Source organism: Andrographis paniculata, unplaced genomic scaffold, assembly GCF_009805555.1.
Source record: "Andrographis paniculata isolate CXL003 unplaced genomic scaffold, ASM980555v1 Contig64END, whole genome shotgun sequence".
Taxonomy (NCBI): Eukaryota; Viridiplantae; Streptophyta; class Magnoliopsida; order Lamiales; family Acanthaceae; genus Andrographis; species Andrographis paniculata.
The window spans coordinates 1001899-1275591 of record NW_026137600.1 but is presented as its reverse complement, the minus strand read 5'-3'; the positions used below and the strand labels follow the sequence as shown (position 1 = coordinate 1275591).

Here is a 273693-nt window from a genome sequence, read left to right as displayed (position 1 = left end):
ATAATCATCATTAGAAGGTCGGCTTTAACGCTTGGAAATTTCTTGGAATAATGTTGGCCACAATTTGTTGTTAGATTTTAACCATAGAAAAATAATATCATTTATCTTTTTGCGTCGTAACATTAAAAATATTCTTATATTTATTTATATAATTTATTTTATAAATATTATTATATTTGTATTTTAAGAGACTAATAGAATTATTTTTGTCATTTTTTTTTTAATTTATACCACGTATTGATATAATAATTAATATTTAAAAATCAACACACAAAATATTGATATTATTTATATTAATGGAACATAAGAAATATATTATTTATATTAATGTAATACAAATATAATATAAAAATTAAAAGCATATGACATTCTTATAGAGTGAGCATTGAAATATTTTTATAGAATATACATTTTATAATTTGAACATATAACACATGCTATATCTACTTTTGATAAAAATATTATATGAACTTTTGATATAAATATGGTACTAATTTTTAACCAAAGCAAAGTAAAAATTAAGTAAACAAACTCTTTATAGTAATACTTTTCTCATTATCAGTATTATATACTTTTATTGTTTTTCTAATAAAAAAAATAATAATTTCTATACATAATATTAAATTCAACCATTATTTTTTATAAAAAAAAATTAAAATCAAAATCAAAATATAAAAACACATTTTTCAAACAAATATATATACCTATTATTGGTGTGTTTGTTTGGAGATTTGGATTTTGATTTGTAATTTTGAATAGTAAAAAATTTAAATTGAAATAATTGTATGATGTGATATTTTGAATATAAAATTAATTTTTAGTATAATATAAAAATAAAAAATAAATATTTAATTTAATATTTTTTTTTTTTAAAAAAAATTGAATAAATAATTAAAATCTTTACGCAATCCTCCAAACAAAGACACCCATAGCTATTGGTTGGTTTTGAATAAATGGAATAGTGAATTGGGCAATAAATGCGGGAAAGGGAAGGGACCGTTAGAACCTAAATTTGAACTTACGTTCATAAAGCTCTATTTAATGTTGCCTGAAAATGTACAACTTAACTTCCTTCATTACTCAGAGCATCTAATATAAATGTTAAGTTTGTTAACTGTATTTTTCTAACCGGATCAACATATGTCATATACATAATTTGTATAAATTTTTATATAATACAACATATGCTGAATTATAATATAATATATGATAAATTATAAATATGTCGATATATATATATTTATAAATATATGCTAATACAATCATATCAAACCATATTGACTTGACAAGATCAGTCGCTCATCCATGTCCTTCTTATAAATATTATTTTATCTGTCCGTTAAATTTATTTTCACGCTTTTTTTTTCGTTTGCCCATTAAATTTATTCTATTATTATATTTGAAAAGTCAAAAAGTCAATATTTAATCATTATTTTTTATTCAACAATTATTTATAACAAATACTACTAACTTTATTATATATATATTTTTATTCTTTTTAATTATTAACTAAAATTTTAAAAATACCATGTACTATCATCTTACTTTTTCAATATAATATTCATTTGTTTTAATCTTCACATTAATTCCAAATATGTTAATTTTTGAGAACAATAGAGCATTAAAAATAACATATTTGTATTCCTGAAAAAACACCCAACATAAATTCCGTCCAATATAATCAAGAGACAATGGATCCGATCCAAAAAAATATGGCCCGGCCCAACTTAATGAGCCCGAACCCAAGATAAGATGAAGTCAAACTTTATCCAAAAATTGATTATGTAAAAAAGGAATTATAGGCATAACCACACTTCATATGTTTGAGAATAGGGATGGAGAAATTTACCAAAACATACCGAAATATCGACTTTGTACCGTATTGTGTTGAAAATATTGAAAATTTCGATATAATATCGGTATGAATTTTCGGAAAGTTCGCTATTTCGGTATGATACCGTACCGATATTATTTTTATTAAATAATTTAATTATTAATATTTTATTTTAAAATCATAACAAAAAAATATGTAAACTATTGAGAATTTATTGATTTTTTCATAATATTTTTGTGGTGGAGAATAGTAATATTTATTAATTTTTTAAATTATTTTTAAATTTAAAATTATATTTTTGGTATAATCTGTATATACCGGTATCTACCGAAATCAAAATTTTTTGTATAAGCGGTATATACCGGTATCGTACCAAAATTGAAATTTTCGGTATAAACGGTATATACCGGTACCGTACCGAAAATTTCGGTATACCGAAATTCGATATATTGAAACTTTCGGTACGATACCGATATGTATTTTTGTCATACCGAAAAGTTCGATACGATTTCGATATCAATTGGTACTTTCGGTACGGTACGCTGTGTCATCCCTATTTGAGAATGTGGACTTAAGTGGGCAAATTGCTAAATTTAAAGGCTATATTGTGGAAGATACTTTGTGAAATGTGAGATTTTTGGAGAGAAAATAAGGTAGATATTCAACAAATAAAAAATATATAATATGAATATCATTTTATAGAAAATAATTTTTTTTATAAGTTTAATAAATAAATACAATTTATTTATAATTTATTTCGTTATAGTCACGTTAGCTTATTTAGTTAAAATTTCAACGATACGATAAAAAATGATAATTTATTTTTTTGTATGAAATTAAATTTGATAATTATTTTGAATGAGATAAAAGTAAAAAAATAAAAACAAATTTGATTGGAACCAAATTAATTTTTACTCAAAATTTAAGTTGGTCGTTTTTTTAATTAAAATTCTCTAAATATAAATATAGTCTATAAAGAATATATTTTTTAAAAAATAATTATATTCTATTCTTATATTATAACAAAATAATTATAATGACATGAATTTTTCTTTTTTTTAAAAAAAAGAACTCAAGAAAAATCAAAACAAGAAACAAACATTTAAGTTTTTTTTTTTTTAATGAGTTTGAAAAAAAATTTGGTTTAAGTTTGGTATTAAAATAATGTATGATAAAGTATTTTGTAAGAGAAAAAAATATACTATCTTTGTCCCACTTAATTTTGTCTATTCTTTCTATTTTTTATTTATCCCCATAATTTTTTTATTTTTTTTAAATATAATTCTATACTTTAATCACATTTTAAAATTTTTAATTTATATACTATTTCGGTCATTTTTAATTTATATACTATTTCGGTCTTATAAGAAGAGTATTATGGTATTTTTGAACTTTGATCTTTGAACATTAATTATTATATCAATATATAATACAAATAAAAAAAAATGACAAAAAAATACCTCTATTGATCTTTTATAATACAAATTCAATAATATTTTAAAGTAAATTATACAAATATAAAAATATTTTAAATGTTAACTATAATTATACAAAAGACGAATGATTACTTCTTATGGAACAGGTAATATATATTTTTATTTTAATTAAATTATTTTAGTTATTTTAATATATAATTATTTTTAAATAAAATATGACAATTTAAATGAAAAGGACTAATTATTTTTTGGGAAAACTGAAAGTCATATAAATACGGGTTTTTCTTCATCCTCTTTCTTTTCTATCTTACACCTTCCTTTTTATTTCTTCTGTTTTGGCGTCGTCGTCTTCTCCGGCGTGGCCACATTTTTCCGGCGGGAGAGTTTCCGACGGCGCTGGATTCTAAGTCCAACAAACATTACCTCTTCGGCTCATCAAACTTTCTCTGCTCTGTAAGAACACAAACACTACTCTTACTAATTCCATTAATAATTTATAAAAAATATTTGGTAATTGCATTTATAGCGAGCCTGAGAAATGGCTTTCTACACCTCTTTCAGGTAATCAATTTTTGGATCTGGAAATAGGCTTGGTCTGAAATCTGAATGATATGAACCTTTGGTTGTCTTGAATCGACTTTCTTTTTGGTAATATCTGTAGATCTGTCCGAAGCAATTTTCTTCTTGTTCTTCTGTTCGAGTGGTTAAATTCAAACAAACACACCCATCACGATGTTGTTGGGAGGAACATAATATCGCAAAATATGAAAGGCACTTCAGCAGAAATACTGCTTGAGGTTGGATTGTTGGTAAGTCATTAACTCTCACTTCGTTCGTTCGGCTCTTAAGGTCTCATTTACCTTTTGCGTCATTGTACTTAATATTAAAAATATCTTTATATTTATATAATTTTTTAGAGAAATATGTATTATAAGACACTAATAAAAATATTTTTGTCATTTTTTTTAATTTATACTATTTTTTATATAATAATTAATATTTAAATATCAACACGTAAAAATGCATAATGATTAAATATTTTTTTATTAAAAAGTAAATATTACCTATAACTTTTTTTTAAAAAAATGATAAAAAAAATAATTTAATTAAATTGATATTAATATATTTAGAATAAAAAAAAAACGAGGCAGTTAGTTGGTTGAACGGTTAAAACTACCATAGCGTCCAGCCTGCTCGGTTGTCTGTGGGATTGTATTAGTCGGATCTTTCCTCACTCGTCCGACTACATTTGGTGTTGATATGCCTTGAATCTATTTTGTCACTTATCTAAGTTTTCACGGAGGGCGAAGTTACCCTTGCCTGGGGTCCGGGGGCGCAGAGTGTCCCCCGGCCGACGGTATGCAGTATTAGACTTTTGAGTTGGTATTGGCTAAGCTCGTTTGATGTATTCTTGTAGTTTATATAAATAGACTTACGGATACGACATCTGTAGTTTGTAGCCTTGTTGTCGTGAATAAATTTGTTCTCTGTTTATGCCCATGGATTAGCCAACACGTTGTTGGTGAACCACGTACATGTGTTTTCTTTATGTTTTCTATTTGTTATTCGATCATTAATCCTAATCCGTCACAACACTTGGCTTGACTGGAGGGCATCGGCACATCTCAATTAAGGCTGTCGTCGTTGGCCGGTAATCGGTGGCTGACCGGTGAGAGCTCCACACTTAATCATTTTATTTGGAACTTCTGGATCGTCGCTCATCAGTGGTGGATAGAGCTGTAAACGAGCCAAACAGAGCCGAACTTGTTATGTTTGAGCTCGGCTCGTGTTTGTTCGTTAAGAGATACGAGCCGAAATTTTTGTTTAAGCTCGGGTCGTTTAACAATTTTTTTGTTCGTGTTCGGCTCGGCTCAACTTATTAAGAGAAATCTTTTTTTATTTTTTTATTTTTTTAAAAAATATTAAATTCTGTTAATAATAATGATAGTTTTTATAAATAAATTTAAATAAAATTTAATATTTATAAAGATATATATATTTATTTAAATTATAAAATTATTAACTTAATTTTTAATAAATATTGTCGAACGTTCGTGAACAAACTCGAGCTCGTTCGTTAACAAAACGAGTCAAAATATATGTTCGTGTTCGGCTCGTTTAACTTAACAAACGAGCTTTTAGCGAGCCCAAACGAGCCGAACCGAGCCAAACTCGCGAACTATTCGTTTGTTTTACAGCTCTAGTGGTGGACGTCTGCTGGCTGACTGACTTAGGTACGAGCGTAAAGAACGTCGCTCGTCACATCTGGCTGCACCATCGTTCGTCTCGTCATATTTAAACATTATGAGTTAGAATTGTCAATTAAAAAGGCAAAAAACATCAATAATCTTCGCAAGCGAGCTTTGGATTACATAAAACGAAACAGATAAATAAAGTATGTTATAAATAAGATATTGTCATGATTCTTATGTCAATATTAAGAAAATACACTGCTTTATCAAACGATAAATATACTATTATTTGAAGTTATCAATCTCCTAGTTTTATTGTATTACATTTAAATATATATATCTATAATTTATTCCAATGTATTGTATTACATTTAAATATATACTGTGGCGGACCTACCCAACCCCACTTTTACCCTATTTTATTAATTTTTTTAAAAAAATAATATATATATAATCTATAGAAAATATTTAAAATAAATAAAAAAATAATAAAAACATCAACGTGTTGATTTTTTTTAATAAGAAAGTGCATTAGTTTTTTTTTCAAAATATAATATATCAATATTTACTAATAAAAAATATTGTTTATTATTATTATTATTATTTAGACTATATTTGATATAATAATTAATATTTAATATTAGTATGCAAAAAGTAAATATAAAATTATTAAGTGGATGATAGTAGTATTAGTTTAAAATAAAAAATTTATTTTATAAGGAAAGCATAATACTTATCTAATTTATTATCGCAAAACATAATATATATTGTTATTAGGCTGCAAATTCTGTGCCGATTTGACCAAGTCAGTGTAGTGCTGATTTGATCGGATTAGCCTATAATATAGGATGATCAATATATATTTATACATATCTTAGTATAGTATATGATGTGATCAAATTAATACTATATTGACTTGATTGGATCAACAGCCGATACATACCATTGTTATTGGGTAACATTTTGTAGACAAATTGTACTTCATCCGTTCAGTTAAAAAGTATACATATTTTTATTTTGGAACATTTTACTAAAAAGTAATCATTGCATTAAATACTCAATTTGTTTTTTATAAATACCCTTAATTTACATCACATCATGACTTTTATACCAAAAAGTAAAGACAAAAATGTCGTTGTACTACCTATCTCTACCCACTATAAGTAAAGTACTATTATTTTTTAAACTCTACGCCAAAAGTAAACGTATACTTCTTAATTAGACGGAAGGAGTATATTTTTTCATTATAGTGGATTATTATTTTTATTTGTATTTAATTGACATGTTATTAGTGATATATTGTATTTATTGATAACGAGTCGGTTAGCCACTTAGCCACTGATGTACTTAGGGTGTGTTTCTCCCGTTCGGGGAAATTTGAGTCTGAGTTTGATTTTTATTTGAATTTAGGAGTGAATTTGAATTTATGTGTTTTTTTTGTGTTTAAATTTGAAAAATTTTAATGTGTATTAATTTGATGGTAATGAATACAATAATATAAAATATGTATTAATTTGTAAAAAATATGCAATTTTCTACAGAATGCTAACTAATAATAATAAGTATAAAACTATTCGTAATAATAATAATAAAAAAAAGGAATATTATTGATAACAAATATACTATTGATGTAATTATTAATTCACTATAAAGGGAAAAATATTAATTCACTATAAAGGGAAAAATATACTCCATCCGTCCCACATATCATGTCCACGTTGCCTTTTCTGTTCGTCTCACGTACCAAGTCATTTTCATTTTTTTGAAAAATAATTACACACTTTAATCTCATTTTAAACTTTTTAATTTTATTTTTTTAATTTTAATTAAACTAATTAGTTATCTTAATCTTAATTTATAATTATTTATATTATCGGATAATTATTTTCACTAAGACATTCTTAATTATCTACTAATTACACTCCTTCTAAAATACCGTGTCTATAGTGTAGCAAACACTGTATGTGAGATGGAGGATTACAAATTATTTACAAAATACTATCCAATAGCAATAAATAACATACTTTGTTATAATCAAGTAGACATATAATATGCTGTCGACAACAATAAAAATACTATTTATTATAAATATAGAAAATGTTGTCACAAAAGATACGCCCAATCAATCCGAATTGTGTAGATACTTTGAGCATAAAATTATAGTCCTTCGGTCCAATACAATAGTATTATTTATTATTTTTATTTATTTCAAAATAATAATCTCATTTCTATAAATAACCATATCGTTATAAAACTATCCTTACTTTTTCATTATTATTACATAATTGTCATTATTTTTTACACTAGTATACTCACAAAGGTAAAAAAAAATTTTATCCATATTTTTTATCCACTATCAATATAATATCAATATTTCTTAAATCTCTTGCTAAACACAACCCAAACTATAATTTTGGAACGAAGTGAGAATAAACTTACTGACATCAGAAACATCAATTTGAATATTTTCTAATATATTGTACACGAGCCAAATATCATCTGAATTTGATAAAAACTATGTGGTAGTATTAAATTATCAGAATGTCCTTTTAAAATTAAAATATGCATAAATGAACGGTTAAACGACGTCGTAACACCATTAAGTGGCAATAAAGGGACAGAGTTGGAGAAGCATAGTGTGAATTAAATTATAAATTAAGGATGTGTTTGTTTGGGAGTTTGGATTTGAATAGGAAAAATTTTGAATTAGAATACGTATATGATCTGATATAAGTAGGTGTTGATTTGATATTTTAAATGTAAAATTATTTATTATTTTTTTTGTATAATACTCCGTCCGTCCCACTTAATTTGTCATTTTTTTTAGAAATATAATTTACATATTTTAATCATATTTTAAAATTCATAACTTATAATTTTTTTAGTTTTAATTAAAATATTTAGTCATCTTAATCTTAATTTATACCGCATTCGGATCTAAAAATCTCATTTACTTTTTGCATGTTGATCTTTGAATATTTATTATTATATCAAAATATAGTATAAATTAAGAAAAATTGAAAAAATTACTTATACTAGTATTTTATAATACTAATAAAATGACATTTGTTCAAAAAAATTATTTTATAATATGAGCCTGAGAGGCTGACAGAGAGAGTAATTATTTTTATTAAATTATAATTATTTTTACTAATATATTTCCTAATTATTTATAAATTACACAATACCTAAAACTCTGTGTCTCGGTTAAAGAGGACAAATTAAGTGGGACATAAAGAGTATAAAATATAAAAAATAGATGTTTGATTTGATATATTTGAAAAAAAAAATTATAGAGATGTTTCTTTTGATAAGTTTGAAAAAATTTTGATTTAATTTTGATATTAAAATAATGTATAATAATATATTTTGTAAGAAAAAAAAATATTTTTTTCAAAATACACATAGTTAAAATAGTAAAAATATAAAATTTTAAGAAACAAACCCTATATGAATACTTAAAATTTGAAAAAATGTCCCAAACAAATGCACCCTTGACAACATCAGCAGCTTTTCTCCAAGTATTATATTCATAAATAATAAATAATAAATAAATATATTTTTAAAAACCACTTGACTTCGGTGGTACATACATACATATAGTTATTATATATACCCCTTTCATCTCTTCTTTTGTATCCCTTTCTTCAATTTCTTACAAGATTCCGATAAGATTCTCCGGCGAGAATTATGAGCTGCAACGGCTGCAGAATCCTCCGGAAAGGCTGCTCCGCCGACTGCGTCCTCCGACCATCTCTGAACTGGATCTCCTCCGCCGACGCCCAGGCCAACGCCACTCTCTTCCTCGCCAAATTCTACGGCCGCGCCGGCCTCCTCAATCTCATCAATGCCGCCGCGTCGCCGCCCCTCCGCTCCGGTGAGTCTTAATTTGATTCCGCCGGAATATTCCATACGAATTTTCCGATCAGATTCTGATCCCTCGCTCAAATTAATTTTGCAGAGATTTTTAGGTCACTGCTGTACGAGGCCTGCGGGAGGATTATAAATCCGGTGTACGGCTCCGTCGGGCTGATGTCGTCGGGAAATTGGTCGCGCTGCCAGGCCGCCGTCGACGCCGTTTTTCAGGGAGGTCCAATCGCCGCCGCCCCCGCCGCCGCCGCGGCGGGTGATTCTTCCGCCGTCCTCAGCTGCGACATTCGCCACCTGTCCAAGGACTCCCCCGGCCGGCCCGTGACCCGGACCCGGACCCGGAAGAGGAGACGGGTCGAGTCGTCGGATTCTGAGGCGGAGATGAAGTTCACTATTACGGGGTGGGACTACGGCGGCGAAGATTACGACTCGGCCTCCGTGGAGACGGTCGAGCCGGCGTTGGTGAACCGGGTTGAGTATCCGGTTCGTGCTGAGCCGGAGCTGCTTAGCCTGGACTTGTGCTTGGGGCCCAATCCACTGCGACGAGCGTACGGTTTTACAGTGGTCGATATTTCCGACAGCGAAACCTGAATTAATTTAATTTAATTAAATTAATTAAGAGTTTTAGTTTAGAAATTATAATAATCTCTGTTTGTTTTGGGGATTGTTATTTTTGCAGATGTCTGAGAGTGTGAGTTAGGTAAAATTGCAATTAATTAGTGGTTGCAATGAGAAATATATATTTTATAATTTTAATCCTCCAATTTAGGGCTATTTTCTCGATTCGGCTTTTTGTATTTTCTGTTGTATATTTTGGTTAATGAGTGGAGAAATAATATTATAAAATAATTATCTTACAAGCATATGCTCATTTGAAAGTTGATTTAATTTTTTATTTATTTATTTTAAATATGTTAGTATATTTTACAAAACATGTATTTACATTATTGTTCAAATAAATAAAATAAAAGCCAAATAATAAATCAAATTTCAAAAGAACACCAATTTATTTCTCCAATTATGGCTATGTTTACTTGAAGTGGCTTAATTTTTATTACAAGTATATTTAATTTTAAAAAAATATATTACCATAAAAATTGATACACATTACAAAAAATATATATACACAAATCATTGTTTTTATAATATTTTCATTTTTTTTTATATATATTTAACAACAAAACTACATAAAACTATAAACACTAAACAAATATACTTTATTTTTTTTTAATTTAGAAATGTTTATTATTATTATTTTATTTTTACAAAATATTAAATCCAAATAATTATTTATTTAAAATATATAAAACAAAACCTCAAGGAAACAATCCCTTAGGTATTTCTATGGAAAATAGTAAGAAAGTGAAAGGAAATTGACGATTATATATATATTTTTAAATTAAATTCGACAACATATTTGAATTGAGATTCTTATTATTAAAATCAGAAAAAAATTTAAATAACTTTTGTAAACGGTAAGAAAAAATATGGGTTGAATTAGTACAAGTCAACTTTGATTTGCTTCTTACAATGATCTTTTGATGAATGTAATTAGTACAGTGAAAGTGTGTTTGTTTGGAAGATTGTATTTTAATTTCAAGTTTCAAATAATATTCCATTCGTTTTAAACAAGGTGTAACATTTGATTTCAGCACAGAAGTTCAGGTGAATAGTATTACTGAGGATAATTAATTATTTCATATTTTAAAAATATTGCAAAGTATTTGGAAAATAAAAAAAAATATATATTTTAAATTATTATTTATTTAAAATAAAAAATTAATTAAGAAATAGTAAAAGTCCTCTAAAAACCCTCCAAGCAAAGACAACATTAAGAATTCACAACCATAATACATACTCCTTAATTATCTCCAAACTCAATGTATTATTTTTATTATTTTCGATTTATTCCATTCAAATGTATTTCTTTTATATTATACTAAAAATAATTCATATATAAATACAAAAATATCGCCAATTTTTACAAAATTATTTATTTTTGGTACTTAAAATGACAAAAATATTAAAGATAAGAATAATTTTTACACAAGAAAATACTCACTAATTATCATTTAAGTATAATATTTTTTGAACTCTAAAAAGTAAATGCATATTTTGTAGGTTGGCCGAGAAGTAATTTATTATAACAATTAGGTCTTATTTATATACATTTAATTTTTTATTTTTATACTATTAATCTATATACAAATCAAATATTTTATTATTATTATTCTTCAAATTTTCCAAAACTTGGTGTGTTTGGTTGACAATTTTCTTTTCTTTTTATTTAATTCTGATTTTTTATCAATGTTAAACCAACAAAAAAAAGTTTAAATCATCGGAAGAATAAATCCAAAAGATTTTCAAAATATCATTTTACACTAAAAAAAACTAAGAATTTTTAGGAAAAATAAAAATAATTATTTAATGTGATATAAGTAAATATTATATATATTATAATATAAATAAAAAATAATATTTATATATAGTATATTTAACAAAAATTAATTTTGTGATATGGTATTTTCATAACAAAATTGTTATTATAATTACATACAAAATAAATTAAAAAAACAAGTATTAAGTATAATAATATTAAATAAATAATTATAATTTTTACTAGTACCAATATTATATATATATATATATAGATACATTTCTCCTGCTAAATATCCATATATGTTGATGAAAAGGCAAATATATATATTTAATAATACTACATGTAATAGGGTTTTGGACAATAATTATATATATAAATATAATAATCACTAAACACTCACAAATCACAACTTGCAAAAATAAAAAATAAAAAATAAAATAAATAATATTATTTTAAAATGTGTGTCGACATTGATAAAATATTGCAAAACATGTCACCATTAATTTAAATATGCATAGTTGACAATATTGTGGTAATTAATTATTTAAATAATGTCATTAAATTAAATAATTAGTGACATAATATATATATATATATATATATATATATATAAAACATCGTTGGTTCTTCGCATATCACTCCACCATGTGAGAGAGAATATAATCTTATTAAATTATAGTGACATTTCTTTAGTTTGCTTTGAATATTGAACATTGATGCCCATTTTTTTTATTTATTTCCCAACAAAATTATTACAATGCAATTAATGTATGATATCCCGTTGGAAGGGTGGCGTTTGTTTTTTGCACTGGATTATAGTAAAAAAGACAAAAATACTCTTATTAGTACGGTGTAATATAAAAATAATGACATTTGTGTAATATTTTGTAAGTTGAAAGGGTATTTATTATGTTAAGTAAGTAGTTTAATTACTAAATTAGGAAATTGTAACATTGTTTTTGGACGGACGAAAATGAAAAATGGTAACCTGGGACGGAGGGAGTACAATATTTATTTTTTTTATTTTCGTCTATCTCATATAATTTGTAATTTTTTTTAAAAAAATATATAATTATACATTTTAATAATATTTTAAATTTATAATTTTCATAATTTTATTTTTTATTTTTTATTCTAAATAGTAATTTGTATATGATATTTTAGAAAAAAGTATAGTTTTTTTATAAAAAATACGATGATTATATTGTAAAGAAAGAAACCAATTTCCAAAAAAAGCCGAAATTTTATATAAATCATTTTTATTAAAAAAATTAATTGAATAAATAAATAGTGTGTTCAATTTGTATTTTTAGATAAATATATTTTTTATGTTAAGCATGTGAAATCATATTGATCATATAAAAAATAATATTTACTTTTCTCTGTTCCACAAATGTCATTGCGATAGTATTATAAGACACTAATAGAAGTATTTTTGTCATTTTCCCTTAATTTGTATTATGTTTCATATAATAATTATTATCCAAAGATCAATACGCAAAAAGTAAATGAGACTCTTAGAGCCGGACGGAGGTAATAGTATTAAATTATTAACTTTTTTGTGGGTGAATAAAATATACTACCTTCGTCCAACTTTAAGATTTTCAATTACTTTTTGTGTGTTGATATTTGAATATTAAATATTATATGAAAACGTAATATAAATTAAAGGAATATGACAAAAATACTTCTATTAGTGTCTTATAATACTATTACAATGACATTTGTGCAAAAAATTATACAAATATAAGAATATTTTTAATATTAAATACAATGACAGCAAAACGTAAATGAGACTTTAGAGCCGAAACGAGAAAATATTATATATTTTTATTACATTTATATAAATTATAAAAATAAAAGGGTAAACTGTTTTTTTAGTCCCAGACCCCTTTATTATTTTAGTCCTATAAGTAGAGCCTGTCGCAAACTAATCCTATAAGTGAAAAATTTTCGCTGTTTTAGTCCTCCGGCGCCGGAGACGCCCGCGTGGCTCACCGGAGGTGACGTATCCGCCAGGTGTCCCGCTAGGTCAGCGACACCTGACGGATACGTGGATTTATTATTATTTTTAAAAAAAATTTTAAAATTTTTTAAAATTTGACCAAATAAAAAAAATACAAATAAAATTTAAAATAAATAAAAAATAATTCTAAAAAATAAAAATAAAAAATCCACGTGTCTGCCAGATCAACGCGGACACGTCCCCTGGGTGAGCCATACTAAACAAAAGCAAAGAAATATGTTAATATTGAGATCCATGTAACTTAGACACTAGAGAATTAGTGCATAGTGGTCCACGCACATTAATTAATTAATTAGTAGGAAATTACAAAGTAGATCAATTATTTAATTAATTATTAGGTGAAATATAATTGGTTTGCTTGGGCAGGTTGCCGCGTAAGTCTTTATATATATATATATATATATATTTGTCACTCAGCAATATTTATATTTTAAAAAATTAAATAAAAGAAAGTGATACGTTGATGTTGTTAATATTGAGACAAATAAGCTAAGTCTGCTTATTGGACAATTATTTTATTTATTTACGTGGTGGCTCTTCGCAAGAAGCATCAGCCGTGACTCACTTATTTTAATTAACGTCTTTGTTTGGATTATTTTTACTTAAATTATTCATTTTTTTTAAAAAAAAAAATTAAATTAAATATATATTACCTCCGTCCGCCTCTAACGATCTCATTTACTTTTTGTGTATTGATCTTTGAATATTAATTATTATATCAAAGCGTGATACAAATTAAGAAAAAATTGTAAATATACTTACATAAGTGTCTTATAATATTAATAGAAGAATATTTGTACACAAAATTATACAAATATAAAGATATTTTTTATATTAAGTGTAATGATGCAAAAAATAAATGTAATCATTAGAGGTGGACTGATGGAGTATAGTTTCCTCCGTCCCATAACTAAATATTCATTTGTTTTTTCACGTAGTTTTAGAAATATTAGTATTCCCTCCGTCCAGCTAGAAAGTATACATGTTTCTATTTTGGGACGTCCAATTACAAAGTAACCATTTCATTAAATACCCTATTATTTCCACAAATACCCCTATTTTACATCACATCATTACTTTTATACCAAAAAAATAAGGGCAAAAATGTCATTTCACTACCCACTATAATTAAAATACTATTATTCTTTAATCTCCGCGCCAAAAGTAAATGTATACTTATTTAGTGGACGGAGGGAGTATTATATTTGGATGTAGTAGAAATAAAGTAGAAATGATAAAATAACCTTATTAGTATATGTGATATAAAAAGTAATGACATTTGTGTAATATATTGTAAATTGTAAGAGTATTTGTATTGTTAGGTAAATAGTACAGATACTAAAAAAAGAAAATAGATACTTTGTTATGGGACGGATTAAAATGAAAAATTAAATACTTTGTTATTGGACCAAAGAAATATTATACTAAGAATTAAATTTACATATCGAGTTTTAGTTAGACACGTAGTCTGCTGATGTCATTATTACATAATAACGACTAATTTCTTATGTATTGCGATGAAAAAAATATTGTAAGAAATAATAATTTTGTATTTAATATTTTAATTATATTTTAAAATTTTTAATTTTATAATTTTAATTGAATTAATTAAGTGTTTTAAAGTTAATCAATATATATATATATATTTTTTATTAATTATACAATTTATGAAATTTTGTATCCATAGGACGAAATGGAGTATATCTTGGAATATACTGTACGGAAAGAGAATATTCTTTAAAAGCAAAAAAAATAGACACGGCGTTGGTTCGTCGCATATATAATTGGATTTACGTCACCTTCAGAAATAAATAAATAAATAAATAAATCTATTCTTAATTTATTTGCATTGACTGTAATCATATACTTTCCCATCCCATGTACCGTCTTTACGAATAAATAATTAGTAAATAATTAAAAATATATTAATAAAAATAATTATTTTATAATATAAATAATTATAAATTAAAATTAAGATAATTAATTAGTTCAATTAAAAAAATATATTAAAAATTTAAAAATAAAATTAAAGTGTTAATCATTTAAAAAAAAAAAAAGAGATGAAATGTGGGACAGACTAATTAAATAGGAAGATTCTAATATTTATAAGACTAAATTAAAATTAACTTTGAAGATTCCAAGCCAAGTGTCATACTATAGTTAATATATAATATTTGTATGAAACCAATTCAGATTCCACTTTGATCCATTCATATTTTTAAATAATTAAATTATACCAATATATTAATCGAAACTGAATATAATGCGATTCTCCCTGAAATGCCCACTGCTGAATATAAATAATTGTAAATTAATTACTATATTATTTTGATCAATTATTGAGATTATAGTAAGAAGTAAGTGTGTTTGGTTGGCTTTTCGGCCAAAATTAACACTATATTTCCAATTTTTATTTTTATTTTTGTTATTTTTAATATTAAATCATATGAGATTCGTTCATTTTTATTTTTATTTTTTCAAAAACAAATATATTTATATATAGAGTCAAAATTATTCACTTATTTATAAAATAATTTATGTTAATTCTAAATAAATATTTATATTAGTTATTTATTTATATTACATAATTTTTTATTTTTATTTTAACAAAATGATATTTATAGTGTATATATAGTAGAGTAAAAATCATTTTTTGTCCAATTCTATACTACTTTCGTCTGACTCCAAGTGTCTCATTTACTTTTTGCATGTTAATATTTGAATATTAATTATTATATCAAAACGTAGTACAAATTAAGAAAAAAAAAAGGTAAATGAGACCCTTAGAGCCGAATAGATGGAGTATTATATTTATCAATTTTGATCCCATTTAAATCTTTTTTCAATTTTGATCTTATTCAAATTAAAATTTATCAATTTTAGTTCCAAAGTAGTTGACAGAGACTGAATACGGCCGCATTGAATGACTCAAAAAGGTGACTGGACAATCCAAACGGTCAACATGGCCTTATTCATTATCTTGCTCTGAATATGGTCGTATTCATACCCCTATTCACTGTCATATTCTGATACGACCGTGTTTCGTAATTTTTTTTTTTATATACTCCCTCCGTCCACCGTCTATTTATCCGTTTATTTTTTGCACGTAGATTTTAGTATATTAGTATTATATTGATATGTAGTACAATTGATATATATAAAGACTATTATACCCCTTAACATTTATGGTATTAAGTGGTATTATTTGATGACATTTGTGTAATATTATATAAAAGGTAAGATAATTTTATATTTTAATGGAAGGTAAATTTACTAGGGTGTGTTTGTTTGGGGGATTGGATTTAATTTCCACTATTCATCCCATTTTTTCTCCAAAAAACATCAAATCAAACATCTATTTTTCATTTTTTATATTATACCAAAAATCAATTTTACATTCAAAACATTACATCAACACCTATTTATATCACATCATACAACTATTCAAATTCAAAATTTTTACTATTCAAATCCCAACTCAAAATCCAAACCCCCAAACAAGATACATTTGCGATGGACAGAGTAAAATAACAAAATGAATAGATTGACGGTGGACGAAGAGAGTATAATAATTATTTTTACTAATATATTTTTTATTTATTTACTAATTATATTTTACCTAAATTCTCGTACCTACACTTTTAGTGAAACATATAGAGTGTTTAAAAGCTAAAATACAAATCAAAACTCTAATTTCACATTCAAACCAAACAAACTATTTTATTCCAAACGAAAAGATAGCCTTATCATTTATTATTATTATTATTATTATTATTTAAAAAATTAATAATAGTTGGTACGTCATGTGGCTTTTGGAATGATATTTGGAAAACGTTGGCTGGTCGCCGCGCCAAGAGTTCATTACATTTTTTATTTTTTTGCAATAATTAATTAATTAATTAACTAATTGATAAGTATAAAGATATTGGTGAGTGATGTTATAATCCAACACACTTTATATAATGACAAATCACACATGACGGCGGTTATTATATCAAATACATAATTTTTTTCGGTTGGTGTCATTCTAAATAAATTAAAAATATATATATATATATATATTAAAATAATAAAACTAATATTAATAAATATAAAAATAGCAAAAATTATATTAACATCACGCACATCAAATTATTATTCAAATAATTTTTACTATTTAAATATAGTATTACTCTCTCAGTCCAATTTCTACTGTGCTAAAGTATATTTACACGGTTTTTTAGGTAATTGTCTTTTTGTTATGAATCGACAAATTTGTCCTTGATTGTATGATAGAGATTAAAAGTAATAAATGAAGGAAGGGTAAAAATGTAAAATTTGTATTTAAAAAATGAAATAGGATAATAGTTGTTGGACGTCCCAAATAGAAAAATAGAACATTAGTTTGTGACGGAGGGAGTATTATTTTTCTCTCTTAAAATATTTCCAAAATATTAAAATCAATAATTTAAAACACTTTACAGTTTTCGATAAAAAGTGTGTTATTTTATCAAATTCTCATAAATTTATACTATTTATGTAGTAAGTAGTGCCAAAATATAAAGTAAAACATAATTTCAAAATTGAAAGTTAGAGTATGTTTAAATATATTTTTAAAAGTATTTTTAAAATTTACAAAATTTTAAGAATAATAGAAAAACAATTTGGGTGTGTTTGTTTGTGGGTTTTAGTTTTTGAGTTTTAAATAGTAAAAAGTTGAATTTGAATAATTGTTTGATGTGATATAAATCGAGGTTAATGTGATATTTTGAATGTAAAATAAATTTATAATATAATGTAAAAAAAAAAAATTATTTGATTTAACATTTTTGAAGGAAAAAAAATATGAATAATAAAAATATGTGCTAAAACTTATAAAAGAACACAACATTTGGGTTTTTGTACACTTGTTTCTTTTACAAGATATTGAAATTGTTTTACTATTCATCAATTTTTTCTCTTTTAAAAATATTAAATCATGTACTCCCTCCGTCCGCATCTAAGGTCACATTTATATTTTACGTCATTGTAATTAACAGTAAAAATATCTTCATATTTGTATAATTTTTTGTACAAATATTCTTTTATTAGTATTATAAAATACTAATCGAAGTTTTTTTGCATTTTTTTTTAATTTATACTATGCTTTTATATAATACTCCCTTCGTCCAGCTAGAAAGTATACATGTTTCTATTTTGGGACGTCCAATTACAAAGTAACCATTTCATTAAATACCTCATTTTTTCCACAAATACCCCTAATTTACATCACATCATTACTTTTATACCAAAAAAGTAAGGGCAAAAATGTCATTTCACTACTTTTACATACCTATTATAATTAAAATACTATTATTCCTTAATCTCCGTGCCAAAAGTAAATGTATACTTATTTTATGGACGGAGGGAGTAATTAATATTCAAAGATCAACACGCAAAAAGTAAATGAGACCTTTAGAGCTGGACGGAGGTAATACTTATTTTTATTTTTTTATTATGCTAAAAATTAATTTTAAATTCAGAACATCACATCAACAATTATTTATATTACATGATACAACTAGTAAAATTCAAGTCCTAATCCAAAATTCAATCCCACAAATAAACACACCCATGTCATTCTCTATAAATATTATTGAAAAATATAATATACACATAATAAAACAATAAATATAATACAGATTTTATTTGTGTTTACAAAAACTCAACAATCTCAACAATTTAATAAAAAATAATATTTTTTATATTATCTACACAATTTATTATATCTACCACTGTGTTAATAGGTAGATAAAATATGAATTTTTTTGTATAAAATATTTTAATTTAATATTTAAAACAAGAAAAAATAGAGGTTTAGGGTTATTTATTTTAAGAAGATTTTTTTAAAAATAAATAAATAAATAATACCGACTCTCCCATATGTAAATGTATATGTTTTTTTAGCATAATATTAATTTTAATTTGAAATCACAAAATAATAAATTCATTATAATGAATTAATTATTGCCCATGAAAAATAATTAAGGCCTATGTTCATATACATATTTATATTAAATGAAATATATACAAAATACTTATAGACAATATAAAAAATTATATATTTGAATTTAATAAATGTACAAGAATACACATATATATTTCATACAAATTTAATATTTTAGTTTAAAATATTATTTTTATATTATCAATACAATTTTCATATATAACATAAAGATATATTAATAAAAAAAGTAAAAAGTGAACAAATATTACCAATACAATTTCTTAAAAAATACTCTGTCCCATCAAAATTGAACTATTTAATTAGGGACACTGTATTTAAAGTAATAATATTTAATTAGTTAATAATAATTAGTTATGATATTATTTTTTATATAATTAATAATATTTATAATTTTAAAGTAAATTTAATATATATGATTAAAAAAAATAAAATATATGTTTAAATATTTAAAAATTATATAACAATTAAAAAATATATGCAATATGAATATTATTTTGTAGAGAATAAAATCTCCTATAATACAAGTAAATAAAAAAAATATTTTTGTTTATTTATAATTAACATAAATCAATTTTATAAAAAATATGTTGTTATAAATATAGATAAAAATATTTATTTTTTTTAGGAGAGATATATGAAAAAAAAAAAAAAGAGTTTTAAGTGGGTCTTACTCATCTATTATGTTATATGTTATGTGGTTAATTAAGTTGAATTATATGTGTTAAATATATTTTTATTTAATAATTTTTATCAAAAATAAAAATGTGTCAATTGTTATGAGACATACAAAAATGAAAATAGTGTCAATTATGGTGGGACGGAGAGAGTATATTTTATGCAACAACAGTAAACAAACAATAAACATACGAAAGAAAAATCAAAGCACGCCTCGTCCAAACATGGAATTAAAAAATTCAGATACATTGAATGGAGACTACAGGCTACCATCACAAATAATACTATTTTAATATTAGAATAAATAAATAAATAAATAAATATAGAGATGACTGCATGGATGACGTATTTTATTTAATTATAAAAAAAGATTCCATTGATCCAATAAATATTCATTCGTATTTCTTAATGCCACCACATAATTAAAAATATTTAAAAAGTCATCCCCACTCCTGGGGAGATTATTTATTTCCTAATTAAAAAAAATTGAAAAAATTATATTTATCTCTGCTGAATTATTTAAAAATTTTCTTAGTCCGTGCCAAAATTTATTATTTTAATATTTTTTTTATGTTCAATTACAAACATTAATTAATAATAATAAATTATAATTATTATATAATTAATAATATTGATAATTTTAAAATAAATTATATGATCAAAAGAATTATAATATGTAATTAAATATTTTAAAAATTATATGACAATAAAAAAAATACATGCAATATAAATATTATTTTGTAAATAATAAAATTTTTTATAATATAAGTAAATAAAAAATACATTCATTTATTTGTAATTAACCTAAACTAATTTTATAAAATATGTGGAATTTTAAATATATATTAAGAAAAATACTACTATTTTTTTTTTAAAGAGAGAGATATAAAAAAATATAATATGTCAATTGTTATGGGACAAAAAATATACTTTCTTCATCCCAAAATAATAATTCAAGCTTTTTATTTTTGTCCGTCCCTAAACAATAGTCATATTTTCATGAATAATTATATTATTATAAAATTATTTATATAATTTTCTAATTATTATTGTATAAATTTCATTACTTCTTACACAAATACACTCATAAGGATATTTTAGTCTTTTACTATTTACTCTATATTCACTTTTTTATAAAAATCTTGTGCCAAACAAAAATGTCCATATTGTTTCGGACCGGAAAAAAAATATTATTTTGTTAATTAAAATAATTAGCCCCTTACCCCCCCCCCCCATATTATTTTACGTTGTAGCTCATTCTTCAAATTATCACGACAAATCACTCGCATATAAATAATATAGAATAATATCATAAACTACTATCATTAACTTAATAACTACACTTTTTTAAAATAATGTACACTAATAAAACGCATCAATTGTCCTGGAATGGAAGGAGTACATTACAATGCTAATATCTCATCATTCATCTACCACTTGTATTCGAAAATTAGGTTTTAGATAGTGGAAAGATGAGAGGAACAACGACGAAAAATATCAAGATTTTTTTTACAATTATAAATAAATGATACCGTGAGAAATCTATCAAAAAAGATTTCTATGAATTGTTAAAAATATACTATTATTATTGTTATTATTGATTAAAGAATGAGAGCGGACAGAAGCTGATATGACACGACAATTCGATACAAAATAATTGAACTTGGGTCAAAGATTTTAACCCGATTATGTATATGGATTGACACAATTCAACACGATAATAAACGAGTCAGGTTAGAGTTAAAGCTCCCGTACCACGGGTAGGAAACACAGACGTATTCAGAACATGGCCGTGAATAGGATATGAACACGGCTATGTTCAATGCAATGTAATGAACACGGCCGTGTTGACTGTCTGAGTTGCTTAGTTAGCTTTCTAAATCATCCAACACGATCGTGTTCATGCCATGTCAGCTACCATGAAACTAAAATTGATAAATTTTAATTTAAAAAGACATGATAATATATATTAATACTATTATAATCTTTTAATAAAGTAATAAATAATTTCAAAATTAACACAATTTTTTAAAATATATGTTTTTAATTGAAATTATGAATTAATTCTAAATTTTCCTTTAATAAAAAAAAATGCAAATAAATTTAATTCAAAAAAATAAAGAGAGGATTTGAACCAAAATATTTGGCAAATGGGACATTAATCCACTCTATATCCATTTTATCTCATTAATATTTTACATTAAACTTGTTAAATTAATAACAAGTAGATATATAACAAAATCATACTAAAATTCGAACAAAATAAAATAAATTGATATTTTAAATGATAATATAATAAAAATTATAAAATTTAAAATATTAATAATATAAAAATAATATTATGCTATAATTATAAAACTAACAAGAATGAAGATGATAATAATAATAATGAATTATAGTATAATGTATTTTTAACTAGTAGTATATTTTTGGTGTTTTATTTAAGAATTTGAATATATATATATATTTTTTTATCTATTTGTATTTCACATAAATTTATATAAATAAATAAAAATTATTTTATAATTCTATGAATTTTATATAAATTCATAAAAAATCTAATCAAATTTATACAAATTCATTTTATCAATAAATAAAATTTATCAAACTCTGCATTTGTGAATTTTCTAAATCCACCAAAATCTATAAAAAATTTTAAATTTTATAAAATCTCAAATTAATATATCTATAAATTAGGCCATCTCGAACTTAAGAATTTCATTTATGCATTATTAACTTTAAACTATAGAATTTCTACAAGTGTGTTTGTTTGGGGGTTTGGATTTTGAGTTGAGATTTAAATAGTAAAAATTTTAAATTTGAATAGTTATATGATGTGATATAAATAGGTGTTGATATGATATTTTGAATGTAAAATTGATTTATAGTATAATATTAAAAATAAAAAATAAGTATTTGATTTGATGGTTTTTGGAGAAAAAAATGGGATGAACAGTGGAAATCTAATCCAATCTCCCAAACAAACACACCCTTAACAGTATTTTTTACTTAAAAAAGAAATATTTTTAAAATATAATATTTTAAACTATTTTTTATATTTACAATTAATATTATATTTAAAAGATAAAATAAAAATGAAAGAATTAATATGCAAAAATAAAAAACAATAACGCCAAAATTGATGTTGCTGCAGTACAACAGCAAAATCAACCCTGGAAAGCTCCGACTATCTGTACTGACAAATTGGGTTCCTACTTATAAAACATATTTTTGCCGAACCGGGTTGACCTAACCCAAGCTTATTTCGGCCTAAGTCCAGTATTTTGTGCAGTTTTCAGGCCATGTCCATTTTATTATTTATAAAACAATATCAATGTTCAATCTGCACATTTTTAACTAAGAATGTATTTCTTACCCAATACAATAGTCTTATTTTACTATTTTTGTTTGTTTTAAAATAATAGTCTTATTTTTATAAATAACTATATCACCATAAAACTACCCGGCCACTACTTTTTACACTAATACATTCACAAGGGCAAAAAAAATTTTTATCTACTTTTTACCGACTACCAATATAATATCAATATTCCTTAAATCTCATGTCCAACCCAATTAACACTGTAGTTGTTAGACACAGGGAGTATTAAATATAAATTAAAATATTCTTTAAAAAAAGTTCAAATAAATATTTCATTTCAAATTAATTTTAAACCACAGTCCCTTTTTCTTCTTTCCACTATTTTTGGAATTCTTTGGGTTTGTTCTATTACAAATCAGTCCAAATGTTGTTTAATTTCCAACTAAATCTACGACTACTTCGTACAATATGAAAGATATCATTTGTTTTCTTTTACTACCTCCCACTACAACAAAAAATCATTTTTGTAACAAAATATTTTTGTCTCTAAATCTATTTTTTCCGTTACTAATGACATTAGAGACATAATTAGGAATAAAATTACGTTAGCTATGTGAACTTTATGGACGAAATTCCGTTACAAATATATTATTTTTTTGTAGTGTCCGTTCCACTCTAGAGGTTTATTTATTTTATTTATTTTTTTGTATGTTGATCTTTGAATATTAATTATTATATCAAAATATAATACAAATTAAGAAAAAATTGCAAAAATACTTTCATTAGTGTCTTATAATACTGATAGAAGAACATTTGTAAAAAAATAAAATAAAATTTAATGTTAAGTATAATGACGCAAAAGATAAAAGTAACACACATATCAAAATATTATTTAAATAAAAATTTAAATCAACATTCTATATTTTACCTCTTTTTAAAATACACATGTGTTATTATCGATATTTTAATTGATGTTTTTTCTAATTAAAAATGAAAGGTATGCTCTTTTTGTAAAAAAAAAAAGTAAACATATTTCTAAAAAAATTAATATATTATATGCATTCATTATTTTTATATTGCTTATACAATTTTCTATACCTAATATAAAAAAATATATTTTTAAACAATTTTACTAAACAAACACATCCTTAATTTAAATGATAAATTAGGGTGCTGAAATGGGATAATTAACACCAGAGTGATTATCCTATTCAGAACATCAAGGGTGTGTTTGTTCGGGGGATTGGATTAGATTTCTACTATTCATCCCATTTTTTCCCCCAAAAACATCAAATCAAATACCTAATTTTTATTTTTTATATTATACTAAAAATCAATTTTACATTCAAAACATCACATCAACACCTATTTATATCACATCATACAACTACTCAAATTCAAAATTTTTACTATTCAAATCTCAACTCAAAATCCAAACCCCCAAACAAACACACCCAATATAATTTAAAGGCACATACTACAATATGTACCTGCTGCCTATTTTATTTTATTATGAACTATATCTGCCGCAGCTGCAATGTGCTAATAAACAACGCATAATATTATTATTGATAATACATTATTTATATTAATATAATGCAAATATAATACAAAAACACATGATATAATTTCACAAAACACATGCAATAATAGATTTTAGCACCTGATATAGTATTATACAATATACGGTGTAATTATGAACAAATAACGCATGTCTTTATTACAAAATGCACATACTGTTTATAATAAAAGAATATAATATTTTTATATTTTATGCGTGCCTAACATTGTGCAACAACTTCCCAATAATAATCAAAACATTATAAGAATAGATCTAACGGATTACGTTCTAATTTATAAACGTCGATACTAACCGGATTTCAAAGCTTGAGAAATTGCTCGAATCGTTGAAGGCGTGGTTCTACAACAACCCCCGATGAGTTTGGCACCGGCGTCTCGCCATTTTGTCACAAGCACAACAAAATCTCCATCATCAAAGCACATCGATGGCTGCCAACACAAATATATTTTCCCATTCAAGATGGGCGCGGAAAAAAATCTAAAAATTCGGTTACAAAAGTACAACTAACCACCCATCTCTTAGCAATGCCATCCCAAATCTCTCCACTATTGGGGTACACGACAATTGTCTTATTTGTAAACTGCAAAAAGAATATATATACCAATAACACATGAGATATAAATCGACAAGACAAAGTATATATTAATATAATAAATACAATATATGAACAGACCCATACTATAATTGATCTCAGCACACAAACTATATTAACCCATCAAATATACTCCACCCGTCCAAAATACTCGTCCCAATTTTTCTTTTTCGACACTTAACTCATATTTGATAACTTTTTAATAAATTTATCACAATTCCCATTTTTACTTCGTGCCTAGATACAGTGGGAGTATAAAATAACACATATTAACAATCTATATAGGTGTTAGTTAGCATGTGTTGTTAAACTATATTCGAATAGGACTAATTAGAACCCTAATCCAAACGAAATTCGAATAATTAAATTTCATTACCTCCTTGAATATATGGATAAGGTTTAGAACAAAATGGGGTGGAGCACAGTTTATCCCAACTGCACATACTCTGCTGCTTTGATTGATCACATTAAGGCATTCCTCGAAGCTCTCCCCCGAGGGAGTATTTGCACCGTCGACTGAACTGAAACAAATCCACGACGGAATCTGAGAGTCTTCTTCATCTAGAAGCTCAACAATAGCCTGAAACAGTGCCAAGATCAGCCACATTGTCTAAGCTAAATCGAATGAGATGAAATCATTGAAATGGACTGGTTTTGGAGGTCTTGTTTGCAGACCTGAGTCTCTAATTTGTTTGGAATCGTCTCGAATGCTAGAAAATCGGGCTGTGCTTGCAAGAGAATTTGCAGCCTGCGGCGATGGAAGTCTTTCAGCTTCACGAGATTCACATTGGTTCCATAATCCCCACTGCAGAGATGAGAATTATGAAATTGAAATGCAATGGTAAGATTCAATTTCTTCTCAATAACATGTAAATGGTAAAAAATTGACTAAACAAACAGATTATCAAAGGAAGGTTATATATATAATATACGGACCGGTATTCAGATCCATCTGCTAGATATGCACCGTAGCTGCCAATGGAGGCAGCAACCAGAGGTATGTTGTGATCATGGCTTGATTTAGCCTTTATTGAGTTCCAAAACTTGTCGCGAACTTCAATGGCGATTTCGACACTTTTTTTAAGCAGTGATTCTGCTTCTTCAATAGACAGTCCCTTCGATTGAAATCCAGGCAGAGTTGCCTGTTCGAAGGGATAACAGTAACATTTGAAATGCGTAATTCAACATCTAATGAATTTTTTAGGTTTCGGAAGATGCAATTAACCTGATACGATGACGTTAAAATTACATCTGCGCCAGATTCAAGGAACTCCAAATGCACCTGAATTGAATTTACCGAAAAGGACGAGGATGAGTGTTCCGACCGCCATTAGAGAGGAATCGAAAGCATAAACTGAATTGAAAACTGAAAGTGAATCGAAAGCATAAACTGCAAATGCTTACACGCTTGATTAGGTCGGGATCTCTGAGGAGGCAAAGAGCGCTCCAAAGAGGATCGTTAATGGAGGCGCCGTGACTCTCGAGCTGGGTGGCGAAACCGCCGTCGACGACGGCGCAACCGCCGGAGCTTCTGATGAGATTTTCCAACACATTTCCAGTTTCCACTCCCATAACTAATGAATGAACGAAATAGAAACAAAAATTTGGGGGTGAAATTTGAAAATGAGGGATTGAAAAGGGTTGGAGTTGGTGAAGAACTGGATGGAGCTGAGGGAAAATGGAATGGCGTACGGTACAAGTGAAGAATGAACTTGGACGGATTCCTGGTTCTTGTTAGTTGGCGTACACTCTGACTCTCCACGTTTTCTTCGACTTCCCCCCAACGACAATTTCAATTCTGGACGCGTATATCGACCGTGTTTATTTATTTATATTTATAGTTTGTTTTTTGTTTAATGTTTTCATTTCACTTTTTTTTTTTTTTTTTTTTATATAAAAAACTCTCAGGGTGTGTGTGTTTGTTAGGAGGTTTGGTTTTTGAGGTAGATTTGAATAGTAAATATTTTAAATTTGAATAGTTTTATGATGTGATATAAATAGTTGATGATGTGATGTTTCGAATGTAAAATTGATTTTCAGTATAATATAAAAAATGAAAAATATGTGTTTGATTTGATGTTTTGGGAAAAAAAATTTAGATGAATAGTATAAATCCAATTCAATCTCCCAAATAAACAGACCCCTAGGTTTTGTTTCTTTACGTGAATTTGGGAAAATTTGAGTTTGGATTTGATTTTTATCTGAATTTTGAGTTTGAGTTTCAATTTTGATATTTCTTTTGTATTTATGTTTGATTGGAAGTTTCGAAAGTTTTGATATGAATGATTTGATGAGTAAAAAATATAATAATATAAATACGTATTAATTTGTATAATTTAATTATAATTTTATATTATATTTACATATATATATATTTAAGTTTTTATTTATCTGTATTATAATAAAATTAATTTTTCTACAAAATATTTTATTAAATTATACATATTATAAAAAATTTATATTTATATTTATAATTTAAATAAATAAAAAAAAGGATAGCTCTATGCAATGGCCAGAGCTTGTCGGGTACAACTATTGTTGGCTCAGTTTGGCGTCTAAACCCAGGTCAACAGTAATTCCACAGTAATTTTGGCCAAAATATTACTTTATCAGTCCCAAATAAATTTTGTCTGTCCATATAACTTGTGTTTTTCTTTTTTTGGAAATATGATCATCCCCTTCCATCATACTTTAAATTTTAAATTTTATAATTTTTTTTATCTTAATTAAACTATTTACTTATCTTAATCTATAATTATTTTTACTAATATACTTTTTAATTAACTACTAATTATACTTTACCTAAATTCTCGTATCTACAGTAATAGACTCAAAATATATGGGACGTAGTAATAATAATAATAATAATAATAAGAAGAAAACTTGCAAAAGTCAGGATAAAAGTGTTTAATGGAAAATAATAATATTAACAAATAATGGCAAAATAATAATAATAATAATAATAAGAATGATGAGTAAGTTTGTCGATCAAAGATGGAGTATAATTTTATTAATAAAAACGATGAAAACTGCAATTAAAGAGGAATAATTAAATTTGTATAAGTTGGAAAAACAAACAATTCAAAAACAAGAAAATTAAAAATAAATCTAATTTGTTAGACTGTTTCGAATTAAACACAAATTTTGTTCGTATTTCGAAACAAAATAGATAAAATAAAATTGAAATATTACGCCATTGATCACCTCAAATGTAAAATCTATATATTCTCCCAAAACAATTTGAAATATATATATATAAATTTAAAAAAAAATTAAAAATGCTATTCCTAGATAAATATTACGTGCAATATTGTGGCTATAAATTGAATGTAAGATATGAAATTATATATATATATATACCAATATAATAAAATAAGTATAAATTTAAATGTAAGATATGAAATATATATATATATATATATTTAGGGTGTGGTGGTTTGGGGGTTTGGATTTTGGATTTGGATTTGAATAGTAAAAATTTTAAATTTGAATAGTTGTATGATGTAATATAAATAAGAATTGATGCGATGTTTTGAATGTAAAATTAATTTTAAGTATAATATAAAAAATAAAAAATAAATATTTGATTTAATATTTTTAGAGAAAAAATTTTGTGAGAACAGTAGAAATCCCACAAAATCTCTCCAACAAACGCACCCTTAATAAACTAAAATAAGTATATTACTTTATTTGATTTTGTTTATTAGCCACAAGAATTCCAACATTCTTGGATCACCACTCCGACCATTTCATATATATATATACATTTCAAGAAGAAATACTCGTTTTATCTTATCTTATTTTATTTTATTTTTTATTTTTTATATTTACTTTTTGTTTTTTACTTTTTATCAGTCTTGCAGACAATAGAATAAAATAACAACGTTTACAAGAGCGGTGTTCCATTTCCATGGAAGCCGCTCTATCTCCGGACATAGTTTTAATATTATTGTCCAGATATTCGATTAGTTGTTAGAATATATTTTTGTAAAATATATAAATTATTGTAATAATATCCTATCATATCATAGAGGGAATATAATTCCTCCGTACATAATTTTTTCTCCTTAATTTTTAGTTTTAGTTTTTTTTTCCATTCTTTTTAATTTTGTTGTTACTTTCACCAGAATTTAAATATTTTATTTAAATTCTGGTGACTACAAGGACAAGAAGAAGAAATAATTAGAAAAAGGAGAGGAAGAGGAAAAGATGGCCGTAAAGAGTCGTTGTACTTCCTCTTCCCCTCCGCAAAATGATCAATGGTTTAAGGGCAAATTGATCGGTTCGGGATCGTTCGGTAACGTTAATCTCGCCATCGACAGTGTCACCGGAGCGCTTTTTGCGGCGAAATCTGCCAAATCGGAAGCCGGAATCTCCTCCCTCGAGCACGAGGCCGACATTCTTTCGAACCTCGATTCTCCGTACATCGTCAAATTCATCGGGAAAGACGTACCCGTATCGAAAACCGGTAACGGCGCCGACTACAACGTTTTCTTCGAGTACATGGCCGGAGGAAGCTTGTCCGACGTCGTGCAAAACTTCGGCGGAATGCTCGACGAGAGGCTTATCCGTCTCTACACTCGCGGGATCCTCCGAGGCCTCGAGTACCTCCACGGAAACGGGATCGTACATTGCGACATCAAGTGCAAGAACGTGCTCGTCGCGGCGTCCGGCGCCGTAAAATTGGCCGATTTCGGATGCGCCACGAGGCTAACATCCGACGCGTCGAAAATGCCGTCGTCCTTGTCGAAGCCTCGCGACGCCGGAACCGGGGGGACCCCTCTTTGGATGGCCCCCGAGGTTTTGAGGAACGAAACGATCGATTTTTCCGCGGATATTTGGTCGGTGGGATGCGCCGTCGTCGAAATGGCGACAGGAAGGCCCCCTTGGGGGGGCGACGAGGCGAATCCGACGGCTGCGATGATCAAGATCGCGAAAGGGAACAACGTCCCCGATTTCCCGCGGAATTTTTCGCCCGAAGGATTGGATTTTTTGTCGAAATGTCTCGAAAGGGATCCGCGGAGCCGATGGACGTGCCGGAAGCTTCTCGACCATCCGTTTCTCGCCGAGAAAAAAATTACGAATGCGTTGGACGACGCAAGATCGCCGACGAGCGTTTTGAACGGTCCGGATTACGACGACGACGGAGAAGAAGAAGATGAGTTTTTGAAGAGAATAGAGGCAGTTAGAGGGAGGTGTGTTATGGAGATGAAAGGAGTTGTGAAATGCGGAGAAATTGCGACGGAATTTGATGATAAGTGTAATGAGGGTTGGGTCACTGTAAGAAGCCATACTTGAGAATGGAGATGGTGATAGATACACACAAAATAGATACATACATACATACATATATATATATATATGTACATACATGGATAGAGCAGGTTTTTGTTCATGTTTGTACAGCACACAAGATTTAGACATGTTATTTGTTTATTTATTAGGGTATCGAATTAAATCTGTACGTTCTAAGTTGTTTAATTTGCTGTGTGTGTGTAATGACTCTACTGACTCGATCGACTGAATTAATCGTTGATTTGTGTAAGGACGATTTAAAGAAATAATATTATTAGTGACGCGAGATTTAAAGAAATAATATTTAATTAGTTAATTATTATTATTATTATTATTTTATAATTAACAATATTTATAATTTTAAAATAAATTTGATATATATGAACAAAAAAATTTAAATTTGTATTTAAATTTTAAAAATTATATCGTAATAAAAAATACATGTAATATGAATATCACTTTGTAAAAGAATAAAAAATTTTACTCCCTTCATCTCACATACCTTGTCTCTGATTTCGTCTGTCTCACATAATTTGTCCTTTCTATATTTGAAAATATAATTATGTATTTTATTCACATTTTAAATTTTAAATTTTATAATTTTCTAATTAGATTATTTACTTATCTTAATTTTAATCTTAATTTATAATTATTTTTACTAAATAATAATTATTTTTACTAATACATTTCTTAATTACCAATTAATTATATTTTACCTAAATTCTCGTATCTACACTAATAATCCCAAAATATCTTGGACGGAGAGAGTATAATACAAGTAAATAAAAAATATTTTTTTATTTATTTATAATTACCATAAACTAATTTTATAATAGATGTAGAGTTTTAAATATAGATAAAAGTATTTATTTTAAAAAAAATAAAAATTAATAAAATTGTCAAAAAAATAATAAATAAAAAATACTCCCTCCGTCTCATATGCTGTGTCTGCTACACTGTAGACACCGTATTTTTTAAGGGGTATAATTAATAGATAATTAAAAATGTATTAATAAAAATAATTATTCTATAATATAAATAATTATAAATTAAGATTAAAATAATTAATTAGTTTAATTAAAATTTAAAAATATACATTAAAAAGTTTAAAATGAGATTAAAGTGTGTAATCATTTTCCAAAAAATAAAAGTGATATGAAATGTGGGACGAACAGAAACAACAACATGGACATAGTACCTAGGACGGAGGGAGTAGTATATATATATATATATGACTGTTATTATTTGAATATTAAAATACAATATTATTACATTAGTATATTATTTATATTAATATAATTCATGTTTATATTTATATCGGACATACTATTTGTGAGTTAACCGGATGGTTTATTTCTTTTATTTTCTATTAATTAAGTTAACATAATTTATTTTTATTATTATTATTTTAGTGTTTCAAATTATTAAATAATGATGTTATTGATTCTATTATTTGCGTGGATAAAAATTGTGATTTTTTTTTTTTTTTTTCATAAACGATTTGAATTTAATTGTGTGCGCATGCTATGTGCATATTTATAGAAAATTTAAGGATTAAGATGCAAATTTTGGACAAAAGAAAAAAGTGTAAATTTTCAACAAGTTAAATTATTTAATTATTACATGAAGAATAATTAAGATATGCGCATATGTTTATATTTTAATTTAAAGATTGATCAAAAATTATTTTCGATCTCATTATATATATCATAATTATCATAAAATAAATCCATATAAATCGGAAAAAAAAAAAAAAAAAATCAATGAAAAGTACGAAAAAGCAAAAGTCATTTATAAAATCAACAAAAAAAAGTCCTTAAATATCCTAATGATTATTCACTTTAATCATATTTTAAAATAATTATATTATACTCTCTCAGTCCCACATAATTTGTCATTTTCTTTTTTTTTTGAAATATGATTATCCACTTTAATCACATTTTAAATTTAAATTTTATAATTTTTTTAATCTTAATTAAACTATTTATTTATCTTTATCTTAATTTATAATTATTTTTATTAAATAATAATTATATTTACTAATACATTTTTTAATTACCTACTAATTATACTTTACCTAAATTATCATATATACGCTATAGGCCCAAAATATGTGGGACTGATGGAGTATAATTTTATCAAACGTTATTTTTTTTAGTTAAACTATATATCATCACAATTCTATTTACATAATTTATATAAAAGATCTATTTCATGAAATTAAATGGCTCTTGGTGCATCCATGTTTTTTATTGTTGGGCTTTTATTGCCTTTGGGCCTTGGCCCGTACATTATAGTTTTTTCGTTCACTTTCTATTATTTTAAAGTATATTTATACTCCCTCCGTCCCAAAAAAAAGTATCCATTTGTTTTTTGCACGTAATTTTAGAAATATTAATATTATATTGGGATATAATAGGAATAAAGTAGAAATGACTAAAATAACCTTGTTAGTATGTGTGATATAAAGGTAATGACATTTGTGTAATATATTGTAAGTTCTAAGGGTATTTGTAATGTTAGGTAGATAGTACATTTACTAAAAAAAAAAAATGGATACTTTATTATGAGACCGACTAAAATGAAAAAATAGATACTTTGTTATGGGACGGAGGAAGTACGATTTTTTAATAATTGTATTTTTGTTATGAATTAACTAATTTACCATTTATGATAATGCAAAGATTAAACGTTGTAAATAAATTAAAGATTAAAAAAATAAAATTTGCCTTTAAAAAAGTGAAATAAGACAATAACTATAAAACGTCTCGAATTAAAAAAATAAAAATAAAAGGTGTATTTCTCCGGTCCAATTTTGGGCCGGATTACAGTACAAACAGGGCTAGAGTGGTTTAGGGGGGTGGGGTGGACCCTGACAGCCTGTAAGCGGCTTTTTTTTTTTTTTTTTTTTTCTTTTTGATTTTTTAAAATTATAAATATAAAAAAAAAATTATAATAATTATTATTTAATAAAATATATATAATATATATTATTTTGTAGATAATAATATTTTTATAATGTAAACAAATAAAAATTTAAAAATGTATATGCAAGTATATTGTAAATTTATAATTAAATTATACAAATTTATATTATTATATTTATTACCATAAACATCAAAACTCTCCAAATTCAACTAAAACCTAAAGACAAAAAAAATACATAAATTCAAATTCACTTTAAAATTCAAATAAAAATTAGTATATATTTAAATATTTAATATATATGATTAAAAATTTAAATATATGTTTAAATATTTAAAAATTATATTGCAATTAAAAAATATATGCAATATGGATATCATTTTGTAGAGAATAAAATCTTTTATAATTAAGTAAATAAAAAAATATTTTCATTTATTTATAATTAACATAAATCAATTTTATAAAAGATAGTAATTTTAAATATAGATAAAAATATTTATTTTTTTTAAAAAAAGTATAAATAAAGGAGTTTTGAATGGGTCTTACGTCATTTATGATGTTGTATGTTACGTAGTTAATTAAGTTAATTTATATTTGTTAAATATATTTTGATAAATTTTTTTACCAAAAATTGAAAAAAAATTTAATTATTATGAGACATAAAAATAAAAATAGCGTCAATTATGATGGCACGGAAAAAATATTAATTTATGGTCGAAGAGAATATTATATTGTGGATATATTTATTTATCTTGGTTGTAATAGGGTGGGTAGGTTGGGGGAGGTGTCGTGGCTTCCGAGACAGTTGTTGTTCTGTAGCATAAGTTGAAAATTATTGAGTGATGGGCTTAACAGGTAGGTAGGCCCACATTACATTAGAGGAATATTTAAGGTGTGTTTGTTTGAAGGATTTTGGTGGATTTCCACTATTCATCCAATTTTTTCCCCCCAAAAACATCAAATCAAACACTTATTTTTCATTTTTTATATTATACTAAAAATCAATTTTACATTCAAAACATCACATCAAATCCTATTTATATCACATCATACAATTATTCATACGACTTGCGCACTTTTCGAATAACGTTGCAAATTCTAAAGTTATTAATATATAGATAAATTATTTAATATTATTATATTTTAATAAAAATATATAAAATATTTCGTATTTTATTTATTGCATAAAAATTTATTGTGTTATACTCCCTCCGTCTCTTAATTATGTATCTGTTTGTTTTCTGCACAAAGTTTTAAAGATATTAGTATTATATTATAGTGTCGTACGAATGCAGTAAAAAATACTAAAATAACCTTATTAATATTGTTTGATATAAAGGTAATTACATTTGTGTAATATATTATAAGTTGTAAATGTATTTTTAATATTAGTAAAAAATACAGTTACTAAATAATGAAATGGATACTTTGTTATGAGACGGATCAAAATAGAAAAATTGATATATTGTTAAGGTACGGAGGGAATATTAAAATTTGTACAAAAGACTCTCTTTGTCCAAAACTAATATTTTAATGTAAAAATGAATATAACTCTGTAAGTTTTATACAAATAAAATATGTAAATAGATTAAATAATCTATTTTTTAATAAAATAAATAAATAAATAAATAAATGATTAATTTTTTATTTTATAAATTTTTTAGGAAAAACTATTACCTATTTTTACAAAAATTATAAAAATAAAGAATTGATAAATTATTGCTTTATTTTATTAAAAAGAAAAGACTATTTAATATATTTACATATTTTATTTGTATAAAACTTGCATAATTTAGATCTATATTTACAATCAAATATCAATTTTAGACGAAGATAGTACTTTATGCAAAGTTTAATACTCCCTCCGTCTCAATACAACAGTCTTGTTTACTATTTTTGTTCTTCCCAAATCAATAGTCTTATTTCCATAAATAATCATATCACCATAAAACTATCCCATTTTTTTTTTTTTATTATACAATTGCTACTTCTTTTTACACTAAGAGTGTGTTTGTTTGGAGGATTGGATTTAAATCCAACTATTCATCCAATTTTTTCCCCCAAAAAACATCAAATCAAACACCTATTTTTTATTTTTTTGTACTATACTAAATATTAATTTTACATTCAAAACATCACATCAATAATACATACTTATATCACATCATACAACTATTTAAATTCAAAATTTTTACTATTCAAATCCCAATCTAAAATCCAAACCCCCAAACAAACACACCTTAATACACTCGCAAAGGCAAAAAAGTCTTTTATCCATACTTTTTACTCACTACCAATATAATATTAATATTCCTTAAATCATGTGTCCAACCTAATTAAGACTATATTGATGGGACGGAGGAAGTATAGCACAAGGAGATTTCAAGTAATAAATAAAATATAAGATATTTTCTACGTTTTTACTAAGAAAGGGTATATATAATTTACCCTAAATATATATATATATATGATGAAATAGATCGAGAGATATATATACCAAAAATATTAGTAATATATATTGTATATATATATATACTCCCTCCGTCCCGAAAACTAAGTATCCATTTATTTTTTGCACGTAGTTTTAGAAATATTAGTATTATATTGGGATATAGTAGGAATAAAGTAGAAATGACTAAAATAACCTTATTAGTATGTGTAATATAAAAATAATGGCATTTGTGTAATATATTGTAAGTTGTAAGGGTATTTGTAATGTTAGATAGAAAGTACAGTTACTACAAAAGAAAATGAATACTTTGTTATAGGACGTGCTAAAATGAAAAAATGAATACTTTGTTATGGAACGGAGGGAGTATATCATATCAAAAAAGTTATAAATTTATATCGAAAATTTTAGTACAATGATTGTACAAAAATAATTGTTGTGGTGTATTTAAATAGTATCTTGAATGTAATATTTTATAATATATAATTTATTAAAAACTTATAAAGTTCTATAGAAAAAAATAAATAAATAAATAACTTCAAATTAAAGTAAACAAAGCGTCGGTATCCATATATATATCCTACAGATTGCCTATCAATGTCATACTAAAAATTTGCAGTATAGAGACCTTCGTCCAAACAAAAAATAATTATTTTGTAATTTTCGATTAATTATATACACAAAATATTTATTTTATTTATACTTATAAAGCAAAAAATTAAAATTATTTTATATATTTTTTACTAATTAATAAAATATTATTATTTTTTAATTTATTACGAGTAAGCTGATACATTATGTTAGAATCAGAGAGTACTTATTTGTATAAATTTTATTAAATCAAATTAAAATGTATAGATCATGTAATTTATATGTATATATATATATTATCATCGACTATTATTTTAATAATTTTTATTAAACTGTGTAAAAATAAACAATTACGTTGAGTGGACAAAAATAATACGATTAAAAATATTACTAAATTACACAAAATCTATTTATAATTTCATGAAATTGCGCTAAATCCTCTATACTTTTAAAACTGCGTCAAATTCGCTTATGGTTTCATAAATTACGTGTCTAATCCCCTCGGCGGTCTTTATTTAATGGTATTTGACATATATGCGTCCAAACTGCGAATAAATGTTTTAATCTCAATTTCTAAATCCGTAAAATTACAAATATATTTATTTTTTTAATATTTAACATAAAAAAAAAATATATACTCAAAAATAATTATTTTTTTCAAGTTTTAATAGTTTATATCTACTATTTTTTAAGGTTAAAATATAAGAAAAATAAATATATTTGTAATTTTAGGGATTTAGAACTTAAGATTTTACAATTTATTCCTAGTTTTGGTGCATTTAGTCCAAATACCTTTAAATAAGGACTCTTGAATGTGTTAGACGTAGAGTTTATGAAACCACGAGGGAGTTTGATACAATTTTAAAAGTATGAAGAATTTGACACAATTTCATGATACACAGGTGAATTTTGTGTAATTTAGCCTAAAAATATTGAATTTATATATATATATATATATGGACAATTTTAAATATTTTTCTCCATATTTAGGAATATCGATCAACTATTGGACCATCATCTTCATGTTCATCTTTTATGGGGACTGTGCCTTCATGCCTTCTTTATCTACATATAATTATTTATTTTTTATATTATTATTATAGCTATTTATTTATATGTGTAATATAATTAATATTTATTACGAGTGCAATATAATAATATATCTTTTGTTCAAATACATGAACTGACTGAATTGGCTTCAATCACTACCCATGCATAATATTTATTATGAAATAATTAAAAATGGCTTTTACATTTTTTTAAAAAAATTTATTAAGAGTTATTTTTCTGCTTTATAATAAGAAAATTGAATAAATAATAATAATAATAATAATAATAATAATAATAATAATAATAATAATAATAATAATAAATTTTCTGCTTCTAAATTTTAAAAATAATAATTATCTCTTTAGTTTATATATATATATATATAAGTTTGGTCTTATACAAGTGGATCTACTATCTAAATAATTTATTTTTTACCCATGCGAAACCATATAATATAGTAATAAATTAGAGAATAAAAAAATCATTTTCATAACATTTATTTAAAAAAAAAAAGTTATTGAACAATTAAATACCCACTTAATAAATATTCTTCCGTCCAAAAAGATTTGTCTTATTTTTTCATTTTCGTCTGTCCCAAAACAATTGTCTTATTTCCTTATTTAGTAGTCATGGTCTCTACTTTATAACAAAATTATTTTTATTTTTCCATACTACCCCTAATTATTATTCTAACATACTCTTTAAAATCCTTCAAAAAATTAAGGACATTTTAGTCATTTATATTCTACTTTATACCAACTTTTAATTAAATACTATTATTTCTTAATTCCCATGTCAACTCTCAATAAGAAGACGGAGGAAATATTATTATATAATATTTAAATTTGCATACATTATAATCGTCAGTTAAAATATATTTACATATAGTATAAAATAATTAAGTCTAGAATATCTTTAACTCAAACACACAAAAATATGCATATATATATATATGGGGACCATATTTTCATTTTTATTTTCATTTTTTTTTTTTTTTGTGATATCGACCAATCACCAATTTTCATATATGAATTGATTTTTTATAAGATATTAATAATTTATAATTCCAGTTATAATCAAAAAGCAAAAAGTTGTTAGAGATGCAATTTATAAACAAATGTCTAATTCTAAAATAGAGCTTTATTTGGTCATTCTAAAACTAATGAAATTTAAGAAAAAATAATGAGAACACAAAAAAAATAAATAACTATGTGACAGTTTATGACTTTTGGATACTACATTGCAAAGTGTTTTTATAAAATATAGTATTATTTTTATTATAAAATATTACTGTCATTAAAATGATCTACGCTGGGGTGCTGTCAAGCCAGAAATTTTATTATAAAATACGCAGACGCGTGTTAAAAAGTAAGAATACATGGATATTTATAGTTAAATCTATGTCAATAATATCCAAATCCTATATCTAAAATTTAGAATATAACATTTAAATTATATCCCTAAATTTTAGGATATAATTAAATTTCATATCTCAACAATTAAATTAAAATATTATCTATACAAAAATTCAAATTAAAATTTTAATATCTAATCAAAACCAAATACACCCAAAATCTTTTGGGCACGAGTAGAGAGAATTAAACATAAGACAAAATTTAGCAAGAAAAAAAGAGTAAAAAAAAAAAATTAAAAACGAGTATATGGAAATAAAAGTATAAAATTTGGATTTGTTTACTTACTATTTAAGTTTGCGATATAATTTTTACATGAATACGATAATTACATCGATAATATAAAAAATAATATTTTTTATTAAATAATTAATTTTTTATGAAATAATAAAATATACAATTATTTATATTATGTGAATATGTAAATATATTATATTATTTCCATAGGACTTTAAGAGTCATATTTACTTTTTGCATATTGATATTTGAATATTAATTATTATATAAAAAAATTATATAAATATAAGGATGTTTTTAATATTAAGTAGAACAAGACAAAAAGTAAATATAATTCTTAAAGGCGTACGAATGAAGTGTATTTTTATTACTCCCTCCGTCCCACTTAATTTGTCCCTCTTTCTATTACCGTTTGTCCCACATAATTTGTTATTTTTTTGGAAATATAATTATACCTTTTAATCACTTTTTAAATTCCTAATTTATAATTTTTTTTATTTTAATTAAACTATTTAGTTATTTTAGTCTTAATTTATAATTATTTTTATTAAATTATTTTATTAATATATTTTTTAATTATTTACTAATTACAAAATATCTAAAAAGTTATATCTAAGTAAAATAGAACAATTTAAATTGAACGGAAATAGTAATATTTATTGTGAATTGTATCAGTAAAAAGTATTAGGTAAATAAACCTGGATCTTCTATTAACTCTTATTATTTCAGGATTTTTTTATAAAGGAAGTATAATAATTTAATTTTTTTTTTTTTTTAAAAAAAGTTATTACATTATGTGTTTACCTTTCACTTTAATTAATATATATTAATTATTTAAAAATAGGTCAATTATATAAATTATTATTGTCCTACATATGCATATATAGTAATGGCAAACCAAGAAACCAACTCCTGTAGATATATGTTCTCACTCCTTCCTTAATTATGGGAATTAATTAATGCCCACGTATTTCATTATTATTATTTTTTAGATGGATAAAATAGACCTGTCAAAAATGGGTTAGCGGACGGATTGATCCACAACCCACCATAATTCGTAAATAAATAGGTTATTTGCGGGTCAATCCGTGACGGGGCGGATCAAAATTTCATCAATTCAATTCAACCCAGTAGCGGGTGGCGAGCTAAACGGGTTAGCCCACGGGCTTTTTAAAAATATTAATATTATAAATAATTTCGTAATTAATATTTAAAATAGTTAAAAATACTTTTATTGTAGAATTTTAATAATAAATATTTTAAAATAAATAACTAATATAAAAATATTCAATTCTAAATATTATTAGTAAGTGTATTTAAAAAAATTAATAATAAGAAATATTTTACAAATAAATCATAATTAATTTTACATAAAATTAAAATATATTATGATATTAATATTTGAATACTTTTATTATAATTTTCTAATATGACAGTAAAAAATAATTAAAAAATACTTCATTCGTCCAATTGAAAAGTTATCATTTTTCATTTTCGTCAATCCCAAAACAAGATTACCATTTTCTAATTTAGTAATTGTACTAGCTACCTAACATAATAAATACCCTTCTAACTTACATTATATTGCACAAATGTCATTACTTTTATATTACACAATACTAATAGGGGTATTTTCGTCTTTTTCACTACAACTCATTATAATACTAATATTAAAAAATCTACGTGCACAAAGTAAATGACAACCTTGTACCGGGACGGAGAGAGTACATTTAGATGATATGAGTGAATATTAATTATTATATTTACTTAGCCCGCGAGCTAACCGACTCTCAACCCACAACCCACAACTCACATGAGTTACGTATTTTAACGGGCTTACAAAATCACAATTCAACTCTCTTTAAAATTGAGACGGGGCAGGCCAACCCACGGGCTCAACCCATTTTTACAAGATAAAACAATGAAAAATGTTTTCACAAAACAAGACACGAATATTTTTCTACCTGTTTTGGAATTTACGGCTAATACGATAATTTTTTAATTAAAAAATAATATAAAAATTTTAAAAAGACAAAATTTATTTAATTCCAAATACAATATGCCCCAACAATTTGGCAGATAAAGTCAATACTCACTTTGTTTGGTTTTAATTGTAATTTTTTATTTGAATTTAAGTTTAAATAAGATTTTGATATTATATTTTTTGAGAAAAAAATATATATATACTTTTTTACTATTTCTGTCTGTTTCGCTCAAAAGTATCTATTTTTAATTTTAATAAAAGTAATCATAAACTAATATCAAAATATCTTTAACTTTTTTTTAAAAAAAATACCAACATATAATTACACGTACAATTACTTTATACATAAAGTCAAAAGAGCAAAAATGTCAAAAAATTTTTTACACATTTTCACTAATCAATATAATATTATTATTTTTTAATTTATTATAAAATTCAAAATGATACTTTCATCTAGGAAAAAAAGTATATTTTTATTGAAATTTTGTGAGCCATGTAATACTATTAGTTTTTATTTTGGAATCAAAATCAAATACATTAGTTTTATTTATTATTATTATTATTGAATTGTCTCTACCTCTTGTTTTGTCTAGTCCTTTTCAGGTAATTTATTTTGTATCAGAGCAAACACTTTTATCATGAAAGATTAGATTCTCCTACTCATTATTTTTATATTTTAAATTGAAGTATGGAAAATAATTTTGGAATTTTGATATTATAATAAAAATAAAAAGAATATTTTAGTGAAATTGTGTCAAATTTGCTTATGGTTTTTTATATTAAAACATCTTATATATTTTTATTAACCAATAAAATACTATTATTTTTTGGTAAAATTTAACAAATATACTTGTGATTTCACGAAATTGTACCAAATTCATCATATTTTCAAAATTGCGTCAAACTTTCTTATGATTTGATAAACTCTGCGTCTAATCCCAGACATCCTTATTTAACGATGTCTGATCATTATATGCTCAAACTGCGAATGAATTTTAAAATATCTATTTATAACCTTTAAAATTGGAAATATATTTATTCTTCTTATATTTAACCTCGAGGAAGAGTAAATCTACTCGAAAATAGTATTTTTCTCTCTAGCTCTAAAAATTTTTTAACTATTCTTTGAAGTTAAATATAAGAATAATTAATATATGGGTAAATTGTTCTTTTAGTCTCGTAACTGGACCCCCTTATCATTTTAATCTCGTAAACGGAGCATGTCGCAACTAATCCCATAAGTGAAATTTTTTTGCTGTTTTAGTCCTCCGGCGCCGGAGATGCCCGCGTGGCTCGCCGGAGGTGACGTGTTCATCAGGTGCCGCTGACCTGGCAGACACGTGGATTTTTTTATTTTTTATTTTATTTTTTTAATTTTTTTTAAAATTTATTTTTAATTTATTTTTAATTTTATTTGTATTTTTTTTATTTTTTTATTTGGTCCAATTAAAAAAATTAAAAATAAATGAAATAAATAAATAAATCCACGTGTCCGCCAGGTGTCGCTGACCTGGTGGGACACCTGGCGGACACGTCACTTCCGGCGAGTCACGCGGGCGTCTCCAGCGCCGGAGGACTAAAACAACGAAATTTTTTCACTTATGGGACTAGTTTGCGACATGCTCCACTTACAGGACTAAAATGATAAAGGGGTCCAGTTACGGAACTAAAAAAAACAATTTATCCTTAATATATTTGTAATTTTAAAGATTTAGATATAGAGATTCTGAAACTCATTCGCAGTTTAAACGTGTGTAAGTCAAACATCTTTAAATAAGGATAGATGAGGGCATTATATGCACAATATATGAAAACATAAGGGAGTCTGACTCGATTTCAAAAATATTGAAAATTTTGCGCAATTTCATGAAACTACTAGTGAATTTTGTAGAATTTTATTCTAGTTTTTAATCTACTACAAAATTTTTAAAATAATACTTTGAAGTAGTACGAAAAATGGTCTCATTTACTTTTTGTATATTGATTTTTTAATATTAATTATTATATCAAAACGCAATACAAAAATTAAGAAAAAATTGCAAAAATATTTCGATTAGTGTCTTATAATACTAATAAAATGACATTTGTACAAAAAAATTATACAAATATAATGATATTTTTAATGTTAAGTACAAGGACGCAAAAGGTTAACGTGACTTTTAAAGGCGGACGGAAGGAATATACTCCCATCAGTCCCATAACAAAGTATCCATTTTTCCATTTTAGTCTGTCTCATGACAAAATATTCATTTTATTTTTTAGTAACTGTACTATCTATCTAACATTACAAATGCCCTTACAACTTACAATATATTTCGCAAATGTCATTACCTTTATATCACACGTACTAATAAGGTTATTTTAGTCATTTTTACTTTATTCTTACTATATCTCAATCTAATACTAATATTTCTAAAATTACGTGCAAAAAACAAATGGGTATTTACTTACCGGACGAAATGGAGTATTTTTATATAAAACTCATTTTACATAAAAAAAAAAAATAGTGATAATGTCTTAATTTATGTAATGAAATAAACGAATAGATAAATAATGGCCTCGACATAGTTATATATTGGGATGGAATAATAAAGAAGGGAAGTACTTTTGGTAATTAAAAGTAATAATGTGTGGCCTTTATTCACCACCTACACTACGCTGATTTATTACAAACTCTACAAATGTCAATCACTCGTACATCCTAATTAACCCGATTTAATTCATTACTTTTAATTATTGTAAGATTAATAATTTAATTATTTCTATTATTAAAATAATTTGCTTATTTATTTATTACCACTTTGATCTACCATAATCAACTAATTGTTCGTACATACACCAATATGTTGTGTTACGTGTTGGATTCACTTTAAGTTATAGTAATCCCTCGTTCCCACATTGGATGTTTGGGTCACCGTAGACACAAAAATTTAAGATAAGTATAATTAATAGATAATTAAAAATATATTAGTGAAAATAATTATATATTAAAGTTAAAATAACTAATTAGTTTAATTAAAATTTAAAAAAATTAAATTAAAAAATTTAAATTGAAATTAAATTGTACAATTATCTTCCAAAAAAGAAAAGTAAAATAGGATGTGAGATGGACAGAAACGGCAATGTGGACATAGTAAGGGAGTATTATAATTAAGTTCGCAATTTATGAGTGTCCTATTTTTGTACCCCTCAATAACTAAATATATATATATATATATTATTGTGCTGATTAATTTGATTCAATTAATAAATATATATGAAAAGAAAGTAACAAAATATTAATATATTCTTTGTTATCTAAATTTATGTTTTTTTTTTGTTATTAAAAAATATTTCTTTTTTTTTAAAAAAAAATAAAAATATCACTTTTTACTTTTTCTCTACTATAAAAAATTAATAATAAAATCTATTTTTACTCATTTTTAAAAAAAATTTGTATCCGGTCAAAAAGACATAAGTTTTGATGACAAAAGAGGTAATATAGTTAGCAAAATATATTTTTGTTTTCGCAAAATATTTTGACTTTAGCACATTATAATTTGACTCAATTAATAAATATTTATAGAAAAAATAGAAAGTATTAATATAATATATATAGAAACACAACATATATTATCTCTATTGTAATGAATGTTAATTACTTCAGATTAATGTGCTACTATTTTGTGCAAATTGCTACTAGATATACGTTAATATGCTAATTTAATCAAATTAGTACATTGTTAACTTGACTTCGTCATTACCCTAATCGCGGCCATTTAGTAAATTTGACCTCATTAAACGTTATAAATAATTTTTTTAAAAAAAAAAAATCACACAAAAAATATCATCAATTATAAATAAATTAAAAATAAAACTTTCACAAACAAAAATATATCATCTATTTATATATATATTTTTAGTAACATAAAAATTTTTAGCCTTTATTCTTTAACTATATACGAGATAAACCTCAGCTTAGAGATGTCAAAGTGGGGCGGGTTAGCAAAAAATAAAAAAAGTGGGGCGAGTTAGCCCAGATCCGTCTTATGGAGCAGATTCGGGGTTAAAAATAATTTTCGAGGCGGATTGTGAATTTTAAATTTTAAATTCGGTAGGGTTCGGAGCGGGTGAATTTTACTAAAAACTCGTCCAACCTTGGACCCCGAACCTGAATCCTAATATTTTAATAATTATTAAAATTAATATATATTTATATAATATAAATTGTATTACATATTTATTTTAAAATTTTCAATATAAAAAAAAAGAAAAATATTAATTCATAAATCTAATTTGTCATCGCTTTTTCTTTTTTTTTCAATTCTCTTTACAATCGAGACTATTATCGTCACATCGCCTGCCAGTCGACCACCATCACTTTGGAGCACCGCCAATATTTGATTATTTTTATTTTTGGAACTAAAATTTTGCCTTGCCAATCGCCGACTGTCATAATTGCGGACCACCGTCAATATTTGATTATTTTTATTTTTTAAACTATTTTTTTTTGTACTTTAATACTCCTCCCGTCCCATAAAATTAGTTCAGTTTCTTTTGGGCACGCAATTTAAGAAATATTGTGTTAGGTAGTTAATTAGTTTGAATAATGGTTGTAATAAAATGTTATATTAAATATTTTTTATTTGAAAAAATGTTAAATTAAAAGTTAAAATATTTTTTATTAAATTTTTAAATATTGAATTTTTTATTTACTGATATTATTTAAAAATAATAATAATAATAATAATTGTATTTATTGTAAATCAATACATGCATTTAGATAAAAATATATATATATAATTTTAATAACTTAAATGTAATTTATACAATAAAAAATGTAATCAAAAAAATTATATAAACATTACATAAAATTTTTCGAATTTGATTGTTATTAGAGATAGTTCGTTATGACATACAAAATTTAATATATTACATTAATATATTTCAAATCAAACATCAAATTTTTATCATATATTAAATTAAAATTTAATTTTAAAATTAAATGAATATTTATTTGTATAATATTAAATATTTATTATTTTTATTATTCAAAATTTTAGTCCAACTCCTACATTTACAATTAACAAATAATAAAATTAAAGATATTAGTAAGTTAATAAACTATAGTTAAGTTTTTTTAATTAGAAGTATTAGTTATTAATTATTATTATTATAATAAGAAAGTAAACTAATTTCGTGGGATGAAGGGAGTACTTATTTTTTTTAAAATATTAAATTATTAATATAAATATAATAAAAAAAAACAAATTGGCGCTGAATCCGGATTTTCCGGGTCGGGGCGAGTCCTAGGACCGGGCTGAAACGGAGGGAGGTATGACGGACCCTAAAGCTTAATACTCCCTCAGTCGCATATAGTATTGGTGTATTATAAGACTATGTCTGTGAGTCTGTCTTTTTTTTTTAAGAATATAATATAAATTTATAATTAAATTATACAAAATATTATACATTTATATTATTATATTTATATTCATTAAATCAATAAACATAAAAACTTCTCAAACTCCAATCAAATTTAAATTCAAAAGAAACATAAAAATTCAAACTTATCTCAAAATTCAAATAATAACCAAACTCAAATCTAAATTTCTCCAAAACCTCATGAAGAAACACATCCTAAAAATAATTATAAATTGAAATGAAGATAATTCAATAATTTAATTAAAATTTAAAAGACGATTAAAATAACTAATTATATTTAATAAAAAAAACAAATTATATAGAAGAAATAAAAATAAAAGATAATGACAAATTATATAAAATAGGGAGAATATTTTTTAACAGAGCGGTCCCGGGACTTCCGAAGCCGTCCCGTTGACATCCACTGGAACCTAACAGACACGTACACACATTCTTACCAACTGTTCCCATATTCTTGCATTAACCATACCTTAGCTGCCACCCCTCTCTCATCCTATAAATCTCCCCCCAAATTTCTCACAATTTCAACCCTAATTAATTATAAACCCAATTCAATTTTTTTTAAAAATAATTATTTGATTAATTTACCCCTTCCAACAATGGCTAAATTAGGGTTTCCCTATCTCGTCAACAATCTGTTAAGATTCTCGCCGGTGCCGATAATTCTCGCCGTCACAATACGAGGAATATTCCACCCCGACGACGGAATATTCCTCTACAATCTCTGGAACAACTACCTCATCCAACTCACGCACGTGCAAGCCACGTGCTGCATCTTCTTCCTCGTCTACCTCTCGACGCTTCTCATAATCTCCCGCCGCCGCCGGACTGTCTACCTCGTCGACTACGCCCTGTTCAAACCTCCTCGGAGCTTCCGAGTCTCCTTCGCCGGATTCATGGAGCACGCGAAAATCGTGCTTTTCAACGAGCCTAAAAGCGTGCACTTCCAGATGAAGATTCTAGAAAGATCCGGCCTCGGAGAAGAAACGTGCCTCCCGCCGGCGATTCATTACATCCCGCCGGCGCCGGACATGGCCGCCGCCAGGGAAGAAGCTGAACTCGTAATCTTCTCGTGTATGGACGCGCTCTTCGAGAAAACTAATGTTAGGGCAAAGGATATCGACATTTTGGCCGTGAATTGCAGCCTCTTCTCCCCGACGCCGTCGCTGTCCGCCATGGTCGTCAATAAGTACAAAATGAGGTCCAACGTTAAAAGCTTCAACCTGTCGGGGATGGGCTGCTCCGCCAGCCTAATCGCCGTCGATTTGGCCGGAGATCTTCTCCAACAGTACCCAAATTCATACGCCGTCGTAATAAGCACAGAAATTCTTACCCCAAATTTATATATGGGTAAAGAACGGGCAATGCTCCTCCCCAACTGCCTCTTCCGCATGGGCGGCGCCGCCGTCCTCCTCTCCAACCGCGGCGGCGACCGCCGCCGCGCCAAGTACAAATTACAGCACATCGTCAGAACACACAGAGGCGCCGACGACAAATCGTACAGATGCGTTTCTCAGGAGGAGGATTCCGACGGGCACGTCGGAATAAAATTGAACATCGATTTGATGAGCATCGCCGGCGAGGCGCTGAAATCGAACATCGCCGCCGTGGGGCCGGTGGTGCTGCCGGCGACGGAGCAGTTGCTGTTTGTTTGGTTTTTAATTTTGAGGAAATTCAAAAACCCTAAATCGAAACCCTACATCCCCAATTTCAAAAAGGCGTTTGAGCATTTCTGCATCCACGCCGGCGGCCGGGCGGTGATCGACGAGCTGAAGAAGAATCTCCGGCTGACGGAGGATGACGTGGAGGCGTCGCGAATGGCGTTGCACAGGTTCGGCAATACGTCGTCGTCTTCGCTGTGGTATGAGCTGAGCTACATAGAGTCGAAGGGGAGGATGAGGAAGGGGGATAGGGTGTGGCAGATAGCGTTCGGGAGCGGGTTTAAGTGTAACAGCGCCGTCTGGAAGTGTAACAGGACGGTGGCGCCGTCGGACGACGGCGCGTGGGCGGATTGCATTGGTAGGTATCCGGTGAGGGTGCCGGAGGTGGTTAAGCTTTGAGTTTGTTCATTCATTTTAATTAATTTTAATTAGGTTTTAGGTTATGATTTATTGTCTTCTTATTATTATTATTATTATTATTATTGTTTTTTTTTTTTTTTTTGGTGTGTGTGGGGCTTACTATTTTTGGGTTTTTTTTTTTTCTTCTGGGAAAGAATGGAAGGGAGAAATAAATATGGAATATTTATTAGATTTGTTGTGGAATTAAATTTGTGAAGGTTTGGATGAGATTGAGACTGCAAATTAATTAATGCGTGTACTGTACTAGTGACTGCATTTTAATATATGCCTGATTTTTTTATTTTATTTTATTTTATTTTTTTAAATGTTGGATATCAATGAATTGTAAATATATTTTTGCTCATTTGATATTATTTATTTTTTTAAAAAATATTATATTAAATACACTTTTTTTTTACAAAACATCAAATCAAATATTAATTTTTTTAAAAAAAAAATTTCTAAAATTTCAAAAAACCTAAAAAATCTGTGTCTAAACAAAGTCATAATGTTTGGGTTTCTTTATTTGGGCTTTGGTTCTATTTTATACTCCCTCCGTCTCGTAACAAAGTATCTATTTTTTCATTTTAGTCCGTCTCATAACAAAGTATCTATTTCTTGTTTTAGTAACTGTATTATCTACCTAACATTACAAATACCCTTACAACTTACAATATATTACACAAATGCCATTATCTTTATATTAAACATACTAATAAGGTCATTTTGGTCACTTCTACTTTATTCCTACTATATCCCAATATAATACTAATATTTCTAAAACTACATGCAAAAGCAAATGGATACTTATTTCTGGGACGGAGGGAGTATTACATTAATTCTTTAGTTAAAGTATAATTAGTAAGCAATTAAGAAATGTTTTATTAAAAATAATTATTATATAGTAAAAATAATTATAAATTAAGATTAAGATAACTAAATAGTTTAATTAAGATTAAAAAAAATTAAATTTTAAATTTTAAAATATGATTAAAGTGTATAATTAATTTTCCAAAAAAAGAAAGGCCAAATTATGTGAGACGGACGAAAATAGAAAATATGGACAAATTATGTGGGACGGTGAAAGTATTTTTTATTATTAACTAAATTTATTATTTATATATAATTTATTTATAATTTTATTACTTTTATTTTAACTAACTTTTTATTTTTTGCATGCCCTACGGAGTTCAAATATACCTGTATAATTTTATGGAGGGAAGAAGTATTTAATCTAGATAGAAATTTTTTAAATTTTGAAATTTTAAAAATTATAAAAAATAATAAAAATTAGTTTTTGATTTTACATATCATGAAAATGAAAGAAAATATGATATAATCAAAATAAATAATGGCAAAAAAAATTAAATATATAAAGAGGGTCTTAATTTAAATGTAATATCTTATGAGGTTAAATTAATATTTTTCTTTTATGTTTATAAAATAAATGTAACTAATTTTGACGTACGAAAAAAATATATATATATATTTTTATAGAAAAATCAAACTTAAAGTAAACAAAGTGTTATATAAATATTTTTTTACTTAGTTCTAGCTAAATCCGTCACAATATTTTCTTTGAAAACAACATATTAAATATTTATATTTAAATTTTAGTTTGTGTTTGCTTTAATTTGTCATTATTCTCAATAATCACTTCTATTCACATTTAATAAGAAAAATATATATATATATTGACAAAATATTACTCTCTTTTTCCGTCTCATTTTTCATGTCCACCTTTCCATTTCTGTTCGTCCCACTTTTTTCTTTATTTGAAAAGAATTATACACTTTAATCCTACTTTAAAAAATTTAATTTATAATTTTTTCAATTTTAATTATACTAATAAGTTATCTTAACCTTAATTTATAATTACTTTTATTATATAATAATTATTTTTACTAATATATTTTTAATTATTTACTAATTATAAATCTCATAAATTCTCGTGTCTACAGTAAAACAGACAAAATATCCAGAACGAGGGGAGTACGTTAAATCTAAGGAATGGCAGATAACGGTAACAAACTTTTTAATCCTAATGAAGGGCCAGGATCATATCGTTTGATCCAACGGCTGCCAACATACGAGAGGAAATCGCCAGGTAGGCTTTATGGGCCGGATTGCCCAATCACTTGAGAGTGGGCCTCGGCCATTCAAGCCCAAGGCTTACAATTATTATTATTATTATTTTTTATTTTCAATGTATATTATTCATTAAAAAAATACTGTCACTGTCTCACATAATTAGTCTTATTTTTAATTTTTGTCACGTCTCATATAACTTGTCATTTTTTTTTAGAAATATGATTATCCACTTTAATTACATTTAAATTTTATAATTTTTTTTAATTTTAATTAAACTATTTATTCTCTTAATTTTAATCTATAATTATTTTTAGTAAATAATTATTATTTCTATTAATAAACTTTTTAATTACCTACTCATTATATTTTACCTAAATTCCTGTATCTACGAGAATAGACCCAGAATATATGGGACCGAGAGAGTATTATGTATAATTTTATTCTTTATTTTTATATAAAATAAACAAATTTGACAACAATGAAATAAATCCTACGGCAACAAAGAACTACAGTTAGAATTTTTCTTATACAAATATCTACAAAGGCCAAAGCTGTAGTCTGTCTACGCCAATGCGGACACAAAAAATTTAGATATAATAAATTAGTAAGTAATTAAAAAGATTATTAATTAAAATAATTAAAAATAAGTAAATAATTTAATTAATATTTTAAAAATTATTAAATATAAAATATAAAATATATAATCATATTTCAGAAAATAAAAAAATAATTTATGTAGGATAAATTGAAAATAATAATAATAATAATAATAATAATAATGAACATTTTACGTGACTAATGTATCGTTACTTTGTCTACTTACCTAATTAATTTTTCTTAATAACTCTTTAACAAATTTCTCATAATAATATAATTTTACCTTTTACTTACTATATTTTTATATTAATTTCTTAATCTCTTACAGCATAACAACATAAAAAGTCTATGTCGGAAAAATCATACTTGAAAGTGATATTTTCTAAAGAGAAAATAAGTGAATGAAAAAATAAAAATACATTTACAAAAAAAAAAAAAAAAATACTATTTTCATCCCACATAATTTGTCTCTATTTTTTATTTTCATCAGTCCATATAATTTGTTCTTTTTCTTTTATAAATTGATTATACACTTTAATTATATTTTAAATTTTAAAATTTTATAACGTTAATTAAATTATTTAGTTATCTTAATCTATAATTATTTTTACTAAATAATTGTTATCCTTACTGATACTCTTTTTAAATTCTTGTATCTACAGTAACAAGTCCATCCTATCTAAGACGGAGGGAATTGTTAACTTTGAAAATAAACTTTTATTGACTTTTATTATATACGTAGAATTAATGATTTATTGACTTTTATTTGATGAATATATATATGTTTGATATTATTTTTGAAAAATGTGTTTTTTTGCTTTTTACTAGGGTGTGTTTGTTTAGAGAATTGGATTTAAATTTAACTATTCATCCAATTTTTTTCTCAAAAATATCAAATCAAACACCTATTTTTCATTTTTTATATTATACTAAAAATCAATTTTCCAAACATCACATCAACACTTATTTATATCAGGTCATACAAATATTCAAATTCAAAATTTTTACGGTTGAAATCCCAATCTAAAATCCTAACCCCCAGATAAACACACCCTTAGAAGAAGGCTACCTTTGAACTTATATTATTAGACTGATTACTACATTTAGTCAACCATATTGACCATATAAATGTCAACTCGACATTGTTAAGGTTTGTAAGAAGAGCTCCTCTACTTCACTACCATCCAATTTTTATTTATTTATTTATTTTTGTAAAACTCACAGTTGAGTGATAAACATTAAATTTATTTTCTCATAGCTGAATATTCATCGTTTCATGAATATTCACAGCTGAATTTAGGGTTTAGGTATATTTGTTAGCTAATTTCAATTTAAACAAAGAATTATTTACACATATTTTTATTAATATTATATTTGACAATATTTTTATGGTGAATAAGTGTGACAAATTATTTGATGTCAAAAGCTGTAAGAAAATCACTAGTTCTGTTTACTAGTCAGATTTTTAGCTGATTTTACTATTTTATTTTTTTTTCTCAAAAATATTAAATCACACATATTATTTTTTTATTATATTACTCAAAAATTTCATTTTACATTCAAAATATCACATCAATCCATATTTATATTACATCAAATAATTATTTCAATTTGAAATTTTACTATTTAAAAATAAAATTAAAATCTAAAATCAAAACTTGTACACAGTAGGCAGACACATTAAAGAATGTAAAAACATTCCAACCAACTACCCAAATTCATGACATGACCACCTCTATTTAAACACAATAAAGTAAAATAAAAGAAAATAAAATCCAAATATTCTTTGCATAAAATTTTTTCCAATTTTTACTATTTAAATTCTACATTAAGCAAAAAAAAGTACATAGGGTGTACTTCTTTGGATTTGATTTGGGAAATTTTAGTTTTTAGTTTAGGTTTTATATATAAGTAATATTTGATGGAATATTAAGAGAAAAAAATTGTATTTTTTTTTCTTGAAAAATGCAAAATTTAAATAATATACGTTCACTTTTTTTTTATCATTTTATAATATTCTTGTTTTATTTTTTAATAAAATACAATACTTCCTACATATGTCCTACATTTTATATTTTATAGAATTTTAAGAGTAACATAACTAAAAAATATTACATTAATAAAAATAATTTTAGTATATATATTAAAATTATAATAATTAATTATTTTAATTAAAATAAATTTAAAATTTTAAAATATGATTTAAACATGAGTGTATTTGTTTTGTGTTTTGGTTGATAGAAATTTTTTTAATATGAAATATAAAAAATTATGTAAATAATATAAAAATAATGAACGTATATAGTATATTAATTTTTTTAAAAAAGAAACAAACTTTTAAAAACAAAAGGAATACTAATTTTTTTACTATAAAAAGTAAAAATAATAAAAAAATATATATTTTTTTAAATCTTATATCAAAAAATTTGTCACATTTTTAGGCAAGCGGAAACCATTATTGAGCACCTAAATTTAATTTAATTTTTTAAAGTCATCATCATCAGAATCTACCGTACCCCACAAATTCTGAAGCCTAATTTTCTCCAAGTTGCAGCATATGATATAAAAGAGAGAAGGCCATGTAATGTATTCGTACCAATTAGGAACATGTACCTTTCATCCCCCAACTACACATCAAAAAGATTCAATATTTGCAATCATATATATAATCAATACGATTGAAAACTAAATCCAACACTACAACGACATTTAAATAAATAAATATAAAAATAAAAATAAAAAATAAAAATAAAAAACCAAGTCCAAAACTTCATGTTAGAGACAGATAACCAAAGCAAGAAGATCCCCACAGTATATAAAAACTTGCACATTAGAAAGTATTAAGTCAGAAAAGTTACCATTGTAGAAGACGACACATTCCTCTCCTTGCAATAACTTATAGACGATAAGGTTGAACCTAATAAAGAACTCTCCCGACGACGACGAAGATGCTGCAAAACTTTTTTTCTTACGGGCACGATATGTCGAGGGGTTTGGGCTGGGCTCCGTTCATCAGAGTAGGCGCGGAGGGCGCATCGTCGATCCAATTCAAGGCTTCATTGCACTCGTCGATATTGAATTCCAAATCGAAATCCTCGAGATCGCAGGATTCGTAATCGTCGTTCAGCCCCAAGATCGGGAGATCGGAGAAATCGTTGGCGAAGCTGTCGATTGACGGGAACGAATTCTCGAACAAAATGGGATCGAACTCCATATCCAAATCTAAATCGTCTCCGATTCTTGCGAGAGCCATGAGTTCCTCATCAATTAGACCCAAATCATTCGACCCGGACTCGACATTTGGAAGCGTAAGCGTAAGCTCCGCCGACGCATCAGACTTGGCATTAACAAGTGAATCCAGCTCGGGAATCGACAGCGGAGACGTAAGGGAGACTCGGGATACAGCACTTGCGCTCGATTCGTCGGATACGGAGATGGGTTTAGCGTTGCATGAGATCTTATCAGACGAAGATCCGGTGCTGTTGCTGTTACTAGCCAAAGCCTCGAATTCCAATCGTTTTAATTCGTACGCTCTCGACGCCTCCTCAGCACTGTTGTAAGTTCCCAACCAAATGCGTTTGTGCTGAATCGGGTCGCGTATTTCCGCCGCCCATTTCCCCCATTTCCGTTGACGGACGCCTCTGTATTTCCCTTTCGGCGAATTGTCCTTGGTTTCAGCAAATGGGATCATTCTTTTCTTCTTCGAACCTTTTCCTCCGGCAATGGCGAACTGATCGGAGTTCTGCAAATCACCGCCGTCCCTAATCGGAAAACACACCTCGTGAACGACGCGCTTAACCTTCTTTTTGGTCGCCATTTCTTCGTCGTCGGATGAATCAGTAGCATACGGATCATTGCAGATGATCCGGACTCTTCTCATGGCCCTTTTGGGCAGTTCCGGTGGAATCCTCGGCATTCTCAACTCTTTGTTGTTCGACAAAACTGGCTTCCAAGACTCCGGTATAATTGTCATTTCCGCTGTCTCCAAAAGAATCCCTTAAAGAATATCCAGGCAAAAACGTTCCTCCAAAAGAATGAAGTAATCAGATCGAATCAACACAGAAGGCAGATATGTTGTTCAATGTAGATTAAAAAATGGCGTTTAACCAACGATTTGAGGACTTCTCAGGAACAAGAACAGATCGAATAACCGATTTATATGATATACCCCAAAACACACGACTCCAGAGCAAGTCCTACAACAAGAACAATTTCACCATTAATCAAACAAATCCAGTAATAACCAGCTTCACATTTCCCCAAATGCACGACAAAACTCCATGATATCGATACAGAAGAAAGCAGGAAACACACAAAATTACTCAAAATCGAAACAGAAAACCCCCTAGGGTTTAACGAATTGATTTAATTGTACCTTTTGGGCCTCAAACGCATCGAAACGGTTGGGAAGAAAGGGAGACTGCTCTGCTGAACGGTACAGCAGAGAGATTTTCGCAAACAATGAGCCGATGATAATGAAACAGACGAGAAACAGAGCTTCGACGATGGAGCCCCAAACACAACAGCCAATTCAAAGCTTTTCGACATAAAAGCTCTCGCTCCAAACCAAACACCCTATCGCAGCAATCCTCTGTTTCCGCCACTGAAGAAGAAACAACAGCACCGAAAAATAAAAAATAAAAATGAATCATCTCAGAAGTCCGATCGGATTCACCTATTTATAGTCTAGAAATCATAAACCACATCAAAAATCAGCACCAACACGGTAGAAATGGTATTGCAAAAGCAATGGTCACCAGTTCACAAAATCACGACGATTACGGCCATATAGAAATCTTCGCAGAAACGAAATGTTCAATAGACTGTTTCTACCATCACCAAATCCTCAACCAAGTATCTTTCACACTACACACTACCAAAAATAGTAGACTACACTAACACAAAATCAAACTCAAAAATAAATTAAAAATAAAAATAAAAATCTACCACATTCATTCACTCGTTCACTCACTCATTCAATCCGCCATCAAATCACTCATCCAAAAACGTACGTATCAACAACAACAACAAAATCAAAAAAATCAAATCCAAAATTAAAACAAAATCAAAACAACGAAGAAATGCTTCATACCTTCACTCGACTCCTCGTTTTTTCCTCCGCCGCTCCTCCTCCCTCAGTTCTCTCTCTCCTCCTTCCCGGCGCGGGGGGGCTTTTGGGATTCACCTTTTTTTTTTTCTCTGTGCGGTCAAAAGGATTTCTAAAGGTATATATATTAATGAATACTGTATACGTATAGATTTAGGCGTATGCGTATTTTCGGAAGGCGGGTACTGTATTACACACCGTATGCCACATGCTGACCTGGCATGACATACATCCATACATGGCAGTTCAACGCGGCATGCATTTCGGTTTCCCCACGCTATCCTACGGCGCGTGTTCTGCACTGCCCAATCAAATCCGCCCACGTCATGACTCTGTAGCCACGCGCGGTTTTTGTTCGGATTAATTTTTCTCGCTGCGACGGGGCGGCTAGACGTTTCTGACTTTTTGTAGTCGAGGACAGCTATTTAATTTTTTTTATTTTTATAAATAATAATAAATAAAAATTTTATTTTGTATATATGTGATATAAATATTTCCTTGCTGTATTTACAAAATATATATTTGGTATATATGTGAAATTTTTGTAATTTTATTATTTTTCCTTATTGGATTTTCTTTTTTCTATTTTAGCTATCAGATTCTATATTTTTCGTTTTGAGTTTATTTGTATTTTTAAATTCAAATCTAAATTTTTTAAATAAATAGTATTTTTTATTAATAAATGTAATTACAAACTTTTTTTCTTAATTGCAATTTAAATAGTATTGAATAATTCAAACCTAAATAAGTGTGTTTTAACAAATAAAAATCGATTTGAATCAATCTACAATACACATATAACTAAAATTTAATTGAAAAAAAAAATACTTACCTAAAGAATACGTATAACGAATATAAAAAGATATATTTTTATATAATATACTGAAATTAATTTGATTTAATATTTCGAAAAGTTAATGCAACAACTTTACGGTTAAAAATAAATACATGCATAAAACGCCAACGGTCAATTATATTTTCAACAACTTTCGCGTATCATACAGCTTGCATTTTCTCGATGTTTGTTGTCCATTTGTCAAATACAATCCAAAATATGATAACAATACATTTCAGGCTATCAATTTTTCGTTTACCTGTCACGTCATTCTGACATGTGTCGGTCGATATACGTATTATACGTTATATAAACAGTCAGCATTATAGAAAAACGAAAAGATTCTCAAATTTAATTTTCTTACGCCTACATAACTTGTAACGGATTTTTACCAAGTCATAAATTCATACACACAAATATTATCGGTTAAGTGTAATATGTATGTAATATAAATTGATTAGTTAGCTCGAAATAATAATAATAATGTCATCTGAAATCTTATACTACTATATTTATATTTTTTCAAAATAAATTCGATGCTAGCTGATCATGTTTTGATGAAATAGTTATATCAGTGTTATATTAATTTTATATTTATTGTTAATTTAAACCATGTTATATATATATATATATTCAATAATCTTCGGGAGTAAAGACTATCTTATACATATTATCAATAATATAGAATTTTCTTTATTTATTAAAGATAGCATAAAAGTTGTTCTAAAGATATGTGTATACGATCCTATGATTTTATAGAGATACACATGTATTATAAAAGTTAAATAAAAAATAATAATAATTCAACAATATATTTAATTATAAGGTGTATATTTTCTAGTTGCTTAAGTAATACTTAGGGTATGTTTGTTTTGGGTTTTAGATTTTGAGTTGAGATTTCAACAGTAAAAATTTTGAATTTGAATAGTTGTATGATGTGATATAAATAAGTGTTGATGTGATATTTTGAATGTAAAATTGATTTTTAGTATAATATAAAAAATAAAAAATAGGTGTTTGATTTGATATTTTTGGAGAAAAAAAATTAGATGAATAGTGTAAATCCAATCCAATCCCTCGAACAATCATATACATAATAAATATGAGATCTATATTTGATCATATGTGAAATGTGTTATTAAATTTTATACAACCATATAGTTAATCATGAATGAATATGAGAATAATAAATAAAGGGAAAATTACTTTTTTTAGCTTCGTAATCGATCTATTTTATTATTTTAATTACGTGACTAAAACATGTATAGGAATGACTTTGTATCTCATTCTTTTTTGCACAATTAATTTTTCACCGCCGAAAGATCAGTTGTGTCAAAAAAAATTTATTTACAGAACGATTTTTATACTGACTCTAATTATAGAATTAAAAATAAAATTTCCTATAAATAAATATATATATATATATATATAAATACTGATTTTATATTTATTGTTCAATTAAAAGACATGTTATAATACCCTATCTATTTGTTATCTATAGATATACTTAATTTTTATATATTGATTAAAGAATAATTATTTTTATATTTAGTACAATTTTTATTTTTTTTATCATTTCAAATTCAAATTGATACTATTCACAATATATAATTTTTAATAAAAATATATTAATTTATCTCACGCAATATTGCATCAAAATACTATATAAATAATAATTCATATTAATATTTTATTTTAAAATAATTTCAAACCACAAAAAATATAATAATATTATACTAATAATATTATGTCTATATTTCCCAAATAAAGAAATACTCTATCCGTCCCATAACTAAATATTCATTTGTTTTTTGCACGTAATTTTAGAAATATTAGTATTATATTAGGATGTAGTAAGAATAAAGTAGAAATAACTAAAATAACCTTATTAGTATGTGTGATATAAATGTAATGTTACTTGTGTAATATATTGTAAATTGTAAGGGTATTTGTAATGTTAGGTAGATAGTACAATTACTAAAAAAAGAAATGAATATTTGTTATGGGACACACTAAAATAGAAAAATGGATACTTTGTTATGGAACGGATGGAGTATTATATTAAATGTTTATGCACATGTTTTAAAAATAGTATTTTTGTAATCTCATTCATACAATGCATATGTTTTTATGTTTTTTTTTTTTTTTTTTTTTTTTTGCCTATATAAAATTTTATATAATGTTTAATAAAAATATATATGCTATATACATTTACTATAAATAAATAAATAAATCTATGTATAATAATGTATGCACATTTTCTATAATTATTTTATTTAATAGAACATTAAATCAACTTTTTAATAACCATAAATCCTCAAACCCAAATGCAATCCAATCAAATATGTTTCTTGATATTTTATTTTTCAAAATGGAGATCATTTATAATATTTTTTTATTTTTTTATAATTAATAAACAAACATATATATATTTAAAATTTTCTATTTTTTTTTTTAAAATACATTCATATTAATAATTTATAAATATATACACCTTATTTATTTGCATTATATACTTTCTCCGTCCCTTAACAATCTATCTATTTTTCATTTTGGTCCGTCCCTTAACAATCTATCTATTTTTCATTTTGGTCCGTCCCATAACAAAGTATCCATTTCTTTTTTTTTAGTAATTGTATTATCTACCTAACATTACAAATACTCTTCCAATTTACAATATATTACACAAATGTCATTACTTTTATATCATATAATACTAATAGGGTTAATTTAGTTTTTTTACCTTTATTTTTACTTTATCTCAATATAATAGTAATATTTCTAAAACTCCGTACAAAAAGTAAATGAATATATGGATACGAGACGGAAGGAGTATAATTCTATTTTTATAAGATGACATACATTTTGAACATAGTCTATTCAAATATACTAATAGTTGCTTTAATATTTTAAATTTTTTAATCAAGAATATATATATATATATATATATATATTATACATTGTCCAACCATTAAACAAACATTATCTTAAACAAACACATGAAACTGTTCTTTGTATACCAAATTTCAATCAATTCAATTCGATTATACATAAGTGGGGTTTGTTCTCCCAATTTTATTTTATTTTATTTTTAATGTAATATTTTCAATAGTTATTTATATCGCATTATACAATTATTTTAATTTAAATTTTTTACTATTTAAATTTCAACCAAAAATCCAAACCTTCAAACAAACGCAAATGGTTTGAGTATTTTTTTATTTGAGATATAAAAATTTATGTAGATAATATACAAACAACATTGTATATTAAATATTAATTTTTGTGAAATGATAAAAAAAATATGCACTCTCTTTATCTTATTGAAAAGTTATCGTTTATTTTTTGTACGTAAATTTTTTAATATTAGTATTATATTGAATTTTTAGTATTGTATAATATAAAAATAATGACATTTGTGTAATATATTGTAAGTTAGAAGGGTATTTATTATATTAGATATGTAGTACAATTACTAAATTATGAAATGATAACTTTATTTTGAGATGGACGTAAATGAAAAATGACAACCTTTCAATGAACGGATAATTATAATATATTGAGAATCATGTCGGAAAACAAATTTATTAAAAAAAACAAATTCTAATAATTTAATACAAAACATTATTTTTTATATTACTAATGAAAAAACCCAAAATAAACAAGCCTTAAATATATTGTGTGTCGAATTCCATTAAAAACAATTGAGAAAATATGATATTACATTCGAGTTAAAATAAAATAGACTTATAATAAAATAGACTGAAAAATAAATTCTTATTATTGATATATACATATATTATTATATTATATATTTCATACGTCTATCAAATTTATATTTATTTCATTTGTAATTTATAATTTTATGGGACAAATGAATAAAATACAATCATAAAAATACCCAATTTTCTGCATATATATATATATATATATATGGAAATCCGCAACTATTATCTTTCTTAATCAATATATATTAATCTCTCTTTCTTAAAACTATAGTCGTAATTGAATCGAACACCGTATTTCAAGAATATTTATATTATATTGATAGTTGGTAAAAAGTATAAGTAAAATACTTTTTTGCCCTCGTGAGTATATTAGTGTAAAAAGTAGTGGTAATTGTGTAATAAAAATAAAAAAGTATGAGTAGTTTTATGGTGATATGATTATTTATGAAAATAAGACTATTGTTTTAGAACAGACAAAAATGGTAAACAAGACTATTATATTGAGACAGAGAAAATATTTAATTTTATAAAATATTAAATTAAATTACTATTAAATACAGTATTACAAAAGATTGTTATAATCAGATTGTTATGATATAATGTAAGTTATACTTGATTCGTCATGTTACAAATGATTTATTTTTATTTTTATTTATATTAAATTTATCAATTTTAAACTCATTTAACAAGTATAAATCAATTTAATTAAATTTATAACATTTCAGGCTCTTACATATAAGATCTATTCAAAACTATTTATTTATATATTTCTCTTCAATTTACAAATATTATTATTTACCTTTAAAAATCTCATTTATTTATAAAATTAATTTATAGTAATAATAAATAAATATATTTTTATTTATTTGTATTATATAAAATGTTATTCTCTATAAAATGATATTTATATTATATATTTTATTGAAATATAATATTAAAAATATTTAAACACATATTTTAAGTTTTTTTTTAATCATTAAATAAATGATTAACTAAATAACTAATTTACACTATCTAATTTCTCGTACTCAAACAAAATGCTTCATCTTTGTCTGGACGAAGGTAGTATCATATTTTGTGCTTTGTAAATATTGTTTATATTTTTTTATTTCGATTCATTCTACATATATAATTATATTTTTAATTACATTTTCAATTTCATAATTTATATTTTTTATTTTAATTAAATTATTTGGTTATTTTAATCTGAATTTATAATTATTTTTATTAATATATTTTTAATTACTTACTAATTACAGTTTACTTAAATTATTGTATCTAAATAAATGCAAACATATTATTGGTAATTATGTTTGGAGTTTATAAATTTTTTTAATAATAATATCTACTTAATACTTTGTAAAAGGAAATTATTTATTTAATGGGATATTTAAATTATATATAGTATTAGAATAATTGTGAAAAAATTATTTAAGAATGTACGTAAAGGGTTTCCCATTTTTGAAACATTTCCTATTTAAGCTCTCTATTCATAAATGTATTAATAAATAATTTTTTGAAAATTAATTATAGTTTAAAATTAATTTAAAATAAAATGTGATTTAAATTTTTTATATTTAAATATTATTTTGATGTGATATTTTATAAAAAAAAAAGATAATATAATTTTATTGAAAATTCGTATTAAGTGAATAGTAATGATTTAAACTTCAAATCACGACCAAACAAACCCCAAATTATAAACGTTTATTTTTTTTTATCTATTTAATTCATTACTCCAATTAAAATTAAATAAAACTGAAAATTCGAAAACCCCAAATTGTAAACATTTATTATTATTTATTTTATCGATTTAATTCATTACTTCAATTAAATTTAAATAAAACTGAAAATTCAAAAATCATCAAACCTTAAAATAAAAATAAAATATCCCGTAAATTTCTTGGCTCAATTAGGCACTATTTGGATGAGCTTCTAAAAATTATTTTTTATTTTACTTCTAAAAAATATTTATTTATATTTACATTGATTTTTTTTTTTAAAAAAAAAAAAAAAATTCATGTATTCCAAAAGTGTATTTTTTAAAATACTTTAGAGATTTTTCTGAAAAAATAGAAACAACTCTAAGATTCTCCCTCCGTCCCAGAACTATAGTCTTAATTGGGTTGGACACGAAATTTAATAAATATTGATATTATATTGATAGTTGGTAAAAAGTATAGATAAAAATTTTTTTTGCCCTTGTGGGTGTATTAGTGTAAAAAGTAGTGGCAATTGTATAATAAAAAATAAAGGTAGTTTTAGGGTAATATGGTTATTTATGAAAATAAGACTATTGTTTTAGGACAGACAAAAATGATAAACAATACTATTGTATTGGGACGGAGTGAGTATATGTTATTAATTCATTCATAATAGTAATAATAATAACACGACATGCATAACATAAAAATAATTAATTTACATACTATACATAAATATAAATTTAAATATCATTATATTTTAATTTTCAATTGATATGTTATATTTAAATAAAAATTTTAGAGAAATACAATCAAAATATCAAATTTAGAAAATACTTATAAAATTTAAATATACTATATGTTTTAATATTTTAAAATAAATTTTACAGTACAAGAAAATTTGATTGTAACTTCTAATTCTGCTTTTGTTTTTAAATTTTTATTTATTTTTTTAAGTTAATTTAAACAGATTTTTTATTTAAGGACACGTTACCAAAATACGACGCCGTATGGAATTTATGTTAGTTAAATCCAATTAAAATTAATTGTCCACACAAACGTCACGTGCTCCTAGTCCGCAGATTGTAAATCAATCCAACGGCTATAAAATTTCCACGTGGTGGAAACAGGTAGACTCTGCTGTACCTTCACCTATCTGATCCTCACCCAGAAAGGAGGCGCCCGACACTTCAGTGTCATTTCCTCACGTGACCGTCATTCCATTAAATGCAAAATAGAAACGTTTTGTATCCGCCGGTCACGTGACTTACCCACAATGTAATTTTTTTTTTAATTTCTTATTCTACGAGGGTAGGATAGTAAATTCATACGAATAATATATTACTTAGTCCCATGTAATATGAGTGTATTAATATAGATACAGAAATTTATGTAAAATATAATTAGTAATTAATTAAGAAATATATTACTAAAAGTAATTATTATTTAGTAAAAATAATTATAGATTAAGATTAAGATAAATAAATAGTTTAATTAAAATTAAGAAAAATTTAAAATTTAAAATACAATTAAAGTGCATAATTATATTTCCAAAAATAAAAAGCACAAATTATATGAGACTAACGAAAATAAAATATATGAACAAATTATATGTGACGGAAAAAGTATTAACTGCACGCCTTTCCGGTTGTTTGACCGTTAACTGTTGCAGTAAATGTCACCTTAATAATTTTAATTTTAATTTATACTTAAATGTAGCGTGGACAGATGTTGTACATGCACATGAACGTATGCATAGTTCGGGCCGGGTTCGGGCCAAGCCCAGGTTAAGTATTTTATTAATAAATTTTTTTATTTAGTTTCAAATTTTGGGATTAAAAGTATTTGAAATGATCTTTATTCATTCAATTAGATTTCGTTTAAATATATTTTTTATTTTTTATTTGTTTACACCAATAATATTAAAAAATATATATCATATTAAATGTATTTTTCAATTAGTAAAATATTATATCAACAATTAATTTTTACTATTTTAAATCCTAATAATTCAAATATAATATTTTGTGAGAATAAAAATAAAATACTTTTATAGGATATCATGATAGTGTTATGTTATTATTATTATGAACTTTGATTTCTTTTTAGTTTAAATTAATTAAACTATTAAATTGTGCGCAATGTAGCCGTGGGCTTGCGTTGACAATCGATTGTCCACATTTTTTGGACTATTAATTATAAAGGCCCAATTATTTGGCCCAATAACAGCACGTATTTTAGGATGACTTAAATGCTTTACAATGTTTTATAAATTAGTAAAATTTTAAATATAAAAAGTATTTGAATATGATATTTTAAATAAATATTATTAATTAATTTTACTATAATAAAAAATAAATATTTTAATAAATAGACAAAAATAGTAAAAAATATATATTGACTTAGTAAAAAAAAACATATATTTTTTTTCTATTCGTGAGTACATATTGTGAATAGTATGAATTGTTAGTAAACATTGTTTTTTTTACCATTCATTTTTTCAAAAAAAATAAATAAATAAATATATTACATATATTTTATTATTTTTATATTATTTATACTATTTGTTATATCTTACATTTTGAAAAAAATATTTTTTCAAACTATTTTAGGAAACACTTTTTATATATGGTCCGAGATATTGTAAATGGTGTTTAGTTGTACTCATAGTGATTAAATAATATATTTTGGGTATGTTTGTTTGAAAGATTTTGATAAATTTTTATTATTTTTTAATTTTTTTTTCAAAAAGATTAAACTAAATATTTATTTTTCAATTTTATTGTTATATTAAAAATTAATTTTTTATGCAGTCTAATATTAATGTTTATTTATATCATACTATATAATTATTATAATTCAAAATTTTCACAGGTTAAATTGAACTCCAGAATCTGAACCCCAAACACATTTTATATTCCCTCCGTCCCATCGGAATTGAACCATTTGACTAAGAATACGGTATTTAAGGTAAGGATATTTAATTATTTAATAATAATTAGTTATGATATTATTATATTATTTGTTGTATAATTAATAATATTTATAGTTTTAAAGTAAATTTAATATATATGATTAAAAAATTAAAATATATATTTAAATATTTAAAAATTATATAGAAATTTAAAAATATATGCAATATGAATATCATTTTGTCGACAATAAAATATTTTATAATACAAGTAAATAAAAAAATATTTTTGTTTATTTATAATTACCATAAAGATGTTTAATTTTAAATATAGATAAAAATATTTATTTTTTTGAGGAGAGAGATAGAAATAAATGAGTTTTCCGTGGATCCTACGTCATTTATAATATTGTAAGTTATGTAGTTAATTAAATTAATTTATATTTATTAAATATATTTTAGTTTAATAATTTTTTACCAAAATAAAAATGTGTCAATTGTAATGGATAAACAAAAATGAAAATGAGACGGATGAAAGTATTATTTTTAAACTTTTATAATATAAAAAAATATTAAAAAAATTTGGCACTGTCATTTATAAATTTAAATAAATATAAATTAAGTAAGTAGATAATTGTATTGTTTAATACTCCAGTAGTAATTTAATTAAGCAGCAAATGCTGTAATTCTGACGCCAGCTGTGCAGTGGCCAGGTGTCCCACACAAGAAGTAATTTGGACCCTTTGGGAGGACAATTTGGTCATTTCCAGTTGCGTATTTCGGCGCGTTTGGAGGAATGCTACAAGCATCGAAGCTTGCTTTGTCCACTCTCACCACACTGTGGAGAGTTGTATCATATTTGAACACTGCAAATTAAAATTAAAATTAAATAAAGGTCTATTCAAATAAAAAACATTGAAATTTAAAAATAATTATATTATTATATTTTATTAAAATATAAGTATTTAATATAATTTTTCTTTTGAAAAAATTAGTTTAATAAATAAAATGAATATTTTCCCCCAAAAAACGCATGTAAATAATTATTATTGTATTACATTTTTTTTTTGAATCAATTTGAATTGCAAAACTTTAAGTAATTTAATTTCTTCAAATAAAAAAAATATTACTCTTTTCAAAGTAATATATTTATTTTTTTATTTTAATTAGTTCGAAATCAATTTATTTATTTTATACTATTAAGTAACTATACTTTTCACATATTTTTCTTTTTAAAAATTATATTTTATATATTATTACAATAATGTCGTCAACTTACATGTAAAATATTATTAAAATTTTAAAAAATAATTTTTTATTTACCAATCTATTATATTGATATCTCAAAATTTTAAATTTTTGTTTTATTTAGAAAAAAATACTTCATTCGTCCTATAACAAAATATCTATTAATATCTATTTTTTTATTTTAATCCGTCCCATAATAAAATATTCATTTCATTTTTTAGTAATTGTACTATCTACCTAACATTACAAATATCCTTACAATTTACAATATATTACACAAATGTCATTACCTTTATATCACATATACTAATAAGGTTATTTTAGTCATTTCTATTTTATTCATATTATATCCCAATATAATACTAATATTTCTAAAATTCCGCTAAAAACAAATTAATAGTTTTTTATGGGACGAATAAAATATTAAATTTTATATAATTTTTTGATTGTTTTTAAAAACATTTAATTTTACCATTTTTTTTATCCAATTGTGTCTAGAAAAATTGAAAAACGTAAATGCGACCGACGGAGGAAATATAATTTATTATTATTATTATTAAAACTGAAATTGAAATTACCAAGTGTGTCCCCAGCCCTAAAATTCTTGCCATGCTCCCATCCCAAAACATTGAAGCCCCAGCCCTTTGCATCGCCAACGTTGTACACCGCCGCCTGAGCAAATCCTAACATCACCACGACGGTCACCACAACTGCCTCACCCTTCATTTTTTCTATTTCTCAGGAATCCGTTGTGTTCTGGAATGGTGACAGTCAGGTAACTGTAACGCTCCTCCTTATATAGACAGACCAAATGAAGGGCCATATGAACGTAATCTTGTAAATATTAATTTTCTTTCCCTTTTTTTCTAATTTGTGACCTCGCTTTTTCAAAACGGAAAATAATTTAAATTATTATTCGGTTTGATTTATTAAATATAAAATTAAATTTTATTATTGTTGAAATATTTTAGATATTCAGTTTTAGATTTAGTAGATTTATATTTAGATTTGATCTTATTGATATATTAGATTATTTATATTTGAGTCTATCGAATCTATTTTGTATTGTCTATATACAGGCTCTTTATTTATTTTGATGATCAATAAGACAATCTCATTATTTTCCCCCAAAATTTTAACAATTATAATAAAATAGAAATATTTAAATTAAATATTTTTTTGTAGAAAAATTATTAATGAAGAGTAGTAATAAATATTTGATTTAAATGATTATTTGGTCCATATCTTTGATTGGGCTATGAATAGGTTTTTAGGCTGTAGAAATGTTATTATTTGGGCCGTCACTATTATGGGCTTAAATTGTGTAATACATGACTTAAATATTTTCTTTTTTAAATTTAAATTAAATATTTTTAATTATACAATCATTTGCAGTGTCATATACTCCCTCCGTCTCACGTAGGGCGTCTGTCTTGTGTTTAGATTTATAAAAACGGTGATAAATATTTAAATTATATGTTTGTATATTTTCAAATTTATTATTTTATTTTAAATATTTTTATTTGAGTTTAAAAAGTGATAATTATAGTAGGGACTATAATGAAAATAATTATTGAATATGATTTATGAATAATAAAGAAATTCGAAAACAAGTGTGAGAAAATTTTACAGAAACTCAAAAATTACATTATTTCGTAATAAAGATAGAGATTTGTAAATAGAGATGATATACAAACTCTATAGACAATGAGACTTTCATCGGAGTCGAAAACAACGGAATTCTCAAAGCAATCGGAAGTATGGCTTTGTACTGAATCATGAAAAATGATTATATCGAACTCGAACGCAAAATTGAAAAATAAAATTGACGGACAATTAATTGCAGATTAATCTTAAAATCGAAATATTTCCGTTGACACCATAAAATCATAAATAAAAATATCAAAATTGGAGACCTTCGAATACATTCTAGGTGAATGTACCTGTAGAAGCGTGTGATTTTAGGTTAAATCTATTACACAAAAAAATTAGACTCTAATACCATGTGAGAGAATTTTACGGAAACTCAAAATTTATATTTTTTCGTAATAAAGGTAGAGACATATAAATATACATGACATACAAACTCTATAAACTGAAAATCATAATAATGTAATCTAATTGATGAAATCAAATATAATCTAAAATTAAATAACTAAAAGATTTCTAACATATTCCCTCAAACTTAAGTGGTATCGCATAAGCAACTTAAGTTTGCAACGAAAGATCGAAGATGACACAACACAATTGTCACCGTGTTATAATCAATAGCAATGCTTTCAACTGAATTAAAGTCGAAAATAACGGGATTCTCGGTAAAGCCGGAAATGACGGAATTCTCACTGGAGTCAGAAACAACGAAACTCTCAATGTAGTCGAAAATGTGGCCCTAGAGAAACGTGACAGACATATCGCAAACATAGACATTATTAGTTTTTACAGAATAAAAGTATTTGAAAGCAAATAATAACATTACCAAATAATAATCATTAAAAAAAAAAAAATCCTTGCAAATTCCTGCCAAAAAAAAATAAAAATATTTTTTTATTAGATTTTACATATGTATTTCTCAACAATATTCAATTTAAAGTGAGTTTTTACATCATGTTAGAAAGTTTGGGGGAAAATAATGAGATTGTCTTATTGATCATCAAAATAAGGAGCCTATATATATGCAATACAAAACAGGCTCGATAGACTCAAATCTAAATAATCTAATATATGAATAAGATCAAATCTAGATATAAATCTACTAAATTTAAAACTGAATATCTAAAATATCTCAACATCTCCCCTCAAACTCAAGTGGTATAACAAAAACCAACTTGAGTTTGATGAGAAATTTGAATATAAACGCAAAAAGAAAACATAAATAAAACTAGCAGTTGACTCTCCACCCACAGGAGCAAAAAACGAGATGACTCTCACCAGAGTCGAAAACAAGATGACTCTCTAGCGGAGCAAAAAACGAGATGACTCCACCGGAGCCGAAAACAATATGACTCCATCGGAACCGAAAACGACATGACTCTACCAAAGCCGAACACGAGATGACTCTCCACCGGAGCCGAAAACGAGATGACTCCATCGGAGCCGAAAATGAAATGACTCCACTGGAGCCGAAAACGACATGACTCTACCGGAGCCGTCGAAAACGAGATGACTCAACCGGAGCCGAAAACGAGATGACTCCACTTGAGCCGAAAACCACATGACTCCACCGGAACAAAAAACTACATAACTCCACTAGAGGCGAAAACGAGATGACTCCACCGGAGCCGAAAACGACATGACTCCACCACCGGAGCCGAAAAACGAGATGACTCCATCGGAGCCGAAAACGACAGCACTCCACCGGAGCCGAAAGTGCAATGATTCCATCGGAGCAAAAAACAAGATAACTCTCCACTATAGTCAAATTCGAGATAACTCTCCACCATAGCCTAAAATGAGATGACTCCACCAGAGCCGAAAATGAGATGACTCCACCGGAGCCGAAAACGAGGTGGAGCCGAAAACAGATAGATCGCAACACCATATAGATCGCGCACGCAGGCAACAGACAAGCAGCGAACATATGACATATCGTAGACAGAATCAGGACTCAAGATAAAATCAAAATCAGAAAAAGAAAAGGCTAACAACTATAGAAAAAATTTCAAAATTGGGAGATCTCCGGGTACATCCCAGGTTGAATGTACCTGGGGAAACGCGGGTTGGTTATATCTACGACATGAGAAAAGTAGGCTCTGATACCATGTTAGAAATTTTGGGGGAAAATAATGAGATTGTCTTATTGATCATCAAAATAAGGAGCTTATATATATGCAATACAAAACAGGCTCGATAGACTCAAATCTAAATAATCTAATCTATAAATAAGATCAAATTTAAATATAAATCTACTAAATTTAAAACTGAATATCTAAAATATCTCAACAAGTCATACTTTCGTTTCAAGTAAGACAATATGTCAAATCAATTGCAACTTTGTAGACATATGATCACATAACACGTGTACCTTGTTAAAGTTTATTATTGTAGAAGAAGAATAATAAGCAATGCAATTAATAAAATTAATTCAAAATAGTTAAGTTTGATAAGAAAAAATCATATTCCTTATGTCCCATTGGAAGTGTGGTATTTGTTTTTTGCACATAAATTTTTGAATATTAGTATTATATTGAATTATATTAAAAAAAATACAAAAATATCCTATTAGTACGGTGTAATATAAAAGTAATGACATTTGTGTAATATATTATAAATTGAAAGGGTATTTATTATGTTAGGTAGGTAGTAAAATTACTAAATAAGGAAATGATAACCTTGTTTTGAAACAGACGAAAAATAAAAAATATTAACATTTCAATGGAACGAATGGAGTATTAAATTAAATAATAAGTATCACCAAAAAAATACATTCTTTTTATCATTTAAATTTATGCACATTTCTTTTTCTTATAAAAAAATATACTCCCTCCGTTCACAAACTAATGTCCTATTTTCTTTTTAAACACAAATTTTATATTTTTACCATTCATTCTATATTATTTTTAATCTCTACCATACAATTAAGAACAAATTTGTCAATTTATAATAAAAAGACAATCACCTAAAAAAATTGTGCAAATATACTTTAGTATATTAGAAATTGGACGGAGAAGGTATTATTTAGACCATATCCAACCACGACCCACTGTATTTGTGCATGGGTTGGCTTGATTTTGACGGAGTTGGGATGGAGTAACACTGTGGACTACTCCATTTCAGGAGTTAGGTGTTTTTGTAATTTTTTTTTTTTTTTTAGTTGTGTAATTTTTCTATTTTATAAGTGATATGTAATTGTATTTTATTTTATTGTAAATAATGTGTATTTTAATTTTTTGAAATATAGGGTATAATTTTATTTTTTTAAAAGTGATATATAATTTTTTTTTTTAAAAAAAAGTAATGTATAATTTTATATTTTAGAGAGTAATACAGAATATAATTTTATTTTTCCAAAAAGAGATATATAAAGTAATAAAAAGTTAAAATTGGATGTAATTTTATAAATATAAAAAATTGTATAATATAATATAAAAGAAGAATATACAGGCAATATACTTTTTAGAGTAAAAATTGAAATTTATGGTTATAGTAAAATTATTGTAGATTAAATGCATTTTTACGGTAGCTGTTGCATTTTTTAAGTAATAAGTTGGAGATGACCTTAATAAAATACTACTATAGTGCTTCTTATTATAAAAAGAAAAAAATAAATAAATTATCCATTTTTATTAAAATTCGTGCCCAACCTTAAGTTCATAATTATCGATGGCAAGAGAATATATATTTTCACAATTTTTATACTCTTATGTTCACTTATTAATACTACAAATTTTTTTATATATAATTTTTTAAAATAAAATATATAAAATAAATTTAATAAATATATTACACAATTTACAAAATTATTACTAATTTTTACTATAATTAAAAATTTTAAATAACACACCATAGATTTTAATTATTACTAATTTTAAATGAGTGATGTATAGTATATATGATAACTCGGTTCGCAAGCTATGTAAAGTCGAACATTCAATCCTTAAAATTTGCGTACATTTAATCCTTAAATTTTGAAAATAAATGTACACATTGTTAATATAAATAGTCTCGATTCTAATACTCTAATTTTGAATGATGAAAAGAATAATAATTTAAAGTAAAATATTATTTATTTGTTTGTTTGGTTTTTTTTTTTACTATTCATCCTTTTTTTTTCAAAAAATATTAAATTAAACACCTATTTTTTATTTTTTATATTATACTAAAAATTAATTTTATATTCAAAACATCACATCAATATCTATTTATATCACATCATACAATTATTCAAATTCCAACTCGAAATCCAAACCCCAAACAAACAAATACTAAAGCAAATAGGGAAGACAAGTGAAGCATATCTATTGGCCACCCTGTCAACATGAACATTAACTTTAATATGATTGGACCACGTGGCACGTACGTTTGGCTGAGTCATCAAGTGTAATAAGAAGACATGACACATCCCAACACCCTTCCGCAACCACCTCCACCCTTGCCTCACTTCCTGCATACGTGTCACTTTCTTGTTTTCAACTTAATTTGATTTATGTAGAAATGAGCCCTAATTATAACCAAAAAAAAATAATTATAAATTTGAATTTTTAATTTAATTTTTAGCTCAAGATTTCAAATCCAAACATTATACGAAAAATTCAAATTTAATTTAATTCAATCTGATTTTTATTTCAAATCACTGTTTACTTGAGAGATTTTATATTCGATTTTATTATTTCAACTTTTATTTTTTCTAAAAATATCAAATCAAACGTTCATTTTTATTTATTTTATTACATTGAAATCTAATTTTACATTCAAAATATCACATCAATACATATTTATATCACATCAAATAATTATTTTAATTCAAAATTTTATTATTTAAAATCAAAACAAAACATCATAATCTTATAAGTTTCCAAAGAACTCCGTGCAAAATAGATTTAGAAATACAAAATTGACACAAAACAAACTCAGAAATATAGAGAGGTCAAAAAAACAAAAATAAATCATATGTATTGAATTTTTAACAATAACAAATTACATTCTTAAAAAAAGTAATAGCATGAAATATTACAAAGAACATGATAAATATAGAGAAGAAGACGACTACAACAGACATGAAACAACGTATGATTAGACAAAAAAGCTCAAATTTAAATAGAAAAGAGTAAGAGTTTAATTTCTATCGTTTTTTATTGTACATTTTAAATAACAATATAAATGTTACTATTTATGGTATTCTTAAGATATTTATTTCTATAATAATAATATAAGTATCTTAGGGGAAAAAAAAAAAGAAGAAAAACATGAAACATAAAATCAAATTTTTATATATTTTGAATTGAATCAATTTTTTTTTTTTTTTTATTATAAATACGATGGAGATCGTTATTATAAAACTTCCGATTGATCCACAAATATCTATAAATTATGATTATACTTTTATAATTCCAATAATATCAAAATATTTCAAAGTTTTCGACATATAGAATTAACTGTTGACAAATATTTTAGCGAAATTTGAGATTCAACAAAACAATTAATAACAGAACAGACAACGGAGAATCGAGATCGTATTCAAGCCTCGCGTAATACGGGATTTCCTTGAAATGAATTCGGGCGTCACCGATCGCCTCCCAGGATAGAACGAATCTTACGGAATTACAAATCCCGCGAACCGAATTAGGAGAATTGAAGACTTTTTAAAGTGTTTTGATTGCAAAAGAAATTTTGTTGAGAACACTGAGCGAGAAAAAAAAATTCGAAAGTTTTTGGAGAGCACTTTTTCTATATTGATAAAATTTAATATGAGATTTTTATTTATTGCTGCAACGTGAGAGAACCAAAATTAAATTAATTGCAAGTGGGCTTGGCCCACGAGCCTCCACGGCCCAAGGCCCAATCTTGACCATAAATATATATATATATATATTAGCTCAATCAAGAGCCCATGTTAAGAGCCTACTCATTTCAATCCAATTTATCATGTAAGAGCATCGCCATATCATCATTATTTTTAAAAAATAAAAAATAAAAAATAAAAGGAGTGCAGAGATGTGGGGAGATGTGATTCTATTGCTTAATTGGGACACATGACACTTAGGAAGATATATATATATATATATGTATATATATAATATATATTATATATGTTTTGTTTTTGTAATTTATATTGAATTTATAATATATTTAAATTTTGTAGTATTTTTATAATTCATAATATTTTATATTCTACAAAATGATACAAATATTGAATATATTTTATCAATTTGAAATTTAAAATATAAATACAAATATTATATAATTCTATTGAACAAATCAATATTAGTAAATTTAATTTAATTTATTAAATGAAATATAATTATAAATTTTAAAGCAATTAAATAATATAAAATTATATTAAACAATAAATATATTTTGTTTATAATTAATTATACATACACAATTAATAATAAGATATTAATATAAAATAAAAGACAAGATAATTTGAATAACATAGAACAAAATACATATAATTTAAACAATATTTAAAACAACTATTCGAACAATTTAGCCTTAACTAGTAGATCCTGCTCCGTCAAATTATCTTTCTCCACTAGTGTTCGATAAAGTTTCATTTTGGCAATACCCTCATTGCTTTTGATCTTTTCTTCCTTAATTGTGTCATGCGAGCAAATTGTGATACAACTTTTTTACTTTGAACTCGCAGTTCTTCAAAATCATTGAATGAAAGTGAATTTGAAGATTTCTTCAGTGCCCGTTTGCCTTTATTTTTACACGCTTTCACACCCGGAGGACGAATTGAGGGAGATTCTTCTACTCCATCACTATGTGGTGTTGTTGGATTTGAATTAAACGAGTATCCACCATCTTCATTAATTTTAGTTCTCTTCGGCCCAACTCCACTGTTATAAAATGTTTCATTGACAACATTTGTACCACGATGACTGGTACTCCATTTTGGCTCAAGTTTTAATTTACGCCAAGCGTGTTCATAAATAAATGCTTTCTTACAATTTGCAGAATATATTTGATGTGCCTTCTTCAAGACATCATCAAAAGATTTTCCGCTCATATTTTGTTGGTTAGCTTGTTGAAAGCACCCAACAAATTTTGAAACGGCTTTATTTTTTTTTGCCAACGATTCTTGCATTGGTTTACACTTCTTGACACCCTGCTTCATATTTGTTATTAAAATATTGAAATTTTTTTTCCAAAAAGTAGTACATTTTTTATCTGTGCCTATTAGGACATCTTTGCTTGTGTTAAACCATCCACTGATAAGAAGCAAATCTTCTTTACAAGTTCACTTTCTTTTGGTCTCTGACATTGGAGCAATGATTTGTACGTCATCTTCATCTTATTGATTGGCTTGTGTGCAAAATTCAGGAATACTTTCCATTTGTGTATTTTGCGTAAAACCCATCGATGAGGGATGAAATGGACCTTGAAATGATTGGAAATTTTAAGGATTAAAAGAACCTCCAGATGATTGAAAATTTTGAGGATGTGATGAAACTACAAAAGGTTGAAAAGTTTGAGAATGTGATGAACCTACGAAAGGTTGAAAATTTTGAGGATAATAATAATGTGGAGGAATAGAAGGATACGATGAAGCATAGAAATTTGGGACAGATGTTTGAAAATTTTGAGTAACATTAGGATTGAAAGAGTTTTGCGAACAATCTTCATTTCCAAGCATGTTCGTAAAACTTTGAAATGAAAAAGGCTTTTGAGAATTGGAAGATTTTTTAGAGTTTTGCTCCATTGTTAAAACTTGAATGTAGAGTAGTGGGAGAAAATATAAAGATCTTTGATGAAAGTTTGTGTGTTTTATTTTGTAAAATGCAAGCATATTTATAGAAAAACTTAGACACTCTATAACTTATTTATATATATTATGTCTTGTTAAATCAAATCAATTTATTTTTGGCTTGTTTAATTTTTTAAAATGCATTGTTATATCACATCACAATATTTCTTTTTATCATTGTAGTAGTGATAAATCATTTCAAGTTTTGTTTTGTTGAGTTTTCTTTATTAATTGTATTGTTAGATTACATCATAATTTATTATTGTACTAGATAGGTTTGAACACACATGCATTGTTATATCACATCATAGTTATTATTGTACTATGTAAATTTAAACACACTTGCATTGTTATATCACATCACTATTATTATGTGTCATCAAATTTATTTTCAATTATTTTATTATTGTACTATTTATTTATATATTTTCAAATATATTATTATTATTATTATTATTATTATTATTATTTCACATAATTATTTGTACTATGTAACTTTAAACACACTAGTATTGTTATATCACATCACTATTGTTATATGTCATCATATTTATTATTGTACTATTTATTTACATATTTTAAATATTATTATTATTATGATTAATATTATTTATTTCATATAATGTAAATTATAAATACCCTATATTGGCAAAAAATCTACACTACGCTTCACTTCAAAAAATATTTGTAACAAACAACTTTGTTACAAAAAAAAATGTCAAATTCATCTCAAACAATTTCGAGTTCAGACTCCGATGAGGATGATGTGATTTCTTTCAATTTTTGGATGCAATTTCAGCGTATTCAAGATGTTATCACTAACCACGAAGAGGAAAATCAATTCCGCCGAAGAATATACATTGAGAGAAATCGTGAAGAAGGTCACAATCGTTTGTTCAACGATTATTTTTCTGAAAATTCTGTCTATACAGATTTTCAATTTCGTCGTAGATTTCGAATGGGGACGCACGTCTTTATGCGCATTGTAGATCGTCTAACAATAGAAAATGAGTTCTTCCAACAACGTCGAGATGCAACGGGAAGGCTTGGTTTATCACCATTACAAAAATGCATGGCTGCTTTGCGTGTGTTGGCTTTTGGAGAGAGTACAACAAGAACGTGTGTAAAAAAGTTTGTTGAATGAGTCATTTCAATATTTGGTGAGGAATATTTAAGAAGGCCAAATGCAATAGACCTACAACGATTGTTGTATGTTGCAGAAGAACGTGGTTTTCCAAAAATGATGGGAAGTATTGATTGTATGCACTGAGAATGGAAAAATTGTCCAACTGTTTGGAAAGGCCAATTTTCACGTGGAGATCATGGCAAACCAACTATCGTATTAGAAGCCGTGGCATCGTATGATCTATGGATTTGACATTCATTTTTCGGAGCACCAGGTACATGCAATGATATTAATATACTTGATCAATCTCCGATTTTTAATGACTTGTTGAATGGTAGAAGTCCAAAAGTAAGTTTTATTGTCAATAATCACTAATATAATATGGGGTATTATCTTACGGATGGAATATATCCTCCATGGGCGACATTTATCCAATCTATTCGTTTGCCTCAAGGACCTAAGATGCAATTATTTGCACAACGTCAATAAGCTGTTCGAAAGGATGTAGAACGTGCTTTCGGTGTTTTGCAAGCTCGATTCGCTATTATTCGACGTCCGTCACTCAGTTGGGATATTGATTTGATTGGTAAGATAATGAAAACATGTATCATTTTGCATAATATGATAGTTGAAGATGAAACATATACATATCTACATTATTATGATATATCCCAATTCGAACAAGTGGAATCAGAGAATTTAAACGGTTCAAGTCAGACATATTTTGCAGATAAGCATGCTGGAATGATTGAGTTTCTAAAAAATATAATGCGACTTCGAGACTGAGGAGCACATCAACAACTCAATGCAGATTTGATTGAAAACATATGACAAAAATTTGGTTCGATGAATAATTAAGTTATTTGTTCTTATTTTAATTTTAAATATTTCTATTGTAATTGCAATATAATGTAATATAATGTAATTTTTTCTTCAAAAATTTAATTATTATTTTTATATTTTATATTTTTAATTAACCAATAATAATTATAACAATAAAAATACAAATTTGATATTAAAATTAAAATTTAAAAATAAATTAAAACTAAATTAAATTAAATAATAAATAATATAACTTTTTTCCCATAATTTTTTAATAAATCAAAATATTGACAAATAATAATATAATATAATATAGTATAATAATTAAATAAATAATTAATAATACAAATTAAAAGTATAATTAAAAAATAATATATATAATATGAAAATAAAAATTTATTAAAAAATTAGGATGAGTATCTTTGTTGTGACTATAAAATAGTAGAGAGTATCTCCGCTGACGTGGCAGAAAGAGAATGTGACGTGGAGAATAAAAAATAGTAGAGATATCCAAAAGCGGGTATCTCCATTGCGGATGGTCTAATGGAACCACTTTACTTATTAAAAAGGAGATATTTATCTCATCTTCCAATGTGTGAGACAAAAGTGTTTGTTTTTTTTTCGATTTTAACTTCCTACACCAAATACCAAACATTAACAACTTATTGGTGTGAAAAGTACCATCATTTGTTTAGTCAATCTTTATATTGAAAAATTCTTATATTTATTAATTTTTAATAACAATAATAAACTTCAGTTATTATACAACTATTATAATAATCTTCTTAATAATCATTAAGATTATAATTTTAGTGATATTCATATCCAATTGACTAACATGATAGGTTTGATTTTGAATTTTAATTTAAATAATATTTTGATATAATTTTTTATTCGAACAAATAGTGTAGTTTATTAAAAATCTTATAAACTGAATTATGTTAATTTGAGTTTGAAACTAAATCACACGATGTGCTAATTATGTTAATTTGTTCGTATAACAAATAATTTAATAACTATGTCACATACCCTTTAATATATTCTCTTCGTCTCAATTGAAATTACTTTTTTTACTATTTTCGTATGTCTCATTTCAAAGTATTCATTTTTTATTTTAGAAAAAGTAATCATATATTACATACCAAAATATCCTCAACTTTTACTTAAATTACAAAGATATCATTAGACATCAATTACTTTATATAAAAAGTTAAAAGAGCAAAAATGTTAAAATTTCTTACACACTTTTTCACTGACTAATAAAATACTATTATTTTTTTAATTTATTACAAAACCTCAAAGACACATTTCAAAAGGGACAGAGAGTATATATATTTATTAATATAGATCGGTTATATTATGCATTATTAATTTATCCGTTATATTTATATTATGTTAAGATAGAACGAACTCATGTTCTCTTTGACTATGAATTGTGTTATCCATTCACATGTTACATTTGTATTATATTAAAATAGAACATATAACATATATTATTGTCAAATACAACACAATCTATAGTAAATTTCAATACAATCTATAGTAGAAAAATAACACAACTATGTAATTTTATTTTATACCATGTGGTAATTGTTTTTCTGCTACGGGACTGAATTTTTTCAATCATTACAGTAAAGTTGCCGTTTTGGTGTGTATATATATTTAATAGGGGAACGGTACTTATTTGGAAAATTCAGTACCGTGCTGATTTTATATATAAACAACACACAATTTTATTATATACAACATATATTGTATTGTAAAAACAGGTGTTTGTCGATTTATAATTATAAGTATGTTGTATAACAGTATGCGGTGTGCTGAAATAAACTATTATTTGTGTTGTATAAGACTATATCACATGCTGTTAGTTCATGTGTTTTATTTGTGTTGTTGGTTCATAATTACAAGTATGTTGTATAGCATTATGTGATATGCTGAAATCAACTATTGTTTGTGTTGTATAAGACTATAATATGTGTCGTTAGTTCATGTATTGTATTTGTAATATATGAATACATACGATGTGTTGCCTGTAGTAACATCGTATGTTGTCTAATAACACATAGTGTGTTGCGATGTGTTGTCAACGTGGTATTAAATTTTAAGATTTAAAACCGTGTTAGAATTAGTTATATAATATTATTACATATGACGTCTATATATAAACTCTTACATTAATTGCCCCGACGAACATCTAACTACCATGTTATTATTTGGTCTGCAAGGTTTGAAGTAAACGAAAAAAAAAAAAAAGTTTTTTAAGTTTTGTTTTATAGAAGTATTTTATATGTTTATCTACATCCATTTTTTTTTTAATAAGTATTATATTAAATTTCTATGTTTTATTTAAAATATTGTTTTTAAAATTCTATTTTTTTTTTCAAATTATATATAAATTTAAATATTTTTTACTATCTCAAAAAAAATGTACGTGCAATTTTTCTTTCAAACAAATTTAACTATTTATTTCATATTGTTTTCAATACAAATATATTATTTTTTGCTTATAAAATAATATATCAAAATATTATTTAGAATAAACTTCAACCTCCTCAATTTCAAGTAAAAATCATGTTTGTTTCTTTTCCAAAATATTTCTAACATATTATTTTTTAAAAAAATTAATATATTAGACACTCATTATTTTTATATTATGCAAAATTTCATATACTTTATGTAAAAATAAATAAATTAGATAGATATTGAATATGATACGAGAATATTATATATAAATATATAATTTATACTTAATAAATATTTATATTTTATACTATATAATCATCACAATTTAATATATAAATAAAATTATTTTATCTTATAAAATATCATCTATAAATTATTAATTAAATAAAAAAATCACCAACTAAACATCCTTTAATTTCTCCACTTTCCCTAGGATTCGTTTTTTTGCGATTTCAAACATAAATCAATATTAATCTTGCATAATTTATAATAAAAATATATTATTTTTTTTTTATAAAATATCATATTAAAAATATATTTGAATAAAATTTTAAATTAATGTCCAATTTCAAATTAATTTTAAACCACAATCAAACAAATTTGCTCGTAGTAATTTCATTTTGTTTGTATCTAATTTTAGATTTTGGATTCAAATTTTTATTATTTAGTAAAATTTTTTGAAAATATCAAATTAAATATTTATTTTATATTTTTTATATTATAGTATAAATTAATATTAAATTAACACATATTTATAATATCAAACAATTATTTGAATTTAAATTTTACTATTCAACACCAAAATTCAAATCTCAAACCCCACAAACAAAACACACCTTGGAGGATTTGTCCACTTTGAATTTTCATCATTTCCAATATGCACACTTTTTCATAAATAAAAAATAATTATACGTACTTTTTATATTACCTACGCAATATTTTTATACCTCATATAAAAAATAATAGTAATAAATAAATAAATTATTTCAACCCGAAACAAACACACCAAATTATTTGTACTTACAAAATATTTTAAAAACAAAAAACAAAAGTATTTTAATAATTCAAAATAATTAGCAACAATTTTTTTTAAAAAAACTTACCAATACAATTTCCTATATCTTACATTAAAAAATACTATTACTACTATACAAAATGAACAAACTCTTAAATACAAGTTTGTTTGTTTAGTGTTTTGATTTGATTTTTTTTATATACTCCTTTCGTCCCAAAAATAAATATTTATTTCCTTTTTGCACATAATTTTAAAAATATTAGTATTATATTGAGATATAGTAGAAATAAAGTAAAAATGACTAAAATAACCTTATTAGTATGTGTGATATAAATGTAATGACATTTGAATAATATATTGTAAGTTGTATGAGTATTTGTAATGTTAGGTAGATAGAACAATTATTAAAAAAATAGAAATTGATACTTTGTTATGAGACAGACTAAAATAAAAAAATAAATATTTTATTAAAGGACGAAGGGAATATAAAGTATAAATAATTATATTGATAATATATAAAGTAATATTTTATATTAAATATTAATTTTTATGAAAAAATAAAATAGATATTGAGAATTGTATTTTTTTTAAAAAAAAGTTTGGGTCACAAACCCTAGAAGAAAACAATCAAACAAATAATAGTGCACAGCTTTTCCATTAATTTTTCTTCACTAACTTGCCTCTCCAACAACATCATCCCTCATGTTACTTGTCTCCTAGTAATTGAATTTTGATTTCTATATGTTTATTTATTTTCATAATATTCATAAAAATATATTTTCTTTTAAAATAATTACAACATAAAAAGGAATTATTTGAAATATTATATTAAATATTTTTTTATTCAAATATTTATTTAGGTATATTTTGTAGACGTCCGAATTTTTGAAAATAGTTGTTTTTTAATTGAGTTTGTTCTTTTCCAAAAAATTTCAGCATATTTATTTTAAAAAAACTAATATACTACATATTTATTATTTTATATTATATATATATTTTCTCTATACTTCACGAAAAAAAAAAAAAATAAAACCACAACACAAAACAAACACACCCACAATAATTCTGATGTTTATAATAATGTTAAAATAAAATTTTTGTTTAATAGTACTTCCTTGTCTTTTAAATCTATTTTAATTTTTTTAATTGTCATCTGAATTTATTTTTATTTTTGTTTTTAGTAAAAGAAAAAACATTACTTTTTTCTATTTTTTATTTATCTAAAAGCATAAATATATATATATATATATATTTTATGATTTACGTGAGTTAATTTTATAGAAAAATTGACAGTTTCAAATACATATAAATATATTTATTTATTATAGAGAAAAATAAAAATAAAAGTTCTGAGTAGACCTATATGATATATATTGTAATGGTAATTAAATTTATTTATATTTGTTAAATATATTTTAAATAAATATATTTTATTAAAAATAAAATGTGTCAAATAAGATGAAATAGAATAAAAATATGTTTATATATATTTATGTGTGAAGTCAGATAAAAAAAAATGTGTAAATTACTCCCTCCATCCCGTGTCTGTAGTGCCACAGATGACCTATTTTTTCTTTTTTGTTCATTCCACAGAAGATCGTCATTTTTCATTTTTGATAAATTTATTAATTTTAAACGCACTTAATAAATATAAATTAATTTAATTAAATTTTTAACCATATGACCTATTCAAAATATTTTTATTGATATCTTTGTTCTCAATTAACAATATATTTATCTACTTTTAAACTCTCTATTTAAAAAAAAAAAAAAAAAAAAAAAACTAATTTATGATAATGATAAATAAATAAATACATGTTTTTATTTATTTATATTATATAAAATTTTATTCTTTACCATTGATATTCATATTTTATATATTTTGAAATATAATTGCTAAAAATATACTATTTTCATCCGGCTATAAGGGTTCCATTTACTTTTTGCGTGTTGATATTTTTTAACATTAATTATTATATCAAAACGTATTACAAATTAAGAAAAAATTACAAAAATACGTCAATTAGTGTCTTATAAAACTAATAGAAGGACATTTGTACAAAAAATTATACAAATACAATGATATTTTAAATACTAAATGCAATGACGCAAAAAATAAATGTGACTCTTAGAAAAACTAAAAATATTATAACTTATTATTAATAATTTACTAATTTACACTACTTATAATGTAATGTCTCTGACCAAATGAATCTTTTGACTCAGGACAGAACGAACATTTTGGAGCCATGTGAATATTTTTATAATAAAAATTACTCCATCCGTCCAATAAGTAAATATTAATTTGCGTTTTGCACGTAATTTTAAAAATATTAGTATTATATTAGGATATAGTATGAATAAAGTAGAAATGACTAAAATAACCTTATTCGTATGTGTGATATAAAGGTAATGACATTTTTGTGATACATTGTAAGTTGTAAGGGTATTTGTAATGTTACGTAGATAGCACAGTTACTAAAAAAAATGAATATTTTGTTATGGGACGGACTAAAATGAAAAAATAAATATTTTGTTATGGAACGAAAGAAATATAAAATATAGAAAATAAAATAAACTTTCCAGAAATGGATCAATTGCATTATGCATTATTTTGGGCATGGCAAATAAATCAATTAGTTGTACGGATGTGACCATTCATTAGTGTATAGGCATTTCATACATAAATACGCTTTGATTAGATCCCTCAATTTTGTTAATAAGCAAATCAATGTCTCATTATTACATTCTTGATTTTTGTAAATTTCTTTTATTTTAATAATTATAGATTGCCTCCTTTCAGAACAAATATATTTCTTCGAAAATTTATAGTAAATTAGAAAATAATAATATTTTACTTTTAATGTATTGATTCGAAGATTGTTTTTATTTGAAATATATAGAATTGTGTTAGTAATATAAAAAAAAAATACTCATTCGTCTCATAACAAAGTATCTATTTTTTTATTTTAGTCTGTTCTATAACAAATTTTCTATTTCTTTTTTTTTTTAAAGTAACTGTACTGTTTACTTAACATTACAAATACCTTTACAACTTACAATATATTATACAAATGTCATTACCTTTATATCACACATATTAATAAGGTTATTTTATTTATTTATATCTTATTCCTATTAACTACGTGCAAAAAACAAATGGACATTTAGTTATGGGACGGAGAGAGTATTATTATTATTATTTTTTTTTTGTTAAAAATTGACTTTTATAAATATATATATATATATGGAGAATCATATTGAAACAAATTTATTAGGCAAACAAACTTTATATATTGTGTAATGACATGTTTGTAATTTATGTAAAAATTAAAAGTATTTTGCTATTAATATGTTATTACTTTTACTATAATAAAAATATTACTTTTGAATAAAATATATATAAAAAAAAAGCCATTGATATGACAGGTTAGTAATATTTACATTTTTATAAAATATTATTATTATTATTTTATAAATGATCACATTCAAATTTTTAGAGGCTATATTTGTTCATAAAAATAAGAAATCAATATGTTTCTAATTAATATTATAAAAATATATAATATATGGATTATATTATTAAAAGAATTAATAATTTAACATAAAAATATTATTTATTATATTACGATATATTTTTTTCATACTTAAGAAATATCTCAAACACAAAATTCAAAACATTACACATATGTCTATTCTTGGAGTTGTTTTCAATTTTTTAATTATTCAATTATACAAATTTTTACAAAAATATATAGTTTGTTCAATCAATGATTTCTATGCATAAGTTTTCAAAAATATTATTTAAAACTATAATATATATAAAATAATAAAAGCCAGCAAAAATATAAAATACTCATCATTTTTTATGATAATTTAACTATTTTTCATATTTTACGATAAAATATTTAAAATCAATTAGTTTGATTTGTGAGATAAAATAATATTCCTCTGTCTAGGTTATTTATACCGGACACGAATACTAAGCAATAATATATTTTAATATAAAGTATGGTAGATAAAAACTAAAATATGAATATTATAGGAAAGTTATTGAGAGTTAATAATAAATTTTAGAAAAAAAATTGTGACAAATTAATTATTATTTGTTAAAGTAATAAATAATAAATTAAAATTATTTATTAGAAATAAATTATATACAAATTTAACTGATAAAAAAATTACATAATTATTTCCAATAAAAAAATATAAATATTTTTAATAAAAATTATATTAATTTAATAGTAATGGTATTTTTGTGGGAAAAAAATATTTTTGGTCTCAATATAACAAAAATTCATCAATTTTGGTCTCAATATAAAAATCTTATCAATTTTGGTCCCAATATAACCAAAACTCATCATTTTTTTGTCCCAATATAATTTATTTTTTTATCAATTTTAGTTCCAATATAACCAAAATTCATCATTTTTGGTCCCAATATAATCTAAATTTATCTTTTTTGGTCCCACCGTCAACAAACTGGATACGAATATGCAGGAAGACTTACAACAGGTTGAACTGTTGCCTGCTGCAAACTTTATGAAAAAATTGGACAATCTTGCAAGTCCACGTCAGCATTTTTCGTCAGATTTGTTGACGGTGAAACAAAAAAAAGATAAAGTTTGATTATATTTGGACAAAAAATAATGAGTTTTAATTATATTGAGACAAAAGATAAGTTTTGATTATATTGAAACAAAAAATAATAAATTTTGATTATATTGAGAGCAAAATTGATAAAATTTTTGTATTTAATTTTGGTTATGTTTGAACCATTCTTCCCTATTTTTGTTTTCAAATAAAAAACAAGCACACCAAATACTACACAGTAACACAGGTACACATTTGATAAAAAAGATTATTTATAATATATATAGAAAAAAAAAAGAAAGGACAGGTGGCAATCCCACATTCATTCTTTAATTTATTACATGTTTCCTAAGCTCCAACCACCCCTCGATACCCACCCCATATATTAAATTTTTATTTTTTGTAGACTTCAATTGGGTGACAAATAATTATTTATTTATTTATTAAAGAAATATCAGATGCTCATATTAATTTTAAAGTTAACATACGGTCATGAAAATTACAGCATTTTATTTGCGATACCATAATTTGTATTTTGGGATGTTTTCAATTTTATTTGAAAATTAAAAATGGATCTTCAATGCAATTTTTTAAGTAGTGGATTATTATAAATGGGGTTATAAGAAAAAATAAAGTTTTTATCGTGATTTTTATTGAACTATTTTGCTATATTTTTTTTTTATTATTATTACTCCCTAGATCAGTTAGACGTGTACTCAAATATTTAATGTCAAACCATTGTAGATCAAAGGGTGAGACATCCCTCACCCGTTGGGGGTGTGAGTGTGTGTGGGTGTTTAAAAAAAAAAATATTTAGTTATAAAATTTAATGAAAATATGTAATAATTATTATTTTTTTACAGTAAAAATATAAAGCGTAAGTACTATGTTTTAATTAAAAACAGAAAAAAATAATTATGACAATTTAAAAGATAAACATAGATTTAAATAAGAGATATTATTATTATTATTATGAGCTTTTATTTGAGTAATAATTTGAAGGTTGATATTTTTTTAGAAAAATTAATATATTTTTCATAAATAATGATAATTAAATAATAAAATGAAATTGAAATTAAATTAAAAATAAACAAATTTATTGTTATTGTTTTTAATCACCAATGATTGCACTGTATTTATATCTTATCTGCACACATTTTTTCAAAAAAACTAATATATTGTACACATTTATTATTTTTATATTTTTTTACACAATTTCCTATATATCACATTAAAAAAAATTTCTTTCAACCAATCTTACAAAACAAACACATCACATATAAAAAAACAATATAGTATCAAGTACTTTTTTCATCACATAATTTAAATACTCCCTCCTTCCCATATATTTTGGGCGTGTTACTGTATATACGAGAATTTAGGTAAAATATAATTAGTAGATAATTAAAAAGTGTATTAGTAGAAATAATTATTATTTAGTAAAAATAATTATAGATTCAAATTAAGATTAAAAAATTATAAAATTTAAAATGTTATTAAAATGAATAATCATATTTTCAAATAAGAAATAACAAGTTATGTGGGACAAACAAAAATAAAAAATAAGGATAAATTACGGATGAAGTACTTTTTAAATCAATTCTTTAATATTATCAAATCAATCAAAAATTGTAAAATACTTTTAAAAATTTGTTTAAATAAAACTCTAATCCATGTGATAAAATAGTTTTAATTTAATTTATTTATATATATATTTAGCATTTAAATTTCATAGGATGGTCCATTGTTATTTTATGATCATCACTCAACAATTCATCTCAATGCTCATTGGATGTCCTTGACCACCAATGTCTCTTTGTTTTTGGTCCACAATAATTATTTAATTGCATTTTAACGTCCCTTTTATCGTTACGTGTCGCCGGCACTTCTCGATCATTAAAAAGTGAACAAGGTTCGAGTTTTAAATATGGTAAATTGCAAGACATGCCCTTGTATTTTACTAAAAATTTATAAAAAAAAAGATCTATATTTTATTTATTGCATAAAATATTTTTATGTTAAATTAAATTATGGATAAAATATTTCATTTCGTCCAAAGTTGATAATTGATCACACACTTAAATTTTATACAAATAAAATATATTAAATATCTTAAATAAAAAAATTTCTTAAATAGTTTTATTTGAATAAAATTTTAAAATAATTGATCGATTTTTTATTTTATAATTTTATTTTATTTTATTTTTTTGCAAAAATTAGCTAAAAATTTATCTCTAAAAATTATTAAATGGATGATTGAAATTTTATTTATTTATTCAAAAAAATACTTTTAAGATATTTTAAATTTTTTATATGTATAAAACTTATATAATTAGCTATGTGTTTACAAGCAAAAAAATCAATTTTAAACGAATAAAATATTTTGTGTACTTTAACATAAGAATATTTCACATAATAAGTAGAACATAAAATATTTTGTGCATTTTTAGTAAAAGACAAGATGATATTATAAGATTAAGCCTTTTAGATATTGAAATATAGGTACTAATTTGATTTTTTAATATTATATAAAAAAATAAAACATATATGTCTAATTTAACATTTTAAAAAGAATATTTTGATAGGACAATAAAAATTCTCTTACAACTTATAATTTATTAGTACAATATTTTTACTAAAAAATATAGTAGTATATTTTTATAAAAAAATATATGAGATAATAAAAATATATACTTCTTCTATTCTGTAATAATAGTACTCCCTCTGTCTCGCAAGAAGGGTGACGTTTGCTTTTTGCACATAGATTTTTTAATATTAGTATTATATTGGATTGTAGTAAAAAAGACAAAAATACCCCTATCAGTATGGTGTAATATAAAAGTAATGAAATTTGTGTAGTATATTGTAAATTGAAAGGGTATTTATTATGTGAAGTAAATAATACAATTACTAAATTAGAAATGATAACCTTGTTTTGTGACGAACGAAAATGAAAAATGGTAAACGGAGAGATTATAATTTTTTATTTTTGTCAGTGGCAAAACAAGGATACTATTTTCTTAACATAATAAATATTTTTATAATTTATAATTTATTACACAAATATATTATTTTATACTCCCTCTGTCCATTTACAAGGGTTACATTTACTTTTGGCGCAGTGTTTAAGAAATAATAGTATTTTAATTATAGTGAGTAGTCAAAAATAGTGTAATGACATTTTTGCCCTTACTTTTTTGTGTAAAAGTAATGATGTGATGTAAAGTAGTGGTATTTGTGGAAAAAAGTAGGGTATTTAATGAAATATAAACTTTGTAATTGGACGTCCCAAAATAAAAACATGTAAACTTTGTAAGCGGACGGAGGGAGTATTACATAAAAATAATTTTGTATTTTCTATTACAAACTATTATAACACTAATAATAAAAAAAAAATATGTGCAAAACACAAATAAAAATCTTCTTAGGGGACGGGAGTATATTAAAAGAAAAAAAAAGTAAATAATTTAAAAATAAATTCTCCAACATAATCTAGCAAAGTTGGTTGTACCTATGCATCAATTTTATTACAACACGTTCCGAAACAAACAAATAAATAAAGCCAAATTCAATAAAACCGCAAGAGTACAGGGACCGAAACGCAAAATGATTGCGGGGCCCCAAACCCGAATCTGAACCCGAACCCGATTCCATTTGGCTGTACGGTCGGCTTCATCAAGGTCACCATCTTCCCTGCAACTCTCGACACGTCGCAGCGCAGAGACACTTTTCCCAAACCTGGACCATTTCAGCCAAGCAATTGGAGAACACTCGCAGGAGGAAGGAAGAACATCATCCACCCATCATCTTCCCCAAAATTCACAAATTAAGCTCAATTCAATTCAATTCGATCCTGCAGGCGCCAGCAAAATATCAAGCCAGCAAAAGGCGAGGGAGAGGAGTTGTAGGACCGCCATGAAATATCAAGCCTCGTCTGTAGAAGCTCCACGTTACTACATCTCGCACTGTACATGACCCCTCACCTCCTTCCCACTATCCCCACTCTATTTACTTTATTGTTATTATAAATTTGGGCGTCCAATCGAGTCGGATTTGTCGCTGTGGTGAACAATTAGGGTTTCGAGATGATGCAGGCGATTGTTCATGGTGGAGTGGCGGAGGGGAATAATGGCGGAGGGAATTTAATCGCGCCTTTCGTGATGAAAACTTACCAAATGGTTACCGATCCTTCGACCGACGTCCTGATTGCTTGGAGCGCAGGCAACAACAGCTTCATAGTTATGGAGCCTCTGGTTTTCTCGCAGAGGATTTTGCCTGTTTACTTCAAGCACAACAACTTCTCCAGCTTTGTGCGTCAGCTCAATACTTATGTGAGTACTGTTGTTCGATTGATTTTCAGCTGCCATTTCTGAGCTCGATTTAATCTTCTCTGTAAATCAATTTGGTTTGACCTGTGATTTAGGGTTTAGGGTTTAAGGTTAGAGATTGGTTATTTGATCATCTTTGCTGATTATTGAGCTGAATTTTTGGAATTGAGGTTAGGTTTTAGCAATTCATGTGAACCTGGGAATTTCAGTCTCTGTTTTTTCCATGAAAATGGAGGTGAAGCTGTTCTTAATTAGTTCAAGAGAGATTTGAAAACTTCCATGAAAATGGAATCTAACCATGAAAAAGCTACTGTAATGTCATCAACATAGCTGCAGAGATATGATCTAATGTTGAGTATAATTAGATAGAACCATAAACCATCTAATTCGTATGCTTTCGTAGGTAGTTGTATAGCAAGAATCGTGCCTATTTGAATCGTAAGAACATCTTATTTGAGCTTTTGGTTGCACGAATAACAATGGCTGCAAAATTATCTAGTTTACAGCAGTGCAAATCGATGTTTTGTGTACACTCTGTGATTTCAATACCTTAAAATTGACTGAATTTGTGATCAGAAGACTACTAGCTCGAAAGGAACATCGACCTTATTGTTGTAGCTACAGTTAACATTATGTTCCGGCGTATTGAACTATGAAGAGGCTTCATTTATATAGAAGTTTTGGAGTTTCGATAACAGTAAAAAGTTGGATATTCAATACAATATTTTGAAAAGATTGTTGATAAATAGTGCCGAAAATTCTAAAAGTATCTACGTAAACAGAATTGTTTTCAATTGAACATCCGCGGCTTTTTACAGTGAGTTGTTTATTGAACTGTGAAAAAGGCTCCATTTATATAAGAAGTTTTGGAGTTTTGGGAATAAAAAAAAGTTGTATTTGATGCGATATTTTGTGAGATCTAAAGGTATTTCATGTGATATTTTTTTGAAAAAATTACTATTGATAAATAGCGTCAAAAGTTCCAGAAGTATTTATATAAACAGAGCTTTATGGTTTTTCCATTGAACATCGGATAATTACGGTGAGTAGATGAACGAACTTTAGAAACAATCGTAAGCTCTAGATTAAGTTCTTTAATTGCTTTCTCGATCGACCAATCGGTAGAACGTATTGGTTTCTGTATATTTATTTGTAATTGTTCGTATTTCTCGACTTTGAATATCGAAACATAACTCGAATTGAGTAAACGTTTCGTCTCGGAACCTCGACCCGTATTGTATTTTAGTTACACCTCCGAGATCGATTATTAAATCGGTGTCTTCGCTCGATTGTTATTACAGGGGTTCCGAAAAGTCGATCCAGACAGGTGGGAGTTCGCGAACGAGTGGTTTCTCCGTGGACAAATGCACCTATTACCCAACATCGTGCGACGAAAGCAACACTCGAGCAGAGGCAACAACGCGTTGACCCGGGACGGCAACGACGAGCGAGACGACGATGACGAGCTTTTGGCGGAGATCGCGAAACTAAAGCGCGAGCAGAAGGGATTAGAACAAGAGCTCGAGAGCATGAACCGCCGACTCGAGGCCACTGAGAGACGGCCACAACAAATGATGTCGTTCCTCTACAAGGTTGTCCGCGACCCCGAGATTCTGCCGCGAATGATGCTCGATAACGACGAAACACGGCAGAGGATTCCCGTCAAAAACGTCGACAAGCGGAGAAAGATCGCGATCCCCGTTGCCACGTCGAGTTCTTCGTCGGGAATGGCTCTGTCGGGTTCATCGGGGAAGAGCGAGGATGATCGAGAATGCAACCCGGTTACGCCGATCTCGTCCCCGACGGTAAAGGTCGACGACGATCGGGGCTATCGCCGATCTTCCGGGTCGCCGGATGGATTTGTCGGTCGGGAAATTCGTAATTATGGTTATGTCGCGGCGCTCGACTCGCCGGAGCTCAGCCACGCCGGAAATGGTTATCCCGGTAATCTCACTCTCCGGCGCAATGCCGCTGGTGGTGTCAACGGAAAGTATTTGGAAGGCGCGGCGGCGACGGAAGAGCGCGACAGCCCGCCGGCGCCGGCGTATCCGTTTTCCCTTCTAGGTGGTGGATTTTAACTATTAATATATATATATATATTTATATGCATATACAAGAATACATATAGATATTGATATATGGTCCTATGGACGTGTATGTATATGACATTGTTTATTTTAGTGTGATTATATTATTATTATTATTAGAGTATATTGTATATTACTCCGTGTGTTTTATTATAAAAATATAAATGTCATGTATTTTATTTAATGTATGAATTTTAATTTTTTATATTAAAATATGAATAGAATATTATCTATACTCAAACATTGATGTTGTTTCTAAATAAGCATCTAATTATGCAAAGTAGTAAGGTTAATATTTTGATAAAGAGAGTATTTTGTATATATTTTAATATAACATAAAATAATTTTATTTAATAAATAAAATATAAGATATTTTATACATTTATAATAAAATATATATATATATGAATACTATGCAATTTACCCTTATTATTATTATTATTTTAAAAAAAGAATAATAGTATCCTATATGGTGCATTTGTGTAATGTAAGGCTATCTCCAATGCAATGTCAAAATATCCCCATATTTGGCGTTGTCTCCCTCCAATCTAGCGTCAATTCATACACCACTTTTGGTGTTTGCTACAGTGCAACACCACCAAAATGGTGTTAGGTGTTACACTGTAGCAAACGTCATTTATGGTGTGTTTGTTTTATTTTTTAAAATTTTTTTAATTTTTAAAATTATAAATTTGATTTTTAAATTTAAATTTTATTTTTTAAAATTTTTAAAAAATTATTTAAAATTATAAAAATAAAAAATTATTTAATATAATAGAAAAATTGAATATTTGAAGAATAATAGAGAAAAATTGAGTTATGGTTGAAATAAAATTACCGTAGCAACTGCACATTTGCAGATATAACTGGATAAATAGAGTTAATGAGTTGGAGATGGTCTAATATATTTAATTTGATTCAAGTTTTGTCCATCCGCTCATATTGTACATACACTCTTACATAATTAGCAATTTGTTGATTATTCATAATCAGCATAAAAGATATGGACAAAATATAATTTCAATTAATACATATTGTCCGTTCACATTTTACAACATATTTTATAAATATATTGTGTCATGTGTAATTATTATCATGTGTTATTAATTTATATATTGTATTTTCATTATTATTTATGTCTTATTATTACAGTGGGCCAACCAGTTAGAATAAAAATAAATGAGATAGGCCTGATATTGCCCAAAAGCCCAAACTGGCAATTGGACATTTGGACTCAGGCCTGTACCTAAACTTCAGGATATTCTAATTTAGTCTACTTCTTAAATAATACTCCCTCCGTCCCAAATACCATGTCCACGTTGTCGTTTCTGTCCGTCCCACATACCACGTCACTTTTTTTTTTTGAAAAATGATTACACACTTTAATCTCATTTTAAATTTTTTAATTTTTTTTAAATTTTAATTAAACTAATTAATTATTTTAATCTTAATTTATAATTATTTATATTATAGGATAATTATTTTCACTAATACATTCTTAATTATCTACTAATTACACCCCTCCTAAAATACAGTGTCTACAGTGTAGCAGACACGGTATCTGGGACGGAGTGAGTAATAATAATAATAATAATAAGTTTGTTGACTTTGAGGGTGTTTGGGAACAACATTTTTAAGAGCTTTAACTTATTGAATAGTTTTTAGCAGTTTGACCGGTCAAAAAGCTAATTTATGAAAAGTTCATCTACCCAGCGTTTTGAAAGAGTTTTTCCATTTTAATTTTCATTATTCTTTATTTACCCTTAAAACTTAATTATTTATTTTATACATATAAATATATTTTTATAGCAATATTTATTAATTATTTTCAATATATTTAATTTATTAAATTATATTTTTATTTCTGTAATTTTAAAATAATAATTATTATTAATTATTACATATAAATTATTTTATTTGTAAAATATATAAATTTTTAAAACTAAATCAAATAGAAAAAAATTAAGGTTATTAATTTATTTATATATATTAAAATAATGCTTACCATAATAAAAATATATATACGAAAGATTTATTATTTTATATTTTACATAATTTCAATAAAAAATTATTATTTTTTAGTAAAAATAATTATTTCAAATTTAAATAATAAAAAAATAAATAAATATTTTATAATATTTTTATAATTTTCAATAATTAATAACAAAAATTATCATAAATTTCAAACTAAAATGAACAAAATTAAATATTTAAAAAAATAACATATCAATATCCTTAATAGTTATTTTATGTATAAACAACTAATGTCAAACAGTTGTTTTACCAAATACTTCAATACAAACCGCTAATTAAATCAGCTAGTCAAACCAGCTAATTGAATCAGCTAATAGCTAAAAGCTATCAGCTAATTACCAAACACACCCTTAATATGTTTCCATTTGAACAATTTCTCATAAATATTATTAAAAAAATAAAAATATACACACATTAATATAATATATATTATTCATTTATAAAAAGTTAACCATTCAATACAAAATATTATTTTTTATATTACCAACGTAATTTATCATTATGCATGATGATTAATTAAGTTGTATTTTGTCTATATATATCGAGAAAGTATTTGTGAAAGTCATGGCAAAGTGTCCGGGGTGGAAAGTGTATCAGTGACCGTAAATTTATGAGTTCAAATCTCTAACGTTTTTTGGATTTTCTATGCCGCTTAATTGTCTTTTCAAATACTGTAACACGAACAATTAATTGAATCAACTAATTAATTGTCAAACACACGTGTTAATTAAAATTTCACTTTCAACAATTTTTATTCCGCATCTATCTCTTTTCTTTTCTCATTCTTTCATTTTTTTTTTTTTTGTTATATATATACTCTCTTTGTCCGGTTCTGGCATATATATTTATTTTTTGCATATGAATTAAGAAATAGTATTACTATTTTAATAGTAATAAATAAATATAATAATGTAAAGAAAAAATTACCTCTGTTATTATCATTCACTAAATCTTTTTTTTTTCGAAAATAAAAAATAAAATACATATTTTTTATATTATGCTAAATATTAATTTTATATTCAAAATATTATTTAATATCTATTTATATAATATTATACTCCCTTCGTCCTTAAACTAATATCCTATTTTTCTATTTGCGACGTCCAACAAACTATTGTCCTATTTCGTTTTTTAAACACAAATTTTACATTTTTACCATTCATTCATTTATTACTTTTTATCTCTACCATACAATTAAGAACGAATTTGTCAATTCATAACAAAAAGACAATCACCTAAAAAATCGTGCAAATATAATATAGAACAATAGAAATTGGACGGAAGCAGTATAATCTTTTTTATTCAAATTTTTTAATATTTAAATTTTAAACAAAAATCTATACCCTCGGGATAACACACCAAATTTTTCAGAGTTTGGCGGGAGGAGGAGAGAGATTTGTGTAGGCAAGTTGAGGAAATGCACATGGTGGGGACGTCCCCAGAGGATAAATAGATTGATAGATAGCTTATTTTATTAATCCCTCCTATTCATAAATATAGTTTTAATTGGGTAGTACATGAGATTTAAAAAATATTAATATTATATTAATAGTTGATAAAAAAATATAAATAATTTTTTTTTACTTTTGTAAGTGTATTAGTGTAAAAAAATAATAAGAATTTTGTAATCAAAATAAAAAAATATGGGTAATTTTATAGTGATATATTTATGAAATAAAACCTATTGTTTTTAAACAAACAAAAATGGTAAACAAGATTATTGTATTGGAACGGAAAGAGTATTAGTTTATTACTCAATTCGTGCTATTGAAAAGTCGTCAATTTTTACTTTTCGTCCGTTCCAAAACAAATTTATCATTTTTTAATTTAATAATTATACTGCCTATCTAATATAATAAATATGCTTCTAATTTATGCTATATTACATAAATATCATTAATTTTATATTATATAATACTAATAAAAATATTTTTATTTTTTCACTATAGTTTATATTAAAAAATTTATATATAAAAAAATAAACAACAACTTTGCACTTGCACGGAATGAAGGGAGTATTATAATTATTATAATAATAATAATTATTATTATTATAAATTTTCAGTAATTGTTGGTGAGTGTAAAATCGGTGGTTATTTTGGCGAGTCAAATAAGGTGGCCAGCAGGAGACAGCCAGACAACTTGCAGAATAAATAATTGATAATACAATTTAATAATAATAATGATAATATGTATAAAGCGGGCGTGTGTGAATTTGTATTTCTTATGTGGGTCCCCTTCCGATAACGGCATCAAGTCCCGGTCAACTCCACGCTTACTTGGAGAAATTATAAAAAGTAATATGGCCTCCTTTCCATAGGTGTGGTTATTCTGGGTTTGGATTTTGAATTGGGATTTGAATAATTGTATGATGTGATATAAATAGGTGTTGATGTAATGTTTTGAATGTAAAATTAATTTTTAGTATAATATAAAAAATAAAAAAATAGGTATTTAATTTGATATTTTTGAGAAAAAAATTTTAGATGAATAATAGGATTTTATCAAAATCCTATTAAACGAACACACCCTTAATTTGTCTTCTTAAATTGTGGCACCGAGTTTTAAGTATTATTATTTTTGTTCATCTCAAAGTTTATTTTTTATAAGTTGATATTTGAATATTAATTATTATATTAAAATATAATATAAATTAAGAAAAAAATTACAAAAATACTTATATTAGTGTCTTATAATACTAATAGAATGAGATTTGTACAAACAAATTATATAAATGTAAAAGATATTTTTAATATTAAATATAATGACGAAAAAAATAAATGTGATCCTTAGAGGTGGACGGGGAATATATAATTTATAAAAAATTAAAAAATATATTAATAAAAATAATTATAAATTAAGATTAAAATAACTACGTAGTTTACTTAAAATAAAAAATTATAAATTTTAAAATGTGGTTAAAATGTATAATTATATTTCCGAATAAGAAAATAACAAATTATGTGGAATGAATGATAATAGAAATAATTGACAAATTATATGGGACAGATGGAGTAAATAAAATGAAAATAATACCGTCTTTGTCCCATACAATGAGTAATCGATTTTTAAATATTACTATTATATTAGTTTGTAGTGAAAAAGATAAAAATACCTTATTTGTATTGTGTAACGTAGAAGTAATGATATTTGTATAATTTATTGTAAATTCTAAGGATATTTATTATGTTAAGTAAATAATACAATTACTAAAAACGAAAATGATATCATTGCTTTAGACGGACAAAAATAAAAAATAAAACTCTTCTTATGGGATGGAAGGGATAATATTATTTATTTTTTCCAATTTTTACTAAAAATATATTATTTTAACACAATTTCTTTTTTGTACTTATATTTTTTAATATTAATTTGTAGTGAATAAAGACAAAAATATCTCTATTAGTACGATGTAATATAAAAATAATGATGTTTGTTTAATATTGTAAGTTGTAAGAGTATTTATTATATTAGATAAGTAGCACAGTTACTAAATTAGAGAATGATACGTTTGTTTTCAGACGGACCAAAATAGAAATGATATCCTTTCTTATGAGAAGAATGAAATATATTATTACTTTTTTCTTTTTACGAACATAATATCAAAATATTATTTAAATAAAAATTTAAAAATACTTTAATTTTAATCAATTGCAAACCACAACAAAAAAAAAATCAAAATTTGAAAACTTATAGAAGTAATAAATAATTGTTTTTTATATGTTGTTTTGTCTACAATTTTTCTATATCCGTCTGTCTACATAAATTGTATTTTTTTCTTTTAAATATAATTATAAACTTTAATTACATTTATAATTTATAATTTTTTAATTATATCATAATTAATTTTACTAATATATTTCTTAATTACTAATATAAACTCGGAGCTCCAACTGTCCACCCAAGCCCCATGATTGCCATAAAAATTTTATTTATATCCTTTTTGCATTAGTGCTGAAAAAATTACGTGCTGATTTTTATTATTCATAAATTTAAAAAAGAATAATTAAACAAAAAATATTTTATTTTATATTATATTAAATAATTATTTTAATTTTAACAAATTTTATTAAAAATTATATGCTCCAACTCCAAAAGCTCGTACACAAATACACCATTTATATATTTAAACTGTATATTTTTTTTTTTCACACATAATTCGTCTAGTGTGATTTATCTTGTCGATATTTTTTTTTTTGTGAATTCCCACATTATGAAATATATATATATAAATATTATCCTTTCCAAATTATATCATGCATATAAAATTGATTACCATATATAATATTATTAAAAAATTCCAATTTTACTAACTTACACAGTATAATTTTAGCATTATTATGCTTCAAACTCTAATAAAATTATTTAAAATCTAAACATGGTAACTTATATAATAAATTGAATGGAATAATTTCATCATATTAATATTTACTTGCAACTTATTACATCATTATCTCTAATTCATTATCCTTTTTATTTGTTTCATTCAAATCACACATATATATATATATATATTTTAATATTAAAATTACTTTCTTTTAACAACAATTTAAATTATTTATTTGTACATATTATTTATTTATTTATACATATTTCTATATATTTTTATTGTCTAATAATATTTTTATATAATATTATATTTTAATTTTTAGATATTAATTTATATAAACTTTAATATATTCAAACATATAATTTACTACATTAAAAATTAAAATTATTCAAAATAACTCAAACATATATATATTTATAGATAATTTCTATTAAATTTTAAACTTTAGAAAAATTTTGAGTAATGTTTAATTATTATTATTATTATTTTTAAGTAACTAATTCTTGATAATGATAATAAATACTTAATAATTGTATTTTTTAATAAGAAAGGTAACTAAGTCTTGTAGTAAAAATAATAGTAACAAAAAAAACAATCACAAAGATAATAAGAAATGTGAATACGACAAATACTCTAAGGTGAATTGTATAATGTCTGGTTGTGTTTTAGTCTAAATGCATAAACTATCTTAGATTGTTCATATTTAAGTTTGAATGATTTTTCATAAATATTATTCTAAAAATAATATATATATTAATATAATGTATATGTTGAGATATTTTAAATATTTAATTTTATATTAGATTACTTGGATTTAAGTCAATAAGACAATCTCAATTATTTTTCCTCAAAATTACTAACATGGTATCAGAGCCTATTTTTTTTTATGTCCTAGCAATTTCTGTTATACCAATTGAGTTTGAAGGGGATTAGATATTCAGTTTTAGATTTAGTAGCTTTATATTTATATTTTATTTTATGCATAAATTATATTACTTAGATTCAAGTCAATAAGATAATCTCAATTATTTTTCCCAAATTTTATAACAATATATACTTTATATACTCACAAAAAATTAATAATTCAATACAAAATATTATTTTTTATATTATCAACACAATTCTTCATATTTAACATAAAACACAACAATATAAAGCGAACAAACTTCTTATATTTTATTTGCGTGAAACTTTGTATTAAATTAAAGTATGCACAAAATTTATATAACCATGTGTTTTATTTATCCACAAAACATAAAAAAATTTAATACAAAATATTATTTTTTATATTATCAATACAATTATCTATATCTAAAGTAAAAAAAACCATATTAAACCAAAAGCACAAAATGAACATGCCTAATATTTTTATAAAAGTTAGGAGTAGTACATTTGGGTGTGTGTGTTTGGGGGATTGGATTTAATTTTCACTATTCATTCTATTTTTTCCCCCAAAAAAATCAAATCAAACACCTATTTTTTATTTTTTATATTATACTAAAAATCAATCTTTCATTCAAAACATCACATCAACACCTATTTATACCACATCGTACAACTATTTAAATTCAAAATTTAGACTATTCAAATCCCAACTCAAAATCCAAACCCCCAGACAAATACACATGAACATGTCTAATATTTTTATGAAAATTAAGAGTATTTTAGTATTTAAATATAATTATTTTAATTATAATTAAAAATTTATATCTCTCAATGACATTGACAAAAACAATTTTAAAAAAAAATACATAGGGTGTGTTTGTTTGGGGGATTGTCTTCTAAATCTACTATTCATCCAATTTTTTCTCCTCGAAAACATCAAATCAAACACCTATTTTTCATTTTTTATATTATACTAAAAATTAATTTTACATTCACAACATCACATCAACACCTATTTATATCACATCATACAACTATTCAAATTCAAAATTTTTACTATTCAAATTCCAATTCAAAATCCAAACTCTCAAACAAACACACCCTTAAAAGTTGAAAGTATAAAATTATTACTACAACCCAATGAATTGGTAAGTACTATATTTAGTAAGTTATTTGAAATATATTTCAAATAAAAACACGAATTAAATATGTTTATAATGCACATTTATTTGTTAATCATTGCAATTATTTTGAATAATTAATAGTGATTTATTTCTATTGAATTTTAATAAAGTTTTAAACAGGAATATCTTTTAGGGTGTGTTTGGTTGAGAGATTTGGACAAAATCTCACTTTTCATCCAAAATTTTTTCCCCAAAAACATCAAATCAAACACCTATTTTTTATTTATTATATTATACTAAAAATCAATTTTACATTTACATCATCACCTATTTATATCACATCATACAACTATTTAAATTCGAAATTTTTACTATTCAAATCCCAACTCAAAATCCAAACCCCCAACCAAACACACCCTAAAAAGATGGGTTGCCTTCACATAAGTTTTTAAGGCTTAGATTGATTACATTACCAAAAAAAATAAAAAAAAAATATATATATACTATTAAATATAGCAGAAATATGTATACTATATAGGGTGTGATTATTTTTATTTATATAATATTTTTTTTTCAAACACTAATAATTCAAAATAAAAGAACTAATTTTGATATAATATTCTAAATACAAGATAAATTTTAAAGTATAATATTTTAAAAGAAAATATATTTTTTTAAATAATGCAAAATAAGTTTGAAAATAAATATAAACAAAATGAAGATAATTGGAAAGTGGTTATAATTGGTAAGCTAATGTTCGATAAAAACTTATTATCTAATTATAAGTATATAATTGGAAGGAAAAAAAGACACATTTTTAGATTAATATTAGAAAAATATAATATATAAATATTAAAAAGTTAACAATAATACTTCCTCCATCCAATACGACAGTACTGTTTACCATTTTTGTCCGTTCTAAAATAATAGTCTCATTTTCATAAATAACCGTATCACTATAAAACTATCCTTACTTTTTCTTTATATTACACAATACTACAATATTAATAGATGTATATTTTTCTTTTTTATTACAAATTAATATACAACTAATATTAAAAAGTTTATATGAAAAAAATAAATGATACTCTTCTTACTCGACATAATGAATATATATTTTTTATTATCGATACTATTTTTTATATTTAACATGAAATATTTCAAACTAAAAACATAAAATAAATACAGTTACGTTCACTTATTTCTTCTATCACATACATAATGTCACATTTATATTTTTAATCGTCTTATATCACTTTTTATTTATGAAAAAGAATGACATATTTTAGTTATATCTTAAATTTTACATTTTATAGTAGTTTTTAAATTTTAATTAGACTATTTAATTATCTTAATTTTAATTTATAATTAATTTTATTATATTATAATTCATTTTATTAATATATTTTTAATTATTCATCAATCATATTGCTCCAAAATTCTCGTTGCCGTAACTTTATATTGAAGGAGGAGGAAATAATTTAATATTTTAAAATACATAATATTTTAAAAATATTACAAAAATACATACATATAATAATTAAAAATCATCAAACAAATAAATTACTATTTTCTATAATTATTGTATTCTTGATATCCATATTATATATTTTATAGAAATAATTAAAAATATATTTTAAAATTTTTAATCTTATATATATTTCACTGTAAATTAAATATTAACTAAATAAATTACTTTCAATTCAATAATCAAATCGGTAATTTTATTTTCTTATTTTTAATTTTGTATAAAAACAATATACAATTTTTTTCATGAATATTAAATTTAATAATTATTTAATATAAATTTGAAATAAATCAATAAAATAAAGATATTTATAATGGTGTGTCTTTTTTTTTTTTTTTTTTTTTTTGTAATTTAGTCGTTAGGGTTTGTTTGTTTTGTATTTTGATTTGAAAAAATTATTTTATATGTAAAATTTAGAAAATTGTTTAGTTATTTTAGAAATAAGGGACGTGTATAATATATCATTTTCTTTTGAAAATATGTCGAAATATTTTTACAAAAAGCAAACAAAATCTTATTACATTTTTGTTATTTTTATTTAGAATCATAAAAATATTTTGCGTAAACCTTAATTTGAGTTTGTTTGTCCGGATATTTATAATTAAAATTTTCAATATATATACTATATATTATATTTTTTCTTTTAAAATTAATATTTAATCTATAATATTTATATTATCGACTCTAATTGTTTAGTATGAAATATTTATTACTCCATTATTTTTAAAAACTTGTGAAAAATAGTAAAATTTGTTTAGTCTATGACAAAAAAAAATTATAATTAAGATATATTATTTTTTTATAAAGTATTAAATTATTTTTTATGTAAATCAAAACTCAAATATAAATACAAATCAAATAAACTTATATTTTTATTGAAAAATACAAATAATTTTTGTATAGAAATGTAAAAATAAAAGAACAAATTCTAAATTTAATTATATATATATTAATAAAAATAATTTACAATGCAGTTTCTTGATATACTTTTGAAAACCTAAAATTTATTACAAAAATAACTACCCCTAAATATGGATTAAAATAAAATCTCGTTCTTTATTTGCGTATAATCCAAAGTGTAACGTGGATTGCGTCATTTATAATTTGTTATTACCCGTCGGGGGTAAAATAGTAACTTCATATCGGTCGACTGACCGTGCGGCAAACGTGATATAACGTTCGAAACTTCGTGCGACTTTCCTACATATCATCGCGTAATCGCAGCCGTCCATTCAAATCGCGAAACCCTAGGTCTTCGACTATAAATAATCTGAAATCGGACAGGCCTGTTTTTGAAATTCCAAATCGAAAAATTGTGGGGAAAAAAAAAAAAAAAAAGGAAAAGAGGAATCATTGGAACTGATTTTGTGTTGTTCATCAACCTTCTTCATTTTGCTCGTTTGAATTTCAGTTTAATTCCGGCGTTTCGATTGATTTGAGCGATGGAAAATGGTGATTCGACGCCGTTTTATGTGAGTTGGCAAGAGGCGGTGGTGTCGGACGAGAAGGGGCGGCGGGCGGTCCACTATTACCTCAAGCGCAGCGGCGGCGGCAGAGATCTGGTGGTTGTGGGGAAGGTGAAGAGCTCGAAGCATACGTCGTATCGTATCGCTGTCAAAGGTGAAGAATTATTGCGCTTGTTTTCCAGCCGCTTCTGGGTGAAGCCGAGGTCCAGAAGAGAGGTCATCGATTGGCTTAATTCGTGTCTTTCAGGTAATTGTCAATTTTCAAAGAAGTTGGTTTTGGATTCGTTTCCCCATTAAGTCTGAAGCATCTTGCGTGGGGAAGTGGTTTTTCTTCGGGATTTTGAGTTTGCTATTTGAGTTTTTGTTTGGATCTCTTCTTCCTTCTGGTTTCTCGTGAATGAAATCAACGTTTGAGATTGCTTTTGGTTTATATTCCCAAAGTTTTTCTAGGTCCTAGATTGACATGGATCTGCGGCTTGGCAATCTCGTTGTTTGTCTGCTGGAAACTGAGATTTGTTGCAATTTCGTGTGGGTAATTCGTCTTTTGTTTTGCAAGCCAGAAAACTATTCCGATTTCCCAGCTAAATAAACAAAATTTGATTCTTTAACTTATACGAGATTCATCGTCTTGGAGATATGAAATCTAGGCTTTTCCTTGAGAAAAATGTAGCAATATTCTGTTCCTACAATTTATGAGCCGGAAGATCCCCCCGATTCACGACCAAAAAACACAGAATCGATTTTGTTAAAGAAATTTTATGAACTTGGTGATCTGGAGATTTTAATTATCATGGCGCGTGGTGGTTCTTTTTGTATGAGATATATTTTCTTTTCTTTTCTTGTAGATATGCCGGAGGAGATAATAAAATTTTATTTTAGTTACTTTGACGGTCTCGATCTTCTTTTGGGGAGAAATTTCTTGTTCCATGGATGGCAACTTTTTTACACGGGTCGGCGTTGCAGTATTTAAATTTTGTATGATATCTTTGTGTTGTGGTAGATATCTGCTCTCGATTTCTGAAAATTGCTTCTAGATTGACGTCCTTATTCAAGATTATCTGCTTTACCTGAATTCCGGTTCCTAAATTTGGACTTTTTGTCTCAGTGCGCCCGAGGATGTGTTTTGAATGTTCTTGGGGAAGTTCGTATTTGAACTTTATTTTATTTTTAATGGAAATAAGTTTTTATGGATATGTGTATTGAATGGAAAATTATATACGTTCGCAAAGACTTTTCTTGGATTTAGCCGTTTTCTTTGACTACATGAATTCCATTCCTAATTTAAACCTTTTTTCTGTGGTTTCTTGATTTTATTTTTTGTGTGTTATGTGGGAATGCATCTGTTGTGTGTTTTTAGCCTCGTTCCTTTCTACTGTTTTTGGGGATTTTTTTCTTTCTGATAATAGTACCTTTTTCTATCTCGATCGATGTGGAGCCTGCAAGACTGACAATCATATGGGCTGCAGGAATGTTGTATCATTTCTAAGAGCTGCTTTGGAGCTCCGGAAAATCCCATTCATACTAGGTTAACATCTAAAATGATCTCTTAGGACCTTTTACAACTTGTGTTCTGCTCTTGCCTTTCTGCTGTGATGAAGTGCTGGACATAGTTTGCTAGTTTTTTTATTGTCGTTAGCTCTATGAGGTTTCTTGCATGTGCTCGTTGTTCGGATTGCTTCTGCAAATATTTGTAGCCATGTTTTTCAAATATGCTAGTCAGGATTTGTCCTTTGATACGGTGCCTAATTTTTCTGTTATTGGTTTCAGCTGTACCATCTAATGGTTCTCCTGGACAGGTTGGGGATGAGATGGACGGCAAGTTGGGTACTAACGTTATTAAGGTTAGATATACGCTTGTTTTGGATTTCATTATTATCATATATTGTATTCTTACTTTTCTTGTATTGACTTGGTCGCTACTTTGTTTTATTGGAAATTTGATGTCCTCAGACAGATGAGCATAGGAAAGGTATTAAATGGTTAGGTTCACAATGGACATGCCGAAAAAGAAGGAGACATTATCAGTCATTCTGCCGTAATGGTGCTGTAATATCTGTACGTTGCCTCATTCCCTCTCTACATGCTTACAGACGTCACTATTGCTACTTCTAGTTTTCAACTTGTTTTTTTTTAATGCTCATTTTGCTTTTCCACTCATTTCAGGCACATGACTTTGTTTATGTATTGGCTGAAGAAGGCAAACGGCTTGTTGCTTACTTAGATGATTTGTATGAAGACATCAGAGGCAATAAAATGGTTGTGGTACGATGGTTTCACAAACTTGATGAGGTTGGTTTTATTTTGCCTCATAATTATAATGACAGAGAGATTTTCTTTTCTCTTTGTCTTCAAGATCTCAGTATTGAGTGCATAGATGGACTGGCAACTGTCCTCAGTCCCGAGCATTTTGAGAAATTCTATGATGAAGCAACAAGTATGGGGTTGATTCCTTTTATGTGCTGCAAACAGTTTGATAATGATGATGCCTATCCTTTTGATATTACGCGAATTAAGGGTTATTGGAATCAGGAAATATTCAGGAAGAAATTTTCATCAGTTGTAGCTTCTGAAGAGCACCAGAAGTCAAAAAGTTCTGATGAAGCTATTTGGGTTAGACCCCACAAAAAAATTCGTTGGTCGAAAGAATGTGATTTCAAATCACACCATAAAAAAACTTACTCCGAAAATTCTTTACAAGCTTGCCGTGGCAGTTTCTCTCAATCTAAAGGAGGTTTCAAATTTGGCAGCCTTAAAGATTCCCCTGAGGAATCACCACCCATCCAGGATAATGTACCTAAACCTCTACAACCCGAACCCGTACAACCGGTACCATATTTATGTATTGGCTCCCAAATCGAAGTTTTATCACAAGATAGTGGAATCAGAGGTTGCTGGTTCAAGGCATCGATCATCAAAAAGCACAGAGATAAGTTGAAAATACGGTACCTAGATCTGAAGGATGCACTGGACGATTCGAAAGGCCTGGAGGTAAGGACTAAATGTTTGTATTCTCCATTGTTGAGTATTATTATGCTTTTTAGTTATGTATAGCTAATCATTTATCTTTGGTTCCATAGGAGTGGATCTTGGCATCTCGTATTGCCACACCTGATACGTTGGGAATCCGATTACCAAGAAGGACCATGATCAGGCCGGCACCTATAAATGTAGTTTCTAGTTCATTGAAAGTCGGCTGCATTATAGATGCATATTGGAACGATGGATGGTGGGAGGGAATCGTCGTGAGTGTGGAACTTGACAATCGAATGAAAGTATATCTCCCAGGTTCGTATTGTGCGCTTGTGTTCATTTTAACTAGTCGAATTATATACAAAGTGCTAATTAAAGGAAAATGATCGTGCAGGGGAAAAACAAGAGCTTGTATTCTGCTCTAACAATTTGAGACATTCGAAGGAATGGTTTGACAACAAGTGGCATGATCTCAAGGAAAGGCTAGACGTTGTCTCGTCAATTTATGATAAGAAGATTACATCTAATCCCGGAGAAAATTGTGGCCAAATTGCTCAGAGAAAGCCTGATGTCCCTAACCCTCATCGTTTGGCTCACAGGGGGATTCGGATTGTTCGAAAAATGACACAAATTGACATTAAGAAGCCTATCAGAGATCTCTTAAAGGACAGTTTAGTCACTCAGTTGCGATGGAAATCATATAGGAAAAGATTGCAAAGAAAACAACGAACTAACCATAGCCGTAGCCCTATTCAAAAGTTGCATATCGGCACCAGAATTGATGAAAAAACACAGTTGCGGACCTTTGAGAAGTTCTTCGTCAGTTCATCGTTGAAGTTTGACAAAGAGAATTGCAAATACACTAATGATCCTCACTATAGTTCGCCGGCTCTGCCTCCTGTGACAAACTTAGTCATGTCTAGGTGAATGTTTGTGTAGCTCAACAAACATCTGTAAATTCTTGTCGTTGGCTAGTAACCTTGTGTACTATTCGGAGTTGCTTTGTATAAAATAGGTCGCTAATTCCATGTGTGGTTTATTTCAACATTAAACCGCACATAAGACTGCAGTTTTGATAGAGACAAATAACATCTACTTTTTCGTCGACTGGTGTCCTGTTTCTTGATTTCTTCTGAATTTTGATCTACACTTTCTTCGACCAATCCTGTGCTTCTCTTGCATAAATTGCCATACTGATATTTATTATTCTTCTCTTACTACAGGGGCTAGGAACAAGACGAGGCGAGCTGCCCGGAACTGTTTGTGATCCATGTCTCCTTTGAGGCCCAGTGGTAAGTTTAACGAGCTCTTTTGGGAAAAGGGATTACTCCTAAATAGTTTCCATCATTACCTAATCTTAATTAAGACCTGATTAGTTTAGTTTACCTGATATATAGTGTGATTAGTGCTTTTATAGCCTTTAAAGTTACCTTTTCAAATAAATTATACATGAAGAAAGGGAAGGGGGGGTGGGGGTGGGTAGGGGTACTGTGGGGGCTGCTCCCTGGATGATGATGATGGTGAAGCTCAATTACTTTTTTATTTTTTTTACCTAGATTATAACTTCACCATTGGAAGTATATATAGTTAGTATGTGCTGCCAAATCCTTTTAACACACCAAAAATTTGTTGAAAATGAGCAGCCTGTGAACTTCTGTTCTTGAATATTCAGTTGGAGGCGGCCATAGGAAGCACGGCTATGGTGATGAAGAAGGATGTAGCATTGGCAACGGCTGCCTGCCCTGCTCGAACTACCCTAGCTGCTGTCGAATCATTGGCCTTACCTCAGGCGAGCCACTGAGCCATTTCTTTTGCTGGTCTTCTTACAAGCATAACATGAATTTAGATTGTTTTGGTATTAAAGGTCACGGTGTTTTCTTTTTCTGCCGTTATTTGTATACAGGTGCAGGAATTGGTGTTCTTGGCGGACTTCCGGTGCGCGAGGTGCCAGAAGAGGGTGGCTGAGATTATGTCGAAAATGAAAGGTAAAAATTAGCTTGTTTGGTTAGTTTTTTGTCAGTTTTTGCTTTTGGTTGTTTATTTTAGCCTTTTAGGTGAAATAGGTGGTCGAATGTCGGTTTTATATGGAAAATTAGTATATTTTTATTGGGAACGATGGAAAAAAGTTAAAATAAATGGGAAAAGAATTGACTTGAAAATAAGCATGATAAATAAATTTGTTTGTGGGATTGAAATGATGGATAGATAGATATGGCCTTTTTCTTCAGCCATTTGTTTTTTTTGCATCAGTAGGTTTCTGCAAGCTGTAGTGGTGGTGTGGTCCAGGGCCTTTCCCCATTGGATTCCTTAAATTTTTTAGGCATGAAAATAATAACAATAATAATAAAAACATAAATGAATTGATAGATTTGATTAAATTAATTTAAAAAAGGTGACTTTTATGTGATTTGGTTGGGCTGATGATGATGATTCTGTTGGCTACAAACAAAGGGATCCCTCACTAGTGTGTATCATTTTTCTTCACATAATAATTAAGTGACCTGAAGTTGACTACAATCATGGGGATACTTTTCAATCTTATTGCTGTAACTTGGAAGAAGTAAGACACAAATCTTGAAATTTATATATATATATATAATAGTATTGTGGGTGATACTAGAAAAAGTAGTAACAAATTGATTATTATTTTGAAATATATATGTGTGGGTGACACTAGAGAAAATAGTAACACATTGATTATTATTTGTTGAAGTATGAGTAATAAAATTATAAGTGAATAAATGTTTTTTTTTTTTTTATTATTATTGTTATAAATAGATTGTGCATAAGTATATCAGACAACAAAAAAAAAAATAAAAATTTGGCATAATTATAATCGAGGAAGGAGTATACGTTTTATACGGCACAATATATGATTAATTTCAGGCTGAATAAATATTTTATATACAAAACAATATACAAATTTTACAACACATACTTCTTTATAAGATTTCATTTTGTTATTATATATATATATTCATGTATATTTGCTTGCTAGGTCAAATTAATATTATGCTGATTTTCCGCCATATTTCAGGATGTGGATGTTGTGTTTCGGAAAATATTGGATGAATGTGATATATAATATAAAATTAAAATGTTGGAGATGATGGATATGCTATGCTTGGGTTTTTGTTTACTTATCTAATTTGTGTTGTGTCGTAGGAGAGACTCAATCTGTGGTGATTAGTGTTTCGGAGAAGAAGGTAACACTAACACTCATTTGTTGTACATATCCTCCTCCTAAATTGTCGAATTACCGACGCGGTTTGCGCCGAATAGCTTCCCTGTTTCTGTTCCGGTTTCGATATTCCCGGAGTCGAGCTGCTTGCTAACTGAAATACACACTTGTTGATGGTAGGGAATTTGGAGAGAGTAAATGAAGATGTCTATTTGTATGTATACATATATATATGTCTAACGAGCATCGCACCAGTTAGGATCATGACTAGGTCAAATCATTATCATGCTGATCTTACTAAGTCAATATATAATTATTACAGACAACGCATGTTTGACAGTAATTGAGAACAACAATTAAGTCAAATTATTATCGTGCTCATTTGACTAAATCAACACATAATTTCGACAGGCAACATATGTTTGACAATAATTGGTTCTAGCCTAAAGAAGAGGTGAATGTTATATTAGCCAAAGCCAAAATACAAAGGAAAAAGAGGATTGATTTCCCATAATGAATAGGATACAATGTCTTAGAAAATATGTATAATACATGATAAATATAAGAGTCCACAACATATGGTTTTAGTTTTTATATGATATCGACGTCGGATGTGCATGCAAATGGGTGCTTGATAGGCAGGCATTTCAGACATTAATAAATTCTAATCAGATTTTTTTTTTAATGAATTCTATATATTCCTCGTTTTGAGAAAATGTAGTTATCACAAATTAAGTTCGATGGTTCATCTCTACACCAACTTATTATCACAAATGTAGTTATGCCCTTTGTAAATCACCAACTTATTTATTTTTTATTTTTCCTTCCTTCTGCGTCTTCTTACTTCACTTTCTCTCTGCCTACTTCTTTTCTTCCTTCTCTTATCTTAGTCATTTTATCTATTAAAAAAAAATCTAAAAAAAAATATAAATTGTTAAATTAATTTATTCTCCATTTACCAACCTCAAAACCAGTTTCTCTTGGGCGAACTAAACAAGTTCCACAGACGTCACTTGTGTTCTCACTGAATTTGTTCACAACATTGCATCAAAATCTGCCGACTTCGATTTCAATTTTAATTTCTTCGGCGACTTTGGCCTCGACATACAATACGCCACAATTTCCAACGGCTTTCTGCTCGATTTTGACCGGCATCTAAGCGAGGAGTTTAGTGAGAGCTTGATTAACGATTTCACCGACCGTATGAGGTGATTGGGATGATTAGAAGATCTTACCCAGCGTCATAGGTTATTCTAATTGTTGATTCTCTGTTCTCATGGCAGTCGATGTCGCAAAGAAATACAACCTATGTGTTGCGCCAAAATTTGGGGAAGATTAAACAAAAATCAAAATCTCACAATTTTACTATTTTTTTTTTTTTAAAAAAATCTCAATCTCTTATCTTTACCTCACAAATAATAAATTTAAAAATTGACAGATAAAATTTGATGAAGAAGACAATTGATTAAGAAAGAAACAGAGAGAGAAAATAAATTTATTAATATCCGAGGGTATTTTTGTGATATTAGGCAGTAATATATCAATTTCTGCACAAAAATCGCAGCTTGGGCGCGTGAGATTCAATCACTGCTAAATCCTAACGGGAGGGGGATTTTCTGCAACTTTCTAGAAATCGCGAGTAGGTTTTATGGAATTTTCAGAGCACGGGGGGTTTTCAGCAAATTTGGCAAATCACATGGAAATTTTATGCTATTTTGCCTTTTTTTTTTTTTTTTTTTTAGTACCGTAAGGGATGGTCTGGTAGTGTGGGGATTGAACGCATGACTGTAAGGTAATAGGTTCAAACCTCTGACGCCTCAGGTCACCAGTCACACATGGTTAGCTTAGTGCCTGTCGGACCTAGTTTTACGTTTAATCAAAGGCTCCCCGGTGATGTCATCGACATCAGGAACTTTAGACGGTGCAAATTTTGTATGGCAAGTACAATCACTTGAAGGATGGATCCGGCGACCAAGTTTAGAACTTTGTCGACCTTAACTCCACGTTGTTCAAGCATACTATCGAGCTTTTGTGCTTGGACAACCGTCATTGGAAATCCATCGAGAATAAAACCTTTCTAACAATAGGCTTCTTTAGGGTATCATTGATTATTCCAACGACCAAATAATCAGAAATAAGCTCTCCCTTCACCAGACCAAAAAAAAACCCCAAACTCAAGAACAGAGGCTTACGGAACATGAGCGGACAAAAATAACACCACAGACCACAATCGCAAGCCGCCGCCGACGAACACGCTCTTTTCTGCTCGAAAAATGCCAAAACGGGGGAATGGATTTATGCCAAATCTCCACCGTCGAAACAAGATAAAGCACCATAGAAGGATACACCACCAGCCAGAGAGAATCGCACGAGAGAGAGGGTTTAGAGTGAGAAAGTGAGAAAAGATGAAAATGAGAGTTACTCCACGGCTGCCCTCTCCTTCTCTCCCATGATATGAGCAAAAATCAAAAGTAGTCCCATTCAAATTCTATTTTTTCATTTTTAGTCCAATTAAAAAAAAAATTTATTAAAATTAATCCCATTAAAAAATTTATCATTTTTTATCCCACCTTTTAAATTTAACAGAATATGATGATGTGGCTGTAACAAAATCTGAGGTGGCATCCGATTTGAATGCTAAAAACACGGCCGTGTTTATATTATCAATTCTTCTGTAGTGAATAATGCTACAATGTGTTGCAATTGAAATTTCCAACTTATACAACTTCCTATGTTTTTACTTTGTGTGGAACTTGTATAAGTTGGAAATCTCAATTGCAACACATTGTAGAATTATCAACTATAGAATCTGAATATGTTGCAATAACTGAAGCTTTAAAAGAAGTATTGTGGTTAATCCTGCAAAAACCCTGTATTTCATGATAGAACCAAATATATTGACGTACGTTTTCATTTCATACGTGATATTGTATCTAAAAGAATTTTAAAATTAGAAAAGATTCCTTCTGAATATAACCCATCTGATATGGGTACTAAGGTTTTACCTGCAAATAAATTTGTGTTTTGTATGAAATACATACATTGTATCAACCTTTGATTAGCCTTGTACTACTTAGAGTAGTAGGTAGGCTAAGTTAATATTTTTTACTAACATTATGTCTTTTCTTTTATGCAGGTAAACATATGGACGATAATGTACCCCAACCATTTGGATGAAAAATCAGGTGGAGGATTTGTTGGATTTTATAATCCTTTGGATCCACCTTAATTTAAACACAATACACACTCACTAAGCAGCCCAAATGACACTTTGGCCCTGACCCACATCTCAAGCCCATGACCCAAGCCCGAGCCCACGACCCTGACCCACTGGGGCTCCGCGTCCTTCTTCGACCCTGATCCACTAGGGCTCCGCGTCTTTCTTAGACGGTGCGTTGACCGTCCGATCTGGTGATTTGATCTTGGTCGTCCGATGTTGTTTGACCTAAGTATATATATGGAGTGAGAGAGGGGCGAAGTCATTATTCACTCTCATACTTCATCTCTCTAAAAACTCGCCCTCTCTCTAGCCTCTCCCGCTCTCACTCTCACGCGTTTTTCCGGCGACTTTTTGGCGGTTCTACGGCGGTACCTTCCTTCTACTTTTGTGTGGAGCTTCTTTGGCACGTTTACTCTCTGTTTTGTTGTCCGTAGTCGCAAGGGGCTCGTTCAACTTGGTAGACTTGAGGTGGTGTTGTTGTATGCCTCGCTACGTTCTGTGGGGGTTCTTTTTGTCTTGTTTTGTGGGTTTTGGGACAGTGCTCTTTTGTGTAGTCGCTAGTTTGTGTGTTTGTGTCGATTTTGGCTTTTCCGAGTTGGTTAGGGCTGAGTCAAACCAAAACTAGTTCAATATTTTTGTTTTTACTCGATTTCGTAAATAAAACTTTAGATCCTTTCATATTTTTTTTTATAACAATATCCGACGAAGGTAAGACCCTCGTGTAATTTTATATTTGTAAGAGGAAAAAATTTTGTAAATAGTAAAAATTTTTCAAAAGAACATACTCGTAAATTTTTATTTTTGAACTAAAATTTAAACATTTTAATTATATTAGAATTACCGTTGATTTTTCTAGTTTAACTTTATCCACTATACTAAATTTTCAATATATATATTTTTAAAAAATATAACAAAAAAATAAAATTTTAAACCAAAACAGAAAAGTACACGGCCTTATAGAATTAAACCCGACCGTGTGACAATATGGCCATGGGCCGTGTTGTTTCCAGAGCAATTGTCACGTCACAACTTCGTTACGTGCGTCAATAACTTCTGCTTATTTTTTAATGGTGAGACCAAAATTGATTGAAATTGTTTAGAGTGAAATTAAAATTGACGAGGTTTTTATATTGAGACCAAAATTTATAAATTTTGATTATATTGGAATCAAAATTAATTTTTTCCCTAAAAATAATATTCACGAGGGTTGGTATATTTAAGTCTTTATTATATATATTTGAATGAGTTTGTTTTGTTAATAATTTGAAAAGATATATATATATTTTTTATATGAAATATAAAAAATTATATATGTAAAAATAATAAATATATATAACATATTAAAGTTTTTTAATATGTGTTATTTTTAAAAAACAAAAAATCTTTTATTTATAAAGTATATTATACTCCTATTTGTATATATAAATGAGATTTTATGGAATTTGAATTTTAAAATTCTATTCAATCTATGTTTGGTTAAAAGAAAGATGGTGAAATTTAAAATGATGAGATTTAAAAAAGATCCAAAATCCTACAAATAAGGAATTTTTTTTAATCGGATAGCTCTGTTACTTTTAAATCCCGTGTAATTTTAATTTTTACTTTTATATTCTCTTATAAAATAAATAATACTATATTTATAAAAAATAAAAATTAAATAATTTAAAAATTAATTATTATTTAAATTATATATTTAATTAAATTTATATTATTTTTTATGGTATAGTTTTTTTTTTTAAAAATAATAAATAAATTTATTGTTTAAAATTATTATTTATTATAAATTTTATAATTGAATACTATATTTATATAAAATAAAAATTAAATAATTTAAAAATTAATTATTATTTAAATTATATATTTAATTAAATTTATATTATTTTTTATGGTATAGTTTTTTTTTAAAAAAATAATAAATAAATTTATTGTTTAAAATTATTATATTATAAATTTTATTTGAATTATAAAATTATAAGAATGATAATGAGTCGGGTTCAGTTGGAACTGATATTCGTACTAAATATATATTATTAGATCCGAAACTCAAATTGGATTCGATTACACCGGATCTGATCGAAACTATACCCGGTAAGATTGGATTGATCCGAAAAATTCATTTTTTTTTTTACAATTCTTAAATTTTAATTTAAAATTGCACATGTAGTGGACTATATATTAAAATTTATATATTTTATTTAAAAAATATTATAATAAAATAATGAATAAGTTCAACTCAAAAAATATTTTTAACATAATTAAAAAATTAAAAACTATTTTTTCATATGTATAGTTGATATATTATTATATTACTCCGAACATGATCTGGACTTAGACTTAATACTCAAATAATTGGACTCAACTTCAAACAAATAGGTCAGGCTCGGTTGGGTTTCGAGTTTACACGAACCTATTGTCATTCCTATAAAATTATGGATATCTTTTCAATTTATATTAATAATAAATTAGAGGTTTTATTTATCAAAATAAATAAAATTCATAGGAATTATGTTATTTAAAATATAAAAAATTCAAATTCTTCAATTCATATGAAAAACAAACAAAAACCAACCAAACATATCTATATCCTAAATATAATAAATCACATATTGATATTGTAAAATTTCAATTCAAAAAAAAATAAAAATCAAATCCATAAACCAAACAAGTGGGACTTCCTATTGGTACATTTATATTTGGAAATATTTTGATATTTTAGGTAAACAAGGGGCTTAATTGTTGATCATAAATAGTGTAGGGATGTTGTTAGAAATAGGTTTCCGTGTGTGATACGATCCATGTCCATCCACGACTTACATACATACATATGATGATATTAGGCGAATTTGCGTTCAAATCAACGTAATCTTCGTTCTCCTTCCAAACGAAACGATCATCGATTTTTGTGGATTTACTGTTCGCGCGATCGATCACGATTCGATCCTTTTGACTTTGTCATCGCCGATGGCAAGCGAATCAACGCGTCAGAAGAAGCACCACCGCTCCTCCGCCGGTGACGATGCCGAGTCTCGTTCGAAGCGCCGGAAACACCGACATCATCACCATCACCGCCGGCATAGGAGCGATAAAGAAATTGAAGAGGCAACTGTCGTATCCACGAGAGAATCGGAGGTTGAAAAAATTGGTATAATTGATGTTGAAGATAGGAATCTGGGAAATATTGGGGGCGAGAACGGTGGTTCGTTGGGAGAGGTTCTGTTTTCCGGTGGATCGGGATCCCGAGGGATGGGAGATAATGATATGGAAGAAGGAGAGATCGTGGATAATTATCGGGATTTCCATTCGGATGTGGAATCTGGGGAGATTGGGACGAATGGAAACTGTCGCTCTACTATGGTTTGTTCCGATTCTCTATGCAATTGTTTCATCATCGTGATTAATTGGTTTGGCAATGATTCTTGTTTCTTTTAGGGTTAGATGAAGCATTGTTTGTTTTATCTTGTGAGCGAAATTTACTTTTATCTAACAGGAATTGAAATATAGAATCTGTAGAAATACTTTCATTAGACACAGGTGTACATTGTCTGTTCTTGCCTCATATTTTGAAGTAACTTTTGAGATTCTCATTAACTAAGAATGATGTTAAGGATTCCTGCGTGTTTGTTCGATGGTTGTTGAACTGAGTATTTTTGTGAGATTTGTGCATATGATAATATGATATGCTTTACAATACATGATTGCGGGCGGGACAAAGTTCCTCCAGTGTGTTTGTTTTGTGGGCTTGGATCTTGGGTTCTTGGGTTAGTGTTTTAAATAGTAAAAAATTTGAATTTTAATATTTGTTTTGATGCAACATAAATAAGAGTTTGATGTGATATTTTGAATGTAGAATTGATTTTTAGTACACTATATAAAAAAAAAAAAAGGTGTTTTATTTGATGTTTTTAAAGAGAAAGTTTAGTAAATAGTAAAAGTTTTGTAAAACCCTCCAAACAAACACAATGTTGTATGGTCTTTCGAGGAATCTGAAACATGATGACTTCCAATTGATTTTAAGACTGTTAATTTTTGAACTCCTTTAGCATGGTGCTGACTTCTTCTTCTTCTTTGTTTTTTGTCCTATGTATGTTTTCATTTGCAGGGTGTTGGCAATGTTGATGCAGTGGTAGCTCATAAAAGAATAAGGAAATTAGCTGAAGGTGGAATGGGCCGGCGAAGTGGTGAGATTGATCAAGATGTGATATGTAATTCTAATACAAATGGTTATTGTCTGCAGATATCTGACAATAACGTCCTCCATGGAGATGCTGAGAAGACAGGTCAATCCCCCAGCATCATACGAGAGATTTCTGCGGAGGATGACAGGAGAGTTGAAACCTGCAAGGATGGTGTAATGGATAAAGAAAGGAAGTACGGTTCTAGCAGATATATGGATAGAAGAGAAAGGCCTCACGGAAGGGATAGTGATGCGTATGGAAAAGAGAATAGAGATAGAGGAGTTAGAGAGAAAGAAAAGAAAATCGAGGAGATGGCAAGCAACAGGAAAAATAACAAACTTCGAGATGGAGATAGTGAGATGATGAGAGAGAGGTCCAAACACAGAAGCAAGGAAAGAGACATAGATGGCCATTGGGAGAGGGAGAGCAGAAGGGGCAGAGAGAAGGAACGAGATAAAGAAAGGGATTTGGTGAAGGATCGAGACAGAGAGGAGAGATTCCAGGTTATGAGAGGTACAGGAGGGGTTGCAGATGGAAAAAGGGGTACCCCAAATGGGTATGATCTCATAAGCAGGCATAAAAAATATGCCAAACATGAAGTTTATAAAAGAGATGGGGATGATGAAATTCTGCATAGAAGAAATTCTGAAGCACGCCGTAAAGAGAGATCAAGGAGAAGTGATTTAGAAGATTCTTCCCCTAAAAATAAGCAAGATGAAATGGGAAACAATAATATTGGAAGGTACGCGACATAAAAAAATGGTTTGAATTGTTTACATTTTCTTCTCATTCATTGGTTTTTCTTTAGTAGTTAACTTTATGCTTCGGGTATCTCAGAGAAGGCAGCATACAAGAGGACCATGAAGACGAGATTTCAGAGCAACTTGAAGAAGAAGATAAGCTTAAGAAACTTAAAGAGGAAAGCAGGAGACGCACACAAGCTATTCTTGAGAAGTACAAAAATAAACAGCAGCAAAATGAAGCACCGGCACCAGATTTGGGTAAGTGCTTCTGTATGTAAACAACAAATTTTGAAGTTTTTGCTACTGAATTGGTGTGCGAGGACTAAATTAACCTTGGCTTTATCTTCTAATGGCATTTATTCATTATGAGTATGCCCCGTCTAGAAAATTTTCCTTTTCATGATGAGGGGATCAATTTTGAATGTTCCATTCATTTTTAAGTATCATCTGGATCTTATTTACTATTATGGATGAGTTCTTGTTTTAGAGGTTTCAGCCCTTATTCAATTCCATCTTTATTGCTTTCTAGCTGACCTCAAATCCATAGCTCTGATGGCAAAAATTTTACATTTTCATCCCATTTGGTTTGGTGAACCCTTAATTATTTTTTTTCTTTGTTCATTTTATAATTGAATGGCCTTGCACCAGGTGTTCCAGTTAAGCATCAAGTTGGAGAATCCTTTACACAAATGGCATATGGTGAGGTTATACAAGAGAAACATGAAAACCAATTGGAAGGAGAAGATGTTTGTGCCCCTGAGTCATCTGTTTCAGATGGTATTGCTGCTATTCAGATGCCTACTAGAACTGGTGGACTTGGAGAAGGCACCCCTAAGGTATTTATTATTGGCTATTGTTGATTAAAGCACTTTAAATTCACTTGGAAAATGTCTTTTACTTTCTATGTCTTTATATAAGAAAGAGTTGTACATGGGCGCTTTGATGTCGCTTTGATGTCTTCATTATCTTGTACAGTTTACAGGATTCTTTTTTTTTTTTTTTTTTTTTTTTTTTCTTCTCCTAAATATTTTGAGATTGTAATTAACACCCTCCCCTTCCTCATTCTTCAGAGCGAGAGATCCGAAGATATATTTTCTGATGATATCTTTGGAGAATCACCTGCTGAAGTTCGTAAACCGGTCAGTCTCACAATTTCCCTATTTTTTGTCCCACATCTTAAAATAATTTTCTTTCTTATGATGTTAATAACTGCTGCTTGCATTATTATTCTTATTAAAAAGGTTTCTTGTGCATTATATTCTTCTGCAGGGTAAAGGAGATGATCTAGCTATTGCCAAAATTGGGCTACATGACAATTGGGATGATGCAGAAGGTTACTACGGTAGGCACACATTCCTTATCTTTCTTCTGATTATATATAAGACCTTGTCCATGAATTTTCATGCTCCTCCCTCACTTTGCTGAAAACACTTTACACTTGTCGTACGTAGGGCTGTTCTTGTTTGTATTTATTTCTCTATTTATTTGCATTGTAATTGTTAGGTTGATGTGCATCTGTTTCAAGATTTGTTTAGATTGGTGGGAATAAAACATGTACACCATTGAACCTTAGACCCCTGCGATGAGCGTGATTTCATCTCGCCCCTTTATCCATTCAAGGAAAATAGTTTTGTCTCTTTATAAGCCTAATTTCTGAATTTGCTAATAATCCTCTTCTGATGTTACTATCAGGATATCGATTTGGAGAAATACTTGCAGGCCGGTATGAAATAATTGCTGCCCAAGGTAAAGGTGTTTTTTCTACGGTTGTACGTGCCAAGAATCTCAGAGCGAAATCTGGTGACCCAAATGAAGTGGCAATTAAGATCATACGCAATAATAAAACAATGTGAGCAATGACGACTCTTATGTTTTTGTTTTCTTGTATGTTAGATCAATGGCTCCTGTAGCCCATGGTTTATGATATATTTTTCTCTTTCTTATAGGTACAAGGCAGGTATGGAAGAATTGATTATATTAAAGAAGTTAGTTGGGGCGGATCCTGAGGACAGGCGGCACTGCGTTCGTTTTCTTTCAACCTTCAAGTATCGAAATCATCTTTGTCTAGTTTTTGAATCTCTTAATATGAATTTACGAGAAGTTCTCAAGAAATTTGGTCGTAATATTGGTCTGAAGCTAACTGCTGTACGGGCATACGCTAAGCAGCTCTTCGTTGCATTGAAACATCTGAAGAACTGTGGCATTCTTCATTGCGATATAAAGCCTGATAACATATTGGTATGTGGCCTGAATCCTTTTCCTTTTTTGGCTATTGTAATTTTTCATGGTATTTTGATTTCCTTAAGTAATCATTCTGCAACCCTTTTTGTTTCAGGTCAATGAAGCCAAAAATGTGTTGAAGCTTTGTGACTTGGGCAGTGCCATGTTTGCGGGTAAAAATGAAATCACACCTTACCTTGTCAGCCGATTTTATCGTGCTCCTGAGATCAGTAAGTATTTCTTTATTTTGTATTTTATAATTGCTTCTCTCTCAAAAAATTGGGTGGGCTAACTGTAGTGTTTTATTGTTCCATCTTAGTTCTTGGCCTTCCCTATGACCATCCCTTGGATGTTTGGTCAGTTGGATGTTGCTTGTTTGAGCTTTACACCGGGAAGGTTCTCTTTCCTGGTGCTACTAATAATGATATGCTTCGTCTTCACATGGAATTGAAAGGTCCTTTTCCCAAAAAGATGCTCCGAAAGGTATGAATTAAACTTTATTAACTTACCTAGACTGTTCCTGTTTAAATTATGGTCTTTATTGTTTATATATGGTATTTATTAATCATGCACTCGCACCCTACTATATGGCAGGGAGCATTTACTGATCAACACTTCGATCACGATTTAAATTTTCTTGCAACAGAGGATGATTCTGTCTCAAAGAAGGTATTAATATTATTATTATTATTATTTGGATCCATGGATTGAGCATTTTTTGTTGATTTTTTTTCTTTTTCTTTTTCTTGTGCAGATAATACGGAGACTGATTGTAAATGTCAAGCCAAAAGATTTTGGCTCATTGATTTCTGCATCTCCTGGTGAGGATCTGAAAATGGTAGCTCATTTCAAAGATCTTATGGAAAAAATATTCATCTTGGATCCGGACAAGAGGTTGAATGTATCACAGGCCTTGAATCATCCTTTCATCACTGACAAGTGAATCACGGTCATGTTGATCCTATAACTACGGAAACGGCTGATGCCTTAGAAACTCACACATTTGGTACCATCTCAATATTGATTTATCTAATGATTGGGCATTTGTCTTTGTCTTCTCTCTCGGGGCAAGGAGTATGGTGTGGCCGATGAGCTTGGTCGAAGGTCTGGAGATCTTTGAGGGAGGCAAGTGATGGAGAATGCTTACCGTGGACTGTTTACTGTTTCGATTGTAAGAAACTCACTGAAGGCGTGTTCCCCTTTATGTGTATTAATAATATATAATGGTGACAATCACGAGAATAAAATTAGGTCTTGTTTTAATGTTATTTCTATTTTCTTGTACATGCTGAACATAATGCCAAGGGTTAGCTCAGGTCTCTCCATACATGCATATATATATATATATAGGTCTACACATGAATCTTCTACCTTGTTATTATTACTCTTCTTGGCCATTCACAAGTTGGTGAAGATTCTCTGTTTACTCTTATTTTCCACTATGGGCCTGGGGTCTCATACTCTCGTGAATCTAATCTGATCTTTCATTCAGGAAATCTAGCCGTGCTGTGAGGAAACCATTCAGTGGTTTAGATGATTAAAGGCACTTTGAAGAAGGTACCTTGGTCTGTTTCTTAGGACTTTATGTATGGAACCTTTGAGAATGCTAAAAGTTTTAAACCTAAGCTACTTGAATGTTTTCTAGAATCATCTGCCATGACCTCGATGGTGGTTACCTTTTTTTCAAAGTTTTTAGCATTTGGTGATTTACTATTCTTACACTGCTTAACTTGCTTATTGTTCTTCTATAATTGATATATATATATATATATTTATCTAAGCTATATTAGACCCCAAATGTCTTGTTTACAAAAAATCTAATACTCACTTGTGATTTAGTAGTTATCTATTGCAGTCGTTATGTGCATTATGCTCTGTGATTTGGGTTCAAGTTCTACATTTGCATCTTTCTTTTGAATTGGTTTTACAATGCTGTTTTGATTTTTCATTAAGTTTTCAATGTGCCTGATCCATGGTTTGGTTGTTCATGAGGATAATTATGCCGTGGAGACTGGAGAAGTTTGGATACTGTTAAGAAGTTTGGAAAGAGTTTCATAAGTGGTTAAGATATTCTTTATTATTTTCGCATGGATATTAATTCACCCCCAAACAATTATCGGAACTAGTCATGACCTGTACCTTTTGCATCTGCAGGGTTGTGCAGTCTCACTTCTATGATTCTGGTGAGTGAGTACTCCCTATTTCTCTTATTGTTTTTTAGTCGATATATCAGATTGCAAGCTGCTACATTGATGCTAAGATCCCTTTTTTTTTTTTTCGAAAAGAACCATGGAATGAATAATTGTTATCCTTGTGCAATTTTCTATTAAACTTGCAGTTGGTTTACTAGGCGATTTCTTTTTGATTTTTGGTTTAAATAGTGGGTTGGGTGTGATTTTTTGTGAGACAGGTATTTTTATAGGAGTCGTGAGGCTTGCATGGTAAAAAACTGAAAAATAGTATAATAATAAAAGAGAACACTTTTACGGAAACCTTTGGTCACACTTTGGCATAGTGTCTACTTGGGGTATCATCCTAAACCCCTATAGACCCGTAAATAAAGGGCAAAAATATCGTGCTTGAAAGTTGATTAAAATGATTCAACAAAGTGTATTGTTGAATGCAACTTATAACTGAAAAAGGAGCATTACAGTTCTTACTTTTATGGTCGTCTGCCTTTAAAGGTAGTTAACAGTGGTGACAAATGACAGTTTCGGGTAGAGATAGAAAAGATTTCTCAGAAAAAACATAACATTAGTAACAAATTAGACGTGTATTTATAGGCGAATTTTATAGATGCTTAGCAACATATTGTGGTGGTGTGATGAAATCCCTCCTCGTTCACTTAAAATAGAAATTTTGATTTCATCATGTAATCTTTACAAGGATGCCCACCCTGGAAATGACTATTTCTGCGCATCTAAAAGTTTGATGTTGTCCCATGAATTAATTCCGGTTCCTCTACTCTAACCTTAACTGTAGATTTTTTTATTTTTTTTTCCTGTTATTAAGAAACATGCTGTTTTTCAATCCGTAGTGATGTTTTGATTACAAAGTTACACACTAAAATGGGTTTCTGATCTGTGTCCCCGTTCTTGAACTTGTTTTCGGTGATTGTTTTAATTTCTGTTTGTACGCTTGAGAGGCGATCATTTAATTAGATGCCAATGTATCACGAATCAATCCTCTCCCGGAGACAGGTAAATCTTGTTATTGAGATTGGTTTCAAAACAGTAACAAGTTATGTCTGGTTTTGAATACTCGTGATTACATTATTTATCGATCAAAAAAGCAAATGGTAGGCAAGGATATTACTTAATGTTATTTTGCATGCCTTCCTTTCTATGATTAATATGAAATATTATTATTGTGTTTGTGTTGTCTAGAATGAATTGTGTGGTGTGGTGTGTTTCATGTAGTGTAAGTATTACTTAAATATTAAATCAGAATTCTAATTGCTTTTTAAGATTAGTAGTCTTTTATTTTATCGAAGTGATTGATTAGTTCTTGAGTGTATGTTTAGATTGTTGATAGTTTTATTATAGATGATCAGTGTTTTATGTGTTTGTACTCGCATACTTATGCCTATAATTAATATTAATAAAGCCAGTGCGTAAATGAATATCTTGAATAAAATTTAGTATCATGTTTTACTTTGAAGGTATATATATATATATATATATATATGTATTAATTGTATTTGATAATATAAAAACTGCAACCTCCGGCGGGCTCCAAAGGTTTCATTAAATATTAATTGTTATATAAAAAACGTAGTACAAATTAAAAAAAATGGGTCTCATTGAATATTAATTGTTATATGAAAACATAGTATAATAATGACGCAAAAAGATAAATGAAATCGAATTAAAATATCGAGACCAATATTGACATGTGGTATGTATTTACACTCACGTTCCAATTCAAAGTGTTTTTTTATTTTTAATTTTTATCTATTCAAAGTGTTTTTTTACTTTTAATTTTTATCTAAATTAAAAAACCTGTCATACTACGTAATTATTATTTACATTCTCATTAATTAATAAAATATTATTATTTTTTAATTTACTAAAAAGTACGTATATGGGTGGGTTTGTTTTTATATTTTATAAAGAATTATATTGGTAATATAAATAATAATATTTTATATTAAATTTTGATTTTTTTTTTTTGTAAAAGAATAAAATATATATATATTAAAAATTAAGTCGAAAAAGAAAATTGGACAAACAAATATGTTTACAAATTTTTAGGAACGTCATAATATGCCACATTTACTTTCAATAGTTAGTATGCGATTACTATTTACACTTAGTTTTGACACCAAAGGCACAAATTTAAACACACCATTTGAGTTCTATTAACACTAGAATTGTGCTTGCTTTATGTTTTCAATGTAACTCACTATTCTCATTTCAAATAGATTGAAAATTAGAAAACTTCCAAGATTCAAATGACACCCTAAATATCTACTAATTCAAATAATAAAAATTAATAACAATAATAATATTAACACATGAAAATTAGTGTTCCAAGTGAGTGATCATAACAATAAACAATATAGCAGAAGAATTCCAAGAAAGTAAGTGAGAGTTAGGACAAATTACCTCCACTCTGTTGCCAGAGGTTGATGATATCCGTAGCCTGGTTTAGAAGTATGATCATTTTCTTCTGCGATATCCACGGCTTACTCTCCAGCGTCGTCTTCAGCTCTTCCCACGCATCTTTTCTCGGCCAGAAGAAGTATGGGCTCAACGGCACTGTCCCGTGCCCCGGTATCATTTGATCTAGCCCTACTCCTATGTTCTTTTCCATCCATATGAATTTCAACACCAGCCGAGGTCGAGCTCTTGATTTTGCTTCTTTCCCAACCTTCCCAAATGGAATTTGTTTAATCACCATATGTACATACAGATAAAAATATAGTACCAATTTGTAACAACACAAAAAACAAATATGGGGAAGATACAGTTCTAGTTCCAGCATAATTTAATCACAATTTTGGCAAGATTTGACAAACCTTGCTAGTGTCGAGTTAAGCTCCAAAAACACAACAATGTTAGTTACTACACGACTATATTTTTTGAAATACACGGTTGTGTATCTCAGAAATAAAGCCTGAAAACGCAACCATGTGTCCTTGTTGTCTATATATCTCAAGAACACAGGTTATGTTATTTAATACAAAAACATGTATATCAAACAACACAGCAATGCTCCAAACACAGCCAATACAGCTGTGCTGTAGAGGAATTGAGCAATATGGCAGCACATCTAAATACAGTTTTATCAGTTAAAATTATACAATAGTAATACACTTTCATGTAGTTTAGGCCAATTTTTTTATGTCGCAGCTACCCTGACGAGAGTAATTTAGGCCATTTTAGTTACCTCCAACTTTGTTTATACACAAATACACTAATTGATTTTTGAAGATAACTAACTAATCAAATTCGCTTGAGAAAAATGTTCAAGGTCGCTTCCGTCCGGCCTGTTCATGTAGGAAAACGCGCCGCCTCTCAGCGGCGGCGATTGGCAATTACGCTAACAAATGAAAAATCTCTATATAATCCGTTGAAATTGTTGTTAGCGTAATTGCCAATCGCCGCCGCTGAGAGGCGGTGCGTTTTCCTACATGAACAGGCCGGACGGAAGCGACCTTAAACATTTATCTTAAGATTAGAGGAGAGAGCAGTGATATCAAAATCTAACCTGAGGTTGTTCTTCGACAAGCGCCTCCTCCTTCTCTGAAACTACCTCATCCGGCGTTTCCGCGGTGGCTAATTCTGCAGCACGAGGTAACCTCCGAGTCCCGACGGATTCAATTTTCAGATCCGACGGCGGCAGTTTTCGCTGCTGCAGAGAGAGTGAGGGCTTCGAGTGAAGGCAGGTGAAGGAGACATTCGTGAACGCTAAGCTAGGCTGCCTCGTCAAATTGCTCTCTATCCTTGGTTGAATCGACATCGACAACATCTCTGTGTTAACTGTGTGCTAAGAGAGAAAGATCCCTATGCTGCGATATTCCGCCATGGATAAGGTATGGATCCCCTGCTTTGTAAAGAGCAGAGAGACTGAAGTGTGAAGGTGGGCCGCGTCATTCATACAACAACCGCTCCCTAACTAATTTATTATTTGGAATTTGGAGCCTTAGGCTTTTGAGGCGGCCCAGAGCATAGCAGACCCCATAATTCAATTTAGATTTATTATTTTACCCCAAAACTTTTATCCAAAGGTCATAGTTCAAACCCAATTTTCCAGCTTGTTACACATCATTTTCTTAGTATAATTTGTTTTGTAGAACTTAATTATTTTTGATTGAGTGCGAAAAAAAAAAAATTATCGCACGAGAATTCTCACGTTACTAAAAAAAATTAAAAAAAAAAAAATTACCGCTTGACTATAGTCAAGATAGCAACACACTTGTATTTAGGGTGCAGATTGATGGAAGAGTGAAATTGTCATTGGTTCAAAATATACAGAATTTGATTCATTGTCCTAATGAACATTAGATTAATAACATAACAATCATAATAATTTATTTGTCATTTTATTCATATCAGTTAACAATTACTCTCTTCATTTTGAATAATTATGTATTTTTTTTCTCTTATAGGTATTGACTAAATTACATGTAGTCAAATAGTAAACATTTTCTACTCATAATTTTTTAACAAAAACAATAATCAAATTATAATTATTTTTTATTAACTTTTTAATAATTTTCTTATTTTCACTCTATTTTTATTATCTACTTTACTTTTATATTAAAATTTCGGTATCCAAGAAAGTGGAGTATTAACTAAATTTAATCTAATATTTCTAAATAAACACGTAATCGAAAATAAAATTTAAAATTAGTGTCTAACCAGCAGGTGGTGTTCCGTCAAACACTCCCTTTTCAGTGGCGTAGAGTCAATCAATTCCTTTTTATATTTAGGTAGATTATCAAAACAATTTTACTTATTTTCACTTATCAATACAATATTATTATTATTTCTTAATTTACTGAAAAAAAATATGAGTAATTAGGGCAGAAGGAGTATTTATTTTCACGTTTTTGTTCTTATTGTATTTTAATACAATATAAAAACATTGTACTGTCGATCCTGACCATATGTGCTAATTGGAACAAATACTGACTTGACCAAATCTAACATACCTACAGGCTATATATTTATTAAATAAGAAATTTACTTATGCATATAAATGCTCTAAACAGCCGGATATGTTAAGGGATGAAACGAGTGTACTTTTAATATGCAAATTTCCAAATTTGAAGGGAAAAAAAGAAAAAAGAAAAGCATTTTCATATGTATATGGCAACGACTAAAATTTAAACGAACAAGATAATGCTTGTAGATGAATGTCCTAGGCCTAAAGATTTGATCGCATAAACGCTACTTGAATACAAGAATGGCAAGATAACAATCAGTGCATGTTTTAATGAAGAAATCAAATTATATTATATTGCATAAAAAATAAATAAATAAATAAAAATGCATATAGAACATGTTCTTTTGTATTTTATATTTTTGGATAAAAGTAACTTTTTTAATATTTTATATATATTATTTCATATAAATATATAAAAATAATATACATATAATATACACAAACGAAGGGAGCCTTAATACCTGCAATTCTAACGCTTCATGCTATTTACAATTGGTGGAACCATAGCACCACACCTTCTTTTCTCCCTTACCAAATTCCCTTCCCATCCTTCACGCATTTTCAAAACCAAAAAGAAAAAAGAAGAAGAAGATTAGAAAAAACCAGTAATGAAGCATTTTGTAGAATGAAATCCGTAGCTTTGGTTGACGTACTATTTTGCGTTATGAAAGATGATTTCAATTTACCTATGGACAAGTCAATTCCGTGGTTTTGTAGTTCTCTGTACTCTTGGCACAGCGCACAGGACTCACAGCAGCAATGGACGCAGCAATCCGTACAAGGACTTTCCTTCAGGAAATACTGTCCCCTCAGTTTCGATCGGTAGCAACACGAGTATAGGCGCGAGCAACCACATAAGCAGAGCATCATCGAGTACAACGCTCCGCTAACTTCACAGGCTGGAGGAATTTATCAACAATAAGGTATGAATTTTGAGGAATGACATTAAAATTTGTAACATCCTGTGTAATTGAAACAGAGTAGATGAAGATTCGTACATGTCGATCCTCGATCAACGATTTCTGCTATCCGACCGAACGTTACGCACGGACACCAACACGTTAAGCAACCTATGAACAAATTAAACTGATCAATATTGAACTGCAACAACAATAGCAAAGTCGATGCGTGGAAATTAATTGCGTCTTACAAGTCCTGACGTCATCGCAGCAATCGCACAGGCCAGTGGACCATGGAGCGAGAGGATGTATGGCGGAGATCTTCACCGGAACACCAGTGGAAGGCGGAGGCAGAGGCTCCGGCAGTGGAGGCGACGGATCCATCCTCAAACCAACTGTGGTAGAGATTTTGACATGAGACGGGAGGGAATCCAGAGTTTTTGAAAGACCAATTGTGGCGGTTTCTACTTTTATAACCGTTTCACGTTTAAATTTATAACTTGCACATCGGATTCGCGCCATAACCAATTCATTAAAGACAGAACTACTTACAACATGCCAAATGACAAACACTGAAAATGAACAAACTTTTTCCAAAGAGAATAAGGATTCCAAACAAGAAGAGAATACATTAGATTTGACTGTATGGTCGATTGATCGATCATTCCTTCGGACGAGCCAACCAGAGGGAACTCAGAGCACGCAGCCTCGATTTATAGTCACTTATGGCGAGAAGGGCTCGGGCAGCTTGACGGGTGGTCAGTATCTTCGGCAGCTGCTGTAAAATCTGCCGCCTCAACGTGTCCGCCTGTAATTAATAATGTATTTTTCTATTAGATTATACTTTTAAATGAAATGATTATTTAAATGATACATCGAAACAATAGGTCGTGTTGGAAGACTATATACTCCTTTCTAGAACTGTGAAACGAACCCAGTCGTTCGTGAACTCAGCTCAGTTCGGCTCGAATAAAGCTCGTTCGCGAACATTAACGAGTCGAGCCGAACAGCATAAACAGACTCGTTTGATTAACGAACAAGCCCGAACTTTGTTCGCGAGCGATCGTTCATTAAAAAATAATATATTTATTATAAATATTATATATACATTAAATTATAATTTATAAATAAATAAAATATCAATTTAAAATAAAAAATAAAATAATTTTAATTTTTCTTTTTAATTTATATAAAAATTATAAAAAATGAGACAAACAAACTCAAACGAGCTTAATCGAGCCTAAACGAGTCGAACACGAACATAAACTCAAACAATAAAAATTCTTAACGAGCCGAGCTCGAACACTATAAACGAGCTCGAAAGCTTAGAAAGATTAACATATGAACACGAGCCTCGTTCGCGAACGTTAACGAACGAACACGAACACTTAAAATTCAGCTCGGCTTGGCTCGTTAACAGTTCTCCTTCTTCCTTCCTTCCGTCCCTTACCAAACTATCTATATTTTCATTTTGTCCATTCCATATTAAAGTATCTATTTTAACTGAACTATTTGTCTAACATTACAAATATCATTACAACTTACAACATATTAAACAAATGTCATTACTTTTATATCACACAATATTAATAAAGTTATTTTAGTTATTTCTACTTTATTTTTACTGCATATCAATATAATACTAATGTACATTAAATTCCGTACAAAAAACAAACGGATATTTACTTAAAGGACGGACCTCTATAATACGTAACTAACGATGTATTTACTTACAATCTTAAATTTGTAATTATCTCGACATACCTGATGAATGAAATTCTCGAGCGAGGCGAGCTTGCTCATCGCCGTGGCCATCTGTCCCATGTAGACGGCGACGTTTCCCACGTTGTGAGGCAGGAGGGAATTGGAGGAAAGTGAGTCAACGAGCGATTGTTGCAACACTTCCATTCCTTGGGACAGAGCGTCTTCGAACTGTTGGGAGGATTGCTGCAGATTACAAATGCCCATGAGCTGTTGCTCGGTTAAAGGCTCGATTTGGTTTCCGAGAATCTGAAATCACCAACAGACATCATCGAATAAGAACAACAATTAAATGCGCGCAAACCCGTCGATCAAACTCGTATAAAAATTTACTTAAAATCGCTACCTTTAGGACCTCGGAGCATCGAAACCCGCCGAGCCACATGAAACACCTCTCGGCGGGAGTCTTCCACATTCCCGAGAGAATGTGGAACACGTCCAGCTTGGCACCGATGCTCTTGAGTCTGAAAATCTCGTCGTAATGAGACATCACCTCGTCCACAAGGAGTCGCAGTTCGTTATCACCCACTTGAGAATTCACAGCTGATCTCAAATCGCCGATCAGTCGCTGGTGCTCATCCAGCCATCGCGCGTAATCTATGTCGAATGCCACAGCTCCTACGGCACATTCTCTTTAAGATTACTTTATCCGATCTTGATAAAGAAAATCGTAATCGACAAAATAACAGGAAGTAATATGACTCACCGTTCCGGCCCATAGAATGGCTCTGATCAGCCGATAATCCGGATCTAGCAAGGATTCCCTGAACATTGTTGTAAGAAAGATTGTAAGAACTAAAAAACTTTGTAGTTTTTGAACAATACGGTACACATGGCAATTTGAAAGCACCTGCTGCCGCGCTACTTTCAACTCCTGCTCCAGCTGTGTAAGCCTTAGTCGACTATTCTCGAGCTGCTGAACATACGCCTAGACAATGATAAAAATTTCTATCATTCAAGAATTGTCTTGATTATCGAAATTTCTAACACAAAAATGAAAACAAGAACATAAGCACTGTTATAAGCACAATTCTTCTGCTGTTGTGTTATCAAGCAAGCGAAGTTCCAATACATCGAATATTACCTTTTTCCTCATTCGGCTTTTCCTTGCAGCTTCACGATTCTGTGCTAGCCGACGAAGTGCCTAATACAAAGGCAACAAAAGCAAACAAAAATCACTCCCTAAACCATAGGACATATAAGAAGACAAAAAACAGAGGGCAATTAAGCCAATGCCACCTTCTGGTCTCCAACTTTCCCTTTGCACTGCTCTAACAATCTCTCATCATTTACGCCAATGTACTAAAATTTCAAGCCAATACCAATGTCAACCAACCAACAAAATTCTTCGAAAACTTAGCAAAACACATCAATAAGCCGGAAAAATTTTAAATTTTTCCTGTAAATGCTACAAGAATATTCACTAATCATCACCTAAGTTTAACAATACAGGTTTCGGGCCGTTATGTTTTGAAATTTACTAATCATTTACTCCAATGTATTAAAATTTCAAGCCAATACCAATGTTAATCCACCAACAAACTCAAAAAAACTTGTCAATGAAAAGGTACAAAAATAGATTTTCCTGTAAATGTTACAAGAGTATTCACTAATTATCACCTAATTTTAACAATACAAGTTTTGTCCAGTCATGGTTCACTTTGCACCAAGCAACAACTATATATGCAAACGTGAAAGGGCCCATATATAGCAAATCTCCACCATTTTCAGGTACTGATTTCTTGCCAATATCCATTATTACTACACCTTGATGACTTAAGCTAGAAAGAGTAAATTTCACATTTTTTTAAAAAAGCCACCAAGATGCAAAAAAGAACATATGGCCAAACAAAGTAAAACTGCAAAGAAAAGATTCTACTTTCCCAACATCAGAAGAACCTGATTTTTCTCATCAGTATCTGTGGAAGTGTCAGTCTGTTGGCTGTGATCTGCCACCACTCCTGAATCGCCCCAGTTCTCAAAGTGCCCATTTCCCAACGCCCCTTCTCCTCCCTCGGCCCTTCCTACCCCCACCATTGCACCCCCCTTCTGCAACATGAACTGCCCCCCAGATGAGTCCACCCCTGTCCCTGATGAAACCATCTCTGTTGACCCCAAACTCTGTGTTGTATTGTGGACAAAAACAAAGACGAATGTGAAAAAGGAAACAAATATGAAATTTGATTGCTATGTGAGACAAGAAAGAAATGAGAGCTTACATTGTTGAGTCCACCAAACTGCAAGTTACTTGAAACAACAGATACATTGCTTGCCTTGAGTTCGTTGTAGATTGAGGCTACCGTTCATTGTTTTTTTTAGTGTTTTTGAAATGCACAGTGGTGGTTGGAAGTTGTTAGAATGAGTGAGTGAGAAGGTTTAGTAGAAAAAGGAGAGAAATTAAATACAGCCATGGAAAGAGCTTACTTCGGCTTAAATTAACAGCATCATCATGATGGAAGCCATGGCCAGCTGACTGCTCAAGCTCCCCTAGATCCGCAAACCGTGTCCCGTTCCTACCATTTTCTTCACCTCTACGATCAAAAATCACGCAGAATCAAACACATGCATCAGCCAGAATTTTACAGAAAGGAAACAACCCTAAAACCATCCACCCCCACCCTCAAAATTAACAAACCCTAATTTCGCATTTTCTGAAACGCACCTGAGATAGAACGGCGATTGAGAGGTGCAGTAGAGATTCGAATTGGTGAGCGTAATCGCCTGCGGTACCGATGATGGTTTGAAGCTATGCATCTCCGGGTTGATTATTCAGAGCTTGAAGTCGGAGTTATGGCCAGAAATGGTGGAGCCCCTCAGCTTAGCTAATAAAAAGTGCAAACGAGAGCCCCAAGAACGAGGAGAAAAATGGAAATGGAGATTGAAATCAGGATTGCAGCATCACTGGGTAGAGATTGGAGATAGCGTATCACAGTGTAGTTGCTTTTTATTCATTAAAAACCATTCGGTACGACGCTACCTTTTTCATTATTGCAATCTGACGCCTTCCCCTTCGAGAGCGAGCTTCTCCGACCACTGTCTGTCGACTGTCTGTCGCTCCGCTACTCTTTCTCTTTCTATCTCATCGCGTGCGTTCCACGTGCCGCCCCGCGAGAGTTGGATTTGGCAGACGCTGCTGCACTCTTTTCTCCTCCTCTTCCTTCGTCGTCGTCTTCTTCTGCAAAAAGTTGAAATCACATCTTTCAGATTTTTTTTCACAATTTATTCATCCAGTCTATAATTGCTCCAGTGATCAAAGCTCAGCAAAAATTAATGAGTCCACACCTGGATGATATTGACCACGGTTTTGGCGGGATGGGGAAACTCTCACAATCAATTGATTATAATTGTCCGCAGAGTGGAGTTAGGGTTCCTGAATTCCGAATAAAATAATCATGGCGAGAAACATCGATGTGATTGTATTTGTGTGAGAGAGAGATGGAGAGTGTGAGAGAGAGAGAGCAACAATGAATCATGCATTGAAAAGGCAGTTCAAAGTAGGAATTACAATTAATTTTGTTAGGGGAAGAAGTAAATGAGAATTGATGATATTGGTGTCCTCTTAGCTTTTTGCATGAAGGAAAGCAGTCAGTTCATGTCTGCACTGCACCACAGCTACCGGTCATTTCCGAGGGCAGGGCCTACCTATTGCCACAGCCACTTGGCGTTTGCTCCACCTCTGATGCGGCGGCGCCACCGCATTCGCCGCAAATAGTCAAAGCCGGAAAATTATGAGAAAGGAGAAAGCTATGCTGTGTATATTTGAAAGTAAATAAGAGGGAGAAAACACTTCGTTGATAATTAAAATATTACTAATATTTAATACTCCGTATGTATATATAATATTAGTATGTTTAAAATAATCCCACGTCCTATTTAAAAATTATCATTTTTCATTTCACTCATTTATTTATTTATTTATTTAGTAATGGTATTATCTATCTAATATAATAAATATTTTTTTAATTTATATTATATTATATAAATATTATTATTTTTATATAGAAATATTTTTATTTTTTTACTACGATATATTATAATACTAATATTCAAAAATTTATCTTCAAAAAATAAACTACAACCTTATACGGGATGGATGGAGTATTTTTTTTCTCTTATGTACTTTTTTAGTGTGTTATAAAATAAATATATTACTGCCCCTCTCTTTTTTATTTTTTATTTTCGTTCGTATTATATAAATTTTTTTTTTAAAAAAATATTATTATATACTTTAATCATATTTTAAATTTCATAATTTATAATTTTTTTAATCTTAATTTAGAATTATTTTTACTATATTATAATTATTTTTACTAATATATTTCTTAATTACTTATTAATTATATTTATTAAAATATGTGAAAGGGAGTATTATATTTATTAAAATTGGTATTAAATCAAAAGAATTATACATCTAGCGTGTGTTTGTTTGGAGGTTTAGATTTTGAATTGGGATTTGAATAATGCAAATTTTGAATTTGAATAGTTGTATGATGTGATATAAACCGGTGTTGATGTGATATTTTAAATATAAAATTGATTTTTAGTATAATATAAAAAAATAAAAAATAAGTGTTTAATTTGATATTTTTGGGAGATAAAAGGGAATGAATTAAATTTAAAATCCAATCCTCCAAACAAACACACCCCGAGGTGGATATCGGAGTATGGAGTATATTTAATAATTGAATCTAAAAATATTAATACTACTATATTTTTTAGAAAAACATGTTACGTTAAAAAAAAATTAATATATTTAAGATGTGTTTCTTTTAATGTGTTTGAAAAAATTTTGATTTAAATTTAGTATTATAGCAATGTATAATTGAGATATTTTATTAAAATATTTTTAAAAAATATAGTCGAAATAGTAAAAATCTGATATTGTTTTTAAAAGAAACATACAATGTTATCTAAAAATATTAATATATTTAATAATAAATGTTACGAGAAGATTCTCATAAAAGCAAATAATGACGTCAGAAGCATTCGTGGTATGTGTGAATATATACAAGAGTATGTCTTTTTTCTAGTGTCGAGGAAAAAATTGGATTTGAATTTGATTTTTATATGAATTTTAAGATAATTTTGAATTTGTGTGTTGTTTTTGTATTTAGGTTTAGTTTGAATTTAGAGAGTTTTAAACAGTATTGATTTGATTGGTAATAAATATAATAATATGAATATATATTAAATTTAATTGATAAAATTAATAATTGTATAATTTTATTATGTATTTATATTATATATAATATATATCTTAAAATTTTTATTTATTTATATTATAGAAAATTTTATTATCTACAAAATGACATATATATATATATGGTATATGTTTTATTAAATTATAACTATTATAAATATCAAATAAATATAATATTTTAATTTTTATTCATATTTTAAATAATCCAAAAACAAACAAACAGACAAATATTTTTAGCCACAGTTTAATTCAATGCATTGTGATAGTAAATAATACTCTCTCCCTCCATCCCAATACAATAGTCTTGTTTACTATTTTTGTCCGTCCAAAAACAATAGTCTCATTTTCATAAATAATTATATCATTATTAAACTACCCTTACTTTTTCATTATTATTATACAATTGTCACTACTTTTTACACTAATACACTTACATGGGCAAAAAAGTCTTTTATCTTTACTTTTTATCAACTACCAATATAATATCAATATTCATTAAATCCCGTGTCAAACTAGGGGTGTCAATTCGTGTTTTTGGGTCGTGTTCATGTCGGGTTTAGCCATGGGGATAAAAAAAAACTGTCAATCTGAACCCGACCCGAACCCGAAATCTGATCTGAAACCCTAGACCCGAACATAGCACGAATTCTTTTAGGTCGGGTTCAGGTTGACCTGAATTAGTTTCAGGTCACCCGAAACCCGAACAAACCCGATACGAATACGAAACAGACCCCGAAAATTAAAAAATAAATAAATAAATAAATTGACCTAAAAAATATCAATTTTATTTTAATTTTTTATTTTATTTTATATTTAAAATAATATAAATATAAATTAAAATAATAATACTATAATAAAAATTTCAGGTCAACCCGAAACACGAAATCCAAAACCTAACCTGATTTTTATATTTCAGGTTATCAGATCAACCCGAATACGACACGAATTTTTTCGTTTCGGGTTCGGGCGACCCGATTTTTTTCAAACCCGAAATACCCAAACCCGAATCTGAAAATTTCAGGTCGAACGGATTCGATTTTTCGGGTCGAGTTTACTTTTGGCACCGCTGTATTAAACACAACCCATACTATAGTTTTGGGATTGAGGGAACAGTATTTTCTTATTGGTCATTTCAATATGTCATAATCAAAATATTTTATTTTAATTATAAAAAATAAATAAATTAACTAAATATCAAAATATTCATATTTTTTATTTTTGTATTATTTTTTAAAAGTAAAATAGATATTATATTATTTATTACATTACATATCTATAAAATAATAATTTATTTTAATACAAAAGTCAAATAAAAAAAATATTAATTGATAAAGAAAGTATTATCTATATGTGGGGATGATAATGGGTCCGTAATTCGATCCGAATCAGACTCATTTATTTAGAATTGGATCCAATTATTTGAATATCAAATCCGAATCAGAGTAGGACATTATATATCTTTGTTTTATTTTTTGGGAGTACTAGTTTTATTATTTTAAACCATTTGTTTTTACTATAAAATAAAATAATAATAAGAAGAATAAGAATAATACTCAGCACATTAAAATGTGTCCAAACCATTTGATCATATTTTTACAATGTCCAGAAAATGATGGTCGGTGATGTTGGGTGGGGGGGGGGGGGGGTTTGGATGTATGATCAAGAAATCGTGAGTTCAAACCCCCTCACATGGTTCGTCTAGGGTGTGTTTGTTTGGGGGATTTGTGAGAATTTACACTATTTATTAATTTTTTTTTTTCAAAAAATATCAAATCAATTACATAATTTTCATTTTTAATATTATACTAAAAATTAATTTTATATTTAAAATATTATATCAATATTTATTTAGATCATATTATACAACTATTTATATTCAATTTTTTATTATTTAAATTTCAACTCAAAATTCAAAGTGTCAAACAAACACAAATCTAGTGTGACTTATCTGTCGGGTCTAATTTGTTGGGTATTAAATTCACCGGAAAGTTTACCCAGGGTGTGTTCGTTTGAAGAATTTGGACAAAATCCTACTATTCATCCAAAATTTTTCCCCCAAAAAAATTAAAATCAAACACCTATTTTTTATTTTTTATATTATACTAAAAATTAATTTTACATTCAAAATAACACATCAATACCTATTTATTTCAAATCATACAATTATTACAATTCAAAAAATTTACTATTCAAATCCCAACTCAACATCCAAAACCCCAAACAAGCGCACTCCCAGTGCATATTTTCGAATAGCAACGCCGAATTTCTGTCATTATAAAAAAAAAAAAAAAAAAAAAAAATCCAATCGCAATGATAGCGCCGTCAGATGCTTGTTTGTATGCGGAGACTATTTAGAGTAGATTATATATTTATTAGATACTTTAGGATTGGATAGGATATGAGATACGATTGAAGGATGACGTGGACAGAAAGCATGTCATGGTTTTTATTGCTCTCGTGACTTTGACCGACCCTTCATTTAATTTTCCACCTAACTCAACTCAACTCTCATTCAAATTACTTTCAACGAAAAAAATAGGAAAAATAAAATTTTGTTATTTATTTTCAAAAAAGTGTATAGAAGTTTTTATTGATTTTATATTTACTTTTCGGGTGTGTTTGTCGGAGGGTTTGGATTTTGAGTTGGAATTTAAATAATAAAAAATTTGAATTTGAATAATTGTATGATGTGATATAAATAAGTATTGATGTGATGTTTTGAACGTAAAATTTATTTTTAGTATAATATAAAAAATAAAAAATAGGTGTTTGATTTGATGTTTTTGGGAAAAAAATTGGATGAATAGTATAAATCCAATCTAATCCCCCAAACAAACATACCCTTCAAGTATTTTAATATTTCGATGATTTTGATGAGTGTAAAATAATGTTCTCTAATTTATTTTTATTTTTTACATTATCATGTAAATTTATTTATTTTTCTTTTTGTTTTTAAGTAAAACATACTATAAATTTATTTTTTTGTTTTATTTTTTAAGTAAAAATACCATAATTTCTATTTTTTGCTATAAACATAATTCATAATAATATTCATTTTTAATTATGTATCGTTATATATTAATTTAATATAAAATGTAGAAAAATAATAACATTTTAATTATTATAATTTGATACCGGCTAAGAGCAAGCTAGGAATGTATATAGCAAACAAGTATTCTTTTGACTTTTACAAAATTATCCCAATTTTTCACAATAATTACATAATTATCATTACAATTAAATTTTTTTAAATAACACACAATATAATTTAATTATTCCACCCATCATAATTAATACTCTCATATACACCATTTTTCCCCCCTCCCATGTACGCGTTGCCGTTTCTGTCTGTCTTACATGCAATGTCATTTTCTATTTTTGGAAAATGATTACACACTTTAATCTTATTTTAAATTTTTAAATTTTATTTTTTTAAATTTTAATAAAATTAATTAGTTATATTAATCTTAATATATAATTATTTATATTATCGAATAATTATTTTTATTAATCCATTTTTAATTATCTACTAATTATACCCCTCTTAAAATATCGTATATACCGTATCTCCGGTGTAGCACACACGGTATGTCGGACGGAGGGAGTACAACATTAACACCCATCGACCTCTCTTAAATTCACCCACCTGTTAACTCTCTCTCTTTCTCGATCTTGTTTCTCTCTCTCTGTCTCTCTCGATCAGATTTCGTCTAGGGTTTCTTCTCTGTAAGAACACTTCCGTAGCTGTTGTTTTTGCTGGTGAATCGCCTAGAAGAGGCCCGAAATGGCATCTCCTCTTCATGGCGAGTCGAATGAGATGTCGGAATCAATTTTTTTGTGTCCTCCGTCTTCGATCGATGATTCTGAAATCAGCTTGGTGACGCTGTTGCCAACGATGTCACCGTCGATTTTGAGTCTGACGACGAGCAGGGTTTGGGTGTGGGGTTGAAAGATCAAAAATATCTTTGTCGGAAACTCCAAAAACCCCAAAAATCCAACTTGGCTCGTGAAGTATTGTTGATGTTTCTCTCAATCTTGTGTTCGTTGACTATGGAGTTGGAGGAGTACAAAAAATGTATCAATCGGTGTATTTTGTTACATTATGAAGGGAATCGAAATACTTTTTACCCACTGTGCATATTTGTCTTCTTATTTGTTGGATTTGAATATTTGTTTTCCTGCTGAATACATCTTATTTTTGTCAAGGGTTTGCTTCCAAAGGCCGTAGAAAATTAGAGGGGTTTTAGTGTGGTACATGTATTGGCTTGTGCGAATTTGAATCCGAGGTGAAATGGCTTGAACTCAATCTTTGGTTGGTTGTGAAACTGTTTTTGCTTCTATATGCTGGTACATGGAGCTATTAAACGAACCGAGCCGTTCGTGAACTCAGTTCGATTCGGCTCGATTAAAGCTCGTTTGCGAACGTTAACGAGCCGAGCCGAACAACATAAACGGACTTGTTTGGTTACGAACGAGCCTGAGCTTTGTTCGCGAACATTCGTTTAAATAATATATTTATTATAAATATTATATATATACATATAAAATTATAATTTATAAATAAATAATTTTTTTTTAAATTTTTTTTATAATTTATATATAAATTTTAAAAAATAAGACAAACAAGCTCAAACGAACTCGAACGAGCTTAATCGAGCCTAAACGAGTCGAACGCGAGCTCAAATAACAAAATTTCTTAACGAGCCGAGCTCGAACACTACGAACGAGCTCGAAAGCTTAACGAACGAACACGAGCCTTGTTCGCGAACGTTAACGAACACTTAAAATTTGGCTCGGCTCGGATCGTTAACAGCTCTACTAGTGCATGATATATTTGTGCCTTTTTGTTGGGAGTTTGAGTACTTTGGATTAAATGATGAAAAATATATACTGATTGGGTATTAGCAATCCTGATGAGAAACATATGTTCTACGAGGTTTTGGAAATATACATATTACTGCTTTGTCACCCTTCATGTATTAGTCTAGTTCTTTTTATGTCAATTTTCTCCCAATTTGAGAGTGATTTGATCACACTTTGTGATGATTAAAGAACATATTAGGTCCTCTCATACTCACTCGATGATTAATTTGTTATATGAGAGTGATCATCACGCTCTAAACAAACCCAACACATGTTGCATAAAATCAATTTTTACTTGATGATGATGTTAGCATCTGAAAGTGGACATGCAACTCAATGATGTATTATGAACCTGGGAGCTATATGATTGACTATCGTTAGATTATTTTATGTCCAAAAGTGGATTACAAGTGATTAAAATCTACTGGTTATAGATTTTAATCACTTGTAATCTCGTACATACAAAATACTTCTACTTAGTCGTTTGATTTAATCACAAAAACATCAAATGCTATATCTGAAAATGCAATATTACGTCATAGCCTCTACGAGTGTAATGAGCTCTTCGATTCCGGCAGCTTCATTACTCTCCAACAAATGCTCTATAGTGTACTTGATCAACTTTTGATCTACCGCCAAATATGTTGGGAGTAAAATTTTCCTTGTTAGTACTGCTTTTCCCATATGTGGAATTTTGTAGTTGTTTCCACCTTAACACTTGAGAATCTCCGTAAGATACATTTGCAATGTAATGAAAATATTATTAAGTGTTGTGTCGGACAATTCTTCAAAAAATTTTCGAACAACTGCTAGTAGATCTTCTACATTGTAGCTCACTTTGGAAACTTGTAAAGATTGCAATGATCTAAACCACCCTAGATCATTTATGTTTGTATCCCGGCTGTTAGGCGGTTGAAAAACCAAATGGATATCAAATCCATCACTGCTTGCAACCTCTCGGAACTCAGGATCATTGTCATCAATGTGAGATTTTGCATTATCTTGTTATATATAGATTAACTTACTTGCATCACTAGGCCACCTTCTCTTAATCGCTGGAATCACCTATAATTACAACTCAATGATGGTTAATAACTGTTGAGTATTTGTTGAGAGTTGATTACATATAAGTAGGTTACCTTTTCGATCAAAAGTTGTTTTGTGACTTGTTTTGCAATCGAATCCAATGGTTTAATCTCCATTATCCCGGAAGCCCTTTTTTTATCTACATTTGGCTGCTTCTTTCTTTGTGAATTGAAATATTTTTATTTTCCAATTGAAAAAGCAATCCCCATTTGGACCGTATAAGGGTCTTGATACGACACAAAGGAATGTTACATTGGTAATGAACCTTTTGTTTTGACATGTTCTATACGGTTCAATCTCGTCAAATGCTAGATAATATCTTTCACTGTCTTTAGAGAGGTTAAACTATTTTCGTCAATGTGCAGGGTATTGGACATGCTTTTGTACCTTATGATGTTACACTCTGATAGAACGTCCAATGCTTGGAGGCAAAATTGTAGCCGGCTTACCATGTTTTTCTCAGTTAAGCTTGGCTTGATTGCATTTGTGTGTGCTCTGAATAATCCTGTTTTGTATCATCTCTTAACATTACTTTTGCTAACTTTTAACTATTTGCCAATTCTCCTATATGTACCTCTCTTACTGCAATGAACATCTTTCAACTTGTTTACATCGAAAACTGCTGACCTCGGCTTTCCTTTACGGCATTTCTGATTGGTAATAAGAATGTTGTTGTCTACCCTAGTGTTGTTGTTTTGCCCGCTGCCAAATGCAACTTATGGTTTTTTGTGAGAAACCAAATTGCGTGGCAACCTCGTTGATTTTGCCGTGATGGGGTTTCCCATCGGTTAAACTTTGCTACAAAAGATGTTGATTGAGTTATTCATTGCTTACATCTTTTTTGTTCATCTCTAAACTTTTGAAAAATAGTGAAGTGTGTAATGGAATGGTTACTTATAGACACTAATTGTGGGAAAAATTAGTGTTTCATTGGAGGGAAATAATTTGTGAATTAGATTTTTAGGGTGTTAGAAGGAATTACCTATTGTTTTCGTGTTTTTCTCAAAAAAATGATGCATATTTACTTTCTTGATGAACAAATCTGAAAGTTCAATTTTTTGGTAATATCGGGAATCAATTTACATACTCGGAGCATATTGGTTACGTTGTGGCATTGTTGTGACCATGGTGCATGCGGTGTTGTGCATATTCTCTCGTTGCTACGCTGCTCCCTGCATGATGATCTTTCGGTGGCGTGGTATGCTCTTCTATGTATTGTCCAATCTGCAACGATTATGTAATTTGTTGTGTAATTTAATTTTATTTTTTTTTATTTAATAAAAAAAATTGGAATGTTAAGCTGATTTTGGAGAATTAATAGTATATATTTTTTTATAAATAATTATTTTTGTTTATTCTATCCTTAATGACATTGTTATTTGTCTATTTTATCTCTTTACTTTTTTTCAATAATAAAGTAAAAATATTTTAATCTTTTAATAATATTTTTACACTCACTGTTAATATAATACTATTATTCCTTAAATACCGTATCAATCCAAAATGTCTCTATTATTTTAAAACGAGAGAGTATAATTTATTATTATTATTATTATTTTAAAATCGCAATTGAAAAATTATATTGGAAGAACATATCACATACATAAGCAAGAAAAATACTACTTATTACTAGAAAGCAGTAATAAATGCACGCCGACAAATGGGCCCAACCCAATGGGCTTACAGATATTAAAGTCAGGCCACATTGACACGCACATCCACTTAAATGAAAATTAAAATATAAAATAAACATGACTAATTTTTTTAATTAGCTAAAAATAAAAATATTAAAACACTAATATATATATATTCATTTTATGATTATGGATCAGCATTTACTGGGCGAGAACCCAATAAGAGAATTAGCGAGGTCGTAACTGACACGTGTCCCCTGCTGCTGCACATTCCCGACAATCCCCGGTGAAGACGCCGTGGGAGCGAAGGCTAGGCAGAACGTTCCCGACGAATCAACCGGTATCATGTAGTTCTTAGCCGGTAACCCTAACTCTTTACCGTTAGAAAATTGAAACGACACCGTTGGCACCTCCACACTCTTCTTCGACCGGAGATCGTAACACGTGTCGAAAAGCGCGACGCCGCCGGCCGGCCGGAGATCCTTCGTCCCCTTCTTAAACGCGTCGCGGAGCGACGCATACACCGCCGTCGGCAGGCGCGTGACAGCCGTTCCAGAATCGAGTATCACGCCGCCGCTGCCGTTCGCGTTTAACTGGAAAGTCGTCGGCGGAAGGGGAAGCAGCTCGCCGGAGACTTTAATTCCGGTTAAGTCGATGTAGTAGAACGTGTCGAGCTTCGAGTTCCGGCGGAGCGGTGCAGTCACGGCGTCCGGCGGTAACGGAGAATTGAAATCGAGAGTTGAGGCGGAATCGGAGTCTCGATCGACGAGGCAGTAGGAAAACGAAGTCGCGTTGATTTGCGAGGGGAATGAGAGTTTTCCTCCGCCTAATCCGATTAATCCGGCGGCGGCGACGAACAAACCTTCGTTATTGTGTCCGCAACCGATGGCGACGTTGTTAACCGCCGCGGAACCGCCGAGCGTGATCGTCTCCGTCGCGAAATCTCCGACGGTGTAGGAACCGTCGCCGTACGAGACTTCGTACAAACAGGTATTATTCCGGCATTCAGAAACCTCAAGCGATTTACACTGCTGAGTTTCGCAATTCAGCGAAGAAAACGAAGAAGACAGATCTGGATCGAAGATAGGATCTGCTTGCTGGTAGCAATCGGCGCAAGGAGCGCACTGAACCCAGTTCACGTCGCTGCCGGTGTCGAGCACCATATAAGCCTGAGTCGCCGGTTTTCCGATTCCGACGCGGCAGAAGTACTCGCCGCTGCCTTGACTGGTACCGGAAACTACCGGACCTTCCAATTTCTCCTCCGCCAGTTCAGAATCCGCCATAGGCATCAGATCTGCTTTCCGTACGCCATAGCTCGCCAGATCTACCCGAGTTTGAATCGCCTCGACTCGGACTGAGTCACGGCCGAGTCGAGCCAATGTTAGGCTGTGGTAGTCGTTATCCGCACCGCCTCGTATGGACAGCCGCGTGTGCAGGGTGAAGCTCAAAACGGCGCCGTTTCGCTCATGTACATCCTGCTTCAAGGCTTGTACCTTGTCTGAATTCACCGAGAACACATCTCTGGTCTTCGAAATTGCTGAATCAACATCAAGAATCTCTGTTCCGGAAGTAATCAAGTGTGTTCTTGACACCACACACGAAGCAAAAACAGAGAACAGAACAAGAAAACCCAGAGCAGGAAAACCCCCAAATTCCGCCATTGCAGGAGGTGAAGCTGAGGTTGAAATTGTTGGGTGTTGTGAAATTAAATAGGCGGTGGAGATGGAGATGGAGATGGAGATAGAGATAGAGAGAGTGCAGTAGACATAAGCAGAGGGAAAAGCTACGAATGAAATGATCGATATGATGAAATGCTAAGGTGGGGTTTGCTGATGATATCTTTAATGGCTGCCGCTGCTGCTGACTGCACTTCAAAAGGTTAGTCAATATTTTCCCATTTCCCCATTTCCCCAACAGTATTTAATTTAATTTAATTTAAATTTACATTATCCACATGAGTACGAGTTTTCAGTATTAAAATTAAGATTATATGATTAGTGTTTTGGCAACCTTCATTAATAATGAATAGAAGAAATGAATAATAATTCACCATAGCTGCCAAAGCTTGTTGGTTTCTTGATTAATGGATAGCTTGGCTGGCTGGCTGGCTGTTTGGGGGTGAAGGTAGAAGTTAAGACCATCTCCACTCCATAACTCTATTTTTGCAACGTCTACAATATATTTTTTCATTTTTGCACGGTTTGCTGCAGTAATCTATCTCTAATCATACCCTCTATTTTTATATGTTAAAAAATATTCTCTTTATATTTTATTTTACATAATTTTAAAATTACAAATAAAATTTAATATTTAATTATTTTTATACATTTAAGTTATAATAATATTTTTAATTAATATTTCAAATATTATACCGATAAATTATATTTGTTAATATTTTAATATATATTTAAATTAAAGCATAAAAATATTAATATTAATAAAAATATAAATATAAATTAAAATAAAATATAAACTTAAAACAAAATTTTAAAAATAAAAAAAATACACCTGCTTGAATCAGCGGGTGATCGGAGCAATTTTTTTCTTTCCACCCTGCAAAAAATAGAAGAAATTCTCATCTACAGATGGTCTAAATAATGACGGTAGAGTTTGTGGATTACATTATGGAGTGGGGTATAAATGTAGGGGGTGTTGGTGAAGCTTTAGAACTCCCGGGATCTGGGTACCAACACGGTACATTGACGTCTCTGGACTTGGAGATCCCGGACCAGTTTCCCCAAATTCTGGTTCGGCCTCGTGTGGGGTCGAAAGATGTTTGTTTTGAAATTATTTGTGATAATCACGAGATGCCTACCTTTTTCTTTTGTTTTTTCTTTAGTATTTTTTGGGAGGTCCCTGGAGTTGGGATTCATGTTTCCGAATGTGTTTGTGTCAGGTTGAGTAATGTGATGATACAATTGTCGATCCGAATATGTCTCGGACCCGAAATCTAACCCAAGATTTTAAATACGAATACGATACAAATTTTTTTTGATTGGATTCAAATTGACTTGATTTAATTTTAGATCAATCTAAATCCAAACAAACCTGACCGAACCTGACATGAAACGGATTCAAAAACTTAAATTAACCTAAAAGATTCATTTTTATTTTTTTATATTATTTTATATTTAAAATATTATAAATTAAAATAATAAATAATTTTAGGTCAACTTGAAATACGAAAATTGAAACCCAATACTCCCTCCATTTCTTTTTTTTTTAGTAAATGTATCTTTCATTAAAATATAAAATTCCTTCATTTTTTATATAATATTACACAAATGTCATCAAATAACATCACTTAATACCATAAATATTAAGGAGTATAATAGTCTTTATGCATATCAATTGTACCGCATATCAATATAATACTAATATACTAAAATCTACGTAAAAAAAATAAACAAATAAATAAACGGTGGGCGGAGGGAGTATGATTTTTATATTTCGAGTTTCAAGTCAATTTGAAATTTGACCTAAATACGACACAATTTTATTTTATTTTATTTTTTCATTTCGGATTTGGATCAATCCGATTTTTAACAAATCCAAAATATCTAAATCCAAATCTGAAAAATTTCAGATAGAGCGGATTCAATTTTTCGGTCAAGTTTAATTTTGACATCCTTAAAAAAATCTACACCACTAAGAGAGAAATTAGTATAAGGGTAGGGTGCTGGGGTCCAGGAGCTGCCAAAGTTAACAAATTTATTGTTCCTTTGTGTGTTTTGATATGATATGGTGTGTTGGGGAATGGTGGACCAAATGAATCCAGTAGGTGAAAGAAAGTATGGTCTGAGATTTAGAGTAGCTTTTTCCTTTTGTTCCTATCATTAGCTGCAAGGAATATTGATGGTTTTGATCATTAGAGTAGTAATTTTGTCAAATTCTTGACCAAATGAAGGTCCTAAAATTACTATTTTAAGCAAATTAAAGTTTTTTTTCAGATAAGATTTTTGGAGAATTTTAGGCATTAAAAATTGAATATATATAGTGTGATATTTTATGAAATAAAATAAATATTTGATTTGGTCCTATTTTAAATAAATTACTGTGATAAAGTGTTAAAACTTACAAATATATATATATATATATGTGGAATTGTGTGTTACTCTAGGTGTGTCAATTCGTATTTTTGGGTCGTATTCATGTCGGGTTGAGCCGTGAAGATAACAAAAAAATTGTCAACCCAAACCCGACCCGAACCCGAAATTTGACCTGAAACCCTAGACCCGAACACGACACGAATTCTTTCAGGTCGGGTTCAGGTTGACCTGAATTAGTTTCAGGTCACCCGAAACCCGATAAGAACCCGACACGAAACAGACCAGAAAATTTAAAAAAAAATAAATTGACCTAAAAAATATCATTTTTATTTTTATATTATTTTATAAAATAATAAAAATATTATAAATTAAAATAATAATAATAAAAATTTCAGGCTAACCCGAAACACGAAACCTAAAACCTAACCCGATTTTGATATTTCAAGTTATCAGGTCAACCCGAAACACGACACGAATTTTTTTCGTTTCAGGTTCGGATCGACCCGATTTTTTTCAAACCCGAATTACTCAAATCCAAACCTGAGAAATTTCAGGTCGAATGGGTTCGATTTTTCAGGTCAGATTTACATTTGACACCCTTATCTTACTCTTAGGTTTAAATTGGATTTTGTAAACCTGTAAAACAAATAATCAATTTGCGAGCTTAAGTCAAGTTCGGTTCATTTGAATTTGTTAAGAGCTTATGCGTCAAGTTAAATTAACCAAACACGAATATAATTTTGGCTAATTATATTTACGAACGAATTCAAAATTATTTACGAACGATCGATAATATTTATTATAAAATTAAATTAATATTTTATATTCATTTAATTTCTACTTTTAGTTAACTTTATTAATAAAAAATTATAATTATTATTAATTGAATTTATTTTTTTTAAAAAAAAATAAAATAAAATAATTCTTAGTTATCAACTATAAATGCCTAATTATCAACCAATTGGGCTACCTCGTAATTTAAGGCAAAAAAATATATTGTGGTTTAATCTAAAATTATTCTCTCCTAACTTAAAAATTGCAAAAGGCTTTTGTGTCTTCGAAAATATTAAACAAAATTTTCAAACACTATGTTTTAAAATCCCAGGGAGTTCAACACAATTTATAAAAGTTCTGTGCAATATTTGTTTTCTTAACACAAAAAACTCACCAATTTTTAGAGAATTATATACGATATTTTTTAAGAACCGTTTAGTACTTACTTCGTCCCCCCACATATGACTCTTTTCCTTTTTAATACGTCTCACAAAAATGACTGTCTATTTATTTTTTGTAACTTCATCAATCTTAAATTTACTTAACAAATATAAATCAATTTAATTAAACTTCTAACATTTATCCGTAGATCCACTCAAAACTCCTTTATTTCTATCTCTCCTCGACTCCTCATTTTTTATAAAATTAATTTATGACAATGAGAAATAAATAAAATTTATTTATTTGTATTATATAAAATTTTATTATCTACAAAATGATATCCATATTGTATATATTTTTTCGAAATATAATCTTAATTTTTTTTTTAAATACCAATAATATTATTCATATAAAAAATAATAAACTAATATCATAACTTATTACTAATAACATACTAATTTACACTACCTAAAAAACCGTATTCCTAGTAAAAAGGTTCATCCCTCGCGGGACGGATGGAGTATTATATTAGTTTGTAGTAAAAAGACGAAAATACCCCTATTAGTATGATATTTATAAAAATGATGATATTTGTGTAAGATATTGTATATTTTAAGGTATTTATTATATTAAGTAAGTAATACAGTTGCAGAAAATAATACCCTTATTTTAGGACGGACAAAAATGATATCTTCTTATGAGACTGATTTTCTAAAACACATAGAACCCTCAGAACCCTCACTGTCTAAATATGAATCAGATCCTCCAAAACAGGCAGTAATGTATTTCATCTTCATCAGAGTAGGTAAGTGTTTTTACTATCTTACAGGTTGTATAAGCATTAGAAGAAACCGTGTATATATATATATATAAATATATATGTATTGTCCAAATCAATATGTCTTAAAAGCTCAAACTTAGTTCCATGCTTTAATTTAACACAAAATAATCCTAAAGGAGTTTTCAGCTCATGAAATTACCTCCAGGCATGGTCGGTTGACCCTGCGACGACACCTGTCCCTGGCCGAGTAACTGCGACCGGGGGCCTGCGCCGCCTTGCATGTAGGCTTGCGCCATGCCGTTGCCCACCAACGGCTGCTGCTGCATCAATGGCTGCTGCTGCAATTGCGGGATTTGCTGCATCAGCGGTTGCTGCTGCTGCTGATCCGGCGTCTGTTGCTGTTGTTGTTGTTGCAATTGTTGGATTTGCTGTTGCTGTGCTCCCGGCTGCTGTAGCTGTTGCAGCTGTTGCTGGTTTGGCATTTGCGGCTTGAACACGACCATGTCCTGAAAATTATATGCAGAATTAGCGATTGGTATGAAAAAAATAAAAGGATGTTTTAAGGAAGTTAATCGGTTCCTATTTTCCATACGCCGGGAAAAAGCATGCCGATGAGGCGGTAAGCTTTGTCGGAGACTGAGAGCAGCAGTGTCTGGGAAGGTAACTGTATTACGGCGCACTGCCATTTTAACGAAAAATGTAAGAACATAGTTCGGCATTATAAATTTCGTTCCATGGAGTAGTAAAAGGGTTGGCATTGAGAATTTACGAGTTTCTTTTCTTGCAGCTGCCCGAGGAAACCGTGCTGATCCATCGCCCGGAAAACTAGAAAATCTGCCTTACCGACATATTGCCTGGTACGACAAATATATATATATAACATTCGAAATTAAATTTCAAATTTTGAACTCTATCTATTGTTAGTGCATAAAGCATGCAACTTATATAGATAGCTAGATAGCTAGTAAAGGAGAGATTACTTGTTGTTCATGTGATCCTGGGATATTAGTCGAACGATTTGCATCGTTGGCGGCCAATTAAAAGCAAGCCTGAAAATATTGCAAAAGAAAATGTTGTTCAAGCCATTTGTGAGAAATGGTATTTATATGAATGACCTACTTAATGAGCTATACTATAATGCATTTTCGAAGGATCGATGCATCTATAGAGGCTTAATTGCTGTTTATGTACACTTTTGAAAATTTTTACACTATTCGTGATCAGTAATTTTTTCAAAAAAATATTAAATCAAATACTCAAACATTTTACTATTTTTTAAAATTTCCAAAACTTCTATCTAAATGGAACTAAGGTTCTTGTAGACATATTAATTTTTTTTAAAAAAATACAGCAAATAAACTTAAAACACAATAAGTACTAGCATTTATCTTTAGCACACGCGACATGTTCATCTAGCACGCTTATAAAATACTCCCTCCGTCCCATATATGGTGCAAGATTTTGATTCCGGCACGAAAATTTAGATGAGTAGAATAAAATGAAAATTAAGTGATATAATAAGAAAAAAATGTATATTTATTTTTTTGTTTAAGTTGTGTAATGAAATAAAATATAGTTAATTATTTTATATTTTAGAAATATTGCGGAATATGTAAGATAGACTAAAATGAAAAATGTTAGCAGAGTATGCGGGAAGGAGGGAGTATTAGATGTGAGCACATGCCATCAACTAACAAGACACATGCTGTGTTAGTTAAATCCATGTGTGTCTGTCTATCTTTTATGTGCTAATTACGGCTAATCTGGTGCTGATTAAGGGCTAATTTGGTGCTTGATTAGCTTTATTCAGCGCCCTAATTCTTCCTAAAGAAATATAAATTCCTTAATAGATTGTTGCCTATTTTTATCAGGAAGTTATAAAAATCTCAGATTTACCAAATGAGACCACAGTAAAAATCATAAGCAGAGGTAAGACTTACGTCTCAGAAGCCGAGGCACTCCTGTATCCCTGGCACCGGAAAACACAATGTAAGTATGAATATATATTGCCATATAACCTGGTTTTCAAGTACAACATTCATAGGAAATAAGAATACCATGGATAATCATAATTATATCTTTGTCGAACCAAATGAAAATGGTAAATAAGTCCTTTTTTTCACGCAGGTGGATTGCATACCTCGAGTCTGGTGATGAAAACTGGCTGGCCTTGACGCTGTCCGGATAAGTTTCCCTGAATCCCATAATAAATATTTAGAGGCAACATATAATCTCACAAACAGATATTTCTATTGTCATTTGCTACCGATCAATATTGATTTCAAGAGAATTGACTTAACTATTGGAGCTGCAGTTACTGTGCTAAATTTTGTAACACATAAGATAATGATAGATAACGCATAAATTAACAGTATATGATAATAGTCTACACAACACATACTACTATTGTTTATTGTTGATTTCAGCACAATATATATATATATATATATATATCCATACGGCACACCCTATAAATATAAACAAATACCACATATTTTCAAATAACTAAGTATACTAGTTTTTTAAGTTTGTTTCCAATTGTTCGCACGAATTGTGTCCTAAACTTGCATGCTTCTAGGCTTTGCTACTCTCGGTTTCCAATCACCAAAAACTCGGCAATTTGCAGATCTAGAAATTCATATGGATAACTTCTTTCGACACATTATTTTATAGAACTAAGGCAAAGGGCGGAACTAAATATAGATAATGACATTACCTCCCATACTTTAACATATTTTGATTGGGGCGGCGGCTGTATTCCACTCGGCCCTTGTTGATTCAGCGGCATATTCGTCACATTATTATTATTGTTCACTCCGACAGGCTGCATTCCCGGTTGCATTTGCTGAGTCCCTCCCGGAGTAGGCATCATGGCGCCGGTTCCGGATGGCATAACAGTCGAACCTGACGAAGTCGTCATGTTCTGATTCATGCTTATTCCTGTCTGCATCATTTGAGTCGGAATATTTCCTTGGCTGATACCGGGAAGAGTTTGACTCATACTCGCGGTCACTTGAAGATTACTCAAAGGCTGTGACATGCCGAGGCTGGGATTCCCGGGTACAACTGATGCAGATGAAGTAAATGGCACGGAACCTGGGTTTTGGACAAGCTGTCCGGTTGCTGGGATTGGCAACGATCCGGAAATCGATGTGACGCCAGATGAAACTGATGAAATTACAGTTTGAGGAGCGACAGAAGTCGCCACTCCACTCGATATCATATTCGAGAGCATTGGGGGTCCGCCCATAGATGAAAGTCCAATAGAATTCCCTCCGGCTAGGACTTGACGTGCTTGCGCCACATCATTCAAAATTCTCACATTTGCTGGAGCTCCGCCGCCAATCGGGCGTAGAGAGGAAGTCAGGCTACTCATCAGTGGCTTCATATCTTGTACGTTTTCGTTGTTTGTAACTATTTCCTGAGGCACCGATATCGGAGAAGAGGTCTGCAAGCTTGAAACAGCTTGAGAAGTGGGTCGGGGAACCGATGAAATATGCGGAAATGCAGCCCCAGATGCAGATGACACAGTTGTGGGCTCCTAAGCAAACAATCAAATACGACGTTATATGCTACATGCAGAAATATTGGGTCTAAAGACAAAATCCGTGCATTCTAAGTTAACTTACCACTTTCACAGGCGCAGGAGTAATGTTTTTACCAACGGGTATTGGTTGCCGACCCACAATCGATCCATTTGCTGTGAAAGAAAGTTTGACAATATCAGAACATCGAATACAGAAGATTTCACACAGATTAGAACATATGCGATCAAACATTTCCTCCACTGATGTTTAGAAAGAGTGCGAAAAGTTAAAAGATTGTGTGAAAAATCTTCAAATCATTACGTCTAAAACATATATCAAAGTAACGATAAAAAAATAAAGACTACTTTAGTCCCGCTCCAACAAATAAGAAAATAGTAGTAATAATTATAGAGTTACAACTAACTAATATCCTTAGCAGAATAAAACTCTTGCAACAAAAGCATTCATATATATCGAAAGTCTAATTTAAACTTTATTTCACAACTTAGGAGTGTTGCAGTGGAAGGAGGATCAAATAGGTATTAAAACTAAATTTAGTTTGCAGTCACCTGGAGGGATGGAAACTAGAGGCGGCCCAGAAATGGGAGGCACGGTAGCTGCATCCATCTTGATGGGATTTTGATTTGTCGGCATATTAGTCAGCCCGGGGGACCTACCTAACGCAGCCCGAGCCTCCATAAAATTTTCCGAGATAAGGATAAGGAAATGAGGACTCTTAACATTATCAACAGGTGGATCTGCAGCTCGGGGATTGCGCTTTGCCTAATTAACACAGTGAAAATATAAGCACCGTCGCCGACAGATTTTCCATAATAAAAGTACAGCAGCCCAGGAAAATGTATGTATCACCGCATTGTAAATTGCTCGAACTGTTGGAAGCTTCTTTGGACAAATAACAGACAGAGAAATGCCACACTGCAAAAGAGGAATACTTTTTAGTTGCCTATAATTAAGTAGATATTTTTACGGTATTGATCGAAGAAGAAGCAATGTTCCTTTTGTGTTTTTGCTAGTTTTTTTTACTAAGCAGCTTTGTTGTTCCCAATAAAAACATACTCAATTTTCCAAACAAAACTATCACATCCAACCACAATTTCACCTAAAAAACAACAAAAACAAAAACACATCAGAAATTTTTGTCGGTACCTGGGCAAAACATTTTGCTAATGTCTCAGCATCAGATAGGCGATTATCCGGCTGTACTTCAGCGCTGTCGCTCTGCTCCAGACTTGGGGGCTGCGGTCGATACACTGGAGTTGGCAATGGGTATGGGTTGCTTGCAGCGATGAGAATACAATGTCTTTGTCCATCAGCATTTGGATTTTGGCTCCCATTCAGGGTCGAGAACATCTGCATAAACATGACCAAATGATTGTTTTATGCACAAATAATGATCATTGATAGTGCTAATTATACATTCTATTTGTAGCAAAAATAAAATATAACAGTAAATGCGCCAAATGATATGGAAGAAAAACAATTAGAATCCCTAACATATGGAACTACATCACCCTTTCTATATATGTAAGTTCAGGGCATATTATGATAAGTACCGAATGCCTGTGCATATATATTTTTATTTGATAATAGCTAGACTAAGATACAAAAATGGAAAGATTTAAGAAAATAATTATTTCCAGGAATTTACAGTGGCAAAACAAAAGTTTGAAGAAAAACGGATTAGTATTGAAAGCACCTCTCTAACAGCAAACGCTCGTCAGCTTCCATAGGTTCATTAACCTCACAATCAAAGAGGCATGGAAAGGTCGCAAATAAAAATGTGCCAATAAACCCAAAAACTTATGAATTATTTCATATCCGCTTTTTAAAGTAGTTTTTCGGGCTTAACTATGCGTAGATGTTTAAGCATTATAAACACCATGACCAAGAGAGGTTGTATACCTCAAATATCTGAATATTTCAACCATATTGCAGAAATTAACTAAATTATCTCCCAAGAAAACGAAAAGGAAAAGGAAATCACATCATTTCTCTTCAAAGGAAAAACTGGAAACTTCGTTTAAAACCCCCTTTGTAGGAATAGGCATATAAGCATTTAGGTCTCGAAATTCGTAAGCAGTTGTGATACCAAACTGTAAACAGAATTGAAATTAGAAAGGACAAATAAATGTTATGGCAACATATAAGTAATGCAAGCAAAATAAAATAGTCAAAGTGAATGCACAAGCATAAATGATTTATGCATCACCACACACCATTATAGCTTCAGCAAGCCCTTCGGCAATTGCAGCATCATTGAAGCCGCCGCCTGAAAATGGTATAGCTGAAAGCCATTGAAAGAAGATATCCATATCTCTGGTCCAACCACTCCGCTGTACGAGGCAAGCTGAGCAGCAAATTAAGAAATGAGAGCAGAGAATCATCTAAAGAATACCATGCATCATACAAACTGAATTTATCAATTTTGACGAATCTCTCAGAAATAAAAGGCTAATTCTAGAGAAAAGAGGACAACTTCCTCACCTATAGTTTTGTGAGAATCTAATTTCAGATAATACTAGTACTAAAAACAATTTTTATTGGTTTCCAAAGATGGTACAAAGTAGCCGTGCCTTTTCTTTTTCCAAAGAAAAAAAAAGGCATTTTCGACAGAGATCAATTGAATCCACAAAATGAGTCATTTCCACTAGGAAAGGCACAAAGACAGGTAAAAGATAAAAGATCTGTGTTTCTAAATTTCTTACTCCTTTGATAGACCTTCAACGGTTTTCTAATCGATAATCTCCAAGGAAGTGATCGTAGTCCACAAAAAAGAAATATTTGAAAATCTAGAGGTGACAAAGCAAGAATAACAAAATATGTACCGCTATATGAACCATGAGCATTGAACATGACCAGAGAGAGCTCAACTTGGGGAGCTGGTGGCTTCTGAAAGTAAAATGTAACATCAAAAGTTTGAATAAAAATGTCACTGATGCTACATCTTGATAAAATGCAACCAATATATATATATATATATATATATATATAATAAGTAAATAAAAAAATAAATAAATTTGGGAGCTAGATATATGGATCATGTGGTTTATAAGTACCTGGCCTGAGGAATCATTCCCGCAAAATGACCTGTAGAAGAATTAAAAATGATCCATAAGCCACTAAGAATATATGTAACTAATACGATCTGGTTCATAGAGCACAGTGGCAATGGATATCCTATGAAATTTTGCATTATAAGATAGTGTCATTTTGCATGGCTGCACATCATAAGTATCATCCAAAAAATAAAAAAAAAAAATAATCCACAGCCATATCGTATGTTAAATCAATATTCATTCTGCCCACTGGTTCTCCATTTAAAGGATTTCCCAAAATTTCAAATGGCCAGCACTTCAGCTCGGCTCTCAAAATTTTACCCATCAGTAAAACCTAACTAATGTCCACAGATGAAACTCCCTAGTGCCTAATTTTGGTGAAATGGATTGTGAGCAAAAGTAATCAAGGAATATAAATTTCAAGAAGAGGTAACCTTTCACTATTCTCATTGTGAACTAACAATTTATTTGATTATATGATTACAAGACAACAGTTGGCAAAAATTATACATTTCCAATAGACTTCTCTACTTTGTTCCATCTCCATTCCACGATATCAACCATTGTAGAGTTTTTTCACCTAAAACATTCTATACTTCCAATACAATAGTTACCACCTCTCGTAACCTTCTTATAATTTAATTTCTCTGGAATGTGACAGAACAATTTAATTACTAGCTCATTTTCTTGATAATAATTTTTGTAAATACCGTGTAAGTCTAAAATGACTAATATTGTTGAACAAGAGCATTATAGCCAAAATTAACACAAACACTTCATTCAGAAATTGAAAACTTATCCACTTCCCAGCATACGTTCCATCAAACATAATGTCGATACAAAGGCCTCAGTGGTGAATACAAAATTTTATTGTCAAAGGAAAAATGAACCTAGTTCCTGAAAATTTACTAGAGCACGCACCATTAAGATCTAGGGAGGAATTCATAGGTTGTTACAAGTCCTCTTTAAAAATGCGTATTCAAAAGAGTTGAACGTGCAATGGGGAGGAACCGTATTAATTATCCTTGTGTGGAAGCTAGACACTTAAACAATAATTAATGAGCTGCCATCAACTTAAGCATGGGCCCGTTAAAAAACTAGCTTGCCGAAAAAAACCAATAGGATGAATAAAGACAACTAAGTATTTTTTTAGCTGAGAAACTAAACCAGTTTCACTGCTTTGTGAGTTAACCGTAAGTTCGAGCATTTTACTGCAATTACTGTAACTATGCACTTTTTTGTCCTCAACTTGTTATTTACAGATAAAGCTTTTATAAAAAGAATCCTAAGCTGTAAGGAACCCCACCCAACATTCATGCAATATAAGTTATCTTTACTTTCTCCGAGTTTCCATTCCATGTGTGAACTCCTAAATCAGAACATTCCGGATGTTGTTCTGACAGTTTTTAGCTTCATGATTTCTACATCAAAGATTAAAGATCATAGCTTTATCTGTATGTTTTCGCCAGGATTCCTTCCAACAAGGGGTTTTATGTCACTTCACTGAAAATTTCATTTACAAGTTACCAGTAATCGAAAATGCAACCACTCATTCTACTGCAAGTCCAAATCTTGAAAACATAATTAATAATATCCCATGGCACAACATTATATACAATTTCCATTTTCCAGGGGGCAATCTAAATAGCCAAAGAATTACTCTCAGATACCAAAACAATATTCATCAATATGTACACAAATGAATCTAAAGTGATAAAACACATACATACATACATACATATATATATAATCAAGCATAATCACACACGCCAAACCTCCTCCGCCACCGCTAAAAACCACAATTGCATATGTTCGTGTTCTTAAATTCAACTAATTAACAATTCCTGTTTCGGAATTTCAATTACACACTCATACCCATACCCACAGCAAGCAGGCCAATAATTAGGAAACCGCCAAATCAAACCCTAAATCACTAATTTTTCATTAAGCAATAAATAAATAAAATTTGTCGACGTGAAGGAAATGTGGGAAGCAAACCGGATAATTTTGTCGAGGTAGTCGGAGACGATGGTCTTCCAGTAGGGGCCAAGGGCGGCCGTGCCTTCAACGGCCACAATCAGCTGCTTCGGTACCATAAGTCGCCGGAAAATTATCGCAGAAGTTCCAGTCCTTCCGATCGATCTTCGCCGTCTCCGATCACGTTCCTCCGATTGATTGATTGATCGCTGCAGCTGCGGAGTCTTAGGGGGTTAGGTTTTGGCGCAGGGAGCTCTTCATTGAACTGAACCAAATTTGCAAGTCAAAAAGAAAGGGAGAAAAAATCATAGATGGTCCGTTAAAGTTTTGTTACATTATAAAAAAATTGTACGTGTTCTTTTTCGAAAAACATTAATTTTGGTCCAATATAACTAAAATTTATCAATTTTGTCTAGATATAAAATACTTATTAATTTTAGTTTGAATATAAACAATTTCAATCTATTTTAGTCTCATTATAAACAATTTCAATCAATTTTGATCCCACAATTAAAAAACTAACAAAAACCGCTGATGTGACATAACAGAGGTGACGTGACAGTTGATCTGGAAAGTACACGGCCATGTTGTTACATGATCATGTATATTTCAGTATATAATTATACATGGTCATGTTGTTACACGGTCATGTACAATTATACACGGTTATGTACATTTCTATTTTAGTTTAAAATTTTATTTTTTTGTTATATTTTATTTTTTTTTTAAAAAAATTATTTTGAATTTAAAATAGTTGATATAGTTAAAATAGATAAAATCAATAGTAATTATAATATAATTAAAATTTATCAATTTCAATTCAAATATAAAAATTTATAAAATATATTCTTTTGAAAGATTTTGTCTATAATTTTATTATTCATAAAAACTCTTACAAACATCCAATTAAACAAACTATTTTTTAATTTTGTATATTATAGTAGTATTAAAAATTAATTTATTATTTCAATACATTAATTGGGTGTTTGTAAAAAAAATATTTTTGCTAAATAGAATAATTTTAGACAAAATCTTCCGAAAGAACTTTTTTAATTATATTATGATTATTATTGATTTTTTCTTTTCATTTTAACTCTATCAACTATTCTAAATTCAAAAAATAAAAATAAAAAAATATAACAAAAAATTAAAATTTTAAACCGAAACAGAAAGGTACACGGCCATGTAGAATTATACATTGTCGTGTAACAATATGGTCGTGTATAATTATACACTGAAATATACATGGCCATGTAACAAGATGTCTGTGTAACAACATGACCATGTATAATTATACACTGAAATATATATGATCATGTAACAATATGACCGTATATAATTGCACATGGTCATGTACTTTCTAGGTCAACTGCCACGTCACCTTCTTAATGTCCACGCCAGCAATTTCTGTTAGTTTTTTTTAATTGTGGAACCAAAATTGATTGAAATTGTTTATAATGGGACAAAAATTGATTAAATTGTTTATATTTGGACCAAAATTGATGAATTTTTTATATTGAGACCGAAATTGATAAATTTTAATTATATTGAGATCAAAATTAATTTTTTTTATGTTCTTTTCTAAGTCTTACAGCACGTTTTCGTATTATTTTCTTTTTAAAAAAATCTCAAACTAAATAATTATGTATTTTTTATTTTATATTATAAATTAATTTATATTTTAAAAATTGTATTAGCATCTATTTATATTAAATTAATCATTTATTTAAATTTTAAATTTTTACAGCTGAGAAATCCAAACCTAGAAACAAACACACCCTTATTATATTTTAGTTTTTATTACAAATAATTTTTATTAGTTTTGGTAATTTTTACTTTTAAAAATAAAAGTCCAACTGCGGAAGCTGACGGATGCATATTAGCCAAGTTGGAGAATTGAATATTTAAATAGAAAATAATTTTATTATTATTATTATTTTTGATATTTGATAAAATAAATATTAAAATAAATACAATAAATGATGATTAAGAGAAAATAATAAATAGGGCAAAAGATATTTTAGTGAATGAGATCCAACTATTTGAATAATAAATTAAATACAATGTAAGATCAAATTTGTGCAGTTTTTAAGAAAGTTGTAAAATTTTAAAATTTTTAATATAAATAAAATGTAATATGCAGTAAAGTCAAAATAGTATAATTTTTATTAAAAATATATATATAATCAAATAGTACCAAAAAATAAAAATAAAACATAAATTATTTTTTAATTTCGGAATTTGATTTTAGTCTCATAAGGGTAAATGAAATTTTTTTTGCAGTTTTAGTTCTCCTTGCGCCAAAGATATTTGCGTGGCACCCTGTGTTATGCCTTGTCCGTTAAGTAAACGTTACTTGGCATATACATTGGGATTTTATTTATTTATTTATTTTTATAACGTGGGAATTTACAATCGCTACCCGAAAATGCGAATTGGGTAAACCCCCAACCGAATCTAATATTTTGCAAACTAGGCCCGACAGGCATTGAGAATTTTATTTTTATTTGTATTATTTTATGCTTGTCTTTTGTCCATTGCTGATAATAGAGACGACATAGCGTACCGTACTGAAAATACCAGCCGATACCGATATCGTACCGAATTTTTCGGTACGACGAAAATAGATACCGTACCGAAACTCGGTTTCGGTTTGGTGCCGATATATACCGTTTATACTGAAAATTTCAATTTTGGTACGATACCGGTATATACCGCTTATACTGAAAATTTTGATTTAGGTAGATACATGTATATACCGATTATACCGAAAATATAATTTTAAATTTCAAAATAATTTAAAAAAATTAATGAATATCACTATTCTCCACCACAAAAATATTATGAAAGAAAAACAATAAATTTTCAATAATTTACATATTTTTTTGTTATGATTTATAAAATTAATAATTATTATTTATATTAATAATTAAATTATTTAATAAAAATAATATCAGTACGGTATCATACCGAAATACCGAACTCTCTGAAAATTCATACCGATACTATACCGAAAATTTCAGTATACCAAAATTTTTTATATTTTCGACACGATACGGTACGATAAGTCGGTATGTTCTATAAATTTTTTCATCCCTAGCTGAGAATATTTACTTGGAAGTATGTTTTTTAGTTGTGTATGTATGTATTGCTAATTATTTAGCTGTGTGGATCCTAATGTTGAGACTCTGTTACCTAATAAAAAAAAATTACCTTATTAAAAAAAAAAAAGTGAAAAGCTATTTTATTTACCTCTAATTGATTTTAAATTGAAATATCAAAATCCTTCTTTACAAAAGGACCCGTAACTGTGAGTATGAATGTGTTTCTTTTGATGAGTTTGAAAAAATTTTAATTTAAATTTATATTAAAATAATATATAATAAGATATTTTGTGAGAGAAAAACATATAATTTTTTTTTAAAAACGCAGAGTTCACTTTTGAAAAAAAAAAAAAAAAAAAAACATACCCCAAGTTTATCTCCAAGATATTTCATATTCATTATATATGTAAAATAATAATAATTTAATAATTTAAAAAACTAACATAACACGACAATAAAACAAAAAATTATTAATATAAATCAAGAAACTCAAACCCTACACGATAATAAACGGGTCGAATTAGGGTTGAATAATTTAACCCATTTAAAGTATTCAATCTGACACGAACCCGACATTAATCAACCCATTGCCGGCTCTTTTATATATATATATATATATATATATACTAATTTAACTAGTCAATATTGCATGTATGCAAAGTGTTAGCTAATTAAATTCACATAATTTTTTGTATTATGAAGACAAAGATAACAATTTAACAGTTGGGCTCGGCTCTTGAATGTAAAATTGTAGTTCAATATATATTTTAGTATTAATTCATTTTTAGTTTAATAAAGTCGGATAATATTTTACCATATCTATTAAAAATATGGTGTTAAAATATTTAGATATATATTTTAAATTTATAATATTATAAAAAAAATTATCAATTAAATAAATAACCTCCGACCACAAAGCACATATTTTACCAATTTTTTTTTTAATAAAAAAAGGTTTTATTTATGTTTTACTTATGATTGTTGTTCTAAAATAAATAAATAAAATAATAGTTGGATGTGTTATTTCATAAAAACAGTAATAGTAGTACTTTTGGTAGACGACATAAATTCGAAACCATAAACAAGCCACCTTATTCAAATTAGTCCGTTTTTGTTTTAATATTAATAAAATACTATAATATATATATATATATAAAAGATATCCCTTAATTTTTTTAGGGTGTATTTTTTACTACATTTTATTAAATTATTATTATTAATTATTTTTATTCAAAATTTTTTATTTTTTCCATCCGGTAAGAAAGTATACATATTTTTATTTTGACATATTTAATTTGAAAGTAACCAATTAATTAAATACCTCACATTTTTTTCACAAATAGTCTTACTTTATCATTACACTACTTTTATCTGTCTATTATATTATTTGTTAAACTCCAGTAAATGTATACTTGTTATTTGGACTTTGGACGAAAGGACTATTATTTAAATTCCATTAAGGGTGTGTTCTTTGGGGGCATTTCCACAAATTTTCATTATTCATTTAATTTTTTTCTTTAAAATACATCAAATTAAAAATTCATTTTTATTTGTTATATTATATCAAAAATTAATTTAACATTCAAAATATTATATCAACACTTATTTATATCTCCATATATCTATTACAATTCAAAATTTTTAGTATTCAAATTCAAACTCAAAATCTCACCCCAAACAAACGCACCCTAAAAAAATTCCAAAACCGCTGAAGTTTACGGTTTCTTCTTCCCCAAGTTTTTCCGATGGAGGGAGTTGAAGGAACGACATTCGCCGATGTGATTGTGGTGTCTGTGCGCAATGCTGGATTCGAAAAGGTGACGTTGAATTGGTCGATAATGACGCTGATATTTGGAGTGGTTAGAGCGGCGGTAGTGGAAAAGAAGCTGGGAGTGGTGGAAGCGGCGGCGCTGGTGGGATTGTTCGCCGGCGGCGCGTTAATCATTTTGTTCGGGAAGAAGACGAACCGCCTAGCCAATGCAGCCGAACTGATGGGAATCTACTGGGTCTGGATCTCGCTTGGCGTATATGTGACTTCGTTTCCAATTGATTTGGGACACCGGTGGCTGGTCAGTATATGGTTGATTTTGAATCCACTTATGTGGTCGCCTTTTCTTATTGCATCCATATCCCTCGTTTTACGGGATGAATCTGCTCAAGAGAGCGCTTCTGTTGATAAGTGAAAATGAGTGATAATGGCTATATTTGAATGTTAGATTTTGGTCAGAAAATGTCTTTCTGGACACATGAAAATAGAATATGTTTGAGGTTTGTTTTGTGTTTGATAAATTTGTTTTTTGGTATTTTAGTTTGTGTTAAAAGAATGATGATTCATACTAACTTCTTGTTCTGAGGTAAATAGTTGATAACTCTTTGAAGATCCATATGCTCTGTATTTGTTTATTTCGAATCGATTAATTGTTTGTTTTGTAGTGTAGATTGGCAATGGTTGGAGCCTTGAAGCTCATAGTTACGATCAAACTCAGACAGTATCTGTGTTCTTGTTAAGTCTGGTTGTGTCAAATCTGTTGTAAGGATAGGATTTTGGATTAGATATTGTTGCGTCCCAATGGTGTCTGGATTTGTTTGTTTGATCGGACGGGAATGGGAATGGGACGAGATGGTATTCGAGCGTAATAATATCCACACGATACTATCGGTATCAGTTCTTGCAGCTTGCAATTGCATGCGATGATGATGATGATGAACTGCATCTGATTCTTGAGGTAGGTAGTTGGGAGGGGATATTGATTTTTTGTTTTTGATTTTTGTCTTACTGAGGAGGGTTTGGGTTTAAAAAATTTGATTTGGGGTGGGTTATGGGTTTTCCTAAAAATCCGCCCCTCCCCGGATCCGCATCCGGACCCAAACCCGGATATTTTAATAATTATTATAATTTATTTATTTTTATACAATATAAAATATATTATTTATTTATTTAAAAAAAATTAAATATAAAATAGAACTTTAATTTTAAATCAAATTTGTATTTGCATTTATTTCTCTTACAATTCTTTTTATAATTGAGACTACTGTTGAATCAATGCGAACTATTGTCAATATTTTATTGTTTTTAAAACTATAACTTTTTGGTACTTTGATGCATACTTTTTTTTAGTATTAAATTATTTAAACAAATATATATTTTGTTCTTTTCTTAAAAAAAAAAACGAGGGTTTGTCAGGTTGGCCCCGAACCCAAAAGATTTGGGGCGGGACGGGTCCTGGGGCCATGTTGAAGCAGGACGAGGCGGGTCTTGGGTCCTAATATTTTCTAACGGGGCGGTTTTCAGAGTCTGTAAAACCCGTCCCGAACCCGCCCCGTTGACATCCCTATATGCAGTCTATCGTGTTCAGTTTGTTTTCTCCATTGTTGACTATATTTATTTACTTACTTTAGTAGTTTGTTTTTTAATTATGTATATATATGTTCATTTAGCTTTGTGGATCCTATCTTGTTGGGAATCCGATTGATTGATTACTATAAAGGAAGGCCGTCATTTAAATGTAGTTTTTTCTGGTTCAGTTAAAATTAAAAAGGAATTGTTATTAGCGTAAAATTTAAGATAGGTATATATTAATATTAATTGCTTTTTAGTTTAATAAAGTCGAATAATATTTTATCATATTAATATGAATGACTCAATTAGGACTAATTCAACCGTCTTCAAACAAACTCTAAACTTACGGACTTGATTTATAAAATCATAACACGACTAATCGACCAATTTTCCAAAAAACTCATAAAGAACACGTAGAAAGGAACGATTTACCAGAAGGATTGAATAACGAAAATGATTAAACTACATACCCACTAAAAAATTACGCTAAGAAGAAGAAAAGAATTGCCTAATTGAATCTATTTTTTAACCGTAGGGAAAGAGATGAGAGGGATTTAACAGCACAGGTAGGTTGGAGTTATAGAATCGGCTCCGAGTTATAGGGTTGTGTTGCAACGGATCGGGCCAAATTTCAACACCAACTAATATATCCACCTTGGAACACAACATTTTGCTTTCAATTGCTCATACTCTTATTCTAAACAAATTTAGTGGTTATGATACCTATGAAAGATTGAGTGCATGTAATGATATTTTCTTAACCATGACAAAAATGAAGTAAATGATATTGGCTACTTTTAGGGCTGGCAATTTTGGATTCATCCGGTTCAATTTTATTTTGTATCTGACAGGCTCCTAATTTTACATCAAGCCTAGAAATTCAGGCCCGGGAATGGCTAGTCTCAAACAATGCCAAGATATTTTCGAGTAGCTATTAAAAACCCGACATCGCAAATCGTTTGTTGAAGCTTGCTACTCTCAATATTATCCGAAACAAGACATCTTCATCATCTAACTCAACTCTTTAGATGCTCTGGTGCCCTGGTGCCGATGTTGTTGGGTTGAAAGGTTTTTTTTTATCAGAAAGATTAAGGATGTATTAATACCTAAATGATATATATATATATCTATTTACAAAGATAAAAATATATATATATATATTAATACCCAAATCTTATATATTCCCTCCGTCCAAGCAAGAAGTATACATTTATTTTTGGCGCGGAGTTTAAGAAATAATGGTATTTTAGTTATAGTAGGCAGATAAAAATAATGTAATAACATTTTTGCCTTTACTTGGGTATAGAAGTAATGATGTGATGCAAAATAGGGGTATTTATGGAAAAAATAAGGTATTTAATGAAATAGTTATTTTGTAATTCGACGTCCTAAAATAGAAATATGTATACTTTCTAACTGGACAGAAGAAGTATATTATTAGAGATTATTTTTTTTCATTTTATCATACGATGAAATAGAAATGGATTGTGATAACTTACATTGATATCTATCTTATTCCTCGTTACAATTCCAATGATATGGAATGAGAGGGATCAAGAATTCAAACAAAAGATTTCTTATCATAGTCTAATTTCTCAACATAAAAAATTGTTCATGATATTTCTACAAATTATTTTTCAATTTTCAATTATACATTTTTACTAGTATCAAACTATTTCTTTTCAAAGGAGAGAACTTAAACAAATCAAAAGAATCACTTACATAAGTTACATTTACTTTCTAACGGATAGATACAGAGACGTTGAACATAAACCCCCAAAACTGTGTCTGCAAATGGCCACCACGATCGAATTGGGCAGAGGTAGAAGAATCCCCTAACTTATTATTTTTGGCCGTAAAAGACAAAATAAATAAAATAAATCCACATTAATAACATGCATATGCAAAAACATGATCAAACAATAAAATTTTTTAACAATAATTGAAAACTTTATATCCAAGCCTATCAATTTATCACTCAAAACAAACAATTAACAACACTCCTGTACAAATAAATACTCTCTGCATCCCACTTACCTTGTCCATATTTTTATTTCTGTTTGTTCCACTTATTTGGTCATTTTTTTGGGAAAAATATTATACATTTTAATTTTATTTTAAATTTTTTAATTTATAATTTATAAATTTTAATTATATTAATTATTATGTTATTTTACAATTATTTTTATTAAATTATAATTATTTATACTAAGATATTTTTAATTATTTACTAATTATACTCATCATAAATTATCGTGTCTATACTAAATGGGACAACATATCCGAAACAGAGGGAGTATGATTTAAGGGTCAAATTCGTACTGAAGTATAATTCCATAGAAAATCAAACATGGAAAATAACCTATGGAAGCAGAAGCACAACAAAATTAATTGGGTTTGTAACGAGGCAATACATGACGCTAAAGCTTCTAGTGTTGCCAACAACGTCATGCAATTAAACTCTTGTCGAACCATATATATATATAGAGAGAGAGAGAAAGGGCCGTCATTAGCGTCGATTGGACAAGATGTTGAACGTGATCGCCTGAACAATGTCAATTTGAAAAAAAAAAAAAAAAAGATGAAAGACGATGTGCCCGAAAATTCGAAAAACAAGAAGAACTGAAAGAGGATAAAAGAGATAAAAGAGAAAGTGAGGCAGACTTGGTCTGAGTTGGTGGGAGCAATGCGATATGGTGTGAGGTAAAGAAGTGTATACGACCATTAAATTTGAAAAGATATGAAGAAAGAAATAGAAAAAAAATTATATGATTAGAGTTTAAAATTTAATTTTAAAATTAAATAGGATAATTATAAAGAAAAAAAAAATATAAACTAAAAAGTAATTTTAATTTTAAAATTTAATAATAATAATGAATAATAATTTAAAATATTGGCCCTCTATAAATTAGGCATTGATCAGTTAGTTACTATGCTTCTACTGCGAGCCCCTGTATATATATATATATAAAAGCAGACCTATGAAATTATGAATTATTTGTATTTAATTCGTAATTTTTTTAGTTTAACAAATTAAGGTTTAATTTCTAGTTTATATTATCAATCTCAACTATTAATAGGAGTAGGGTGAGCAACTGCTTATTAAGAGATTTTTTTTTTTCTAAAAAAAAAAATATTAGCTCATTATCATTTATTTATTATTATTTATTTATTATTATTATTCAATTTAATTTTAAGATTAAACTTTGAAATTAATCTTACCTCTTTATTATTATAATAATAATTATTATTATTAATCTCTTCTTTTTAACCACACCGAACTATATCTTTCGAAATTCAATTGTCGCTTACACCTCTTCTCTTTCACGTCATTGCTGCGCTGCGTCCATCCACTCAAACCAAACTCACTTCTCTCTCTACTTTCTCTTTCACATTCTTTCAGTTTTTATCACTATTTGAACCTCCAAACGAAGCGCCATCAGTTTGATTTTCATATTTTTCTTCCGAATCAAAATCGTCGTCAGACCGTTGTCTTAAACTTCTTGTCTACCCGACACTAATGTCATTGGTATCATTTTAAAAATATATTTAATCGTGTGTTTATAAGGCCTAAATTGTATTTTTCTCAGGGTTTCGAAAAAGTCCGAGACTGCTCTTATCAAAAACACATAATGAAATTTTGTACCACCCATATAAATAATATAGTCTCACTAAAAAGACCAATATAAATCATCCAAATCATAGCAAGTGCCACGACCTCTAATATGTTTTGAAAAAATAATATTTCACTCGTAATAATGTGCTAAAAAACCAATATAGAAAAAATTGCTAATACTAGTGATACTGAGACATTGATAGTAGATTCTGCATATATATACACGAATGAACTCTTCGATATGCTCATTTGATCAGATACATTTTTAAAAAACATAGATAAAAAAATATTTTTTTTCGAGTAAAAAAATAGAAAAAATATATTTTTTACTTAAAAAATGACTACATTTAGATAATTAAAAAATAAAAATAGATCGAGGTGAGAGAGAGAGTAAATAAAAGAAAAAATTAATACATTACATATATTCATTCATTACTTTTATATTTTCTATACAATTCTCTTTTACCTCACGTAAAAAAACTTCCTTTCGACACCCAACACATACCTTACAAAACAAATCTACTGAAGAAATTCAACATGGATTCATTCTAATATTGCATATGAAGAAAAAATAAAAAAACCATCAACAACATACCAGAATTAAACCGGCCTCACGGGTTGTGATCTGAATATGATACAATGAGAATTACGCCTGCAACAAGAAAAAAATGACAAATAAATTACCATAGAAATTAAGAGATAAATGAGCAACTCGGTAAGTTCATAATCAATGAAATAAACGACTATGTATCCCCACATAGAAATTCTCACTAAGAAAATTCCTATCGATTATGCTCTTTTGACCAGCCAGTTCACCTTCGATCGGAACCGGAAGATTAACATGTTGCCGACCGCCAATCCCGCCACATATTGACGATCCAAAAATTCGATCCGATACAAAAAGACTGTGCTTCGACCTAAAAAAATAGATTCAAAAATTTTCGAATCGTGACTAACCCAGCACAATAGTAAACTGGGTTGTGCCTGGGCCCAAAGAAATCAGGCCATACTTAGTCCAGCCCAATTTTATAATTTAAATATATTTACAATAAATATATTTATGCATATATTAAGAAATAAATATACATAAAGAATTGAAGTATAATCTAATTGTTAAAGTCTTGTGTTATTATTGATAGATTACCATTTCAATTTCTAAATCATTCAACCGGGCCGGGTCTGTCCCGACCCTAATAAATCGAACCGAACCGACCCGATATTGTCACATCTACTTTGACAATAGTTAATCAATGTAGTGTCTAATTAATATCTTAACATGTCCCTATATATTAATTATCAAAAAATTATTATTTTATTTACGTATAAAGACCAAAATACTAATAAAAAGCACTCCAATACATTAAAGACATATAATTTACGGATCTAATTTGCAAACTATTAGATTCACCGGAAAATTCATCTGCTCACATTTACTAATTTGAATTCCTAGGTCATAATTTTAAAAAAATAAAAACACTATTTTCACAAAACACAATAAATTAATTATAGAAAAAATTAGATGTCACAAGGCGAAAATCCTCGCCTTCTTCCCACAACCAAATCCCACACCATTCATTTCTCCGATCACCCTCTTTCCGCCGCAACCGCCGCCGTGCACGGCGGCGGTTTCCAATATATCAACACCAAACAGGCGGACGGTCCGAACCGGCGGTCCACTCCTCCGGCGAGCTTTCCAATCAATGTACAGCCGCTTTCCCGATCGCCGGAAACTCACCGTATCTCCGGCCTGCAAATTCTTCTCCTTCACAAATCGATTCCATCCTTTCGTCAGAACATAGCTATGGCTGCTGTTCCAGTACGAATACCGGAACCGCCATACCTTCCCGCTCCGATCTTCGAAGCTCAGCAGAACGCCTTTAATGGCGTCGCCGGCGCCCCCAATTTGGAGAGGGAAGTGCTTCTCTGCAAATTGCTTCGGAATTACTAACCGATTAAGTTTTCCGACGTCGCTCGGCGTCACCGATTTCTCGAACAGGTGCTCCGGCGCCGCCGGGGTGGCGGCGATTGAAGGTGAATTGTTATCCAACGTCGGATCGGTGGTGGAGATGGTCCGACGGCTGTAATGGAGCTCGTCGGCGTAGGTGTGTTTTCTCAGCATGTCGACGATTTCTGATTTGGTGTGTGAATTTAGGAAATTGAATTCGTGCTCGTCGGCGGCCGGCGGCGGCGGCCTGAGATTGGCGGCGGCGTCGCGGCCGCGGAAGCGGAGGGCGGCAGTGGCGTAGGCCAGCGCCGCCTGTTCTTCGAGGTTGAAAGTGCCGAGCCAGACGCGGCGGTGCTTCTCGTAGATTTGGGCCCCCCACCGGCCGTTGGGCTGAGGGACGACGCCTTTGAATCGCGACGGCTGCGGCTTACGCGACTCGGCGTCGGCGCCGTCGGCGGTGACGACGCTGGCGGCGCTGCTCTCCATAAATTAATTAATTTAATAGATTAATTTAATTTTTATGTATTTGTTCGATGGGACGAGGAGGGGTGGAGAAGGTGGGAATGGAAACGTAGGAATTGTCGAATGTGTTGTTGTGAGTGGATATATATAGAAAGAGCGATGATGTATGAAATAGTAAGACTTTATTTAAGTTAAAATATAATTTTGGACGGCTCAACACATAGCAGCACACGATGTTAGTATCAGCAGCATATCTTCATTCATATAATATAAATATAGCACATAAACTAATAATACACGTTATAATTTTATACAATATAAACAATAATTGATTTCAGCACATCATATACTGTTATACAACATACTTGTAATTATGAACCAACAACACAAATACAACACATGAACTGACAGCATATGCTATAGTCTTATACATTATGGGTGTGTTTGTTTGGGGGTTTGGATTTTGAGTTGGGATTTGAATAGTAAAAATTTTGAATTTGAATAGTTGTATGATGTGATATAAATAGGTGATGATGTGATGTTTTGAATGTAAAATTGATTTTTAGTATAATATAAAAAATAAAAAATAGGTGTTTGATTTGATATTTTTGGGGAGAAAATTTTGGATGAATAGTGAGATTTTGTCCAAATCTCTCAACCGAACACACCCTATAAATACTAATTGATTTCAGTGCACCATATACATCACACTATAATTATAAAGTAATATTACTTGTCATTACTGTATACAAGATTGTCTGCTCTTTGTATATATTACGGGTACTGATTTGAAAATTCAAAATCGTACTAACTTTTACAATTAAGCACTCTAATCATTTTCATAATTTTGATATATGAGAGGTTATGTTTTATTTGAATTTCATATTTTTATTTTTATTACTTATTTTTATAAAAGTATCTTCCTTGTTTCATACTCTTTTTCTTTCAAGTTAAAATATTTTTCTTTTTCATAGAGAAAAAAATACTCCCTCCGTCTCATATACCATGTCCATGTTGCCGTTTCTGTCCGTCCCACGTACCATGTCACTTTCTTTTTTTGGAAAATGATTATACACTTTAATCTCATTTTAAAATTTTTATTTTTTAAAAAAATTTTAATTAAACTAATTAGTTATCTTAATCTTAATTTATAATTATTTTCACTAATACATTCTTAATTATCTACTAATTACATCCCTCCTAAAATACCGTGTCTACAATGTAGCAGACACGGTATATGGGACGGGGGTAGTAATAAAAAAAATAAAATAATTCTATTTTCTATTTTTATTCATTCTGAAAGAGTATCATTTTTTAAAAATAATTATATTACTTACTTAACATTATAAATATCTTTACAACTTAAAATAAATTATACAAATAACAATATTTTTATATTAAGCCTTACAAATAAGGATATTTTTGTCATTTCAGTACAAATCAATATAATACTAATATTTGAAAATTTATGCAAAAAAATAAATGTTACTCATGTTATAGGATAGAGATAGTATTTTCTTTATTATTTTAGTTTGTTTCACTCCAAAATATTTCTTTTATATTTTACTAAAAATAATTATATATTAATACAAAAATACACTGAACTTCTTCCTAAATTACAAACATACAATTACATATGATTACTAACGTTAAAGTGCAAAAATATCAAAATTTCTTCTATATTTTCACTAACCAATAAAATACTATTATTTATTCATCAATTACAAAACTCGAAAGGACCACTTTGTAGTGGGACGGAGGGAGAACCACATATCATTCATTTTATTTTATTTTTTTTGTTTTTTCCATAAAAGATATTTCATTTTTATTTTTTAATAAATTTATTCGTTTTAAACATATTTAATAAATATGAATCAATTTAATTAAATTTTTAACTTCTCTTATACATGAGACCCACTTAAAAATCTCTTAATTCCATATTTCTCCTCAATCAACAAATATTTTTATTTATATTTAAAACTCTTTATTTTTTATTAAATTATATTTAAGTTAATTATAAATAAACAATATTTCTTTTGTATTGTATGAAATTTTATATTTACAAAATAATATTTATATTATATATATTTTATTGATATATAATGTTAAAAATATTTAAAATATTAATAACATTATTCATATAATATAATATTTATTATTAATAATTTACTAATATATACTATTTAAAATATCTTATTCTTAACTAAATAGATCATCTAAGACAGAATGAGAAAATACAATACATTAAAATTCTAACAAAAATTAGTTATATTTAATTACTATTTAAATTAAAAATCAAATAAAAATTTCAAGCACCAATCAAACAATCTTATTTTTACATTAAAAACAATATGAAATTACTATTTTTACCTTAGAAAAATTCAAAATTCAAAAAAAAAAAAAAAGAAAAAGAAATCAATGTTTGTTTGTTTATTGTTTTGATTGAAATAATTTTTTTTACGGATGGTATAAGGAATCCTACGAATAATATAAATAATAATGTTCAATATTGAATATTAACTTTTGTAAGAAAGATAAAATATATATATTAAAATTTATATAAAAAATATATATTGAGCAAACAAACATACATCCTTAATTATTTTATAGAAATATTTTATTTTTTTTCACAAAATATTTCATTCTTCCATTTTTTTAATTTTCATTTGATATTTACTAGTATTTTTAGGTAATTAGAATTTTTGTTATAAAATAACAAATTTGTTCTTAATTTTGTGTATAGAGAAAAAAAAGAGTAAATAAAGTAAAGACATAAAAGTAAATTTTGTTTATAAAAATAAAAAAAAATCGTTGAACATTCCAAATAAAAAAATAGAATCGTTATTTCGTAGACGGACGGGTATTATATTAAATTAAAATTAAAATTAAAATTAACGTAAATAAATAAATAAATAATTACATCGTATGTATTTTGGTGTTGAAATTCGATGTATTCACTATCTATAGTATATACGAGAAAGCCTCGCCGACAAACGGTTACACATTGAAGTCATGAGCATAAGCCGACACGTGTCTCTTCATTTGCGGCACGTGAGCTCAGTATGCAGCTAAATGTTAATTACAATACTAAAGTTGGTCAGCATAATTGACTTGCAAATTTGGGTTTGTTAATTGAAGAAGTTTTTTTTCCTTTCCTTTTGTTTTTGTTTTTTTTTTTTTTAATTATATATATTTATATTAATTATATTATTAATTTTATTAATTAAGAATAATTATCTTTTTAAGTATTCAGCCGGTGGTGAGCTAATATTAAACATGGGATCCTAACTGTTTATAATTTTGATCTAGAGAGACTCAAATGACAAATAGAAAATTTACTCTGAACATAGAAAATATAAAATTAAATAATAATAATAATAATAATAAAATATAAAAAAAAAATTGACACATTTTAAATAAATAAATAATTGCAAAAGTGTTGAGGTTTCGAGCAACTTGATCATATAAAAACTCGATATACATATAGGGATAGTTGTTGTATTGTATTTAAACAACGAATAAATGTAGGGTTTGTTTGTTTAGTGATTTTCTTCAATTTATTTTTATTTTTTCTTTTAGGTGAGGTATAGTAATATATATATATTGATAATTGTATCGAAAAAAAAAATTATGGACAAACAAACTCGTAGCATTAATAAAAAAAATATATATATATCTTTTATAAAAAATTACGATAATTACATAGTAAATAAATTGAAATTATAAAATCTCAAAGAGACCAGAGCTATAAACACACAAATACAAAGTCGTATATAGATACATATATTCGTGTGTAATGTATACTCGTTCGATTAGCTCCGATCCAAAAAATGTGCTACATCAACATCGAGCGAGCGATTGTGTATTATGCTTTCGGGGAACAATCGAGAGCTCGATCGGGACCATGATGCCATTAATGTAGGTGTCATATATATATATATATATATGACTTTAATTTTTCCATTTATAAACACACAACGAACACTTTGATCTAAATCAAAAACATGGTTTAATTCATTCATTCAATCCTTACAATACATATATATATATATATATAAATGTGTATATATGGTGTAGTATATGAATAATAAGTATGATTTTGTTCTTTAGGAGTTTGATTTATGTATTTTTACTATATAATTAACTATCGTAATTTTTTTTATAAAAATATATTCCTTCCGTCCGGCTCTAGGATCCCATTTACTTTTTATGTCATTGTATTTAATATTAAAAATATATTTATATTTATATATTTTTTTGTACAAATGTCATTATAATAGTATTTTAAGACACTAACGGAATTATTTTTGTTATTTTCTCTTGATTTGTACTAAATTTTCATATAATTAATATTCAAATATCAACATGCGAAAAATAGACGAAACTCTTAGAGAGGTATTACTATTTTTTCTTATAAAATACTCCCTCTGTCCCAATACAATAGTCTTGTTTATCATTTTTGTCCGTTCCAAAACAATAGTCTTATTTTCATAAATAATCATATCACCATCAAACTACCCTTACTTTTCATTTTTATTAGACAATTGTCACTACTTTTTACACTAATACACTCATAAGGGCAAAAAAGTCTTTTATCCACTTTTTACCTACTACCAATATAATATCAATATTCCTTAAATCCCGTGTCCAACCCAATTCAAACTATATTTATGGGACGAAGGGAGCATTACAATTCAAATTAGGAAGAAATATTAATAAATAAATAAAATCAAACCACAATATATATATATGTGTGTATATATATATATATATTGTAAGAATAGACAAATGATAGAGATAGAGATAAAGATGCATTGTATTGTGCAAAGAGTTTATGGTTTTTTCATTTATACAAATGGATGGAAGATAACGACAATGCAATGCCTCATCTTTATATTTCTTTTATTTTTGTTGTATTTATAAGTTTTAAAATGAAAATAAATATTTAAGATGATATTTTTATATATATAAAAATAATAATAAAAAATATTTAATAGAATAGTTTTTGAAGAAGAAAAAATGAAAGATTGAATAATAAAATATAAGTTTAGAAAACATAAATGAATAAATCCATATTCTCTTCACCAATAAAGAAATAAGTTACATGTAATATTTCAAATGAAATTTAGTAACAAACACTTGTTTGGTTTTAATTTAAAACTTGATATTTAATTTGAATTTTGATTTAAATAGTATTATGATATGATATTTTATAAAATAAATAATGTATTTTTTATTAAAAATAGCGATGATTTTGTTTCAAATAGAACTCAAACACAATATTATCAACTATTCTTTATAAAAATATATTCCTATTACACTAAATATTAATTTATTTTTATTAAAGTACTACATCAAAAATATATATATATATATTCACAAGTCAAAATATTATATTCAATACATATTTATTTTGTATCAAATACTCGATTTTTATTTAACCACAAACTATTTTAAAACCAATCAAAATTCCAAAACATGTCTAAATGTAACCAAAATATTTGGGATAGATGTTGAATACTCTCTCCTTCTCAATACAACAGTCTTGTTTATCATTTTTGTCCGTCTCAAAATAATAGTCTTATTTTTATAAATAATCATATCACCATAAAATTATCCATACTTTTTCATTATTATAACACAATTGTCACTACTCTTTACGCGAATATACTTGTAAGGGCAAAAAAGTTATTTATCTTTACTTTTTACCGACTATCAATATAATATTAATATTTTTTAAATCTCGTGTCCAACACAATAAGACTATACTTTTGGAATGGAGGAATTATATGTTTATGTGTGTAGAGTAAGAAAATTGATATTTATTTAATATGTAATGGATAATATGTAAAAATGTCCTTCAAATAGAATATATACAATAGTAGAGTTATAACTTTAAACAAAATGTAAACCTATTTTATTATCACGCGAATTATAAAATATATGTTCTCTTGAGAGACTAGCATATTATATTACATATTAGCATCGTACTTATTTTTCAAATAATAAAAATATAGAAATAACACATATTTTTATTATATATATTATGTATTGCGTGCAATAAAGACATGTGTTATTTATTCATAATTACAACGCGTGATGTATAGGAGTATATGATGTTCTAAAATAAACTGTTGTATATACTATGTGAGACTATTTGACTGGACACGGATTTTAATAAAAATGAGTAATAATTGTTATTTTTTTTTTTTATAGTGAAAAAAAATACAAAAATATAATAATTTTTTATTTAAAAAAGAAACGAAAATATTTTTTTTATGAGAAACCAAAAAGAAAAGTGAACATAAATTTGAATGACGAAGGAAGTATGTTGTATTTTTTATTATATTACTATGAATGATAAGCTGCTAATAATAACATTATGTACTATTTGTTAGCATATTATGTATTGTTCAGCATAATGTTAAATTTTAAATTCAACATTTTAGCGACAGTATGAATAATATTCTCTTATGCCAAATATAGATAAATACGTGGAATATATATATATATATATATATTGAATGTTCCTTGTATACTTCAAGAAACTATCACTTTCAAGGGAAGGCAAAACACAAACACAAAAAACTTTATGTAAATGTCTCCAAGACATAAAGAGGATGTGTTAGAATCATTCATTCCTTTTTATTACTCAATTCAAGGTTGTTTTCATAACAAAGTTTTACTTAATAATATTCACTAGGGGTAGGGGTGGACAATCCCCTCCCAAAGTTTCGATCGGGACACAATCTTTGTCTCGATCTTACCCGAGAAAAAAATATTTTGATCTTTTGACAATCTTGTAACTCGGTCCCAAATTTTTGATATAGCATAGTTGTATGAAAGAATCTTGTTCCAATACCGTTCTTTTAATTCGTCCCGATCCAAAACTATTCCGAATTATTTGAATTGCGACCTAATTGGATTTATTGGGCCTTGGATATATGGACATTGTTATTTAATTATAAAGGATGTATCTGTATTTTTGTTTGATTGTCATTTAAAATTATGCATAATTTATTTATATAAAAAATATATATATTTACTTACAATTTCATTAGCTATAATTTTTTTTTTTAAAAATATTATTATTATTTACACCAAACATTTTTAATAAGTTTTTAAAAATATTAGATTTATTTGATTGTTTGAAATTAATTTGAGATGTTTATATTTTAATTATTATTTAAATAATGTTTTTATGTGATATATCCGTCCATCGTCAAAACGTAGTATAAATTAAAAAAAAAAAGGATAAAAATATTTATATTAGTATCTTGTAATACTAATGTAATCATATTTTTATAAAAAAAAATCTGACCGTCGACGAAGGTAGTATATTTTTGTCAAAAAATGTGCAAAATAATATGTAGAAAAAACACAACCCCTTTCTTTTATATTAAGATACTATTAATCCCGAACGGAATATATATATATACATATTTTTATTTAAAATGATTTATAATAATAATAATAATAATAATAAAGGAAGAGGGTTTCTCCCAAAAAAAAAAAACATATGATCAAATGGTGTAATGAAGTTCCTAGATGAATTTTAACAATGAATTAAGAAGGTTCTTACCAAATACGAATATGATATACACTGTGGGGACAAAAACATCTTTCGGACATACAATACAATACAATACAATGCACCCAAAAAAGAAACAAACAAGAAAGAGCTAGCCCGATTCGTCGTAAAAAAAAGTCGAAAATGTCACCTATGCTATATCTTTTCGTAGCAATAATACTGCACTCCCTTTATAGCTGTTCTTCCTTTATAAAAATCTTTGTTTCGGGCGGGGGGACGAATGGACCATCGCTATCTACATCACAATCGGTCGAATGAAGTTCATCCCCTACCAAAAATTCATGTCGTCAATCAGATCAGATCAGATTAGATTAGATCGAACTGGATCAGCTAACGTTGTACGTAGGTATGAATCCTTTCGCGTGTTGGCTCTCCATTTCGAGCGTCATCAATGATTTCTGCCTATGGTATCGGTTCCTCTTCGCGGCCAAAGCTGCAAAAATCCCGTAAAGTAAGGATTTGTTCTTTTGTAATTTCAAATCTAAACAGTACTATTTATTTTGCACAATTTTTAATAAAAATATATTGTTTTCTTTCACAAAATATCACATCAGAATCTTGTTTAAATAATAGCTCAAATTAATACACTATTTCAAATCAATTTCGATTAACAACCAAACAAACTTTTGAGGCTATTCATCAATATTTATTTTTTTTAAAAAAAAAAAAAATATCACATCAAATAAATATATATTACATAACTCAATAATTTAATAACTCACTTTTATTACGGTAAAAATAATTTTGCATACAGATATAGGAATTCTATGCATCATTTTCGCTTACACGAGGGTAAACATACTCGTCTTTTTACTATTTTAAAAAATTTTCAAAATTCCAAAACTTCTATCTAAACTGAGCCATATACTTTACATGACCCGTAATTTATCGCATACCTTACTATTATGCCCCTGAAAATATACGCATATAATTCCTATTACGTAAAAATATTTTGCATACGGATACAGGAATTCTAAGCATCATTTTCGCTAACACTGAGGGTAAATATACTCATCTTTTACTATTTTAAAGATTTTCCAAAATTCCAAAACTTCTATCTACCTAGACAGAGCCCCTTATACTTTACATAACCTGTAATTTATTGCATAACTTACTTTTATGCTCATGAAAATATACGCATATAATTCCTTATTACGTAAAAAAATATTTTGCATAAGGATATAGGAATTCTACGCATAATTTTCGCTAACAAGGGTAAATTACGCAATAATTTTAAGTCAAAACATAAATGATAGTAGAATCGATCGCGACACTTACAAATGAGTTCGTTTGGAAGACCGAAATCGTAGTCGTTGCGTCGTTTCTTGATGTAGTATACGATCCCGAGCAGCAATGCCGAGAAAATAATGAGACACGAGATCCCAATTGCCACCTTCCCGCCGGTAGACAATCTCCCGTTTTTTCCCCAAAGCAATGAACAGTTCGGAAGAGACGGTACGCCACATAATCCTTTATTACCAGAAAGGCTGCAAAAAATAAAAAATAATAATAATAATAACTCTCGTCAAACATGCAAATTCCGGGAAATAATAACAACTCTCGGCATACTCTATTTTGCCACCCCGAACTCCGACGGAATATAGCTCGTCGGGGACGGGTCCTTCGAGCGAATTCCCATTCAGTAACCTGTGCAGAAAACAACGTTTCAAGAAATTCATTCAGACAGCATTATCTTATAATGACGGCATGAAATTCAGACAACTTACACGAGCTGCAAGCTGGACGAGGTTAGACTTTCGGGTATATAACCAGTGAACTTGTTGTTCGATAAATCCCTGTCAAAAAAAAATAATAATAAAACACATTAAGTTGTGTTCTTTTGTGAATTTTACACAGGTTTTTACTATTCAGATTTTTTGTTTTCCTAAAAAAAAATATCACATCAAACAATTATTTTTCTTTTATATTCAAAACATCACATCAACCTCTATTTATATCACATCAAACAACTATTCAAATTCAACTTTCCTATATGCTTTTAGTCCGAAAATACATTATACGATTAATAAATTAAGTGCGCCATGGAAACACTTCGTCCCATGATGTCTTACCACAGTACAATATGAAAATTTGCAATTAAAACAAGTAGTGTTCTAGCGATCTTACAGCTTCACGAGAGACTTTACGCCGAGCCCCGATGGGATCTCACCTCCCACCGAATTGGAACTCAAATTCCTGCACATAAAATTTGTGTGCTCCAAATTACTACAGATCTTGTCTGAAACAGGCAACAATATACGCATCTAAGTCTATGAATTTAATGAACTCAAAGGTTATTGTTGTCGAGTGGTAATAACTAATCATTCATGGAAATAGCTACAATCAAACTTTACAATGCTACAAACGCAACGTGCTATATAAGTATTAATTAATGTACCCCCTCGCCCACAATCAATGTATCCATCCTAGTGTATCGGGTTTGTCCATAATCAATACCTCTATTTCCTAATTTAGTAAATACAACGTCCACACGAATAATAAAATACTTTTACATTTCACCTAAATGACAAATATTCCACCGTCTTATTTTAGTCCGTACACTTTAGACACCACTTTGGTTACTGTGTTCATACTGATTTGATCCAATCAATACATATATAAAAATAAAACCACATATCCGACAACATATCTTAATATAATATGTTGCACATATTTTGATAGCATAATATCATCACAATAAGCAGATTAATATAACACGGCACAATGTATAATCCACACATAAAATGTTAATACTATATATAGCATGACACATTTTATAATTCTATGTACACAATCTATTGTGATTTCAACGTAATAAGCAGATTATTCAGTATAGCACAACATATAACCCGCACAACAAATGTTATCTGTATTGTTATAAAATATTAATTGCTTCAAATTAATATGCCAACTTCTAACCAAAACCCTTTAGACATTACGCATAGCATATAATACTAAAAATTTCTTAGTAAACAAATACATATAAAATGGACTCGAGGGAATATAACATATAGACGAAAATAACAATTTAAAATATCTATATGTTAAACACATATAAAAAAGGTATTAAATGACCTAAAACTCCAGGCAGTAAAAGTATTTGAAAATTATGAAATCATAATTAATCGTGGAAATCTCGACAAAGAAAGAAGACCATAACAAATATCCATTTGGACATGTTAATAGTCACAATTCAAACACCATATTTTTAAGGGTGTGTTTGTTTGGGGGTTTGGATTTTAAATTGTGATTTGAATAGTAAAAATTTTGAATTTGAATAGTTATATGATGTGATATAAATAGGTGTTGATGTGATGTTTTGAATGTAAAATTGATTTTTAGTATAATATAAAAAATGAAAAATAAGTGTTTCATTTGATGTTTTGGGGGAAAAAAATTAGATGAATAGTGGGATTAAAGTCCAATCCCCCAAACAAAACACACCCTTAAGTGTATTCAAATGGCCAAAAGTAACAAAACTTTCCTTCGATGCAACTCTACATTTCTGTTCTTCCAAGTGCCATATTTTAGTGCATCAACCAATTATTATCGACATTTTCACCCAATGCACCAATGGGACAAAACAAGATAAATAAAAAATATATATATATATAAATATGAAACGGAATGCCAGTGGATACTTACAGGCTTACCAAATTAGTCAAAAGGCCAATTTGGTCGCTGATACTGCCTTTTAGACCTTGGCTCCCGATATCTCTGATAAAAGACAAAAAAAAAAATATCACACGATTAAAATGCATTTTAGCAAATAAAAAGGCTCAAGGCTCTGTTATTTACGAGATTAGTTAGAATACATTATTTTCTCTCATAAAATATCACATCCAACCACTATTTAAATACAAACCAAATATACCCGAAGTTTCCTATCCATTTGCCTTGTAAATCGAGTTTTGCTCGGAAATTCACATGGGTGTGTTTACTTGTGAGGTTTTAGTTTTGAGTTTTGATTTTGAATAGTTACTTGTGAGGTTTTAGTTTTGAGTTTTGATTTTGAATAGTAAAATTTTGAATTGAAATAATTGTTTGATGTGATATAAATACGTGTTGATGTGATGTTTTGAATATAAAATTAAATTTTAGTGTAATAAAATAAATAAAAGTTAAGTGTTTGATTTGATATTTTTGTAAGGAAAAAAAGTTGGAATAGTAAAATCAGGTGTAAAACCTGACAAGTAAACACACCCTAGCGATTCACTCACAAGGAATTGGGAGTGTCTTGATGTTTTGTATTGGTTTGAGAATAGTTAAAATAGATTTTTAATGTAATGTTTTGAATTGCAAACACATTCTTGATATAATATTTCAAAATGAAAATTAGGTTTCGAATATATGGATTTTTAGAGAGAATTTGAATGGTAAGAAGATTTGAAAAGGAAAAGGAATGCTGACATTTGAGAGATGACGAGGTTCGATCCATCCTTAGTAGGATGACATGTCACGCCTTCCCAAGCATCCCAAGTCGAAGGCGCGCACGGATCTCCGTTCCATCCCATTCTGTCCGGCACACGGAGCGATTCTTTCAGCGCTTTCATGGCCGTAGCTGCGAGGAATTTGGACAGACAAGAACATTAGTTTCTGTTAGTTGTACCATGTAATAAAAACTTACAAGCTATTGGTTTTAGACCATCCGTCCCAAATGAGTCGCCAATAACTACACAATTCCCTCGTGCCTTTCATACGAAAAATGAGTTATGAAGTAGACTAACGACCCGCAAAACACTAATAATCAAAATATAGAATGAAATCTTGGCAAATAGAAATACTAGGATATAAACACGAGCACATTAACCTTAAGATTGTAAGAGCTATATTTGCTACGGATATGTTATTACATTGTAGTAATATGACTAAAACAACAAAATTTCAATCCTAAATGAGCTATTAGTTTTAGACCGTCACAACTCCCTTGTGCATTTCATACGGAACACGCACGACAAAACTAATCATCAAAATAAAGAATGACATATCGGCAAATAGAAATACTAGGACATAACCACGACCACATTACCCTTAACAATGTAAGAACTATATCTGCTACGGATATGTTATTACATTGTACTAATATGACCAAAACAACAACAGTTCAATCCTAAACGAGCTACGATCATTTCATCATTACCTAAATTCAATCTACGCAACATGAATCATCTCTAGTCCTCCGCTCCCTAAGCAACAAAGCTAAAAACACAAAGCCATTCCTTCCAACCCATACAAAACCTTAAAACGGTTGACTTCTTACATCATATATGCATATATATATACCTTGATCGGGAATAGTTCTCGGATCAACCGGCACAATCGCGTAATTCTCAAGCCCGCAAATCACGGGCGCGCCAACCACCGACTCCAACCTCACATTCAAAGTAGTGCTACTCAAATTCTTGACCACATAACTAAAATCGTACGCGGCAAATCCCCCGACCTCCTTAAAAATGTCCACCGTATTAATTCTCTCCCCGTTTACGAGCACGTCAAATACCCTCCGTCCGGGGCTCGTCACGGCGGCGTCGATCTCCGCAAAATGAAACCACAACAAGTAATCGAGCTTCGCGTCCACCGGCAACTCATACTCCAATATTCCGCCGCTATCGCCCTCCGCCGCGTTCGCCGTCCTGTAGAGCTTTTCGGGGAAATAATTCGGGCTAACGCCGGCATTTGCTATCGATTTTCCGGCGGAAATCGATCGGACCGCCGCCGCATTGGCGGCTGCGATTGGCTTCAGCCGGAATTCGGAATCCGACTGCCATGACCGGCCGAAGAAATCGGTGTCGTTGGTGAATCCGGGGCCCCATTGATCCGACCCGGACGAGAATCTTCCATAATTAACCAGAATGTAGGAGCTGGAATTCTTAGGGTACGAGAAATTGTAAGCGTTAGGGTCGATTTGGATCAGCTCGACGGAGCCGACGACCGGAGAATCGGTGGCGATGCTGTAGAAGCAAACGTCGACGGCGCCGGAATCGTCGTCGGAGAAGAAGAGATCCGAATAGGCGCCGGAGCGGGAAACGGATTCGGGCCAAGGGGATCTCCAGGAAAAGACTAAAGTGCCCTCGACGGAGACGTCGAAGGAAGGGGAGTGAGACTTACCGTCGAAGTTGTCGTAGACGCTGAAGGTGCGGAGGAAGTAGCGGGCGGCGGCGCCGCCGCCGGTGGGGATCGAGTAGCAATTCTTCTTGCCGGAGGAAATCGGGAAGTAGCGGAGGTTTTTCTCCTGCTGGTGGACGAACCGGAGCGGTTCGGAGACGATGGAGGCGGCGCCGCCGGAGTAGAAGCGGTCGGAGAGCCAGGTTGTCCGGAAAACGTCGGTGGTGTTGACCAGGCCGCCGCAATCAATGTGGAGAGTGTAATCTGCGGTAAGAAACAAACAAAGAGGGCCCCAAATCGAAATTAGGGCAAAATCAAGTCAAAGAATTAACAAAACTAGAGCCACAATTTGGGGAAATTGAAAGATCGAACAATGGCGACGAATTGAACTTACTGTAAGGGTAGGAGGACAGGGAGAGGGCGGGAGGGAGGATTAGGACAAGGATGAAGACGAGGGCGGACATGGTAGGCGGCGGAGGTGTCTGAGCCTGACAATGTGTCGCCGTCGTCGTCGTTCGGGCATGCGAAAGGGAAGTAGAAATTAACTAAAACTATCCATTTCTGATATCTGCAGTGCTGCAATGGAAGCTTTGGTCAGAAAAGGGGACAACCAAACAGGCGCAATTAGCGGGGAATGGGAGAGTGAACGAATGGAATGGGAGTGAGCGAAACGACGTCGCACGACGGCTTTGTGTCGTCTGTGTGTTTGGTTGACGTTTCAAGCTAAATTGAAATTGGCACTCCCATTATTATCTATTTCATCTTTTTAAAGATCTACTATTTCGTCTAACTTATTATGTCCCATTTTTTTATTTGTTAGTCTCATTTATTTTGTTATTTTTTTAAAAAAAAGTTATATCCCTTAATTCTATTTTAAATTTTTTAATATATTATTTTTAAATTTTAATTAAATTAATTAATTATCTTAATTTTATTGTATAATTATTTTTATTAATATATTTTTAATTATTCCTCTCCTAATTTGAAATGAAAATAATATTATATTATATGCTTATATTTTAAAATTTTATTTAACAGAATCTATTTATTTTCGAATAATTATGTCAATTATTTTTATAAATTCATTTCTAGTTTATTTATAATAGAAATTATTTATTATAGTTTATAAATTTTATTTTAATAGCTATAATTATTTTTTATTTAAAAATATATTTTATGTGATATTTTTAAAAAATAAAATAAAATAGTACCAAATATTTAAAATAATTGTCTAAACAAAACCTTATATTTGTACAATTTGGCTCTATTATTTCTTCTTCTTCTTTTCAAAATTGTTTACTTCACAATTTTATCATTTTCAATTAACATGTGTTCATTTTTAATGCATAATATTACATATTTTACTTGAAACAATATATATATATATATCTATATCTATGTCTATATACAAATTTGTGTGTTTGTTCGGGGAATTGGATTTTAAATACAATATTCATTTATCTTTTCTCTCAAAAAATATTATTTTTTTATTTTTTATATTATACTAAAAATCAATTTTACAATCAAAACATCACATCAACACCTATTTATATCACATCATACAATATATTCAAATTCAAAATTTTTACTATTCAAATCTCAACTCAAAATCCAAATTCCCAAACAAACACAACCTTATGAGTGGAGGTTATAATGCATTAATAGTAATAAAATTAATTTATAATTTAAAATGTAGGTAAGTAGTGAGTGGAATTTAATTTGAGGAAGAAATAATGGGTTCACATGGTAGTCTTTTATGACATTGACACCCAATTTAATTTAATTTAATTTAATTTAATTTTAAATTAATTTGATGGATAAAAAAAAAAAAAAAGCTGTTAAGGAATCCAATAAGTCCACCTTGCTGTTTGTCATTATCATTCCAATTAAACGGTCAAAATTCATTTAATTTGGTTTAATAAATACATAAAAAATAATAATAATAAAATACATCATTTTAACTAATACTCCCTCCGTTGCCACATAATTTGTCTCTATTTTCTATTTTCGTCCATCCCACATAATTTGTCTTTTTCTTTTTTGAAAAATTAATTATACACTTTAATTATATTTTAAATTTTAAAATTTAATTTTTGTTAATCTTAATTAAACTATTTAATTATGTTAATCTTAATCTATAATTATTTTTATTAAATAATACTCCATCTATCCATTTTCTATTGTCCTAAAGTATACTTACACGGTTTTTTAGGTGATTGTCTTTTTGTTATGAATAGACAATTTTGTCCTTAAGTGAATGGTAGAGATTAAAAGTAATAAATGAATGAAGAGTAAAAATGTAAAATTTGTATTTAGAAAAGGAAATAGGACATTAGTTGTTGGACGTCCCAAATAGAAAAGTAGGACATTAGTTTGTGGACGGAGGGAGTAATTATTTTTACTAATACATTTCTTAATTACTTACTAATTATACTTTACATAAATTCTCGTGTCTACAGTAATACACCCATACTATATGGACGGAGGGAATACAATATATTTTGTACTCCCTCCACAAACTAATGTCCTATTTTTGTATTTGGGACGTCCAACAACTATTATTTTATTGTATGTGAGTTTTGCATTGATTTGAATTTTGAAATTAAGATAATTATTTAAAATAATATAAATAAATATTTGTAATTAAATAAAATAAAAGTATTTAATTTAATATGTCTAAATCATTTGTATTTATTTATGGTAAAAAAAATGATTAAATTTTCAATCAAATTGACTATCATTTCCCTCTCATTTGCTTCAATAATGCACAATAGGAGATTTCACAAAATTTACTTGTTTATTTGGGAGTTCGGATTTTAAATTATGATTTTTAATAATAAAAATTTAGGCTTTAATAGTTATTTGATATGAAATAAACAGAGATTGATGAAATATTTTAAATATAAATTTAATTTGTATTATAATATAAAAATAAAAAATAAAAATATTTAATTTAATTTGATATTTTTAGAAGAAATTTTTTTTTATGAATAATAAAAGTGTTTAAAAACCTCCAAACAAATTAAGTACTTTTGTCTCAATATTTTTGCTGTTTTAATTTTGGCACATTAAGGGTTTGTTTGTCCATATATATTTTTTTTATTCCGACGTAGTTCTCACTATATGTATTTTTATTATTTTATAAAAGTTAATATTTAATATAAAATATTATTTTTTATATGATCGACATGATTCTCTATTCCTCACGTGATAAAAAAAAAATTAAATCAAAATACTGAACAAACAAACCCTAATCGCTATAAATTTAATAGTTTTTTTTAAAAAAATTGTTATTATGTTCTATTTAAATTAATTTTATAAATTACATTGTAAATCATAAAAAACTATAATGAATGAATACAGAACTTTAAAAATATTTTTAAATTAAAATAATGAAAAAAAAATTTGTAACGGATATAATATATTTACTCGATAGCATTTTTATATATGATATATAACATTTCAAATACTTTTGCAAATTATTACAATTTTTTTAAAAAGATATTTATTTTATATTAAAGATTTTAATTCTCAAGTTCAATTTCAAAAGTATTATTCTTATTTGTTTTTCTCATATTTACGGTTTTGATAATTTTTTTAGTTTTTAAGTAAGAGTGTGTTTATAGTTTTTTTACTTTTTTTTTTTTTTTAATATTGTAATTTGGGTTGTTTTTTTAACCAAATTAAATGAAAACACGAATAAATTAAATTTAGCATTTTTATTTTTTTTTGAGAAATTTAGATCTTTGAATTAATTTTTTATTTTTGGTTTGAATAATATGTTTAGGATAAAATATTTTGAATAAAATGTTTGTTTGGTCGTGATTTTAATTAAGATATTAAATTTAAAATTTTATTTAAATAATATTTTGATATGATATTTTAAGAATAAAAATAATAATATATTTTTATTAAAAATTGTGCGATGCGAGAATTAAATTATGGTATTTTATTTCAAATAGAAAAACAAACACATCATATATATATATATTAATTGAAACAAAGGCGTTGAATTAAATTATCATTGATAATTATATTATATTTTTTATACATTATTCCCTTTCGTCCTACATACCATGTCCACGTTGCCGTTTCTGTCTGTCCCACATTCCATGTCACTTTCTTTTTTTTGGAAAATGATTACACACTTTAATCCCATTTTAAACATTTTAATTTATTTTTTAAATTTTAATTAAATTAATTAGTTATCTTAATCTTAATTTATAATTATTTATATTATAGAATAATTATTTTCACTAATATATTATTAATTATCTACTAATTACACTCCTCCTAATATACCGTGTCTACAGTGTAACAGACACGGTATATGGGACGGAGGGAGTAATATTTAATTCCAAACATTTGAAAATATTCTATACATTTTTTAAAAAAATATATATGTATAATGTTTCTTTAATGAGCATTTAAAAATGATCTATACATTTTTTAGAAAAGAATATAGTATTTCTTTTATAAATATTAAAAATATTATATATCTTTAATCTTGATTTTATACACATTCACATGTAAGTCTTATATAAATATCATTGGGTTTAACTTAATTTACAAGTTGAATTAAATTATCTCTTCTATATTTTCTTTATCAAACAATATAAATTATATTATAAGTATTAAATTATGATTATGCTATATTTGTTAATTAAATGCTAATTTCAAACATTTTATAAAAAGAGATCAGCTCAAAATATAATATTGTTAAATAATAATGAATTATCGAAAAACAAGCCAATAAAAAAATATAAGTCGATTAATGTGAATTTTTGTTTATCTCGGGTAAAAAAAACGAAAAAAAATGTTAACCTTATTAACATGGAAAGTATAGAGAGAATTAGAAACTTTAAAACCGATTAATCACTATAAATATACATGAATCTTATTCTTATGTTTATCTTTAATAAAATAAATATATTTTTAATTTTATTAATAAATATACGTCAATAAAAGAATTATTTATTAAATAAATATTAAAAATTATTTGAAAAAATAGGATATAAAAAACTATAAAAAAAAAATAATAATAATAATAAGAGAAATTATCTCTTTTGAAATAGTGATTATAGAAATACAAACTTTTCAATTAAGCTATTATCTTGAAATAAAATTCGATTCATTAATATTACAAATAAAATCAACAAACCATTCGAAATTTTAATTTCAATAAAAAAAAATAAAATTGAAATATCACCGACCGACGTAATTTATACTCCCTCCGTCCCAGATACCGTGTCTGTTACACTGTAGACACGGTATTTTAGGAAGGGTGTAATTAGTAGATAATTAAAAATGTATTAGTAAAAATAATTATTTTATAATATAAATAATTATAAATTAAGATTAGAATAACTAATTAGTTTAATTAAAATTAAAAAAATATAAAATTAAAAAATTTAAAATAAGATTAAAGTGTGTAATCATTTTCCTTTTGGAAAATGGCATGGTACGTGGGACGGACAGAAACGGCAACGTGGACATGGTATCTGGGACGGATGGAGTAATAATTAGTTATGACATTATTATATTATTTTTTATAATTAATAATATTTATATTTTTATAGTAAATTTAATATATATGATTAAAAATATTAAAATATATGTTAAGATATTTAAAAATTATATAGCAATTAAAAAATACATGCAATATGGATATTATTTTGTAGAGAATAAAATTTTCTATAATACAAGTAAATAAAAAAATATTTTTGTTTATTTATAATTAACATAAATCAATTTTACAAAAATGTGTAGTTTTAAATATAGATAAAATTATTTATTTCTTTGAAGAGTGAGGTAGAAATAAAGGGATTTTAAGTGGGTCCTACGTCATTTATGATGTTGTATGTTATGTAGTTAATTAAGTTGATTTATATTTATTAAATATGTTTTGATTTAATAATATTTATCAAAAATAAAAAGGTTTTAATTGTTACGGAACAAACAAAAATAAAAATAGTGTCAATTGTGGTGGGACGGAGAGAGTATTATTTTAAATTGGATATTTGACTGTTCTTTGTAATGAGTATTTGAATTTGTTTTTACTTGTTGTAGTATTATTTATTACTGCATTCGTCCATTGAAAAATTTATCATTTTTCATTTCCATTCGTCTCATAATAAGGTTACTTTTTCTAATTTAGTAATTATACTATCTATTTAATACTCCCTCCGTCCACAAACTAACGTCTTACTTTCCTATTTGGAATATCCAACAATTATTGTCCTCTTTCTATTTTTATACACAAAATTTACTTTTTTACTCTTACTTTATTTACTTTTATATTACACAATAATAATAGGGTTATTTTTATTTTTTCACTGTAAATCAATATAATACTAATATTAAAAAATAAACAGTAATCTTTATAAGGGACGCGGTAAATATTATTTTTTTAAAAATCGCAATTGATAACTAAGTATTTAAAAACCAGATTAACTATCTATTTTTTAATCTATTAAAAATTCTAAAATTTTGTCTTATAGGATTATATAAACTCCAATCGATAATGCATACCCATCACTCAATTTTGTTGCCAGCTGTCTATTCGTTGTTTGTTTGCATTTGTTTTGTAAGAATTGTCCTTTTATTCCCCACTTCATATAAACCCAATATTTGGAATTATATCGGAAATGGTGCCTTACACTCACACTTTTGTACTTGCACATCACATAGGTATCTTTCTTTTGCCCAAAATCTCGGATTTTTATTATTTCGAACTTTATATTTTTTTAAAAAATATATATATTTTTTTTTACAAAATATTCCATCATATATTATTTTAATATCAAATTTAAATCAAATTTTTTTCAAACTCATCTAAAGAAACATTCCCATGTTTATTTGATTTGGTTTAAAATTGAACATTAATTTAAAACTTTATTTAAATACTCTTTTCGTCCCACGTACCATGTCCACGTTACCGTTTCTGTCCGTCCCACGTACCATCTCAGTTTCCTTTTTTGGAAAATAATTACACACTTTAATCTCATTTTAAACTTTTTATTTTATTTTTTTTTAATTTTAATTAAACTAATTAGTTATCTTAATCTTAATTTGTAATTATTTATATTATCGAATAATTATTTTCACTAATACATTCTTAATTATCTACTAATTACACCCCTCATAAAATACCGTGTCTACAATGCAGCAGACACGGTATGTGAGACGGGTGGAGTAATATTTTAATTTGATATTTTATAAAAGTAAATATATTTTTATATATATATATAATTGTACAAAAATAAATAGAGTTGATTTGAATTTAAAATAAAAAATAATAATAAATTCATATAATGTATTTGGTTGAAGTTGAGATTTTAAATTTCAATTTGAATAAAATAAATAAATTAGAATTTTTAAAAATTTAAAATTATTTAAGAAAAACAATCTAAGTATAATCAAATAATTTAATGAAATTATTAATATTATATAAACTGCATGATTATATACAACATAACATCATACTACCTTATATATAAAGATATGTATTATTTAATTTATTATTTAAACTGCCATTATTTATATAAAAGAAATCTTAAAATATTCACTTGATTCTTATCCATATCCTCTTGTTACGCACAAAAAATAATAATAATAATAATAATAATAATAATAATAATAATAATAATAATAAGGTATCCAGAGTCAGTCGGTGGGTTCTCAGTCGGTTGGTTCTCAATCAGATAAGCAAGTCAGATGGTCCGCGGTCGGGCAAGCAGGTCGGATTATCCGCAGTCGGATAAATGGGTCGGTTGATACAAAGGTTGGCTGCTATGGGGGTCGGTCGGAAAAGGAAGTCGGGCGAAGAAAGGTCTGTTGATAGGTCAGACGATTGAAGAGACCAAATAGTGGTCGTTTGATGGGGCGACCAGTGAGTCTTTTGATCTGGCGACCAATTATGTATCTAGATTGGTCGGTTGGTCGGTCGTTGGGTTATGCGGTTGGCGAGGCGGTTAAAGACATGTGTCAATGAAAGAGGCAGTTCTGAGTTCTGTAACTGGTGGGAACGGTTGGTGAAATAGTGCGACGGTTCTGAACGTTTTATTCAAAGAATATTTAAGGATTTGGATCATCATTTGGCAAGACATCTTCAATCAACTTCAACAAAGCAAAGTCAGATTTGGGGATCACCACTTTAAATTTCAGTCTTTTATTTTCCAGTTTATTTTCTGTACTTACAGTGTTTAGAGATTCCTAATCTCAGGCACTAATTAATCAAGTTTAAGGATATTTTCTATATCTTTGAATTTTACTTTATTTTTGTTGAAAAATTACATCAACACCTCTATAAGTAAATTTGATTTTTTTACCAATCAATTAATATTTAAATATAAAATTTTAATATTTTAAAATTTACTTTAAAAAATAAAAAGATATAAATATATAAGATCAATTTAATATAATCAGTTAATTAAGAAAAAAAATCTTTAATTAGTGAGATCAATGCATTGATAACGTCACAATATTTTAACTTTGACTTAAAAGTAAAAAATTATTGAATATTTAATTTAAATCGAAGTTATTTGTTTATTTGACAGTAGTTTCAAAATGATTTAGAATTAAAAATTTATTGAATTTTTATTTAAATAATATTATATTTGTCTCTGTATATATATAATTTTTGGAAAAAAAAATTAGGTGAAAATATTAAATAGAATAATTTAAAAATTAAGTGATCTTGAAATGAAAATTAAGTGATATGAATATTTTTTTGTTTTATTTGAATAATTATATAATATTTAATTTAATATTTGCAAATTTAAAAATAATAAAACTAAACGTACAACGTACGCGAGGTCTTGATGGTGTAAAATACTCTTTTCGTTCCATAATAAAGTATCGATTTTTTCATTTTAGTCCGTCCTATAATAAAGTATCAATTTTTTTAGTAACGGTACTATCTACTTAGCATTATAAATACTCTTACAACTTATAATATATTATACAAATGTCATTACATTTATATCACACATACTAATAAAGTTATTTTAATCATTTCTACTTTATTCTTATTATATTCAAATATAATATTAATATATATAAAATTACGTAAAAAAAAAAGCAAATAAATATTTAATTATATAACGGATAAAATATTATTTATGAAAATCTATTGGGATCCACAGTTGAGAAGAATAATTGATAATTCATCCAATTTTATAGCCAAAATAAATAAATAAGTTTTGATATGTTGAAAATATTTTACAATTTTACATTATTTTAATAATAGTAAAATTCTAAATAAAAATATGAACTAAACGCAATGTTTTATAAAATATTTTAAATATTAATAACTTTTAAATATAATATTTATAGAAATAGAATTTTGTATGGATAAATACTTTTAAACGCAATGTTCTTTTATTAATTTTTTTTTTTTAAATTTTACTATTTCTAAATTAAAACTATATGATTTTTTTTAACAAAATATTTTATCAAATATTATTTTAATACTAAAAACAAATTAAATTTTCTCAAACTTAGTTTTGAAAAAAATTTAATCTATATTCTATATACTATATATTTGAGGTTGGTATGGGTTCCATACGATCAAAATATTTTTCTTTAAATTTTTTATTTTTTAATAAAAATAATTATATTAATTAACATAATCAAATAATATTATATAGATATTATTAATATAATTAATAAGTTAACCATTAATATTGATATAATATTCAAATTTATTATTATTATTATTATTATATACTCCCTCCGTCTCAATATAATAGTCTTATTTACTATTTTTGTTCGTCCCAAAATAATAGTCTTATTTTCATAAATAACTATATCATTACCCTTACTCTTTCATTATTATTACACAATGGCCACTACATTTTACACTAATACACTCACAAAGGTAAAAATGTCTTTTACATATACTTTTTACCCGGTATCAATATAATGTCAATATTCCTTAAATCTCGTGCCCAACACAATCAGACTATTGTTCCGGGACGGAGGAAGTACTATATTATATAGATAATTTAATATATTTATTATGTAATCTATTTCCATATATTATATATTTGAGCTTCATAGGTCTCATGTGATCAGAATTTTTTTTCTTAATTTTTTGAATTTTTTAATAAAAAATTATATTAATTGATATAGTTAACAACAACTACTATTAATATTATATAGTTATAATTGATATAATTAATGAAATTATAATTAATAATATATATTTAAATTTAAATTTTAATATATTATTATTATGATATAAAAGATATCAATGTAAGTTTGACATTTGATTTTTTTTTTTTTTTCTTATTGTTTTCAAAATTTTGATAAAATTGTTTTATTTAATTATTTATAATTAACAGGCATAATTGTCTTATTTAATGAAATTATTGGATAATGAATATATTTAGGCATAAATTGGGGTTTGAATTATGATTTAATGCATTTTTATTTTTATTTTGATATATTTAGGGTGTGTTTGTTTTGGGGATTGGATTTTAAACCCCAAACAAACACACCCTTAAAGGGTACCATCCATTTGTTGTTTGATAATGTGAGGTTGAGAGTGAATTTGTTTTGTGAAAGAAAAATAAGTTGTTTCAATATAAAAATATTTGCTGTTATATATTTGCATTTTGTCTCTACCTCATATGTTTATAAAAATGTGTTTGTTTGTGTTTCTATATTTTTGATTGTTTTTTTTTATTATTATTTTTTTTCACTTGCTAAGATTGTATCTATTTATATACATTTTCTTCACAATGATCATTTATATTAAATCTATATAGATAAAGAAAAACATAATGGTCTTACTATGAGTATTTATATATATATATACATATATATATATATATTTATCTCTATTATTTATTTTAATTTTTGATAAAATTGTTTTTAAAATATTTTTATAGTATTTTATGATTTTATTAAATTAATTTGTGAATTATATATTTATTTTTATTATCGTCAAATACCATCGTCTACTCTATCTTATTTATTTATTTTATGTTCCCTTATTAAGTTTTTAATCTTTTTATTTTGTAATTTACTTTGATTCGGATTAATATTTATTAGAATGTAATTATGAAATTTTTACGACTTTTATATTTAATTGTTAATATTTTATGATATTATTGTTTTATACATGTGACAATATATATTGTCTGATTATGGAGAAGAGATTCATATCAAATATAACAAATGAGAAAAAAAAAATAATAATAACAAATATACTAATCTTTTCATATTTTTTAATTTTTTAATTTTTCTTTAATTTGTTGTCATGTATATATATATATTCTTTTTATTAGTAGCATTTTTATATTTTAAAACTCAATTTTATAGAAAATGTATATAATATTTTATTTTTGTTTTCGACATTATTTTTTTTTGTTGATTATAGTGTTACTTTTTTATGTAATTATTAAAAAAAATTGCTTTATTTTTATAATTGCTTCTAAAAATGAATATTTTTTATTTTTCATATGTATATTTTTAAATTTTGATTTGATGATCATTAATATTATTTATATTTTTCTTCAAGATATATATTATTTATAGACTACAGTTGTTTTTTAATAAATTCGATTCAAAAGAATATGCCTTAAATCATTTATAAAATTGTAAGTTACGATTTAAGTTTGTTTATCATATTTTTGTATAAATATTTTATAACAATCATATATATGCATATATATATAATTTATTTATACATAAATATATAGATAAATATATGAGAATATTGTGAATTTTATGAATAAAATATTTTAAGAAATTTTATTTATACTTTTTTTGATATAATTGATTAGTATTTTTTAATCCTTTTTTTTATTTATTTTAATTTTGTAGACATGATTTTTTAAATATATAAAAGTTATACAAGGATTATATATTCATATTTTTTTCTTTTAAAGCAAATAATTAATATACATATTTAACTTATCATATATTTTTATATTGTTATATATTTATTTTATTATTTTTGAATATATATCATCATCTATTTAATATTATTGTTTTTATTATATAAATTAATTTATTCTAATATATTTATGTAGTGTTTATTATCAATATTATATTTTATTTTATTTAAAAATATATTGCATAAATCAATCACTAAATTAATTCTAAATATTTTTATTATATGTACTATTATAGATAAATATTTGATTATATTTGATATATTTTACGAATATTAAATATAAATTTATTCTACTTAAAAGAGAAATTCAATATCAATATCAATGCATATTGTTTTACATAAATATTATATATTATAATTTATATTGATATATAAAACAATTTTATCTACTCCTTCCGTCTCATAACAAAGTATCTATTTTTTCATTTTAGTCCGTCCCATAACAAGTATTCATTTCTTTTTTTAGTAACGGTACTATTTACCTAGCATTACAAATACTTTTACAACTTACAATATATTACATGAATGTCATTACCTTTATATCACACATACTAATAAGGTTATTTTAGTCATTTATACTTTATTCGTACTATATCTTAATATAATACTAATATTTCTAAAATTACGTGCAAAAAACAAATTGATACTTAATTTCGGGACTGAGGGAGTACTATATTTATATTTTCAAGTATGTTTGATGCAAATTATGTATTAATAGCATCGAAGTATATTCAAATTTTTATTGAATATATTTATAAATTTATACTATCAATACTTCTTTTATAGATAGAATTAATAATTATTTTGTAAAAACATAATTTTATATATTTTTCAAAAACTTATAATTAATGAATATCACTATTAAAAATATTAAAATTATCTTCGTAGCCAAAATTGGAAAAGATAATGAGTGCGTTTGTTTAGTATTTAATTTGAAGTTTTTTATTATTATTATTTTTTTATTTTTTTTTATCTTTATAAGTACATAGAGTGGTGAAGGAAAAGATAAATTTATATTCTCTTCTTCTCCGTTTGTTCATAAAGTATACATATTTATATTTTGAATTACTAGTTATAAAATTTCATTATTTTTAATAATAATTATCTATTTTTTGATAAATATCTTTATATTATTATAATTATTTTTTCTTAAATAAGAAAAGCAAAATTATTTTTATATTATTTTTAATTATAATTATAATATTATTATTTTTTTAAATTACGCATAAAAAAAATGAATATATATTTTGAAAATAAACAGATGAAATATTAATTAATTATGTTATTTATATATTACCCCATCCCATCTGTCGGTTAAATTTATTTTCACTTTCATTTTTAGTTCTTCCGTTAAATTTATCTCATTATTAATTTTGGCAAAGTTAACAAATTAACATTTAATTATTATTTTTCGTTCAACACTTGTTTACAATATATACCACATACTTTATTACATTCTCTTTACCTATTTACTTTAATTTCTAATTAAATTTTTAAAAATACTCATAACTACAAATCATTTTTTAACAAAATATTTATTTTTTTTAAACTCCGTGTCAGACCATAGTATACTTAGGGTGTGTTTGTTTGGGGGATTGGATTGGATTTATATTATTCATCCAATTTTTTTCTCCGTGTCAGACCTATTTTTTATTTTTTATATTATATTAAAAATTAATTTTACATTCAAAACATCATATCAACACCTATTTATATCACATCATACAACTATTCAAATTCAAAATATTTACTATTCAAGAATTTGTTTGAACTAGCACACTGTAAATAAATAAAACAATAGGGAGTGCCATTTATTGAGGTAAAATAGATCTGGACCGTCCGTTGCATTAACTCTTTTGACTGGTGACCACACGATCGTACGGCTGTAATGAAGTGTCCGTGCAACCGCAACCACTCAACTCGATCGATTCTGCTCTGTATTGAATTCAATCAAAGAAATGTTAAAAAGCTCACTGACTTTCCAGCCTGGATTTCATCAATTTGGGCCCCACTTATATACTGAATTCCCCAAACTACCCTCGTCACGAATCTTCAATTCCCTAAAGTTAAAAATTGTCATTTTGTCACAATTTGAGATTATTGAGTTTCAATATTACGTGGTTATGAATAGAGGATTTTTATAGTTTATTATTTTTATTTCGATTTATTTTATATAATTTTTCTTTTTTTAAAAAAGTGTATATTTTAATTATAGTTTGAATTTAATAATCTATAATTTTAATACATTTTATAATTACTTATTAATTATAATATTAGTAAATCCTTGTGTCTACCGAAATTGGAATACAAATACAACATATAAACGAATAATATATAACCTAGTTAAAAAAATACAATTCACAATTAATTTTAACATGCTATATATGCATTCATACATTACAACAATGCACTTTTATTTAACATAGTATGTAGTGTATTAAATAAAAATTTTTATTTTCTCAGTCGTTTAAATTATTTTTTTTTTTGAATTATCTGTACAGATATCTTTATTTTTTTCTTTTTAGTATTTTTTATTTGAAAAAATAACAATTATTATTATTTTTATAAAGAAAATATGCTTAAATATTTGAGACCAATGAAGTATTATTTCATATATGATTAATGAAGCAAATCCATAACCGGTCCGAATCAGATTGGATTCTATGTTGAACACAATAATTCAATATGACTGAATTAACTTAGCACAATTGATTAATAACAAATATTTGAATTGACTAAATTATCCTTCCCTAATCAATGGTTAGTATTAATTCAGCACATGCTGAATTAATTTAACAAATCAGTTAGTAATCCAAAACCGGTCCGAATTAGTTGACTACCAATATTCGAAGTTTGGAGGGTATAATTGTCATTCCAGCCGATGCATTGGTATTCTCCGGGACTAACTCCTAAGTTAATCGTGACCGTTGATAGTGGGGGAGTTCATTGTAGGGTCTGAAGGTGCGGTGTAGATCTATTCGGGACTTGAAGTCCCTGGAGCGTCTAAATAATAGTAAACCGCTTAGCTTCTGCGAAGTCCTTCCTTTATCTCATCATCTCTGCAGAGTCACACGAGAATCCTCCCAGCCACAGGACCCAAATAAAACTCTATCAATTCCGCCGTCGGTTAGACCGCCGGCGCCGGCGACTTCACAATGTCGCCGTATCTCCGCCTGGTAATCGCCACTGGCACTGTTATCATCCTCCTTCTGCAGCTCAATTTTGCCGCAGATTCTCCTCTATTCCACGAAGCTCCGGCGTTCCGCAACGGTAAATCCTGCTCGCCGCCGCACCGGAACTCCGCCGCCGTCCACATCGCGATGACGCTGGACTACTCGACGCCGTACCTACGCGGCTCCATCGCCGCCGTCCTCTCCGTCCTCCAACACTCAACCTGTCCGGAAAACACCGTTTTCCACTTCCTCGCCATTACCGACCACCATCCGCACCTCCACAAAACCATCACCTCCACCTTCCCTTACCTCCGATTCCATCTCTACTCCTTCAATCCCTCCGCCGTCGTCCACCTCATCTCCTCCTCAATCCGCCGCGCGCTCGATCAACCGCTGAATTACGCGCGGATCTACCTCGCCGACCTCCTTCCTCCTTCCATCACGCGCGTCGTCTACCTCGATTCCGACCTAATCGTCGTCGACGACATTGCGAAGCTCTGGAGAATCAACCTCAACTCTCACGTCATCGGCGCGCCGGAATACTGTCACGCAAATTTCAGCTACTATTTCACCCCCAATTTCTGGTCGAATCCGTTCTTCTCCGCAACCTTCCGCAACCGGAAAACCTGCTATTTCAACACCGGAGTAATGGTGATCGATTTGACGAAATGGCGAAGCGAAGGATTCACTCAAAAGCTCGAGTACTGGATGCGCATCCAGAAACGGTACAGAATCTACGAGCTCGGATCTCTTCCGCCATTCCTGCTAGTTTTCGCCGGCAATGTCGAGGAAGTTGAGCACCGGTGGAACCAGCACGGCCTCGGCGGCGACAATCTCGAAGGTCTCTGCCGAGATCTGCACCCTGGTGCAGTGAGCCTGCTACACTGGAGCGGCAAGGGGAAGCCATGGCTAAGGCTCGAAGCTAAAAAAGCTTGTACGTTGGACAATCTCTGGTCACCGTACGATCTCTACCGACACGAATCTCTATTCTCCGATCGCTAAATCTGGACCTTTGATTATCGCATCCCGCCAGCTGTTGAGAATGTTCTGGAATTATATGGCGTCACGTGAAAAGACGATCAAGGACACGAGAAGGAGAATTTAGCTGCACTGCAGGGAGGGGTAAATTTGGAATTTCAGTTATTCATTGGATTATACGTTGGTTAATCGATCGTACACATTTGTTTTGCTTTCCGGCGGTCGGGCGGATTCAGATAGGTGTTTTAATGGCGGCGCCGGCGGTGGTTGTCGGAGCTCCGCCGTGGCAGGGCGGCGGCGGCGGATGAGTTCGAGTTGCGAATGGCTGTCATGTCATGAGGTAAATGGTATATACGTGTACATTCTTGGGTGTTGTACGCTGTGCATACGTGTTTGTACGTTCGTTGTTCTCGCACTTTGTTCGTTAATAATGATTTTGATTTTTTATAAAATAAAAAATAATAAAAACCTGTCAATTTGTTTTAATTCTTTTTTTAGTTTATTTGTGAATTTTCTCTGTGGATTTTTTATCTTAATAATTTAAATTTGTCCTTTCTCTTTCGAAATGTGTCGGTCGAGGGTATTTTTGGAATTTCACGACCCTGTCTGATGTAGATGGATAGCTGCTTCATCAATTTTTGTTTTTTTCATATATACATATTTTTAATTTATTAGTAAATATTTTTATTATTATAATTTTAGTACAATAACAATAAGTCCTAAATCCTGAGTGCATATATAGCCTACTGTCCATGGCAGCAATTATTAATGTTTCAATAATGACTCCTTTTTATTTATATTTATATTTATATTTTCATTTTCTAATTTGTTATTTTTATTTTCTTCTAAATAATTTTTAATGATTTGTATAGAGACTTTAGAAGGCGTGGCAAGTGGGCAAGTTATGTCTTATTTATATATCTTACTCTCTCCGGCTCCAACAAGTGCAACATTTGCTTTTGCTACGATTTTTTAGAAATTAAACGATGTGATGGAGAGAGAAATATATATTTTATTTTTTTATTTGGATGATGTAAGAGGATAAAGTATGATGTAGAGATTAAGTATAATTAATTATTTCCCATTTTAAAAATGTTGCAGGGTGTTTGGGACATAATAAAAAAGAAATGTTACAGGGTGTTTGGGACGGAGGGAGTTCTTTATTTCTGTTAAATTGCAACATTTGAATAATAATAATAATATTATTACTCCCTTTGTCCCAAAAGTATAGTCTTATCACGTTGGATACGAGATTTAAGTAATATTAATATTATATTGGTAGTTGATAAAAAGTAAGGATAATGACTTTTTTGCCCTTGTGAGTATATTAGTGTAAAAAGTAGTGACAATTGTGTAATAATAATGAAAAAATATGGATAGTTTTATGGTGATATAGTTATTTATGAAAATGAGACTATTGTTTTGAAACAGACAAAAATGATAAACAAAACTATTGTATTGAAATGAAAGGAGTATTATTATTAAAAATGTGTAATTTTTTTTTTTTTTAAGTGACAAAATGTGTGATTGATACAAATAAAAAGTGTAATATTATTATATGATGGATGAATGAAGTATTTGATTTTGCATTAATTTGTTTGGATATATTCTTTTTGCTTTTTTTTTTTTTACTTTGGTAATTTTGTTACTTTATATGCTCATAGGTAAGTGGGAATCTTGTTTGACTTTAGCTTTTCATATTTTTGTGAAAAAAAATAAATAAATAGGGTTATAACGAACTCTCTTACCATTGGTCTTAAAATTTAGTATTGACAATGAAAGTATTGGTTGTGTTTGGGCTTTTAGATTACATTTTTTTAAAAAAAATAAATAATAATAACAATAATAAATCTATAAAATAGATTTTAAATTATTTTCTTAAATGAAAAGTATTAAAATAAAATAAAATAAAATAAATGCATTTTTAAATAGGGTACACTATTTTTTTTAGTCCCGTAACTTGACTTCCTTATCATTTTAGTCCCGTAAGTAGAGCATGTCGCAAACTAGTTCCAGCGGACTCGTGGATTTTTATTTTATTTTTATTTTTTTTAAAACTTATTTTTAATTTATTTTAAATTTTATTTGTATTTTTTTTATTTGTTACAATTTAAAAAATTTAAAAATATTTAAAAAAAATGAAAAAATAAAAAATAAATCTACGTGTCCGCCGGGTGTCGCTGACCTGGCGGGACACCTGGCTAACACGTCACCTCCGGCGAGCCACACGGGCGTCTCCGACACCGGAGGACTAAAACAGCGAAAATTTTTTAGCCACACGGGCGTCTCCGACACCGGAGGACTAAAACAGCGAAAATTTTTTACTTATGGGACTAGTTTGCAACAAGCTCCACTTACAGGACTAAAATGATAAAGGAGTCGTTACGGGACTAAAAAAACAGTTTACTCTTTTAAAATACTTTCCTGGCCCATTAGTAATACAAATACGTTGTCTTGTTTGATAATAACAGACCTCATGATTTTATTAGACATAGGTCTTTACATTCTAAGAGTATTTTGTTCATGTTTAATAATAATAATAATAATAATAACTTGAATCAAATAAACAAGTGAAATAAAAATATTTATATTTCTCTATTTTCATTTTCTTATATCAAACACATCCTAATAGCTATTTAATATGGGTGCAGCAATAGCAATTAATTCAATACAATTGAATGCCTACTTTTGCAGCTCATACATTATAGTAATATTTGTCATTTTTTCAGCGCCTAATCCATTGCCTATATTTATTTTATAAATTTTCCACAATTAATACATCAATTTTCTAATTTAATAATAATAAAATACAATTATATTTCGTTATATATATAAAAAAAATACAATTATATTTTATTTAAAATTACCTAATCTGGCATGTCACACATAATTCACTCAGTTTGACTTATTTTATTGAATCTATTTTACGGGCTACTAAATTAGTCGAAAGTTTACTAAAGATGCACTCAAGTAATAATAACGGTATGTTCTCACACAGTGGCAGAGCCAAAATTGTTCCTTCGAGGGGACTAAAGGAGTCGTTGAGGCCGAAAAAACAAATACTTTTATTATTTTAAACAAAATTGATGGTAAATATATATATTAACGTATTCAATTCGTATAAAAATATTAAATAGTAAGAATTAATCAATCTGAACAAACAAATGATTTATATAACCAACAATATTATCAATGTAATGGCTAGGGGGGGCTCGGGTCCCGAGCCCCTATGTGGCTTCGCCACTATTCTCACATCAATATATCAAAAATAAAAATAACTAACTAAAAACATAATAACAGCAGGAGGTTCTCACATCAATATATCAAAGATAAAAATAACTAAGTAAGAACAAAAATCTACAAAAATTCCTAAAAACTCAAACAACACAACCATTAAGACAAGATCAATCAGTCGATGAACGGGTTGGTTACCATGTTGACCAGCCACCCCAAATCATCAGGTGGGTAGCATATATTTGATACCACATGATAATACAATGTGTAATATATATTCTGATAACACATAATATATTACTGATTTATAGACAATAAACATATACATAAAACACAATATAACATACATTCTGACAGCATATAATATAGTTTCATATGTCACAATATATTATTGATTTCTGGACAATATACATATACTCCATTCGTCCAAGCTAAAAGTATACAATTACTTTTGACGCGTGGGTAGGTAAAAGTAGTAAAATGACATTTTTGCCCTTACTTTTTTTGGTATAAAAGTAACGATGCGATGTAAAATAGGGATATTTGTGGAAAAAATGGAGTATTTAATGAAATTGTTACTTTGTAATTGAACGTTCCAAAATAGAAATATGTATACTTTCTAACCGGACGGACGGAGGGAGTATAACACTATTATCCTATGTTATACATTTACATGCAGTCTGCCTTGTTGATTTGTGTTGAGGAGGCTAACTGCGGCCATTGATTTACAAATATTATGCTTCAAATTATTACTACTATCATTATCACTGTATCATTTTTTATTTATTTTTTTTTTTTTTTTGCATATAATTAGGGAAACAATGTATATATTTACACCAAAAGATGAAAGATGAAGATGAAAATGAACATAAATTTGGAAGACGGAGAAGAGAAGATGTTACTTGCTATGTGTTGTTGTGTGTACCTTAATTTGTAGAAACTATCTTCTCTTTCTCTTTTCATTCCTCTCTCGGGATCCATCTGCTCCACCACACTCCTTTCCGACGTTCGTTTAGTTCGTCGACCGTCTCATTAAGCGTCCGGATTATTTTCCTTTGAAGCCGCAGAGCCGATGCCAGAGCATTCCGTTGAGGGCTTCCCGCCTTTTTCTTCGGCTTCATTTCCTGCTACATACACCTTCAGATCTACCCCAAAACATCGTATTCAATATCTATTTATATCACATCAAATATTCGTCTCCTTAACTATTCTCAAAACTTTTCAAAACTAAAGCTCCATTTCGATATAAGTTTTGAAAATAGTAAAGAGTTAATATTTGATGTAATGTTTTATGAAATTAAATAGACTTCAAAACTTCTAAAAGATATATATACAAATAGATCCTATGACTTCAAAACACTTTCAAACCCACACTACACATAAAAAACATCACATCCAACGTCCAACAGCTATTTACATTTCATGAAACGCTTATTTCCATTCAATTTTTTACTATTCCAAAATATGTCCAAACATGCCCTAGAATTTTGGTTTTTTAACCAAACCTTGTCCATAAATACTACTTCTTCCGTCATCAAAATCTGTGTTCATTCCCTCTGTACTTTACAAAAGAATTGAGAACAGATTTGGACGACAGAGATAGTACATATCGTATTCGTCGTCGCTCTAATAGTCCTATTTCTTCATTCAACAATTTAACGCTAGCGCTATGAAACACAACTATTTTCAAACACGGTTAACTTCAAAATACCAAAATGATAACGGGCGTCACATAACCAAAATTGCAATTTTCTTCGATCATATAAATATAGAGAGGGAAAGGAGACGAAACCTTGAGTTCTTGGAGCTGCGCCTCGGTGAAACCTCCTTCCTTTTTGGTTCCCGACTTGGCAAGGAGCTGAATGATCCAAGTAGCAGCCTCGCTGTAGTCTTGTTGTGTGGCGCGGAAATATCTCAGTCGAAGGTTCTGCGTAAAGGACAGAGCGGATAGGCCTTCGCGGTCAAAATAGGGATGCGCCAGGGCAGCCTTTGCGCTCACTCGCTGGCTAGCTTTGTAACGAACCATCGATGTTAGAAGCTCCCAACCGATTCCTCCGTCGAGTTCCATCACTTCAAAACCGTGCCGTAGATCAGGGCTCGCTCGAGGCTCCACGGTCTTTCTCCATGCATTCAGATCGTAGTCGCATCTCTTCAATTGTCGGTTGAATGTAATGAGAGCGCTGTCTGTGCGCAGCGCCGGGAATGCCTGCAATGAGAAGTATATATTAGAAATTGGCGATGGCGCCATCATGTGATCGAAATAGTCGAAAGTACTGAGATACAATTTTAGACTCCGTTTAGATAAAGACTTTTGAAGTTTTGTGAGAGGGAATAAGTATATAAGAGGATATCTTTTAAAGAAGTTACGGCTACAGCTGTTAATGAGCCGAGCTGAACAAAATTTTAAGTGTTCGTTAAGCTTTCGAACTCATTCGAAGTATTCGAGCTCGACTTGTTAAGAATTTTTTTTGTTTGAGCTCCTGTTTGTATTCGGCTCCATTAAGCTTGTTTGAGCTCGTTTGTCTTATTTTTTTTAATTTTATATATAAATTTTTAAAAAATTATAATTATTATTTATTTATTTTAGTATATAATTTTATACGTATATATAATAAATATATTATTTTAGCAAACGTTCTCAAACGTTCACGAACAAAGTTCGGACTCGTTCATTAACCAAACGAGCCTGTTTATACTGGTCGGCTCAGCTCGTTATTGTTCGCGAACGAGCTCTAATTAAGCCGAGTTCATGAACGGCTTGGTTCGTTTGACAACTCTGGTTATAGCTAATGATAGTACCAAAAGCTTAAAAAATATCTTCGTCAAACAAAGCCATGAATTAACTATTGGCGCGTACCATCTGTAGGAATATTAGACCAATGCTGTACATATCGAATCTGTCGGGTCGATTCAGCTGGAATAAAGACTCAGTTAGATCATAAGAACTTATTAAATCTAGAAACGGGAATAAAGTCGAGACAAGACAAGACCTGCCAGAGAACCGGCGAAAGAGCTGTTGCAACGGGAACAGATGGAGCAGACGGCGTTTGTGTGCTCATAATGTATTGCTCGGGTGCCGTATATCTGTAGGAAAAAAAAAAAAAGAAGGCGATGGACAGATTAGACATTCTTTATTCTGATAAGTCTTGAGCAAGCAATGAGGATGCAAAAACTACCTAGGATCGAGCAGGAACTCTTTAGGAATGTAATTGATTCCAACTCTCAAATCCGTGGCTGCTCCAAGATCGATAATCTTGAATGTCCGAGAATCTGTTTTCATTGTTTGTAAACAAGAAATGAACAAAATACACGAAGAAACAAGAAGATCGTAGCGAATGAGATGCAAGAGATCACCTTCGGAGAAAATAATGTTTTGTGGCTTAACATCTCTATGAACAATTCCTGTCGAGTGCAAACCATCCAATGCAAACAAGAGTTGTCGCATTATCGTCTGTATAATCCTATTTTCCCTCTCCAATCCCTTCGGAAGGTTCTGAGCCTCCCCGAGTAAAATTGTCTCGACCTGAAAAACCATAATCATCGAAAAATTGCAATACAAAACCATGAAAAAAAAAAACACAATGAAGATCACAGACAAGGGTAATAATGCTCAGGCAAAATGTAAGAATTTAATTCCGATTGTTCATTCCGGCAACTACAAAAATCTACGATGAGTTCGAATATATTCTTTTCAAGATTTCGAATTCAAGAAAGTACCAACATTGTAAGGGAATTCTTTACTCTGCATCAAATCAGCTAGAGTGGTTTCGCCTTCGAACTTCCATAGCAGCCAATATTCAGCCCCTTTCTTAGCCGAGCTCTGATTTGGGCACAAAAAAGTATCGACTAATTCAGACTTCAAACGACACCAACTTTTTAAATGTTTGGAATAAAAAGAACCACCTCAAGAAAGCCGTAAAGGAAATAAGCACAGCTATTTGGACATGCCCTTCGAACACGCTCATTCATCCAAATCTCCACGGCACCATACTCCGTAGCCTTTTTCAAGACTACCTCGCCAGCTTCCTTTTCAGTACAACATAGAACAAACAAAACGATGATGACAAAGCATGCCATATTCCACCACCGTCGAATTCAAAGACCTAAATCTAAAATTCCCAATTCCTATGGATGAATTCTAAAAACTTTTAGCTATTAACTGTGTATCGACGAATTTAAACATAGAACAAACAAAACGATTATGACAAAGCATGCCAAATTCCACCACCATCGAATTGAAAGACCTAAATCTAAAAGTCCCGATTCCTATGGATGAATTTAAAAAACTTTTAGTTATTAACTGTGTATCGATGAATTTAAACATAGAACAAACAAAACGATTACGTCAAACCATGCCAAATTCCGCCACCATCGAATTCAAAGATCCAATCTAAAGTTCCCATTTCCTACTAACGAATTTCATAAACTTCTATCCACTAACAGGCATCAACGAATTTAAACATAGAACAAACAAAACGATTACGACAAAGCATGCCAAATTCCACCACCATTGAATTCAAAGACCTAAATCTATAATTCCCAATTCCTAATGATGAATTTCAAAAACTTTTAGCTATTACCAGTGCATCGACGAATTTAAACATAGAACAAACAAAACGATCATGGCAAAGCATGCTGCCATGCCAAATTCCGCCACCATCGAATTCAAAGACCTAATCTAAAATTCCCATTTCCTATGAATGAATTTTAAAAGAAATTCAGCTATTACAATGCATCGGAAAATTTAAAAGAGCCTAACACATACCTTAGACGAATTTTTCACTATTGAAGCCTTGTAAGCCACACCAAAAGAACCCTCCCCCAATTTCTTCCCCAGAACAATGTCTTCCTGCCATCAACCACAAATCAAACCAACAATAAATCAATAAGATAAACCCTAAACAACATAATTAAACACAAATTCCAATTACCTTCTTATAAGTAGGCCTAAAAATTCTTTCAACAAACGCAAGAACAAACATATCAAAGAAACCAGGCGCGACACCAGGAGTAGCCCAAAGGTAAGACAAAGTTCCCAAAGCTAAAATCACACCAGGAACAGTAGGCGTGATGCCATTAGACTTCGGCAGAGTGCTCCTATAAATGATATCCCCACACTCCATCACTGTGCAGGGCAGCCCTACTCCAACTCCGAGAAACAAGTCATGAACAAAACCGAAAACATCCATCCCCGACGCCATCACTGCAAAATATTTGGACCTCCAACCCGAGAATTTCTGCCGAGCACCTTTTACATTGAGCTTTCTTCCGATGAACGACGAGACTGGCTTGGAATTAAACGACTGGAGCATCGTGCCCCCAAAGCCGACGCCTGTACCTGTAGCAATCGAAGCCATTGGAACTGCAGCAGACGATTTCTTTCAGCTTCCCAATTGGGTGAAGAACGAAGATTGAATCATTAGGGTTTGTTCTACGCCATTGATTTCTTCTTCGAATTTCAGCTCTTGGTTTTGATATTTTTTGAATTTCGGGTATTTTTTATTATTATTTTTATTGACAGTTAAATTAGGTATTTTTTGTGGAGGGAAATGGTTTAAATGGATAGGGAAAATACAGGCCACAAAGTGAACCTATTTTGGGCCCACATTTGGGCCCATTTTGATATATTTTAATTTTTAGATATTATTCTCCTGTCGCGCATAATTTATTATTTATTTTTTTTAAAATATTCCTATAATTTAATCACATTTTAAATTTTAAATTTTTTTTAATTTTAATTAAATTATTTAGTTATCTTAATTTTAATATATAATTATTTTTACTATATAATTATTATTTTTACTAATATATTTTTTAATTACTTACTAATTATATTTTACTTAAATTTTCGAATGGGTGTAATAATTTAGCATTTACTTATTATTTGCTTTTATTTATTTGAGTAGAAATTATATTTTAAATTTACTCTTTTAGATAAAAAGTAATGTAAATTAAATAATGGCAACATACACAGTAGTAATTGTCAATCTTTTTTAATGAAATTATGGCATAAATAAGTATTATGTTCAAAATAAATTTTCCTAATAAATATCAAAATAAAATAATAATAACAAAAATAATATGTATATATATAAATGTCTGATACTACTGGATTGGGCTCAATGTTGGCCCAACAAAATTATAAGCCATTTTTTATTTTGAATTTTTTTTAAGAAAATAAGTTTTTTATTTATTATTATTATTTTAAAATTAAAGTATTTGAGGTAATTTTCATGTGATATAAATATATATTGATGTCATACATTTTTAAATAATTTTATTCAATAATGCTTAAACATAAAAAAATATAAAAAAATCACTAGCTTTTATTTTCTAAAAAGTTAAAGCCAAATTGAAAGAAACAAACCTTGAGTTGTATTAAAATTTATAATTAAATGATCAAATTCACACAAATAGATATACTCCCTCCGTCATATAACAAAGTATCCATTTTTTCATTTTAGTCCGTCCCATAACAAAGTATCCATAACTGTACTATCTACCTAACATTACAAATACCTTACAACTTACAATATATTACACAAATGTCACTATCTTTATATCACACATACTAATAAGGTTATTTTAGTCGTTTCTACTTTATTCCTATTATATCCCAATATAATACTAATATTTCTAAAATTACGTACAAAAAACAAATGAATACTTAATTACGGGACGGAGGGAGTATTAGATATTAATATTTGATTTTGATAACCTTTATTTTATTCCAAAATGTAGACTCAAAGCAGTTTAATAGTAATAATTTTATTTTATATAATTATAATTATAATTATTGCATAAATTAATTTATTTATTGTGAAAAATACTTATTACATGTTTGTATGATCGCTGTTATTATATTTACAGGATGTTTTAAAATAAATAAATTAAATTAATAGTGTAGTGCAGAGACATGCAAATTTTAATTACATATCGTACAATTAATTATCTGTCATGAGCTCTTTGTTAAGCAAAGTGTATCGTAATTCGATCCCCTTCGTGAAAATACAACTGTATAATAATAATAATAATAATAATAATAATAATAATGTATTCCCTCCGTCCTAAATACCATGTCTATGTTGTCGTTTTTATTTGTCCTACATACCATGTCACTTTCCTTTTTTGAAAAATATTACAAACTTTAATCTCATTTTAAATTTTTAAATTTTATTTTTTTAATTTTAATTAAACTAATAAGTTATTTTAATCTTAATTTATAATTATTTATATTATACAATAATTATTTTTACTGATACATTCTTAATTATCTACTAATTACACCTTTCATACCGTGTCTACAGTATATGGGACAGAGGACTATTTAATTTAATTAAACGGAAATTATATAACATTGTATTTTAATAAAATAATACAAAAAATATTCCGTATTTTATTTATTAAGTAAAACTTCTTGTGTTAATTTAAAGTTCGCACAAAATACAATTTTTATCCGAAGCTGATATTTGGTTAAAAAGATTTAAATTACGCAAGTTTTATATAAATAAATATATATATATATCTTAAATAATTTTTTTGGATTAATCAATTATTTGTTTATTTATTTTATTAAAAAAATTACGTAAAATATCTGATCTCTTTTATTTGTATAAAACTTGTATTGTTAAATTCATATTTACAATCAAATATCAATTTTAAATTAAAATATGTTTCGTGCAAATTTTATATTAAAATAAAGAGTTTCAAGCAATAAATAAAATACGAGATTATTTATGCATTTGTACTAAAACACGAATAAAGGTATTATAATTTAACCTTTAATTAATTATGGATAATTACTTTGTATTAGAGAAAGGTGATTTGTAATAAAAGGAAAGTAAATAAGATTTATTAATAAATAATATGACGTGGAAAAGTAAAGAAGCAGAAGCCATATGCGGCACGCGAGCGTCACGTGCGGCACGAGTTCCTTGTTTAGTACAACCCATAATGCGATTTTCTATGTGTAGAAAGTACAACAATTAACAGCATGGGACACTTGAGACTGCCCACTCATATCTTTAATTGATGATTTATTTATTTAATAAACAAAATGTGTTTGTTTATTTGAGTATGTTTTATTTGTGTTTAAATAATTTTTTGAGTATGATATTTTATTTTATAAAATATTACTATAAATTTATAAAAATTGAAAAAATATATATATATATATATTAAGTGCGTTAGTTTAGTGGAACTTTTTTAAAAAATACTCCATTCTTTCCATAAATATAGTCTTAATTGGGTTGAACACGAGATTTAAGGAATAATGATATTATATTGATAATTGGTAAAAAATATGGTAAAAGACTTTTTTGCCCTTGTGAGTGTATTAGTGTAAAAAATAGTGACAATTGTGTAATAAAAATGAAAAAGTATGGATAATTTTATGGTGATATGATTATTTATATAAATAAGACTATTATTTTGAGACGGACAAAAATGGTAAACAACACTATTGTATTGGAACGGATGGAGTATTATTTATATGAGGTATAGAGAATTGTATAAGTAATATAAAAATAATAAATATGTAATATATAAATTTTTTTGAAAAGATAGTATTTTTAGGAAATAAAATGGAAGAACACAAATGATGATTTTTGTTTGTTTATTGAGAGTTTGTTATTTATTTATTTTTTATCTTCAAATTTTAATTTATTATTTAAATTTTTGATTTTTTTTACAAAAATATACTCATTTTCTTCATTCCACTTAATTTGTCTACTCTTTGTATTTTTATTTGTTCCATATAATTTATTTTTTCATTTTTTGAAAATATAATTATACACTTTAATCACATTTTAATTTATATTTTTTTCAAGTAGATTATTTAGTCATTTTAATTTTAATTTATAATTAATTTTATTAAATCATAATTATTTTTACTTATATATTTTTAATTATTTACTAATTACCTAATACCTAAAATTTCGTGTCTAATCTAAAATGGACAATTTAAAAGGGAGGAGTATTATTCTACTCCCTCCGTCCCATGTAATATGGGTGTATTACTGTAAACACGAGAATTTAGGTAAAATATAATTAGTAAGTAATTAAGAAGTGTATTAGTAAAAATAATTATTATTTAATAAAAATAATTATAGATTAACATTAACATAAGTAAATAGTTTAATTAAAATTAAAAAAATTATAGAATTTAAAATGCGATTAAAATGCATAATTATATTTCCAAAAATAGAAAGGACAAGTTACGAGGGACGGGCAAAAATAAAAAATATAGACAAATTATGTGGAACGAAAAAAGTATCTTAAAACAAAAATATCAAATTAAAATTACTATTCAAATAAAAAAATAAAAAATAAAAAATCACCAAACTGAAAACAATTCCATGTTTGTGTTTGTGGTGTTTTATATTTATAAAATTTTAAATACTTCCGTCTCATAACAAAATATCTATTTTTTCATTTTAGTCAATCCCATAACAAAATATTCATTTTATTTTTTCCAAGTAACGGTACTGTCTACCTAACATTACAAATACCCTTACAACTTACAATATATTACACAAATATTATTACCTTTATATCACATATACTAATAAGATTATTTTAGTAATTTTTATTTTATTTTTACTATATTCAAATATAATACTAATATTTTTAAAACTACGTACAAAAAACAAATGACTATTTAGTTATGGGATGCAGGGAGTAATTAGTTTTCAATTTGATATTCTAAATTAAATTATAATTATTATATACAAAAGTAAAATTAAAAAACATCATTGGGTTTTCAATAAATGATTACCACTCTCCAATAATAACTATACATGTGTCAATAATAAAATGTGTCCCTCTATTATTGATTTAAATTTAATATGAAATATATAAATGGTCACATATTAAAAAATAATAATAATAATGAATAAATGAATTTTTGTGACTAATTCTTGTTAATTTAAATAAGATTTAGCCTTGATAATTTTTGGCATTGGTTCTCAAATTATAGTTGTGATTTGTGTTAAATATATTTGGTTTTTTGTATTGTTTTTAAGTAAAAAAGTGATTATATATGATATTTGTATTAAAAATATATATTTAAATTTATTTTTACTTTTATTTTTTTGTTGTCATCTAAATTTATTTTTATTTTTAGTAAAAGAATACTATCAATTTTTTACTTTTTTTTTACCAAAAAAGTAAAAAAAAAAAAAAATTATCTATTTTTTAAAAAAAATCTATGTCCGATCAAATAAACACACAATTATGTAAATATTTATTTTATTTTATTTTTTCATTTTTTAAGGTTGACCTAATATACTCAAACATGTATTAAGGACTTTCCATGTGCTTGAAGTTTTCGATAAATATTACAAAAAAATATAATAAATATAATTTATTTATCTATTAAAAATTGACAATTCAATTTACACTATTAGTTTTTATTAACAAAATAATTTTACGTAAAATAAAAAATACATTTAAAAAATACAAAGTAAATACATCCAATATAAGTTAGATATAAAATTATTTTCATATATATTGACTTGAATTATGTAAATTATAATGCACGAAACGAAAGTATGTATTCTCTTTTTTATAAGATAAAATAATATATATTTATTTAAAATATAAAATAGTAAAATAAAAAATATATATCAAAGTAAACAAATCTAATATTTGATTTTTTTTAAAAACAATATCGCATTATATTAAATATAGTACATGCATTTATTCATTTTCAAATTTTACAACAAAAAACTTAAAACATATACATAAAATTTGTTTAGACAGAAATTCTTTGGGTGTGTTTGGTTTATATTTAAAATAAAAATCAAAGTTATTCATACGATTGACTATTTTATCACATAAAATATTATATAAAAATATTATAAAAATTTAAATTTAAATAAAAATTAATTTTCAAATCTAAAGTAAACAAAAATATTGGAAAATTTGAACAATTGTAAAAAATTAAATATTTATGACAAAAATTATATTTGAAACGGACGAAAATGGAAAATGGCAACCTTATAGTGGAACGGAAGAAGTATATAAAAGCAAGATTAAAAAAGTTGAAAATTTTGAGATGTAATTTCTGTAGATGAAAAAAATAATGATAATAAGACTATTGAAGTATAATATTTTCTTAAAAATATTACTTGAATGAATAGTATTAGAAATATTAAATACTTCTTTCGTCCCATAACAAAGTATTTATTTTTTTATTTTAGTCTGTCCCATAACAAAGTACCAATTTCATTTTTTTAGTAACTGTACTGTCTACCTAACATCAAATACCCTTACAATTTACAATATATTGCACAAATGTCATTACCTTTATATCACACGTACTAATAAGATTATTTTGGTTATTTCTACTTGATTTTTACTATATCATAATATAATACTAATATTTCTAAAACTACGTACAAAAAGCACATAGATATTTAATTTCGGGACGGAGAGAGTATATCTAATATCCGTATAAACAGATCATAAATACCTCAAAAATGGATCATAGGTTTTATATGTTGGTTTAGCGAGTGAGACAAAAAGTATAACACAATTCGTGACATGTTTTTCTTTTATCTTTTATTATTATTACTAGGGTAAATTATTTTTTTAGTCTCGTAATTGGACTCCCTTATCATTTTAGTCCCGTAAATGGAGTCTGTTGCAAACTAGTCTCATAAGTGAAATTTTTTTGTTGTTTTAGTCCTCCGGCGCCGGAGACACCCGCGTGGCTCGCCGGAGGCCACGTGTCCGCCAGGTCAGCGACACCGGCGGACAAGTGGATTTTTTTTTTTTTTTAATATTTTTATAAGCTTATTTTAATTTTATTTGCATTTTTTATTTTTTTATTTGGTCAAATTAAAAAATAAAAATAAAAAAATCCACGTGTCTGCCAAGTATCGCTGACTTGGCGGACTTGGCGGACACGTAGCTTCCAGCGAGTCATGCGGGTATCTTCGGCGCCGAAGAACTAAAACAATGAAAATTTTCTATTTATGGAATTAGTTTGCGACAGATTCTACTTATGGAGCTAAAATGATAAAGGGATGTAGATATAGGACAAAAAAAAAAAAATTTACCTTCTTTATTTTTATTATTATTATTATTATTATTATTTAATATTATCTTGTTTAATTTGGTGACAATTAACGTTTGACCTACTAGCCTACGCTAATGTAGCTAAATGTCTACTCAAAAGGTCGTTATGTTGCAGAATTGCCTTTTAGCTGGACTCAACTCAATTACCGTTTTATTTAATCAATTAATTATATATATATATATACAGCTTATTTGGCAATTAGCTTATAGCTGTTAGATGATTCAATTAGCTATCCTGATAGCTGTTAGATGATTCAATTAACTGATAATTGTTAGCTAATTCAATTAACTAGTTTGACTAGCTGATTCGATAGCTGTTTGTATTAAAATGTTTGGTAAAACAACTGTTTGATATTAACTGTTTATACGTAAAATGATAATTGATGACATTTTTATTTTATTTTTTTTTCTAATATATTCAATTATGTTCTTTTGAGTTTAGAATGTTTAAAATTTTTTGTTATTAGTTATTAAAAATTGTAAAAATGCTATAAAAATATTTATTTTTATTACAGTTAGATTTAAAAAATAATATATTTTATTAAAATATATAAATAGTTTCATCTATTGAAAATTATGTAAAATATAAAATAATAAATTTTTCGTGTATATATTTATTATGTTAGTTATCGATTAGTTCATTATATTTATAATTTTCAATAAATTTTAGTATAAAATTTATATAATGTAATTTTAATATAAAAATAAATTATTAATATTTATATTTTCTATGTTGATTTTAATAAATTTATATATTTTATAATTAAAATAATTTTTATATAAAAATTAATTATTTTAAATTTATAAAAGTAAAACTATAATATAATAAAATATTCTAATATAATTAATAAAAAATAAAAATATATTTATTTGCTTAAAATGCATAATAAATTTTTTAAAGGCATATAAGAATAAAAATTTTTTTACAGAAAAAGTTATTTCAAAACGCTGGGTAAGTTAGCTTTTTTACTGGTCAAACAGCTAAAACCTGTTCAATAAGCTAAAAACTCTTAAAAAAAAACTATTTGTCAAACACTACCATAATCGCACAAACAATTAAAATAAATTATTCTCTCAGACTTGCTACTGTGTGCGAATTACTATAGACATATAAATTAAAAAATAATTAAGAATATATTAAAAAAATAATTATTTTAAAATATAAATAATTATAGTATAAAATTAAAATAATATTAAGTTGTATATATATATTATTTTCAGAAAATAAAAATAACATTAGATGTAACATGAACAAAAACGACAATATAAACACAGTAGATGGTGGGATCGAATGAATATTATGCATATTTTATTGTTGTGCTAAAATCATAATATATTATGCTGAAATTCAAAATTATAGATTGGTACATGTAAGTTTGCTATTAGTATATTTATTATAATATTTACTAATATTAGTATATAATCAAATTTTATAATACAATTAAAAAATATATATTTTTAATTTATTTTTTATTAATATAAATTAATTTTATTAAAATATTTTTTTTAAATATAGTTTAAAATATATATCTTTAGTAAGTAGAGATATAGAATAAATTTTTTTTAAATGATTTATATGTAAAATATTAGAAATTTAATTAAATTAAGTTGAAAAGATAGATAAAAATAATTTTTTTTGAATGGATCTTACGTGTAAATTATTATAAATTTAATAAAATTAATTTGTTTATATTTATCATGTTTAATATTGCTTATGAGACAAAATAAAATAATTTTGTTTTGTAAATTGTCATGAATGTGAGGGAGTATATTATTATTATTATTATTATTAATTATAAATACACTTATATGAGTTCAATGAGACTCAAATTTGGTTGTGTTTTTATTTTATTTTATTTTATTTTTTTATATATATTTTTACTATTTTTTTTTTCTAAAAAATTACTAATACATCAAACATTTTTTTTTAATAATTCCCTCCATCCTATATTTATCTAGTCATTTGTTTTTTGTACGAAAATTTAAAAACATTATTATTATATTGGAATACAGTAGAAATAAAAGTTTAAATACTAAATTAATCTTATTAGTATTGTATGATATAAATGTAATGACATTTGTGTAATATATTGTAAATTGAAATTATGTTTCTAATGTTAGATAAATAGTAAAATTACTAAAAAAAATAAAAAAAAAATTGATACTTTGTTATAGAATAGATTAAAATGAAAAAATAAATAGATCAGTAAGGGACGGAGAAAGTATTATACTACAAATTATTTTACCTTCAAAACATCACAGCAATCTCTGTTTATATCACATTATACAATTATTCAAATTTATATTTTTACTATTAAAAAATTCAAAACTACAAACAAACATACACAAAAAAATAATTCGGCGCGAATGAAAGAAACTCACCAAATTTCGGTGAAAAAACAAAATTGAGTAAATAAAATTAAAAATAAATATTCATTAATTAATTAAAAATAAATATAATTCTGAGTGGGGCCCACGTGAGAAATTGTCCGGTGCGGTAGGGAGCAGTGCCACGACCTTTAATGGCCCACAGTTGCAACCGCTCCCAAATTCCGTCATTATATAAACCCTCCGTCGCCTAATTCCTTCGCCATTCTCGTCTTCCGCTTGTACCCAACACACACCGCACATCACATTCAGATCTTCAAATTTGCGAGTATGAAGATGAGCAGCGCCGCCGCTAAGAGGAGATTCTCCACCGGATCAGGACTCGGAAGAGTGCTCCGCCAGCAACGAGCTCGGCTCTACATCATCCGCCGATGCGTCGTCATGCTTCTCTGCTATCACGATTGAGCTGGAGAGGAACGGGGAGATTGAGGTAGAGTTTAGTGTAAATACGTAGAGATGCGATCTGGAGGAGAAATTGGAGTCAGGATTAACAATTTTGTACGGTTTGATCGATTTAGCCCTAGATTTTGGGGATTTTTGTTGTGTTCATATATGTGTATGATAGCTCTGAAATCGAATTGACTTATATTGATGAGATCGTTACGATTTGATTTGATTCAAAGATTTTGCATCCGTTTTTGGCTTTTTTGTCGACTTGATTTGCGAACATAAGCTCCAATGCTCTTTTTTCCCAATTTTGGATTTGCTCATTGCTCCTGAATAGGGATGAAAATATATATACATATATATATGTATGTATACAGAAGTATCGAAGTTCGTGCATAGCATACCATCCAAATATTGAAAATATCAAATTTTACATTTTCGGTATGCTTTGAAATACTGAAACTTTTTTATATTTCGGTATATATAAAATAAAATATATCGTTTTTTTAATTTTATTTTATTTTAGAAAATTAAAAAAAATAATCTAAATTCAAGTATTTAAGATGATATAATATTCAAATAATAATTTTTAAAAATTAATATATTCTTTGTCCCAAATTAAATGAGTCTTTCTGAATTTTATATTAAAAAATAATAATATTCTATTAATTAATAAAAGTGTATAAAAAAGTTTTTTTTATATTTTTTGACACTATATATAAAATAATTGTATATATATGTTGGGGTGCAAATTCAGGTCTTATATTGAAAATGGTAAAGAAAATTTCATACTTTATAAGTTTTAAATCAACTCCACTAGTATGAGGTCTTTCGGAATAAAAATTAAATACATTTAATATTAATGTATGATTATTTTTTTAAAATATAAAAAAAATATTTTGAATCGAAAAGAGGAAATATTAATCAATAATATAAAAATGAATTTATTTTTCTGAGATTTTTATGGTTGGTTTCATTATTTATATTTTCTTAAAGTAAATGTTAAATTAAATATTTATTTATTTTTATTTATTATATTATATTAAAATTAATTTTATATTTAAATATTACATCAATATATATTTATATTATAACAATTAATTATTTTAATGTAAAATTTTATTATTCAAAACTAAAATTTCACAAATAATAATATGTATCTAAACATGCTTAGATTTTATTTTATTTTTTCAATATTTAACTATGCAATATTATTTTTAAAAAATATACTCCCTACATTCCGGAACTAAATATTTATTTGCTTTTTACATGTAGTTTTAAAAATATTAGTATTATATTGGGATATAGTAGGAATAAAATAGAAATGACTACAATAACCTTATTAGTATGTGTGATATAAAGATAATGATATTTGTGCAATATATTAGAAGTTGTAAGGATATTTGTAATGTTAGGTAGATATTACAGTTACTAAAAAAAAAATGGATAATTTGTTATGAGACGGACTAAAATGAAAAAATGGATATTTTGTTATGAGAAAGAGGGAGTATATTATTATTATTATTATTTCAAGTATGAAATGCCAAATCAATTATTATTATTTGAAATAGAGTCCCATATTTTGTATAAATTTAAAATAGTATAAATGAAAAAAAAAAATATTTGATTAATAGTAAAATTTTAGTAATATATATATTTTAAAATTATTGTTAGGTAACAGTAAAATTCATGTAAAAAATATAGTCTAAAAACTAATACACAAGAAAATCTCCAAAAAGCACACATCGTCAACCTCTTTTTTTTTTTTTTTTTTTTTTTTTTAAATAATAATAAAATTGTAAAATGTATCTATATCACATTGTTTTAGTTTAAACAACTAACAGTATTTTTAAAATTTTATTTCATTACATGAATTTGTATGTTTTTTGGTATTTTATAATATATTCCACCGTCCCATAAATAAATATCTATTTGCTTTTTATACGTAATTTTAGAAATATTAGTATTATATTTGGATACAATAGAAATAAAGTAGAAATAATTAAAATAACCTTATTAGTTTAGTACGTATGATATAAAGGTAATGACATTTGTGTAACATATTGTAAGTTGTAAGAGTATTTGTAATATTAAGTAGATAGTACAATTATTAAAAAAGAAAATGACTACTTTTTTATGAGACGGACTAAAATGTAAAAATAGATATTTTGTTATTGGACGAAGGGAATGGAGTATTATGCTTTTTGATCTAATAAATATATTAATTTTTATAGTAAAATATTGGATGTGTTCAATTTTTTATTTTTATATGAATGCATTTTTTATATTTAGTATAAAAAAACATATTTTGATAATATAAAAAATATAACAATATTTTATGATGAATTATTATTATTTTTTATTCACCTCTTCTTTTAAATGTGTACACGATTATTTAAAATATTATAAATATATGTATATGCATAATAATAAATATTAAAGAAAAAAGATAAAAATATCTTTACAGTTCTTTGTTTTTAGAACAAAAACATCTAAAACTACATAAAAATAAAAATGCTTTCATTGTGAGGCATGATGCATATTTTATTTAGTACTCCATCCGTTCCATAAATATAGTCTTAATTGAGTTGGATACGAAATTTAAGAAATATTGATATTGTATTGGTAGTAGGTAAAAAATATAGATAAATTTTTTTTTGCCCTTGTGAGTGTATTAGTGTAAAAAATAATGACAATTGTGTAATAAAAATAAAAAGTAAAAGTAGTTTTATGGTGATATGATTATTTATGAAAATAAGACTATTATATTGGGACAAATGAAGTATTTATAATTTTAAGCATTTTTATTATAATGTATAGAAAATCATAAAATTATTATAGAAGAATAATATTTATTATTTTTAGTATATTTTAATGGAAAATAATTTATAATTTATAATTTTTTTTTTAATAAAAAAGAGCAATTCAAACATATTTTTGACTAAAAAATAAAAATAAAAATAAATAAAATCCACACATTTAATAAATGTGGTGCTTTTAATGATTAACAAGACAGCCAACAATCCAAAAAGCAAGATTGTGCCAATAATTTATTTCAATAAAATCTCAATCTTAATTAATTAGTTAATTAATCAATCCCACATTTTAGTTCAATGAATCATATATGCAATTTATATATTTATATATATATATACACATATAAGTATTTATTTTTTTATTTTAGTTCGTCCCATAACAAAATATTTATTTTTTATTTTTTTTTTAAGTAGCTGCACTATCTACTTAACATTACAAATACCGTTACAACTTACAATATATTATAAAAATGTCATTATATTTATATCACATATACTAATAAGGTTATTTTCGTCATTTCTACATTACTCCTACTACATCCCAATATAATACTAATATTTCTAAAACTACGTGAAAAAACACAAATGAATATCTAATTATGAGACGAACAATGTTTTTAATTTATATATAACCGGTTTTTCAAGAACTTATTTTATGTATGAACAACACTGTACTTGTAGGGTGTGTTTCTTTGGAGGATTGAGAAATATTTATACTATTAATACAAATTATTTTTCCATAAAAATATCAAATCAAATACTTATTTTTTATTTTTTATATTATACTCCCTCCGTCTCACATATCGTGTCTGCTACATTGTATTAGACACGGTATTTTAGGAGGGGTGTAATTAATAGATAATTAAGAGTATATTGGTGAAAATAATTATCCTATAATATAAATAATTACAAATTAAAATTAAGATAACTAATTAGTTTAATTAAATTTTTTTTAAAAATAAAATTAAAAAGTTTAAAATGAGATTGTATAATTATTTTCCAAAAAAGGAAAGTGACATGGTATGCGAGACGGACAAAAACGACAACGTAGACATGGTACGTGGGACGGAGGGAGTACTAAAAATTAATTTTACATTCAAAATATTTGACCAATATTTATTTATATCACATCATAAACTCAAAATTCAAATTTTCAAACAAACACACCCGTAATATTTTTCGCAATATAAATTCAATCTAGATATTTATTGGCATTTTATTATATTAAAAGTTATTTTTTATTGAATTGAAATAAATACAATTTGGCTACATATATACGACAAATTGAAACAGGGGTTACTTTCTGTTTTGGTCAAACAAATTCTCCTAACGCTTTAGGCGATTCTCTAGAAAAGCGTGACTAATCAAATCTTTTTTTTTTTTTAACCACGCTTTCTTATGTCGCATTTCCAGCCGCCTAAAGTACCACGCCTCATTATTTCACTTATTATTATTATTATTTTTCATATCCGTTTCTTTTTTAACGTCCTATTTGAAATTTACACGTACTTTTAAATAATTAAATTTTTTATTATAAAATGACAAATTTACCCTTAATATGTATAGAAAATTAAAGAGTAAATAAAATTGTTAAGCACAAAAAATAATAATAATAATAATAATAAGGTATCCAGAGTCAGTCGGTGGGTTCTCAGTCGGTTGGTTCTCAATCAGATAAGCAAGTCAGATGGTCCGCGGTCGGGCAAGCAGGTCGGATTATCCGCAGTCGGATAAATGGGTCGGTTGATACAAAGGTTGGCTGCTATGGGGGTCGGTCAAAAAAGGAAGTCGGGCGAAGAAAGGTCTGTTGATAGGTCAGACGATTGAAGAGACCAAATAGTGGTCGTTTGATGGGGCGACCAGTGAGTCTTTTGATCTGGCGACCAATTATGTATCTAGATTGGTCGGTTGGTCGGTCGTTGGGTTATGCGGTTGGCGAGGCGGTTAAAGACATGTGTCAATGAAAGAGGCAGTTCTGAGTTCTGTAACTGGTGGGAACGGTTGGTGAAACAGTGCGACGGTTCTGAACGTTTTCTTCAAAGAATATTTAAGGATTTGGATCATCATTTGGCAAGGCATCTTCAATCAACTTCAACAAAGCAAAGTCAGATTTGGGGATCACCACTTTAAATTTCAGTCTTTTATTTTCCAGTTTATTTTCTGTACCATACAGTGTTTAGAGATTCCTAATCTCAGACACTAATTAATCAAGTTTAAGGATATTTTCTATATCTTTGAATTTTACTTTATTTTTGTTGAAAAATTACATCAACAAATTGGCGACCACAGTGGGAGAAAATTGCTGATCCATATGGCAAATTTTCAATTCCACAGTACAGCCGTTGGCTTTATCACGGCAGAAGAAGCTTCCCAACTACGGGCCGAATTGACAGCAGGTTTTACAGCATGTTTTCGGCAAATGTACGACCAGCAGATAGCAAATCTGCAGGCAATACATGACGCAATGCAAAACTTGATGGAGCAATCAAAATTCATGTTGAATTCGGTTCCTGCACCGCCAGAAATGTCATGCCCCCAAACGGACAACGCCATTCCTGAGCATATACCCAGTCAGACAGACTGGAAACAGGACCAAACAGGAGGACAGGCCCGACCAGGGACGACCGAATGGACGGAGACAGGTCGGCAGGATCACGACGCCTGGACGGACCATGGTCGGGAAGACCACACCGACTGGACGGACCATGGTCGGGAGGACCACACCGAATGGACGGACCGTAGTCGGGACAACCACACCGACTGGATGGACAAAGGTCGGGAGGACCACGCCGACTGGACGAATACAGATCGGGAAGACCACGTCGACTGGACGGACAAAAATCGGGAGGACTACGTAACCTGGACGGATACAGGTCAGGAGGACCCCGCTGAATGGACGGATACAGGTCAGGAGGACCCCGCCGAATGGACGGACACGGGTCAGGTCGCCGACCATAACTTTTCAGGCGAGCAAAAGAATGACAGAACAACAGTGGCCGAAAGGAGGAATAAGTCGGACGGGAGTCTGAATACAATGGTAGTGCAAGATCGACCAACGTCCAGGCCAGCACCAGTCCGCGATAAATGGAGGTCGGGTCCAACGTAGCCTCGAAGGATGGAGGTCGGATCTGAGGCTGACGTAGCCTCGGATGCCGGCCTGCAAACTCCTAAAACATCACTGGAAGTGATGTTTAGGAGTCTTGAGGAGGAGGCTTATTGTTAAGCACAAAAAATAATAATAATAATAATAATAAGGTATCCAGAGTCAGTCGGTGGGTTCTCAGTCGGTTGGTTCTCAATCAGATAAGCAAGTCAGATGGTCCGCGGTCGGGCAAGCAGGTCGGATTATCCGCAGTCGGATAAATGGGTCGGTTGATACAAAGGTTGGCTGCTATGGGGGTCGGTCAAAAAAGGAAGTCGGGCGAAGAAAGGTCTGTTGATAGGTCAGACGATTGAAGAGACCAAATAGTGGTCGTTTGATGGGGCGACCAGTGAGTCTTTTGATCTGGCGACCAATTATGTATCTAGATTGGTCGGTTGGTCGGTCGTTGGGTTATGCGGTTGGCGAGGCGGTTAAAGACATGTGTCAATGAAAGAGGCAGTTCTGAGTTCTGTAACTGGTGGGAACGGTTGGTGAAACAGTGCGACGGTTCTGAACGTTTTCTTCAAAGAATATTTAAGGATTTGGATCATCATTTGGCAAGGCATCTTCAATCAACTTCAACAAAGCAAAGTCAGATTTGGGGATCACCACTTTAAATTTCAGTCTTTTATTTTCCAGTTTATTTTCTGTACCATACAGTGTTTAGAGATTCCTAATCTCAGACACTAATTAATCAAGTTTAAGGATATTTTCTATATCTTTGAATTTTACTTTATTTTTGTTGAAAAATTACATCAACAAAAATAAAGGTAAAAGTATAAATTTTGTGTATAAAAATAAAAAAATGACAATAATTATTAGACATTTCAAATAAAAAAATAGAAAGTTAATTTGTAGACTGAAGAAATATTATTATTATTATTATTATTATTTAATAAACGAGACGAAATACAAATATAAATTTTAATTTATTATATTTACGAATTTGAGCTTGTTCACAAATATATATAACAATATTTATTAAATAAATTAAATTAATAATTTTATATTGTATAAGTAAATATATTTTTTGTAAATATAAAATATTTAATTTATTTTTTAAAATATAAATAAAATAATTTTTTTTTTTTTTTAACTAGCTGAACCAAACAAAAAAAAATATATATATATATAATTCGGCTCGTTTCGATTTGTTTACTTTTATTATCAATTCATCGTCATCATCACCGCCATTATTTATTATTATTATTGTTATTTTAAATAATTTATTGTCTTCTGGAGGATTTTACAAATAAAAGTCAAAACAAGACTACGTATCATGTCGTGGTTATTAAATAATTTTTATTTTTATTTTTTAAAAAAGACATCTGCCCTTACTTGTATTTTCATACCGTGAACCTAAACAAAATAATAATAATATTGATAATAATAATAATAATAATAATAATAATAATAAAGATAAACAGTTTTTTTAGTTCAGTAATTAAACTATTATCATTATAGTCTTTTAATTCTCCGGAGTCAGAGATGCCCGCGTGCTTTGTCGAAAGCCACGTGTCTCGCCAGGGCAGCAACATATGGCGGACACGTGCATTATTTTTTTATTTTTTTCAATTAGACCAAATAAAAAAATTAAAAAAAAACAAATAAAACTTAAAATCAATTTTTTAAAAAATAATAAAATCCACGCGTCCGCCAAGTATAGCTAATCTGGCTGACATGTAGTCTCCGGCGAGCCACGCGGGTGTCTCCGATGCCGGAGGACTAAAACAGCTAAATTTTTCACTTATGAGACTAGTTTGTGACGTACTCCGCTTAAAGAATTAAAATAATAAGAGGTGCAGTTACATAACTAAAAGAACAATTTACCATAATAATAATAATAATACTCCCTCCGTCCCATGTAATATGAGTGTATTACTGTAAACATGAGAATTTAGGTAAAGTATAATTAGTATGTAATTAAGAAGTGTATTAGTAAAAATAATTATTATTTAGTAAAAATAATTATAAATTAAGATTAATATAAGTAAATAGTTTAATTAAAATTAAGAAAATTATAAAATTAAAATTTAAATTACGATTAAAGTGCATAATTATATTTCAAAAAATAGAAATGACAAATTATATGGAACGGACAAAAATAAAAAATAGGAACAAATTATGTGGGACGGAGGAGAGAGTAATAATTAGTAAAGTGGGCGAAGGGCCACCGTACCGAGCACGGCGGCCGGCCGACAGTCAAAATGGCAGGCTTATCTTCTCACGTGTACCACCCACCCCACCCTACCCCTACCCCCACCCCCACCCCCACCTCCCACGCCACCACCCCACCCTACCCAATTGATGAACATCTTCTCTTCTAGTGTCAAGATACCAATCATTAACACTAACTGTTTCTTACTTCTATCAATCATATACTAGTATTTATATGGAAATTGTATAATTTTTGTTTCATTCTATTTTTATGTACTTTTATATTTTGAATTTTATTTATATAAATAATTTTAAATTTTTTGACATTATTTATTAATAGTAATTTTAAAAAATATTTCATTAAATATTTATTTTTTCTCACAAAAAATAACACATTAACTATTAAATTATTATTATTATTTTATTATTATTTTTTTAAAATTTCATAGCTTCTCAAGGGTTTGCTCTTGTTTTTTTTTTTTAAAACAAATTTATTATTATTTAAAAACTTATCTTTCCTAATATAAAAAAAAAAAAATTAATTTTTTCTGACCATATTACATTGCCTAAAAGTTTTGTCTTGTGTGTGGGCAAGTAGTCAGCAATGTTGGAGCTTATCTAGAAGATATGCCTAGCATTAAATATATATATATATATATATTTAAATAAAAATTTAGGGTAGAATTTATTTACAATTTAATGTTTTTATCACTTTTATAAATATACAAGTATATAAATATATCATATATTTAATTTTTTTTTATTTTTGTAATTTAATTTATATTAATTATGTATATATATTTATAGTATATAATTTTTTTTAATCTACTTAATATAGATCACTTGTATATATAGCTATTTTTCGATTATATTTTATGGTAAAACTTCGATAAAATCTAATAACATAAAAAAAAAAAAAATAAGTAAAATGATTGTGATAATTTTGTAATTACATCTAAGAAGGAGGGTCAATGTCAAAAGGAGATTTGTTTACTGACAACGTTATCCGAATGCTGATTCATATACTTGTTTGAATTTGATTTCTACACAAACTAACTCCATCTACTTGTTTTTATTTTTATTTTACTTTTATTTTATACTCGCTTTGTCTCAAAACTATAGTTTGATTATATTGAGCACGAGATTTAAAAAATATTAATATTATATTAATAGTCGGTAAAAAATATGGATAAATAACTTTTTTTTTGCTCTTATGAATATATTAGTATAAAAAGTAGTGACAATTGTGTAATAATAATGAAAAAATAAGAATAGTTTTATGATGATATGATTTTTGAAAGAAATGAGACTGTTATTTTGAAACGAATAAAAGTAGTAAACAAGACTATTGTATTGAAACAGAGGAAATAATAATTTATTCGTCAATGTGGCCCTTGTCACAAATACAAAATAATCAATGGGAAACACGGTTCATACTTACAAATATATTGTATGAATATAATTTTATTATGTCTTTGAAGTTAATAATAATAATAATACTCTATAGGTTTTAATTTAAGGTACCAATTTTTGTCATTTTTTTTTTTATATTTTACTTAAAAATATTTATTTTTATTTTCGGTAAAAATAACTATATATTAATACGAAAATATTCATAATTTTTATTTAAATTATAAATATATTATTACATTTATAATTACTTTATACATAAAGTTAAATAGTAAAAATATCAAAATCTTTTATATTGAATAATAAAATACTATAATTTTTTAATTTACTACAAAATTCCAAAAGATCTGAAAAAAAGACTAAGGGTGTGTTTGACAATTAGCTGATAGCTATTAGCTGATTAGCCGGTTTGACTAGCTGATTTGATTAGTTGTTTGTATTAGAATGTTTGGTAAAACAGTGGTTTGATATTAGTTGTTTATCCGTAAAATGAAAATTAAGGATATTTTATATTTTATTTTAAAAATATTTAATTAAGTTTTTTCGGTGGATAGACTTTTTATAATTTTATTATTAATTTTAAAAATTAGAAAAAATTTAGTAAGATATTATTTTTTTTAAAAATATTTTGTAAAGAATTAATGCTAGTTTATTGAAAAATATATATTTTTGCATTAGAAATAGTATAAATATAAAAGAGCAAAAATTATTAACATATGTATTTTTATTAAATTAATTTTTAATTAATATATATTTATATTAAATTTATAATTTTAAATAAATATATTCATTTTTAATAAAAATATTATGTGATAAAACATGCTATATAATTGATTCAACAATATTAATATTTTTATATTATCTTTATCCTAAAAAATAAAAAAAAATTAAAAATAAGATAATTGACATATAAAAACATAATTATTTGAAGGGAAAAAATTATTTTTGTTCATAATATAACAAAAATTCAATTTTGGTCATAATATAAAAATCTTATCAATTTTGGTCTCAATATAACTAAAACTCATCATTTTTTGTCCCAATATAATCAAACATTATCTTTTTTGGTCTCATCGTCAACAAATCGACAGAAAATACTGCAAGATTGTGCAATTTTTTCAAATATAAATATAATGTTTGATTTCTTTTCACGTTAGTATTTTCCGTTGGTTTGTTGACGGTGTGAGACCAAAAAAGATAAGGTTTGATTATATTGAGACAAAAAAGATAATGTTTGATTATATTGGGACAAAAAGTGATGAATTTTTGTTATATTTGAACTAAAATTGATAAAAAATTTATATTGGGACAAAATTTGATAAGATTTTTATGTTGGGACAAAAATAATTTTTTCCCTTGTTTAAAATTTATATTTGTGAATTTATAAGTTATTAGAAGAAAATATCTATATAATTAATAAAATAGTGTAATAAAAAAATATATGAATATATGTGAAAGAATTAATTAATTTTAAGGACAAATAAGGAATAAGAAAAATTAAAATAAAAAGCTAATTTAAATCGTTGGTATATACGACTTTTTCAAAATTAACTTTTTGGACCCAATAAGCTAATTAAAAACGCTAATTTACCAAACACCAAAATTAGCTAATTTACTGATCAAATAACTAAAAAAAACTCTCAAAAAATTATTTACTAAATACCCTCTAAGAACATATACATTATTTAGAATGATAATATGTATTGTCGCATAATTTACATTTGTATTATTTTAACATAAATCATGGCTCTGTATGGTAAATTGTCTGTTACTAGGGGTGTGTTTGTCTGGGACTTTGAATTTTGAGTTGAGATTTGAATAGTAAAAATTTTGAATTTGAATAGTTGTATGATATGATATAAATAGGTGTTGATGTAATGTTTTAATTGTAAAATTATTTTTTAGTATAATATTAAAAAAATATATATTTGATTTGATATTTTTGATAAAAAAATAAAAAAATAATAAAAATCTTGGAGAATCCTCCAAGCAAACACACCCTTGTAGAATTTTTTTAAACTTCTATCTAAACAAAACTGCTATGAGCAACTAATAAAACACGACAATTGATTTCCGGCAAACAAAAATAATAAAATATAAATATAAATAATAGACAAAAGAAATATTAATATTCATCAACTATTCAAAAAAATCAATTACATATAAATCTTTTATTTACAATATTACAATCAAGAACTCAAGGCTCCATTTACTTATACACATAAGACATTAAAATAATATTAGCCTCAGCAGATTCCTACGTCATTAAAAAATAAAAATAAAAACAAATAACTAATTATTTCGACGTTAAATATTTATTTTCTATTCAACATTTTACTATTCCCAAACCAACTAATTTATTTTCAAAAATTTCGAAGAATCCTATAACCTCTCCTCCTCCTTCAAGTTTGTTCCTCGTTCTTTCGACTATAAATTCGATTCAGAACAACACATGGAGCACAGGTTGTCCTGTCGAAGAATGTCTTGTACACATCTGTGCATTTAATTCTAAACAACACACAGTCCCATTTTTCGTGTTCTTTCAAAACTTAAAAAACATAAAATTTTCTCATTTACAATTCAATTCGATTCAATTCAGGTGCCCAAATAGACAAGTCATTCATTTTTCTTTCATTCTGGGACCCCTTTTATTTCCAGACAAAATTTACTGACCTGTCCAGGTTCATGAATTTCGACATAGTGCTTCTGTTTCTGCTACTTCATACTTGCTCTCTGGATATGGCCCCTCCCCCTCGTCTGCTAGATACAAAATACACCTGTGGACAGCCGGCACGGCTCGACTCGATTACATTAAAAAAGTGTGCTCAATGTTAGGCCTGAAAAAGTTGCACGCAATAATGTGAAGGAACTTGTAATAAAGTTTTAAATGTAGGCTTAGTTTACATATGTGTTCAAATCACTTTTAGTATTATTCATCAACAATGAATATTGTAAGAAAATAAGTCACGTCAAATATCTATATTTTATTGAAAATACTCTTTATGTCGACCCAAAATGCATATATTTACAATTTTAATTCAACTAAACACAAAGTATATATATATATATATAGTTTTTATCACACTACATATTATAAATACCGTTAAACTTACACTTATTTATGTCGGTATTTACATCTAATTAAAACATAAGGCTAGAAAATATTTTGCAAACCAAACATACAATTCAACTACCATGTAAATGCAAGTATTTTTTAAACTCTGTGCAGATAATTAATATATTCTTATCGGGTAAACAGAGGGAGTATTACATTAAGAATTTGTTTTCTATACAAAACATCACATCAACACGATGTGCATATCACATAAGAAAACCTACTCGTATTTTTTATTTAGATTTCCCATAGTCGCAGCTCAAATTTTATAACTATACGACGACAACAATACTCAAGACAGTTCAAAGAAACATCAGATCCAATATTTTCTAGTCAATACAGACAAAAGTGCGCGTTTAAATCGAATTACAAATGATCTCCATCCCAAAATCACCTTCCCAAATGACCGAATTGAAGTCCCAAATATAAATTAGATATGAATTGTATTTACATGACAATGTTGCACAACAAGCTGCACTTTCAATATATATATATATATAGAAACATAAAATTTTTATTAGAAACTATCCGAAATAAACTATGAACCAAAAATTAAAATCAGCTGATAGAATAGATCTAACGACTAAGAGTTTGATTGCAAAAAAAGATCACAAAAGCAACTTAAAAAACTTGCCTCTAGTTCCTTACATCGTAGTCGAGTGAACCCTCTTCGACATGAATATAAATATCAGATTTAACAACACTTTTAATGCATTGAATCTCAAATTAAACATCTTTTCTTGATGGGGGTAACCTTTTACTGCTGACTTTATACTAAATTATGTCCGAAAAAACTGTAAACAGTAGTGCCTCATGATCAAGATACCTCGATCGATTTTTCTAGCTCTTTATTGCATAAACATGTCAGATCATCAAATTTGTTCAATCCACCCTATAAACAAGAAATGTTAAGATTCTGAAACATAATAACCCGGACACTTGTTCATAACGACAAAGTGTATATACAAATATATATATATATATATATATAAGAAACACCTTTGTTTCTCAATCTGTTGAGAAGTAAGATTATCTGCCATTGAAGACAGCAAGAGTAAGAAATTTAGAGCATGAAACAATAATTAAGAACAATAATGGAAAACAATTCGATCCCCAAATTTAGCAGGAAACTCAAATATCTCTGAGAACTAAAATAATTCCATTTCTTTGTTGGAATTGCTTCATCCAAGTTTTATGTACTAACAACACCACCCTAATTTTAAAACATCCATCAGAAATCCTAATCAATATCGATCATTCGAAACTCGAAAATCTGAATATAACCTAATTTAAACCCTAATTATTCTTAACACAAAATAATAGTAATCACAAAACCTTCAACCGATTCACGAAAATAGAGCCTGAATGATTCTTAAACCCTAATTCGTCTCCCCTAACTCCGATTAAGAGCGATAACTTATCGGCTCCCAAATTTTCATACGTAATAAAAAGGGAACTTACCATAGAATTCACTGATATTCGGAATCAACCATAGAAATTTCCACCAAGCTTCCAAAAATAGAGTTAACAAGACGATCGCACACCATTTCCTTGCTTGCTTATCTCCGGCGACGGAATTAAACACTTCCGGTCGATTGCGCCAACGAATTGCGGATTCTTGCTGTGATACGACGTCGTTAGTTGAAGGATAGAAAGCTAAGCCCATTTACTACGTTAATGGGCCGGGCCACTTTATCAATAATTTAAAAAGCCCAATAAAAATTGAAATTTTATGTTCATATTAATTAAAAAACTTTAATTATAAAAATGATAAATAAGATTATTGTATTGGGACGAGATGAATATTTGAATTTAATAGTTCCAAAATTTCAAAATAATATCTGTTTAATTATAAAATTTTAGTTTTGATTTTGATTTTGAATAGTAAATATTAGAATTCAAAACTAAAATTTTATATAATTTAATTTTTATTTTGTTATATAAAAAATTTAAATAGTAAAACAAAATGCAAAATCTTACACATTCTTTTATACAGATGGATTTCGGTAAAATATTTAAATTAATATTTAATTATCTTGGTAAATTTTTATGTTTATAATTTATTTATAGATGTTAAAGTACAAAGAAAAAATAATGAATATTTATGTGTTTATTTATATTTTAGATGATTTGGGTTTATTTACCTGTATTTGATTTTGTAATTTGAATTTGAATTTGAATTTGAATTTTTAGTTTCAACAATAGTTTAGGAGAAAAATTAAATGAAAGAAAATAATAAATTTTATTTACATTTTAAATTTTAGTTTCATAACATTAGTAAAAAAAATATCGTCAAAATTATTTATTTGAATTTTTTCTATATAGTTTTAGTATCCAAGAGTTTACTTTTCGGTGGTGTGAAATTGATTTGAAATAAAGAACTGATTGAATTATCGTTTAAATAATTTTTTAATGTGATATTTTGTAAAAGAAAAAATTATATATATTTATTGAAAATGGTTCGAATTAAATAATAATATATCTTTTTTAAATAAAAATAAAACACACCCCAATATTTTTATTTCTAAAATATATATTATATATACTGAGAATAATGTAATTAAATTATAGTTTGAGTGAACAAAGTCATTGTATATTACCAAAAGTTTACAACAAATATATGATAGAAGTTTTTGAAGCTTTAAAATTTTGAAAAAAAATTAAAATAATAAAAATTTAATATTTGATTGTAATTTTTTTTTTTAAATTACTGTATAGATGAATAAGCGTCAAAATATTCAAAATGTAAAAACATATCTTTTTTATTTATTTTTAAATTTTTAAAATATTTTTAAAACACAACAGAATAAATTCTATTAAAAAAATATAAATATAATATTTTTAATGTAAAATGGAAGATTTATAATAATTGTATATGCTTTCTCATGATTGTGCATCATTAAAAAATATTTATAAGAAACATTAAAAAATATTTATAAGAAAGTTTATTGATTCTTCTTCTTCAATACTCTATTTTTCTATTATTATTTTTTAAAATACAAATCATATATTCACTTTTCTAAGATAGTGCTTAGATTAGATTAGATTGCTCACTCTATTGCATATATGATTTTTTAAATCTATTTTTAAAATTAGTTATAGTAATATTTTGTTTAGTGATATTATAGTTTTGTTTAGCAATTATTATATACTCCGTTCGTCGCATAAATATAATCTTAATTGGGTTGGACACGAGATTTAAGAAATATTGATATTATATTGGTAGTGAGTAAAAAATATGGATAAAAGACTTTTTGTCATTGTGTGTGTATTAGTGTAAAAAGTAGTGGCAATTGTGTAATAAAAATGAAAAAGTAGGGATAATTTTACAGTGATATGGTTAGTTATGAAAATAAGACTATTGTTTTATGACGGACAAAAATGGTAAACAAAAATATTGTATTGAGACGGAGGAAGTATTTTTTACTAAGAAACATGTTTCTTTCACTAACATATTGTTTTATTGTACACCGTCGTATTATGCACAACACATGTTGTGTATAATAAAAACAAGTATTGTTGGTTCATAATTATGATTGTGTTGTATAATAGTACATGGTGTACTGAAATCAACTATTATTTGTGTTGTATAAGACTATAACATGTGATGTATTTGTGTTATTGGTTCATAATTACAAGTGTGTTGTATAACAATATATGGTGTGCTGAAATCAACTATTATTTGTATTGTATAAGACTATAACATGTGCTGTATTTGTGTTATTGGTTCATAATTACAAGTGTGTTGTATAACAATATATAGTGTGCTGAAATCAACTATTGCTTGTGTTGTATAAAATTATAACATGTGTTATTAATTTGTGTATTGTATTTATATTATATAAATGTATACGGTGTGCTGTTTGTAGTAATACCGTTTGCATTAAGCACTAAAATTGCCTAATTATTAATATGCTAAATGATGTACCACTTTCAAAACATACACAATTAACAACATTCATTAAACATAAACAATACTTGATCGGTGACTCCCTAGTTTTCAACTCCCAAATGAATATGTCACTAAAAAAAAATAGTATATTTGTAACGGAATTTCGTTCCTAAAGTTCACGTAGCTAACGTAATTCCATCCCTAATTTCGTCTCTAATATTATTAGTAACAGAAAAAGTGGATTTAAGAATGAAAAAATATTGTTACAAAAATGATATTTTTTTTTTTTTTGTAGTGTGCACCGTTGATTCCAAATTGAGGAGTGGTGTAGATCTATGTGGAGTTCAGCTCCATGGAGCTTCAAAAAACTTCGATTAGAAAACATAATCAATCTAAGGTTTTTTGACAACACCCATAATACACTCCTTTTGGTTTCTTGATTTCTAAGGAACACTTATTGAGCAACCTTTTTATTTATTTTTTTTTAATATTTTCATAAATTATATTTGTATTAATTTTTTTAGGGTTTGGTTTTGATTTTGGTTTAAATGGTAGATAAATATGATGTTTTGTAAATAAATAATAATATATTTTTATTATTAAATATGAGAAATTGGATAGTATATGTATATATATATTTTTTTAATCAAAATAAAAGGTGACAATATGAGTTATGTATGTATATATATATATATATATAGTTAGTAAGAAGATGCTAATTATGTAATAAAGTTTACACAAATAATTCTATACATGAAGCTAAAAGAACATACTATATGTAGATACATACATATATGTATTCATAATTTTGATGTTAATTTCACACACACACACACACAATATATATATATATATATATCATACCTATAAGCTTACTAGACTCAAAACCCTTGAAGATTTATTCACATCCCACTTGAAAATAAACAAGAAATTCCTCAATGCTTCCCTTTGAAGCCCTTGGTCAAGATTCACTCTTACAAGACTATGAAAAACCCTATGTTTTTCTATCCATTTCTTTGTATTTCTCTCATTCTCCTATGTTTTTATCACTTTCATAACTTCAAATACCTTCAACACAATAATCCCTCGAATCCCTCTTCGTTCTTGAACCGTTTTCCTACTTCGATCACTCATAGAAAAGCACTCACTAACAAGTTTGATTTTTCCCCATATAAAAAGCATCACCATGACCATCACAAGTTCTCATTGGATCATAATACGCCGTTGATTGACACCCGTTATGGAGTCGAGGAGCGCCTTGTCCCGACCGGTCCAAACCCTTTGCATCATTAGTGGATTTTCATGTTTTGTATGGTAAGAGCAAGAACCATTGTTGATTTTATATATATATATATATATATATATTCTTGCCAAGAAAATGGTTAGGGAGATTTGATTTATTTGGAATTATATATGTATATATATATTTCTTTATGAAGATCATGAATTGATTTAGTTGTACATTGATGATGAGAGGGGAGCTAGAAATAAGATTCTTGATGGATATTATAATTGATTGAAATTTTAATTGTCTGAATTATTATTGTGTGTGTTTTGTGTTTTATGAGTAAAATGTTTGAAGAATGAAAAATAAAGGGAATTGCAAAAAGGGGGAATGAAAATTAACCAAATAATAATAATAATAATGAAAACAACATATTTTTTCGTCTTTTTCTCTATAAAAATATTTCTTAAATATTACAAACACAAGAGGTTTGTTTACGCAAATTTATTTTTGGATCGATTCTCCATAAATATTATTAAAAAATACAATATGTATACTATATTTACTTACAAAAATTTATAATTCAACATAAAATATGATTTTTCATATTATCGATATAATTCTCTATATTTAATATAAAAAAATATCCATCGAAAAACACAAATGACTTTGTCCAATTTTGTTTTGTATTTTATAATTATGTAATAGTTGGATGTGATGTTTTATAAAAATAAATAATATATATTTTTTGATAAAATGTAAAAAATCAAAAGTAAACAGAATAAATGATTTTATTTTTTTTTTTAATATATTGTAGGTTATAATTTTTACTCCCTTTGTCCCTTAGTTGGTCAAAAAAAGATTGAATGGGCAGCGTGCAATGCACGTGATGAGCTGGCTGCATAATAAAGCCCAGGTCACGGCTCACGACCCGTATTTCCTGCGGAATAATAATAATAATAATAATAATAAAAGCTTTTGTTTTACGTGTTATTTTAAATCAACAATAATAAAATAAAACACAAAATATTTCTAAATAAAAATAAAGAATTAAATAACACAAAATAAAACAAGTGTTGTTGTTGTTGAAACATGTACTCAAATATTTTAATCTAAATCTTAATGGAAATAAATAATAATAGTTCCTTTTTATTTTCTATATAAAAATAATACAAAGATTAATATAATTTTTCACTAAAAAGACAACCCCAAAAAAAATGAAAGTCGATTAAAGTGAGAAAGTATATATATATTTATAAAAGTTTATAAATGTAATACACCCTCCGTCCCAAATAAGGTGCAATATTTGCTTTTTGTACATGAGAAGTATTAAGTAGGATAATTTAGAAATTAGGTAATGTGATTGAGAGAGAAATATATATTTTATTTTTTTATTTGGATGATGTGAAGAGATAAAGCATGAGGTGGAGATTAAGTATAATTAATTATTTCCTATTTTGAAAATATTGTAGAGTGTTTGAGCCATAAAAAAAAAAAAAAAAAAAATTAAGTAAAATTTATAAATAAAAAATAAAAATCCTGTTCGATCCATTACCAAATTCCATTTATGGATTTGTTCTTTGGGCCCTAATTTTTGGCCATGCCCAAGCAACTTTGTGTTTGTTTTGTTTTGGTTTATATTGAATTTTACTTCAAATAATATTTTTATTTGATATTTTATAATTATAAATTATATATTTTTATTAAAAATTATACAAAATGAATAATAAAAAGTTTGGCTTGAAACCAAAACCAAAACAAACGTGAAATAATAATAATAATAATAATAATACTTCCTCCGTTCTTTAACAATTTATTTATTTTTTCATTTTGGTCCGTCCGTATTAATTTCTCTTTGTAATGTTTATCTAACATTACAAATACCTTTCTAATTTACAATATATTATACAAATATCATTACGTTTATATCATACAATACTAATAGAGTTAATTTAGTTTTTTTACTCTTATTTTTACTTTATTCCAATATAATATTAATATTTTTAAAATTCTGTAAAAAAAAAAAAACAAATGAATATATATATATATATATATATGGGAGTGAAGGAGTAATAATAATAATAATAATAATAATAATAATAATAAAAAAAGAGAACATGGTGGCACATATAAGTTTTATAGCAATATTTTATACCCAAACATGTTATTTCAACATGCATTAAAAACTCCCAAAGTCTAATTATTCTTTCGAATATATTTCAAAATTAGTGAAAATAATAAATAAATAAATAAATAAGTCCTCTTTGAAATGTTCAAATACTTATACAGGTGTTAAAGGTCAATTAGTTCATTTTGTTTTCATTATTATTATAAATAATCATTTATTTTTTTTTCTAAAGAAAACTAATTATATAAAGAAATCCAGTTGGTCACCAAATACTTCGGGTATATTTGAAACATGTAATTTTTACATACACGTTTCTATATTGCTTATACAATTTTTTATATTTCACGTAAAAATAATTTTTTTTTCAAATTATTTGACAAAATAAACATATTTTAAAATAAGCGAAAAGAAAAAAAAGTTACAGGAGTTTAATGAAAAATCAATTCACAAATTGAAATAAAATCGCTGAATCTAGATGGAACAAAATTGAAAAATATACTCCCTCCCTCCTATAACTATGTATCCAGATATAGTGGGAATAAAGTAAAAACGACTAAAATGACATTATTAGTATTGTGTGATACAAAGGTAATGACATTTGTGTAATATATTGAAAATTGTAAGGTTATATGTAATATTAGGTAGATTACTCATTCATTTACTAAAAAAAAGTAAATGAATACTTTGTTATGAAACATACAAAAATAGAAAAATGGATACTTTGTTACAGGAAGGAAGCATGTGAATTCAATAAAAAAAAAAAAAAAAAAACAAGAAAAAAAAATGCATGATTTTATGTGAGAATATTTTATGGATACTAAAAAATTGTGTTATATTGATGATCAAAATAACAACCCATACACAAGTACCATAAAATAGATTAGATAGACTTAAATCTAAATAACACAAAACAACCTAAACATCCTAATCTACCGATAAAATTAAATTTAAATATATGTTAAATATATAAAATATCCCAACATTTCTCTTCAAACTAAGTGGTATAGTAGAAATCAACGTGAGCTTGACAAAAAAAAAAAAAAGTTGAACACAAATGTAAAAGACGCAAACAAAAATAACAATTGTTTGTTCGTCATTGCTGTCGTCACTCTACCGTGTTAAAGTCAGAAATAATGTTCTTAGCTGAATTAGAGTAAAAAAATAACATGACTCTCAACAGAGTCAGAAATAACAGAACTCTCACCGGAGCCAGAAATGACATGACTCTCCACAGAGCTGAAAACAATGAGACTCTCAACATATTCAAAAACAACGAGACTCTAAACAGAGTCGAAAACGACGCTACTCTCAATACACCGTATAATTCTGGAGAAACATGACAGACGTATCGCTGAAAGATACGCAGACAAAACTCTTAAATTCAAAAACAGATGAAAACCAAGACTTTAAATGGAAAGATACGCAGACAAAACTCTTAAATTCAAACGCAGATGAAAACCAAGACTTTAAACAGAAAGACTAATAACTAGAAACAAAATCTTAAATTTTGAATAACTCCGGATGTATTTTAGATTGAATGTATTTGAAGAAACGTGAGTTAATATATTGTATCTATTTCAAGAAAAAAAAAAGTAAATTTTGATACAATGTGAGAATATTTTATGAAAAATAAAAAATTGTATTGTATTGATTATCAAAATAAGAACCTATATATATACACCATAAAACAAATTCGATAAATCAAATCTAAATAACCTAATCAAGTGGATATGACCAAATATAAATCTAAACTACACAAATCTAAAATTAAATATTTAAAATATTTCAACATCCCCTTCAAACTCAAGTAGGATCGCAGAAATCAACTTTAAATTTGACAAAAAAGTTGATGTGTTGGGCTATCATAGATGACATTGGACCACGCTTGATGCGGCTGGATCTCGTTCGACGCGGTTGGACTTCCCGCGACACGGTTGAACCTCCCATGACGGGTTGGACCTCCTTCGACGCGGCTGGACCTCCCTCGACGCGGTTGGACTTCCCGCGACACCGTTGGACCTCCCATGGCGCGTTGGACCTCCTTCTGACGCAGCTGGACCTCCCTCGACGCGACACAAACCTCGTTCAATGTAATTGGACTTTGCTCGATGCCGCTAGACTTCGCCCAAAGGGACTGAAGACGTTCCGAGGCTAAAATAACACCAATGAAAATATATTATTTTTTCATAAAATATTATAATAAAATACTAGTTAAATTAAAATTCAAATCACTACCCTAATTTCAAGTCAAAACTAACAAAGTTTAAAGTACTTTTTAAAAACTATATTAAAAGGTGACTTTGTTTACTTGTATTTTTTATTTTGATATTTAAAAAAAAAAAAAAAACTTAACAATCATAACAATCAATATATTTATATTTAAAATATTATATTATAACTTATATTTTCTATTAGAAATATTATATGTCTAGATTTATTTTTCATTCAAAATTTTATATTGAAAAAATATCTAAATTGTAACTAACAAATTAAATAAACTTGAATAATCTATTGAATGAGTCTAGTGTACAAATAATGAAATAATTTTTCTATCACATAGGGTATAAATGAAATGTTTTCATTTTATTATTTGATCAGACAAAAACTATTGTTTTTGGCTAGCAATATATTTTTAAAACTTTTACTATTTAATTTTTTTATTTTTGTATAAAAATACAAAATATCATATGTAACAATATCTTGTTTACCGATCATCATTCAAACAAAAATATTTGAACTAACACCAAACAAATTACCAAAAGAATCAAATATATATTATATGTATATATATTTTGTTTAACTTAGATTTAAAAAATTCTTTTAATGTGTGTTTATTTGTAACGTTTCGATTTTTATTATATTTTGATACTTATAAAATGAAATAGTACAAATATGATATTTGTAGACAAAATAAGTTTTTAAGTATGATATTACTAATTTAAAAAAGTAATCAAATTTATAAGTGTTAATCGTAAAATAATTAACAATCAAGCAGTAAAATTATGGTGAAGAGTTGTCAATTGGATTGGATTATCCGATTCTTATGATCGCAAAGTATCTAATTGTCCAATTTGATGAGGATCGATTTGGAGGATGTCCAATAATTCGGGGACTACACTATCTGAATTCTAACCGAGTTTTTTCACTGTATGTTCAATTAGTCCGATCCGAAGATCGATCGATTTAATTTTTGCAATATGTACAAATTGAAACCAATTTTTGCATATATTTTTGTATTTAATAATAACAAAAATTAAATAAAAAACTTGAAATTTACTTTAAAGCCCTAAATAAGTTTGCAAAGTTGATGTCACTTAAGAAACTCGAGTCATCAATTTAGACTTGTGAGGGTTATCGCAGTTTAGTCCCGGACTTGCACAAATTAGAACTTTATATTGTTTTAAATGTATATATTTATATATATATATATATTATAAAAATTCAAACCTTTAAATTTAATACTAATGTTCCTAAGTAGGTATTTATTTATTTTTTGCATATAGAATTTTGCTAATACTATCTCTGTTCCGAAAAAAGGGAGTAATATTTACTTTTTGCATGTACATTTTTTAATATTAATATTATATTGATTTATAGTCGAAAAAATAAAAATACTTCTATTAGATTGTGTGATAAAAAAGTAATAGCATCTGCGTAATATATTGAAAGTTGTAAGGTATTAAGTTACTAAATTATGATATAATATTTTTTTTTGAACGAACAAAAATGAAAAATAGTACCATTCTTATAAACGGAGAGAGTATTATATTTATATATAATACAAATTAAGAGAAAAGAAAAAATATATTTATTAGTATTATTATACTATAAATATAAAGATATTTATAATATTATATACACTAGAAAAAAAACAAATTAATAGTTAAGACTTAACGGAGAGAAAAAAGTATAATTAAAAAATAAAATAAAATAACAAGGGTGTGATATTCCTCTGGACCTCTACTCCCATGATCTCCCAAGAATCAACCAGGAATCATATACTTCAACTTGTGTGTTTTCCATAGACCAGGTCATATTCTTTTAAATATAAAAAAGAAAAAGAAAAACTGCTTAGTTGACCCAACTAAAAGTCGGTCAATCTTGAGAATTGTTGACATTTTCTAGGGTTCATTACCTCCTTAATTAATCCCCAAATTTGGCCAATCATTGATTTCTTGATCTCCCAAAAAAGCTTTTAAAATGAAAAAAAAAAAAAAAAAAAAAAGGTTATTGATAAAGTTAAAAAAAAAATTACCCAAACACTCAAATTTTTACTATATAAACTATACCATTTTTTTTTTTATAAAATATCTTATCATATTTAAGTCCATGAAAAGAAACATACAGTGCACACATATAGATATACATTCATCATGTATTACCCAAATTAATTCATCAAGAAAACCAACTTTTTTTTTATTTTTTTATTTTTGCCTTTTTACAACAGTATGCCTTACCACCTAAATTTGATGAGTCATTTGATTTGGTCAAATCTCAAAACAATCAAATAACCACTCAAAATTCCAAAGTCAAACTTCCAAAATCCAAGAATAAATATGTAACCACTAATACAACCTGTCTCATAATTTTGATTACTTTAGGTATGATTTTGTTAGATTCTATAATTTCAATAATTGCTTTTTTTAACCAATTTATCTCTAGTTTTCATTTAAAATTATTTTATAAATTATACATAGAAGAATATTTTTTTTAAAAAAAAAAAAAAACTCACACTCCATTCATATCATAGCTACTATTTCTATCTCTCCCAAATTAATTGTTTCATCGTCTTAAATAATCATATCATCATAAAATTCTTTTTAATTTTCCTTATTATTACGAAAATATTATAACTTTTTATACATGAACTAAAACACAATTTCATGAGGGCAAAAATAACTTTTTAACCCATAATTTGTATTGATTACTATCATAATATCAATATTTTTTAAAATTTGTACCACAAATTTAGGTCACAAAATTTTAAAACACCCGAATTAAAAATTACAGCAAATGATTTTATATATATATATTGACCAACCAACTCTATCCACAAGTCTTAGTGCAATTTCTTTGCCACTCAAATTGTTAATTGTTGTTTGCCTAATCAAAGAACCACTTTCTATGGCCACATTTCATTAAACCCCACAAAGTGATCCTAAAGTTGAACTTCTCTCTTTCCCCAATATTTTCCACATTCCCACCCCCCCCCCCCCCACCCCCACATATATAAACACACACCCAAAATCCTCATTTCTATTCTTGCCACACATTCCTCTTCCATCCCATTCCATTCTCCCCTTCAAGAATCCCTCCAAAAAAACACTTCAAAAAAAAAAAAAAAAAAAAAAAAATCAAGAACAAGAACAAGAAGAAGATGGTTAGAGCTTTACCAATGATCCATGTAGTTGGTGATATGGGAAGAACCTTCTCCCAAATCCCTATTGCAATAGGCCTTTTCGTCGCGGTCTCCGTTCTCGTCGCCTTCTGCGCTAAACGCGCTCGACAATTCTCCGCAAAGTCAACACCCAAAACGATCGGTTCCAACGTACCTAAAGTGCCGTTGCTTTCGCCCAAACAGCTCATCGCAACCATAAGTCAAAAGGCGATGACGCCTTTGGCTCACGGCAAGAAAACGCCGGCGCCCGGACAAGAATCCGATGTTTTCTACAAAGGGACTCAAGAAGAGAGCGGACTATGGCAAAAGGCAATCCTTATGGGCGAAAAATGTCAGCCGCCCGAGTTTTCGGGAGTGATTTATTACGACTACTCCGGAAATAGGATTTCCGAGATGCCCAAATCGCCTCGACCCGGCTCGATGAGCCCTTTGAGGAATTTCAACTTTGCTGTTCAGAAAACAGAGAATTCTGTCTACTGATGATAAAAATCGAGCGCGGTAATATAGAAATTTTTTTGTCTCATGTAAGTTTATGAAGAAATAAATCTCACTATAAGCATGATTTTCGAATATTGATCCTATGAACTTCGATATACATGTAATTTAATTTGTCGAAGATGAAGTGTATAGCTAAGTAAATGACGAGAAGAAATCGACGTATCTTAAGCTCCCGGTTCGTTATCTTCTGTTGATGTTGTCGTCTGTGTGTGAGCTCGGCTTCTTAGCTCTTCGAACGCCTTCATGCTTTCTGCGTCGAAGCCTCCGGCAAACTGCGAAAAACGTTCGTTATAATGATAATTTTATGCGTACGGTTCTTCGAAAAAATTTAAAAAAAGTTGGAGTTCTTAATGCACCTGATGCACGCGGAATGCGAAACGAACGCCTTGTAGAATCAGGAATTCTTTGTTAGGTTCTTTTTCGGGTTCATTCATCGCGTCGAGCTCTGTTGCGACGCGTTTCATGTACTTTCGGGCTAATTGAACCGACGAAAGCTTGATCTATGTATCGATTAGCAATGTTCGCATTTATGAGCACGTTATGCTTTTAAATGGATAATAACATAATCGAAGATTAGGATCGTTACCTTCCCGACCACGCCAGAATCAAGCAGCCAGTTGATCGGGATTCCAAACTCCTTATAGCGCGAAACCGCCATGTCTCGTGTACGAAGCAGCGCATATACGCTTTGCTCCACCCTGTCGATAACACGACGGCGTAAAAATTTTATACCGATTCGGGAAAATTAACAGAAAATCGAACGCTTACTTTTCGAGCAACTTATACATCTTCTTCAAAGCCTCGTCGTAAGGGAGATTTGGGTCGTCGATGAACGACGACACTTGCTTCTCCAATTTCATTAGATCTTGATACTCGAACGCCGCCTCCCTTAATGCATCGGCTTTCCCCTCCGGCCAGTCGAAGTGCTTGAGAACGGCTCGTTCGTCGACCTAATGTAGACGATCGAACGATAATTTGTAAGAAAATCGACTGTAATTGCGACGTTTGGGAATTTACGATAATACGTACTAAGAAGGAGAGCTCTTCGTCTAGCCAGTTCACGAACGTGACCAAATCTTCGATGTTAGCGAAAGAACACGCGCGAACTTCGGCTGCCAATGAATTGACGAAGTCACCTTGCGTCTCGACGTCTGCCTTTACCTGATTGAAGACATTTGGAGCATTCGATTGTTAGAATTGCAAAGAAACAAGAAACGACAATTGCGCGAAAATTAACACGTACGGCTAATAGGAACGATGATCGGTTCTCGATCTCCCCGATCATGTTGCTCCGTGCATCGGATACATTCGACGTCGTCGATATCAACGACGAAGTATCCTTCTTCGCCTCCCGTTTCATCAACGACTGGTAGAACTCGACTAGCTCGGGAGCCCGGTGAACTTTATCCCCACCTCCGCTAGTTTTCGAGAGGCTTCCGGGCGGCGGTGGCGGGCGAGGAGGTCCACCTGGCGGGGGAGGGGGCGGGGGCGGGGCTCCGGGTACCCGAGTCGAAACATTCGTACTTCCACCACCAGAATCGCCGCCGGAAGATGATTTTGGAGGCGGTTTCGGGACTCGAGGCGCTCGTTTTTCGATCTGCGAAAGCTGCATTTTGCTAACGATCGGCGTATCAGCTGCGTTGTCGTTCGATTGGCTGGTTGAGTCTCCCGAAACGACGACCGAAGGCTTCTCTTTTATCTGAGTGAGCTTTAGAGGCAACGAGACGGGCCTCCCGCTCCCCCGGAGAGGGTCGCCGAACTTCACCGCTCTCGCCTGCTGCGCTTTCTCCTTAATCTGCTTCTCGCGTTCTAACGCGAGCTTATGTCGATCTTTATACGCGGGATACTTTTCGTCGAGAACGCCTTCGACCGACTTTGACATCAACTGGAAAGACGTCGCGACGGAATCCGGTGAGTTAAGCTCGTCCTGTTCGGCAGTTCCGAATGACGTTATCGCATTACCGTCTCCGGCATTTCTCATCATCAAAGCTTCGAGAGGACCCCTCGGCTTCAGGCTCATGCTCGCCCGGCTCGGAGACCCGCCTGCTAATGATCGAGCCGGGGAAGACAGCACGCTCGAATCGTCGCGACTCTTTCCCCATTTCTTGAACTTTTGAAACAGATTAGGCTTCTTGCTCACGCTCAATCGGCTTGTCGAACTATCGATCGAAGTGTTGTCGAAATCCTCGCTGTCGACGGAAGTGTTGTCGAAGTTGCTGTCGATATCGGTGTCGCCTCCGCGCTCCGATCCTGCGTATTCCAACATTAGCTGCTTGGCGCGCTCTTGCGACCTCGGGCTCAAACTCTTGTTCAAATCGCGCGCGGATGTTTTCCCCCGCGGCGTTTGGTAGTTTCGAAGCTCGAATCGTAGGCACGCGTTGACCCAACGAAGATAAACGAGTTCTTCGACTTCGCTAAATCGATTCATCTGAAGTCCTTCGACTTGCTTGACGAGGTCGTCGTTTGCGTGCCTCATTTCGTTCACTTCCTCCCTCACCTTCGCCACCATTTCCGTCTGCAGATTCGAAAAATTCGAAAAAACCAAATCACGTAACGTAATTATCGTTTAACGGCAGCGCGTAAATATCGAAACTTACCTCCGTCATGTTTGAAAGGGATTTCACTTTTGCCTCAGCAGAATCGAGCTTCACGATCAACTCCCGCTTCTCGTGCTGCAATTCTTTGTTCTTACGCTTAAGTTCCATGACCTCGACTTCGAGTTCTTTCACGGCTTTGAGCTTTTTTTCGACCTCAGCGTCTTTCTTGAACGCTTCTTGCTCCTTCGCTTGAAGCCCCGTAACTTGTTGTTTAAGAAGAAGAAGTTGCCCTTTCGTCTGGTTCGACTCCAGCTGAATTTGCTTCTGAAGTTCCTTAATTTTCTTTCGCGCGTTGTCGAGTTCTTTCCGGACGACGGCGCCGTGAGAGGCCTCTTCTTGAAGCTTCTTTCTTTCGGCTTGCAGAGAGCTTATAGTGATATTGAGCATGTCGATTTCGACTGTTTTGATTTTGAGCTGTTTTTGTAGCTCGGAGATGCTCGATTCTTGCTCTTTCAATCCGTAGTACTCGAGAAGCTCGCCTTCGAGCTTCACTTCGCGTTCTTCGAGCTCACGGACGAGGTCGCGCAGACGTTCGAGTTCGCTTGCGTTGTTCGCCATTTCATCCTCGTATACTCTGTCTTTCTCGGCCTTGAGCTTTGCTGCGGCGGTGTCGTACTTATCCGTGGGTAACGGGAACTCGATTTCTCCAGAAAGTAGGCTCTCGAACTCCGGCAGAAGCTCGTCGTCGAAGGTGTTCGACGGATCGACCAGGGCCGGATTGATAATGCTGTTGATCAGCTTCACTTCCTCCTTTTCCTCGTCTTCTTCTTCCTGCCATGGCGTGGAAAACAGATTAAAAACATTCGATACAGAGATCAAAACAAAAAGAACTTTGAAAAATGACGAAACTTCAAAACAACCTCATTGAGGAAATTCGTCGAACACCTTGCGTGCACCTTCTCTTTGTTTTCTCGTTCATGGCGCCGATTCTCTGCATCATTCCCTTATTCAACAAACCTCAGATTAAACACACACAGACCATTTTAATGAAAGAAATCGAACAAATCGAAGGCTTACTTAGTTTGTCTCGAGGCTTCGAGCCTTTAACATTAATCTGCTTAACAGTGTATGCTGCAATGGAAGCAGCAACCAGAAATCCTAACCTGACAATCATGTAGGAATTATCGATGGAAAATACCTAATTTCCCACTCTTTGGCGAATTCACAACCCCCTTTCTCCATTTCCCCTAAACTCCATACCTCAAAAGCTCAAATCTCAACAACCAATACATACATACATCTATATATATATATATACACAGAAATATCTATCTTCTCTGCAGGTCCTAAAATGGCAGAACAATCAATAGCATTTATCTCCTGAAGAAGAAGGGAAATTACAAAATTCCTGATGATAATTACAAATCTGGCGTATAAAAGCTACACGGGCCACCAGATATCTCGTGGCCAGTTTTTCTCCAGTAAGGATTGAAATTCGTCAATGGGGGTGGGTCTCTGTGGCTAATTTCGTTGAGCAGATGAATGAATGGAATGTTGAAAATGGCAGCGGCCAGTGACAACGACGCCAGTTAAAATACGCTACTGAAGAATAATTGGGTGCAAATTTTGTGCCCTAATTTTGCAATTACAGCAAGGTAAGAACCCTAAATCTCCATCAACGAAGAGAAGTTAATAAAAAATTACAGAATGGGAGACATTAGGGATTGAATTGATTGAATGAGAAGAGACAAAATTGAGGAATGAGAAAATGGTTAAAAAGGAGAGAGTGTATCCACAAGGATTTTTCGATTGTTTGTTTCATGGCATTAAAGTTTTGGAGGTTTCTGGCAATAATAATAGCAGGGTATCATTGTCAATATCATATTGGAGAAGAAAGAGTGAGGTGAGATGCCATGGATGAGGCCATGGTGAAGCTTGGGTGGGTCATCTTCCTCCTCAGTCCTCATCCTTATACATACATATATATATATATATATATAATTGGGGTTGAAGAGGTTCCACACAAATTCAATCGCTTATCCCCACTGCCCTCTTCTGGGGATTGTTTTATGGTTCGACGACAACGATGTTATTTTGGATTTTTGTTTTCTGATAAATACTTATTTAAAAAAAAAATGAAAAAACGAAAATCGAACGTAGAAACAAAAAATCGAACTTTAAAATGAAACTAAAGTTTATAATTATTTTTAAAAAAGAAAAATGATATAGAATATGAACGGATAAAAACGGTAATGTCATAGAGTAATTCTAAAGCTTTATTTATTTTTAAATATTAATTATTATATTAAAATATAATATAAATTAAAAAAAATATAAAAATATAATAATATTTTTAATATTAAATATAGTAACGTACATGTGACTTTAGAAATTTTGATAATTTTAGTTTTAGCTAATCGGATGGTTGTAATGTATATATATATATGATATATACATATATTAGTAAGATACGAAATAAACAGGGTATCTGGATATAAATAGGTATTGATGGAATATTTTAAATGTAAAATTTATTTTTAATATAATATATAAAAAATAATAAGTGTTTCACTTGATATTTTTAAGATAAAAAAATTGAATGAAATAGTAAAGTTTGAAGAAAATTTTCAAAACAAACAGGCCCATTAATGTACCAAATGTGGAAGAGTATGATGCTAAGATTACGTCAATTCAACACTATTATGATATTATCCGTTTTAGGCTCAGTCAGTACGAATTTATTTTTAAACTTCATCTAAAAAGTCTCGTACTAATGGAATTTATATATTTCCTCTGTTCAAATATAATAGTCTTATTTACCATTTTTGTCCGTTCCAAAACAATAGAACCATATCGCTATAAAACTATCTCTACTTTTCATTATTATTACACAATTGCCACTACTTTTTACACTAATACATTTATAAGGACAAAAAAGTTCTTTATCCATATTTTTTACCAACTATCAATATAATATCAATATTTCTTAAATTTTGTGTCTAATACAACTAATATTATACTTTATGTGAAGATGATTTTGAATTCTTTTTGGGCCGTTTGTGGTGGCCCATGTCCCTTGTTTATTTACGCCAGGCCCATTTAAGTTTGGTTGTTTGGAGTGGGGATTGGATTAGCCTATTTAATTGGCAGGTTTTATAGGCCTTCTATATGGGCTATTTTGGGCTTACTAATGGGTCGGGTTGGGCCCAATAGCTAAATTTGGACCTTTTGTTTTTTCATTTATGGGCTTGGGTAGATTTGAGTGTTTCATGTGATGATGCGAGTCTTCATTTGTATTTAGCCCTCAATGTAAATTTATCTTCATGATATAAAATTTATAATTTTTTACTAAAAGAATAAAAATAACCACAAAAATATAATGTTTCCTTCATCTCAAACAAAATATTAGTTTTTTTTTTTAATTTTTTCTTTTTGAGTATTTCAAAACAAAATATTCATTTTTTTTATTTAGTTACTTATTTAATATTAAGAATAATTTTATAATTTATAACTATTATTACATATTATCTTTATATTACATATTATTAATAATAAATATTCCTGTTATTTTATCTTCATTTCTATTTAATATTAATATTAAAAAAACCTATTTGCAATCTTTCCGTACGAGAGAGTATATAATAAATAAATAAATAAATATATTTGGAAAAAAAATAAATTAATCATAAAGTTGAATGAAGAATTTTAAATATTTATAAATATATTTGTGTGTGTAGAAAAGATAGTACTGCTTCTACTTCTCTCCCGGCTCTAATGCTCTCAACGTAGTACAAATTAAAAAAAAAAAAATTACAAAGATATTTTTATTAATATCTTATTATAATAATAATAATAATAATAATAATAATAAAATCATAAGAATACTTTTAAGATTAGTACAATAATGTAAAAGATAAATACGATATAAAAAAATAATTGAGATGAGAAAAATTGAAAGCATATTTACTAACATTCTCTTGCACTGTCTCCTTTCAAACATAAGAACATCTTTTTTTTCCAACCAAAAAACCAAACTTTACATTAAGAAAAAAAAAAAAAAAAAAAAAAACCCAATATAACCAACATTCACATTGACATTACGCAGGATGTAAGAATTGTGCACTCTTGTCTCGAAAATATCCGTTACCGTTGTCGTCGCTGCCGTCGTCATTGTCCAAATGCAAAATCTTTCGACGCTTCAAACCTCGGCGCCTAGGCGAGACCGCCGCAAGAATCACGGTGCTGCTCAGCAGCGCCAAGCAAAGTCCCAAGCCGTTGACGACAGCCGATTCCGGGCACCGTTTTAGGACATCTCCTCTCACTTGTAAGATCGTCAGCTTCTCCAAAAGCCCCGTCTCCGCTGTCACCACGGCCAACCCGTAAGTGTAAAGTCCGAGGAAGACGTGCCACGGCAGCAATGTCCGCCTCGTTGTTCGCACCTCCCGTTTATGCCAAAAGTTTATAAATCCGAACAACCACTGTACCATGTAAAGATTAAATTTGATCAAGACGAGCTTTTCATGTCTGAGCTCAATTCAATCATATTTTTGCAAACAATATGTTCGAATTTGGCTGGTTAGACAATATTTTTAATTAATTTATAACAAAATTACATACTTCATTTGTCGCATATGTATGGATCTATTTTTATTTTTTATTTTGAAAATACTTCTTAACTTGTAATCAAAATTACTATAATGCCACTCTTTTATTTTGATATTTGAGTGTAAACCCTTCTACTTGTAAGGACATTTTTGTCCATTCACTTTATCACACTAGATATTATATTTCGGCTGCGGATTCTATGTTGATCCGACCAAATCAATACGATGTTGATTTGAGCGGATCAATATATATTGTCATACACATAGTCAACATATAGTTACATACAACAATTACTAATAAGGTAATTAATAATACTCCCTATGTCCCATAACAAATTATTTATTTTTTCATTTTAGTCGTTTCATAACAATGTATCTATTTATTTTTTAAGTAACTTACTATCTACCTAATGTTACAAATACCCTTACAACTTATAATATATTATACAAATGTTATTACTTTTATATCACACAATACTTAATAAGATTATTTTAGTAATTTTATTTTATTTATACTATATTCCAATATAATACTAATATTTTTAAAACTCTGTGTAAAAAGTAAATGAATACGTAAAGGGTAAAGGGTGTAAGTGATATAAGTGGTTCTATTACTAATAATAAGGGATATAAGTGGTCTAAGAGCAGCATATATATATATGATGGGTGTGTTTGTTCGAGAGATTGGATTTTGGATCGAGATATGAATAGTAAAAATTTTGAATGTGAATAGTTGTATTATGTGATGTTTTGAATGTAAAAATGATTTTTAATATAATATTGTATAAAAAATAAAAAATTGGTGTTTGATTTGATATTTTTGAGACAAAAAATTGAATGAATAATAAAGTTTGGGGAAAATCCCCAAACAAACACACCCGATGTTGATTTCATCTGCTCCATCCGTTTCATAACAAAGTATCCATTTTTCCATTTTAGTTCGTCCCTTTAACAAAGTATTCATTTCCTTTTTTTTTAATAACTTTACTATGTACATAACATTACAAATACCTTTACAACTTACAATATATTACATAAATATCATTACCTTTGTATCACACCTACTAACGAGGTTATTTTAGTCATTTCTATTTTATTCCTACTACATTCCAATATAATTTTCTCGTATTTGATTACTAATAAGATAATTAATAATAATGGATATAAGTGGTGGAAGTAACGGTATTTTTTTAAGAGGAGTTGGGTCGTAGGCTTTAACAACAGAAAATTCTCTGTCAATTTGTAGATTTAAATTCGATCGTGCTTACAGAATCATGTCATATTTATTTGTTTTCTTTTCTTATCTCAGTTATTTCAATACAACAACAACAGAGCTCTGACTTAAGATGTAATTCATGACAAGTTCCAACAGACATTCCCCCCAATGTAATAAAAAGCGATGATCGATTGAATAAATTAAATAAATTAGCTGTAGGTACCTGAGCAGCAAACAAAGAAATAGAGATGAGACCCATCCAAGAATGGAGTGTGTAGAAATTAGCCATAATTCCATCCTGGCCATGAAATTTTGTCCAAATCCCAAATATTCCACACCCTAAAGCCACACCTTGGAGGCTAAGATGCATCGATTTTTTGAGGTTTTTGGAACCAGGTAACCATCTCTGCACCAAAATGGCTGCAAAAACCATAACCACAAGGATTACTTAATTACTTACTTATGTGGATAATAACATTTAATTGAATGAATTGAATTTACCTTCTCCACTGATGAGGATGAAACCAATTACCATGAACAAAGGGTGCAACACCTGCAAATTCAATTCAATTCAAAGAAGAAGAAGAAGAAGAAGTGTAAATTGAATAATTCTTACATACAGCAAAAATGAGGTCATGAGCTGCAGGTTGTTGAGAAGGGAGGAAGCTTGTCTGGAAATGGAGGGCCCAAATGAGGACAAGAATTGCTGCCATGGAACCTGAGATTAATCTCCCCAAAAACAGTACCAGCGACGCTACTGATAATGATAATGATAATCTGGGCATCGCCATTTTTGGTAAGGACGGCCTTAATTAGAGTGTTTGTTCGGAGAAGAGAGGAAGAAAGGAATAGAGCGGCGGCGATTCGATCCACCGACGGAGAGGTAAGAGGAACACTGCATAATGCATTATTATTATTGTAATTCTTAATCATTGCTGCCCAGAGATCACCATCTCCACTTTATTTTGTTTTTTGGAATTTATGTGTCTGTGTTATTTAAAAAATAAAGAATAATAAAAATTAAAAATAAAAATAAATTTTGTTTTTCGGCTTTAAAGATATTAAATATCAACAATAGTATATTTTTAATCCTATTAAATACTGTAACAAATAAAAATCTAATTTAATAATTTTGAAAGAAATAAATAGTAACAAGATTGTGGGTGTGTTCTAGTTGCAATTTTTTACCCACTTTTGTATTTTTCAATTTAAAAATATATATATATAAATTAATTTATTTCTTCTCAAAAGCTATCGGCTATTAAACAAAAATATATAAAAATAATTTATTTATTTTTTTTAAAAAAAACAAAATATTAGACAATTAGGCGAGAAATTTACAGTAGATTAAATAAAAAGCTGGATTTTGTTGTAAATACAAGTGAATTATAAATATTTTTAATTTTGAATAATAAAATACATATTGATAATTACGGTATATATATACATAACCAAAATTAAAATATCCTTAATTTTCTAGAGTATGTATGTTTGTGGGCATGAGTTTCTGAATTTAAATTTTTTAACAATAAAAAAATAATTTTGAATAGTAGTTTCATGTGATATTTATATAAATAAATATTAATATAAAGTTTTAAATATAAAATTATATATATTTAATTTGATATGTTTTTGAATATATATATATATATATAAATAGTAAAAATGTGTAGTAAAATAAAAAACACATCCCTACAGTCTCAATGGGACTATTTGCAATAGCCAAATTGTGTCAATAAAGACAATTCCATCCCTATCTATCAAATTTCAATTTTCTTCTCCAAAACTATTAAATCAATCATAACCTTATTAAACATTTACTACATCAAATTAACCACCTATTTAATTTGATTTCTACATTAAAATCAAATCCCATTCCCAAAAAATCAATCCAATCCTAACAAAGGCACAAAATTTGCAAAAATCCCAAGAAAGAAATATGCAAGCAAAGATCGATCATAACAAGAATTCATCACACAACTTCACTAGCCACTGCCCTTTTACCCTTCTTACCTTCCAACAACACATACTACACATCATTCTACTTTTACACAGCCTCCCGACGAAAACCCAAACCAACGGAATGGGAAATATATCGACTCAGACCCGTATTTTTTACCCGAAACATCAAATAAACGAACAAACGGGGGACAAGGCGGAAGAAAGGTTCGATCAGGGCAGGGCGGCAACAAAAGATCATATACCGTCGCATATCTAACTTTCTCTCGGTTTCACACACATAATCGAAACAGAAATTCATAGACATAAAGGGTAAAGTTCTAAAGCAAGTACCGTTGCAATCCCGATCCGCTTTTTTGCATAAAAATTAAAAATCGATTCCCGACTGGTTTAGGAAGCACGGCCCGGCATGCCACGGCCGCCGCGGCCCCTACCCATATGGTAGCTGTTGTATCCGCCGTTACCCCTTCCGTAGTATGAACCACGGAACCGACCGCCACCGCGACCTGGGCCACGCCCACCGCGACCGCCATGGTACCTCGAAAAATCACCAAACGTCTGCATCCACCGGAAATTATGTCAGCAAATTCTAAAAGAGTGTTTAGTTTTAACTTTTTCACAAATATTATAGAACGAATTCAAAATCTTTCTATTTTTGCTCAATAAAAATAATCATTCACTAATACCAAAATACTTTTATCTGTTACTTAAATTACAAATATACAAGTACACATACAATTGATTTGTATATAATCAAAACTTCTAATACACTTCAATTGATCAATAAAATACTATTACCTTTTAATTTAATACAGTAACCCAAAAAAGTACATTCAAGTGGAGACGGAGGGAGAATTAGGAATCATAAATCAAATATCAATTGAATAAATTCCCACCAACCTAACTTTCAATTTAAAATGATAAAATCCAATTGGTAACCAAATAGTACTGACTCAGACATACCTCAGTGTCCAACTTCATTTGCTCCGAATACCGAGTTCTACCATGATTGGGATTGTTGTCGAGCGAATTGCAAGACAGGGAATCGAAGAAGTCATCCTTGTTGTAGACAGCCTGAAAATTTGCACGTAAATGGTGAAGTTCTTATTACAAATTGTCGATAATAAATCAGGAAACATGTGCCTAGCTATGGTTACCTTGGACTTGATCTTCGGCAATTCGCTGTCATCCTCGTCGGGTATCTCTTCTTCACTGTCACTTCCATTTCCTTCTTTATCTTTCGATTTGGATCTGTTACTTTTTCCCAAGTGACCCCAAACTTCGTCCTTTTTGAACTTCTCATTCATAGCCATAAAATCAAATTCTTCTGCGAATTCCGTCACGGGGCGTGACATCTGCCAGGCAAAAATTTAACACATGTTCAAACTGTCAGCAGATTTAAATAAAGAGGAAGCATAACAAATAATACACAACATTCATTGCTGGGAACTTCTAGTAGGAAATTAGCTATGTTTTTAACCCAACCATTCATTGAAGGGCCTACTAAGGTGAAATCGTTTGATAAAGTTACAGAAGGAACTAATCTCTTCAGTGAATCAATAAGCAGGCCCCGCTATATACGGGACAGGTAAATTGAAGTGTCGTGTAAAAGGATCTTATGTTAATAGAAATAATACACCTTCAAAATTCCATAACTTAGCGCAAAAAATAGGTTGCAAGGAGAACATTATATTAATTGACTGCGATAACTGCTACAAAGTATTTAAAAAAAAAAAAGCTGCTATTGCAATCATATTGTAACTCCTAGGACATACACAATAGTTGAGGACTAAGTGATGGAACTCACATAGGTTTATAAAGAATATTTATTAAAAAGATGTCAATCAGGTGTCGAAATAAATTAGTGCATATAATACATGATGAGGGAAAGACAACTTATAAAATAGAAAAAGTTGTTACCCCAAGTCCTCTTCCACCACGCCCTCTATAATGATTTCGCATGTGATAAGTACCTGCATTGGGCTGAAAGAACAAGAAGATAAAACATATATCCATAACAATTTATTACGTAAGCATTCAACAGCAAATTTGGAATGAAGTTTAGTTGACAAGAAAAGTGAAAGGTTTAACTTTTTGTTTCTGAGAGAAAAACAATAAATAATAGTCCTAATCTCATTTAAGACAAAAAGCTAGAATCGTAATATTATCAAATACCTAGCTGAATAACTATATCAGGGAGTTTTTCCAGTTAAGGTTTTAAAGCCCCAACGTGGCAGTACCTAATCTTAAGATTTTTCTAAGTTGCTAAAAAAACCTTTCGACATTCAATATGGTCTTTGTCCCATGAAAGGCGGCGCAACATACTATTAAATGAACCCAAGTTCTAGCCAATAATAAATAATAATGATAAAACTCAAAAATTTCGAAGAACATGCTTAATAAATGAAGGATTTGCAAAAAACACTCCAGCATACATAATGTGAATAGAAAAGACAACCTTGTAAGCTCTTGTGCTCGGGGGCAATGGCAAGATTGGAGGTTGAGCTTCAGTTGCCACAGGCACCGAAAGCGTTGGCGACACATGATCAATTTCCACATCTTTATGCATTGCTGTCTGTGAAGGTTGGGGTGCAGAAGCCGTAGAAGGTCCAGGCTGCAGCAGCTGGCCCGGGGTTATAAGTGAAGGTGTCAGTGATTCCATAACAACAGAACCGGAAGTTCCAGAAGCAGATGTTACTGTCTGAGACGCAGTCGCCTGAGGTAAAGCCACCGGACCAGGAGCTGCACTAGATTTGTTACCAATTGGAGGCATTCCCACACTATCAGGAACCGAAGAAGTAGAAAGCGCAGACAATGGTGGCAAGCTAGAGTTTTGCACTGATGATGGGATGGTAGGGGCGAGAGGCTTGTTCGGCAACAGATTGGTTGTTTCAGATGCAGGTAAGGACACAGAAGATAGCGGCGGGACATTCAAAGGCAGAGATGAAGCCGGTAAGGTACTGGATGTTAAACTAGCGGCACTTGTGTTGTTGGGAACCAAAGAAGGATAATCTGGCAAACCAGAACCGGGAACACTCGATCCTGTTGTCGGCAAAGATGTATTGAAACCAGAAAATTGCATCTGCTGCATGGAAGGAGGGATCGACAAGCCAGGAGGTGGTCGGAGCAATGACTGTTGAGGCAATTGAGGTAGCCCACTGGGTGCGCCGTAAAATCCCTGCCAATACATAGGTACGGCCATTCCACTATTGTTAGCATTTGGTGGAGCAGGTCCCCACGAATTCAAGTTTCCTCCAGGTTGATATAAAGGTACGCCGCTTTGAAAATTTGAACCGGGAAGTCCGGTTTGAGTAGAATGAGAACCAAGATCGCCTAAAGCTCCCCCGGTTGGGGCTGGAGGCAAGGTTGTGGGTGGGGCTGCAGGGCGAGGATAATGAGACTGCACCAGATTTACGATTGGTTAGGTTAAATAGAGATAAACGACATTATTACTATAGTTGTTGTATTACTTGCCTGGATAATTGCAGGATCGCTGTTTATGGATGGTGTAGTTTGTACTGGTGGAGAAGCTTTTACTTGTAAATCCTGCAAAAAATAGATTTTGCATTATGGTAGCAGAAAATTATACGGAAAAAATATTAAATTTGCTAATAGAATATAAACATGATAAGTGACAATGAGTAGTATGCAGAAGCAAGATTGCATCTACTATTGGTGTAGGCTTTTGCTACGTTGACAAAACAAATGCCACATGCTCCATAGGCTCCAAATGAATTAGGAAAATAGAGGAAAGGGAACAAGCCAAAAAAGAAAATCCCCGCGCTTTTATTAATATTGCAACATTTATGGAAATTGCTTGATTAAAACTATTCATATTAATTTCACGTGTTTGGAATAACGGAAAATCAACATATAAGCCAAAACCAGGTGATCTTTAACGGAAAAAAAAAACAGAGACGAAAAATTGGCAATATTCGAAACAACCAAAATAGTTCAGAACAAATAAAGTATGAAAGTTCCAACACATACCTTGATGTCGCTTCCTCTAAATAGTATGTATTCATAGATTTTGTCGCTAGGAGGGACTTGTGGGCCATCCTTATTCCGTCTTTCTGTTCCAAACGATCTCACTGGCACAAAGTAGTTTCAAGGCATTTCCTTAGTTTACACCAAGAGTGTCACACAAGAAAAGAAATTGGACCTTGTAAGACGTTATTGTGAAATAAAAAAAAAGCAATCATGGAGCATCCAAATGAAGCTCACAACTACCATTCTAATTCGAAAACAGCCCAACATAGTCTGAGGCATATAGCCAAAGCATCATTTTCGCAACACTGCAGCTGATTAATGAGTATGATTTCATATTGATTGGGGATTTTTAAAAAGCTCAAACTTACTTCCTCACATACTCAGAATTGCAGTTAATTTGAATCATCCATTACAAATGCCTATCGAAATCTAAATTTTGCTATGCTAAATGGTAACACTCCCCAAACCGTTGCACATCCTGAATAGCATGAAATTAGCAACAATCATTCACAGAATTCAAACAAACTCAGAAAATTCCAAGGGCAGAACAATCGAAAATTCAACAACTTCATTAAGATGGAACACATAATGGCGATAAATATCTCTACGAGCATTTCCTAATCGCATAAAACGAAATTCCATCAAAAATAAAGAACTTGTAAAAACAGTCATTATCAACCAGTCACCATAATCACAAAACGCAATCATGGCCTAGCGCCGTTCGAACTAAAAACCCTAACAAAAACTAACAATCAATAAAATTACGCCCACACACAAATACACAATAAACAAACGATAATTGAGACAGCTAAAGCAAAATCAAACAAAGCCAAGAGCATCCAAATTAGTCAGGAAAAATCGGAACGCAAAAACATCAACAACATTAAAAAAAAAAAAAAAACGCTTGCAGTAATCTGAAAGTTCTCACCGTTGCACAAGCCGATGCTGGACTCTTCGGTGTTGATGTTGTAGAGTATGCCTTCGTATCTGATCTCGCTCTTGGAAGTGAGGCTAATCAAGCTGCCGATGTAGGAATTCGCGGATGCCCCACCGGGTCCTCCAGATCTAGCAGATGCCGCCGCGGATGAACCCTCCACCGCCATCCCCACTGTTGCAGGACTTCAATCCGGCCAGGAATCCTAGGGGTAGGGCCGCACCGTATATATATATAGAGAGAGAAAGGAAATCGGGAGACGGTGGGGAAAGTAGAGTTAGAGAGAGAGAGAGAGAGGCAATAAATGTTGACGTTTTCTTTTTCTATGAGAATTTCCGAAGTGAAAGAAAGGGCAAAGTTGCCACGCCTTTCCTTACCCCTACCCTCCCCCCCCCGCCCCACACAATCAATATTGCATATATTAATATAATAATAATAATATTATCAATAATAATTACTTATTTTTAAATTTAATAATTAAGAAATTATTTTTATAAATATTATTTTTCCGTATAGGTGTCTTTTTGTTTTTTGTACTGGGTTTAAAATATATTAATATTATCTCGATATATACTCATTTAATCGGACACAAATTTTAAAAAAATATGTAAAAATAGAAATTTTTATTTTTTTGGATAAAGGAAAAACAGAAAAAGTTTAACTTTTTAATAAAAAAATGAAACGGAAATAAATTTGGATGACAAAAAAAAAAATGAAAGTGATAATAAATTTGGATGACGAAGTGAGTATTATTAGTGTTATGTGATATAAATGTAATGAGATTTGTGTAATCTAAGTTGTAAAAATATTTGTAATGTTATATATATAATACAATTATTAAAAAAAAATGATACTTTCTTATGGGATAAACCAAAGTAGATAGTTTGTTAAGTGACAGATGGGAGATGGAGTATGTGTTTCTTTATCAAAAGATATTGAAAAAAATATACTATTAGTCACGAATTTTAATAAAAATAAATAAAAATATGAACTTTTATTTTTTAAAGTAAATAAAAAAAAAAGTATTTCCTCCGTATCAAACACTCCAACATGTTATTTTTGTTTATTCTAAACATCCTGTAATATATCTAACATATAAAATAAATATAGCGGTTGCGGGTTCCCACCTCATAAAAAAAAAAGAAATAAATATATTTATTCTCTGCTCTAGAAGTACCGAGATTGTCCATTTGACCGAGTCGGTGTCTAACCATTGGATATAGTTTATCCGAATTTGCTAAGTATATACTCTATCTTGTCAGGTGCATCTTGTAGTGTTCTTATTTTCTAACTTATAATGGAGTTGTGTACGAGGTTGTACTAGCAAGTTTCTCGTGAGTGTCGAGAATTGTTAGACGAGGAGGAACCTTCTTTTCGTTACAAGTGGTATCAGGATTTACGGAAATAATTAAATATATTTAATTTCTACTTTACATTTAATTTCATCGCATCACTCAAATAAATATACATTTCTCTTACTCTTATCCTATCACTTAATTCCCAAATTATTAATACTACTTACCTAAATTTTTGTGTCGAAAATAAATGTTGCACCATATTTGTGTTGGTGAGAGCATTTTTTTTTACTAAAAAAAAATGAGAATAAATTTAGATGACACAAAAATAAATAAATAAAATATATATTTATTTAGTTATATGTAATTTAAAAGTAATTTTATAAAAAATGAATATTTTAAAATATAGATAAAAATATTTATTTATTAGAGAAATATATATATATATAATACTCCCTCATTCCCGTTGGAAGGGTGACATTTGCTTTTTGCACGTAAATTTTTTAATATTAGTATTATATTGGATTGTCGTAAAAAGACAAAAATACCCTTATTAGTATGGTGTAATATAAAAGCAATGACATTTATGTAATATACTATAAGTTGAAAGGGTATTTATTATGTTAAGTAGGTAGTACAATTAGTGAATTAGGAAATGACAACCTTGTTTTGGGATGAACAAAAATAGAAAATGGTAACCTTTCAATGAGACGGAGAGTGAATATAAATAAATAAATTTTGAATAAATCATAACAAGAAATTAAAATTTTAATTAAATTAATTTATATTTATTAAATATTTAAAATGAATACATTTATTTAAAATATAAATGAATCATATGTGAAGAAACATGTACTATCCCTTTTTACACTATTATTATTAAAAAAAAAACTTGACAAAAAAACCACGTATTATTGTTTTTTTTTTTTTTTTTTTTTAATATATATATATATGAGTTTGTTTTGGATATTTTTTTATTGTATTTTTTTTCTAAAAAAAAAAGCTTTTCTTATAAGTATATGCAATTTTATTCTCCTTAAATATATACTATTTGTTCAGATAAAACATGAGTTTGTATAATTGTAATTTGAAATTAATTTAAATTTTTATTTAAATAAATTTTTGATATTATATTTTGTAATAGTAAATTTTTATTAAAAAGTGTACAATTTGAATAATGGTAATTTTGCTTTACAATCACAAAAAAATAAAAAATAAAAAATAAAAACCGTAAATTAAATTACAATACACAAAAATTACAAACCAAACATATTGTTTTAGTTTCAATAGTTTTCGAAATAGGTGTGTTTATTTTGTGAAATAGTTTGAATATATATATATTGTGATGTATAAAAAAATATATAAATAATATAAAAATAATAAATATGTGTAATATATTATTTTTTTTGAAAAAAAAATATATATAATTTTATTTTTTTAAAAAAAAATAAATCAGTAATCATTGGTATATGTAATTATTGGTGTAGATCCCAATCTTGCTCAATTAGGCAGAAATAATCATATTCCATGAAAAACAAATTGAGCTTACAAAAAAAAATTATGAAATTTTAGCTATGGCTGAAAGTTTGTTTAATTATTGTATTCGCTTTCGCTAACAATTTAAGAATTATTTCTAATAGTACAAAATTTTTTTATTAATCGGATCAAACCGACTTAGGTCGATCAAATATGATTTTATTAGCATTAAGTTTGTTGCTAGACTCCCTCCGTCCCTTAACAGTCTATTCATTTTTTTCATTTTGGTCCGTCTCATAACAAAGTATCCATTTTATTTTTTAGTAATTGTATCGTCTACCTAACATTACAAATATCTTTCTAATTTACAATATATTGCACAAATGTCATTATTTTTATATCATACAATACTATTAGGGTTAATTTAGTCATTTTACATTTATTTATATTTTATCACAGATATAGGACAGAAGGACTAGTTTTTCTATTGAATTTTAATTGATGTTTGCAGACTGTCTGGCTATGCGGAAATTAATCGTTTTTCGAAGCCAACAAATTCCAAACATTCAAATCAAACTTATTGATGGTAGATTAGGTTAGCAACAAGAATGCAATTCCAATAAAATGATAAATTGGATCTATTTTAAAAAAAATCACTTTGTAGCTTATGCATACTTATTTAAAATATGATAGATATTTATTTATTATTTGAAATTTAAAATGCACAACTACATTAAAATTATTTGTCTAAGTTTAAAGTATTTATTTTTTAATTTTAATAAAACTATTTATACATTCATACCAAAAGACTTTTAATTTTATATAATACAAAAATATATTATTACACATATAATTAATATATATGTAAAATTAAAAGGTAAAAATATCAAAAAAAATTTATGTACTTTTACTAATCAATAAAATATTAGTATTTTTTTTATTTACTACAAGATTTTAAAAATCCTTTTAGTGCAGGACATATAACATATTATTAAATTAACTTAAAACAAATTTGTAAGGAATGACCCGATGGTATAGAGATTGGACTTGTGACCGTGGGTCTTAAAAAAAAAATAATATAAAACAAACTCTTTTAGAACAGAAAAAATAACATAATATATTAGTATTAAAATACCCATGTATATAGGGATTATAAACTAGTACATTAAGGGTGTGTTTGTTTGGGGGGATTGGATTAAATTTACACTATTCATCCAATTTTTTTTACTAAAAAATATCAAATCAAACACCTATTTTTTATTTTTTATATTATATTAAAAATTAATTTTACATTCAAAACATCGCATCAACACCTATTTATATCACATCGAATTTTTACTATTCAAATTCCAATTCAAAATCCAAACCCCCAAACAAACACACCCTAAAATATCCCATTTTGTCATTAAAAATAGACTTATTTATTTTTTACAGAAAATTTTAATATAACATGTAATTTTTGAAATGACATATTCTATATTATAGTATAACTTTTTGTTAAAAATAATTATATAGCAAGGAAAAACAGAAAGTAATTCTTTTTTTAATAATTTAAAGTAATAAAAATAAATATTTTAATAACACATTAAAAATTAAAGAGAAAAAAAAAATACATAATCAAAATATAGGGTGTGTTAGTTTATTAAACTTTTTACAATTTTTATTATTATTTTTTTAAAATACCAAATTAAACACATAATTTTTTTATACTATTAAAAATTAATTTTATATTCAAATAATTATTCTAATACTTATTTATATCACATTATATAACTATTTAAATAAATAAATCTAACCGTTTAAATCCTAAATCAAAATTCAATAGCTGACAAACAAACATACTCTAAGAAGAATCACATCAAGCAAACACACTTGTTTGGGATATTGGATTTTGAGTTAAGATTTGAATAGTAAAAATTTTGAATTTGAATAATTGTATGAAATGATATAAATAAGTATTGATTGTGATATTTTGAATGTAAAATTGATTTTTAATATAATACAAAAATGAAAAATATTTGATATTTTTTGAAAAAAAAAGGATGAATAGTGTATTTAAAATTCAATCCCCAAACAAACACACCCTAGGAAGAATCACATCCAAGGGTAAATATGTAATTCCAAGATATCATCTAAGATTGTGTTCTTTTGTAATTTTTATTACATATTTTTACTATTTAATATTTTTTTTTAAAAAAATATCAAATTAAACAATTATTTTTTTTATATTATATTAAAAATTTATTTTATATTCAAAACATCGTATCAAACAATTATTCAAATTAAATATTTTACTATTTAAAAATACAAAGCCAAAAAACTAAACTCAGAAACAAACACACCCTTAGCATCTAACGGTATAAGGGGTCTAGTGCTCCGCGGCGACAGAGATATTCTTCACTCGCGCTTCGTTTCTATAAAGCGACGTTCGAATATTCCGATCGCCGGCGGTTGAATATTCCGACAATTGTCCCGTTGCTTTTCTCCGTGCAACTACCCGTAACCGTTAACGTTTAAATTCTGAAATTACCCCCCATTGTTTTTTGAGTCCCAATCGTTCACAATTCACGAATTAGGGTTTCCTCCAATCTCTTCGGGAAGTGGAACCAATTCGGGGAATTGAATCCATACATCCAAGCAGCGATGTTTACTCCGAAAAGGCCGTTTCCAGGGCTGTCAATAGCACCAAAGAGTGAGGTGCGTGGCACGCCGAACCCTACTGGGAAGGATAAGCGGGTGGCCATTGTTGACGGCCCTCCGCCGCCGCCGACAGGTTTGTTGAACGATATTGGGAATAGAAATGAGGTGGAGAATATGGAGGATTGGAGGAGGTTCAAGGAGGTGGGGCTGTTGGATGAGGCTGAATTCGAGAGACGGGATCGCCAGGCGTTGTCGGAGAGGGTTCAAAAGCTCGAAAAAGAGGTGAGAGGAAATAAAGGCATTCTTTTGGACTTCAGCGAAAATTTCTAATATTTGATTTTTAGTCACAGGTTCTCTTTATTTTGGTTTATTTTCACTTTGTGTAATTTATGGTTATGTGAAAAAATTTGCTATATATATAGATAGATAGATATGAGCATGTTAGACAAAAAACATTACAAAATTTTTGTTGGACAAACTATTAGGTTTGTAATTGCAAATCTTAAGTCTTTGTCAGGACAGATGCAAATTTGAGTATTGCTAGCCTGAAGGGTGGGTTTAGAAATTGGTATAATGAAGATTGTTCATTTGGAAATATACCAGTTAACAAGTAGGACAAATTTGTTTGATGATGGTGCAACTTGTTCACTACAATCCTAGTATGATATTAAAGGATACTGTTTCAGAGGATGTGAAGTCTGATAGACTTTTTACCTACATATTATTTTTGTTGTTGAACCTAAGGATTGATACATATTGTGGTAATGGAAGTGGCTCGTATTCTTTCGAGTGCGCCTCCATTTTTATTATGTAACATTTCTAATCTTTCTTCCTTTAATATTTTGCTTATTTGTCCAAGTATTCTGGATTAAGACTTTGTTTAGTTGAGCTGGAGTTTGAGGAGAAAAGTGAAAACATATGAAAAAAAGAAAAGAAATGATAATTCAAAGATCGTTGTAAGATCAGTAGCTTTTGGTATCAAGAGGGAATAAAATTATATGATGAGTGAATGAAGGTTGACTCACTATCTGCATTTAAAATGCAGCTTTGTGTATCCAAAAAATTTGGCTTTTTAGAGTTTGTTCTATAAGTCTTAGCACGCCTTTCTTACTATCTGTTTGGTCATCTTTGTGGCGTGAGTGTGGGTGCAAGCATAAATAATCTAAATTTAAGAGTCTCTTTAAGTGCTAGCATTTCTGCTGTTGGCATATTAGTACCTTTCCGTGCCCAAGCTGAGAAAATTTTTCATCTATTGCGTCCTTTTTGTCTTTTTGGGGAAGACCAAGTGGGAAATATAACATATTGAAGATGTTCTAGCCTGTGAGATTTGGCTGCCAACAAGCATGGTTTGGATGTTCTACTTGTTCCAATATATTACTCAATGCACTTTTGATTTAATTTGTCTTTATTTGAAGGATATTGGGAAGATGTGACTCTGATTTCAATTCTAATATCTTCTTGGCAGCTATTTGACTACCAATATAACATGGGATTACTCCTAATTGAGAAAAAAGAGTGGGCTTCAAAGAATGACGAACTTCAGGAAGCTATTCTAGAAGTGCAGGAGGTCATCAAGCGTGAAAAGGCTGCTCACTTAATGGCCATTACACAAGTAGAGGAGAGGGAAGGAAATTTGAGAAAAGCTTTGGATGTTGAGAGACAATGCGTGTCTGAGGTACTAATTTTCTCTGCCCGTGCCACTAATTTATGATGTTTTAGCACTTTAATGCTGACCAATTTGTCTAAGTTGTGATTATGCACCCTAGCTCTTTCTTGAAGATGGATGTATGTTCATTCCTTCCTTATCACCAATGCGTAGAGGACATCTAACTAAACCTGAACAAATTTGGACAGGACTATCTTTCTCATAACACTCTTGTTAGGCCATTGCTATGAAACCTCACCTTTTATTGTTTGTTTTGAGAATATCTTTTTTCTCTCAACTGAATGGTAATGCCTTCCACTTCTTTCTGATTATCTGTTAAATATGCAGCTGCTATCATTATCGTCTCTACTGTCTTTTTGTCGAATACATTTTTCATCGTAGACTATTTCATTGTTTCTCTGAGAAATCTCAATACTAACAATGTCGGTATTCCTGCTTATATGTTCATATTTAGTGAAAAGTTTGATATAATTAATACATTAAACAATTAGGAGCAATGCAAAGCAAACATAAACTTGATATTATTAATATTCCATAAAACTATTAAGTAATGCCAAGTAAACACACAGATAAGCACTTGTTTTACTGGATTTATTGCTTCTGACTAGTGGAACAATCCTTTCAACTCTCATTTTCTGTAGTTGCCCTAAAGTTGTTCACGATGTTTAGTGATGTGTAAATTTTTGTGTTGTATGGTAACAATTTTCAGTTTGTTGCATATATATAATATCAATGTGTGTGAATAAATTAAATTGAATATTTCCTTAGTTGTGAATCTCATCCATGCATATTGTCCTGATAAAGTGATGGATTCTTGCTATCCACAGCTTGAGAGTTCCCTGCGTAAACTACACTCGGAGCATGACAAAATCAAAATACAATCCGAGACTAAGCTTGCTGATGCCAATGATCTGGTGGCTGGAGTTGAGGATAGATCATCGGAAATACAACAAAGGTTGCTTCTTGCTGATTCGAAGCTTGCCGAGGCAAGTAGGAGGAGTTTAGAATTGGAAAGGAAATTGCAAGAGGTTGAGACGCGTGAAAGTGTACTTAAGAGGGAGCGGATGTCCTTCAATTCCGAGTATGATTAATGATTAATGCTTAATGCTTAATGTTATTGATCTTACCAAGTGTTATTTTGCTGGTAAATCTCAGTATCTTTATTTCTCTTTCATCTTTTTATCAGGCGGGATGCACATGAAGCATCTTTTAGGAAGCACAAAGAAGATATGCTGGAGTGGGAAAAGAAGCTGCAAGAAGGGGAGGAAAGGCTTTGTCAGGGTCGGAGAGATATTAATGAGAGGGAGGAAAGAGTGAATGAATTCAACAGGGTGTTCAAGGATAAAGAGAAGGAAATTGTCGAAGAACAAAAGAAGGTTGAGTTGGAAAATTTGACCCTGAAGAAAAAACAAGATGATGTTGATAAGAAACTGGCTGACTTATCTGTGAAAGAGGAAGTGAGTAATTACTTGCATCCTATTTACAAAGATTCATTTACTGTCTTTTGATTATCGATTTGTCTATTGCTCTGCAGAAGGTCGAATCCCTCAGACGCAATCTAGAGATGAAGGAGAAGGAGATAAATGCATTGACTGAGAAGCTAAGCACTAGAGAGAAAGTGAGTTGATTTGTCTAGGTTTGAAATTCCTTGTTTTCAAGATGCCTCGTCTAATTCTAGGAATGTTTGTCGTTATAGGTGGAGATCCAGAACCTTCTTGATGGACACCAGTCTGCCTTGGACATAAAACAGCAGGAATTTGAATCAGAACTCGAGAAGAAACGAAGATTTTTTGAGGAGGAGATGAAAGTGAAACACAATGAGTTGGATAAAAGGGAGAGCGAAATAAACCATTTGGAGGAAAAGTTGAAAAAACAGGAGCAAGCTCTGGAAAAGAAGTTGGAGCGGTCTAAGGAGAAGGAGAAAGACGTCGAATCGAAGTTGAAAGGCCTGAAGGAAAAAGAGAAAGCAATCAAGTTAGACGAGAAAAATCTAAACATGCTTAGAAGAGAACTAGCTTCAGAGAAAGAAAACCTGCACACTCTTCAAGAAGAGATTGAGGAGACGAAAGCTGAAATCAGTCGGAAAGAAATGCAAATCCAAAGTGAGGATGAAAAGCTTAGTGTTACTGCCAAAGAGAGGAAGGAACACGACCGCTTGATACTGGAATTAAAACAGGAGATTGAGAAGTATCGGCATCAGATTGATTTGCTTGGTAAGGAAAGGGATGCATTGAAGCAAGATAGGGATAAATTTGAGGAAGAATGGGAGACCCTCGATGCAAAGAAATCAGAGCTTGCGCAAGACTTAAAACAACTTGAACGAGAGAAAGAGACGATTGAGAAAGCAAAGCACACTGGAGAAAAGCAGTTGCGAGAAGACAAAGTTGCAACCGAGGATTATATTAAGAGAGAATTGGAGGCTCTTACACTCCAGAAGGAGTCTTTTGCTGCCACAATGAAGCACGAGCGGTCAGTGTTATCAGAAAAAGCTCAAAACGAACATAGCCAATTAATCAATGATTTCGAAACTCGTGAAAGGGATCTCGAGGTCGATATGCAGAATAAGCAAGAGGAATTGGAGAGAATTATGCAGGAAAGAGAGAAAGCCATGGAGGAGAAATTTGAGAAAGAACAGCACGATATCAGTCACATGAAGGAAGTCGTCGAGAAGGAAATGGAAGATATGAGGTCAGACAGGAGCAGATTGGAGAAGGACCGACAGACTATTTCCGTGAACAAGCGACATCTTGAAGAGCAGCAGCAAGAAATGCAAAAGGACATCAACGAACTCGGTGTTCTAAGCCAAATGCTGAAATTACAACGGCAGCAATTCATCAAGGAAAGGAACCGATTTGTTTCATTCCTTGACACAATGAAGAGTTGCCAAAGTTGTGGGAATATGGTGAGCGACTATTTAGTATCCGATCTTCAAATTACGGAATTGGATGATAAGGACACGTCTTCGCTTCAATCATTGGGAGACGATTTACTGGAAAAAGTAGCTTCCTACAAAAAAGCGAATGCTAAAAGATCTCCAGGTGAGAACGATCCAAAATCCTCCGGATCAGGTGGGCGCATTTCTTGGCTTCTTAAGAAGTGTACTCCGCGAATCTTCAACAGCAAAACTGTCGAAGAAGTGCTGCCTAAAAACCTGTCTGATGAGCTGGCCGATGCTACTCTCGGAGAATCCAGCAAGCCAGCTGGCGGGACTACTGGAGAATCGGAGACACCCAAAGGCGACTATGGAGCAAAAGAAGCTGGAGACGAAACCAAGCAATTAAAGTTAAAGAATCCTCGGCGCGGGTACAGTCGGAAAACTGGGGATGCAATCCACAGGACACGTTCTGTTAAGGCAGTGGTTGAAGATGCCGAAGCGTTCTTGAGGAGAACGGGTGATTTAAAGACGAATGAAGAGCAAGATACAAGGGAGGAAAGCCGGGGAGATTCTAGTCTTGCTGGGAAAGCAACGACTGGTTCGGTTCCCAGAAAGCGAACACGCTCTTCGAAAATGACGGAGACAGAGGATGCTTATGACAGTGACGAACGTTCTGAAAGCATTACAGCTGGCGATCGCAGAAAGAGGCGGCAAACAGGTGCTGCTACGGCTGTGCAAACTCCCGGGAGGACTCGGTATAATCTCCGGCGCCCTAAGACGTAAGTTTTAAATTCTCCAATTTTAACAACTCGGCCAATATTGTTTCCTCACTATTAAAAACTAACATATTTGTAATGAAAATTTTATCCCTAAAGTTCATGTAGCTAACGAATTCATCCCTAATTCCGTCAAAAAGTAAATTTAGAGATAAAAAAATTGCGTTACAGAAGTGTGATTTTCTTGTAGTGCCTAGGTTGATTTTAGACTAATTACTTGTGATTTTTTTTACGCGGGTGATATTTGATTTCCCGTTGTTGGTAATATTTTCAATTAATCTAGATTTGCTACAATGGCTGAAAAATCTATAAAAGCGCATAACCCCCTGCTGGCCATAGGTCTATTATCGATCGGATCTAGTTATTTTCTTATAATCGGCCTACTTTTTTCATATTCGAAAAGTAGTTTGAGGTGATTATTCTGTTGGTTTCATTGATATCTTCGCATTTAGATAAATTATCATTTTTTTTTATCAATTGAAAGTATTGGTTAGTTAAATTCCGGAATTTCTTCGTAGTTTATACCATGTCTTGTAAAGTTACACTTGGCGCCTGTTGTGTATATTCTAAGTTTTTCCTATTACATCTGGCTGGAACGGTATAAATTTTCTGTTTGTTTTTCAGAAAGGGAAAAGCCGAAGCTACTCTGACCGAGAGCGAGGTACAAGCTGATAAAGAAGTGGCCGATACAACTATATCACGCGAGAATGAAATAACTTCCGCACCTCAAGAAGAAGCCACGAGCCACAATGGCGGTGATCCCGTGGAATTAGCTCAGATTACGTCCCGTAGAACCTCTCAAAGGATCTCGATCGATAGAGTTGTCAGGGTAAAAAAAATCCATTTCTTATCTGGAAACAATGTCGTGATTCTAACCTGAGCAAACCATTCCTATGCAGTTTCAGACACCATCAGCCAAATACGATGAAAGTGCTGACGTTGCTGCCGTGAAGACAACCGAGAACATGGGATTGGCCAACGAGGTGGATAATAATACTCACGAGTGTAATGACGAGGACGGGCAGGACAGCACGTTGCATGGTGGCGAGGAAGAAGATGATGACTGTGAAGAATACGATGAGAACAACCCCGGTGAAGCGTCGATGACCAAAAAGATTTGGACATTTTTCACATCGTGATGCATTTTTTGGTCGCGTTGATGTTCGCCGTGATCCAAATCGAATGCTTACATTCTTCGGTAATTCCTATCCGTTGTCGTTTGATTGTGTTGGTGTATTATTTCTAGAACTCAGAGGATTATTTGCCTTCCGGACCGTGTTTTTTTTTTTCGTTTTCTTCTTCGATCTTGTTTCGATATCTGTAGAATGCTCTAAGAAGCTTTGATACAACGCTGTTATACTTGTTTCTTCAATGTTCTTGTGTTTGGACTTGGGGTTGATTGTTGGATTTGAGTTTACGAAAAATTAAAGTTTGAGTAGGATAGGCGTTTGATCTGATACAAATAGGCAGGTAGGTGTTTGACGGGAAAATATTAAATTTAATTTAATACAATATCATATTAGCTCTGTCTAAAAAAAGATGGGTAAAAAGTAGACCGTAAATGTCTCACATACTTTTTTTTCTTTTGAAGGATTTTAGAAAATAAATTAAAATAATAATTAGGGTTGATTTTTAAAAAGTATGAATATTTTCGTTGTAAAGTGAAAAAAAAAAAAAATTAAATAGGACAAATGAGCATAAAAATTAGTTTTGGGGTTATAAATATAGCGGGAAAAAATAATTACTGCCGAAATTTTTTTGAATCAAGCTAGCTTAACTAGGTTAAAAATTTGGATTGTGCTTAGGCTTGTCTAAATTTGATTATACTTAATATACGATACTTCTTCTATTTCATATTTATATATTCATTTGTTATTTCATGGAATTTTAAAAATATTAATATTATATTAGAGAATAGTAAAAGTAAAAATAAAAAGACTAAAAAATATTATATGATATAAAGATAATGATATTTGTGTAATATATTGTAGATTAGAAGGGTATTTGTAACGTTAGGTAGACAGTACAGTTATTTTAAAAGATGGATACTTACCAAAATGAAAAAATTGATAGATAGTTAAGGGACGGAGAGAGGGAGGGAGTACGATCTATCAAATAAATTTTAAATTTAAATATATTATAAAAATAAATTTTAATTATATATTTAATGTTTAAAATTTTAATTAACAATAAAAATATTATTCTTATCATAATTATATTTATTTAGGTTAATATAATTTATTTTTTAATAAAAATGTACACAAAAATATATACTTCCTCCTTCCCGCCACCGATGACCACATTTCATTTTTGGTACGTCCCGCAAAAGATGATAAGAATAATATTTTTGGTAAGTTTATCAATCTTAAACATACTTAACAAATATAAATCAATTTAATTAAACTTCTAACATCTTATATGACCACTCAAAACCTTTTTATTTCTCTCTCCTCAATTAATAAATATTTTTATCTACTTTTAAAACTTCCAATTTTTTATAAAACTAGTTTATGGTAATGATAAATAAATAAATATATATATTTTTTATTCATTTGTATTATATAAAATTTTATTGTCTAGAAAATGATATCCATATTGCATATATTTTATTAAGATATAATCCTAAAGATATTTAAAATACCAACAATACTACATATATAAAAAATAAAAAAATATTTTCTTAAATTGTTATTAATAAGTTAATAATCTAGGCTACTGTGTCCCTGACAAAAAAGTTCTCGCTTAACTTAACGGGAGGGAGTATTAAATAAAAAAGTAAAAAAAAAAAGGGTTGACGAGGCCAAAAATAGATTGAAACTGAATCATTATTGGGCCAGCCTACCTAACACTAATTGAAAACGGGCTGATCAGACCATACATGAAAAACGGAGTGACCAAAAATTGGAGCCTTAGTTAGATTAATAAAAATTTGAATTGGTTAATAAAGTGTTGATTAATCTTAATTAGCATATGACTTAATATTTATTTATTTATTTTTATATCGTAGGAATTCGCAGCCGCTATTCAACAAGTGTGCTCTGAGTAAACCCTCGGCGAATATAGTACTGCAAAAACATTAAACCAAACATCTCTTTTTTATTTTTCTATTATACATTTACACTAAAAATCAAATTTATATTAAAAATATTACATCAACATTTATTTATGTCACATCATCAATAATTTCAA

The 273693-nt window shown here is 28.6% G+C and overlaps 24 protein-coding genes and 2 long non-coding RNA genes across 44 annotated transcripts; 11 read left to right on the top strand and 15 right to left on the bottom strand.

The window, feature by feature from the left end:
* Positions 1 to 3596: 3596 nt before the first annotated feature.
* Positions 3597 to 10156, top strand: LOC127261797 (LOB domain-containing protein 41-like). Its single transcript, XM_051290199.1, has 4 exons — positions 3597 to 3723; positions 3832 to 4079; positions 9125 to 9339; positions 9424 to 10156. The coding sequence occupies exons 3-4, from the start codon at positions 9153 to 9155 to the stop codon at positions 9921 to 9923; spliced, it is 687 nt and encodes a 228-aa protein (XP_051146156.1). The 5' UTR covers positions 3597 to 3723; positions 3832 to 4079; positions 9125 to 9152; the 3' UTR covers positions 9924 to 10156.
* A 15202-nt stretch (positions 10157 to 25358) lies between these two features.
* LOC127261777 (homocysteine S-methyltransferase 1) lies at positions 25359 to 27686 on the bottom strand. The gene is made up of 7 exons (XM_051290175.1): positions 27300 to 27686; positions 27121 to 27177; positions 26832 to 27037; positions 26571 to 26700; positions 26272 to 26475; positions 25812 to 25883; positions 25359 to 25731 (listed from the first exon to the last, which is right to left on the bottom strand). The coding sequence occupies exons 1-7, from the start codon at positions 27465 to 27467 to the stop codon at positions 25591 to 25593; spliced, it is 978 nt and encodes a 325-aa protein (XP_051146132.1). The 5' UTR covers positions 27468 to 27686; the 3' UTR covers positions 25359 to 25590.
* Positions 27687 to 30104: 2418 nt separating this feature from the next.
* LOC127261673 (mitogen-activated protein kinase kinase kinase 18-like) lies at positions 30105 to 31193 on the top strand. Its single transcript, XM_051289968.1, has one exon. It carries the CDS (start codon positions 30105 to 30107, stop codon positions 31191 to 31193), a length of 1089 nt encoding a protein of 362 aa, XP_051145925.1.
* A 3764-nt stretch (positions 31194 to 34957) lies between these two features.
* Positions 34958 to 49445, top strand: LOC127261671 (3-ketoacyl-CoA synthase 6-like). Its single transcript, XM_051289967.1, has 2 exons — positions 34958 to 34970; positions 47737 to 49445. The coding sequence occupies exons 1-2, from the start codon at positions 34958 to 34960 to the stop codon at positions 49320 to 49322; spliced, it is 1599 nt and encodes a 532-aa protein (XP_051145924.1). The 3' UTR covers positions 49323 to 49445.
* Positions 49446 to 54660: 5215 nt separating this feature from the next.
* Positions 54661 to 57210, bottom strand: LOC127261609 (ethylene-responsive transcription factor ERF118-like). Its single transcript, XM_051289880.1, has 3 exons — positions 57103 to 57210; positions 56386 to 56613; positions 54661 to 56206 (listed from the first exon to the last, which is right to left on the bottom strand). Exon 3 carries the CDS (start codon positions 55981 to 55983, stop codon positions 54979 to 54981), a length of 1005 nt encoding a protein of 334 aa, XP_051145837.1. The 5' UTR covers positions 55984 to 56206; positions 56386 to 56613; positions 57103 to 57210; the 3' UTR covers positions 54661 to 54978.
* A 9750-nt stretch (positions 57211 to 66960) lies between these two features.
* Positions 66961 to 68268, bottom strand: LOC127261670 (basic blue protein-like). Its single transcript, XM_051289966.1, has 2 exons — positions 68121 to 68268; positions 66961 to 67160 (listed from the first exon to the last, which is right to left on the bottom strand). The coding sequence occupies exons 1-2, from the start codon at positions 68266 to 68268 to the stop codon at positions 66961 to 66963; spliced, it is 348 nt and encodes a 115-aa protein (XP_051145923.1).
* Positions 68269 to 90679: 22411 nt separating this feature from the next.
* Positions 90680 to 93545, top strand: LOC127261613 (heat stress transcription factor C-1-like). 2 transcript variants are annotated; one of them, XM_051289885.1, is made up of 3 exons: positions 90680 to 90940; positions 91068 to 91304; positions 92603 to 93545. In XM_051289885.1, the coding sequence occupies exons 2-3, from the start codon at positions 91134 to 91136 to the stop codon at positions 93377 to 93379; spliced, it is 948 nt and encodes a 315-aa protein (XP_051145842.1). In that variant the 5' UTR covers positions 90680 to 90940; positions 91068 to 91133; the 3' UTR covers positions 93380 to 93545. The 2 variants fall into 2 exon arrangements, with proteins under 2 accessions (XP_051145842.1, XP_051145841.1); XM_051289884.1 differs by having other exon boundaries at positions 91050 to 91304.
* An 11044-nt stretch (positions 93546 to 104589) lies between these two features.
* Positions 104590 to 108832, top strand: LOC127261647 (uncharacterized). Its single transcript, XM_051289933.1, has 7 exons — positions 104590 to 105002; positions 106191 to 106280; positions 106523 to 106596; positions 106706 to 106810; positions 106919 to 107743; positions 107833 to 108040; positions 108120 to 108832. Exons 1-7 carry the CDS (start codon positions 104732 to 104734, stop codon positions 108650 to 108652), a joined length of 2106 nt encoding a protein of 701 aa, XP_051145890.1. The 5' UTR covers positions 104590 to 104731; the 3' UTR covers positions 108653 to 108832.
* On the top strand, positions 108508 to 114793 carry LOC127261648 (uncharacterized). 3 transcript variants are annotated; one of them, XM_051289935.1, is made up of 6 exons: positions 108508 to 108648; positions 108949 to 109017; positions 109369 to 109514; positions 109629 to 109710; positions 110891 to 110931; positions 114043 to 114793. In XM_051289935.1, the coding sequence occupies exons 2-6, from the start codon at positions 108996 to 108998 to the stop codon at positions 114133 to 114135; spliced, it is 384 nt and encodes a 127-aa protein (XP_051145892.1). In that variant the 5' UTR covers positions 108508 to 108648; positions 108949 to 108995; the 3' UTR covers positions 114136 to 114793. The 3 variants fall into 3 exon arrangements, with proteins under 3 accessions (XP_051145892.1, XP_051145893.1, XP_051145891.1); XM_051289936.1 differs by lacking the exon at positions 114043 to 114793 and adding an exon at positions 111087 to 112253; XM_051289934.1 differs by lacking the exons at positions 108508 to 108648; positions 114043 to 114793 and having other exon boundaries at positions 108947 to 109017; positions 110891 to 111779.
* A 2119-nt stretch (positions 114794 to 116912) lies between these two features.
* Positions 116913 to 124638, top strand: LOC127261684 (serine/threonine-protein kinase prp4-like). 5 transcript variants are annotated; one of them, XR_007840954.1, is made up of 15 exons: positions 116913 to 117480; positions 118226 to 119043; positions 119139 to 119302; positions 119693 to 119880; positions 120115 to 120183; positions 120314 to 120386; positions 120737 to 120893; positions 120991 to 121282; positions 121380 to 121494; positions 121584 to 121747; positions 121859 to 121933; positions 122019 to 122435; positions 122757 to 122821; positions 123257 to 123325; positions 123419 to 124638. XR_007840954.1 is itself a non-coding variant. In XM_051289983.1 (12 exons), exons 1-12 carry the CDS (start codon positions 117088 to 117090, stop codon positions 122205 to 122207), a joined length of 2697 nt encoding a protein of 898 aa, XP_051145940.1. In that variant the 5' UTR covers positions 116913 to 117087; the 3' UTR covers positions 122208 to 122579. The 5 variants fall into 5 exon arrangements, 1 of the variants encoding a protein (XP_051145940.1); XR_007840953.1 differs by having other exon boundaries at positions 123218 to 123325; XR_007840955.1 differs by lacking the exon at positions 123257 to 123325.
* A 1111-nt stretch (positions 124639 to 125749) lies between these two features.
* Positions 125750 to 127361, bottom strand: LOC127261603 (30S ribosomal protein 3-1, chloroplastic-like). Its single transcript, XM_051289874.1, has 2 exons — positions 126977 to 127361; positions 125750 to 126136 (listed from the first exon to the last, which is right to left on the bottom strand). The coding sequence occupies exons 1-2, from the start codon at positions 127235 to 127237 to the stop codon at positions 125858 to 125860; spliced, it is 540 nt and encodes a 179-aa protein (XP_051145831.1). The 5' UTR covers positions 127238 to 127361; the 3' UTR covers positions 125750 to 125857.
* A 1482-nt stretch (positions 127362 to 128843) lies between these two features.
* On the bottom strand, positions 128844 to 129872 carry LOC127261934 (protein PLANT CADMIUM RESISTANCE 11-like). Its single transcript, XM_051290382.1, has 4 exons — positions 129588 to 129872; positions 129436 to 129507; positions 129124 to 129336; positions 128844 to 128986 (listed from the first exon to the last, which is right to left on the bottom strand). The coding sequence occupies exons 1-4, from the start codon at positions 129856 to 129858 to the stop codon at positions 128907 to 128909; spliced, it is 636 nt and encodes a 211-aa protein (XP_051146339.1). The 5' UTR covers positions 129859 to 129872; the 3' UTR covers positions 128844 to 128906.
* Positions 129872 to 134860, bottom strand: LOC127261933 (transcription factor TGA2.3-like). Of its 3 annotated transcripts, XM_051290380.1 has the most exons (14): positions 134603 to 134860; positions 134380 to 134467; positions 134075 to 134272; positions 133760 to 133919; positions 133522 to 133628; positions 133317 to 133393; positions 132997 to 133218; positions 132337 to 132399; positions 132182 to 132241; positions 131948 to 132025; positions 131804 to 131861; positions 131444 to 131715; positions 131101 to 131346; positions 129872 to 130144 (listed from the first exon to the last, which is right to left on the bottom strand). In XM_051290380.1, exons 4-14 carry the CDS (start codon positions 133849 to 133851, stop codon positions 129998 to 130000), a joined length of 1422 nt encoding a protein of 473 aa, XP_051146337.1. In that variant the 5' UTR covers positions 133852 to 133919; positions 134075 to 134272; positions 134380 to 134467; positions 134603 to 134860; the 3' UTR covers positions 129872 to 129997. The 3 variants fall into 3 exon arrangements, with proteins under 3 accessions (XP_051146337.1, XP_051146338.1, XP_051146336.1); XM_051290381.1 differs by having other exon boundaries at positions 133760 to 133998; positions 134380 to 134860; XM_051290379.1 differs by having other exon boundaries at positions 134380 to 134860.
* A 6103-nt stretch (positions 134861 to 140963) lies between these two features.
* Positions 140964 to 142856, top strand: LOC127261851 (uncharacterized). Its single transcript, XR_007840998.1, has 2 exons — positions 140964 to 142144; positions 142612 to 142856. It is a non-coding gene; the product is annotated as an uncharacterized LOC127261851 (long non-coding RNA).
* A 923-nt stretch (positions 142857 to 143779) lies between these two features.
* On the bottom strand, positions 143780 to 145755 carry LOC127261821 (protein ASPARTIC PROTEASE IN GUARD CELL 1-like). The gene has a single exon (XM_051290227.1). The coding sequence runs from the start codon at positions 145539 to 145541 to the stop codon at positions 144075 to 144077; it is 1467 nt and encodes a 488-aa protein (XP_051146184.1). The 5' UTR covers positions 145542 to 145755; the 3' UTR covers positions 143780 to 144074.
* Positions 145756 to 149828: 4073 nt separating this feature from the next.
* On the bottom strand, positions 149829 to 158747 carry LOC127261802 (mediator of RNA polymerase II transcription subunit 25-like). Of its 2 annotated transcripts, none has more exons than XM_051290202.1 (15): positions 158468 to 158747; positions 156470 to 156500; positions 156239 to 156302; positions 155630 to 155760; positions 154560 to 154763; positions 154263 to 154328; positions 153962 to 154175; positions 153495 to 153565; positions 152582 to 153406; positions 152006 to 152059; positions 151806 to 151834; positions 150846 to 150914; positions 150635 to 150719; positions 150458 to 150544; positions 149829 to 150371 (listed from the first exon to the last, which is right to left on the bottom strand). In XM_051290202.1, exons 1-15 carry the CDS (start codon positions 158563 to 158565, stop codon positions 150048 to 150050), a joined length of 2352 nt encoding a protein of 783 aa, XP_051146159.1. In that variant the 5' UTR covers positions 158566 to 158747; the 3' UTR covers positions 149829 to 150047. The 2 variants fall into 2 exon arrangements, with proteins under 2 accessions (XP_051146159.1, XP_051146160.1); XM_051290203.1 differs by having other exon boundaries at positions 156239 to 156299.
* A 7156-nt stretch (positions 158748 to 165903) lies between these two features.
* Positions 165904 to 171068, bottom strand: LOC127261640 (AP2/ERF and B3 domain-containing transcription repressor RAV2-like). Of its 5 annotated transcripts, XR_007840945.1 has the most exons (4): positions 169323 to 171066; positions 169102 to 169158; positions 166613 to 166729; positions 165904 to 165931 (listed from the first exon to the last, which is right to left on the bottom strand). XR_007840945.1 is itself a non-coding variant. In XM_051289923.1 (2 exons), the coding sequence occupies exons 1-2, from the start codon at positions 170935 to 170937 to the stop codon at positions 169153 to 169155; spliced, it is 894 nt and encodes a 297-aa protein (XP_051145880.1). In that variant the 5' UTR covers positions 170938 to 171067; the 3' UTR covers positions 168958 to 169152. The 5 variants fall into 5 exon arrangements, 1 of the variants encoding a protein (XP_051145880.1); XR_007840946.1 differs by lacking the exon at positions 165904 to 165931 and having other exon boundaries at positions 166614 to 166729; positions 170050 to 171068; XR_007840947.1 differs by lacking the exons at positions 165904 to 165931; positions 166613 to 166729 and adding an exon at positions 167193 to 167435 and having other exon boundaries at positions 170050 to 171068.
* Positions 171069 to 178436: 7368 nt separating this feature from the next.
* LOC127261891 (receptor-like protein 4) lies at positions 178437 to 185324 on the bottom strand. Its single transcript, XM_051290320.1, has 9 exons — positions 185004 to 185324; positions 183788 to 184873; positions 182915 to 183065; positions 182150 to 182221; positions 180632 to 180700; positions 180232 to 180300; positions 180074 to 180151; positions 179783 to 179991; positions 178437 to 178937 (listed from the first exon to the last, which is right to left on the bottom strand). The coding sequence occupies exons 1-9, from the start codon at positions 185071 to 185073 to the stop codon at positions 178831 to 178833; spliced, it is 1911 nt and encodes a 636-aa protein (XP_051146277.1). The 5' UTR covers positions 185074 to 185324; the 3' UTR covers positions 178437 to 178830.
* Positions 185325 to 199580: 14256 nt separating this feature from the next.
* On the top strand, positions 199581 to 202099 carry LOC127261887 (probable galacturonosyltransferase-like 3). 2 transcript variants are annotated; one of them, XM_051290314.1, is made up of 2 exons: positions 199581 to 201005; positions 201767 to 202099. In XM_051290314.1, exon 1 carries the CDS (start codon positions 199670 to 199672, stop codon positions 200687 to 200689), a length of 1020 nt encoding a protein of 339 aa, XP_051146271.1. In that variant the 5' UTR covers positions 199581 to 199669; the 3' UTR covers positions 200690 to 201005; positions 201767 to 202099. The 2 variants fall into 2 exon arrangements, with proteins under 2 accessions (XP_051146271.1, XP_051146270.1); XM_051290313.1 differs by lacking the exon at positions 201767 to 202099 and adding an exon at positions 201538 to 201740.
* A 2443-nt stretch (positions 202100 to 204542) lies between these two features.
* Positions 204543 to 209381, bottom strand: LOC127261850 (serine/threonine-protein kinase STN7, chloroplastic). 2 transcript variants are annotated; one of them, XM_051290273.1, is made up of 10 exons: positions 208831 to 209379; positions 208665 to 208748; positions 207803 to 207925; positions 207621 to 207719; positions 207254 to 207422; positions 207076 to 207169; positions 206890 to 206983; positions 206757 to 206813; positions 205692 to 206105; positions 204543 to 205023 (listed from the first exon to the last, which is right to left on the bottom strand). In XM_051290273.1, the coding sequence occupies exons 1-10, from the start codon at positions 209254 to 209256 to the stop codon at positions 204859 to 204861; spliced, it is 1725 nt and encodes a 574-aa protein (XP_051146230.1). In that variant the 5' UTR covers positions 209257 to 209379; the 3' UTR covers positions 204543 to 204858. The 2 variants fall into 2 exon arrangements, with proteins under 2 accessions (XP_051146230.1, XP_051146231.1); XM_051290274.1 differs by having other exon boundaries at positions 204907 to 205044; positions 208831 to 209381.
* Positions 209382 to 230390: 21009 nt separating this feature from the next.
* Positions 230391 to 233011, bottom strand: LOC127261602 (uncharacterized). Its single transcript, XR_007840931.1, has 2 exons — positions 232857 to 233011; positions 230391 to 231117 (listed from the first exon to the last, which is right to left on the bottom strand). It is a non-coding gene; the product is annotated as an uncharacterized LOC127261602 (long non-coding RNA).
* A 10859-nt stretch (positions 233012 to 243870) lies between these two features.
* Positions 243871 to 244654, top strand: LOC127261656 (uncharacterized). Its single transcript, XM_051289951.1, has one exon. The coding sequence runs from the start codon at positions 244018 to 244020 to the stop codon at positions 244516 to 244518; it is 501 nt and encodes a 166-aa protein (XP_051145908.1). The 5' UTR covers positions 243871 to 244017; the 3' UTR covers positions 244519 to 244654.
* On the bottom strand, positions 244568 to 248993 carry LOC127261655 (protein CHUP1, chloroplastic). 2 transcript variants are annotated; one of them, XM_051289949.1, is made up of 9 exons: positions 248151 to 248993; positions 247994 to 248064; positions 247134 to 247904; positions 245780 to 247051; positions 245566 to 245697; positions 245305 to 245486; positions 245123 to 245234; positions 244893 to 245036; positions 244568 to 244808 (listed from the first exon to the last, which is right to left on the bottom strand). In XM_051289949.1, the coding sequence occupies exons 1-9, from the start codon at positions 248245 to 248247 to the stop codon at positions 244701 to 244703; spliced, it is 2889 nt and encodes a 962-aa protein (XP_051145906.1). In that variant the 5' UTR covers positions 248248 to 248993; the 3' UTR covers positions 244568 to 244700. The 2 variants fall into 2 exon arrangements, with proteins under 2 accessions (XP_051145906.1, XP_051145905.1); XM_051289948.1 differs by having other exon boundaries at positions 247994 to 248076; positions 248151 to 248991.
* A 2047-nt stretch (positions 248994 to 251040) lies between these two features.
* LOC127261628 (probable transmembrane ascorbate ferrireductase 4) lies at positions 251041 to 253884 on the bottom strand. Its single transcript, XM_051289911.1, has 4 exons — positions 253514 to 253884; positions 253395 to 253446; positions 253117 to 253313; positions 251041 to 251551 (listed from the first exon to the last, which is right to left on the bottom strand). The coding sequence occupies exons 1-4, from the start codon at positions 253682 to 253684 to the stop codon at positions 251171 to 251173; spliced, it is 801 nt and encodes a 266-aa protein (XP_051145868.1). The 5' UTR covers positions 253685 to 253884; the 3' UTR covers positions 251041 to 251170.
* Positions 253885 to 254806: 922 nt separating this feature from the next.
* Positions 254807 to 260099, bottom strand: LOC127261728 (protein decapping 5-like). Its single transcript, XM_051290075.1, has 8 exons — positions 259771 to 260099; positions 258843 to 258943; positions 258327 to 258398; positions 257311 to 258252; positions 256773 to 256835; positions 256010 to 256207; positions 255816 to 255926; positions 254807 to 255410 (listed from the first exon to the last, which is right to left on the bottom strand). Exons 1-8 carry the CDS (start codon positions 259943 to 259945, stop codon positions 255243 to 255245), a joined length of 1830 nt encoding a protein of 609 aa, XP_051146032.1. The 5' UTR covers positions 259946 to 260099; the 3' UTR covers positions 254807 to 255242.
* Positions 260100 to 264892: 4793 nt separating this feature from the next.
* LOC127261723 (nuclear matrix constituent protein 1-like) lies at positions 264893 to 271894 on the top strand. 2 transcript variants are annotated; one of them, XM_051290071.1, is made up of 8 exons: positions 264893 to 265469; positions 266653 to 266862; positions 267681 to 267934; positions 268040 to 268310; positions 268388 to 268471; positions 268550 to 270507; positions 271129 to 271327; positions 271404 to 271894. In XM_051290071.1, exons 1-8 carry the CDS (start codon positions 265191 to 265193, stop codon positions 271641 to 271643), a joined length of 3495 nt encoding a protein of 1164 aa, XP_051146028.1. In that variant the 5' UTR covers positions 264893 to 265190; the 3' UTR covers positions 271644 to 271894. The 2 variants fall into 2 exon arrangements, with proteins under 2 accessions (XP_051146028.1, XP_051146027.1); XM_051290070.1 differs by having other exon boundaries at positions 271129 to 271333.
* The last annotated feature ends 1799 nt before the right edge of the window (positions 271895 to 273693 follow it).

Bases quoted from the DNA above. Each gene is read 5' to 3' on its own strand.
- LOC127261797 (XM_051290199.1), top strand. From the start codon at position 9,153: ATGAGCTGCAACGGCTGCAGAATCCTCCGGAAAGGCTGCTCCGCCGAC. The intron at 9,340-9,423 runs GTGAGTCTTAAT...TTAATTTTGCAG, and splicing joins GTCGCCGCCCCTCCGCTCCG to AGATTTTTAGGTCACTGCTG.
- LOC127261777 (XM_051290175.1), bottom strand. From the start codon at position 27,467: ATGGGAGTGGAAACTGGAAATGTGTTGGAAAATCTCATCAGAAGCTCC. The intron at 27,038-27,120 runs GTTAATTGCATC...CCCTTCGAACAG, and splicing joins TTTTAACGTCATCGTATCAG to GCAACTCTGCCTGGATTTCA. The intron at 26,701-26,831 runs GTCCGTATATTA...TCATCTCTGCAG, and splicing joins GCAGATGGATCTGAATACCG to TGGGGATTATGGAACCAATG.
- LOC127261673 (XM_051289968.1), top strand. From the start codon at position 30,105: ATGGCCGTAAAGAGTCGTTGTACTTCCTCTTCCCCTCCGCAAAATGAT.
- LOC127261609 (XM_051289880.1), bottom strand. From the start codon at position 55,983: ATGACAATTATACCGGAGTCTTGGAAGCCAGTTTTGTCGAACAACAAA.
- LOC127261670 (XM_051289966.1), bottom strand. From the start codon at position 68,268: ATGAAGGGTGAGGCAGTTGTGGTGACCGTCGTGGTGATGTTAGGATTT. The intron at 67,161-68,120 runs GTAATTTCAATT...TTTAATTTGCAG, and splicing joins TAGGGCTGGGGACACACTTG to TGTTCAAATATGATACAACT.
- LOC127261613 (XM_051289884.1), top strand. From the start codon at position 91,059: ATGATGCAGGCGATTGTTCATGGTGGAGTGGCGGAGGGGAATAATGGC. The intron at 91,305-92,602 runs GTGAGTACTGTT...TTGTTATTACAG, and splicing joins TGCGTCAGCTCAATACTTAT to GGGTTCCGAAAAGTCGATCC.
- LOC127261647 (XM_051289933.1), top strand. From the start codon at position 104,732: ATGGAAAATGGTGATTCGACGCCGTTTTATGTGAGTTGGCAAGAGGCG. The intron at 105,003-106,190 runs GTAATTGTCAAT...ATCGATGTGGAG, and splicing joins GCTTAATTCGTGTCTTTCAG to CCTGCAAGACTGACAATCAT. The intron at 108,041-108,119 runs GTTCGTATTGTG...ATGATCGTGCAG, and splicing joins AATGAAAGTATATCTCCCAG to GGGAAAAACAAGAGCTTGTA.
- LOC127261648 (XM_051289934.1), top strand. From the start codon at position 108,996: ATGTCTCCTTTGAGGCCCAGTG. The intron at 109,515-109,628 runs GCGAGCCACTGA...ATTTGTATACAG, and splicing joins AATCATTGGCCTTACCTCAG to GTGCAGGAATTGGTGTTCTT. The intron at 109,711-110,890 runs GTAAAAATTAGC...GTTGTGTCGTAG, and splicing joins GATTATGTCGAAAATGAAAG to GAGAGACTCAATCTGTGGTG.
- LOC127261684 (XM_051289983.1), top strand. From the start codon at position 117,088: ATGGCAAGCGAATCAACGCGTCAGAAGAAGCACCACCGCTCCTCCGCC. The intron at 119,303-119,692 runs GTAAGTGCTTCT...GCCTTGCACCAG, and splicing joins AGCACCGGCACCAGATTTGG to GTGTTCCAGTTAAGCATCAA. The intron at 121,283-121,379 runs GTATGTGGCCTG...TTTTTGTTTCAG, and splicing joins TAAAGCCTGATAACATATTG to GTCAATGAAGCCAAAAATGT.
- LOC127261603 (XM_051289874.1), bottom strand. From the start codon at position 127,237: ATGTTGTCGATGTCGATTCAACCAAGGATAGAGAGCAATTTGACGAGG. The intron at 126,137-126,976 runs GTTAGATTTTGA...CCATTTGGGAAG, and splicing joins TTGTCGAAGAACAACCTCAG to GTTGGGAAAGAAGCAAAATC.
- LOC127261934 (XM_051290382.1), bottom strand. From the start codon at position 129,858: ATGGCGCGAATCCGATGTGCAAGTTATAAATTTAAACGTGAAACGGTT. The intron at 129,508-129,587 runs GTAAGACGCAAT...ATTTGTTCATAG, and splicing joins CTGCGATGACGTCAGGACTT to GTTGCTTAACGTGTTGGTGT. The intron at 128,987-129,123 runs GTAAATTGAAAT...AAATGCGTGAAG, and splicing joins CGGAATTGACTTGTCCATAG to GATGGGAAGGGAATTTGGTA.
- LOC127261933 (XM_051290381.1), bottom strand. From the start codon at position 133,851: ATGCATAGCTTCAAACCATCATCGGTACCGCAGGCGATTACGCTCACC. The intron at 132,026-132,181 runs GTAATATTCGAT...ATCATTGTCTAG, and splicing joins AAAGCCGAATGAGGAAAAAG to GCGTATGTTCAGCAGCTCGA. The intron at 131,347-131,443 runs GTAGCGATTTTA...TGGTGATTTCAG, and splicing joins GATGCTCCGAGGTCCTAAAG to ATTCTCGGAAACCAAATCGA.
- LOC127261821 (XM_051290227.1), bottom strand. From the start codon at position 145,541: ATGGCGGAATTTGGGGGTTTTCCTGCTCTGGGTTTTCTTGTTCTGTTC.
- LOC127261802 (XM_051290202.1), bottom strand. From the start codon at position 158,565: ATGGTACCGAAGCAGCTGATTGTGGCCGTTGAAGGCACGGCCGCCCTT. The intron at 150,915-151,805 runs GTAAGTCTTACC...CAATATTTTCAG, and splicing joins AGTGCCTCGGCTTCTGAGAC to GCTTGCTTTTAATTGGCCGC. The intron at 150,372-150,457 runs GTATGGAAAATA...TATAATTTTCAG, and splicing joins TCGGCATGCTTTTTCCCGGC to GACATGGTCGTGTTCAAGCC.
- LOC127261640 (XM_051289923.1), bottom strand. From the start codon at position 170,937: ATGGAGAGCAGCGCCGCCAGCGTCGTCACCGCCGACGGCGCCGACGCC.
- LOC127261891 (XM_051290320.1), bottom strand. From the start codon at position 185,073: ATGTCCGCCCTCGTCTTCATCCTTGTCCTAATCCTCCCTCCCGCCCTC. The intron at 180,152-180,231 runs GTAAGTTGTCTG...TTTTCTGCACAG, and splicing joins TCGTCCAGCTTGCAGCTCGT to GTTACTGAATGGGAATTCGC. The intron at 178,938-179,782 runs GTAAGTGTCGCG...GGATTTTTGCAG, and splicing joins TCTTCCAAACGAACTCATTT to CTTTGGCCGCGAAGAGGAAC.
- LOC127261887 (XM_051290314.1), top strand. From the start codon at position 199,670: ATGTCGCCGTATCTCCGCCTGGTAATCGCCACTGGCACTGTTATCATC.
- LOC127261850 (XM_051290273.1), bottom strand. From the start codon at position 209,256: ATGGCTTCGATTGCTACAGGTACAGGCGTCGGCTTTGGGGGCACGATG. The intron at 208,749-208,830 runs GTAATTGGAATT...GGTTGATGGCAG, and splicing joins TTAGGCCTACTTATAAGAAG to GAAGACATTGTTCTGGGGAA. The intron at 206,106-206,756 runs GTACGCGCCAAT...TTCTCATTGCAG, and splicing joins GTCTAATATTCCTACAGATG to GCATTCCCGGCGCTGCGCAC.
- LOC127261656 (XM_051289951.1), top strand. From the start codon at position 244,018: ATGGTTAGAGCTTTACCAATGATCCATGTAGTTGGTGATATGGGAAGA.
- LOC127261655 (XM_051289948.1), bottom strand. From the start codon at position 248,247: ATGATTGTCAGGTTAGGATTTCTGGTTGCTGCTTCCATTGCAGCATAC. The intron at 248,077-248,150 runs GTAAGCCTTCGA...TTGTTGAATAAG, and splicing joins GAAGCCTCGAGACAAACTAA to GGAATGATGCAGAGAATCGG. The intron at 247,905-247,993 runs GTTGTTTTGAAG...ACGCCATGGCAG, and splicing joins CGACGAATTTCCTCAATGAG to GAAGAAGAAGACGAGGAAAA.
- LOC127261628 (XM_051289911.1), bottom strand. From the start codon at position 253,684: ATGGCGATGCCCAGATTATCATTATCATTATCAGTAGCGTCGCTGGTA. The intron at 253,447-253,513 runs GTATGTAAGAAT...TTGAATTTGCAG, and splicing joins CTCATGACCTCATTTTTGCT to GTGTTGCACCCTTTGTTCAT. The intron at 253,314-253,394 runs GTAAATTCAATT...TGGTTTTTGCAG, and splicing joins CATCCTCATCAGTGGAGAAG to CCATTTTGGTGCAGAGATGG.
- LOC127261728 (XM_051290075.1), bottom strand. From the start codon at position 259,945: ATGGCGGTGGAGGGTTCATCCGCGGCGGCATCTGCTAGATCTGGAGGA. The intron at 258,944-259,770 runs GTGAGAACTTTC...ACTTTGTGCCAG, and splicing joins CAGCATCGGCTTGTGCAACG to TGAGATCGTTTGGAACAGAA. The intron at 256,208-256,772 runs GTAACAACTTTT...TTTGCCTGGCAG, and splicing joins GTGGTGGAAGAGGACTTGGG to ATGTCACGCCCCGTGACGGA.
- LOC127261723 (XM_051290070.1), top strand. From the start codon at position 265,191: ATGTTTACTCCGAAAAGGCCGTTTCCAGGGCTGTCAATAGCACCAAAG. The intron at 265,470-266,652 runs GTGAGAGGAAAT...TCTTCTTGGCAG, and splicing joins TTCAAAAGCTCGAAAAAGAG to CTATTTGACTACCAATATAA. The intron at 271,334-271,403 runs GTAAAAAAAATC...ATTCCTATGCAG, and splicing joins CGATCGATAGAGTTGTCAGG to TTTCAGACACCATCAGCCAA.